Source organism: Peromyscus maniculatus, chromosome 4, assembly GCF_049852395.1.
Source record: "Peromyscus maniculatus bairdii isolate BWxNUB_F1_BW_parent chromosome 4, HU_Pman_BW_mat_3.1, whole genome shotgun sequence".
Classification (NCBI taxonomy): Eukaryota; Metazoa; Chordata; class Mammalia; order Rodentia; family Cricetidae; genus Peromyscus; species Peromyscus maniculatus.
Window position 1 is genome coordinate 107,812,427 of NC_134855.1, and position 228,545 is coordinate 108,040,971.

The 228,545-nt window shown below is 44.2% G+C and overlaps 1 protein-coding gene, 2 long non-coding RNA genes and 1 pseudogene across 5 annotated transcripts; 2 read left to right on the forward strand and 2 right to left on the reverse strand.

Moving 5' to 3' along the window:
- Window positions 1-48,962: 48,962 nt before the first annotated feature.
- LOC121828840 (uncharacterized) lies at window positions 48,963-62,445 on the reverse strand. The gene is made up of 3 exons (XR_013050763.1): window positions 61,921-62,445; window positions 56,234-56,324; window positions 48,963-50,409 (listed from the first exon to the last, which is right to left on the reverse strand). It is a non-coding gene; the product is annotated as an uncharacterized LOC121828840 (long non-coding RNA).
- A 17,645-nt stretch (window positions 62,446-80,090) lies between these two features.
- On the forward strand, window positions 80,091-205,153 carry Tgm3 (transglutaminase 3). Of its 3 annotated transcripts, none has more exons than XM_076570631.1 (13): window positions 80,091-80,158; window positions 177,634-177,807; window positions 178,297-178,536; window positions 179,159-179,277; window positions 180,758-180,886; window positions 183,871-184,048; window positions 184,155-184,290; window positions 191,795-191,898; window positions 193,676-193,921; window positions 197,533-197,841; window positions 200,298-200,455; window positions 203,856-203,989; window positions 204,420-205,099. In XM_076570631.1, the coding sequence occupies exons 2-13, from the start codon at window positions 177,663-177,665 to the stop codon at window positions 204,565-204,567; spliced, it is 2,046 nt and encodes a 681-aa protein (XP_076426746.1). In that variant the 5' UTR covers window positions 80,091-80,158; window positions 177,634-177,662; the 3' UTR covers window positions 204,568-205,099. The 3 variants fall into 3 exon arrangements, with proteins under 3 accessions (XP_076426746.1, XP_076426745.1, XP_015858486.2); XM_076570630.1 differs by lacking the exon at window positions 80,091-80,158 and adding an exon at window positions 167,036-167,141; XM_016003000.3 differs by lacking the exon at window positions 80,091-80,158 and adding an exon at window positions 174,338-174,523 and having other exon boundaries at window positions 204,420-205,153.
- Window positions 111,150-112,894, forward strand: LOC102912789 (E3 ubiquitin-protein ligase Mdm2 pseudogene; annotated as a pseudogene).
- Window positions 183,142-186,521, reverse strand: LOC143272989 (uncharacterized). Its single transcript, XR_013050764.1, has 3 exons — window positions 185,923-186,521; window positions 184,143-184,264; window positions 183,142-183,277 (listed from the first exon to the last, which is right to left on the reverse strand). It is a non-coding gene; the product is annotated as an uncharacterized LOC143272989 (long non-coding RNA).
- Window positions 205,154-228,545: the final 23,392 nt, after the last annotated feature.

Here is a 228,545-nt window from a genome sequence, read left to right on the forward strand (position 1 = left end):
ACAGCACATGATTCCTCTAGAAAATGGCAGCACTTCCTCTTTGTGATTTTTTTTCTGAACATTAATGAGATAGTGAACATATTATAGGATTTGGCATGTGGTAATTAGTTACCCATACAGGACCTCTACTGATAGTTATATTTTATATTTAATACAGATATACAATTCATTTTGGTCATATCCATTCCCATTCCTTCCTTTCTGCTCTCCCCAGCCTCCTCAACATATCCCCCATCACCCTCCCAAGTTCTTGTCTTTTTATTGTTATGACCCACTAAGTCCAATTAGTGCTGCCTCTATGTATGTGGATGTGGGGTCGTCCACTGGGATATGGGCAACCTACCAATGGCCACTCCCTACTCCTGAAAAGAAAAATGACTCACCTTCCCTCCACATCATCAGTTGCCCATCCCTGCTTCCCAGATAGGGGAGGGACATCAGGAGACCCTCTCTCCTCCATTATGTAATTTAACTCTTTTGATCTTGCTAATTACAACTTGTTCAGATAAATACAGCTGCTGTTAGTTCATATAACATCCATGTCGTGTCCAAAGGCCAGCCTTTCACAGTCCTCCTGTCCTCTGGCCCCCACGTTCTTTCCATCCCCACTTCTGCAGTGTTCTCTGAGTGTTGGGTGGGGTAGAATGGTGTAGATGTTCCATATATGGCTGAACACTCACTTATTCCTAGCTTTTTCAACATTGGGAGTCTCTAAACTAACCACTATTCTCTCTAATAAGTTTCTGACAAAGGTTAAGAACAACACAACTGTGGTGATATACTGTGTCCCCCAATTGTGCACCCTAGTAAAGCTAATCTGAGTGATCAGAAAAGCAGAAAGAAGCCAGCCACATTCTTACCACTTGGAGATCCTCACCCAAAGAGACCTACTTCCTGTATACCAATGCCTATAAGCCTTTCTGTTCTGCATCTCACTTCCTCTCTCTGCCCAGCTATATCACTTCCTGTCTGTCTGTCTGTACAGACCTCCAAACCTCTATGGTTAGTGCTGGGATTAAAGGCATGTGTCACCATGCCTGGCTTTATTCCACAGTGTGGCCTTGAACTCAAAGAGATCCACATGGATCTCTGCCTCCCAAATGCTAGGATTAAAGGCATGTGCAACCATTGCCTGACTTCTGTGTTTAATATAGTGGCTGGCTTTGTCCTCTGATCCTCAGATAAGCTTTCTTGGGGTGCACAATATATTGGGGGACACAATATGTCACCACACATAACTCTATGGATAGAAACATAAATATGTAGAAGAGAGTTGGACAACATGACCATTTAGCAGGACATCAGTAGGTTCTTCTTATGGCCTATGTTTTCCCTAACCATGTATTTTGGCCATGTTTATGGTACCAGGTATGAAATTCCTCCTGGAAGCATGTGTCAAATTTAATCAAGAGAGTAGTTGGTTGGGTCCATAAACTGTCTTGCTGTTAATGCACCAGTGGACACGTCTTGCTAAGCAGGTCATTACTCCAGCATCAGGATCCAGCACTGGTTAAAACCATTGATGTAGTTCTACCCTAGCAGCTTGCATAGCACTTTCTATCACTGTAAAAGCTAGGGACAGAGTTTGCTGGTCAGCCCTTGGACTTCTCTGCCCTGCATCCAAAATGAGTATGCCTTCACCAACAGGATCTTAGCATCTAGTTATGAGGGGCAATCGAGCAATGGTAATAGCCTGTCTTGTTTTGGATGGCTCAGAGACCTCCCTCACAAACAACTCATAGGGAGGTAACCTGGTCCTGATGTTGAGAGTTTCACCTAGTAACTTGTTTTCTGGAAGCAGAATTGTTCAAACTCATTTTTAAAATTATGCTTAAATTAGCTTACAAACTAGGGGAGTTTTATCAAGCTTCTTCATACATACTTAATTGGGTTAACCCAACCTCTACCCCTCAGTTTCCCTCTCCCATATCTCCACTTAAACCCTTACTCCTTGTATCTCCCTACCCACTCTTTTATATCACATGTGTTCTGCTATCTCATATATATATATATATATATATATATATATATATATATATATATATATCACACACACACACACACACATCTTGGGTTGTAAGATCATATGTTTCCATGTAGCTTCTTCGTGCTCACTTCCATTTGGTTAAACCTCCTCCTGTCCCCTCAGTTCCCATCCCCATCACTCCATTACCTGCTGGAACCTTCCTGCCTCATTTCTACTTTCATCTTACCTATAATCCACTGTCCCCACCTTTTAAAATACTTCGTGTACCCCCCCAACCCCCAACTGACCTGTCACTGATTTTCTGACTTCTACTTGTGTTCCACACTAAAACACAACATTGGAAGCTACCACCAACATGTGAAAGAGAACACGCAACATTTGTCTTTCAGGGTCTGGATAACATTACCAAGTAAAAATTCTTCCCAGTTCCATCCATTTAATTGCACATTTCATTATTTCATTTTTCAAAAGCTGAGTAATAGTCCATCGTGTATATGGACCACATTTTCATGTTCCACCTGTCACCGATTCACATCTAGGTTGATGTAGTTTACTAACTGCTGTGACTGGAATAGCAATGAACATGAACGTACAGGTATCGCTGTGGTAGAATAGAAGGTCCTTTGGGTACATACCCAGGAGTGGTATGGCTGGGTCATAGGGTGATTTCCTAGTTTTGAGAAACCTCCAGACTGACTTCCAGAGTGCCTTTGCTCGCTGAGATTCCTTCCCCACAGCCTTGCCTTTGGTGTCATTTCTAGCCCTGGTGGTGGCCATTTTGACTGAGGTGAGATAGAATCTTACCATAGTCGTATTCTGCATTTCCCTGACGACTGTGAATGCTGAACACCCATTAAAGAGTATACTAGCCACCGGGCGGTGGTGGCGCACGCCTTTAATCCCAGCACTCGGGAGGCAGAGCCAGGCAGATCTCTGTGAGTTCGAGGCCAGCCTGGGCCACCAAGTGAGTTCCAGGAAAGGTACCAAAGCTACACAGAGAAACCCTGTCTCAAAAAACAAAACAAAACAAAACAAAAAAACAAACAACACCAAAAAAAAAAAAGCAGTATACTAGCCACTGTATTTCTTCTAAGAATTTTCTGTTCAGTTTTGTGGCCCAGTTTTTGAGTTAGGTAGTTTGTTTTCTCAGTGTTTAGTTTTGCAAGTGCTTTGTATATTCCAGGCACTAATCCTGTGTTACTGCTTATCTGGCAAAGATTGTCTCCCTCTCCGCAGGCTGCCTCTTCACTTGATTGGCCATTTCCTTTGCTCTACGGGGCTTTTAGTTTCACAAAACCTCATTTGTCAATTGTTGATCTTATTTCCTGAAGTATCAGAGTTCTCTTTAGAAAGTCCTTTCCTATGCCTAGAATTGAAGTTGCCTCCTACGTTTATCAGTAGCAGGTTCAGGGTATTAGGCCTTATGTGGAGGTCCTTTGTTTGTCTGGAGTTGAGTCTTGTGTAGGGTGAGCGGTAAGCAGTATTCAGTTTCTCTTTTCTGTGGGTTGATACACAGGTTTCCCAGCACCATGACCACAGGCAGCTTAAGGAAAAAAGTTTATTTTGGCTTATGATGCCAGAGGGTTAGAGTCCATAGCAGTGGAGGAGACGTGGTGGCAGAGAGCTGAAGGAAGACGCTAAGAGGTCCACGTCTCAACAGCATAGATGAAGCAGAGAACGTGAACTGGAAGTGAGGCATGGCTGTAAACCCTCAAAGCCTGGCCCCAGTAACGTACCTCCTTTAGCAAGGCTGCACCCCTGTGCATAACCCCTGCGCCCCAAACAGCACCACCAACTTAGAGCAAAGTATTCAAATACACGAGCCTGTGTGTGGCATCTCTCATTCAAAACAAACTTTCATTTTATGAAACTGGAAAATCTAAAATAAATGGGCAAATTACTAGAAGCATACAACTTACCAAAATTAAACCAAGAGGAGATAAACAGATCCACAGCCAGCAATGAGAGTGAAGCAGTAATAATCTCAGAAACAAACAAACAAAACAGTAGGACCAGACGGAGTCTCTGCAGAATTCCACTAGAACTTCAAAGAAGAGCTAACACCACCACTACTCTAATTAGTCCACGAAATAAAAAAAGGAAGGCAGGCTTCCAGGCTTTTCTGATGAAGCCAGTATTACTCTGGCTGAGAAAGGAAAACTGACAAAGAGAACCTGACAAAGGAAAAAAAAAAAAAAGAAAGAAAGAAAGAAAGAAAATTTACAAATATCTCGATCAACATAGCAAAAACTCTCAGTTATATCCTGGCAAACCTAATTTATGCTCATACAAAAAAAGTTCATCTACCATGATTTAGCTTCGCAGAGATTTAGGGAAGGATCAACAGACATAAAGCCCTTCAACAGTGTGTTGTTGAACTTTCAAGAGTTTATTTACTCACTGTAGTTTTTTGTTTGTTTGTTTGGTTTTTGTTTTTTAAGACAAGTTTTCTCTGTGTAGCTTTGCGCCTATCCTGGAACTCACTCTGTAGCTCAGGCTGGCCTCGAACTCGCAGAGATCCACCTGCCCCTGCCTCCCGAGTGCTGGGATTAAAGGCGTGCGCCACCGCTGCCTGGCCTCTCACCGTAGTTTATATTGCTGTTGATATCTAGCTTTATTCCATGGTGGCAATGCAGAATGTTATTTCAGTTTTTATGGATTTGTTCAGACTTCTTCTGTGTCATAATATGTGATCAATTTTGAAGAAACTTCTATATGCTGCTGAGAAGAACGTGTGTTCTTTAGAGCTTGTGTAGCATGTTCTGAAGATATCCATTTGACTTGTGGTTTCTTTTCTGCCAATGTTTCTCTGCTTAGTTTTTGTCCAGCTGACCTGGCTATTGGTAATATTAAAATTCTCAGACTATCACTGTGTTGAGATTAATCTGTATTTTAACACCTTGTAGAATTTATTTTATGAAATTGGGTGCACATGTGTTTGGTGTGTACATGTTTAGAATTATAATATCCTCTTAGAGCTCTTCCTTCCATGAGTATGAAATGCCCCACTTTATCTCTTTTGATTGGTTTTGGTTTGAAAGCTATTTTGTCAGATATTAGAATGGCTACACCTGCTTGTTTCATAGTTTCATTTACTTGGAATATTTTCCCAACTTTTTACCCTAAGGTGTTGCCTACCATTGATGGTGAGGTGTTTTTCTGGGAGGCATCAAAAAGATGGATTGTGTTCTCTTTCTTAAGTTTGATTTAATTTTTTTTTTGTTTTTGTTTTTGTTTTTGTTTTTGTTTTTCGAGACAGGGTTTCTCTGTGTAGCTTTGCGCCTTTCCTGGAACTCGCTTTGGAGACCAAGCTGGCCTCGAACTCACAGAGATCCGCCTGGCTCTGCCTCCCGAGTGCTGGAATTAAAGGCGTGCGCCACCACCGCCCGGCCCTTGATTTAATTTAATGTTGTCTGTGAAGCATGTACATGGCTGGTGCCTAAAGAGGCCAGAATAGTGTGTCCTGTCCCTTGGGACTGGAGTTACAGATATTGTGAGCCACTGTGTTGGTGCTGGGAATCCAACTCAGGTTCTCTGGAAGAGCAGCTAGTGCTCAACTGCTGAACCATCTTTCAACCATGGGTTGTGTTTTCTTTTGTTTCTTTCTCTCTTTCCTTCTTTCTTTCTTTTTTTTTTTTTTTTTGACTCCTGATTTTATTATTCAATTCTTTTTCTACTGAAAGTAGTCTTCAGTGGCTTTCGGGAACCCTGGCCTCCCAAGACCAGAGGATTGTGTTTTCTTTTTTTTTTTTTTTTTTTTTTTGGTTTTTCGAGACAGGGTTTCTCTGTGTAGCGTTGCACCTTTCCTGGAGCTCACTTGGTAGCCCAGGTTGGCCTCGAACTCACAGAGATCCACCTGGCTCTGCCTCCCGAGTGCTGGGATTAAAGGCGTGCGCCACCACCGCCCGGCTAGGATTGTGTTTTCTAATCCAATCTGCTCGGCTGTCTTTTTACTGGAGGAGTTAAGATCAGTAATATTTGGGGTTATTATTGAAGTGTGTATTCATTCCTGTTATTTTCTTGATTTTATGACTTTTTTTTAGACCTCTTTTGATCCACTGTCCTGGTATTGTTTATTTATTCCATGTGATCTCTTGGGTGTGTATATACCTGGCTCTTCAAATTGAAGCATTCCTTCCAGTATCCTCTGTAGACCTGGTTTAGTGATCATAAGTTCCTTTATTCTGTTTTTGTAATGGAAAGTTTTTATTTCTCTTTCAGTTTTACTAGATAGTTTTGCTGGGTAGAATAGAGTGGGTTAACAGATACAGTTTTTCAAAACTTAAGGTTCTTGAAATCATCAGTTTTATTTATTGAAGTGGGCCTGCCTTTATAGGTAACGTGAAGCTTTCAATATCCTTTCCTTCCTCTATGCTTCTGATGTTCTAACTATGTCATGGGAATTTTTTTTCTTTTTTTCTCCTGTCCAGTTGATGTTCTGTAGGCTTCTCATACCTGGATGAGCATCTCGTTCTCTAGGTGTGGAAATTTTTCCTCTATGATTTTATTGAAAATATATTGTAAGCCTTTGGTGCAATATTATCCTCTTGCTTCTGTGCCCATAATTTGAAGACTTGCACTTTATAATAGTGTCCCAGAGCTCTCCTATATTCCATTCATATTTTAAAGAATTTATCATTGACCTTTATTGTATGATCAAATTCCTCTACCTTGTCTTCCAGCTCTGCATCTGTTTTCCACATGATCCATTCTGTCAGTGAGGTTGGTGAGGCTTTCCACTGAGTTTTTAATTTGTTTTATTGAATTTTCATTTCCAATATCATTTCAGTTTGGCTTCTCTTCAATTATTTGTTGAATTTTGTTTTTACTTCTTATATTAACTTTCTTATTTCATTTATCTCTTTTTTTTCTCTCTTGGGGTATATCCATTTCTTCTTTGAGATGCTTCGATAGAGTTAAAATCACTTGTTTGAATTCTTTGGGCATTCTTTCAGGTCATTCTCATTGGGGTCCAATTTGGGATTAGTAATTTTTGGAGGAGACATATTGTCTTGGATCTTTGTGTTGTTTTGTTTCTGCACTGGAACTTGCACATCTGGACTTAGTTGAGTGGAAGGTTAGCCCCACCCAGAGGCTGAGCATCTGTGGTTGCTTACCTATGGGTACTGCGAGTACTTGAGTAGGTGTTGGAAGTCTCAGGGTCTGGGAACATCTTACCTGTTGGTGTTGGGAGTAGGGTGGAAGACAAAAGTTTAGAAAGTAAATTTCTCTGGGTCTCCCTGTTTGTCAGTGCCTGGAGCTTGGGAGAAAGTAGATATTTGAGCTAAGTGCTCATGGTCGAGGGCCCCTTCCACGTCCTAGTTTTGTTTTGTTTCTTAAGCCAAAGGCACCCTATAAGACGCTCTTCAAATAAAAGGCCCTAAATTCAAATAATGGTTAAGAATGCTGTTTGTTTTATTTCCCTCTTGGAACTTCCCGTGTGCATCTTCAAGGCTCTGAGAAGTCCTGCACTCAGTGCTCTTCCTTAAGCTTCTTAGACCACTGCTCACACATTGGACACCACCTGCTAACATCTCCTCACACTAATTTGTGAGAGAATTGCTTCAGAGTCCGTGTTGGGAGATGCCGAACGAAGCACATCTCTGCACCTTAAGATCCTAATTTCCTTCCAGGGGACTTTAGCCGCTGCATCCTGTTTCCCATGAGACTGTCATCACAGCCCTCTTACAAAACCTCCAGTCATTTCCTCTGCTTGGTCTTCTGGTTCCCTGAGGGCAGACAAATAATATTGGGAATTTAATAACCACAAGCTAGGTCCCCTGCCCAAATGCTTTGGGAGCACTGACCAGACAATTTGAATGTGGGAAGAACACAGAGTGGTTGCTCCAGACAACATACCAAGTGTGGTGCCAAACCCACACATTCCTGGCCCCACATTGGCAGGGCCTTGCCCTTTCACCTAGTGTATACCTAATATCAATACCTAATACCAACACATCCCATTAGCCTTTGCTAGGAGGCACCTGTAGTTCAGCGGTTCTGCACACTAGCTCTACTATGAGACAGCCTAGGTTCCGGCCAAGTTGCTCTACCTTTCAAGAACCCAGTTTCCTCCTATACAAATGAGGCTAATAACTACCCATGCCTGTGAGGATTGGTCACTGCTGCAGAGACGGGAGATTCACAAACAACAGTTGCTGAAACAAGACAGAGCTTGTCTTCTTTTACACACAGAACAAGATGACACGAGACTCCTATTGAATATATCAAGTCAGGGAGGCTTGGTTTTCTTGTCTGCAGTTCATGGCTTTCAGGGCAGATAATAGTTGTGGTGGCTCATGCCTGTAATTCCAGCACTAAGAAGACTGAAACATAAGGGTTGCTGCAAGTTCAGAGTTAGCTTGAGCAATGTAGTAGGTTCAGAACATCCTAGTCTACGTAGAAAAACACATAGAAAAACTCTACATCAAAAAAAAAAAATTTGCAGATTTAGCTTCAAAACAAAGCAAGACAATTTAAAGCCACAAAAAGGTTTGGGGTAGGAGTAAAGAAGAGAGAAAAGAAATATCTAGATTACATTCAATCTCTGGGCCTCTTCCTGATTGTATATTCTGTGTTCTGGTCCAGCCTGGTGAATCTACCTGGCCCTCTGTGCCAGCCCAATCCACTGAATCCACTCAAATTTATCCTGCCCACCATATTCAGGCCTAGCCTAAGCCATACATCCTGAGCTCTGGTCTAGCCTGATGAATCTTCCTGATCCTAGTCCACTTGTACCCTCCTGATCCCCAGACCTACCCCAGTTCTCATATCTTGTCTGCACCAGCCCAGTCTAGTGAGTCCTGCTCACACTATTCCCAAGTTCCAGACTTGGCTGCCTGCTGATCCAAATGTAGAACTCTCAGCTCCTTCTCGAGTACCATATCTGCCTGCATATTGCCATGCTTGCTGAATCCACCAGACCTTAGACTGCTCATGCCATATCCAACCTCCAGGCTTAGCCCAGGTATCACATACTATTACTGTCTAGTATGGTGAGTCCTCTGGACCCTAGCCAACCTGCACTACACTTAACTTCCAGACCCAGGCAGGGAAACACATTTGTGTACCTATATAGCCTGATGAGTCCCTGGAAGCTTGGATGGTTTCTTAGTTAGGGTTTCTATTTCTGTGAAGAGACATCATGACCATGGCAAGTCTTTTTTTGTTTTTGTTTTTCGAGACAGGGTTTCTCTGTGTAGCTTTGCGCCTTTCCTGGAACTCACTTGGTAGCCCAGGCTGGCCTTGAACTCACATAGATCCACCTGGCTCTGCCTCCCGAGCGCTGGGATTAAAGGCGTGCACTACCACCGCCCGGCTCCATGGCAAGTCTTATAAAGGAAAACATTTAATTGGGGCTGGCTTACAGTTTCAGAGATTTTAGTCTGTTGTCATCATGGTGGGAAGCATGGCAATATGCAGGCAGATATGGTGCTCGAGAAGGAGCTGAGAGTTCTACATTTGGATCAGCAGGCAGCAGGAAGAGAATGTCATATTGGGCCTGACTTGAGCATCTGAGACCTCACAGCCTGCCCCCAGGGACACACTTCCTTCAACAAGGTCACACATACTCCAACAAGGCCATACCTCCTAATAGTGCCACTCCCTATAAACCTTGGGGGCCATTTTCTTTCAAACCATGAACCACAGATGGTCATACCCGCACCTCAGATATAGCCGCAGACAGACAGACTGTATGCTGACTTAATAAGTATCCAAGACCTGGGTCCACCCACACCATCTTTACACTCTCAGGCAAAACTCTTTGTTTGTTTGTTTGTTTTTTGAGACAGGGTTTCTCTGTGTAGTTTTGGTGCCTGTCCTGGATCTAGACCAGGCTGGCCTTGGACTCACAGAGATCCGCCTGGCTTGGCCTCCCAAATGCTGGGATTAAAGGCGTGCGCCACCACTGCCTGGCCTTAAGAAGCACAACCCAAGCAATTCCAGCCATTAGTCCCATTCACCGATTTTCTTGCTTACCACTGAATTGGAATTCTCCCATTCCTCCAATCCAAAAGCAACACTGAGCCTCCAGAGGACTGACCTACCAAGTTCTCATATGTGATCTGAAATAAACTAGGCTTGAGCAGCAAGAACACAATCAAATTTCCAGTCTATAAAGTCAGCCTAGAACTTCACAAAAGACACACAACCAAGAAAAGAAGTTCACAGCTGGGTGTTGATGGCTCACGCCTTTAATCCCAGCACTTGGGAGGCAGAGACAGGTGGATCTCTGTGAGTTCAAGGCCAGCCTGGTCTACAAAGCGAGTTCCAGGAAAGGCACAAAGCTACACAGAGAAACCCTATCTCAAAAAACAAAAACAAAAACAAAAACAAAACAAACAAACAAAAAGAAGTTCACATGTCCAGGTCTCACCATACAAACACAGACATAAAAGGCCAAGACAATATGACCTCCATCCCGACCCAAATCCACCAGTCCTATAGAAACGGTGTCCAATGAGAGTCACCTAGGTGAACACCACACAACAGGACTTAAAAGAAGAAACCATAAACTTCATCAAAAAATTCAAGGAGTTTACATAAGATACCAGTTCCAATAGCTTGTGATAGCTCACCTTGGTTCTCAACTTGACTGCATATGCAATCTAGGGACTGGAAATGGAAAAAACAAAAACAAAAACAAAAACAACAACCCACACTGACTGCTCTTCCAGAGGCCCCAAGTGTGATGCCCAACATCCATATGGAAGCTTGCAACCATCTGTAACTAGAGTTCTAGGAGAACCAATGCCCTCCATCACCTGCACCAGACACACTTATGATGCACAGACATATGTGCAAGTAGAACATGCATACATATCAAATTGAATTAAATTTATTTATTTATATTTTATTTTATATTGTTTTTTCTGAGACAGGGTTTCTTTGTGTAGCCCTGGTTGTCCTGGAACTCACTCTATAGACCAGGCTAGCCTTGAATTCAAAGATCCGTCTGTCTTGCCTCCCCAGTACTGGGATTAAAGGTGTGTGCCATCATTGCCTGGCAAAATTGAATGAGATTAAAATTTAAAAAAGAAAATCTGAAAGAAATGGACAAGTTTCTAGTAGTTTTTAGAGGCATTCATATCACTCAAGTTAAATCAAGAAGAGTTCAACATCCTTTTCTTTCTTTCTTTTTTTTTGGTTTTTCGAGACAGGGTTTCTCTTTGTAGTTTTGGTGCCTGTCCTGGATCTTGCTCTGTAGACCAGGCTGGCCTCCAACTCACAGAGATCTGCCTGGCTCTGCCTCCCAAGTGCTAGGATTAAAGGCGTGTGCTACCACTGCTGGAGTTCAACATCCTAAATAGAATGATTATATATAATCAATATATATGAAGATTAAAACACGATGGGCAATGGTGGCATGCACCTTCAGTCCCAGCACTTGGGAAGCAGAGCCAGGCGGATCTGTGAGTTCAAGGCCAGCCTGGTCTACAGAGAGAGTTTCAGGACAGCCAGAGCTACACAGAGACCCTGTCCACTGCCCCCCGCCCCCCCCAAAAAAAACCCTAAAATCAAACAACAGAAGAAGAACAAGGAGAAGAAGGAAAAGAAGGAGAAGAAGATTGAAACAGCAATTAAAAAAAAAAAAAACAAAAAAAAGCCCAGGCCCAGATAGATTCACAGTAGAATTCTACCAGACTTTCAAAAAAGATCTACAGCCAAAAATTGTTAAATTAACTCAAAAAAGAAAAAAAGAAACAGAAAGAACACTTCAAAACTCATTTTATAAAGCCATTGTGTAATATAAAAAGCAGGTTAAAGACACACACGTGTGCGTGCACACACAAATACCACGGAACAATATTCTTGATGAACATAGATGCAAAAATCCTTAATAAAATTATTGCAAACCAATGCAGGTATATATCAGAAAACTCATTCACCATGATCAAGTTGACTTTATCCCGGAGATACAGGGATGGTGGTTCAAATACATCATAAGTCAATAAATATAAGTCATATGAATTGGCTTAAAGTTTAAAAAAAGTCACATAATCATTTCAATAGATGTTTAAAAAAAGCCTTTGACAAAATGCAATGTGATTTCATGATAAAAATCCTAGAGCAGTGATTCTCATCCTTCCTAATGCTGCAACCCTTTAATAGTTCCTCATGTTGTGGTGACCTCCGACCATAAAATCATGTCATTGGTACCTCATAACTAATATTGCTACTGTTATGAATTATAATGTAAATATCTGATATTCAGGATATCTGATATGTGACCCCCGCAAAGGTTGAGAACTGCTGTCCTAGAGAGTAGAAGTAAAGGGAACACACCTCAGCATAGCGAAGACCTAGTAGGGAAAAGCTTGAATCAGTCCATTAAAATCAGGAACAAGACAGGACTGTCCGCCATCCCCACTCCTTTTCAGTATAGTCCAGGGAACATTCACTGGAGCTGTAAGACAAAAGAAGGAAATTAAAGAGTTACAAATAAGAACAAATTATCACTTGTTTGCAGATTATATATATATATATATATATTATATATATAATTATATAGATATTGAACTCCAAATATATATATATATATATATATATATATATATATATATATATATATATATATAGCCAAAGATTCCACCAGAAAACTTTTAAAAATGGCCAACAATTTCAATAAACTGGCAGGATACAAAATCAATATTCAATAATCACTAGCCTTTCTATGTACCAGTGGCAAACATGTTAAGAAACAATATCATGGAAGCATTCCATTTACAATACCCTCAAAAATGATGAGATAAAATGTCTGGAATAAACCTAACCAAGAGGGTAAAAGATCTCTGCAGTGAAAACTTGACATCTGAAGAAAATGACAGAATGACATTAGAAGATGGAAAGATCTCCCATGCTTGTGGATTGGTAGAATTAATATTGTGAAAGTGACCGTCCTACCAAAAGCCATTTACAATTAAATGCAATCCCAATCAAAATCCTCATGTCATTCTTTGCAGAAACAGAAAAAAAAAATCCTGAAATCCATGTGGAACCACAAAAGACCCCACAATGCTGAAGCAATCTTGAGCAAAAAGAACAATTCTGGAGGGATTGCCATTCTAGATTTCAATATGTATTACAGAGCTAAAGTAATAAAAACAGCATGGTATTGGCGGAAAAAGATACTTGTAGACCAATGGAACAAAATAGAAGACCTAACATGAGTGCACATAACTACAGCCATCTGATATTTAATAAAGATGCAAGAAACATACGCTGGAGGAAAGGCAGCATCTTCAACAAATAGTGCTGGAGAAAATGTCTGTCTACCTATAGATGAATGAATTAGACCCACATCTATCACCTTGCACAAAAATCAACTCCAAATGGATCGAGACCTCAGTGTGAAACCTGAAATGCTGAAACTATAGAAGGAAACACAGGCAGTACCCTACAAAATAGATGTGTAGGAAAGCACTTTATGAATAGAGCTCTGTTTGCCCAGGAATTAAGGCCAACAATTGACAAGTGGTACCTCATAAAACTAAAAGGCTTCTATACATCTAAGGAAACAGTTAACCGAATGAAGAGGAAGTCCACAGAGTGGGGAAGAGTCTTTGCCAGCTATGTATTTGAAAGAGGATTAATGTCCAGAATGTATAAAAGAACTCAAAAAAAAAAAGAAAAAGAGTCAAGAAAACAAATGACCCAGTGGAAAAAAATGGCTTATGGATTTGAACAAAGACTTTTCAAAGAAATAAAAATGGCTATATTTGGTGATATAATATTATGAAAATATCTCTTGCCTTCTAACAACTTTCCTGGACCTCATAGCCAGAGTTAATAATACACTTTGAGGTCACTTAAGACTTAAGACTGCTGTCCTACTGTGTGCTCAAGCTGCTTGTTTAACCTGCCTTTAAGAGAACAGTGTAACAATCAACCTTACTTGCCTTGGGTTTCCCATGTGATCAACTTTTCAGACCTAAGCTAATGCCTACCTATAATCTTAAATACGCTCTCTTTCATGCCCTTAACCTAGATAATGCATGCATATCATTTGCTGAAAGCATCAAATACAGCAGTTGAGAGCAACTTCTAAAATCTACCATAAAGGTTCAAAGCAACCATTTATGGGTATTTGTTGATAAACAATGATATTTGTTATCTGGGTCAGTTGGAATCAGGAGCCAGTGACTCAGTCCCTGTATGACTATGTTAAAGGTTTCTGTGAATTATTCCATTCCTTCCCCATGTTCCATGCTGTTTAATAGAGACAGAGTGAAGCCCTTTGTTGGGGACAGACAGACACATAGAGACACACAGACACAGACATAGGAGCAAACAGATTCACAAGACATCCTTCAACCAGGAACAGATCCAGATCGTGCAGACAGGCAGAAGATAGAATATGCAGGAGATAAAGCAGAGAATTCATTTCTAGACTCGTTCTAGGGGAAGTGTTTTGATGTCTTTCTCTAGTGTGACACCTGTGCATTACTGGTAACTAACTCTGAGTTAATCACTAATGAGTATAATTCATGCAGCTAAGAAATATTTCCAGAAATGTTCCTCGTTCTTAGCAATTAGGGAAATGCTAACACTAACAAATCTAAACACTTTAAGATGAAAACAAAGCCCAAAACAAACAAACAAAAACTGAGAACAAATATTGTAAGTCTCCCAGGAAGGGAACCCTCATTCATTAATGGTGGGATTGTCGATTGGTACAGCCACTCTGGGAATAAGTGTGGAGAATTCTCAAAAGGCTAAAAATAAATCTACCATATGACCCATCTATGCCCAAAAGACTTGACATCCTACTCCATAGATACTTGCTCAGCCATGACCATTGCTGCTCTACTAGCTAGGAAATGAAAGCAATCTAAATGTCCCTCAGCTGATGAATGGATAATGAAAATGTAGTATGTAAACACAATGATGTACTATTCATCCATAAAGGAAAATGAAATCATGGAATTTCCAGGTACGTGCATAGAACCAGAGTGTATGATACCAAGGGAGGTGACCCAGACCCAGAGAGACAAATACTACATGTTCTGTCTTCCTCCTCCCTCCAAGTATTTAGATGTGAGTATATATAACCTGGAGTGGGCACGGAAACCAGGAAAGTAAAGAGGGACTGGGTGGAGTGAGAAGGAGCTGTAGACAGGGGATAGGGTCCACAAGGTGCTGGAAAGGGGTGAGTAGGAAAAAGGGAGGGGAGTTTATCAGGGAAGAGAGGAGTGAGGGAAAACCCGAGAATGAGGGGTGGGGCAAGAGTCAAGAACAACAGGGATGATTGAAGAAGCCACCGGGAAACAGGACTTGGAGGAATCCAGCTGAGGCTGATCTGGATGCCTCCTCCCGAGGACTGGCTCTCTAGTTTCAGAAGGAGTAATGGTAGCGGCCAAGAGAGATGAGAAATAGGTAATCCTAACCACCTGTAAAGCCAGTGAACCACAACAATGACTAGGTTGGCAAGACCGCTACAGTTGTTCAATGGTGGAACTTTTATCTTTCAAGTAACCAGTAACTGTTTAATTAGAATTAAAGTCCTCTCAACAGGAATGGAATTCATGCCTGGTATCATAAACCGAGCTGTCTTGATAATTTTTCTATTACTGTGACAAAACACTGTGACCAAAGCACTTAATAAAAGAAAATGTTTAATTTGACTCATTGTTTCAGAGACTTGGAGTCCATTGTGGCAAAGGAGGTGACAGCCGAGAGCTCCCGTCTTGGCCCACCTCCACTGGGCAGAGGGAGCACTAGAAATCACACAAGTCTTTGAAACCTCAAAGCCCAGCCCTAGTGACACATCCTCCAACAAGACCACACCTTCTAAGTCTTCCCTGGCCACCAATGAGGGTTCAAGCATTCAAACCTATCAGCCCCGGGAGCCATCCTCACTCAAATCACCACCTTTTGACATGCCAACATGGACAGTGAAAATTCCACAAGGTCCCACCCCTAGATAAAAAGCTACAGGGGTTAGCACCAGCTGACAGAGGGATAATCTGCCTTCTCCAGTGACAAGCTGCCTCATACACTGTCTAATCCCAAATGGTCAGCCCTTGACACATGTGCATATGAGCAAAACTGACTCAGCAGATAATCTATACATGTTGTATTACATATGTCTATGCATATGTAATAATTAAAGATGATCACTAAAGAAGAAATCATGAATTTGGGCGGGGGGAGCCCAGGAGGAATTGGAGAGGAGAGAGAAGGAGAGGCAGAAGAAATGTAGATCTAGTGCTGATGTTTGAGGTTCTCTAAAAATGTATTAAACAAACAAAAAAGAAATATCTAACTTAGTTCTTCCTTACAACCACAGAGGTTCTTTGGTACCCTATGTTGTGTGGCAAAACTTTTCCTGGGGAGACACAACACACACGTCTACTCACCCCAGATAGGAAACCCACAGCAGACCAAGACACAGATACCACCCAAGTCCAGCTTGGTCAACCAATGAGTTTTATTGGCGTCATGTAGAGGAATACAGGTGAGGGTTACTTAAAAGAGCAGACGTGACTCCAAGACAGCTGCATCACCAAGGCCAGCCCAGCGTGAGTGACAGCTCACAAAGCTAGGAACCTGAAGCATACCGCACAGCCTGCAGGCAGCTCAACAGGCTGGAGAGGGTCCTTTCCAGGGGCCTCAGTTGGTCTAAATCCCTTCCAGGCAGGCCAGCTGGCTTCTGCTTCTTCTAGGCAAGGCTGGTTTGCTCTGAGAGTTTTCTTTACAGCTTGGCTGTGCTCTTCTGGGACTCGCAGCTTTTATGGCTTACTCTGGCAGGAATGGGCAGAGTGAGTCTGGTCGGTTTCAGGGACTTCCTGAAGCTCTTGAGTTCTCTATCTTCCTGCTTTAGGAGCTTCCCTGCAGGATGGAATGTTAAGTCTCAGGGAACTGCTGTACATCATCCTGTAGTGGGTAGTGTCGGTTGTCAACTTGCCAGGAGCTGGAACCATCTTGGAGACAAACCTGCCGACATCTGTGTGAGTTTATCTTCTGTCAATCTGGATGGGAAGGCCCACCCTAAAGGAGGGTAGTACCATCCCCGGAGCTTGGATCGCAGACTGCACATAAAGAAAGTCATTGCTTGCTTCTGCCTGGCTGTGGACACTATATGACCAGTTGCTTCCAGCTCCTGCCACCTTGCCTTCCCACCTGATGTCTGTGGCCTTGATTTGTGAGCCAAAAGAAATCCTTATTTTTTTTTACTACAACAGCAAAGTAACCAAAACAAGCCTTAAGAAAATAATAATACACATCTAATAGACTGACTAAAATTAAAGCTGACCATACCAATGCTGGGAAGTGTGTGGAAGAACTGAAAGTCTTCTACCTGCTGGTATGAATGGAAAATGAAAATGATGCTCCCGTGTTTCTTCAATTGTTAGAGATCAGTGTATGTAGTCGCTCATTCCATCTTTTCTGTCAAAAATAAAAGGCAGTCTGTATCCATACAAAGGTCTACACAAATGTTCATAGACACCCCCCCCACACACACACACACCCGCTTTGTAATATCCCCAAACGGGACCAAAATGTCTGTCTGCAAATCAACACCTGGATAATTACATGTGGTATATCCACACAGTGGAGGTCTATTCATAACAAAAATGAAGGAAAAAAAAAACCTATTTGGTGCATATAGTAATGCAGAATAGCCTTGAAGCAATTATGCTGAGCAGAAGGGACTGAACTCAGAAGAATTACAACTCTGTTCTTCTACACGACTCTAGAAAATGCAAACGGATATGCAATAATTGAAGGCGGGTCAGTGGTTGCTTGAGGGGAGTGAAGGGCTGGAGGGCGAACTGTAGAGGGTGGTGGATCTGTTCCTTATCTTGTATACAGTGATGGCTTCACGAATGCAAACATAGGTCAAAACCTATTAAGCCACACACTTCGAAAACTCGTAATTTAGTGTACGTCAACTACGCCTCAATAAAACCATCTCAGAAAGGAAGGGAAAGAGCATTAAATTTGCTTAAAGGGATTCACCCTCCCCCAGCAAAATTTGTAATAATGTGAACATAAAAAAGGACAGCAGTAATATATTTAACACATTAAACAATAATTTTCTAAAAACCCACGTAAGTATGCGGTAATCCTACAGAAACTGAGGAGGAGAAGGAAGGATGAGAGAAGCTTTTTATATAGAAAAAAGAGCAGAATTAGGAAAATCTTCATTTCGCAGCCACTAATGCAATGATTGATTCAAGACAAATGATCAACAGCTATTAAAGTCACTTTGTGAAAATTTGTGGTGAAAGAGCATATTCACATCTCAAATATAATCCATCATACAGATGAGTTATTATCTACAAAAGAGATTACCTTCATAATGGAAGCACTTTAATCAAATGACCACAGTTAGCCTCACCAACGATCGGAGAAACTGGCGTGGTGCCTCCTTACGTAACAGTGGGCAGGACACAGCCCCACCTCTCTGAGGGTATTATGGGTATTACCCATAACGTTTAGCCAGAGTCTAATCATGTGGAAACAGCGCATCAGGCCCAAATGGAGAGACATTTTACAAGACAACCGTGTTGACTCTCTTGAAAATGTCAATGCCATGAAAGAAACAAGCTGGGAAGGTTGGTCCAGTGGAGCTCAGGTCATTATAGTTCCACCAAGAGGAACTTAACCAAGTGAGGAGACGCCTCCTCCATGGAAACAGTGAGAATCAACCCTAGATTGAAAAAGAATGAAGATACAAATAAAAGCTGTCAAGACTCAGGGTTGTGTTATGATGGTTTGTGACAAGGTAACATATTTGGTATTTTGGTGTATGGGAGAGTGCCCCTTGTTTAGTTGAATATACGATGGATTTTGGTGTGAAATATCTACATATATAATATAGATATATGCTGTGGGATGTTCTGTATGTCCTGTGGGAGCCCTTCTTGGGTTCTTTGTGGCGTTACCCAGCAGGTCCGCATAGAGGATGATTAGGACCATGGGCCTGAGTGCAGGTGTCTGAGATGGTCTGCACTTGGCTGTGCTGGGGGATGGTCTGTATGTCAAGTTGTTCTGATTGATCAATAAATAAAACCTGATCGGCTGTGGCTAGGCAGGAAGGATAGGCGGGACTAACAGAGAGGAGAAATAAAAGGACAGGAAGGCAGAAGGACTGGCTGCAGCCGCCGCCATGACCAGCAGCATGTGAAGTCACCGGGAAGCCACCAGCCACGTGGCAAGGTATAGATTTATGGAAATGGATTAATTTAAGATAAAAGAACAGTTAGCAAGAAGCCTGCCACGGCCATACAGTTTGTATGCAATATAAGTCTCTGTGTTTACTTGGTTGGGTCTGAGCGGCTGTGGGACTGGCGGGTGACAAAGATTTGTCCTGACTGTGGGCAAGGCGGAAAACTCTAGCAACAGATATAGATACAGAAGTAGACATAGATACATCCCACCTGCCAAGGGGGGGGGGGGGAGACAGAACACACATGTTTGGCCATGTGCTCCATCCAGGAGCCTAGGTAAAGAGTGAAAGAGTCTCCATTGTATGATTCCTCTGCTTTTCTGCCACCATGAAAATACACAGATGAAGAGTTGGAGGAGAAACAAAATGGCGGTTGGCCTCCCCTAGCCTTTTCAGCTTGGAGAGTCCACCTAAGGCTCTGACCTCTAGGCAGCAGGCAGTACCCAAGCTCCCTGGTCTGTCAGCCTTACTCCCAGCCTGCCTGGGTGTGGGGCCTGGGCCAGGGACATTAGGAGGGCTTTTCCTCATACAGGCTTTCCTCTGTCTCATCTCATGCCCTCTAGACGGCCCACAAGGTCTGGTTGAGGTACATGGACAGGGTCTATATACAGTAGTAATTCATAGGCATGCTGCACATGTTCTGGGACTCTCCAAGGTGGTTTCAAGAGGTGCAGGAGTCCCCAGCTCGGCCTGTAGCTGAGATGCAGCCATTGCACTGTGCCCATGCACAGGACCACACTTGCTCCTCCATCTCTTCTCTGATGCTGCATGTCTCTCTTTCTGAAGTGAAAATCCTGACCACAAAGGCAAGGTCCTTTGCCCACTGTCACTTCCTACCCTTTCCCAGTCCCTCTCTCTCTCACTAACACTGTTCCAGCCTCACTGGTTTTTCTGCAATTTTGAGGTCATACACTATTGCCTTGGAACTCTTGTACTTTATTTATGCTTCTGAAATGGTCCCCCTACCCATTCCTTGATTTCCGCCAGCCTACTCCTTCTCATCTTCTTCTTGACTGACTATTGTTCTCTGGAGCACAAATAAACATCCAATGTGATGCATCACATGTCTGTTTCCCCCTCTAAATGCCAGTGCCTCAAGGGTACTCATTTCCATCTTGTTTTCTGCTTTTTAACTGTACTTAATAAAAATTAAGGACATAATAAAAATTACTAGGTGAATGACTCCAAAGGCAGGTTTGTGCATTTATTTGGATTGTGGTATGTATGCATTGAATGTATGTGTGAATTCAGTGTACATGCATGTATGGATGTGTGTGTGTGTGTGTGTGTGTGTGTGTGTGTGTGTGTGTGTGTGTGTTGGTCAAGCTATGCTGGCCTTCCCATCTGTTCTCTGATGCCACATGTCTCTCTCGCTGAAGCATCCAGCTATCTGGGTCATCCTGAGACTCATTTCCTGGGGTGTAGGCACAGCTTGCAGAGGGCTGGGTGGATGCCACTCGCAACATCAACACATTACATAACCTGGCACTGGGTAGGGGTGAAAGGGGCAGGCAGATCTTTTATTCCGTGTTTGCCCAGAGAAACTTCTCCAGGCCACATCCTGGGCTATCAACTCTTCAGCTTTGTGTTTCCTAATTGCCCTGACAGGGTTCAGCTCCCATTCAGCTGGCCTACTGGCTAGGAAAGGAACCTTCATGGATGGAGGGTTGGGGCATGGGAAGAGCTTGGACTCTGGCATGTATTGATGCTGTAACTGGGTGCCTCGGTGCCCTGGGCAGTTCTCACTTGTCTACCTGCCTGCACATGCTCAGGGCTCTTAAGTGCTATGGGTTTGACTGCTTATCTGCCTACTGGCCTTTTCCTGCACTGGACTCATGGCCCGAGCTGCATTACCCAGCACCTCAGGTCTCTTTTTTTACCCACAGTGACCCAGTGGGGGTCATCCTCTGTCTACCATCAAATCAAACTGACCTCAGGAAGTGATGGAAAAGCCTTGCTTCTTCTCAAAGGTCAATAGCAAGGACCACTGTTAAAGCCACAGGCCAGCTGCTGGGGTCCCAAAATTACTCTTGCCTCCAGTTTCTACCCTGCGGGCACTTAGAATCCAATGCAGGGAGACAAATGTAAATAAGAAAAAGTATCTGTCAGGCAATAAAACTCTGAGAAGTCAAAGTCATGGGGCAGAGGATCAGGGTCAGGACGGCTTCTTTGCAGTGGTAGTGTTTGAGGAAGATCCTAACTAAAGAAGGGTGAGCCAAGACATAGGACGTTCACAGGCCCTGAGGGGAAGGTCTGGGTGGGCCTGGGGGCAAAGGGACTCCGGCAGAGAAAACAAGGAGAGGAGATGAAGTCTATTCAAGGTAGGAGTTGAGGAAGAAGCTGGAGGTGGGCTGCGGGGCCAGCACCAGACTCCTAAGCCTAAAGAGGATGTGGTTCCTCTGTGGCAAAGACGGTAGGGAAGAAGTCGCCAGTATCCGGTATGTATAAGGGGAGAGCCACCCACCTGGCTGGCAAGAGGACTCTGAACATATGGAGTGGGGTCAGCAATACAGTTCTAGGTTCATGTCCTCACATTCTAGACTCATCACAATACCCCAGAAACTGTGCGTCTCTGTCCTCATTTTAAACTGGAGGAATTGGGGCTCAGTGACCTGGGAATGATGTGACCAGAGGGCGGCTGGCCCTGCCTGGTGCTGTCGCTGCTCTCAGAGAGGCAGTGGCCAGCCAGGGCCCACTTTCCCCCTTAGCAGCCCTTCTGACTCTTCTTTCTGAAGGCAGAACACACCACCCCTGTGGGAAGGGGGCTGTCCGACATGGTTCCCTTTGCCCAGTGCAGAGCCACACTCCTTGTCCACCCACATGGTTCCCTTTGCCCGGTGCAGAGCCACACTCCACACTCCACGTCCACCCACTTCTGTCGTTCAGCAGATTCTTCTGAGATCGAAACATCGCATCTGCTGGGAAGCGCCTTAAGACAGGGTTCTAGTAAACAACTAAAAAATGACTCCAGGAAGTCCCTGAAACTGACCAGATCCACCAAGCTGCTTAGAAGAGGCTCAGACCAACTGAGCCACCTGCCAAGGATGCTCTCCAACCTGTTGAGTTTCCTGCAGGCCGTGCAGTGTGCTCCAGGTTCCCAGCTTTTGCCAGCTGTCCCGCATGCAGGGGTGGGCTTTGGGGTCATGTCTTTGAGTCATGTCTGGTCCTGTAAGTAACCCTTCACCTCACCTATATTCCTGTCAGTAGCCCCAATAAAACTAATTGGTTCTAGGCCAGACTTGAGGGGTATCTGTACTTTGATCTCTCCTGAACTCCCTGTCTGGGTAGACTTGTGTGTTTCAACTCTCCAGGAAAAGTCTGTCACACAGCAGTGACTCAGCCAAATGCGCCCCAATCACCACTTATCCCTACCAAGGACACCTCAACTAGCTTATGAAAAGTGGGGCTAACGTCCCTCCCACTTCATCCTAGCTGACTTCTCATCACCTCTTCTTGGGAACTGCTCTGCTTGGCTGCCCGGCAGCTGGGACCAAGGGCAGTCTGAAGCCAGGGGTCCATGGCAAATGTCCCTCACGGCAGCTCCTCACCCTGGCTTTGGTGCGATGCACTGCCCTCTGCAGCTGCCCTCGGAGCTCCGTGTCCTCTAACTAGCACCCCTGCACTACAGAGAAAAGCCAAGGTCAGGAGCCACCGAGTTAGCCAGCGGTTGTGAGAAGGCAGCAGAACCAAGAGCGAGCTCGGCCTCCGGTAGGGCAGACCTAGAGGGAATGGATGCTTCAGTCCTTTTCTAGGACCTGAAGCTTGGGGGAGGGGCAGGGCAGGAAGCAGAGGGAAACCTGATTTACAGATTCTTGTGGATTTAAACAAAGCGGTTCATTATTGAATCACCTGCAGCTGAAGCAGAGGTAACTGGAGATTTCCACCTGTCTTCTTTACTAGAAGGGTTTCCAGGTACGTTTCAGCCCGGAGCTGAATCCACTTAGAATGTAAATGCTCTGTGAAGTGTTTTCTCTCAAGCGCGAACTCATAATTGATTCTTTAAAAGAAGGCAACCTTTCTGGACTCTGGAAAATGTTTTCGAGTCCATCTTATTTTTCTGTGCAGAAGGCAATTACCCCAGGCTGGCACTCGGCACAGGAAACAAGACTAGCTTATTCTCACAACAAATGTTTTACTGTTACATCTTCCTTATTGCACGAGATATTATCGAATCAGCTTGTTTTACGTGGCCTCGGAGAAAAACTAAACCAAATCGGGCAGTGGTGGTGCACGTCTTTAATCCCAGTACTTGAGAGGCACAGGCAAGGTGGATCTCTGTGAGTTCAAGACCAGTCTGGTCCACAAGGTCAGTTCCAGGACAGCCATGGCTACACAGAGAAACCCTGTCTTGAAAAACAAAAATTGAAAGAAAAGAAAAGAAAGAGAAAGAAAAGAAAAACCAAACCCAGCCCTGAACCGTGGACTACCTGCTCTGCCTCCCTCTGATTTCAAGTCACTTTCCTACTGTGCCCTTGGGTTTCTCCATCTGCTCACCACAGCTCATTGCCAGTGGTAAATGGTGACCACGGCCATATATTTTTTTTTTCAAGATTTAATTTTTTTTTATGAGTATAAGTGTTTTGCCTGCATGTATGTATGCATGCATGTGTACCATGAGCATGCAATGCCTGTGGTGGCCAAAAGAGGGCATCAGATCCCCTGGAACCGGAGTTATGGATGGTTGAGCCACCATGTGGGCGCTAGGAACCCACCCAAGTCCTCCACACACCATCTCCAGCCTTGGTGTTCTTCATCTGCTCTTTGGTGGTGTTTTCTCACTCTGACTTGGTCACTGACATGTGGCCTGCTTGACCCACAGCGACGGTGTTGAACGTGACAGAGATTTAGAAAGTAACAGATTCTCTTCAGACTATAGTGCTAGAGTCTGAGCTATCCAGTGGGAGGGGTGGAGGCTATGAGAAGGTAAGCCAGCCCAGTTGTGCCAGATGCATAAATGTGGCCATCCTAGACCAGCTAATGTCAGGTGAGTTGGTCTGGACTAGAACTTCTCAGCAGAGCCCAGAGTTGTTGGAAATTATTTGATGTTTTAACCCATTAAGGCTTGGGGGTGTTTTGTTCCACGGAAGCAGCTATCTGAGACGTCATCTCTCATTCTTTCCCCTATTAGGTACATGGATACTGGATCAAAGGGGAAATTGTTGGAAGATTACTGGAGGTCCCAGGAAGGCTGGGGAGGTGGGTTTGGAGTCAGAGGAGTAGTTACCGGGTTGCCAGGGTCCCACCTAAGAAATTGGCACCTCGTCCAGTTCTTCAGTCCTGGCATCTTTTTTTCACTGAGGCATTAGTCTAATATGGCTGCATGGCATACATCCAGCATTGGTAGTGAGTCTGGTGAAAGCCTGAGGAAGAGACCTCCACAGGCTGATGACAAAGCAGGAGAGTCTGGGCTCATCTCAATTCAAACCCACCTTGCCAATCATTGGCGAGTTCCTCTTCAAGCCTCACTTTGCTGTCCACCAAGGGCTGGAGCGATCCCCATGTACTGAGTGGACCATGGAGGTTAAACAATTCAATGCAGATGTGATACTGTGGGCGGCCCCTCACACTCAGAAAGAGCTCACTAAATGCTGTTGGCATTTTGCTATTACTATCTGCATTGCGAAGGGAAACTGTATAAGATTCAAGTCACGGAGACCCCATAAGATGTGAATTTCTCAGAGTACTATTAGGAAGACTGTGATGGTTGGTTTTAGTGCCTAATTGCCACAATTAGATGCTCCTGAGTAGGGAGCCTCAGCTGAATTGGGCCTTAATTGACATGGGAGGCCCACCCTGGATGTGGGTGCCTCGTGGTTGCAGCCCAGATGAAAAAGGGCATGGCAGAAAAAGGGAAATTAACCCACCTCTTGCTCATCTGACCATCCCTCTTGCCCGCCTGGCTTCCTCCTCTGCTGCTGCTGGCCGGCCTATCGTTCATTTCTTTGCTGATGTCAGAACCTGCGCTTCCAGGCCCCGGACTGAGCAGCTACTGGGTCACTGGCCCCTTGAGTGTGAGACACCACTCCGGGACTACTCCAGCTTCTGAAGCACCCAGCCCCAAGGATGGAGCAATTGCCCAGTTCTCAACCTCTCAGGTGTGAGACACCTTTGTTACTATTTTAACCTAAGCTTATTTAGTAGAATATATGTGTGTGTGTACATATATAATTTATTAAATGTACTACTCATCCTATGGGTTCTGTTCCTCTAGAGAACCTTGATTAATTATAAGGATGGATACTGGGTAGCTAAAAGTGAAATTGCTTCCTATTACATAGTCCTGAGGCTTCATTCCTCCCCTTCCTATCATTGAACACCTGATGAGTGTCAAGTGGGGGGAAGGGGAACTGTTGTCAACCGCATGGGCTGGCCCCCCAGAATGAACTTTCCAGCTGGGGGCAGGCTGGCACTAGAGAGTGGAGTAGCAGATCCATGCTCAGTTCAGAACACGAAATGCTAAGGTGGATGGAGTGGAGAGAAAGGACCAGACGCCACTCAGCCATGCAGTGGGGCTGAGAAAAAAAATCTTCATGCTGCTGTTAAAGGGAGCCATTCACTCTGGCTGCTGCAAAGTCCCTACTGGGAAGCTGGCATCCACAGACACTCTATTGTTGCTGTCCATTCCCTCCCCCGGGAGCAAAGGGAGCATGGGGTTGGGGAAAGGTCAGGAGCCCTGGCTTCTTGTCATGGCTGTGAGACCCAAATAAAGTGACTGAAAGCAGGGGAAGGACATCAGAGTTCCATTTGAGAGCTCAGCCTGATTCACCTCAACTTGCAGGTCCCAGAGAGGTTCTGTGACCCCCTAGGCTCCACCTGCAAACCACAAGGCACATAAAGGACACCTGTACTCATTGTGCATAGAGGACGGAATCCTAGCTCTGTCCTCTACTTGCTTATGAGCCTGGCTCCACCATTTGAATAGGAATTAGGAGATAAATCTGGGCTCTCCAGTATCCACTCCATACTTGCTCTGTGTCTTTGGGACCCCCCTGCTCTTCTCTGGGTGCCAAAGCTGAGGATAGAGTGGGAGTTCTTATTCTAGCTTCCAATAAATCTGCTTCTCTAGGGGCGTGGCAACTTAGGGAGCCCTGAGAGTACATCCTGCACCCTGCCCCCATCAACCTTAATGCAAGTAACAAATCCAGGATGCCTTTGATAATTCCCACACCCCAGAAATAGGCTTGTGAGTGGGTGGTTGACCTTGAGACAGGGCCTGAGCCGAAGCCTGTTGCTTGGCAACAGCCCCTATCATCTACCCATAGAAATGCCATGTGATTTTTGTATTTGCAGCCCCTGGCAGGGTGGATTCTATGTGTAAGTCCGCCACCTTCCAACTTGGCAGCTTGTTGCCAGAAAACTCATTTGACCCTGTCCTATATACACGTGTGTGTGTGTGTGTGTGTGTGTGTGTGTGTGTGTGTGTGTGTGTGTGTATGGATGTGTAACATACATATAATTTTAGGGAAAATAAAATAATGTGATTCTCTAGGTTGTTTTCAAACATCCCAAGTGTTATTTGCCACCCTCTTCTGCCCCTACATTGTTCTCTCTCCTCTGTCTCCATTTAAAGAGCCCTCTTTCCCCATCCTCCCTTATCACCTGCATCCTGGTATTCCCTTCTCTAGAGCTCCCCGACCTCATGGTCCTTTTTTACTTCCCTGGTTACCGTGGTTACTCCAGACTATATACTAACATCTGAAGATTTGGAGGGAGGATCCACAATAAGAGCGAATGTAGTGCATCTGTCTTTCTGGGTGTGGGTTACCTTGCTCGGTATCATACGTTCTAGTTCCAACCATTTACCTGTAAATTTCATTTTTCTTTACAGCTAAGTGATACCCACGGTGTACTGGAGTTTCATTATTCATTCATCTAGTGAAGGACACTCAGGTTGTTTTCATTTCCTAGCTATTGTGAATAGAATATCAGTGAACCTGGCTGTGGAGGGGGGTGTCAGATCCTTTGGGCTTATGCCAACAAGTGGCATAGCTGGGTCACATGGTAGATTTATTTTTAGCTTTTTGAGAATTCTCCACATTGATTTCCAGAGTGGCGGCACCAGTTTGCAGTCTCACCACTAGAGAATGAGCATTTCCTTCTACCCAGTACCCCTGCCTGCATTTCTCTGCATTTTAGATTTTTTTAAATCTAGCCATTCTGCCTAGGGCAAGATGAAGCCTCAAAGTGGTTTTAGTTTGTGTTTCCCCAATTGTTTTTTTTGTTTGTTTGTTTGTTTTTTGTTTTTTGTTTTTCGAGACAGGGTTTCTCTGTTTAGCTTTGCGCCTTTCCTGGAACTCACTTGGTAGCCCAGGCTGGCCTCGAACTCACAGAGATCCGCCTGCCTCTGCCTCCCGAGTGCTGGGATTAAAGGCATGTGCCACCACCGCCCGGCATGTTTCCCCAATTATTAAGAATGATGTACATTTTTGTAGGCATTGCTCAGCCATTTTAATTTTCTCTTTTGAGAACTCTGTTCAAATCCATAGCCCATTTCCCCCCCTCCCCCATTGGGTCATTTGTTTTCTTGATTCTTTGTTTTTTGAGTTCTGAATATTGGCGTCTAGATGTACTATGCTGGATGTATAGCCGGCAGAGGTTCTCACACTCTATGGTCTTTTCTCTCCTCAGTTGTTGTTCCCTTAGCTACACAGAAGCTTTGGGGTTTTAAGAGTTCCCATTTGTCAGTTGTCACTAATTCCTGCACATAGGTAGTTTATGCCTGTGCTGTCCTCTAGAATGTCAGGGTTCACACTGAGGTCTTTGATCCATTTGGAGTTAATAGCTATGGGTCTAATTTCAATGTCCACATATGGAGATCCAGTTGTCCTACGTCCATTTGTTGAAGATGCTCTCTTTTCCAGCGTATGTTTTTTTGAATCTTTGTTAAATATCAGATGGCTGTAGATATGTGTACTCATGTTAGGTCTTCTATTTTGTTCCATTGGTCTACAAGTCTCTTTTCCCGCCAATACCATGCTGTTTTTATTACTATAGCTCTGTAATATATCTTGAAATCTAGAATGGCAATCCCTCCAGCATTGTTCTTTTTGTTCAAGATTGCTTCAGCATTGTGGGGTCTTTTGTCGTTCCATATGGATTTCAGGATTTTTTTTTTCTGTTTCAGCAAAGAATGACACGGGGATTTTGATTGGGATTGCATTTAATTGTAAATAGCTTTTGGTAGGATGGTCACTTTCACAATATTAATTCTACCAATCCACGAGCATGGGAGGTGTTTCCATCTTCTACTGTCATTCTGTCATTTTCTTCAGAGATGTCAAGTTTCTGCTGTAGAGAGCTGTCACCCGCTTGGTTAGGTTTATTCCAGATATGTTACGATTTGTGTTGGGCTGCATAACTATCCTGGGCGGTGAGCCACAGGTAGGATACACATGTACTAGACCAAGCACGCTTTCTCTCATGAGCACTTAATCATAGGCTCAGATTTTCTCCCATACGCTTGTAAACACACAGCAAACACTTTGTACTTGGCTTACCTGTTTAGACACTCCTAAACACTTAGTCCTCAGAGCACTAAGACTGTCTGGCCTTCATAACCAGGGATGCTGCCGCCCTCTGCTGGAAGCATTTGGGAAGTGCATCTAGGGTCTTGCCAGGAAACAGGTTGGTTGCTAACTAACCTTAGTCTAATCTTAACTGACCTTTGCAGGCATGAGTGATTTCTACTGACTGTCCTCCAAGGTAGGGTCTCTATACCATTTCCAAGATTCCTCTCCTGACTCTAGAATTTGGCTCTATCCTTGGACATCAGGTTGTTCTAGCCAGATTTGGAAAAGGAAGGAGGGAAGAATTGGTAAATTGACTTAGGAAAGTAAGATATTTCATCTCTTTACCTCTCTAAGACTTGGTTTCAGAATTAGTGTCAAGGTTTGGCAGAATTTTTGTGCAAGTGTTATTTGTGTATTCATGGGTCTTTAATAAGATGTAAAAGGCATCGGCTGTCAGAACAAAACCCTGCATTTTCCCCTTCAGTTCACATGGAGCCACTGAAAATTTCTAAGCAAGACAGGAACAGGAAGAACCTTGCTTTGGAAAGATTAACTAGACCGTGCACATTGTTCATTCATTTGTGTAACAAGCACTGCTTTTTTAAAAACATCTTTGCCAGGCTGTGGGATGCAGTAGCGACCAGATGGAAGTGTTGTTAGCTTACATGTAACTTCTGTCCTGGAGTAATGGGGTAGGGAAGTCCAGAGGGGGATCACTTCGGTCCTAGGCCAGGTGAGCCCTTGGTGACATGAGGTTCACAAAAGAGCCATGGCTCATGCCCAGATAAGCCTTGTGAGGCAGGAGAATTGAATCAGCTCAGCTGTAGTTTAAGTATAGATCCTGGAGCAAGACAGAGCCCGGTGTCCCCTGGACTCCCTTTCCAAATAATGAGAAAACGATCTGGCACATTCAGGAGCTGCATCTGTTGATTTTTCTCTTCCAGACTCAATCAAGTAACATGCAAATAAATGCAAGAGGTCCTAAGTCAAGGTACAGTAAATAAGTACATGATGGTCTGCCTGGTGCAATTACAGTCAAACAGCATTTAGGACGTGACCAACATGAAGTATGGAGCTGATATCGGGCAGCATAATCACTTCAAGATTAGGAGAGACTCAGAAACCTCAACACGCTGTCTGTGGAGGTGCACTCCTGCGCAGGTATCTGCAGAAGGTTCACTGAATTCAGGAAGCCTCACAACGATGAGGACAGATTTCATCCCCGGACAGGGCTGGAGTCTCCATCCTTCCTCTGCAGACATAGATAGAAGGTTTGGTGTTTCAGGTCTTGGCCCTCCCTCACCCAGGCCACTTGGTCACCATGTAAGTTCCAATTAGCTACTTCTCAAACAGTTTTCTCCTCATGTGCAGAATGGGTTCAGTGACAAGGAAGAATGGAGACAATGAAAGTGTCCTGGCTTGGGCTTCTCAGAAGGTGACCTAAAAGTGACTTACACCAAACCATTCTCTAAACACGTTGGGTGGGCGATTAGAAATGAAGGCAGGAATCAAGCATGGTTATGTTACCTCCAAGTCCTACTTTGGGTCAACTGTACCAAGGGTCAGACCTTAAAGGGCAAAGGAGTTGGGGGCAGCAAGACCTCTGGTCCCCTCAGTGACTGGAGGTCGTAAGTGATCCCCCAGACATACTTGCAGGCACTTCCAGAGCTTCCCCCACACCAGGCAAAGCTGGGTCCAACAGGAACTCCTGAGATTGAGAGCATCCTGGGAGCTGACATGCACTGTGCACAATGAGGGACACAAAGGGCCATCCACTCCAGGGAGGGAAGTGCTCTGCAGGCTGTGAAATGCTGCTGGGGAGACCCACCTCACTGCCTGGAATCGGTTTTTTCCTGGGAAAACGATTACATCAACACGTGGGGGTCGGCATGAAGATGAGAGCTACCGGGACCAGGCACTACTCTGGAGGGGGCGGCGCCAACAGTACTGGTGGAAGTTCCAGTGAGTGTAATCTACGTGGAGGGCAATGTAGCAGTTTCTATCAAAATTACAGAATCGTAAATCCTTTAACCCAGTAATTTGTTTCCAAGAATGCATCCTATATACATGATCGCACACACCCACCATTATCCACTGAAGCACTGCTTGTAATAGTGGAGAGATTAAAACAACCTGATCATTAAATAAATTATGAACTCATAAAATGGGGCATTTTGCAACAATAACAACAAAACTGAAACTGGGAATGAGGAAATATTTTAACTGTTCCTGAAAGATACCAAGCTCTATGTTTAATTTTTAAATTTTGAGTTAAAGAAGTATGTACACAATCGCTTCTCGGCCTTTTGGCTAAGATCAAGAAGTATGTACAATATTTATTTATTGAACTCTTACACAACCAGGTGTTGCTTTAGGTATTTTGCAAGTAGAAATTCACTGAGTTCTTCTTGTAATCCAGAGATGTGTTATTTTATGCTCATTTGACAGATTATAAAACTGAGGCACAGGTTAAGTAACTTGACCAAGAGTGGGGGGCTGGTAAATGACAGAACCAAGATTTAGAGGTAGGGAGACTCAGAGCTGGGCTTTTTATCATTGGGCCTTGTCTCCCCTGTAACAGGAAGTTATTCCTGACCAACTCTAGCTTTTTTCCTGTCCAGTCATTGGCTTGAGATGGGCAGGTGGCACGGGGAACTTCTGAGAATGGTTTTCTCCTCAATTAAAACTGATATTTGGAAGAAGTTGCTGGCTCTTCTGCTCCAGGAAGTCATGGTGCCCACAGATCAGCCACCCAAGAACTGAGAGGGCCTGGGGCAGAGACCCACACACTGAAGATGAAAGAAAGATGAAGAGACAGAAATAACGTGGGTCCCCATAAAATAGTCAAGCCACCGAAGTATTAAGCCTTGGGCCTTTTTGTTTTGTGAGATCATAAACACCTTTACTGTGTAAGGCGATGGGCCTCCAACTTGAGCAGGCATTAAACACAGATAGGCAGACCCCACCCTCGGGGTTGTGTGTCTGTCTGTGTGTGTGTCTGTGTATCTATCCCTAATAAAGAACTTCTTTACTGGTAGCGTGTTTCTAGGTGATGCTGATGTTGTGCTGTGAAAGCCCTTAACTTCAGCACTTTGAATGACAGCTTTGCTCTTTAAGGTCAGAAGCATCTTGAGGTATTCTGTGAGCCTGTGCTAGGTGCCTCTTTAATCCACTGGGAAAGAGAAAGCTGAGAGCTATGAGTCACAGATCCAAGATAGGAGTTAGAAGCCCTAGATTCTGCCCCCATCCCTCCTCGTAGTCTTGAACAGTTTGTTTCTTCCTGGCAATGTCTATTTCTTCTTGGGTCAGTCAGTGGAAAGAGGTCCAGTGAGAACAGTCTAACTGTTCTCTGTAGCCCAGGACTCCCTGGAATGGAGTATCTGACACCTGGGATGGGAACATTAGTAATGTCAAGTGTTGGTCACCATCTGTATTCCATGCCATGGGATGGTTTCAGTTTCTATGTTATAGAAATAACATGGCTTCTCCATGAGAGATCCCTCTGCACACTTAGAGATGAAGGAAAGGTCTTTACTGATGCGCCTGCGCCTAACCAACGGGGGCTAACGCCCAAAAGGAGCCAGGCTTAAACAGAAGACTATACAATATATATATACTCTAGGTTTATGCATTCCACCAACACTGTCGTCCTTAACTCTCTCTTGGGTCTTGACCCCAGGTTTCACTTCGAACAATTTAAACAAAGACAGGAGACTGCAAGCCCGGCTACCTGTGCAGATAGGAGATTTACATAGCAAGTCTATTACAGTTGCCAGAATGGCTTCTTAGGTACACCATTATTATTCTCTTTCCAATAGCTGTTCTCAAAGGTCAGCTTGCCCACCTGACAGAATGATGTTTCCCTGATAAGAGCACAGGGGACTTAATGACAGACCAGGACTTAATGATGCTTATGACCCTGCACTGTCTGCCTTGTGCTGCTCCTTAGAGGTATGACTTTGGGGATGGACCTAATGGCTGATTGTAAGTCATGGCTGTCTCCTTTGTTACAGAAATGGAGCCTAATGATGGGCAGATCCTGGTGGACATTTACATCCTACCTAGCATGCTAAATTTTGCTTCTCTCTAACTGGCCTGGTTAGCATACTACTTATATTTGGTGTATTGGGGGGGGGGGGGCAGAGCTCCCTTAGCTCAATTCCACTTAATATCCTCTAAGAAAGTCTATTAATAAACCCTTTATAACATCAGTTTTACCACTTTGCATTTCTTCTGTATCACCTATCACACCCAGCGTCGGGAGGCAGTCTGGCTTGGTGGCCACTTTTGTTTGTTTGAATCAGGACCTTACTCTAGTCACCACCGATCTGGAACTCACTGAGTGGGCTTCTTGCAGGAGCCCAGACCAAGGAACAAGATGTCTAAGCTGCCTTAGGCCAGGAGGCAGCTGATTGTGCCATGGTGGCTGGTAGGCCCTTAGCAGATAAATATCCCAAAGCTAGAGAGCCCCCAATATCACAAGGTTTTCCTTGTCTCCTCTGTATGGTTACTTATATTTTGATTAGGTGTTTTCAACTTCTGGGCAGTGATGGCTAGATGAGAAGGGAGGGGAAGGAGGAGGGCTGCAGGGAGACATGGTCAGTCCTCATGCACACGAGAGTGTTCACCATCTGGAATGTATACCTGGACTGGACACTGGACAGTCCATGTGGCTATTTCCTCTTTTTCTTTCTCTTAGTCCTGAGAGCTCCCCCACCCCCTACCACAGACCAGGCTGACCTCAAATTTATGACAATCTACTGCCTTGGTTTCCCAAGTGCCGGATAACAGGTACAAGCCACCACACCTGGCTCCTCAGTTATTTTACTCTATTTAAGCTCTGAGCAGAAAGCTCCTTTGGAGCCTGAGCCTATGTGAAGGGAAGTCGGGCTGGGGCCGAGCCTCCGCCAGCAGAAGCTTACTCCTCCCAGTTGGAGCTGGGCTGTATCTGAGACTCGCACTTGAGGGGCACCATGCCCAGGCCTGGGGCTGCTCACCAAGGTTCCCAGTGTGAACATGCTGGGTCAACTCAGCGGCTGGCACAGCTTCCCCTTCTGTACTTAGTCACTGAACATTCTACCTCCGAAGTGTCCTTAAATGTGCCAAGTCCCTTAGTCTGTTTGTCCTGGATTCTTGTAACAGGTTTTAACTGGTGTCTGTCAGCAGCTCTGCCCTCTGCACCCACCTACCCCACCATTAACATCCTCTGCAGCCTTTGAATAAACCATAAATTCCTGAGCTTGGAAGACCCACGAGGCTCCCTGTAGTCTGTCTCCTGCCACCTTCTCTGACATCCCTGTGTCCTCCACACTCCAGATGGACCAACGAACTGTAATTTTGGAACATTCTATGCTCTTCCTCATCCCTAAGTCTATACTCACACCAGTTTGAATGCATTGATGATAAACTCTGGGTCCCTGATAATTCACAGGTATTGTGTTAAGGAAAAGAACTTCAAAAGCTTCCCCTTGGTGTAATTTAACCAAGAGCAAACACAGATTTGAACCTTCTACTTCTCTTTCTGTGTGGCTTCTGTTGTTCCTGTCTGTTGTGTGGGTCTGAATCTGTGCCTAGCTGAATGCAGTCTTATGAACTTGTTCCTGTGCCCTATGTTTGGGGGGAGGGGTGTCTAACAAAGGGCTTCTGCTCTGTATGTATTCAACAGCGCAGACAGCATCACATGGGGATGGAATGAGGATACTTTACAGACTCTTCAACAGTTTTACAAAAAGTTAAGCCGCCACTGACTCCAACTGACCCAGATAACAAACAGTGTTATAAACATCATTGTTTATGGAGCAATATTCATGTTGTCTTCAACATTTAAGGATATTCATTTTATAAGATTGCTTTGAACCTGTATCTGCTGTTTTCAGTAAATGATTATCATAATACACACATAAACACACATGCATTGCCCTCTGGGTCAGGGACATGGAAGAGTACATCTCTTAAGATTACAGTTATGCATTATTAGCTTAGGTTGTAAAATCTCATTACGTGGGAAATCCAAGGCAAGTAAGGTTGGATGTTCCATTGTTCTTTATAAAGGCAAGTTAAACACGCAGGCTGAGTACACAGCAGGTTATCAGTCTTAAGCCTTACATGACCTCCAAGTGTATTAGCTCTGGCTGTAAGCTCTTAGAATGTCAGAGATGTTTCAATAATATTGGGTTGCTACGTATAGTTTACACTCTTCTTCCTTCATGCACATCCACCTCAACCCAGCACACATTGTAGATCTCATCCCCTTCAGGACAGATACATAATTTGTAGGATCCAGTGCGAAATGAAAATGTACAGTGCTGATGCCCCCAAAACAACAACTCATTAAGGATTCTAAAGCACCAATGACAAAGATTAAGCTCAATTTAGGGTCCTTCTAAAGGTAGGGCCTGGGTAACAGTTTCCATTATATGCCTGTGACGCCAAACCTGTTCCTGGCTGTTGCCCTAATGTCTGGACTCAGGGTCTCTTCTATGTCCCCACACCCTCCATGTTCCTGTTTCAGTTCTGATCGCCGGCAGTTGACTGTCTTTGTCTTCCTCCCAGACTCTGAGCACCAGGGGACAGGGCTCCCATCTGTCTTGCTCTAGGGATGTCCTAGACGCCTGGCATAGACATAGCACATCAGGCACTCCATAAATATTTGTTGAACTGTCATTTGCTGCACACATAATCTGTTCAACAAATACATGCTCCAGAGCTTCTGATATGCCAGCCAGGATTCCCAAAAATTTGATTGTGTCCATGAACCAAAGACTTCCGTAGACTTCACATTCTAGTAAGAGAGAGAGAGAGAGAGAGAGAGAGAGAGAGAGAGAGAGAGAGAGAGAGAGAGAGAGAGAGAGACCCAACCTGTCTTCAAATTCTGGCAGAAGCTAACTCCGAGGCTTGGATTGAAGATGAACAGATTGTTTGGGAAGGATAAGGAATAGCAATGGAGGGAGCCGAGAACTGGGGCCTTTAATAGAAAGCAGCTACAGGAGAGTGTGGAATGGAGAAGACTGTCTCTGTTGTCAACTGGGCTGAACTCTAAAGGAAGGATCGAGAGGATGTGGTGGTTCATTCTATGTGTCAACTTGGCTGGGTTAAGCAATGCCACCGTAGCATATAAAATGTTGTTTCTGAGGGTGTCTGTGAAGGTGTTCCTGGAAATGATTAGCATGTGAATTAGTAGGTTGAGTAGAAAAGATCGCCCTCATCACTGTTTGAGGGCAGTATTCTCTCCACAAACAGAGAAGCCAACCGCCCACCCAGCCAAGGGAAGAATGGTTCACTTTTGTTGCGTGAGCATTCATCTTCTGCTCCTGGCCTTTGGCACGCCTGTTTCTTCATAGCCCAAGTCCATTTTGTGTTACTTATTTCATTTTTTTAAACTGACTTGCTTCCATCTCTTGTCTGGGAGCTAGGTGGGGACATGAAGGAGGGGGCTGGGTAGGAGTGTGGGGGAGCAGGATGAGGTGGGGAGAAGGAAGGTGACGCACAAGAGTCTGGGAAGAGTTTTAGCACCATGTTCTCTCCAGTACAGAAAGACACACAGGAGGAGCTGGAGCTTGAGGTAGATACTGGCAGAAGTTACCAATGAAACCACTTAGGTCTGTCTTTTTTTTTTTTTTTTTTTTTTTAATTCACTTGAGTCAACTGCTTGGATGTCATCTTCTTTTTTAATTTTATTATTTTATTTTCATTTTTGAAATAGTTTTTTTGTTTGGGTTTTTTGTTGTTGTTGTTTTTTGTTTTTGTTTTTTTGTTTTGTTTTCCCAGACGGGATTTCTCTGTGTAGCCCTGGCTGAACTTGCTCTGTAGACCAGGCTGGCCTCAAACTCACAGAGACCCACCTGCCTCTGCCTCCCAAGTGCTGGGATTAAAGGCGTGCACCCCTACCACCTGGCTTGAAATAGTATCTTATGTAGCCCAGGCTGGCCTAGAACTCAATATGTAGTCATAATGAGTGAACTTTTGATTCTCCTGCCTCTGTCATGAATGCTGGGATTATAAGCATGTACCATCACACCTGGCTTAATCGTATTCTTTGTGATAAAGATCAAAGTCTTTAATAGAAAGAATGCCATGCAGATTTTCTGTTTCTAGTGTCATTTTCTTTAACGTGTATATATGTTTTCCTGCATGTATGTCTGTGCACCATGTGCATTCATGGTGTCTGTGACAGCCAGATGAGGACATCAGATCCCCTGGGATTGGAGATACAGGCAGCTGTGAACCACATGAGGGTACTGGGAACAAAGCCCAGGTCTTCTGGAACAGCAGCCAGTGCTCTTGATTGCTGAGCTATCTCTCACTCCAGCCCTTCTTGTGGTAGTTTTAGCAAACTGTATTTTCCGGAGAGCTGATCCATTCTGTCAGGACTGTTCAGTCCTCAGCTAGTCGAGCGTATACTTGAGCTACTCAGCCATGGCCACAGTATGTCAGCATACATTTTTCTTTCCTGTCAGGGATGGGAGATGCGAGCCTGGTTTCTGCTTCTTTATAGCAAGGCTAGGCCAGATATCCACATGATGACAGGGCATAGAATATTAAGGGGACATACAAGTGACACCTCTGTGCTCAGGCCGACACCAGCTCCTTAGGAAGGGAATGAAAAACCCCCAGTCTATTTGCCTGTGACTGCAGATGTTAATGTGTCCTCGTATGTGGGTGGGGGCAATGTCGGCGTTTCTTGATGTCTTTTTAGTAGACAATTTTAGAGATTCCTTAACACTCTTTTTTTTTTTTTTTTTTTTTTTTTTGGTTTTTCGAGACAGGGTTTCTCTGTGTAGTTTTGCGCCTTTCCTGGAGCTCACTTGGTAGCCCAGGCTGGCCTCGAACTCACAGCGATCCACCTGGCTCTGCCTCCCGAGTGCTGGGATTAAAGGCGTGCGCCACCACCGCCCGGCTCCTTAACACTCTTGAAGACATAGTTACTCAACATCTCTTATTTAAGCACTGTGACTCTATCCCAACCCAGATAGCTGCTTGAGCCAATGGTGAGCTTAGATCCACCTCCCAAATCTCAAATATCCATTTGAGACTGAGGGCTATATGGACTGGTCTCTTGGATGGGGCCACTATAAAAATCAGTGCAGCTCTTGGTGAGCATGGCGAAGCAGCAGAGAAATGCATGGAAAAAGTGGGGAGCAGAATGCAGCAGCTGACACAAAACATGCCTTTTGAAGGCACCTGAGCTCTGTCTGCTTCTGTCCTTGGAGCAGCAAGAGACCTCTGCATATGTATTTCCCCCAGCTACCTCTGGGCGGTGCTCTGTTTGCATCTGTTATTCACAGTCAGGACTCCAGTTACAAGAGGGTTTGGCAGCTGCATGTTGGAGCTCACAGGCGGGCAGGTGCACATGCAGGAGGGCTTTCTCATCCCCATTTCAGGGTGAGATGTTATAGTTCAGATCTGGAGTATCCCGGAACTAATGAAAGGAGTTGGGTCTTGGCCCCACCTTTCTCGTTCCCTCTCTGGTTGCCATGGCATAAACAGCTTTGTTCTCCTCATTCCCCATCACCCCGTGTGCCTTGCCGCAAGTCCAAACAACCATGTAATGAAACCTCTAACACGGTAAGCCCAATCGGCCTTTCTTCCTTTGAGCTTGTTTTTCTCAGAGACTTTGTCACAGTGATGGGGAGCTGACTAACGCAGATGGCATGCTCTTGTGAATCCACATCCCTGTTCATGCATGCACATTGCAGATAGCAAGAAAAAGACACCCTGAGCGGTTGAGGAAACAAAGTCACAGTGAAGTGAGGCATGAAGGGACTTCATGGCCACCCAAACCAATGCAGACACTTGCACAAGTCATGTGGAACCCTGCTGGGTCCCTCTTCTCTCAAAAGGAACCAGAACTGAGTGGCATCAAACTGGTGTGTGTTCTGCTCTGTCCCTCTCCGCACTGACCATCAAATGCCCAAACTACTCCTTCAATGCTGTGCGCATGGCAAGGTGCAATCACTGTGTCAACATTTAGCATGTAAATCTCTATGATTGGATGTCTAAAACTGAACAGAAGGAAACAGAGGTGGACATTGCATTTTATCTTGCACGATGAAACTCCAGTTAGGACTCCCAAGCCTTATTGAAATCTGCCATTTTGTAATTTTTTTGTGTAGATTTTTTTTGGGGTGGGGCTGGTGGAAGTGGTGATAGTAGACATGATGGAACAAAGGTGGGGCATTTGAAGGAATTCTTTGTGAGGATAGAGACACTGTTTGGAGTCTGAGGCCAATGTTGGCATTAGAGCACTATTCGCACCTACTAACAGAGAGCCAAGATATCTAGACTTGGGCCTCTTAAACTCAAGACCACTCTTGGGGCTGATGAGATGGCTCAGTGGGTTAAGGCACTTGCTGCCAAGCCTGAAAGCCCGAGTTCAATCTCCAGGACCTGTGTGGTGGAGAACTGACTCCCTCAAGTTGTCCTGTGACCTCCACATTGGCTTGACTCCATGTGGGTTCTGGGAAGAGAACCCAAGTCCTCTGCAAGAGCAGCCAGTGCCCTTAACTACTGAGCCATTTCTCCAGGCTCTGGGATTAACTTTAAATTAATTCATTGCTATGCATATACTTTTACAATCATTAAAGAAGTCAGTGTGTGTTCAGAGTCAAGGCTTCACTCAAGTTGCGTGATACACCTTGGACAGAAACACTGCCACTTTCATTGCACACTTGATTTAAAGTACACTCAGAAGGCTCTTACTATTGCCAAAATTTTCACAATCCCCACATTCATTTACATATCCCTTATGGGGTTTTAACCCACAGGTAAAGGGATTGAGTTCTGGACAGTCTTATTTAGATCTTGAAGACAGCACTGTCCCAGCCAGTGTAGAGCTTAAATAAAAATGTGAAGTTTGCAACTTCAAACAGTAGCCCAAGAATAAAAGCAACAGCTTCTGAAAACCAAAGAAAACCCTGGAGACTGTGCCCACATCCATGACACGAATCAGTCAGTCTGAGACAATCTCCACAGTTCTGTCTGCATCTCTCCCAGTCAAGTGTGGCTTTGTGACCCATTTATGGCTAAGTCAAAGTCTGCCAAGTTGAGTGAAGGTTAAGAGTGATGGTTTTGGAAGCTTGTTTATCCTTTCTGCCTTGAACACAGATGTGATGGATGGCATAGTGGCAGTCATCTTATCACTATGAGGGAAAGACCAAGAAAAAAAGAACCATCTACCTTTGACTTTGTGATATCATCTCAACAAATCCTTGCTGGTATACTAGATTCTTTTAAAAGGATTTTATTTTAACTATATGTTACACGTGTGCATGTCTGTGTGGGGGTATGTGCACATGTGAATGAGTAGGATACCTGCAGAGGTCAGAGGTACCAGATCCCTTTGGAACAGGAGTTACAGGGCTTTGGGTATCTAGGCAAGCACCCTACCAAACGCAGCCCCACCCCCAGCTCCACACTTTTAACTCAGTGTAATCCATCCCCAGTTACACACTTTGTGTATAATATGCCATTGCTGCCATGATTTTTCCTGTTATAAAGGCCATACCACAAGGCATTGTTGTTATTTCAAGTGACCGATTTTTAAAGTTAGCAAAGTGATGGCTTCCATTATGGCATGTTCACACATGTATGTCCTTATACTTTGTTCTTAACCCCCCCCCCACTTCCGTCCTTCTGTACTGCTTTTCCTGGTCTTCTCACTCCTGCAATGTCTTCCTTTCGGCTCTCATGTCACATGGATTCCCTCTTTCCTCCCCTAAGATATCTTCCTTCATTCTCATAGTTTCCATTCTACCCTCATGACCTACACACACACACACACACACACACACACACACACACACACACACACACACTCACACTTCATCATCACGAGAAGTTCTGTGTGACAGTCATCTCCAAGAAGATTTCCTTCAAGTCTCTTCTTGGTCCTCTTCTTATTCCCTGGTGGGAAACCAATTGTAACCCCTCCATCCTCCAGGCTGGCATGGTGTTGTCAGTTATTGGAAGGGTGAGTCTTACAGAGCCACACTCTTCTTTCCCAGAGACAGCCCTTGCTTTGTGAATATTGGTTTCAAATGCAAAGGTGTTCCCATGGGTATCAAAGACACATCATCCTGGAGCACTCCCACCACTCTGGAACTTAGAGATACTCCCCCCAAAACAGCTCCAACTAACTCCCCCCCCCACAGGAAGGGGGCGGCAGTGATCAGTCTTGCCACAGGGAAAAAGCATCAGCCCCTGTAAGGAAAGGCACCCTCCACTAGTTTGGTAGGTGTGGTGGACATTGTTTTGCAGCTCCAGCAGGGCTGGCACACCTGAGACCAAACAGTTGAGTCTGAGAGCATAGAACTGGTGGTTATCCACACAGCATCCACTGCCCCAAGAACTGGTGGTTATCCACGCAGCATCCACTGCCCCAAGAACTGGTGGTTATCCACGCAGCATCCACTGCCCCAAGAGCTGGTGGTTATCCACACAGCATCCACTGCCCCAAGAACTGGTGGTTATCCACGCAGCATCCTCTGCCCCAAGAACTGGTGGTTATCCACGCAGCATCCACTACCCCAAGAACTGGTGGTTATCCACGCAGTGTCCACTACCCCAAGAACTGGTGGTTATCCACGCAGTGTCCACTGCCCCAAGAACTGGTGGTTATCCACGCAGCATCCTCTGCCCCAAGAACTGGTGGTTATCCACGCAGCGTCCACTGCCCCAAGAACTGGTGGTTATCCACGCAGCATCCTCTGCCCCAAGAACTGGTGGTTATCCACGCAGCATCCACTGCCCCAAGAACTGGTGGTTATCCACGCAGTGTCCACTGCCCCACCAAGCTGTCTGCAGCTACAAATGCTTCTTTTTTTTTTTTTGGTTTTCTAAGACAAGGTTTCTCTATACTGCAATCCTGGCTATCCTGGAACTCGCTCTGTAGACCAAGCTGGAACTCACAGAGATCTGCCTGCCTCTGCCTCCCAACACCCTGCTCCTTATTTTTTTTTAATAGCCATCATAGCAATGTGGTGTCTTAGAAATACTCCCCAATTAATTTGTTAGGTTTCATACAATATAATAAATTGCCTAATTAATTTGTTAGGTTACATACAATATAATAGATTTCCTAATTATTTTGTTAGGTTACATACAATGTAATTGATTCTTTATGGCATATATATATATGTGTGTGTGTGTGTGTGTGTGTGTGTACTAAAGTTCCCAGAAAAAAAAAGTTGGCCCTCGCCCTGAACCTTCTGCACGGGTGATTGACTGATTAGAATGCCACTAACTGTGGAGGGTTTGGAATTTTGAAAGTCTAGATCCTAGTTATCCTGGGGATCTTTAGTGTCCTTAATAGCCCTTTGCCCCCCTCCACTGTACCTGGCCTAGCAGTGTTGTGACATTAGGCAAATCCTTTGGCATGTACCAAGCGCCAGTTTCTAACCTGCTCCAAAGCTAAACTGTCATCAGTGAGCACCTGAGGCCATAGCAGAGGGCTTCCTGCTTTACTTGAACCTGCCTGCCTAATGCTCTCACCCATGTGTTTGAAAAGGTCCCTGATTTATGACTTTCTGTTCTGTTGCTATAAGAAGTTCATGAAACTGCGGACATGTTGGAACATGGAATTTGGTGTCTACTGGTTTGGACAGGAATGTTCTCTCTCTAGACTCAGATGTATGAGTGCTTGTTTGCTAATGGTGGTGATGTTCAGGGGAGGTTAAGGAGGTGAGGCTGAATTGGAGGAGGTATGGCCCTGGAAGTAAAGACTGCATCCCATTTCTGGTTTAGTTCCTCTCCTTCATGCTTGTGGTGAAGGATGTGAACCCTCAGCTTCCTGCTCTGGCCACCATGCTTGCCTGCTTCTTCGCCATCATGGACTCCAAGCTAAAATGGAACCATCAGCGAAAATAAGCTCTTTCTTCTTTAAGTTGCCTGATCATAGTGTTTTATCACAGCCATGGGAAAGTAACTAACAAATTCTGGAGGGGGTGTGGGGAAAATGAAACCCCATTTACTGTTGGTGGGTCTGCAAACTCTGGAAATCAGAGTGGAGCATCCTCAAAAAGAAATCTACCATATAGCCCAGCTGTACCATCCCTGAGCATGTGTCCAAAGGCCTCGATATCCTACTCCAAAGATGTTTTCTCAGTCATCTTCATTGCTGCTCTGTTTCATAATAGCTAGAAAATGGAAACATCCTCAATGTTCTTCAGCTGATAAAGGGATGGTGAGAATGTGGTACATACCCACTGTGAAATACTCTTCAGCTGTCAAGAAAAATGAAATCATGAGCTTTGCAGGTAAATGAATGGAACTAGAAAATTCATATTGAGTGAGGCAACCCAGACTCAGAAAGACAAGCTTTGCATGTTCTCTCTCATTGGAGGCTCCTAACTCCAGATCTTCAAATGTGAGCATTTAACTTGGAGTAACTGCAGAAACTAGGAAAGTAAAGGAGACCATGGGTGGGGAAGGAGAGCTATAGAGAGGGGAATGATGTTACATGTGATTTGCAGGGGTCTTCGTTAGGGTTTTATTGCTGTAATAAACACCATGGCCAAAAGCAAGGTGGGGAGGAAAGGGTTTGTTCAGCTTACACTTCCAGGTAACAGTCCATCACTGTTGTTTACAGTTTTCTCTGGGGAGATGTGTCTGGGCTTGCAGCCTGATTTCTCTGGACTGGAGGTCACCTCTTAGCTGGCAGACCCAGTATTTGACAGGACAACTTTCTGGAGCAGGTTCTCTCCTTCCGTTGGAGGTTGCAGGTAGCCAGGCCTGTCGAACCATTTGTTGTAAAGATGACTTCTCCTCATTGAACTGTCTTAGATCCAGTGGTAGGATGTAAAACATCCCTTCTGAACTCCAAATCCTAACTCACTGGGCAGTCTGCCCACCTTATGCCAGTACTACTATTGACTGTCCTGGTGTTAATGAAGGTGGAGCTAGACGTGTGCCTCTCCCCTTGGCTACCAGATGATTGTAGGTAGGACCACACTCTGAACAAGGCTGCTGAGTTACGCCAAATGGAATTGACTAATTTAACCAAACCTTAGTTTCCCACCAAACTACGGGCCAAGGGTGTTGTTAGTCAGCATCTGCAGCAGAGTTCTCCATCTTGTTATAATCTGCCTACCACTAATACGTTCAAAAAGTGTCTTCATCTATGGCATTCTTGGTTCTATTTCTATAAAAACTTCATGAAATTGCTGCTTCATTGAAACATGATATTTGGGAGACCTGAATCTATGTTCCTGGGTCATGGTCATTCATTTAGCACCAGAATAAACCATGTCCTTTATTCCTTTGAGGTGAGAATCTTGCAACCCTACCTTTGTTTCAAAAGGTTGTTATGACTACCTGTTGTCATGACTACCTTGTTATGCCCACCTTGCAATCATGTCTTTGTTCAGGAAGTTGTTATGACTAACTTGTTATGTTTATGTTCCGCTCCTGTAACCCCAACCTATTTTGCCTGCCCCCCCCCCCGTTGTGGAATATTACTTTAAAGTGTGCTGCATTTTTTCCTACTGCTTTTGTTAACAGTGCAAAGATGTGTTACATTTGTTTGATTAAATAAAATTAACCTGCGAGCAGGAGGCTGAATCAACAAGTAACTGACAGAAAATGGTAGGAGAGAACCATGCATAGCTAGGGTTCTTAAGTGGGGACTGAGCAGAAGGATGCCTGGTTTTTTGGAAGACAAAAGCAAAGGAATGTTAGCTACTTGCTATTCAACCTCTCTGAGGAGCAGAATTCCACCTCAGCCTTTGAATCGTGAGTTCTTTAGAGGGATGGAGATCTAGATAAAAATTCCCTTAGTAGTTTTGAAAGAGTAGGTGCCTGAGGGAACAGAATTCCCTCAGGCTGTGGCCCTAGTGGCCGAACAGCGGCTGGTAGCTGTGGAGTTGCAGTCTATGATTAGGACAGCAGCTGCTAAAGGGGCAGCCACTGTAAATAAATTTTAAAAAAAGCCAATGACCCCCCCCATTTAGAAAGACCCTACCCCTGAGCTATAAAAGCCTTGCCTTCCTCATATCCAATGCTGACCTCTCAAAGGGGGAGGCAGCCTGTGTATATAAAAAAATAAAATAAAAAAACTTGCTTCAATTAATTGCTTGCTTTAATTAATTTGGCCATGATGATTTGGGATGGTGGTCTTTCTCCTACCATCTTTGGGATTAACACAACCTGAAGAATGTCCTCTGAGCATTTTCAAGTCTTTTAACTTAGCATTACAAGATTTTGTTCTACTCACTCAGGAGTTCAGATTTATTTCTAAGTATGGGATGTTAGTGAGTGACCATTTTTGCCAGAATTGCCACATCCCAGATTTGGGTCAGTATGGCGGCATCTGGCTTAGTGACAGAATAGCCCTTGCGTTGGAGGCATGCAGGTATAGATTTGAGTCGACACCCATGTTCTTGTTAGAACCTGATTAGAAACAAACAGAAGCGTTCATTAAGAAAGGGGAAGTAACCCTCACAACGGGAGTGAGCAAGGCCTGGGCTCTGCAAGTGCTGGGCCATTGGCCCTTTACAGGGCATCTGCACAGTGCTCATCTGTCCCACATTGATATTTTATGAGCTTTTCTTGAACACGCTCCAGTTGTTTTATGAAGCCCAGCTGGGAATGAACCTCTAGTCTTATCTGTCAACTGGCTTCTTTTACTTATTAACTTTGGCATTGCCCTTTTCAGTCTACTTCCGGCCACAGGTACCCTGGTCCCGCGGGATGCCAGCTCCACCTCTTGTGGAGGACTTGGAAGACCCTCTTCCCTCAAGAGAGGGGCTGTAATAGTTCAGCCAGGGCATAAGGGAAGGCAGGGAGGGTTATACTGGAGCCCCGGGGAGCCAGTTGCTGGACAGCTCCACACCTTTATTGCTGTGCTTGAAATGGGGTGGCAGCATCTCCTTGAAGTCCCCCAGGAAGCCTGAATTCAGGGACAATGAAGCAGAAATGAGCCTGTTTTAGGAGCCACTTATGCCCTTCCTACAGCCCTCATATAGGTCAAGCGGGCCTATGCTTAGGATGTCTTGGGAGTTCTCCTGCCTTCAAATGTATTGTTTTGAAAACAGAGACACTCTTTGAATCCAGTCTTCCGCTCTCTCACTCTTCTGTGCTAACTTATTGATTACGTACAGAATAAGCCCAAGAGGTCAAGGACATTAAGAGTTATCTCTAGAAAACTCAAGGTCAAAAGGGCATACTGAAGATCAATCTGGGGGTTGTAGGTCACCTACACCCACCCACCCTTTAGATGCTTCATCCAGAGGTTCTCCTTACACAAGTGATGATGTGTGGGACCTGAGAACACGCATGTCTTACAAGTCCCAGGTGATGGCGATGCTGGCCTGTGACCATGCTTTAGGATCCTCTTGACTTAAGAGCCACTCTTGACTTTAATAACAACCCCTGACTTAGGAGGTGATTGGGTCATGACAATTCTGCCCACATGGATGGATTAATGTCACTAAGGAAAAAGTGGGTTAGTTATTGCCTGGCAGGTGTGTCGTATGTGAATTCATCCTTCTGTCCTCCCTGCCACCTCTTGCCCCTCTCCCTTCTGTCATGGGAGGGTCAGTCTGAAGACCCTCACTGGATGTTCGTGCCATGTTCTCAGCCTCCAGACTTACAAGCCAATTAAGTTCTTAATAAATTACTCAGTCTTAAGTATTCTATTATAACATCAGAAAGAAAAGCAAAACAAGCCCAAACCAAAAACACAGCCTACAAACCATACACCTGCTGCTCCCTTGTCCGGTCTTTGTAAGGGCTGTAGAGTGATTTTGCTCCGTAATGCCCTTCTCACACCTTCTCCTCAGCGTAGGCTTTCTGCTTTGGGAGTTCTAGTCTTCCCAAAGATCTCCTTAACCACTCTGTTCCCTCCCCAGCAGGCAGCATCTATCCCTCTATCCCTGGCTCCAGTAGCTTTTGGTTATGTTTTATATGATAGTAAGGATTGAATCCCTTAATGTTTTGAGAGACCATTTAGCACTGTATCCCAGATGTTCTGAATCAGGCCTGGCCATTAAAAGTTTTATGGTGTTGACTCAGGATGTTTGGAAAAGCCATATGGAAATCTATTTTACACATACACGTGTGCACACTTTCATAAAAAAGAATTTAATTGGAGTTACCCTACATAAGCTCCTCCCACAAACCAGAGATTGCCAAATAAAAAGCACCTCCCCTTTAGTTGTTGGTGGGGATGGGACCCTCCTGAGAGCTCCCCAAAACAATACAGGTAATTGCTGCTGCTCTTGGTGTGAGCTGGATAGTGAGACCCTATTGTCAAAGACACCATACACTTTGGTCACAAGTCATGGAAAAATCAAACTGGTACTGACCTGGAAGCTTCCTCCCTGGTGGCTAGTCCTCACTGTGCTTTTATGAAGCCCAGCTGGAATGCTATACAGGTTTTGAGGGAGGAAAGTCAAAAACAGTCTTATGTGGCTGTGAACCCTTCGAGCTATAATAATGACTGGTGTGGCAAGATATGCCCATGGATGCCTGATACTGTAAATTTGGCCAAAAATCCATACTTGGGGAGCTCACAGGTGCCAATTTATTATTATTATTATTATTATTATTATTATTATTATTATTATTATCATTATTATTCTGTTACGTCAGAGAGTGCTTTCTATACCTCAACTTATACTGCTCCCTTTTCCTGACTTATGATATGCATCTCTAACACAGTAGATAAGTTATAAGATGAGATGGAAGATAATGACAGAGCCTCCTCCTGGATCCATGAAGACGATTCAGTGAATCAGTCTTCCCTCAGAAGAAAGATGATTCCCTGAGTCAATCTTCCCCCAGAAGAGTATTTGCTACATGGAGATGATAAATTAATCTTAGTTCTAATTATTCTGGGGTCATGATGAGTTTGGAGAAATGTTAAACTCTTTATTTGCACTTGAGGTAGAATGGGTAATTTTTATCAGAATCATCTGGGTGCTTGCTAAAAATGAGGGCTTCTTATGAAAATGGAGATTTCTTTTCCTCATCTAAGACCTCTCAGATCATACTCTGAAGGAGCCAGTGAGCTTCAGGTCCTGCGTGTATTCCTCTTGCTTCTGGATGACTTCCGCAAGACGGACTGAAGAAGAAAAGTGTTGTGGTTGGCCAGGTGGTGTCTGAGTTTGGATCCGCACAATGCGTTCAGCTGGGTTCAGGAAGATCTGAGCAAAGTGCTTTCCTAGGAGTGTGGTAAACCTCCCAGAGTAATGTGGGATAAAGGGGACACACAGAGGCCTCAACCCACCCCTCATAGGCTGGGAATACTCCGATATAGCCCTGCCTGTGCCCACCCCCTGCTGTGAATCCTCTGGAGGATTGGCACCAGCTCAGCACAGTCAGAATCACTCTGAGCACCCTCATACAACACTCCATTTGGCTTTCCTCCCCTGGGTCCCCACCTATCAATCATTGCATTGTTCCTTCTCCTCCATCCTTCAGCACTAGTTATTAGCAACTTGCACATCAGGTCCCGTGGGAGGAGACAGAATGAATTCATAGATGTGGTGTTGTTGAGGAAACAGCGTTGTAGAAAGCACTTTATACACGTATATTCCTCCTGTTTTCTTTATCTGAACACTAATTTGTCTTTTTAGACTATTTGAATGTACTCTGCCATGTCAAGTGCTGGGTATAAGACAAATGGAATGAATGAATGAATGAATGAATGAATGAATGAAACTAGCTGTGTATGGTGAACCAATGAATGGATGAATGGACAGGTACAAATTCTTCACCCGAGAAAAGAAAGAAGTCCTACCAATCAGCAACAACAGGGATCTTCTCTCCAAACCTGGATCTGAACCACCAGAAGGAAAAATGCCCTTCTCATTGCACTCCCTGGCCCATTGCCTGCCGAGCTGTCTGCAGACTTAAAGACTTTGAAAATGTGGGACCCTCCATTGTGCCCTTGCCAAAGTGTCTTATTTCTATGCTTTTCAGGGGTCTATTTTTCTTTAGTTTCCTCTTTGAGAAATTCCAGCTTAAGGAGACAGAGGCAAACATATCTTTATGAGTTCAAAACCAGCCCAGTCTACCTACTGAGTTCCAGGACATTCAGGGCTACATAAACTAAAAAAATAAAAATAAATAACAATTAAAAAAGAAGAGAGAGGGAAGGAAGAGAAAGGAAGGGAGAGAAAGGAAGGAAGAGAAGAAAGTGAGGAAGGGAGGGAGGGAGGGAGGGAGGGAGGGAGGGAGGGAGGAAGGAAGGAAGGAAGGGAAGGGAAAAGAAAAATTTCCACCTATTCTCAGGCTGCTCTTGGAAAAGGACCCTTCTCCACATAACTGTTCACTTAGTATTACTTATTCCTCTATGGCACATGTATATTGCAGACCACCTGTACTCATCAGCCTCCCTCCATAGAACAAATACTCTCTGCTTCGTCAATGGCCATCAGTGAGGTTGATCTCAAAGTGGGAGCTTGAACAGTGATGGTGAATGAGCTGCATCTGCCTTGAGCCCATCACAATGGTCGTTCTCTGTTATCATTCAAACCTGAGAGCCAGAGCCTTGCCGTGGGTGGGCCACCATAAACCGGGATGATGATCCGTCCTGGAGAAGGATGGGGGAAGAGGTGGTCCTGGGAATTCAGAGGGTGAGAATTCACAGAAGTGTAAATGAAAACTGTCAGAGGAGCCTGTGGGTCTTGGCTAAACTGTATAGTCTGAATCTCTTTATTTGTTTGTTGGCTTTTGATCGCCACATTTCTGGACTCTTTTATTTATTTGAATTGAAAATAGATGTTTTTTCCCCCATCTCCTATACCTCACCAGAAAGATGGGAGGCATGGAGGCTATAGCTATTTACCAGGCCTGCGTAGATTATATGTGACGATATGTATAAGGCTTCAGAGAGGATTAGTCCTCCATCCTTACAGATCAGTGGCAGCAAAGCCATGCCTTCTTGTGCCTGCCCTCAAGCTCAGAGGGACTTTGAGCGGTGAACACTTTCCCTCTGCATATAGAAAATAGGCTGTGAGTCAAAAGGCAAAGCACAGCTTTGTGTCCAGATTCTGAAGAAACAGAACTCTCTGGTTCTCCACTGCAGTATAGGCACAATCTGGCCAGTTTCCCGAAGAGTGAACGACAAGGCTGATTGCTACTTCACAGAAGGGAGATGGGAGAGGAGAATGGGATGCATGACTTGTTAAATTAAAAGCTTCGGTGATGATGTCGGTAACTGAGCATCACGGAGGAGCTCCTTCAGAGCCCTTTGGGATTCTGCTCTGGGGAGTTTCTGCGCCATCATTTCACGTGCTTAGATTCTGCATTTCAGTCTCTCCTTGTCTCTCAGCCTCCTCAGTGTGATGCTCTTAGTTCTAACTGGCTCAGTAGCTCTAAGAGGACATGTTGGGGACTGTTTATAGTAATAGTATACCTTAACCAAGGATAACATGAATAGAGCCCATCTTTAGACCCAGACCAGGGTCACTCTTGGTATGACCTCAGGCAGTTTGGGGCCACGCTGATCCTCATTTTCCCTGCCTGTAAAATGAGGATGATGGCTGTGACTTCCTGAAGCCAATACAGGGCCGAAAGAGATCAAACGTGGTGCAAGGACTGGTACCAGAAGGCAGAGATTTTCAAACCATTCTTAAAATAATTGTATTCTGCCAAAGATGGCAGGTGCTCCGAGATGGTAGGTGGTGCTGACGGCTGTGTAAACAGCTTAGGGACGTCTGCCGTCATTTTCTCCAGGTCATTACAGGTCCAGCCGCTGCCCTGCGCTCCTGTGCTCCTGCAGGCAATGGCGGTCTAAACTGAGAAAATAAAACGTGAACATGATGTCTGGCTTTGTACTTAGGTGCTTGGGATGTAGATTCAATTCTCTGGCTGTAAATGTTAGTGTTTCTATCTGTTCTAACAAATAAATGGGTAGAGGCAAAAACTAATCAACCATTTTATTCCTTTTAAGCAACAGAGATGAGTAGCCTCCCTGAATCAGCGTGGCACAGCATTTAATGCCAGGATGTTGTTTGGAACTCATTATGTTGTTTTCTCAGCTAAAACATATCACTCATTTACAAGAAATCAAATAAAAAGCAAACTAGCAATTCTCAGTAAGGAGGGACGCCATTACGCTGCCTGATCATAAAGCGTGGACTCTAATCCCAGCAGGAGGGCGGGGGAGGACTCTTGTCCAGCTAGAAAACAAAAAGGAGAAAAAGCGGGCTGTTCCTGTGCACTGGAATAGAACGGGAACCCTGAAAATGCAGACCTCTGCTCCCTAGGAGGTATGACGTCAGGCCGGCCACCTGTCCCGACAGACGGGTCCCCTCAATCTGAATTATGCAACTGCACTTTTGTTTAGCCTGAACACAGGGGGTCTGTCAGAACTGGCACTTTATACCTCAGATCTCACTTGATTTCTACTAAACCTTCAATGCTCTCCAACTTACCCAAGGTCACAGAGCTAAATAAACACATCCAGAAAGCTGGAATCCAAACTACCATCTATATATAGCTACTGTGAACCGTAAAGGAACCAGATGAGAGCTGTTATAGATATGACTATACGGGCCACCACTGAGGTGGCAATAAAAGTAAAAAAAATAACCGGGCGGTGGTGGCCCACGCCTTTAATCCCAGCACTTGGGAGGCAGAGGCAGGCATATCTTTGTGAGTTCGAGGCCAGCCTTGGCTACAGAGTGAGTTCCAGGAAAGGCGCAAAGCTACTCAAAAAAAAAAAAAAAAAATCCACACCCTTCATTAACAAGTGCTTGTTGTGTGATGTGAGCTGGACATTGGTCTAGGCGTGGGGACAGGATAAACATGTGATTAGCAGGTAAATGGCATAATTTCAGATAGAGCAATTACAATGAATAAAGGAGAACATAGATTTTCAATGGTGGGGATGAGGACAACACATTTGGACTGAGCTCTGGGAATTACTCCTTGAGGAAGTGACCTCCAAGCAGAGAGAATCATAGTCTGCTACCCGGGGCCATCCACATTCTGGGAGCAGTGTGACAAACAGCTCTAAGCTCCCTACGTGGAGGACCAAGAGGAGGTCAGAGGGGCTGGAGAGAGGGCTTAGCAGTCACCATCTCTGGATTCTGTTCCTCCCACCCACACAGGGTAGCTCACAACTGCCTGGAACTCCAGCCCTGGAGAATCCGATGGTGATCTTCTAGACTCCCTAGGCCCCTGAACTGGAGTGGCATAAACCCACCCACAGACTAACACCCACACATAACCAAAAATAAAAATAATGAAATCTTCCTTTTTAAAAAAGGGTCAGAATAGCTAGGAGGAAAGGAGACGGACGGTACTAGAAGGTGGAAGCAGAAGTGGCTGGCTAGGCTGTGGGGCCTTGCACGAGAGACTAGATTTTCTCTTGGGTGGGGAGGGAAACAATGAAAGAGTTAATTCCCTTATTCATGCGAAAACTTAATTGAACATATAACATGAGTGCTTAACAATCACGGTATTGAAAATTCAGAAACTGCCAGGCAGTGGTGGCGTGTGCCTTTAATCCCAGCACTCAGAAGGCAGAGGCCGGTGGATCTCAGAGTTCAAGGCCAGCCTGGACTACAGAGTGAGTTCCAGGACAGTCAGGGCTATGCATAGAAACCCTGTCTTGAAAATAAAAATCAAAAACTTGAATACCTTTTGGATGGTTTCTTGTGATTTCTTACGATGAAATGTGCACCCTCTCCTTGTCTTTTACAAATGGTGACACAGTGGTCATACTTGCCTTGTTTTATGTCAGTATTGTCATGGAGACCACTTGTATCAGAACTAGAGTATTCGCGCCATTTATTTTCTTGCTGCCTATGTAGCTCTCCGATCCCTGGGTGTACTGCTGCTTGCTTAACCAGTTCCCTAGTCACGTGGGCCATTTCCTGGGAGAGATTTAAGGCAACATTCATGTTTGTGTGTGTTTGTGTGTTTTACATATTTTACATGGCATAGTCACTCTCTCACTGCAGTTTTCACCCTAAGCCTTAAGCTATCCCTTCATCAACACCGAGCCAAGGGACATCAGGCACCTCCAGTTACTTTTCAGTATGCCATCTTACGACAGATGACTGGGCCACCTAATCAAACACTTTTGACATTTGTTTTTTAACTTCGTGAGCTTCCCTATTAAATCTAGAACCTCCACTCGGTGGGTATATTTTGATAAACTCAGCCTGATCCAGTTTTATGTTCCTCCCGCCATTATCCCACACCCTTAAAATCCATTCCCACATATGTTCCCCAGGCTGCTGCCTCAGTGAATTAGCAAACCCATTAAGCTGTTTAATGCTGTGGTACACCTCCTCATGAACTACACTTTCTGTCTCCCCACTGGGCGTCTACTTAACCATGAATCTGCTTACAGGTCTAGAGGTAACTGTTGGTGGGCCCTGAAGGACATCAGTATTGTCTTGCCTGGCGTTTCCTTCAGGTAAAGTCACTCACAGTTTGCCAGATAATGAAGGATTAATTCATCAGGAAAAGGTGAAGAGGACAAAATTACAGGACATTGGGATGCAGTCTTGGCTAACGGTGGGGAGATTGCTTTTTTAGATTAGATGAACCCCTTAGAATCTGAAGGTTCAAAGTCCTCAGCCTCTACCCCAAGTTACAGGGCCTCATTCCTTACCAACCAGTGCCCTTACTTTAACTTGCCCTCAAGCAGAGACTTGAATTTTTGCTGTAGGTCAGCTAATCTTATGAGAGCTTGGCTTTGATTCTCTGCAACTTGAGCTCTTTGGTTGCTAGGGAGGAGATTCTCTTCCAGGGCACACTTAGAAACCTTTAGGCTGTTTGTGTGAATCTGGAGTGGTCAGTGGTATCACTGAGTTCCTTCTTTTCCTTTGCCACTAGATTCTGAGATTAGAAGTTGGTTACTTTATTATGGCGCTTGTTTTAGTTAGGGTTTCTATTGCTGTGAAGAGACACCATGACCATGGCAACTCTTATGAAGGAAAAACACTTAATTGGGTGGCTTACATTTTCAGAGGTTTAGTCCAGTATCATCATGGTGGACATGGTGGCATGCAGACAGACATGGTGCTGGAGAAGTAGCTGAGAGTCCTACTTTTTGGCTAGCAGGAAGTGGTCTGTCTTACTGGGTGTGTCTTGAGCATATATGAGACCCCAAAGCCCACCTCCACAGTGACACACTTCCTCCAACAAGGCCACACCTCCTAACAGTGCTACTCCCTTTGGGGGCCACTTTCTTTCAAACCACCACAGAGTTCATTCTTTTTCTTTATCAATTTTACCAAAGATGCTACAAGCAACCATTATTTTCCCACAAATTGTCAAAAGTTGTATGTATCAAGTCACTAAATTCCTTGCACCTCACAAGAGGTGAATCAGTATAATCAAATGCATTCACCTTGGTGTGTTCTCTAAACAGCTCACACCATGGAGTTTTAGTGTTCTCCATGCTCTGAGGAGAGCCTTGTGGAACTGCAGGTGTTATCAAATTGGAAAACCTGTTGCAGGCACTTTAAAAACTCAACCATACAATTCTGTTTCTCTAGACCAGTGGTTCTCAACCTTCCTAATGCTGCAACCCCTTAATACAGTTCCTCGTGTTGTGGTGACCCCTTCACAGGCGTTGCCTAAGACCATCTGCGTATCAGATATACACATTATGGTTCATAACAGTAGCAAAGTTATAGTTATGAAGTAGCAACAAGATTAATTTTATGGTTGGAGGTCACCTATTCTCCCTTTGAGAGATAGCTCTTCACCAGCTGTTGGGCCATAGTGGTAACTGAATGTGTGACAGTGAGTCACCAAGTTACCATGTGACCTGAGCTACCCACCATGACCTGAGTATTATCTGACCCACCAATCTCTAAAGTAGTATGTGAACAGTAGCAATACATCATCAAACGGAAATGGTATATCATTTGGACATGGATCACAAATGGAAATTGTGATCAGACCTGAGCAGGTCCTGAAGGCACAAGCAAGTTACATAAAGAAGTTGTCCAAACGCCTTTAGTTTCTATTCCTGTTAAAAAATACTTTCTGCTCCAAAGCATGTGCCTATATTTTCATGGGGTATGTTCTGTGATCAGTTGACTGAGGAAGTGAAGACCAGACCCTGCTTTACTGATGGTTCTACATACACTATGCAGGCACCATCCAGAAATGGACAGCTGCGGCATTACAATCCATTTCTCAGATAACCCTGAACGACACTGGTGAAGGGAAGTAAGTCTTCACAGTGGGCAGAACTTTGGGCAGTACACATGGTCACACACTTTGCTTGGAAGGATGTCTTAGCTACTGTTCTATTGCTGTGAAGAGAGACCATGACCATAAGCAACTCTTATGAAAGAAAGCATTTAATTGGAGGCTTGCTTACAGATTCAGAGGTTCAGTCCATTATTATGATGAGAAGGATGGCATCTTGCAGGCAGATGCTGGAGCAGTAGCTGAGAGCCACATCCAGATCTGTAAGGAGAAGGGAGGGAGGGAGGGAGGGAGGAAGGGAGGGAGAGAGAGAGAGAGAGAGAGAGAGAGAGAGAGAGAGAGAGAGAGAGAGAGAACACCTAGCCTGGCACAGGCTTTTGAAACCTCAAAGCCCACCCCTAGTGACACACTTCCTCCAAGGCCATATATCCTAATCCTTTTAATCCTTTCAAATAGTGTCACTTCCTGGTGACTAAGCATTCTAATACATGAGCCTATGGAGGCCATTACTATTCAAACCACCATGAAGGGGAAATGACTAGATATGCAATTGTTTGCTGATTAATGGTCTATAGCCAATGGATTGGGTAGAATAGTCAGGGACTTAGAAAGAGCAAGATTAGAAAATTGGTGAGGAAGACATTTGGAGAAGTAAGTATTTGGATACACCTCTCCCAATGGGTAAAGAATGTGAAGATACTTTTGTCCCATGTAAGTGATCATTAAAAGGTTACTTCAACAGAGGAGTTCAGTAGTCAAATAGATAGCATGGCCAATTCTCTGACAGTCGGCCTCTTTCCCCAGCTGTCTCTGCCATTGCCCAATGGTCCCATGAATAAAGTGGCCATGGTGACAGAGGTGGAAGTGATACATGCATGGGCCTGACAAGATGGATTTCCTAAGGCTGACCTGGCAATGGCTGCTGCTGAGTGCCAGATCTACTGGCAGCAGAGACCAACACTGAGCTCCCAATATGGCACCATTCCCAGGGATGACAAGCTAGTGACTTAGTGGCAGGTTGACTACATTGAGACACTTCCTTCATGGGAAGGGAAACACTTTGTCCTTAGAGGAATAGATACTTATTCTGTTTATGGATTTGCTTTTCTTACACATAATGTTTCTGCCTAAACTACCATCTGTGGACTTAGAGAATGCTTTATTCACCATCATGGTATTCCACATACCATTGCTTCTGGTCAAGGAACTCACTTCATAGCTAGAGAAGTACTGTGGTGGACCCATGCTCATGGAATACACTAGTCTTACCATGTTACCCATCACGAAGTAGCTAACTTGATAGAATGGTGGCATGGTCTTTTGAAGACACAGTTACAGTGCCAGTTAGGTGGCAGTAGCCTGGGGGGCTGGGTTGGGGTTCTCCAGAAGGCAGCATATGCTTAGAATCAGTGTCCAGGAAATGGGAATTAGTCCACTCACCATCATCCCTAGTGGCCCACAGTTTTGCTTCCTGTTCCATGGCCTTAAGTTCTCCTGGCTAGAAATTTTGGTTCCAGATGGGGGAGCTCTCCTGTCAGGAAACACAACAAATATTCCATTGAACTGGAAGCTCAGACTTCCTTCTGGCCATTTTGGGCTTCTGATGCCCTTAAGCCAACAAGATAAGAAAGAAATAACAGTGTTAGATGGTGTGATTGATCCAGACTACCAAGAAGAATTTGAATTGCTTCTCCACAATGGAGGTAGGAGGATTATATCTGCTGTACAGGAGATCTGTTAGGGCATCTCTTGGTGCTAATGTGTCCTGTGATTCAAATCAATGGGAAACTACAATAACCCAACCCAGGCAGGATGACAAAAGGCCCCACCCTTTCAGGAATGAAGGTATGGGTCACTCCTCCAGGAAAAGAGCCAGGAACTGCTCAGGTGCTTGCTGAGGGTGGAGAAATGCAGAATGGGTGGTGGAGGAAGGTAGGAATAAATACCAGCTAAGGCCATGTGGCCAGTTATAGAAATAAAGTTTGTAACTGACATTAGTATTTCTGTCCTATTTTGTTAAGAATGTGTTTGTGCATATACACATATATGAAGCAGGTATTTGTGTTTTCTTTTCCATTTTCATGTCATATAACATCATTTGAGATAGGATTAGTAGTAATTATCATGCCCAAGTTATAGGACACTAAAACTAACCATTCCTCAAAAGACATTACCACCTATTCTAAAATATATAATGCATTGACGACAGTGTGAGGGGAGGGGATGAAGTCCTGAAGGGATGTGCCTTGTTGACATGAACACGCCCATGTCAACGATACCAGTTCCTTAGACCCATGCGAACGGCAAAGCCTTCCCCTGGTCCAACTATGGATGTTGACAGATAGTTGGCCGATAGCTAAAACGAGTGTGTATAGAAATTACCAGCTGCAGCTTCCTCCTCCCCGTGACTGCAACCAGAGACTGCTCCCCTATAGAAACCTCCTACCAAGAGTAGCGAGCCCCCTCCCATTTGTGTCAGACTCAATCAATGACCTGAGTTTCAGGGCTGCTGCTGGGGCATCTGCATCAGAGCACACGGCCCCCTCAGTCCCAGCCTCTCCTGTAGGTGTACATGTCGTTTTCTCATCCCCTGTCACCCCAGCTAGGCCACGCATGTTGTGGCATATGTGAGGTAGTTGTATCATGCTCAGTGAAATTGTGGTCTGATTATTATTTTCATTTGCAAGTTAAGCATGACACAAAGAAGTGATTGCGTGTCGAGTTGAAAAGGGATGGATTTGCGATGCTAATCTTGGTTGTCAACTCGACTACATCTAGAATCAACTAAAACCCAAGCAGCTGGGCACACCCCTGAGGGATTTTCCTGACTGGGTCATTTGAGGTGGGAATACCCACTCTAAATGGGCCACACCTTCTGGTGGCAGCCCACATAAAGACACGGAAGAAGGAAGCTTTTACTTTTTGCCTGCTTGTCCTTACTCTTGTTGGCAGATACATCTATCTTATTGCTCAGGCATTCCTTTCCTGGTATTAGAACCTGCTTCTTCAGGATTCCAATGTAGACAGAAAGAAGACCAGCAGCTCTTAGGAATCCTTTGGGACTCAGCACGAGATTGGGGCTGACCCCCCTCCCCCCCCCCCCCGTGTGTGTGTGTGTGTGTGTGTGTGTGTGTGTGTGTGTGTGTGTGTGTGTGTATGTAATACATAGGGATATGCTGAAAAGCCAAGGATTGTAAAAGTGTCGACCAAATATATTTCCGGAGCTGTCCAGGCTGACATGAGTGCCTTGATGGAACTGTTTATCAAATGCAGGAGCCATCTTCTTAGGACTGGCCATCCTTTCGTCTTTAAAGTTTAAGTAGTCCTCATTTTCAGTCTTAAGCCAAGACATTTCCTGTTGTAATTGGGGTCCCATTTACTTAATAGGCAGGGAATTAATGCAGCTTGTCATAATTGCTGGTTCCATCCCCTTACCCCCTTTTAAGTTGCTATTTTTGCTTCTCTGTCTGCTCTGTGGTAACCCTGGGCAGTGGCAGCATTTCCCTTTTGCAACGTGCAAGGAGACAGATAATTTTAGCCACATTATCAGCGACAGCAGCCAGGAACCGGGAGATCTCTGTATGAAGGCTTGGTCCAGGGTCATCAATATGTATTTTAGTTTTTTTTAAATTTTAATCTCTCCCCTTTTTTATTGTAAGCTACATACCCTTCCCATACCTGTTTAGCAATGGTGTAGACCTCCCCCCATATAACATAATGTATTGTATACATTGTTGTTTTTTGTATACACAGTTTACATTGCACAGTATACATTAGTTTTAATTGTATACATATTGTAACTTTATAACTTAAGTATTGTATCACATGTAGCCTGGAGTCCCTCCTGACTTCCCTTATCATAGAATGCACATTGATTAGAATCTAATCCCTGGAGAATACATGGACCTTTCTAATCAAAAGGACAGGAAATTGATCAGAGCTGTGTTGTATGATATTTTGTTTGTGCTCTGACAAATAAAGCTTGCCTGGTGATCAGAGGGCGGAGCTAGCCACTAGTTAACCATAGAGGCTAGGTGGTAGTGGCTCACACCTTTAATTCCAGCATTTGGGAAGCTCACATCTTTGATCCCAGCACAATCAGGAGATGGAGACTGAAATATAAAGCAGGTGGAGACAGGATCTCGCCTCCTCCCCTCTTTGTCCGAGGATTGAGAGAGGCTGGAACTCTCTGGTGGCTGCTCCCCTGCTTCTCTGATCTTTCAGGTTATTACCCCGACATCTGACTCCTGGTTTCTATTGATAAGACTAAATAGATTCATGCTTCAGAGCTGTCTCATTGTCCCCATGGATCTCAAGGACCAAAATATTGGATGTCTTCTTTGACCCTCTTATCCCTTTTTGTGTAGGCCTTCAAGATTTGCTAAACACCCAGGACAGCATGATTGGCCTTATGCTTTAACTCCGTAGAGCAATTAGATAGCATCTACACAAAACAACCCAAAGAGTTTTAAAGAAATAAGTCTTGGCTTTGTTGTGGCTAAAGTTTAACAAAGGAGTCAAAAACTTAAGTGATTGTCTTGATTAGACACAATTTTAGAGTTAGTATCTGTTACCACAAATAGATCATTATAACCTTAGGAATTTTAATCAACTTTAATTATTAAACATATATCGGCCTTAAATTCCATCCTCTGTGAGCCTTCTATAATTTATTTAGAACTTTTATGACTTGGCTTAGGCTTTATGGTTTTGTCCTCGTGTAGTGTGTGTGTGTGTGTGTGTGTGTGTGTGTGTGTACACGTACATTAAGGGATTCTTGGGGGTCAGGCCTGCATTTTAAGGAAGTCATTGCCCAGGCCAGCATAACTTTAAGGCTACCTTTTTTTTTTTTTGGTTTCCGAGACAGAGTTTTTCTGTGTAGTTTTGGTGCCTGTCCTGGGTCTTGCCCTGTAGACCAAGCTGGCCTTGAACTCACAGAGATCCACCTGGCTCTGCTTCCCGAGTGCTGGGATTAAAGGCGTGCACCACCACTGCCTGGCTTTAAGGCTACCTTTTAAAGAGGCTTTCAGCTAAGAGAGAAGAGAGAGAGAGAGAGAGAGAGAGAGAGAGAGAGAGACAGAGAGAGAGAGAGAGAGACAGAGAGAGAGAGAGAGACAGAGAGAGACAGAGAGAGACAGAGAGAGACAGAGAGAGACAGAGAGAGACAGAGAGGTAGAGTCAGCATGTCTTGTCATCAGTCTACGTAGGAGAATTGATCAGGGTGACCCGCACCCACTGTGACAGCTCTGAACATTTTGTTGGTCTCCCCTTTTCTAATAACCCTTCAGTAGCCATCTCATCCCAGATGATGGGCAATCTAGTTTACAAAAGGTCCAGTGTTCTGGAAGACACTTTGACCTTACATTTCCCTCAATGTCCTTTCTTACGATTTGAAGAGTGTTGGCTTACTCTGTTGTCCTCCCATTTCTTCCCAGTAGGTGGCGCTCATACACAAGAGGGAAGAGTGGGGAGATTTTCGGATAGGTATCATTTACTTCATCCTGGAGTCTCTTGGCATATGGCAGGTTCATATAAGCCCAAACCTGGATCTGAATTCTCAGGAAGGGAAAAAGTGGCCCCAGAGTCATATGCGGCCTTTTATTTATCCAGAGGTACATATCCACGTGACTACAATCCCTCACCTACTGCTTAGAAGTCACTTAGAGTGATGTTTTCCCAGATTATTTACATAGCTCAAGGCCTCTTAGAAGGTAATCAATCAATTTTCTTTTCTACCCAAAGAAATATGTTGACCATATCCAAGACCAATTGAACTCAGGTTCTTATTAGTCTGATGGGAGAAGTTCCCTGACCTGGTTCCTGGGACTGGGTTCCACTGCACTTGTGGAGATGTCCCAAGACCCCCTAAAATTGGTATTGAGTGGTCTGTTGGTGCCAGGGAAGCCAGCACCTCGGTGTCAAGGAAGATGAAGGCTCTGTCTTGTTTCCTGGCCAGGACAGCAGAGAGGCTGCAGGAAACCAGGAGAGGCCCCAAGGGTGAAAGCCAGGGTACACATATGTATGCATTGCATGCATACAATGCGCTGAAGGGACATCAGTCCAAAAACTGAGCCCCAAGTTCAGTTATACTGTGCATTTTATACCCATTTCACCCCTTACCTGCACCCCCCGACCCCGTCTCCAAGCAACCCAAAGTGACATGTATTTTAATTGGCAATGCCAAGCTTTGTCTTAGTGACTTTCCTACTGCTCCACCATTGTGGACTCTAGTCCTCCAGAACCAAAACTCTTCTATATGTTACTGTGGGCTCCTGGTATTTTATTACAGTAACGAAAAAGTAACTCAGACTGCAAGGTTACATTGTTCTCTAAAATCTCATTATGTGAAGAGAGTCCCTATCTTATGTGATGGTACACAGTTAGTACAAGAACTCAGAAATCACTGATATGAATCTCAAAGTTAGGAAACCATACAGTCTGAAATGACAGAGACAAAGAAACCACGGAAACAATGCTGGGTGTAGCCACTGCTGCTCCACCTGGAGGCTGCCTCCAGGTCAGGGGATATCTACTGAGCAGGGGATATCACGGCAGCCACCCAAAGCTCAGCATTAGTAGATGTAAATGCAGTGAAATGCCCAGATTAAGTGAAGCTCTCCACAGTGTCAAAATTTTGAACTGGTATGGGTATATCTTGGGGGTAACACTGTTTTCCATAGGATGGATGCACAATAATCTATTTCCCAAGTACTCTATTATTTGGACATTGGTTTGTGATGCTCTGAGAGGCCTGCCATCACAAAACATTGTTGGCAGATCTCTGTGAGTCCAAAGCCAGTGGGATCTACATAGCAAATTCTAGGCTAGCCAGGGCTACGGGGTAAGATCCTGTCTTGGAATAACAAAAACCCCTCATTTGTCTTTTGACAAAGTAATTTCAGTTTTGGATAATTATTTTTAAAAGAAAATTGCATGTGCACACCCCCTCACATACACACAAATTAGTGCTACATATAATAGTAGTACTAGGTCCAAATGTAATAACAAACGAGTGGGGGAACATTAATGTTGAACACACTGTAGCATATCTATAAAACTAAGCGGCCTTACAGGACAGTGGTTTCCACACTGTCAGGGTTCGGTTCACCTGTTACCCTATTGCAGACCCACTGAGAAAGTAAAGTCACAAGTGGCCCAGGAAGCAGCCGGTCTTCGGCAAGTCGGGTCCGGAGTGCAAGCAGGGCCCCTGCTTAACAGTTTAATGGGCTTCTCCAACTCACAAGTGAGGGCAAAGGGCACTTTCTCGACCAGAGACCCAGCCCTTCTGCAGAGCCCGGGTCACCATGACAACAGGAGGCTTCCAGGCACTGACAGCGAGATGTGGACCAGGGTCGACCTAACTTGGAATCGGCAGAACCCAGGAAGAGTCCCTGCCCCACCAAGACCTCATTTTGTCATTTGTGGAGTTAGGATAAAGCCAAGAGCTTTCCTGCTACCAGGAGACTGAATATCAACTAGGCCACTCATGAGATTGGGCTGGCCGCGGACCCCGCCTCTTCCGGCGCCACTATGGCATCACCATGGCAACCCGAGGGCCAAGTCAAGTTTTTCTGACTCTTAGAACTACTCAAGAGCTCCTTCCCCCGGCCTGTAGGAGCTTGCATCACCATGACAACTCAAAGGCCTCTCAGTTCTCTTTACTGACCCTTGCAGGGTCCTTAGGGGTCACGGCCCCAGGCTCTTCTGGCTCCTTGCTCATCCTTCACCATGGCAACTGGATGCTGGTAGCAGTTGCGGGGCTCGGGTTCACGGTGGCTTGCTACTGCTGGGGAGGGACGGATGTGCGCAAGGCTGCGGGTGTGGGGAAATACTTGGGCCCAGGAGAGAAGTATCTGAGGTGCTAGTGGCTGGCTGGCATTTCCTCCCTTGGTTAGCATGGCGCACTGGTGTGGCGGTTGCTCCCGAGTGTGGCCAGCAGGGGCGTAGGTGCACCTCGCGGATGGCAGAGGGCTGTAGCTCAAAGGCACAGAGCATTCTGCCTTGGATCCTGGGTCACAATCACTTCACTGAGGTCTCCTCCAGCAGATCTCTATGCAGTCCGGAGTCCACTCGCTCTCAGTCTGTATCTGTCCCCTGCTCTTGACGACCTAGTATGTGATTAAGAGTATGGACTCTGGACTCAGGCTTCATCCGGAAGAAATGATAATGATAGTAATATATTAAGGCTAGTTTGAGTATTAAACAAGGTAATGGGACGAGGTATACGTTCAGCCTTAGTTTCTGTCACATGACAAGTACTCAGTAAATGTTAGTTGCTTTTAGATTACCCTGGGCAAGTCACTTAGCCCCCTCTGCATTTAAAGTTAACCTTGCCTCTTAGAAAAATAGGGATAATAGTACCCTCTAACACAATTATGACAGTGCTACAAAGTCCCTAGAATAACACCGGGTATGCAGTAAATGCTATTTAAGTACTCTATGATTACACCATTGTGCTGGCTAGTTTTATGTCAGCTTGACACAAGCTAGAGTCACTGGAAAGGGGGGAACTTCAAGTGAGAAAATGCCTCCATAAGATCCTACTGTAGAGCATTTTCTTAGTGATTGTTGGGGGAGGCTCCAGCCCATTGGGCAGGCTCTATAAGAAAGCAGGCTGAGCAAGCCATGAGGAGCAAGCCAGTAAGCAGCATCCTCCACGGCCTCTGCATCAGCTCCTGCATCCAGGCTCCCTGCCTGTTTTAGTTCCTGTCCTGACTTCCTTCATTCATGGACTATGGTTGTGAATGCATAAGCCAAATAAACCCTTTCCTCCCCAACTTGCTTGTGGTCATGGTGTCTCATAACAGCAATAGAAACCCTAACTAGGACAACCATCACATTGCTACCACTGTTATGTTTGCCCCGGAAAGTCAGGAAGAGTTGCTTTTTTATTTTTTATTTTTTCCTGCCACCACCAGAACTTTCAGTTTCTTGCTGGAGTGTAGGAATGTTTGCTTACAAGCCTTTTACTTCTCAGTGTTTTAGACTTTTATACAGGACTGGGCTGTGAGTCGGGTAGACTTTCAGCTCGGTTGTGCCACTGGTTCTTTGTGTGAAGTTGAGTAAGTTCTGTGTTTTCTTCACCCATCCTTAAGGGTCTTTATACAAAGGGTATTAGCTGTCTTTAGCCTCTACTGGCAAGGAAATGTCTTCAGTAAAAAGGACCTCATTCCCGGGAACTCTTAGGACAGTGAGAGCAAGGGGCGGGTGTGATGAAACAGGTGCTGTGAGATGCTAGACTGGACAGGAGGTTTCCCAACGTGTACATTAATCTCTAGGAAAGAAACTGCCAATACATTCATCTGAAGGGACAGTGCAAATGTCTCCACCACAAATAAAAATCAAGGAACGTGACATTGTTATCCTCTAAAGCCTTCTTCTAGCCCCGCTGGCAGCAACAAATCTCCAGTTCCCTGTTGCTGCAATCCGACCGTGGTATGATGAGCCAGCCTTGGACTTCCTGTACTTCCAGCTGAAGCAAGAGCATCTGGCTTTGTTCTTCAGGAGCCCTTCACTCACTAGAGAGTGAAGTCTCTATCCTAAGCTTAAGCTACTAGGTTAAAGGATTAGTAATGCTTCCTGGAGATGATTGACGTTCTGCCATTTGACTTGCAATGTGAACTTAGAAAAACATCTGAGTTGGACTTTCCTATCTCTAAAACAAGGAAAACATGATGCTGTTGTAATGATGGAATGATACTGCTCTTGAAGCATTCATAATTATTACCTGGTAGGTAACAAGTACTCATAAAACAACAAAAAAAGTTATCTGTTCTGTAAAAAGAAAAAAATGCCAAACAAACTACCGTCATCATGACTATTGGATTGATAGCTTACAAAAGATAGTAGTTTTTTTCCCCAGTAGTCTTTTTATTCTCTTTAATGCCTGGCATATCATACAGGCTCAGGAAATGTTAAAGGCATGAGCAAATCTTGATAATAGCAAATTTCACATGGCAGCTAATATTTACTGAACATTGTGTCTGAAACTGTATTAAGATCAATTACCTCCTTTAATTCTCCTTTAATTTTTGTCTAGCCCCCCTCCTCTTCCTCATTCTCCTGCTTTCTGAACTTGGGATTAAACCTAGGGCCATGTATATGGTAAGCATATATATATATATATATATATATATATATATATATATATATATGCATGTATATGTTCTAAGAGTAAGCTATGCCTTCAGGACTCATTTGTTTTGTATTTTGACAGGGTTTTCCTAAATTGCCCTGGCTGGCCTTGAACTTGCCATCCTGCTTCAGCCTACTAAGTAGCTAAGACTACAATTCTTTATTACCAGGTGTGGCTTAAGTCTGACTTTCTGATTTGACTCCTGAAGCATCATTGATTTACAGAATCTTAAGAGTCCAGAAGCTGAAACTCATGTCTGCTGCATATTCCTAGATGGCTTGCTTACCATGTACCTAGTGAATGAAATGCATCGTGTTTATTTCCAAATTTTGGCAATTATGAATAAATTATGCTAGAAGCATCTATGTACATGCTTGCATGCTTGTCTTGCTTGCTTATTTTTTTTCAGCAGTCTTGCTGTGAAGCTAAGGGTGATCTCAGGCTCATAATTCTCCTGTTTCAGCCTTTAGTGCTAACATTGTAGACATCATAGGCACCCGGACCAGGTAAATGTGCAGAGTTTTGTGTGGTCATGTTTCAAGGCCTTTGAGTATTGCCATGGAGTACAATTGTGAGACCATTTAGTTTTGTTTGAAATTGCCAGACTCATCCCGGGTGACTTCCACTCCGTCAGTGAATTAGAGTTTCAGGTGTTAAAAGTGGGTCTGGGATCCCAAGAAAATGACCACACAATCCAACACATTTATGTAAGGCAAAACGCTTTACTTCTGCAGAGAGTTCATAGCCATGCCAAATCAAGCAGGCGAGCATGCACACCCAGCGGGGATCCGATAGATTTTTATTCCTAAACGAAGGGGTCCTGCGCTCCATCCTGGGTGGTCCCAGCTCACAGCCTTACATTCTTACAGGACTAGATAATAAGCAGCTGATAGGCAGCATGCAATCCTGAGCACCCCCTGCGATCCTGAGCACCCCCTGCGATCCTGAGCGCCCCCTGCGATCCTGAGCGCCCCCTGCGATCCTGAGCGCCCCCTACGCCCCCTGCGATCCTGAGCGCCCCCTGCGCCCCCTGCGATCCTGAGCACCCCCTGCGATCCTGAGCACCCCCTGCGATCCTGAGCACCCCCTGCGATCCTGAGCACCCCCTGAGATCCTGAGCACCCCCTGAGATCTTGAGCACCCCCTGCGATCCTGAGCACCCCCTGCGATCCTGAGCACCCCCTGCGATCCTGAGCACCCCCTGCGATCCTGAGCACCCCCTGCGATCCTGAGCACCCCCTGCGATCCTGAGCACCCCCTGCGATCCTGAGCACCCCCTGCCATCTTGAGCACATAGATTTTGATCTCAAGGAGTGCTGATGCTGGAGGAATTTGAATTTCTTCCAAGTGGCTTCTCTATGATTTTTGTTTTGTTTTGGGTTTTGGGGTTTTTTGTTTGTTTGGTTTTGTTTTTGTTTTTCGAGATGAGACAGGGTTTCTCTGTGTAACAGCCCTGGCTGTTCTGGAACTCATTTCGTGACCAGGCTGGTCTCAAACTCACAATCTGCCTCCCAAGTGCTGGGATTAAAGGCATGTCCCATCACGCCTAGGTGCGATTTTTTTCCTTAATGAATTTTTTGTCTTATTTAACTCTTACATTTCCAGTGCAGAGAGTGTGGTGTTAGCAGTGTTTCAGATTTTGCCATTCTGGGAGATATGTTGAATCTGTCTCATTTCATTAGGAAAACAGTGAGGCTTTCTCAGAACTCACTATCAAACTCCACCCAGTCAACCACTATGTGGCCAAAGCTACGTTATAAGACCATCCCAAGACAAAAGGGGGAGTCTAGAATGTAAGGCCTATATTTGAATTTATAACCTTTCTGGTAGAGGCCAATAAGGGAAGTCCTGGTTTCATTTCTGATGAAGTGATAGAATATCCTGACAAAAGCAATATCCAGGAAGCAGGGTTTATGTGGCTTACAATCCCAGGTTATCATGTTCTCACTGTTGCTGTGATAAACACCGTGACTAAGAGCAACTCTGGGAAGGTTTATTTAGCTCGCACTTCCACATGAGGTTGGTCAGACAAGGCACTCAAGCAGGAGCCCGGAAGCAGGAACTGAAGCCGAGACTATGAAGGAGTGAGGTTTCCTGGCTTGTTGTCTGGCTCACATCCATCTACTTTTCTTGTACAGCCCAGTCCACCTTCCTGGAGACGGCAACACCCACAGCGGGCTGGGCCCCACTACATAAATTAGCAATAAAGACAGGCCCACAGGCCAGTCTGTGGAAGCAACCCTCCAACTGATAGTCTCTCAGATAACTCTGGGCTGTGTCAAGTCGACAGAGAAGCTAACCAGGAGATCCCATCCTTTGCCAACTGGACACAAAAATGTATCTCACATCGCTACGGTAAAATACTGTACAGCTTTAGAAGTTTCACAGTCTTTTAAACTGCCCATACGTTATGTTTTCAACGTCTATTTATAAGTTCAAAGTCTCTTAGCTGTGGGCTCCTGCGAAATACAAACCAAGTCTTATGCTTTCTTGTTCCAGAAGTAAAGGATGTGGGCATAGGAATAATCAGATTAAGGCAAAGCTCTGGTCCTGTATATCCCAGACTCCCACATCTGAGACTTGTGATCTTCTAGCTCCAAAAGCTTGGGTAGCTCGCTCCACTTTTCCACTCTGCCATCATGGCACACAAGCTTGTCGTGCAGGCTCAGGCCAGCTCTGCCCTGGCACCTGACACTGTCTTTGGTGGGCATTCCATGTCTTCTCTAGTGGCCTCTCTTGTCCTCTTTTTGGGGACTCTGACTCTGCCACACTGTCTCTCTATGCCACACAGCTTCTCTCTGTGATCCCCTCAATCCTGCAGCTTTCATGTTGCCAAAGCCAGGATCTTGTGGTGGACTTACACATTACCAGGTTCAGCTACGAGCTTGTGGTGCAGCCTTGGCCCGCTCTGGACCACAGCTTCTGCATGCTAACCCTGAGGACGTACTTCCCAGATCTTCCTCAATGACTCTGGTCTCTTATTACTCACAGCTGATTTTCATCCCCCTGCTAAGCAGCACCATGTCTCAGTAAACACAGAAGGTTTTACAGATTGCCCAGATTCTTAATGGGAAATGTCACACAAACAGCCCAGAGTCTCTGCTTCCCTCTGAAAATGTACAAACCAGGCCTCCATTGCCTGCATTTCTTTCAACATTCTTATCTTACAAGCTCCCACAGAACAGCCTGATAGGCTCCTTTCCAAACCCAATCACTTCTCCAGTCCCTCCCAGAACACCCTGGCTGGGTCTGTCACAGCAATAGCCTGCCCCACTTGGGTGCCAGTCGCTGGTCTCCTTTGCTTTCTGCTGCTGTGATAAAGAGCATGATCCAAAGCAGCTCGTGGGAAGAAAAGATTTATCGGGCTCAAATTTCCAAATCTCCATCTATCATTGAGGGAAATGGGGGCAGGAACTCAAGCAGGGCCCATGGAGGAGAGCTGCTTACTGGCTGTGGGAACAGCATTATCTCCACGGAGTACACAACAGAGTTAGCGCCATTCAAATTTCTTGTATATATTATATATGCCTATGTATATACCTTAGCTTATTATATTAGTTACTTCTCTGTTGGTATGATGGAATACTATGACGAGGGAACTTAGAGAGAGAAGAGTTTATTTGAGCTTATGGTTATAGAGGCTTAGCGTTTATAATGATGGAAAGGCATGGCTGCAGACAGCTGGAGCAGCAGGCAAAGAGAACCATCATCAGCCTGCAAAGACAGCAAATTGGGGATGGCATGCAGCTACGAACTCTCAAAACCCACCAGTGCCCAGTGAAATACTTCCTTCAGCAAGACTCCACCTCCTAACAGTTCCATAACTTCCCCAGACAGCGCCACTAACTGGGGACCAAGTGTTCAAATACCTGAGCCTTTGGGGGACAGCGCATCCAACCCCAGCACTTACAAAGCAGAGGATTTCCATGCATACATGGTTTTTACTACTCAATGGTGTGCATTTTAAAGAATTTTCTTTAAAATGTTTTTATTATTCTATTATTCATTTATGTAGGACCTTACCTACGGCCCATGCTCTTGTGTGCTGTTTTTGTTGTTGGGTCCAGGGTCATGCAATAATGGGGAAGAACCACCAAAGTCTATTAAACCAAAGCAAACTTTATTCCAGAAAAAAAGAGAAGAAGAAGAAGAAGAAGAAGGAGGAGGAGGAGGAGGAGGAGGAGGAGGAGGAGGAGGAGGAGGAGAAGAAGAAGAAGAAGAAGAAGAAGAAGAAGAAGAAGAAGAAGAAGAAGAAGAAGAAGAAGAAGAAGAAGAAGAAGAAGAAGAAGAAGAAGAAGAAGAAGAAGAAGAAGAAATAATATCACTGAGGGGCACAAAAACTTATCAGCTAGCTGAGACCACAGCCAGTGTTTGGGATTCTGAGGCTGTGGCAATGGAGGCAGGTTCTTGCCCCCTTTTTATAGTAAGCAGGGGAAAGCATCAGGCATGGGGTACATGTTAGGAGTCATGTAGAACATCAAGCATGGGATTCATGCTAGAAGTCACAAGGAAACATCTATTAAAAGTTAACTTTTGGTCCAGGCATCTGTTGGCTCTAAGGGGCAAGGGGGTTAAAAGTTAACCCTTGGCTGTTAACAGAGGAGCTGGCTGTGAGCAGAGAGCCATTGTTAGAAGTTAATCTGTAGAGCTGATGAATGTCAATATATATATATATATATAAATTTTTTTAGGTTTACAATTTTATATTTCTATATTCCTGGGGATCCTTCATTGTACATTGTGAGGATGTGTCTCTACTAAGGCACCTTATGTTTGGTTTAATAAAGAGCTGAATGGTCAATAGCTAGGCAGGAGAGAATAGGTGAGATTTCTGGGAAGAGATGGGAACTCTGGGAAGAAGAAAGGTGGGGTTCGCCAGCGAGACACAGAGCAAATCAGACATACAGGATGGAGGAGAGGTAATAAGCCACATGGTAGAAAGTAGATTAATGTAGACAGATTAAGTTAGAAGAGCTAGTTGGGAACGAGCCTAAGCTAAGGCTAAGCTTTCATAATAAGTCTCTGTGTCATTATTTGGGAGCTGGCGGTGCAAAGAAAGTCCGACTACACTTGTGACATCAGAAAACAACTTGAAGGGGTCAGGGGGTCAGTCTTCTCCTTTTGCCCTATGGGTCTTAGAGCCTGAACGGGGTGGTCAGGCTTGGCAGTGAGTGCCTTTCCTCACTGATGCAGCTCATTGGCCTTTTTTTTTTTTTTTTGCAGCAAAATCCTCTGTATCCCAGATTGCCCTTGGGCTTGCTGTATTAGCCAAAGGACCTTCTCATCCAGTCCCTGAGCATGGAAGTACTTGACATCTTCCAGGGTCTGATTTCTTCAGTGCCCTTCACTTCCTTGGTTGGGTGTAGGCTAAGGTCTTGTTTGGGTTTACTGTTTTGTCCTTTTCTTTTAAACTATCCTAGATGGGATTTTTTCCCTAATTTCTTTCTCAGCAGGCTTTCCATTAGCATATTCAAAAGCGATCTTGTCTCCTCTTATTTTGCTGAAAGTGTTCAGCAAATCTAAAAGTTTTCTGGTGGGGGTGGGGTCCTTAGGGCCTTTTGAAGTATAGGAGCATGCTATTTACAAATAAGGATAATGTGATTTTTTCCTTTAATACCTATTTCCTGGGTTCTTTGTGGGGGGGGGAGGCTTTTTATCATTGCATCAATTTCATTGGTTGTTATGGATCTGTCTAAGTTTATATATTCTTGATTTAATTTTGGTAGGCTGTATGTATCTAGGAATTGATTAATCTAGACTTTCCAGTTTTAAAATTACTCCCCAATGATTCTGTTCATTTCACTGAAATCTGTAGTAACTTCCCCCTTCATCTCTATTTTATTAATTGAGGTCTTCTCTCTCATGTTTTTGGTTGGATTAGCTAGGTGTTTGTTAATCTTGTTCATTTTTTTTTTCTCAAAGAAAAATCTCTATTGGATCAATTTTACATATTTTTGTTTTAGTTTCTATTTTACGATTTTTATTATTTCTTGTTGTCTGTTATTTCTGTGTTTGCATTGTTGTGAGTTTTTCTAGGACCCAGAGGCACATTGTTGGGTTATTTGAGATCTCTCTGGTGTCTTTTTACAGTAGGTGCTCACGGCTGTAAAAACCTTCCTTTTGGAACTGCCTTAGCTGTATTCCAAGGGTTCTGGTGAGCCGATCCATCAGTTTCGTTTGGTTATTGGAATTTTTAACTTTCATGTCTGATGTCTTCAGCTAGCCACTGTTTTCATTCAAGCACATGTTGTTCACGGGGCTGGAGAGACGGTTCAGTGAGCAAGAGCATCAGCAGCTCATGCGGGTTCAAGTCCCGGCAACCACATGGTAGATCACAACCCTCTGTAACTCCAGTCAGAAGGGATCTGAAGCCCTCTTCTGGCTTCCTCGGGAACCGGGAGCACATGTACTTCACAGATGTACATGTAGACAAAACATCCATTTTTAAAAGAGCATATTGTTCCGGTTCCATGTATCCGTAGAGTTTCTGTGGCTTTTCTTGCCTGTGATTTCTATTTTCATTGCACCATGATCTCAGAAGATGGTTGTTTCAGTTTCTTAAGATTTGGAAAGACTTGGTTTGTGGCTGTTAGGAACATAAGTGAAACCATTTTGCGTGACTTAGAATAATGTAGCGCCTGTAAGATGGGAGCCTGCCACCTGGCAGCTCTGAGTGGAGCTGGGCTCCAGGGTTAGCTCTGATAAACACATCAGATAATGATCCAGCCGGGAGGCAGCTCAGACGTGAGCCAAGCCCAAGACAGGCTTTAATATGCTAATGAACTAACCCCAAGATGGCACTGATATGTTAGTGAACCAGCCTAAGATGTGAGCCCTGATAGCACAAAGCTCCGGCTAAGCAGAAAGATACAAATATTGGAACTTTAGATGTAGCCTCTAGAATCACACTGCCATGCTTCTGAGACATGGCATCTCAAGCCTCTGCGCTGACCCCCATCTGCACTTCTGTTGCTGAGCTCACATTTGCGTGCCTGTCAGTGCTGCAGCTCTCAAGGACCTTCTTGGACCTCTACCAGTGTCGTCCTCCTGGCCTACGGCAGCTGAAAGACTTCACACAGGATGTGGGTTGAGCCTGCTCCCAGAACATCCTCGCTGGAGATTTATCTAGTAGAACTCTGCATCAGCCAACTGTTAGCTGCTTGGTGAGATGCCTGCTTAACCTTTATAGTAGCATGGCATTAGAAGAAACGTTTGTGTGAATAAAAAGAATGTTCAAACAACAAATTCCTTGTGGACATCCTAGTTGCCGAGCACCTCACAGCCCACTGTCTGTGCTCTAGTGGCCAAGAACATGATCCATTTTAGAGACGGTTTCAAGGGCTGCTGATGTTCTGGGGTGCCTGAGGAAAGGCCACCAAGAGGCCTGAATAAGTCAAATCATATGGAGCCTTCAGTCTTTGCCTTGGGGCTGCCCAGGCAGGGTAGCTTGGAGCAGCCCCAGCCTCCCATTAGTTAGAGCTTTTAAAGACAAAACCCCAAACTGTGTGATGTCCACATAGAATAGCAGCTGTGACTTCTGCAAGAAGCAAGCAAGTATTTACGGAAGTAGAAAGATTGCAGTTAATTCCCATAACCTAGAGTTCAGGGACACATTGTATAGACATTTATGACTGGCCTACGTGACCAGTGAATTTATGACTGGTCTACATGACAAGAGACCAGTTCACTCAAGATAATTTTAGCACTTAAAGTATCTTAAGACTACTTTCACGAGATGGTATAACTATAGTTCAGCAGCGCACGACACTGAAAAAAAATATGTGTATTCTGTTTCTGTAGATGTAATATTCTATAGCTATCTGTCAAATCTATTTGATCTATGGTGTAATTTAAGTCTTAGGTTTCTTTGTTGACTTTTGGTTTGGATGGCCTGTCTAGAGAGAAGAATAGGCAATTGAAATCATCCACTGTTATTGTACCAGGACCATCTGACAGTCAATGTCCATTAGTTTTTGGTGTAGGAGATTGGGAGTCCCAGTATTTAGTGCACATGTATTTGCAATTATCATTTCTTCTTGATGGACTGTTCCTTTATTAATATGTAGCAGCCTTCTTTATCTCTTCTGATTTTCAGTTTGAGGACAACTCTATCAGTCATCAAAACAGCTATATCACTTTTTTTTCAGTTTTCCTTCATTCGATCAGTTGACTCTCAGTCCGTGGATGTCTTTTGCACTGGAATGTATTTCTTAGATACAAAAGATAGTTTAATCTAGTCTTTTGATTGTGCTATTCACTCTGCATTTCTTTGTTGGTTAGTTGAAGCTACTTGAGGTAATTAGTGAAATATTTAACATGTCCTGTAATTTTGTTGGTGTCCTCTGATTGATCTTATTGCCATTGGGGATTTTCTGGTTTACTGAGTTAGACACAATGGATTTCTTCCCAGCACACCTTTGTTAAGTTATTTATTATCAACTTGACACAAACTACAGACACCTGAGAAGAAGGACCCTCATTTGAGGAGTTGTCATGAGCCTGGCCTCTGAGCATGTCTGTGGGACATTTTCTTGATTGATGATTGATGTGGAAGGACCCAGCTCACTATAGGTGGTTCTACACCTGGGCTGCTGGTCCTGGGTGGGGTATGTAAGAAAGCAGGCTGAGCAAGCCATGAGGAGCAAGCCAGTGAGCAGCGCTCCTCTGAGGCTTCTGTACTAGTTCCTGTTCTAGGTTCCTGTCCTTAGTTCCTGCCCTGGATTCCCTCAGAGATGGGCTTATATCTATCTTTAAGGCAAAAGAAACCCTTTCAACTTGCCTTTGGTCATAGTGTTTCATCACAGCAATAGAAACCCTACTTAAGCACCTACATTATTCCTCAAGAACCCTGGTGGAAGGAGAGAACTGACTCCCCAAAGTTACCTTCTGACCTCCACATATATGCCATGGCAGATGTGCACCCCTGCCCCATGCATGTACATGTACACATAAAATAAAATAAAAAAATGACAATGGTCACACCTTACCACACTAACCTTGTTTCTGTTCATGTTTTCTGTCACCTTTCCCTGTTATTCTCTTGTTTAATTTTGAAAACGCTACTTTGTCCCAGTCTGCTGAAGAGCTAGAAGAAAAGTCTTGGTTTGCGTTAATGTTGAGGTTTTACCCTTTTCCTGCGCTTAGGCTTCAAGATAAAATACACTGAAAATAGGCTCAGAAGGAAACTTGAGAACATTTTTATTGGATTTTGAGAGGAGAGAAACAATAAAGTAGGCAAGCTGGAGATCTTAGCACCTGCTGAGAGGGCTAAGATCAGAGGCAGATCAGGAGGACTCCGGATCAGAGGAAGAGAGAGGGTCCTGTTTTCTGAATGAGGTCAGAAAAAAGCCAGGCAGGCTGGGCAGCATCTGTGTGTGTATGAGCTGGAGGTGACTTCGGAGAGAAAAGTGAGAATACCCAGAATGTCAGAACAAGCAGTCTTGGGACTTTGGCCAACATCCAGAAGTAAATAGGAGATTAAAAAAAAAAAAAAAAAAGAAAAAAACAAAAAGTTATAATTTAGGAGAACTCAAAAAGCTCACAAAGTAGGCAGGTTTGGCAGTGAGGTTTGTGGGCAATTGTCATTGAGAGAGGGAGGGGCTTCTGAGGTGGACACTTAAATACACATCTCATTAACAGGATGGTTATTCTTCTCCTTAATGTTGTCTTCAAGTGCATCATGGTTCTTGAGGATTCTGGAACCAGCAGCTTCCGGAGGAGCATTTTCCTGTCCAGGTGATTGACAGCCCCATTTTGACTAACACATAACAGAGGGGTCAGTAGTATGTCTTTGTAAATCTTATAATGTCTTGGACAACCCAGGGCCAGAGGAGAATTAGATCCTATTCTTCTGACCAAAAATCATATAACAGAGCTTATTCAAGAGAATTTAAAAAATAACAATAAAAAACACATCTCTGAAATAGTCATTTCCAAGAGGAAATATTCTTCCCCTTACAGGCTTCAACAGCACCCTGCTTCTGACACCCTCCTCCTTTCATGTGTTTTTTCAAATTCCAAGAAGTTCCAGCTGTGGTACGGTCCCCTCCCTTTAAATTAGCACGCTGCCAGGAACACAGGAGATGAGATCTAAAGCTGATTATGTGAGCCAGGGCCATCCTCCATGACTGCTAAGTCTCCAAAAGTTCAACTTCTCACCTCACAGGCTAAAGTAACAAAGAGGGGGCAGGAACATCCTGGGGCCAGGCAAGATGGCAGCCATTGGGATGCAAGCTGTGAGCATTCAAGAGAATGGCAAGATAGATGGAAGGAAGTGACTGAACGCAAGACGCAGCTTTGCTATGGTGGTGGACAGTAAAATTAGTACGTTAAATCCAAATAAGATTATATTGTCTTCTGTTTAGAGAAAAATAGAATGTGGGGAAAACAGAGGGACTAGGAAAAAATCTATAGTACTAGAGGTAGTATTACATGCGTTTTTAAGGCAAAAACTCAGTCTCCAGCAGTCTTGACAAATTAGCCTGCCAGCCTGCTGCCATGCTCCCCACCATGATGGTCATGGTCTCACCCTCTAAAATTGTAAGCAAGCCCCCACACAAACCTCTTGCTTTTGTAGGTTGCCTTGGTGGTGGTGTCTCTTCACAGCAATAGAAAAGTACTAAGACACTAAAAGTAACTCGGTAACAAGGACCATGAGGAATCAATGTTTTTCAGCAAAAGCAGCTTCTCAGCGTCTATTGGAACAATCCCTGTTAATAGTATAGTCTAATTTTTGTAAACCTGTACATGTCTGTATCACGAGAACTATTGGGGCATAGGCTAAAGCTTTGCTCTCGGTTCTTCTTCCCGCCCAGCATAGCACAGTCATAGTGCAGGATGAAAGTTGCTTTCTTTCCCTCTCACTGCCCTCTAGTTTGACGTAGAATGTAGATATTGGGGCAAATATTGGAGAAAAAAAATATTAGACCAGAACATGGGAAAGTGATCGTTAAGGCCTCTTCCTACCTTAAGGACCTATTGTGATACTTACATTTTTCTGACCAATTGTGCACACGCAGTTTCTGTGTTGGTTCTGAAATGTGGTCTGTGTTCTCTTTGTCCACACGTAGTGGCAAGGACATGGTGACTTCCTTAGCAATCATTTTCTCAGGGACTGGAGTCCCCAACGGTAATGGTAGGTTTTCTTCCTTTTAGCACTATTGCTTTTACGTCTTGGACTTTGAGATGTTCTTGTTTGGCGCGTGCATACACACTCAGAGTCGTTGTTTCCCTGGTGGGCTGGTTATTCTATCGTTGGGAAGTGTTTCTCTAGTAGTTCTTGATGTGCTAGAACTCAAGTCTGCTATTTTACTGTTCACTGTCTTCTGGTTTTCATTTCCCTCTTTATTCAGCTGCCTTGCTGTGTGTATTTTAAAAATATCCTGCCGTGATAAAGACCATGGCTAAAAGCAACTCAGGGAGGAAACAGTTTATTTCATCTTAGACTTCCAGGTCACATTCCATCACTGAGAAAAGTCCGGGCAGGAACTGGAGGCAGGAAGTTGGAGGCAGGAAGTTGGAGGCAGGAAGTTGGAGGCAGGAGCTGATGCAGAGGGCATGGAGGAGAGCTGCGTACTTGCTTACTCCTCATGGCTTGTTTAACCTGCTTTCTTTTTCACTCTAGGACCATGTGCCCAGGGGGTGCATCACCCATCGTGCGATGGGCCCTTCTATTTCAATCATTAATCAAGAAAATGCCCCACGGGCTTGCCTACAGGCCAGTGTTGTGAAAGCATTTCCTCAGTCATGGTTCCCTCTTCTCAGACAACTCTAGCCTCTAACTTGTGTTGAATTCACAGAAAAGCCAACCCGGACACCCAGCTTACTTTATTTCATGTTCTTGAGTGTATGTTGTTGTATAATTCTGTTAACTGTGTGTGTGTGTGTGTGTGTGTGTGTGTGTGTGTGTGTAACAAATGTATAACAAGGGTATTTCTTTTTTTTTTTTTTTTTTGTTTTTTTCAAGACAGGGTTTCTCTGTGTAGCTTTGCACCTTTTCTTGGAACTCACTTGGTAGTCCAGGCTGGCCTCGAACTCACAGAGATCCCCCTGCCTCTGCCTCCCAAGTGCTGGGATTAAAGGCGTGTGCCACCACTGCCCGGCTGAGTATTTCTTTAATGTGGCCACATCATGAAGAGGAACAAAGAGATTCACTGTTTGCCTCTACCCCAAGTCCATTTTTAGGGCCTGAACATGAGGCTTAGGCTGAAATAAAAAGCAAGAGATATGCATGGCTAAGCATCCCTGTCAAGGTGTGGTCCTGCTCACCATCACTGTCTGGGGATGCAGTCTCTCCTGTAAGGTGTTGTTCTGACAACATGAAATGTCCTTTCAGGAAACAAGCTGCCCTTTTGACAGGTGACAGGCTCCCAGACTCTTCTGTCTCTGAGCCTGAGATCCTTGGGAAATCCCAATTCTTTGGAGTGCATTGCGTCAATGGTATGATAGTTAAAGAGAAGGGTGTGAATGTCTCTTTAGCATCCTCCTTCTTGCCAGGACTATTACATTTCCCCACACTTGGTTTTCACACCTCATTCCTGAGGCGAGGTATGCATGTGTCTTAAGCACATCTCATAAACAGAATACAAGTAGGAAACAAGGTTAGAAGACATTCGGTTAGCGTCAGGCAACCACACATAAGAACCACTTCTCAATAACCTTTTGGCTTTGTGACTTTCGGAAGGATTGTCACAGTCTCACTGGGAAGCCCGGGGCTGTCTCAAACTTACAGTCTTCCTACTTCAGCCTCCCAGTTCTGGTTTTTAGGCATGTGCCACCATGCTCAGCATGACTCCATTTTTATTTAGATAATTTGCTCCTTGTCTCTGAACAATATTCTCCGATGACATTGATGATTAACCATCTAGTGGTTCAATTTCAGTTATTTCTCATCACTGAACTTCTTTCCAGAGAATCATCCAAAATAGCTGTAATTTTAGTTTTGAATGAGTGAATCTGATAAGCATGAAGCAAACAAAAATACAGCAAATAAACAAACAAAAAACCCCAGCAAGTTACAGATAGATAGTAAAACATCATCAAATTAGATGCTCACAGCATCCATCAGAAATGACTGGGGAAGCCCAGTGAGGCAGCCAGCTCAAGTTCACAATTAGTTGGATTTCAGGTGTGACACAGTATTCCCCCAGGTGAGGTGGCCAAGTAAAAGAGCACATAGCAAGCAGCAGACAGATAGATTGCATCATCCAGTGGGGCCCTTACAACATCTGGCAGAAACGTTGGGAAAAGCCCTGCTGAAACAGCGATCCAGAGTTCCTGGTTAAGAGATATGGTGGTTTGAATGAGAATGGCCCCCAAGGCTCATAGGCTTGAATACTTGGTCCCTAGTCAATGGAATTGTTTGGGAAGGATTCGAGGGTGGCCTTGTTGGGGGAGGTGTGTCATTAGGGGTGGGCTTTGAGGTTTCAAAAGCGCACACATTCCCACTTAGCTCTCTCTGCCGCATGGCTGTATCTTAGGATGTAATCTCTCAGCTACTGCTCCAGCACCAGCTTGCCTGCCTGCTGCCTTGCTCCCTGCCATTATGGTCTTACACTTTAACCTTCTGAAACTCTAAGCCCCCCAAATAAACTCTTTATTCAATAAGTTGTCTTGGCCATGGTGTCTTATCACAGCAATAGAAAAATAATTTAAGATAGAGGTGGGTTACCAGGGAGTGGAGGTGTTTCTGTGACAGACCTGATGATGCTGTTTTGGGGGGATGTCTGGAAGACTCTGGGACATTGGGCTAGAAATACAATTAAATACGACAAAGAGAGCCTAATGGGCCACCCTCGTACGTCCTTGAAAGACAGTGGTGCCGAGAGCTGTATGGACTGTGGAGGCCCAGCTCAAGAGGGTTCAGATGGGGACAATATTAGCAACTGAACTGGAGACCATTTTTGTGATATTTTGGCAAACAATATGGCTGCTTTTTGCCCTTGTCCTGAATGGAAAGGTATTCGATTAACGTCCTTCGTTGAGAGAAGTTGAAGAAAGTCTAATATTGAGCCTGCCACATGTTACTAGTGATCCCTCACATGCAGGTCTACAATGAAAGAGAGCAAAGGGGTGGGGGAACAAATACAAAATACAGAGTTTAAAGAGGAAGAAAAAACACCAGGAAATTTAGTGTTGGAACTAGGGCTTATGCTGAAAGAAGCAAGAAGAGTGAAGAGAGGCCTGATCTAAGGTGGAGGAAGGAAACGAGTGATCTCAAGGCCAGACCCCACCCAGCTAAGCTTCCAAACTTAAAAAGAAAGGCTTGAGGATTCTTCTGCTCCTGAAAAGCAACAACAAAGGGAAATTTCTGCAAAAGTAATTCAAAGGGTCACGGTTGCAGCCAAACCTTGCAGCTTCATCCACGTGGTTCTGGCTTTAGAGTCACGAAGGCTACATAAGGGAAAGAGTTGTGGAATCTCCCTCTGTGGTTAAGGAGAGCTGCTGAGGCCAGGCAATGTGTGGCAGGGCAGGCCCTGCATGAAGTCCCTATGAAGCGCTGTGTGAAGTAAAACCTGGATTGCACTGGAGATCCCAAGCTGTGAGACGTCTGCCTAGAAGAGATGGAGACAGAAGTGGAGCCAGCCCAAGAGAGAGAAGTGTGTTGTAGGCGGCAAAGCTGAAGGGGGCAGACCATCTAAGCCCTTTGACATCAGACACGGAGCTACAGGGTTTGGAGATTTGTCTCATGTTTTGTTTTTTCTTTCTTTGGTCCAGTATGTCCCCACTATGCGCCATTCCTTTTTGGGATGGTAATATCTGTTCTGTGTCTTTGTATGTTAGAAGTATGTCATTTGCTTTCTTCCCCTGGGGGAATTACAATTAAGAGACTGGATTTCCATGAGTCTCAGAAGAGACTTTGGACTTTTAAACTGTGTTGAGTCTGTGAAAGACTATGGAGACTTTTGAAGTTAACTAAATGCATTTTGCATTATGATATGGCTGTGAGCCCGTGGAGGCCAGGGGCTGGGGTGTGGTGGTTGGAATGAGAATGGCCCCCACAGGCTCATATATTTGAGTACCTGGTCCCCACTTGGTAGAACTATTTGGGAAGGATTAGAACTGTGCCTTGTTTGAGGAGGTGTGTCTAGGGGTGAGCCTTGAGGTTTCAAAAGACTTGTGTGATTCTCAGTGTCCTCTCTCTTTTTCTCTTTCTCTCTCGGTAGATCAAGATGTGAGCTCTCAGCAATTCCTTTCGCCAAGCCTTTGCTCTGCCATCATGGACTGAAACCGTAAGCCCAACACTTTCTTTTATAAGTTACCTTGGTCATGGTGTCTTATTTCAGCAATAGGAAAGAAACCTAGACAAGAGACTTCCAGGAAGAACAGAGTTGTCTCTTCACAGCTGAGCTTTGGGTTCCTTGTTGGCATCCTCTTCAGACAGGGAGATTAGACTAATGCCACAAACTCCACCAATCCTGTGTCCCGAGGACAACTCCCCTCCAGGGAGCAGCTCTTGACCCACACCAGTAACTCCACCCATCCTGGAGACCTCCCTATGCCACAAGGGCCACATGTCTTACACCTGCCTTCTTCTCCAGGTAGGGAAACTCCCCACAGCATACAATAATCAGAACTGTAAATGTACAGAGCACACAAAGGATATTAAAAGCTGCAGGAAAGAAAGAACAAGTATCATACAAAGGCAGGCCCATCAGAATAAGAACCAATTTTTCAATGGAGACTGTGAAAGACAAAAGGATTGGACAGGTGTTCCATGAGTTATGAAAGATCACAGATGCCAGCCCAGACTACTATACTCACCAAAACTGTGAGTCACAATCAAAGGAGAAAGGAAACATTTCCTTTATAAAAATACATTAAAGGGATGTATAGCTACAAAGGATATTGTACAGAGAATACTGGAAAGGATAGTTAGGTCTGAAGAAAAGGCCGAACATACCAAGAAGGCACAAGGAACAAATAAACAATTCCAGATCATCAAATTTAAAATGTCTAGTAGAACATCACAAATAACAAAACAACAGGAATTAATATATACTATTTAATAGTAACTCTTAACATTAATAGTTTGAGCTCATCAATGAAGAGACATGGGCTAACAGATTGGATCAGAAAACATGATTTATCTTTTTGCTGCTAAAGACATCACTTTAGGGTATTCCAAAAACATGGAACTAAGAAACAACCAGGCATAACTATTCTATTTTCTGGTAAAATAGACTTCAAACCAAACCCAATCAGAAGTGATGGTGTATTTCATAGTCATTAAAGAAAAAAAAAACCCACCAAACAAGCTATTACAATCTTAAACATATACATACCAAACTTAGAAGTACCCAGTTTTGTAAAAGAAACACATTTATATTTAATTCCACAGATCAATGCCAACACAGTGACAGTGGGTGATTTCAGTATCCTGTTCTCATGAGTAAACAGGTCATCTAGAAAAGTCTAAAACAGAGAAATGGTGGAGTTAAATGACCATAAATCTAGTGGACTTAACAGATATCTGTAGCATGTTACACTCAAATACTGAGAAATACATATTCTTTTCAGCAGCCCATGGGACTTTCTCCTTATAGACCACATATTAAAACACAAATAAGTCTCAACAAATATGGGAAACTGATTCACATCCAGCATTCTGTCTGATCACTTGCATTAAAGCTGAGTACTGCCAACAAAAGAAAAGACAGAAAACACACCATTTTATAAAAACTAAACAACACACTACTGAACCAAATTGGGTGCAGGAATAAATCAAACAGGAAAAAATGTAAATTACTAGAATTGAATGAAAATGAAAGCAACAAATCAAAACCTATGGGACACAATGAAGGCATCCCTAAGTGGGACATTTGCAGCTTTAACTGCCTACATCGGGAAACTTGAGAGATCTCAAACTACTAGCTTAGTAATACTCCCAAAGGCCTTAGAAAAGTAAGAACAGTGAACACCCCAAAAAAGTAGACAGGAAGAAATAAACAATCAGGGCTGAGATTAATAAAATAGAAAGGAACAACCAAACAAATATGAAGATTCAATGAAACAAGAGTTGATTTGTCCTTCTTAAGTCTGTTGTTGTTGTCAACTTAACACAGATAAACTAGTTGTCTGGGAAGAGCAGCTTCCGTTGGGAAAATGCCTCCATCAGATTGCCTGTAGGCGGGTCTGTAGGGCGTTTTCTTGGCTATGATTGATGAGAGCCTTAAGCCTTCAGAAGCAAGCAAGTCAGCTGCTTTCCTCATGGCCTCTACTTCAGTTCCTGCTCCCAGGTTCCTGCCTGAGTTCCTGCCTTGACTTCCTTCAGTGATGGAGTAGACCAGAGAGTTGTAATATGAGAGTTGCTTTTTGTCATGGTGTTTTATCACGGCAATTGAAACCCTAAGACCAGTTCTTGGAAAAGATTAACAATATTGATAAACCTTTAGCTATATTGTCCTGGCTAGTTTTATGTCTCTCTCCCTGCACAAAACGCAACTCCAAATGGATCAAGGATCTCAACATAAGACTGATACCTGACTCGGATGCAGGAGGAAGTAGGTAATATACTTGAATTTGTTGACGCAAGAAAGGACTTTCTGAACAGAATGCTGATAGCGCAGTCAACCATAAATGGGACCTTCGGAAATGGAAAAGGTTCTGTACAGCAAAGGACACTGTCACTCGAGTGAAGAGGAAGCCTACAGAATTAGAAAAAAAAAACTTTGCCAAGTATACATATAAAAGGTTAATATCTACAGTATATAAAGAACTAAAAAGTTAATAATCAAGAAAACAATCTAGTTTATAAATGAGGGATGGAACTATACAGAGAGTTCTCAAAAGATGAAATACAAATGGCTGAGAAACATTTTTAGAAATGTTCAACATCCTTAGCCATCAGGGAAATGCAAATTAAACCATTTTCAGATTTTATCTTATACCAGGTAGAATGGCTAAAATAAAATTTAAAAAAGACAAATGATAGCATGCACATGGGCAAAGAGGAACATTTATTCATTTTATTCACTGCTGGTAGGAGTGCAAACTGGCCAGCCACTACAGAAATCAGCGTGGAGGTTCATTTTTAAAAAGCTGAAAATAGCTGGGCGGTGGTGGTGCACGCCTTTAATCGGGAGACAGAGCCAGACGGATCTCTGAGTTCGAGGTCAGCCTGGTCTACAGAGTGAGATCCAGGGGAGGCACCAAAACTACACAGAGAAACCCTGTCTTGAAAAAAAAAGCTGAAAATAGAGGTGACACATGATCCAGCTATTCAGAATATTCACTATGACTCCACGATAGAGATAGATGCCCATCCACGTTCCTTGCTGCTGTATTCCCAATAGCCAGGAAACATAAACAGTCTAGATGTCTATCCACTGATAATGGATAATGAAGATGTGATGTGCTTACACATGGAATATCACTCAGCTATTGAGAAAAGTTATGAAATTTAAGGTGTGGTGATTCAAATGAGAATAGTCCCCTTGGGCTCATGTATTTGAATGCTCAGTCTCTAGCTGTTGTTCTTACTGTTTTGAGAAAGGGTCTCACTTTGGACCCAACCGTTCTTGAAGTCATTAGGGTCAAACCCTGGATCCTGACAACTATAAAAAGACAGGGCTCGAGGCCACCAGTCGTAGACAGGCCAATTAAAGAGACAAATCGTAGTGAAAAGCAGGAAAGGGAGCCTCACCTAACATGGTCGCCTCAAGTGAGGAACAAAGAGGTTCACCGGGACCTCCCCTCCCCAGTCATTCTTCAGCTTCCTAACATGGTGTCTGGGTTTAAATGTGGGGAAGGACGTGTGCATAACTGCATCCTTGATCCATCATTGTCCAGGCTTCAGTCTGTCCTGCGAGGTGGTCAGACAAGTTACCAAAACTGTGAAATTTCTTCCTGGAAGACGAATTCCTTCTCTGGCTGGCACAAAGTTCAGTCTTTCCCTTTCCCCAGCGCGAGACTCTTGGGGGGCATTTCAATGTCTTTTAGACCATTATTTCAGTAGTTTGATGGACAAAGAAAGGATCACATAGCACTTTCCAGTATCTTTGCTCCTGCCAGGAAGGTTAAACAGGCTGTCCTGGAACTCCCTCTGCTACTTGCTGTTGGCTTCGTACTTAGAGAAATCTCCTGCATCAGCCTCTTGAGTTCTGGGGTTACAAACATAGCCATCACCGTCAACCTTTTTTTAAATTTTTTTTACAGTTAAAAGCAAGGCTCTCAACCCATCCCTTGGTAATATTTCCAGAGTCACCCAGTAGTACTGGAGGGATTGATTTAGTTAAATGGAGGGAGAAAAGAGCCTACCTGGACTATGTTCTGTTATTAGATTGCAGGTCAATAATTCTGAACCCATGCTGCCCAGATATAGGGCATCATAACTTTGGCTCAATTTCAGCATCTCAGTATCTATACAGGACCTACAACTGAGTGAGACATGCCCACTGTTGTTTTAACCTAAAAATCAAATACTGGTGAAATCTCTTCTCCCTCTCCAGAAGCCATCCAGGAGAGAGCTTACACTGTGATTCTAGCCACCCACCCGCTATCAAATTGCCTAATATATCCTGGGTTCATTACTCCCCAATCAAGCTTTGGAAGCTAAGAGAAAAAACCCACAAGAAGGAGCCCAGTGGATAGATGCTTTTGTGAGCCTATCAGGGGGGTTTGAAGGACTTTAATTCGAACATTTAAAAAACTCTGGCTTCCTCTGGTTCTCTGCCTTGGACTTGTAATGCCAATAACTCTTGCCTATACATCTCCCTCATATCTATCTGGGGACCAGGCAAGGACTTTGTTTTTCTCTCTACACTAGGCTGTATTCTAATAGAGCCACCAATATAATCTTAAATGTTCCCTAGCTAGTCAAATAGATGCACTGGAGAGGTATCATGACCGTCACATCCAGTGACTCCAACCTGCAGGAAGAAGCCAGATTTGGCCGCTGCTCCAATTCCTTAAATGATACATTCTGTCTGGCTTTACCGCTTCAGAGGCAGGCATGATGAGGACAGGAGACAGAGATGGGACAGAAAGTTTAGGGTTGGGACCTTGATTCCTGTCCTTGGGCATCAGCTGAAAGTGTCCTTGGTCCTGTCCTAGCTGTAGGACAGACGTAGCAGGAATGTTTGGGGCTCTGATCCCAAGCCTGGTCCCTAAGTGATTTTAGGCTTGTCTTCACGGCAGGAAGGAGGATGAGAGCAGGAGTTAGCAGCTAGTCAGGAAGAGCAGGGACCCCAAAGCACCAAACCCAAGGAGGTCAGAAGAATCTGCGTCTGTTACCTCCTCTAGATGATCACCTCTGAAAACCCACTGTGTGGGTGAAACTGAGAGGAGGCGCCCGGGTACCTGGTTGGGCAACTGGGCCAAACAGCTCATCCACCTCCCTTGTTCACCCCAGTTTCTCTGTAAGTCCTTTTGAAAATGCCTCAATGCAACATCTCAAACCTATTTCCAGGAGCCCCTCTTGCTATATCTCTTTCTCTTTTAAGATCCCACTATATAATAAACTTCTCTCTAGAACTCACCCTTTGTGGTCTGTTCATTTCACTCTCAAAGACACTTCCAGCAAAGTGTAAATGGGCATGTCTTTACTCTCAACACTAGAGAGGCAGAAGAAGGAGGATCCCTGTGAGTTCAAGATCATCCTGACCTCTATAAAGAGTTCCAGGCTGGCCCTGGCTATTATAAGTTACCTGAAGAGAAAAACTCCTCTGATGCCTGAATAAGTCAAATTGGGTCTTTAATTTACCTCCAGTTGGGCTGTTCCAAGCACAGTAGTGGGAAGTAGCCTTGACCTCCAGTTTGTTGAGTTTTTAAAGGCAAGGACCACAATTGTGATGTATATAGAAAGACAGCTCTGGACATCTACAGCAAGCAAGCGCTGTTTACAGAAGTAGAGAGGTAGCAGTTAACTTGTCAGGCTGTTCTCATAACCTTGAGGAAAGAGACACACTGTATAGGAATTTATAGCTGGTTCAGAGACCACTTTACCTTAGGAATTTATGGCAAATTTATGGCTGGCCTAAGTGAGAAGAGACCAGTTTTACCCAAGATAGTTTTAGCACTTAAAGTATTCTTAGGAATTCTTGCATGAGAATGTTCAGTAGCCCACTGTATGGCTACACAGTGAGATCCTATATTTTATTTTTAAAGATACCTTGATTAAGGTGTTCAGTTATAAACCCAAGCCATAGTGATCCTCTGGCAGAACAAGGTCACCAGGCTTAAATTCTTACAAGGGTCATAAAGGCAGGTAAGAATTTTCCTCAGGCTTTGGCCATCAGGCTTTCTTTTACAACCCAAATGAGTGCTAATGATCAGTAAGACAAGAAGGGAATTTATGTGCTCAATCTACATTCCTAGAAGTGGTTAGGTAAGAAATTTGGAGTCTGTTAGTAAGACTGTAAGGAAGGAGGGTCTCACCCTAAATTGCACAAGAAATAAAGCTATCCTTCTGACCTAGGAGACAGGTGTTTCGTTTGGCTTTGGATGCTTGATAGGTATTTTAGATAAATACACTGTTAGGAGTTCTTGGAAGCATGCATAGCATTACAAGAAAATCACTGTAGGAACCAGCTAATATACATACAAAAGCTAAAATATTACCAAGACTTCTTAAGCCATGGCTTGACCTTTGGAAAAGTCCTTGACTTTTCCAAGTAGTAGCTTTTGTGATAGTAGCTGGGTTCCATTACATTTTCCTGCGGCTTGCAGCATTTGATATTCCATATCAGCAGAAACCATGCAGTTAGAAACTTTCTTGCTGGCTTTCCTGCAGAAGCATTTAGCTTTTTCTTAGTGTTTTATTTAATCCCATTTAGAATAATATCCATAATCTTTTCTTACTTAATAGGGCCTCATGATTCTTTTTTAAAAATAAATTTATTTATTTATTTTACATCCCAGCTGCAATTCCCCCTCCCTCCTCTCCTCCCTGTCCCTCCTCTCCCCTGTCCCTCCCATCCACTCTTCCTCCATTTCTATTCAGAAAAGGGCAGGCCTCCCAAGGATATCAACAAAACATGGCATTTCAAGTTGGAGTAAGACTAAGAACCTCCCCTTGTATTAAGAAGGGGTAAGATGACCCATTATGAGAAACAGGTTCCCAAAAGCCAGTAAAAGAGTCAGAGACAGCCCCTGTTCCCACTGTTAGGAGTCCCACAAGAGGACCAAGCTACACAACTGTAACATATATGCTGAGTGCCTAGGTCAGTCCCATGCAGGCTTCCTGGTTTTTTAATCCAGTTTAAAAAATGGAGTACAGAGCTAAACAGAATTCTCAACAGAAGAATGTCAGATGGCTGAGAACCACTTAAGGAGATGTTCAACATCCTTAGCCATCAGGGAATTGCAAATCAAAAGGATTCTAGGATTCCATCTTACACGTGTCAGAATAAAAATACAAGTGACAGCTCCTGCTGGAGAGGATGTGGAACAAGGGGAGCACTCCTCCATTGCTGGTTGGAGTGCAAACATGTACAGCCTTCATGATTCTAACCCGGGTCTCCCTTTGCCTTTGCTATATGGGCCTTCCTGGATCTTCACATGCAAAACACAATCATTGCTGTGCCTAGAACTGCCTGGGGCAATAGTGCTCAATAACTAGCTATTGGAGCAATGAGGTAATAAATTAAAGCTGAATTTGTTACCCTGCCAACACAAATGTAGTCTGTGATTATTTTAGAACTTTGGGAAATATAAAAGCCATAGGAAAATCCCATATAATTCAATATTTAAATTGCACTTAAAATATGTCTTTCCAGTTCTTTTACCATTTATGGGTCTTTGGCTTTTATATGGCTATATTTATGAAGTTTGACAAAGAATCCGACCTTTCTGTAGGTGTATACTTTCTTGCCCTGTTATGTTACACTTATTTATACACGTTGCCCCTTATTCCAAAAAGGGGTTCAGTCTATTGGAAATATATGAGTCCATTGTACCTACTGAGAGCTCACAGAGTGAATGAACAAGCAGGTCTGAGAATCTTGCTTTCTAGCGCTGAATGGCTGGAAACAGGACTGTGTCTAACTCTGAGAGGCAGCCAGACGCTGTGCCGGTCTGTCCATATCTTGGCATGGTACCTGTGACATCTGCCTGACAGAGATGAAGATATACTGGAGACGCTTCTGTCCTTCACTTCTGCTGTCATACAATGTCATACATGGTCTCCTCCGGGAACCTCGTTTCAGGACCCCTAAGACGGACTTGGAGCAGGGAGATAGATCTCTGTCCCTCTTCCCAGTGTGGTCACACTGGGTCCGTCTCCCTTTGCTGCTTTTCACTCTTGATTTGACTCTTTTACTTTGCTTGTTGGGGGTGAATGGATTAACCTTGCTTGTTGGGTCATAGGCTGAGACCCTGAGTTGGGTAGCATGAATGTTTGTGCCTTCGGAAGAGGGGGTGTTTGAAGGTTTGGTCACTGGAGTGGCCTCCCTCTAAACCAGATGAGATCCATCCCATTCTGCAGGGATTTTCCTCCACCAGTATTATTTCCATGGAGAGAATGTTAAGTAAGCCCCAACCCAGGGACTGGTACGTACGTGCGTGTTCTTCCTTTCCTCCCATTCCCCAGAGGCTTGGATTCCTGGCCAGCACAGCCCTCTACCCTTCCAAGTTCCGGGATCCTCTGGCTAGGAGGTGGCAAAAGGGGTGGTGTGTAGAGGTTTCTCTGAAGCCAGTGTTACCAGGGAAACTGGGTTCCTTCGGGGGGACTCTCAGCCTCTTTAATAAAATAACACAGAAACAGACTCCGAAGAAAATTCAAGGACAATTTCATCCGAGTTTAAGAGAAAAACATAGTACAGGTTAATTGAAAAATCCCAGCAGCCGCTGGAAGGATGGGTGGAGGGAAAAAAGTCATGCCTTTTAAATTAGTCATGGAATAGAAATAGACAGCTTATTAAGAGACGAGAAAGCACTCCCAGGAATAGAAACAGGCCAGGGAGCGAAGGAAGGGTCCAAAAGCATGTGCCGTGCGGTGTGCATGTTCTTACACAGGCCTCACTCTCAGCTTAACGAGAATAAGGGATAGTTTATTCTGGAGCCATTATGAGTGGCCATGGCCCGGGAACCCCAAAATTCCATGTTCCAACATGGAAGCAGTTTCACGGGGTTTTTATAGTCTTAAAGGATACATAAAGTCATAAATCAAGGCAAGTTTAAAATACATTGGTGGGTACTCCAGAGAGGCAGATGCATTAAGATGGGGGGCGGGGGGCTACTCTATAGACCATGATGCTGTCTGAGGACATTCTTAGCTCTTGGATTGGTGGAAGCTAGTCTTCTGCTAAGTCAACAGCTTCTAAGAGGTTCTTATTTGTTATCACCTGCTGTTAATTCAGATACAGAGTAGGACAGCGAATGGCTGTTCCAGAAGGCTAGAACTAGCTGGGGATAAAGTGATTAGCTTCTGAACCTATAAAAGTCCAATAAACCAATAAAACTCTCCACAGTACTGAAATCCTAATCGGCCCATCAGTCTCTGCAGACACAGACTCCCATGAAAACTGGCTTCTTTCACACGCTAGATGATGGTAGTTTTGTGTGTGTGTGTGTGTGTGTGTGTGTGTGTGTGTGTGTGTGTGTGTGTGTGTGTGGTAGGGGAGGAGGGGACGCTATACAACTAAGAGAAAGAAAACCAGGAGAGGCTGGTGGAAGTCCTTGTGAGTCTAAGTGCAGGCCTGCCATGGACATGTGAACTGACCGTGTCTCTCCGGCGGCCCTCTTCCCTGCTCTTCCTTCTCTGTCTGGCCGTTACTGCCTGGTAATTTAAAGCATCCGCACAGAATGATGCAGCCATAGATAGAAGAAAAGAAGCCGAAAATGTACAAAGGCTCTGGAGCTTAGGGATTATAATCCAATAGAAGCTGCTTCAATCAATTGCATCCTGGTCAGCCGTGGGTCCTGTTTCTCAGGTTAGGAAGTACACAACATGTCAGTTCCTCTCTCCTATCAGATAGAGAGTTTAAAACGGTGCTGGTAGTGACTGGTGTGATACTACACCATAATCCTTGCTGCAGCAGGGTCACTGTACAAATGGTTCCCTTCCCTATTTTACACACACACACACACACACACACACACACACACACACACACACACACACGGCCAGGGGCTTCTGCTTTAACCAATTCTTCCATAAGATCTGGCCTGTTGTGATCTTTTCCTTCCTTTATCCCTGGATTTTATCATGTGATTGGTTCATTGGTTTCTGAAATTACAGGTGGGGGTCTTGGAGGCGTCCTGTGACACAATGGCCAAGGCTTGTTTCTTTTTTGTTTGTTTGTTTTGTGTCTTTAACAAAAAATTGAGCAAGACACAGAGTAGTGATAGTCAAACAGATGGATTTACTATAACCCATCAAAGGCCAGGAGTGGTTCCAGCAGGCCCAGGAGCCCCCTGGTCTCCAGCTCCTGGAGTTTTTCTTTACAAAAGGGAAGAGAAGAAGTCTCTGAAAGGAATGGATCTAATTTTGGCCTGTATTTTCTTTGTTTAGTGGAAGAGATCTGTTCCTCCTTTGGATGGTCTTGGTTGCTGGGCCCCCGAGCTGATTTTCTTATAGCTCACAGTCATGTATGTCTGACCCCATCTTTCTGCCTCACTGGAAAAGCCCTGTGTAACTTTCTTCTTGCATTCATCAAAGTTTGCATTCTGAATTTTTGTGTCTTTCATTAGGCCGTAATGTCAGTGAGGGTAGGGACCCTGCCTTATTTGTTCATTGTGTCTCTGGTGCTTAGCACAATGCCACCCTGGAGCATGACTATGCTCAATAAATACTGTGTGCAAGAAAGAATGGATAATGGACATGCATACTGAAGCAATGAGAACACCAGTTATCTTGGTAGCCAGATGTCCAAAGTTGAAACCCAGGTATGAAACCTTGCCTAGAATTTCTCCGTGACACTGTTTTCCTGCCTGTGAAATGAAGCAATGATCATCCCATAGGATTGTTGTCATAAGAAATGACAAGTTTCAGGAGGAGCTAGATACATCATCAACCCATAGAGACTGTTGTCACAACCGCCTTCTCTACTGTTGGTCAACAGTACTGTGCTAATGACTGTTATTTTATATGTATCTTGATATATTTTATGACTATTTCAGTAGATGCAATTGCTAGAAGATGAATTGTCTGGGATTATTTTTGTGTATTGTCTTAGTGAGATACAATTTTATGTTTTTCCAAATGAAGAGGGGTAAGGAGCCAACACCCCTGTTAGGTTCTAGATCAGCAGAAATCAGACACTCACTGTTTAGTCAGTGATGATAAGCACTTACTCAGATAAAAAATGCCTTGATGGCAGCTCGTCACAGCTCATCATGGCCTACCTTGTCCCTTGGGGGCTTATAGGGCCAGGACTGGATTATGGAAATCTAGTGCATCCTCTTTGCTTGAGATTCCAAACAAATGTGAGGAGTCCAGTCATGAGTGCAGTAGCTTCCCAGACCCGCCTTACATGTAACTGCTGTGTCATTAAGATGTAACATCTAGATGTGATGCCTCGGTGTGTGGACTGTTGTAACCATATTCTTACCTGTGTGTATAGCCTATGGCTTTTCTTTATTTGGCTTTATGAGACGGAGTCCTGCTGTGTAGGAAATGTAGATGTCTCTGAACTCACTGAAAAATTTCTGGTTTGAGGTTCAAGCTTTTGAATAAGAGATTACTAGTAACACCAGTAGCACTAGAGCAATTAACACCATGAACAGATAGACAGCAGCGTGTCAGGGGCTGTGATGAGAGTTGGGGACCATGAGACAGAGTGTGGGTCCCTTTTTCTATGTCTCGGAGGAAGGGAGCATCTCATGCCACGTGGCTCATGAATAGTCCACAGCACGGGCTTGCAACCAGGCAGTCCCTAATTCCTGAGGGGAGGAGGAGAAAGGGAAGAGAGTCTAGAGAAGGAATGTGACTCTGAGGGTGTGGGGGCAAGGATCACCTTTATTAAGGTGCACCTGCTCTACATGTGGGAGATGGGCCACCAGCAATCCTTCTGATGCTCCAGAGTCTCTCAGCCTGAGCCTGTAAACTTCCCTGAGGATGTGAGAATGTAACAGCGGCACCTGTCATTCTAATGGTACCTGGGGAGTGTGATGGGGGCCTAGAGACCCACAGACAGGCTTGCCATTTCCTTTACAGGGTCTGTAAGGAAGAGGCTGCAGTGAGTGGATGTAATCTGAGCAACACTCCCTATGTAGCCCAGGTTGGCTCCAAATGGCTGTAACCTTCCTACCTCTGCATCACGAGTACTGAGATAACAGATATGAGCCACCACAGCGGCTAGCCTGGTCTAATTTAAGGGCTTCTCATGACATGGAGAACCTTCCCAGCCTGGAGCTCTCCAGCAGTAGCTTTGACCTCTCATACTACACAATGGTCCCAACACTGTTTACCAATTTTCTTATAAACCCAGGGGACTGTTTCTGCAGAAGCTGTTCCTTCATTCTGAGGCCAGACAGAAAGACAAGGCAACTGTAGGAACCCGAGAAGGAAAAGGGGACCCCACTCCAGTCTGGTTGAAGCCTCTTGCCACCTGAAATTAAAGGATTCTAACACAATCAGCATCTGCTGTGAAGGTTGCTGATATAGTAACAGTATAGCCCTGATAAGATGGCTGCCATGCTTAAGAGGCCTGGGTTGATCTCCAGAATCCACATGATGGAAAGAGAGAACCAACTCCTATAAGTTGTCCTCTGTTAAATGTGCCCACACACATATACAAATAAATAGTTTCAGTTTAATTAATTAATTGAAGCAGGATCCCATATATCTCAGACTGGTTTTGAACTTGCTATGTGGATGAAGATGACCTTAAATTTCTAATATTCTTGTCTCTACCTGATTGTTGGGATTATAGGAGTGTCCCTTCATGACTGGTTTATGCAGTGCTTGGAATAAAACCCAGTGCTTTGTGCATGCTAAGTGAACACTCTGTTGACTGCACTGTATTTCCAGCCCCAAAGCAAATATCAATAAAACATCAACAATGGAGAGTTGACAAGAAGTATCTTTTTGATCCACTTTATCTGTGGCTGAAGGCTTTGGTTTTCCTAGAGTACTTTTCTTGCATTATCTATAGTTTCACATGGTTGTTGGGGGTCGTCCACCCAGGGGGCTTTCAGTCATTCACAATCTATTTTGGTCTTTGGTCTTTGGTTTTTGTTTGTTTTTTTGTTTTTTCAAGACAGGGTTTCTTAGTGTAGCCCTAGCTGTCCTAGAACTCCCTCTGTAGACCACCAGGCTGGCCTCTAACTCAGAGATCCACCTGCCTCTGCCTCCCAAGTGCTGGGATTAAAGGCTCATACTACCACCATCCAGCAACCTTTGGTCTTTGTTATTGTTAGTTTTAAATGCCAATTTGCTACAACCTAGAATTAGCTGAGAGCTCAGATGAGGGATTGTCTAGATCAGGTTGGCCTTTGGATGTGTCTTTAGGGAGTTGTCTTGATTGTTAACAGCTATGGAAAGACCCAGTTCACTGTGGGTGCTACCATCCCCTATGCAGGACAAAGCCAGAAGAGAGCAAGCAAACAGACAGCATGGATGCATTTCATTTTTCTTTGCTCTTGACTGTGGACATGATATAACTAACTGCTTAAGTTATTTTCCTCAACCTTCTCCTCAATAATGGACTTTAACTTGTAAACATTTTCTCTCCTAGGTTGTTTATTGTCAAGATATTATATCACAGAAACAGAAACAAAACCAGAACAGTCTTACTATGCAGATAAGATCCTGTACTGCTACTTTTACTTTTACTATAACAGTTGTATGGAAATATAATTCATATATCAACAAGTCACTCAAAAAAGTATACAGTTCAATGCTTTTTAGGATTCATAGTTCAACAACTATCACAAATTACTTTAGGACATTTTTATTTCTCTACAAAGGACCCCTGTTTTCATTAGTAGTCACCTCCATTTCTCCCCAACACCCCTCAGCCTTAAGCAACCACTAATTTATTTTGGGTCTCTATAATTCATCTAGTCTGAAATATTTGTATGAAAAGAGCAGTCCAATGCATTTGTAATTGGCTTCATTCATTTAGCTTGATGTTTTTACTGCCCCGTGCTTCTTGTATCCTTTTCATTAACAAATAATATCACATTATATGACTAGATCACATTTTACTTACCTGCTTATCCTTTCATAGTGACTTGTATTGCTTCTCATTTTGACTATTTTTGAATAGTGCTAATATGAATATTCATGTACAGGTTGTTGTGGACCTTTCCATCTGGTACATATCTAGGAATGAAATGACCACATCATGTGACTACACTGTATTTGAAATTCTGAGGGCCCAGCCTGTTTTCCAAAGTGGTTACACAGTTTTCCGTGTCCACCTGCAGTTTCTCCACCAGCTTGTCAACTTCGCCATCTGTCTTTCTGATGATCTGCATCCCAGGGGGTGCAAATGGCTGTTTCCTTATGTTTCAAATTTGCATTTCTCTGACCGCCAACCCTCACAGATTTCTGAATCTAACGTTTAGAGCTCTCATTTAGAGCCTCCCCTTAGACATGTCATGATTAGATTTGTGACATGAATTCCATGCTTATGTTTCTCTTGCAGATCCTGGAAAATGACATGAGTAAACAATGCACTATTTTTATTCCAGCAGTCGGGAGAGGAACCTGAACAGAAAGAAATTCAGGGAAAGGAACCTTTAGCACGCATGTGGCTTAGGGTGAAAAAAGAAAATTGGATCTATAGACACCTCAGTTGACTTTATATCCTTGTTACATGTATTACAAAGCTTAGAACTAAACCAGAAAGCAACCTTTTCATAGATTCTTTTGTTAGTCTTTAAATGCCAGTGACTCACTCACAAAAACGTCCTGGTGTCTTTTCTGACATGAGAATGATGTCTGTGATCTGTAAATCTCACTGTGGATATGAGCTGGGGGACTGAAGAGGAGATGTGAAGGAGAGGTAAGGGGCTGAAGATGTAGTTTAGAAAGTAGAATGCTCGCCTGTCGTTCAGGAACCACTGGTTTCAGTCCCCAGCACCATATCAGCTGAGCATGGGAGCTCATAACGCTGGTCTTCAGACCTGGGAGGTAGAGACAGCTGGGTTGGAAGTCCAAAGTCATTCTTGACTGCATTGCTAGGAAGTTCAAAGCCACCCTGGGCTAATTAAAACTGTCTAAAAGAAAAAAAATATTTTAATGGATAAAAAAGGATGGGTAAGGAGGAGGTATAGAAGGATGGTTGGAACACAGGTCAGTAAGCTCACAGGAACAGCCCATGGGAAATAAAAACAAGAAACCAGTCAATAAAACACAAGACAGAGAAACTGAAGGAAAAGCAGTACTCAGTGCTGTGGCCCTTCCAAAATCTGAGCTTCAGAAATTGAGAACTGAAGGCTCAAAATACCTTTTATTTAGGATTTGCTATACAGAAGGCTTGAGGCCCAGTGTGGAAAACTAAAGTTGTACTTCCTCCTCAGAGGACCTCCATCTTACGGGTAAGAGAATGACTTTCAGATGGATTATTAACTGATCTTTTACTTAGAAGGTTACTGAGAAGTAAAAAGTAAGATGGCCTCTAGTTGTTGGCCATTGATGGCTGCCGGGAGAGGGAAAGTCTGTTTTCTTCAGGGATCTGGCTCCTGAGGGGCTACCCTTACTGTAGGAGATGACCTTATACCCCTGAACATACTGCAGCAGTAAGTAGATGTCAGGAGTTTTTATAAAAAGAGAGAATACACGTGGCAGGGAATCATGATGGTAAGGTCAGGAGTTTTTATAAAAAGAGAGAATACACGTGGTAGGGAATCATGATGGTAAGGTCAGGGGAGAAGTTGAAGGGGAGGGAACGGGAATAGACTTGATCAAAACACAGTAGATGCATATATGAAATTCTCAACCAATTAAATAAAAACAAAGAAATTGAAAAAAAACCATGGACTCAGTTTGGTCCAGAGTCAGAGTATAGCCAGAGGGGGCTCTTGCTTGTAATCCTAGCATTTGGGAGGTTGAGTCAGGAGGATTGCTGTGACCATGAGGACATTCTGAGCTATGTAGTACATTCCAGGCCAGTCTGCTAAACTATAGAGTAAAAGGAAGAGAGAGAAAATGAGAGAATAAGAAAGAAAGAGAATGAGAGAATGAGAGAGAGATGAGAGAGAGAGAGAGAGAGAGAGAGAGAGAGAAGAGAAGAGAAGAGAAGAGAAGAGAAGAGAAGAGAAGAGAAGAGAAGAGAAGAGAAGAGAAGAGGAAGAGGAAGAGGAAGAGGAAGAGGAAGAGGAAGAGGGGAGGGGAGGGGAGGGGAGGGGAGGGGAGGGGAGGGGAGGAGAGGAGAGGAGAGGAGAGGAGAGGAGAGGAGAGGAGAGGAGAGGAGAGGAGAGGAGAGGAGAGGAGAGGAGAGGAGAGGAGAGGAGAGGAGTGATTTTCATGAGTTTCAGAGATCATCTCTGGTAGGCTCTGGTAGACCACAGTGGACTCTCAGATATGGATCTCTAAATTTTAGAGGAAGGATGCTGTACTGAAGGAAGGTGGTTAGGAAACTGCTTCTGGTCCTAGACTTCTACTGATAACAGTTGAAACTCAGCCTTTCTGGATGATGATCATTCATAACCAAAATTCTCTTCAGAGGGATGGACTAGTGATTCTAGTTTAAATGGAAATAGGATTGACGTGAAACTTAGAAGAAAATAGAAGGTTTTTAGTAAACTTCCAAGAGAACCCAGATTCTAGAAAAAGCTTAGTTTAGATTAGGTGGTTTCTGGGAATGCAGGGAAACATCAGCCTACAGCTTTTTTTTTTTTAAAAAAAAAATATTTATTTTTATTTCACATACATTGGTGTTTTGCCTTGGGTGTTGGGTCTCAGGAACTGGAGTTACAGACAGTTGTGAGCTGCCATGTGGGTGCTGGGAATTGAACCAGGGACCTCTGGAAGAGCAGTCAATGCTCTTAACCACTAAGCCATCTCTCCAGCCCCCAGCCTATGTTTTTATACACAGGAAGGAAACAAGGCTTTCTTAACCCAAAGTGCTCCCATTGGAGCTGAATAGGGTGGTTGACATTAATTCTGGTGATGCAAGGTTTTCCTGGGAGGAGTGAAGAATATTCTGGAAATACTAAAAACTATAAATAATGTGACTAATGCTAGCCAAGGGAAGGAAGTCCGTCCCTTGGATGACAGTATGGACAATGAAGGGCTTGCCTGGCCGTGTTTCTACCTCAGCTCGTGATAATGTACCATAAGGTGTGGCAGCAAAAACAAACCTGAAAACCCATGACATAAAAAGGCCACCATACCTCCCCATTCTCAGGGTGGCATCCTTGGCATTGTCTAAAGCGCCAGCACAGGAACCTCTGCTTGTCTGGCAGCTCCTCCCTGACACACCTTTATGACTGAGACCCCTGGAGCCAGGGCCTGGCTGGGAGAAGAAACAGATTCTGGAACTGGACAGCACAGGGATAATAAGGATCAAAAGTCCCCAGCACATCACTCTTCGCTCATCACATGTTAATTGGGGCTACTCTGGATGCCAGCCAGGGGTGGAAGATTCTCTTTGTGCCTCCTTTTACAGGCTTTGTGACCGTCTGCCTTTGTTTCCTCAGCTGGGATTTATCTCAGGAGAATCCCAAGCTTTTCCAACAGGGAGCAGCCACAGAGTCACAGACCATCAGAATTAATAGGCACTTACAGGCCACAGAGTCATCACCCAGCATCTTGTTCAAGCGCCAGAGCTGAGCCACTCAGGCTGAGGCGTGTAGCAGAGCGCACAGGGCTCAGTCACAGGCCATCAGAGCCGTGGGGTCACACCTCTCTTACAAAATCCCTTTTCCATGAGGCGCTCCAGGCTTTTCTTAAACGTTGCAAGTTACATCTTCATTTGGAACCACAGTGGGAAGAGCCGGATAAGCAACAGAGAGCAGATTCGGTTTCTGAGTATACCTCTCACCTCACCTCCGTCTGGGAGAAGGGATGTCGATGTCCCGAGTTCATCCTTGGCTTTGTAATTTGCTAGAACAACTCAGGACTCAGCATATAGTAACAATTTAGCTAGAGGCAAAAGTTTGTGACAGTTAAAGGACCCAATGTGACATCAAGAAAGGGGAAATCAGGGGGTGAGGGGAAGCAGGGTCAAAAGAAAGCCGGAGCTAGCATCCAAGGATTCTCTTTCAGTAGACACACATGAAGATGTGCTTCATTTCTCTAACAATAAATCATGACAACTTGTGACCGATGATTCCTCCCGGGGACACTCATTGGAGTCTCAGTATGCATTATCAGGCTAGTTACAGAGACACTTTCTCCTTGGCATGCTCCAAATCGCTGGCTTTCTAGAAGGAAAATGGTTAGTTAGCATAAGCCACATTCATACAGGTGTTTGGCACTGTTCTCCAGGCAAGTTTCCAGAGAGCAGCCAAGGGCCATCCTTTCAAGGCAAGCCATTCTAAGGGCAGCAATCTCAGGCTGGCTGTTTTAACTATTAATAGTGACAGGGGTGGAGCACGGATCTATTCTGTCCCCTACACACATCCAGAGTTTCCTTTCCTCTTAGAGACCTCCACTCAGGCAAAACCAGAAGAAAGAATTTCAGGCCAAGCTAGTATGAAACAGGGTTGGGGGAGCTGATGTTCCTGGCCTTTCTCAGCACACCCCAAGATGAAAGGCCTCATTTCTTTTTCAAGATGCCCTTCCATGTAACCAAAGTTCTCCCGGCCGTCCTGTCCTGCCTCAACTCTACACAGCACAGAGAGGTTACTGGCTTCCTCGTAGTTCGCCAATAGGATGGCAACTACTAATTTGTCATTACAAATTTTGTACTCACATTTCTGGTAGGTCATCTCTATCCTAAGAGCCAAAGATCCCTCACACCTAGTGTGTCTAAACCTGAGCTCATCGTCATCCTCGTCTTTGGGATCTGTCTCCTGCACACTTAACCACTCTTGATCTCACCTGCCGCAGTTGTTCTTAACTTCTCCCAGAGCCTCCCTCACAGCTGGCTGCCCAGTCCCGTGGTCTCACTGCTTAACTCTCTCTCTTTCTTCTTCCTCAACCCACGGCTGCTTCTTCCCTCGCTTCGGTCATCCTGGCTCTGAGACTACGCCTAGGGATAGGTATTTTTCCACAATTTCTCTTTTTATTATATTTTAGTTGTGCTTTCCTGGATCTCTTCTTCTCTCCCTGCTCATCTCCTTTTTTGCTTTATTTTGCTTTGTTTTCCCAATGCAGGGCATCACTATAAAGTGCTGCTCTACTAAGCTTCATCGCAGTCTGGGTCCTGACATTCTGCTGCAGAAATGTACTGTTCTCAGGCAGTTCTCCCTTGGTGGATACTTATGTCTAGGGTCTTGCTACTCAAAGAATCATATGCTGAAAACTTTGACATGCTCTGGCTGTGACATCGTATGACTTCTGGTTTTTTTTTTTTTGATGTTCTGTCTCCAGCTGGAAATTGGAGTTGCAAACAAGTTGCCAGGGATACCAAAAGCTGCATGAGAAACAACAGTATATATTTTCTGAACTTCCATGTAAAAAAAAGTGTCATTTGAACGTTTAAGTGGCTGAAATTTCTTTTATTGTGTCAACACAATTCTATAATGGTATAAAATTGTCGTGTATTGGTCAGATGGTAGTAGACTTCAAAAGATGTTCATGAAGGTTATTTGAGCCCAGATTCACCTTGCAAACATTCATGTTTTTCTTTCTTGACTGAGGATGTGGAGAGTATGAGGATCCAAATCCACAGGAGTTCCAGTCAGACAGCTCAAGAATCATGATATTTTTTTACTTTTGGCCTCGACCTTCCCATCCATCCTTACCTGCTATTTCTTCTCTGTGTATTTCTGCTTCTAGATATACAGGACCACTTACTGTTTTCTCTCTTCCTCTATCTAGGTTTCTGTCCTTCATCTAGCATACTGTGTACCCCTAGAGAAGCAGTTCACCCTTGTGCTAACACACATAGATTCTGGAGCCTGACTATTTGGATTTGAAGATTATGCTGTATTTATGGCCATGTGATCTTGGGTGGGTTGCCTGGGATTTCTGCGCCTCAGTGATCTCATTTCTAAAATGCTGAAGGTACATAGCAAGGATGTATTGAGATTTAAGTGGAGCAGTATATTTAAAGTGCCTAAAATCATACCTGGTAGATGGCAAGTTATATTAAGGCTTTATTAGTAACGATGTGGTTTTTATTATCCAAGATCTGGCTTTCAGCTGTCGCCTTTCTCTTGCCTTCCTGTACATCTCTTTAAACTCCGCACATTATTCTTTTCCTTCCTATTAGGCAGTATGCTTTTGGAGAGAGGGGACTCTGTCTTACTTATCTCTCTAGCCTTTGCATTTGATGCAAGGTAGATCATCAATTCATATTGAGAACATGTTACCTAACAGATGATCATAATGATAACAATGGTCTGAATTACTGTACCTGTCAAAATTCTACATCTTATCCACTTATTTATTCAATGATCAATAATATTTGGTCCTAGAGGAGCTCTTCATAGGTTTGTAAGTAAAAACTCCATTATAAAAACCATTTATATGAAATCAGTGTTTCATAAATTCTACTTATGCTTATATGTGTTTTCTAAAAACAGTTCCATGATAAGTACTTTGAGGAATTCCCAGTCACACAAAGCTAAACATATATCTTCATTAGAGCATTCTCAATGTTTTGCCTAGGCTAATGTCCCACAGGGCAACGAGAGAGCTATAGAGAAAGCTTAGCATTTCTTTCCCCCTTTTATTAAAAATAGATTCTTTTCCCATACAATATATTCTGACTACAGTCTCCCCTCTACTCCTCCCAGTTCCTCCTCCCCTCTCCTCCCATCTGGATTCACTCCCTTTCTGTCTATCATTAGAAAAGAACATGTTTCTAAGATATAACACACAAACATAGCAAAATATATAATAAGATAAAACAAAAACCATCACATGGAGGTTGGACAAGGTAAACCAACAAAAGGAAAAGAGTCCTAAGAGAAGGCACACGAATCATTCACACATTCAGGAGTCCTATAAAACTACTAAACTGAAAGCCATAATATGTATGTAGAGGACCTAGTACAGACCTGTGGCTGCTGCTTCAGCCTCTGTGAGTTCATATGAACCCTATCAGTTGATGCAGAGGCCTTGTTCTCCATCCCCTCTGGCTCTTAAACTCTTTCTGCCTCCTCTTCCACCTGGTTCCCTGAGCTCTGAGGGGAGGGATTTGATGGAAATGTCTCATTTAGAGCTGTGTATTCAAATCTCTCTCTCTCTCTCTCTCTCTCTCTCTCTCTCTCTCTCTCTCTCTCTCTCTCTGTCTCTCTCTCTCTCTCTGTAATGTCTGGCTGTGGTCTCTGTATTTGTTCCCATCTGCTGCAGGAGGAAGTTTCTCTGATGATGGCTGAATAAGTCTCTGCTTCTTGATCACCCAAGCAGTGTCAGGTCTGGGTTCCATCTCGTAGAGTGGTCCTTAAGTCAAATCAGACATTGATTAGTCTCTCTCTCACAAGCTTTGTGCCACCATCACCCTAGCATATTTTGCTGGCAGGATGGATTGTAGATCAAAGGTTTTGTGGCTGGGTTGGTGTATATGTTTCTCTTTTGGTAGCCTACAAAGTACCTTCCCATACCAAAGACATTAGAACATAGAGGTGAAGGTTCTATGTAGGCACCAGCTTGACCTCTCCATGTTCAATGAGTTGTGTGGGCTTGCTGTCCATTAGTGGAGAGAAACCTGTTGTCTTTGCAACGACGTGGGTTATTTGGGGATTTCCATGGGACCCCTTTGACCAACAACTCAATTGGATGTACCCAGTTCCATATTGGAAGCTATATTTGGTGACAAGAGACAGTCACTAGGGACTCCATCTCCCTTATTATTTGAGACTTCATTAGGATCACTTCCATATATTTTAGGAAGTTTCTGAAATGAATGATAAGCAGCGCTGGTTACATCGCAAAAAGATCATGAGCCATGGCCATGCTACCTGATAGCAGAGAGGTTTATTAGGAGAAAGGGGGTGGGGGAAGAATCAGGCCTGGGAAAGAGCATGTGTGGAGGGCAGAGAGAAAAATAGTGTGTTGGGGGGATTGCATGACCACACCGTGCGCACTTCATGGCCAGCACAATCTAAAGACGCAAGACCCTTTGCTTAATTCCTGAACTGTGCATGTGCGGTCATGTAGCTGGAATGAGGTCAGAATTCTAACAGTTTCCATATCACCCCTCAAATGCCCCTCAATTCTAGCTGTATTTCCCTACGTTCTTCCCCTCAACCTCGTCTCCCTTCTTCCTCCCCACCTAGTCCTCTCATTCCTGCCTTCCTGCCCTAATAGTCCATCTATTCTACTTCCCCCATCCCAAGGAGATCCATGCATCCCCCAGTCCCTTTCTCTGTACCTAACCTCTCTGGGTCCATGGGTTGTAAGCTTAGTATTTCTTAAAGTATTTGTTTTGTTTGACCAGATGCCCATTTTTCTCATAGAGTGTTACTAATATCTAACAGAATTAATTATCTAAAAAGCTGGTTTTTCTTTTTTGAAATAAGTATTTTTATTTTATAATTAATTTAACTTTACATATCAACCACAGATTCCCCTGTCCTCCTCCCACCCCACCCCCCACCCTTCTAAATGAACTAACTTAGCCTTTCTCTCCTCTAGTGGACTTGCCTGGAGCTTGGCACATCAACTTGCTATGGGTGGTGTGCCATTTGTTGCTAATTATGGTGCTAATCTTTGCTGTGCTACAGGCTCTGAGAACATCTCCACATCTTTTCTAAAACCCTTATCATGAAACAGTAAGGCAGCTCACCCATCTATTCTGTAAAAATGTACTGAGGTTCTTCTGTGAAGAAAACAGGATACTAGCCTTGGAGGCACCAAGTGGGAACCCAGGACAGAGTCACACCTCCATCACCTGGTGTGTGAGCTGTTCAATTCACACCTCCATCACTTAGTGTGTGAACTCTGCAATTCACACCTCCATCACCTGGTGTGTGAACTCTGCAGTTCACACCTCCATCACCTGGTGTGTGAGCTGTGAAGAGAAGGTGCTCCTGGCTGTTCAGGGAGCCTGGTCCAGAGTATTCTTGTGGGGCTCAAAGTTTCAGTCAGACTGGAGAAATAAGCTTTAATAACCTGTGGCACAGAACAATGACTTTTATTAATAAGGCATCATATATTTCAAAATTACCAAAAGCAGACTTCCAATGTTCTTATTTACAAGAAATGGCAATTATGTGATATGATGAATTTGTTAACATTTTGAATTTTTCTGCAATGTAAGTATATATAAAAATATTGCCTTGTACCCCATACGTTCATAACAACGTTCTTTCCCTTTTTGGGGTAGGGTCTTGCCATGTAACCTAAGCTGGCTCTGAACTTACTACCTCCTGCTTCTCCCTACCAAGTGCTGAGATTATAGGTCTGTGCCACTGTCCCAGGAAAACAAAGCATTCTTGAAGAGGCTGAGGCTTCGTTTCTCTGGTCCAAACCTTTCAATGGACAAGTGAGTAGTTAGGGGATGTAAAGCTGAAGCTGGGGTGTGGTTTTGTTTATTTGTTTGTTTGTTTGTTTGTTTGTTTGTTTGTTTTCTCACACAGCAAGGTGACAGTAGAATTTTTTTTTTCATTGCACTGTAACCCTTCATCTGAGTTTCCAGTGTCTAAATCAGAGAAGCACATACAGCTGCCTCTGCTTGTCCATGGCAAATAGCTTCAGGATTTACAGATACCCAAATCTGCAATGCTTATGTCCCTATATAAAAATCACGTGTGTAAGGCCAGAAAGATGGCTCAGTGGATAAAGGCATTTGCTGCCAAGCTTGATAACCTGAGTTTGATCCCCAGAATCCACATTATGGAAAGACAGAAACAAGCCTGGCAAGTTGTCTCCTGACCTGCACATGTATGCACACACAAGTACATACATGATAAGTAAATAATAAATACATGTAAAATAAGTTATGCATATTCTCCTGTCTACTTCGTATACTTGCATATGTATGGCACACACAAGCACACACACAATAAATAAATAAATAATAAATACACGTGAAATAATCTACATATATTCTCCTGTATACGTCACATCAAGCCTCCATGAAAGACAGTGCCTAGTGTAATATATAGCCTACAGAGCTAGTTCTTTGCTGTATTTCTGGGGAGCATGACAAGAAAAAAAATCTGCATTCAATATGGATGATAATTTTTTGCTCATATATTATTGATCTGAGGTTGATTGAATCTAGGGATGCAGCAATGATGAGTAGAAAGAGTGGAATGGACACATGAACTATGCGAAGATTTCTTCCTTGTGGCTGTGGGAAAGCGCTTGAATTATCTTTCATTCTCCACATTCCTATCCATAACCTCAGACCACATTTTATTTCCTTATACATCTGTCTTATCCCTTCCACCTTTGACCATTCTTGGGAATAACATGTGTGGCCTGTATAGTGCTTCAGCTAAGCAGCACATTCTGTCGAAGCCAGAGGGCTGGGCTCGGTGGCTGTGGTTTGCCAGCCTAGTAATTGGTGGTGGGAGGAAATTGGCACCGTGCAAGCAGGGCCTTCAGGATGCAAGTGAGTTTGCGGTATTGTGGTTGCCGTGGCCCATGCGAACAGAGATATAATGTATGTACCCACAGATCAGAATGAGCAAAGCCACCCACTCTGGCTCCAGGCTCACAGCAGCTGCTCTGCCTGCTGCTGGCTCATGTGGGACTCAAGGCTCACTCACCTCACCACCTGGGATTACGAGTCCAGGAACTACCCCCGGCTCCCAGGGGGAGCCAGCTCACTTTTCCCACTAATTCCTCTTGGTGAAACCAACTCTCCATAATGAAATTCATATTTTTCCTCTTGTAGGGGGCTTGGGCCATTCTTCCTCCCTAATTAAAGTTTAAAAATCAAAGGCACATTCTTTCTTTTGAAAGTTGGAAACCTGAATACGCCCCATGCATCCTATGCTTTAATCACTGATTGAAGGCGTTGTTTAAAACAGTTGGGCATGGTGGCATGGGCTTGTGGTCTGGGTTCTCAGGAGACAAGGTAGGAGATTCAAAACTGGGAGCCTACTTAGTGAGACCCTGTCTCAAGAAAGCCAACCAGACCAAGAGCTGCTTAATTAGACAAGCCCTGTACCCTCCCCAGCTTTGCAATAGATGATGCCTTTAATGCATGCTCACACGGTAGCAGCTGTTGAAAGTTCTTGGGGGTATGTGGAGACAGCCTTGTCTAGCTCAGGTAGGTCAAAGCCACTGATCTCTTGGGTCTTCACAGGTGCTTGGTGGGTAAGCTTTGAGGTCAGAAGGTCAGAAACTCTCAAACTCAAACTCCAGCCATCACTTCCATCAGCATGCATCTTACAAAAAGCCATGGAGGTTATTTGTACCTATGCAGACTACTGCTGCTTTCCTTACTTCCAATAGCCTTTCACCATATCTCAGACAGTCCCATTTCTTTATTCCATAAATACCCCTAAGCCCCAGTGTTGGGAGAGACTCTTGTCTCTGAGGATTCCCTGACCACTTTGTAAATTCTCTTTTTCAAAAACTGCTTGGGGCTGGAGAGATGGCTCAGAGGTTAAGAGCACTGACTATTCTTCCAGAGGTCCTGAGTTCAATTCCCAGCAGCCACATGGTGGCTCACAACCATCCGTAATGAGATATGGTGCCCTCTTCTGGCCTGCAGACATACATGCAGGCAAAACAAATAATAAATGAAATCTAAACAAACAACAAAAAACCCACAACTCTCGGCTTCGGAGGTTGCAATACCACACAGCAGTCAAAATGGGCGTGGTTTGTACCATCTGCTTTGGAGAGCTGCTTCCCTCCTTCCACCACGTAGGCTGTGGAGATCTAACTACCGACATCAGGCCATATTTACTGAGCCATCTCACTACCCTCACCAGCTTATGAAATGCAGTCTACTGCTACACCTCACCTTCCATCACCAACCCCTGCCTGCCTTCCCCAACCTTTCTTTTGATCGACCTCTGTGTTCCTCTTGGTCTGCCAAGAACACACTGGCATTATCCCCATCTGGAGTCTTTGTTCATACCTTTTTTTTAACCATCTGTACTTGCTGAAATCCTACAGCTCTTTCAAGGTCTGTGAACCAGTTAGGGTTGGGTTTAGCTACATTAAAAAAAAAAATCTGCTACCCTGACTGAACCAAATAGGGATTAATTTATCTTGTTCAGCAAGAATTTCAGGGCCCAGCAGTGTGGAGCTAGATTATGTCCAGGACCTGGGCTTCTTCCAAATGATCACTTCATTCTTTTTAGTGGCAGTGGTGCATCTTTAGACATCACACGTTCCAAGTGAAAAGAAGAGGTAGAAGCAGTATGAACTTCCCTAGAATAAGCCTACACAGATCTCATTGGTCAAAAGAGTCACCTAACCACCCTCAGCTTCGAGGAAATCTGGGGAAATTTAAAACTTTATAACCTGTAAAGGTCAGCTAGAAGGGAACTGGAATGGACGTCAATGACCTAGCCAGCTTAAGTGATACCTCCTCCCTGCAGCCTTCTGGGCATTCAGACTTCTGCTTTAATGTAGCATATGTGATCCTTCTTAACCACTTATATCTGCCCTGTGTTACACACTCATTCTGCACAGTTCTAGGGGCAACCTCACTATTTAGTCAAGATTGGTTAAAAAATAGCAAATTCACATTGATGATCCTCCTGCCTCTGCCTCCCTAGTGCTAAGATTGCAGGCCCATTATACAATTCTTAAGGGCAACATAATGCCTTGTTTCCCCTTAGCTTCTTTTGGATTAATTTGTGATTTATGTGTGTCCTTCTTCTCTTCTCATCCTAAAATAGAGTTGGTAGACAGCCCATGAACCGCTATTCATTTAAACCCAGTTGAATTAAATAAGGAGAAATGGCACAGTTATTCAAATGGCTCTATTTAGAATGGGGGAGTGGAATTAGAATTCTGGTCTCTCTCTGTAACTTGGTGTGAATAGCATGGCCTTCTTGGACCTGCTTTTCATTAGCAAAATTAAAGGCTTCAACTAAATGGCCCCAAAGTTTCCTTTCAGCTCTAAGATCTTAATGATGTTCGAGAGTGGAACTGATTAGCCTCTCTGGGGCAGCCGATGGAGATGGAGCCCACTGGGGTCAATGAGATCCAGCAAAACAGGGAATGATGCAACCCAAGAGTGTGCTACTTGCTCTCATAGTATCTGGGCCCAGGACAAGCCCAGAGAAGCCAAGAGCAAAACGGAGACTGGGCCAGTCCAGTGTTTAGGAGGCTGGAGGTGAAATGTCAAATTTATGCAAACAGACAGGGGCAAACCTCCGAGATCAAGTTTTAGGGAGTAAGAATCCTTCAGCCCGCTTCTGAGACTTGCATCCTATTAAAAAAAAATAATAGCTACCATTAACACTTCGGTAAGTTTAGGGAGGAGAGAGCCCCCTGTTTAGTACTGTATGTCATCGGGGATAAGTGACCAGTGTCTGCATCACAGTCCACGGGAGATGGAGAAGTGAGACCCATGGGTCGGAAACTGGGGTCTACTCATGTTGTACATGTTAGCTGTTCTCTCGGGGCTTTTCATTCCCATCTATGGATGAGCGTTGCTCACATCACCAGTTTCCCAGTCTTTGGTACTGCAATAAAAACAATTAAAAGCTTAAACAAGTTCTGCAGTCGGCAAGCCGGCTTCTTGGCAAAAGGCGCCCCGTGGTTTGTGGAGCGCCTGCTACGTCTCCACAGATGCGACTGGCAGCGATGTATGTGCGACGACTGGAATGTGCGACTGGAAGCAACGTGTCAAGTGTCCTCGAGCTCTTAGCCTTCTCTCTGACTGCTTCTTCTGGTTCCGGTTCCGGGATCTGTTCTGTTTCTATCCACTTCATTTTGATCCCAAGTTTTAATGTTCATTAAAAGAGAATGGATTTTAAGTAGTGGCTCATGGTGCCACACATTAATTATTTGACTCAGCTTATTCTCATTCCCATCCCTGAGTTCTATTGTCTGCTCCCCAACCCAATCCAGGGCTTGGTTTTTAGTCTCCCTTATCCTTGCCACATGCACTCATTCGTGAGATGCTATGACACACCCAGCCATCCCTAGTCCTTGGCTCCAGGTTTAATGAGTCACAGGTGGGCCATAAAAGCTGATGTTGAAAAGAAACCTCACACTTGGATGAGACTGTTGGTTGTACTCAAAGCTCCATCACACGGTGGAAGTTGCTGACTTGGACATTTTTTGTCACCTGTCAGAGAAAGACATTTGGTGCTGATTTCACAAGTGACCTGCCAAGCCAGTTTCATGGGACTCTCCAAGAGGAAACGCTGCCCAGATAATGTGATTCTTCCTTGTGTTTCAGCTCCTTAATGGCAATGATGCTCAGCTGCCACCTCTAGACTTTCTATGAGATGCCTAAGCACAAAGCTATATGCTTCCACATAAGTTCATTCATCTCTATAACCTCAGAAGTTACAGGACTGCTTTTTGTGATCTCTGTTACCCCAGCAGACCCAAACCCTCAGGCTTGTCCCTAGAGCTGTGACAGAATATCAGATGCAGCCTCCCTTCTCGATGCCTCCTGTAGGTCCCACAGACCATCCCTTCCTGACCTCCCTCCCCACTTATCGCTGTATCCCAGCCCCGGGTCTAGGTGGACGCCCCCTGCTCAACCACAGGTCACACCTGCCAGAAGACAAGGTAGGCTGCCTGCAGACCTTCTATGCTCTCTCTGATGGCCCAGCAGACCCAATTTTCTCAGGCTCATCCCAGCTGTACCTCCCCACATCCATGCCTCCTGTGGATCCCACAGACCGGTCCCATCCTGACCTCCCAGGAAGCAGCACCTAGACCTATAATCATCCCAAACCCAAGTGCCTAGATGCCAGTGTAAAAACATAATTAATAACAGCCAGGACAATATGTCTCCAGTAGAGTCCAGTTATTATTATACCATAGCAGGCCCTGAATATTCCAGTATAATTGAAGTCTAAGAAAAAGACCTAAAACCACCTGTATGAAGATGATAGAGGTCTTTAAAGAGGAAGTGAATATATCCCTTAAAGAAAGTCAGGAAAATACAAGCAATTGGAAGAAATTAATAAATGTCTTAAAGAAAAGCAAGAAGAAGAAAAAAAAAAAACACAGTTGAGGGAAATAAAACTGTTCAAGACCCGAAAAGGGAAATAGAAGCAATAGAGAAAACACAAACTGAGGGAATTCTGGAAATGAATAATTTAGGAATTCAAACAAGAACTACAGAGGCAAGCTTCACCAACAGAATACAAGAGATTGAAGAGAGGATCTCAGGACTTGGAGATACAATAGAACAGTGATTCTCAGCCTTCCTAATGCTGTGACCCTTTAACACAGTTCCTCATGTCGTGGTGACCCCAACCATAAAATTACTCCATTGCTACTTCATAAGTGTAATTTTGCTACTGTTAAGAATCGTAATGTGAATATCTGATATGTGACCTCTGGGAAAGGATCATTTGACCCCCAAAGGGGTCCTGACCTTCCAGTTGAGAAACACTGCAACAGAAAAAATGGATACATCAGTCAAAGAAAATGTGGAATCTAAGAGATTCCTGACACAAAACATCCAGAAAATCTGGGACACGATGAAAAGACCAAACCTAAGATTCATGGGAATAGAGGAAGGATACAAGCCCAAAGGTCCAGGATATATTTTCAACAAAGTCATAGAAGAAAGTTTTCCTAAACTTAAGGAGATGCCTATAAAGGTACAAGAAACATACAGAACACCAAATAGATTAGGCCAGAAAAGAAAGTCCCCTTGCCACATAATAATCAAAACATTAAGCATACAGAAAAAAGAAAGAATATTAAAAGCTTCAAGGGAAAAAGATCAAGTAACATAGAAAGGCAGACCTATTAGAATCACACTGGACTTCTCAATGGAGACTCTAAAAGTCAGAAGGGCCTGGACAGATGTCTTGCAGACTCTAAGAGACCATGGATGCCAGCCCAGACTACTATACTCAACAAAGCTTTCATTCACTATAGATGGAGAAAATAAGATATTCTATGATAAAATCAATTTAAAGAATATCTATCCACAAATCCAGCCCTTCAGAAAGTGCTAGAAGGAAAATTCCAACCTAAGGAGGTTAACTACACCCATGCAAATACAGGAAGTAAATAATCTCACACCAGCGAAACCAAAAGAGGGAAGCACACACACAACCACCATCAACAACAAAATAACAGTAATCAACAATCATTGGTCATTGATATCTCTCAGTATCAATGGTCTCAAGCTCCAATAAAAAGACACAGACTAACAGAATTGGATGTGAAAACAGGATCTATCCTTCTGGGACATTCAAGAAACACACCTCAATGTCAAGGATAGACATTACCTCAGGGTAAAAGGTTGAAAAAAGATATTCCAAGCAAATGAACCTAAGAAGCAACCTTTTAATATCTAACAAAATAGACTTCAAACAAAACTGATCAAAAGAGATGGAAAGACACTACATACTCATCAAAGGAAAAACTCACCAAGATGGTGTTTCAATTCTTAACATCTATGCCCCAAACACAGGGGCACCCACTTTTGTAAAAGAAACACTACTACAGCTTATGTGATATGTCAAATCACATATTGACATTCACATATTGATAGTGGGAGACTTCAATACCCCATTCTCACCAATAGACAGGTCATCTAGACAAAAACTAAACAGAGAAATACTGGAGCTAACAGACATTATAAATCAAATGGACCTAACAGATATCTACAGAACATTTCACCCAAATACCAAAGAATATACTATCATCTCAGCACCTCATGGAGCTTTCTCCAGAGTTGACCACATACTCAGATACAAAGCAAGCCTCAACAGATACAAGAAAATTGAAATAACTCCCTGAATCCTATCAGAACATTATAGATTAAAGCTGTATGTCAACAACAACAGAAACAGCAGAAACCTTACAAACTCATAGAAACTGAACAGCTCTCTACTGAATGAAAAATGGGTCAAGACAGAAATAAAGAAATTAAGACTTTCTAGAATTCAATGAAAATGAATACACAGAATACCCAAACTTATGGGACACAAGGGAAGCGGTGCTAAGAGGAAAGTTTATAGCACTAGGTGTCTACACACACACACACACACACACACACAAAAAAAAAAAAAAAAAACTAGAGGTCTCATGCTAGCAACTGAACAGCACACCTGAAAGCTCTGGAACAGTGGTTCTCAACCTTCCTAATGCTGCAACCTTCAATGCTCTTATTCATGGTGTGTTGATCCTCAACCATAAAATTCTTACTACTTTATAACTGTAACTTTGCTGCTGTTATGAATTGTAATGTACATATCTGTGTTTTCCGATGGTCTTGGGCGACCCTTGTAAAAGGGTCCTTTGATCCACAAAGGGGTCTCAATCTACAGTTTGAGAACTGCTGCTCCCAACCAAACAAGTGTAGCACAGAATTCTACCAGACTTTCATAAGAGAGCTAACACCAATATTTCTCAAATTACACCACAAACAGAAACAGATAAAAATTATCAAATTCATGTTATGAGGCCACAGTCACCCTGACACCCAAAACTACACAAAGATTCAGCAAAGAAAGACAATTACAGAACAATTTCCCTTATGAACATAGATGCAAAAATACTCAATAAAAAATAATTGCAAACCGAATCCAGAATACATCAAAAAGGTCATCCACCATGATCAAGTAGGCTTCATCTCAGAGATGCAGGGATGGTGGCCTCATAAAATGACTAAAAGATGATATGATGAGAAGCAGCAATATATAGTGTATTGCTCAGATGATCTTCTAGGAGATTTGTTTGGAGTGCCGAGCTTCTCTGTGAAAGAGCACAGGAAGATATTTTCAATGATCTACAGAAACCTGGTGGTCGTAACAGCAAGTATCCTCAGACTCTGGCACATCCAGGAGTGAGAGAAGATTCCAGTCTGAAAGTGGGAGTGATCGGAAGGACCCTGAGCAAGAAGAGAAGGCTTCTTCTTCAGTTTTGGTCTACAGACGTCTACCCCATCTAAAAGAGCAGTTAGTGAGACTGAAGAAAACGCAGATGAACTACCTGGTGAACGACAAAGGAAGCGCACAGATCCCTTCCTTTGTGTTAAGGAAGAGATTCTGTGATAGCAACAGCAGCGTTGAGTCCACAGAGACCCCCTCAAATCAGGATATGATGGTGGTGTAAGGGAACATCGGGTGATTGGTTGGATCAGGATTCCGTTTGGGATCAATTTAGTGTAGACTTTAAAGTTGAGTCTCTTGACTTGGAAGATTACTTACAGCCCGAGTGAAGAAGGGCATGAGCTCTCAGATGAGGATGATGAGGTCTATCAGTCACAGTGTATCAGGCAGGAGAAAGTGATGCAGACTCCTCTGAGGGAGACCCTGAAATCTCCTTAGCTGACTATTGGGAATGTACCTCCTGCAAAGAAATGAATCCTCCCCCTTCAGCCCCGCTACAACAGATGTTGGACCCTTCGTGAGAACTGGCTTCCGGAAGATAAAGGAGAAATCTCCGAAAAAGCCAATCAGGAAGCTCAGCTCAGGCAGATGCCCGCTTAGATGTGCCTGATGGGGTCAGGGGAACTAGAGTGAGTGATACAGAGTCCTGCATTGAGTAAACGATGATAGAGTAATACAGGCCTCCCAGTCACAAGAGAGTAGCACTGTTCCCAGCCATCGACTTCCAGTAGCATTCTTTATAGCAGCCAAGGAGATGTCAGAGGGTTGACGGAGGAAACACAAGACAAAGAAGAAAGTGTGGAACCTGACTTCTCTCTTAATGCCATTGAGCCATGTGTGATTTGCCAACCGTGTGAGTGATCTAAGAACAGTTGCATTGTTCATGGCAAAACCATACATCTCATGACATGTTTCACATGTGCAAAGAGGCTTAAAAAAAAAGAATGAGCCCTGCCCAGTGTGCAGACAACCAATTCAAATGATTGTCCTCACTTATTTCAATTAGATGACCTACCCATAAAAGCAGAATTATATATTTCTAACTATATAACCCCCAAAATTAGATAACATGAGTTTTATTTTTATCTGCATACACTAAAGCGAGAAAAGTGTCTTCAGTCCATGTAAAATTTGTTGTATAATTTATCCTCCTTGAGAGTAAGAATAGTGAATGTTTCCTTCCGTTTAGAAAAATTTCTCTTGATTATATTTTACATTTGGGTTTTAATGTGATCTTTATTGGCTGTATAGCTCCTTTTTCATCTTCTTTAAATTTTAAATACTCTCCACTTGGAAGGACTGTTGGAAGAGAAATGAGTCCTCTCCATCTGCAGATGATGATGGATTCCTGAGGACTGGCTACACAAGTATTTATTGCCTTTTCTTTTCTCTGTTAAATAAAGAACATTTCATTTATTTAGTACCTCTCATGTAAAGAGTTAAAAGCTGTGTGGAAGACTGGATATTTAAGTTACTGAAATTCTGAAACTTCTTAGTTCTCTAGCGGTTGTGAGTTGTGGGCTGGAGAAATGATGCAGCTGATAAAGGCTCTTGCTGTGTAAGCCTGGTGACATAAATTCACCCTGGAACCCCAAAAATGGGAAGGCGGGAACCAGTTCCACAGAGTTGTTCTCTGATTTCCACACATGCCCCACGCGCACACATTTTTTTAAAGGTATAAGTTGTATCTGGTGTATATGTAAGTAAAAACATGCACCTTATTTTGCAGCTTTTTGTCGTACAGAGTGTGGGACAGGTGATGCACTGTTCTCCCAGGGTGAAAATTCTGAGGCCCTTAGAAGCACCTTCTTGGGCTCAGCTCCATGGTTCCTGGTGTTGCCTACGTTTTAGGCTGTACTCAGGCTAGGCTTAGAAACCAGTCCATTCAGAAAGATTAATTCATAACATGAATAAAGAGAACTCATTTTTATTTTATTTTATTTTTTTAAATTTTATTTTACAATACCATTCAGTTCTACATATCAGCCACGGGTTCCCCTATTCTCCCCTCTCCCACACCCTTCCCTTACCCCCAGACTACCCCCCATTCCCACCTCCTCCAGGGCAAATCCTCCCCCGAGGACTGTAATCAACCTGGTAGACTCAGTCCAGGGAGGTCCAGTCCCTTCCTCCCAGACTGAGCCAAGTGTCCCTGCATAAGCTCCAGGTTTCAAACAGCCAACTCATGCAATGAGCACAGGACTTGGTCCCACTGCCTAGTTGCCTCCCAAACTGATCAAGCCATTCAACTGTCTCACCTATTCAGAGGGCCTGATCCATCTGGGGGCCCCTCAGCCTTTGGTTCATAGTTCATGTGTTTCCATTCATTTGGCTATTTTTTTTCAATAATTGAGTAGAACCAAAATTTATTATAAGCCACAGTCGTCCTAGGGACCTCCATACTATATATATATATAGCCTCTATGGTTCTATGGGCTGTGGTCTGATTGGAGAACTCATTTTTTAAAATGTGTAGTATTTTAAACTGAATTCTCCATCCAGGTAGATTAACCTCCTGATTCATAATAAGATTTTTCCCTTTGATTGAAGGACCCTGTATTTTTCACATGCTCAATATAGAAAATAAAATCATCTGGACTGTAAGTTTAGAGTAACCAAAGGATAGTTTTGTACTGACTTTGTTGACTTAAACATCACAAACAGAAAACACTCATCCCCACGATGAAGCATCTATTATATCTAAGTAGGAAAATAGTGAAGGGTCAGTTCTTCAGCTTTGGCATCCTGCAACTCGGTGAAGCTTCACTCTTTCAATTTGTGATACTGAGATTATATCCTTGGGGAATGCTAGTTTTTTAGTGTTTATTCAGGGGTGGCATACATACATTATTTATTTGCAAATAAATGGTTTATTAAATATTTAAAGCATTGTTTAAAAACAGTAAAAATGGCCATCCTACCAATCTACAGATTCAATGCAGCACAATTATTGATTGACCTTGAAAAGATAATTTTCAACTTCATATGGGGAAGCAAAAAACTCAGGATAGCTAAAACAATCTTGAACAATAAAAGAACTGCTGGAGGTATCACCATTCCTGATTTCAAGCTGTACTATGCTATAGTACAAGAACTATAGTAATAAACCACATGGTATTGGCATACAAACAGATGTGTTGACCAATGGAATCAAATTGAAGATACAGACATAAATTCGTACACCTCTAGACACCTGCTTTTTTTTTTTTATAAAGAAGCCAAAAATACACACTGGAAAGAAGAGAGCATTTTCAGCCAATGATTCTGGTCAAACTGGATGTCAGCATGTAGAAGAATGCAAATAGATCCATACTTATCACCCTTCAAAAAACTCAAGTCCAAGTGGATCGAGGACCTCAACATTAAACCAGATACACTGAACCTAAAAGAAGAGAAAGTGGGGTATAGCCTTGAACACATTGGCACAGGAAACAACTTTCTAAACAGAACACCAAAAGTGCTAAGATCAGCAATTAATAAATGGGACTCATAAAACTGAAGAACTTCTTTAAGGCAAAGGACACCGTCAAATAGGACAAAACAGCAGCCTATAGAAGGGAAAGATTTTCACCAACCCCACATCTAAGTAATCCAATTAGAAAATGGGAATTCTCAATAGAGGACTCTCAAATGGCTGAGAAACACTTACAGAAATGCTCAACATCCTTATCCATCAGGGAAATACAAAGCAAAACTACTTTGAGATACCATCTTACACCTGTCAGAATGGCTAAGGTCAATAACACAAATGACAGCTCATGCTGGTGAGGATGTGGATCAAGCAGAACACTCCCCTATTGCTGGTGGAATTACAAACTTGTACAGCCACTGTGAAAATCAATATGGTGGTTCCTCAGAAAACTGGGACTCATCTACCTCAAGACTATGCTATAGCACTCTTGGGTATGTACCTAATGACAGTCCATCACAGGACAAGGACACTTGCCCAACTATGTTCATTGCATCTTTATTCATAATAGATGGACACTGGAAGGCAATACATTATTAGTTCACTTGGAAAACAGTCATCTTCCCAAAGATGTTTTTTTAAAGATATATTTATTCTTGTTTTATGTGCAAGAGTGTTTTCTTGCATGTATATATGTGCACAGTATAAGTGACTTGTGTGGTGGAGGCCAGAAGAGAGTGTTGAATCCCCGGGAACTGGAGTTATGTATAGTTGTAAGCTACCACGTGGGTGCTGGGAATTGAACCCTGTTCCTCTGCAAGAGCAATAAGAGCTCTTAACCACTGAACCATATCTCCAGCCCCCTCGAAGATTTTCTTAACCAAGATTGGGGACATCTCCATTGGCAGAGTGCTTTTCTAGTATGTAAGCAGGACCCACTGGGTTTGATCCCCAGCACCACATAAACTAGGTGTGGCGGTGTGCCTCTATACTGCCACTTGTGAGGTGGAGACTGGAGGAGCAAAGGTTCAAGGTCATCCTTGGAGATACATAGGAAGTTCCAGGCCAGCTTGGGATATGTGGGACCCTGTCAAATAAATACATCAATAAATCTATTCTCTTTCACCATGTCCCTTTTAAGGAAATCAAAGTCTTGGAGCATGTGACAGATTATGGCGAGTTTTTATCAAAAGTAGAAGCATGCAGATAGAATAAGAGGGTCTGAATGTCCAGCATGCTTCTGGGTGCTTACAAAAGTTCTACAAATCGGACAAAGGTACTCAAGTCCTCCAGATCTGCAAAGGAGTATTATCCCTTCTATCCATGCCTCCCCCACAGAACTGGGGATGTCGGCTGTTCTTTTCCCATGGACAGCTGTGCTGTGCCTGGAAACAATGAAGGGCTGCCCTGTGGACCGTTTGGTGAGTTCTTGGGTTCACAAGGAGTAGTCCCAGCAGGTGAGCTCAGTCCCACCGCCACCTCAAACGGCCCACCTTACTTCCCTGGCTACTCTTTCTTCATCTTGCATGATGTTGTCCCCCTTCTCATAAGTCCTCCGAGGACTTTTAAACTCTTTCCATATTGTGTTGGGGTCCTCCGATTCAGGATTTGTCAGAGTACTAAACATACAGTAGCCACAGCTATGATTTATTACGGAGAACAGACACAAAGCAAAATCAAAAAGGAACATGGTGAAAGCGAATAGATTGATTTGTTTGTTCGTTTGTTTGACAAGGTCTCACATATGGGACAATGCCCAACAGAAACTAGGGTTGCTTTCAGTAGTCTTATCAAGTAGAGTTATATACGACATGCTTAATTCCTCTGGCAACGATGGGTCTGATGCATCATTTGCAGGAAGACTTACTATGGTGGTTTGAATAAAAATGCCCCCATAGACCCACAGGGAGTGGCACTGTTAGTTGACGTAGCCTTGTTGGAGTTGGTGTGGCCGTGTTGGAGGAGTGTGTCACTGGGGGCAGGCTTTGAGGTTCCAGATGCTCAAGCTAGGCCCAGCGTGGCATTCTCTTCCTATTGTCAGCCAATCCGGATGTAGAACTCTCAGCTCCTTCTCCAGCACCATGTCTGCCTGCACACTACCATGCTTCCTGCCATGACAATAATGGACTAAACCTCAGAAACTGTAAGCCAGCCCCTAGTGTAATGTTTTTCTTTATAAGAGTTGTTGTGGTCATGGTGCCTCTTCACAGCAACAGAAACCCTAACTAAGAAACTTATTGGGCTTAGGAACCCTAGTATGCTCACTGGGGTCAGTCAGTACCGTTTTTGTTGTTGTTTGTTTTGGTTTGTCTTTGTTGTTTCATTATCAGTGTGTTCCAACTAGTGATCAGAACTACACACTTCTAAAATCGGCCGTGGAACCCTGTCCTTCCGTCTGGAAGGGTAGTCAAAAGAGGAACAAAGGCATTTTCATGAACAAAACCCTTACATACGGTTTAGCCAGAAAGAGACACCATGTCCAGGAATCAATCAAGGATAAAAAAATCATAAATTTTCAAACCATTTCAACATGGATTTCTATAACATCCCACTTCTTTAATCCTGAGCAGCCTAGAAAAACCACTTGGGTATTGAGTGCAGCTGAAAAATCATCAAGTGGAAGCAAGTATAAACTGCTTTTTAAAATTCCAGAATGTTTGCATCTGGTGAGTGGCTCCCTTTGAATGCTGACTGTCCTATGCCAGAAGACCCAATAGGCAAGAGGAAAACTCATCCTTATAGAGATGTGTTCTGTGTCTGAAACTCAACGGTGTGAACTTGAATTCCCTCATGAGTGGCAAAACGCCGGGAAGTTGTATTTTACATTCTCTTTTCAACTTTCCCCAATTGCTTGGGAAAACCGCTCTAACATTTATATCATTTCATAAATCTTTTTAATATTTTTCATCAGTTCTAGTCAATATACCTAGCAAGAGGGATGCATAACTGAGCAGCCTTGGTCAACGTGTGGTCCCATCCATCACTGACCCATCATTTTCTTAAAAGGTTGTCTGACAAATTGTCAGACTGCATGAAATCTCTTCGTGGGAGACAAATTCCTCCTTCGGCTGGCATCAGGCTTCAGCTTTCTTCTTCTTCCAGCATGAGATTCCTGGGGGAACTCCTGGTTCCGTGGGGACCATTGTTTCAATAGATTAATAGCCAAAAGGAGGGACATAGTGTTTCTCTTTAGCACTGTAAGCATTGCAGCTCAGATGGAAAGGGATCCTGGCAGTTGGTAGCCAAGGAATCCCACAAAGTCACCGAAAGTGTAGCAGCTTACAGTTCTGCTCCAGGGAAAGATTTCCCAGTACAAGTGTAACAGCTCCGCTCTGGCAGAGGAGGATTTCACAGCTCTGCTCCACTCTGCTCAGCAGAAAGTTGTGACAGCTGGGCTCTGACGAAAATGTCTCAAGCCACACAACAAACCTCACTCAAGAGACTTATTGGAAAGGAAGAATCCAGGAGGGTAGCTGTCTGAGGTAAGAAACAACAGCAAACTGAACAGGGTACAGACTTTATATAGGTTTTTTGGGGAGGAGGACAGAGTTTTCCAGGGTGGCTTGGGGTTGGTAGATTTTTGTGGTCTGATTCTGGGGCCAGCTCAGGGATTGGTGGCATTTTAAGATCAGGGACCTCAGGGATTGGTGGCATTTCAAGATCAGGGACCTCAGGGATTGGTGGGATTTCAAGACCTGGTTCTGGGGCCTAGTCAGGACTTTTCTACCCTACAAGCACACCTCTTTACACCTCTGCGGATGGTTCCTTCCTTCGTTTCCTTTCTCTTCTGGCTTATCTAAGCTTTAACTCTGGACACTTGCTCCCCGCCCCCCCACTCTCATTTGGATGAAATACCAATCAAACTGTGGACATTTTTGGCTTACCCAGAAGTGGTCAGTTAGGCTTTTACCTCCTACCTGGAGGAGAGGACAAACCAAAGCCATCCAAAAGACTGGCCTCCACTCATTCATTTCTGTTACATTCTCCAGGAGCTCCACCAAGCCATTTCTTTTGAAGTTGTAGCATCATCTTGAAATTCTAGAAGTAACTTTGACCTTTGTAAGAGAAAGCAAGTCAGCCACACTTTCATGCCATCCACAAGACCACAGCCAACTTGCTCCCAAATGATTATTTCCTAATGATCTTGTCAATGCAAAAACACAGCTCTCACCTCAAAGGGAATAAAAGATATGTTATTCTAGAGCCACATATAGAGTAATATATGAACACAGATTTAGGTTACTCGAAGTACCATATTCCAATGTGGTGACAGTTTCATGACTTTTTATAGTAACAGAACAAAGAAAGTAATAAATCAAGATATTTTAAGAACACATTGGTGGGAGCATCAGATAGGTAGGTGTGGTGGTTTGAAAGAAAATGGCCTCCATAGACTCATGGGGAGTGATACTATTAGGAGATGTGGCCTTGTTGGAGTGGGTGTGGCTGTGTTGTAGGAAGTGCATCACTAGGGGGTGGGCTTTGAGGTCTCAGAAGCTCAAGCCAGGTCTCTTCCTGTTGCCTGCAGAACTAGATGTAGTATTCTCAGTTCCTTCTCTAGCACCATGTCTGCCTGTGAACCACTGTGCTTCCCACCATGATAATAATGGACTAAACCTTTGAAACCCTAATCCAGCTCCAATTAAATGTTTTCCTTTATAAGAGTTGCTGTGGTCATGATGTCTTTTCACATCAATAGAAAGTCTAAGATAGTAAGTGATAGCAAAGTGGCAAAATCTTTTTTACAGGCATCAAATGCTATACGGTGACATTCTTGGCCTTTGGTTTGATAGAAACTGGAGTCTATTTGTAAATTCTAAAAGGATTTACCTATAGTGGTAATCTTTGATTGGTTGCAACAGAACCTTTCTCTGCTCTTGGTGAACCTATCCTGGGGGCCTAGGGTCCTAGAAAACTTAATGGCCAATAATACTGCTCCAACCATAGCCTTCAGGTTCTTGTCTCATGAATTTAAAGAATGAAATTCATGGACCACAGAAGGTGAGTTTTAGAGAGAAGTGGATTACAGATTCATAGGTGGGAGCTTAAGAGAGAGGTGGAAAGCAGAGCTCCTCTGTCATAGAAGGGGAGGTCCTGGGAAATAGAGGACCATTCAGCTCCTCCTCTGGTGGCTTCATAATGACTTATGGTAGAAACTCGGCAGAGGTATGGGGAAGGAGATGAGCTTGTCAGTCCAGTTGGCCCAACAACCAGGTCTACAAGTGTCTCCTCTCAGTTTCAGTCACATCATCATGGGTAGCATCCAGATGGAGGTACTCATTTAGGAAAAGGAGTAAGAAGGAAGTAGGAATCAGAATTCTGTTCTGGCATTCCTGGCCTGTGGCGAGGCTGTTCTTGGAATTGCTGCTTTAGGGCCCCTCCCCTACCTGAGCAGTTCTTGTCTGCTGTTCTCATCACTGATAGTCACAAAGACGTTTGTTAGGTCAAACACAGGGGGGAGCAATGGATGACTATTGGAAAGGCTAAAAATAGCCCAATTGGACTTTGAACATGCAAAGTTCCCACTGTCTATAGTCACAAGAGTTCTAATTAGTCAATCTGCCTTGAAGAATTTTTACACAGAAGCCTTCATTTTTGGGGAATTCAGTGTATAACTCCATCCTTCCTTTTCCAACAGTTCTCATTGTGTTTCAGAGTCAAGATGCTTCTAGTCAGATCTCCTTGTGACACTTTATGTTGGCGCCCCCAAGACTACCTCCAAGATTTGTGGTTCACTAGTGTTACCAAACTTGGGGTCACAGTCCAAACTCAAAGAATCCAATTTCAGTGGCTCATCCTTGAGGAGCCAACTAAAATAGACAAATTTATATTTAAAATAATTTGTGTTATATTTGTTCAATGTAGCTCCATTGAGGAAGGGTGACGGAGTGATCCGGTGGCCCCCTCAAGTTCATCTTTGGGGTCCTGAAGTGAAAGAAAGAAGTAAGCTGTCCCAGTCTAGGTGTGGTCCTGTCTACCACTGACCATTGTCTCTATTAGGCTGTAAGTCTGTCTCTCAGAGAGGAGAGTTTCCACTCTGGCTGGCCCAAGCTTTTCTTCTCCCAGCATGAGATTCCTGAGGACATTTCTTGGGATTCATTTAGTAATCAAATAGCTGAAGTATCTCTTTAGAACACATTTATTTCTGTTAGGATGGTTATACTAGGACACACAACTCACATATCACCTCATACATAGCCACGAGTTAAATACTGAAAGAACGTAAAGAAGAATATGTGAATTTCCAGTCTTGTCCCAGAGTTGTCAGGGAAGGATGTGCTTAAATCCCCAAGCACAGCACTCAGACTGACACATAGAAGCTGCTTTTGCTAAAAAGCATTGACTCCTCACTTGGGGCCACAAAGCTAAAAGCACAGAGATAAGCCCTAAGTCCGCCATCACCTTGGATGTCAGTAAGAGCAAACTCTTATCCACAAGAGTGAAGCTGTACCCCAGAGCAGCAGAAGGAACCATCTCCCAAGAACCTCTTGTCCCTTCAAGCCATAAGGACTTCTTTGGGACCACCCTACAAGACTAGAGCTGAGGTGACCTCAGGGTGTCCATACCTCCACTGAGACTGCTTAATTATGCATACTTCTTGGCCTTTGCCCCAGTTCTTCTATCTAAACCTGAACCCCATGTCAGTACCCCAAAGATGATTTGGGATCACTGGACCACATTTCCCATTCCTCTTCTATGATTTATTCACATTAAACAAATCTCTTCAAATAGTGCTTTTCATACTATCCATCTCTTTAATTAGTGTACTAAGATGGGTGGCCATGCCTAGCCTGCTGGGCTCCCAAAACCCAGACTTTTGCCCTAAAACTCCAGTCACAACTCCTCTCAAATGTTGTCTGTGGATCATCCAACCCAGCGTAGTTCTGTTTAAGCTTTTTGTTTTTTTTACTATGTATGAGTGTTTAGGCGTCATGTGTTCATGTTCAGTTTGTGAGTGCCCATTGGCTCGTCACTCAACCTATTTGGAGTCCCAGCTCCTTGGGTTATTAAATTAATAAATCCTAAGTGCTCCTTGCATAAAAAAATGAATTGAAGACATTTCCTAGGAATCTTCACATGGGCCCACTTGTTGATTTGGCTTTGTTTGGCTTGATATTAGTTGTAGTTCGCTTGAAACAGTCTTGCTATGTGGCCAGGCGAAGCTCAGGAGGCTGTCTAAGCCTCTCAAGTGCTGGGATTCCAGTGTTATAGAAATAACATGCCCTCTCAGTGAGAAGCCATTCCATATACTTAGACGTGAAGGCAAGTTCTTCTTCACTTAAGTACCTAGCTGACTGGTGCTAACGCCCAGATAAGAGTCGACCCCAACAGAAGATTTAGCTCATAGACATCTTAGGCTAAGGCATTTTACACACTCTGTCATCCTTAAATCTCCTTCAGGTCACACTTCAAACAGTTTAAACAGACAAGAGACTGCAAGTCTGGCTGCTTAGACAGGTAGATTTACACAGCAAAGGTATTGCCGGAATTATTTCTTAGGTACACCAGTGTTGTTCTTTTTCGAATGGTTGCCACCCAGGGTCATCTTGCCCACATGGCAAGTATTATGTTTTTCCTGAAAAAAATGGCAGACCAGGACTTAAAATGTAATGTGACCCTGGGCTGTCCTCTTTTAAAACAAAAAAAAAAAAAAAAATAAGTGAATCCTAGTGAATAAACATTTACATCCTAGCAACCTAGATTTCACTTATCTCTAACAGTTCTGGTTAACATATTACTTACCTTTGGGGTATTTTGGATGCGAGAGCTAAATTCCACTTGTGTGATTTGTGTGACCTAATGTCTCCTAAGCAAATCTATTAGTGAGCCCTTTACAACACCAATTCTATGACTTTGAGTTTCTTCTACATCAATAGGAATGTACCACCACACTCAGCTTCCACTCATTTTGGGTTATTTGTCAGTATTATCCAAGAGACTTCTGAAACATGACTATTTCTTTTGTCCTTGATTGACCCCAGATGTGGAAGGTCAGTCTCTATTGGGGAGAATACCTTGTACTTCAGACACAGGGCCCAGAAGCACTGAGCTACATCTGATCTGAAAAGCTCTTCCCTGAGGACCAGAAGGCACCATGAAAGCTTCCAAAGGAGGGAAGCAGCCAAAAGTCTACCAAGCTATGGTGCCTATGGACCACAACAATGGCCAGCAAGGCACAATAGTTCTAAATGTGCAGTGGTGGCGCACACATACACCTTGGTGGTGACCAACAGCTCTATAATTAGATTTAGGACTATCAATAAAAGGGAAACCATGCCTGTTACAGGATCCCTATGCAGCTACCTAGGGCTAGTGAAGTCATGGATCGTGGAGGAGAATTTGTAGCCACCCCTTTACTAAAACAGCACAATTAACTCTAACAACATTCTATCTGTCTTTAACCTACAGATAAATGTCATTCTCACACATCAAGGAAGCTTCTTTTTTTTCAACAAATGGAGATTATTATAAAAACCTGTAACTTATCAAAATGCAGAGTTGTGGAACTTAATCTCAACTGATACATGTACAGCACGATTCCTGAACCTAAGGCACAGGGATCAATGCAGAGGGGGTGAAATGTCAAAGCCAGAGGAACAGGGAGTTTGCTGTGAGATTGCGTGCCCTAGAAATGTCAGAATCTACATCCATGAAGTCTCAGTAACATGGCTGCCTAAACATGACCAGAATAAAAATGACACCAATGATGTGAAAGGTGGGAAGCTTGAGGGGGCCCTCAGTCCTAGACAAAGAGCTGCAGGCGACCAAGGAATTCTGAGAGTAAGAGAATTAGTCTTCCCCGGGAAGAGCACAATTAGTTATCCAGTACCAAGTGTTCAGCCCTAAAAACATACATCCAAATAGTATTATATGGACTGAGCAGATTGTATTTATGTATTTAACAATATGTTTGTGTGTATAACAATAATTAAAGAAAAAATGGCCATGAATTTGAATGAATATGATGTGGGGTACATAGCTTGGTTTTGAGGGAGGAAAGGGAAAATGATAGTAATTATATTATAATCTAAAATTTTAAAAGTATTTTTAAAAGAATATTTCTAAAAAGTAAACTTTTTAGTTAAATTAAATAAATAGGGTCTGGCTTTTAGAAAGTTCTTCGAGCTACCATGTGCTGCGTCACAGAGCCCCAGTGTGAGCAGCCTACTCTAACTCCTTCATTCCCCTGGAAAGCATGCCTCCTTTCATGCTCTCAGGGAATGTGCACACTTCCTCTACTGTTGTCCTCTGTGCTCACTTTAGGTGGAGTTTCTGCACACACTTCTCTAACTTCAGAGGCTCCATCATGTCTTATCACATGCTTTGCAAGGTGCTCAGGTGGCCCAGCTGATATCACCCTGACTTATACCGACCTTAGAGGGGGTCCGCCAAGGCCACTGATTAACTGTCAGAGGAAGGTGGAGTCTATTGAGTACTGAGATGTTACTTGAAAAACAAAAAAAAGTTGGCCAGGCGGTGGTGGTGCACGCCTTTAATCCCAGCACTCGGGAGGCAGAGCCAGACGGATCTCTGTGACTTTGAGGCCAGCCTGGTTTGCAGAAAGAGATCCAGGACAGGCACCAAAAACTACACAGAGAAACCCTGTCTCGAAAAAAAACCAAAAAAAGAAAAAAAAAAGTCTTTTACTTTCTATTTCTCAGCCTAGAAGCTACTTACAAAATTGTTGAGATATAAATAAATGCAGCCGTGATGTTCTGTCTGTAAATGCTGCAGGTGCCCTTGTTACTTTCTAATGCTTCCTTAGTCTTGCCTTTCTATAGAAGCTGGAGATTCTAGTGTTGCTGCTAAGTATGAGCTTCAACTAGTGGAGTTTCTGCTTCACTCTAATTGACGTTAATGGTTTGCTAAAGATCCCAATTAGCTATAATGGGATGTTAGATTTGGAAGAGACACTCGCAACCATCAAGTCCAGTTTTCTACCCACACCCCTCCCCTGGTGCCTCGGTCATCATTGGCTTTCCTTTCTGTCCATCCTCTGGGATGGGAGGTGCCTTGCTTTGGGTTCAGCACATTCCAGTATGTGACAAACCCCAGCTTTGGGAGAACTCTTCCTTCCATTAAGCTGTAAATCACCACCCAGGGCACTACCCAGAGTCTTGGCACTGCCAACTTATCACTCCTGCTCTCCTTCGCTGGGGTGTGGCTTCCCACCAGTTGGTTTTTCCCTAACACAGGTCATTTATGAAGGATCGTGTGAACTTTGTCAGGGTAAGTAGAGTAGTGTTTGGAGAAAACAGAGTGTAACACATTCAGTTCTACCTACTTGTGACCTACTGAATGTTATATTGAAAAAAAAATAAATTTAAAGGTAGTATCCCATGATTGCATTTATACAAAATTCTAGAAAAGTCAACGATGATGATGTTTCTGAGGAAGACCAGTGGTGGCCAACATCTGGGGAAGCATTTGGAAGCAGAGAACAGGGAATGTTGGGGGCAGTGGAGTGATTCTATCCCAGAATTGTGGTGCTGAGCCTACTACTGTACATTTTTGAAGAATTTACTGACACCTACACTTAGAACTGCTAGGACTGTATCACATGTGTATTATAACTCCACAAATAATACAAACTATCTTTAAAACAAAAGGATGAAAGGACAGGAGCAGCTCTTCGCTTCCCTGAATAGGTAATTTTCCTGCTTGAAATGTAGCTCTGGAGCAAGACAGGTCCTGGCTTGCTTTACTTTCTTTAATGTAAATTTTATTTGAAGTGTAACATACTTAAAGATTGCATAATCATTAGTGCACAGCTCAGTGAATTATCCCCAGAGTGAATATATCCATACAACTACAGCCTACACCAAAAATGAGCTTCCAGAATCCCTGAAGTCCCCACATATCCAATCCAGTGTCTGCTATGGTTTGGGTGGAAAATGTCCCCCATAGGGTCATATGTTTGAACACCTGATATATAGTCGATAACACTGTTTGGGGAGATCTTGGAACATAAGGGAAGCACAAGAAAATGACCTGACATCCTATCTTATGAAGATGATGGAGGCCCTTAAAGAGGAAGTGAACAAATCCCTTAAAGACATCCAGGAAAATACAAACAGGTGAAGGAAATGAATAAAACTCTTCAAGACCTGCAAATGGAAATAGAAGCAATAAAGAAAACACAAAGTGAGGGAATCGTGGAGATGGAAAATACAGGTAAGCAAACAAGAATTACAGATGCAAGTATCACCCACAGAATACAAGAGATAGAAGAAAGCATCTCAGGTGTAGAAGATACAGTAAAAGAAAATGATACATCAGTCAACGAAAATGTTAAATCTAAAAAGTTTCTGACACAAAACATCCAGGAACTCTGGGACACTATGAAAAGACCATACCTAAGAATAATAGGAATAGAAGGAGAAGATACCCAGATAAATGGCACAGAAAATATATTCAACAAAATCATAGTAGAAAACTTTCCTAACCTAAGGAAAGGTACCTGAAGGGAAACTCCAACCTAAGGAGATTAACTACACCCATGAAAACACAAGAAATAAAAAAAAAAAATCTTACACCAGCAAAAATCAAAAGAAGGGTAACACACACACACACACACACACACACACACTACTACCACCACCACCACCAACAATAAAATAACAAGAATTAAAAATCATTGGTTATTAGTATCTCTCAATATCAATTGACTCAACTCCCCAATAAAAAGACAGGCTGACAGAATGGATGTGAAAACAGGATCCATGCTTCTGCTGCATACAAGAAACAGACCTCAACATCAAAGACAGATATTACCTCAGAGCAAAGGCTTGAAAAAAAATAAAGATTTTCCAAGCAAATGGACCCAAGAAGCAAGCTGGTGTAGCTATTCTAATATCTAACAAAATAGATTTCCAGCCAAAAATAATCAAAAAAGATGGGGAAGGACACTTCATACTCATCAAAGGAAAAATCCAACAAGATGACATCCCTATTCTCAACATCTATGCCCAAACACAAGGACACCCATGTTTGTAAAGGAAACACTACTACAGCCTAAATCACATATTGACCTTCACACATTGAGAGTGAGAGACTTCAATACTGCACTCTCACCAATGAGATCACCCAGACAAAAACTAAACAGAGAAATACTGAAGCTAACAGAGGTTACGATTCAAATGGACTTAACAGATATCTACAGAACATTTTACCCAAACACAAAAGAATATACTATCTTCTCAGTGCCTCATGAAGATTTCTCCAGAATTGACCACATACTCGATCACAAAAACAAGTCTCATCAAATACAAGAAAATTGAAATAACTTCCTGCATTCTATCAGGCCACCATGGATTAAAGCTGGATTTCAAAAACATCAGAAACAACAGAAAGCCAAATACTCATGGAAACTGAACAACTCTCTACTGAGTAACAATTAAGGAAGAAATAAAAAATTAAAGACTTCCTAGAATTCAATGAAAATAAATGCACAACCTACCCAAACTTATGGGCCACTATGAAAGCAGTACTAAGAAGAAAGTTTATAGCGCTAAGTGCTTTCATAAAGAATTTGGAGAAATCTCACACTAGTGACTTTAACAGTATACCTGAAAGCTCTAGAACAAAAGGAAGTAGATGTACCCAAGAAAAGCAGATAGCAGGAAGTAATCAAACCAAGGGCTGAAATCAATAAAATAGAAATAAAGAGAACAATACAAAGAATCAATGAAACAAAGAGTTAATTTTTGGAGAAAATCAACAAGATAAGCAAACTCTTATCCAAACTAACTAAAAGTCAGAGAAAAAATATCCAAATTAACAAAACTAGAAACAAAAACGGGAACATAACAACAGACACTGAAGAACTCCAGAGAATCAGTAGATCATACTTCAAAAACCTGTACTCCACAAAATTGGAAAATCTAAAAGAAAGGGACAAATTTCTTGATAGACACCACCTACCAAAGTTAAATCAAGATCAGATAAATAATTTAAATATGTCTATAACCCCCAAGGCAATAGAAGAGGTCATTAAAATCTCCCAACCAAAATAAAGTGCAGGGCCAGACAGTTTTAGCGCAGAATTCCACTAGACTTTCAAAGAAGAGCTAACACCAATATTTGTCAAATTATTCCACAAAACAGAAACAGAAAAAACATCATCAAATTTGTCTTCTGAGGCCACAGTCATCCTGATACCAAAACCACACAGTCAACAAAGAAAGAGAATTATAGAACAATATCCCTCATGAAATTGATGCAAAAATACTCAATAAAATTCTTGCAAACTGAATCCAAGAACACATCAAAAAGATGTGATCAAGTAGGCTTTCATCCCAGGGATGGAAGGATGGTTCCAACATATGAAAATATGTCAATGTAATACACCATGTAAATAAACTGAAAGAAAAAAATACCACATGATTATCTCACTAGATGCTGAAAGAGCTTTTGACGAAATCCAACAACCCCTTCATGATAAAAAGAGATAGGTATACAAAGGGCATACTTAAACATAATAAAAACAATATACAGCAAGCCTATAGCCAACATCAAAGTAAATGGAGAGAAACTCAAAGCGATTCCACTAAAATCAGGAACAAGACAAGGCTGTCCACTCTCCCCATATCTATTCAGTATAGTACCTGAAGTTCTAGCTAGAGCAATAAGACAACTAAAGGAGATCAAGGGGATAAGATTGGAAAGGAAGAAGTCAAAGTATCACTATTTGCAGATGATACAATAGAATACAAACCCAAAAATTCTACCAGGGAATGCCTTCAGGGAAGTGGCTAGATACAAGATTAACTCAAAAATATCTGCAACCCTCCTATATACAAATAATAAATGGGTGGAGAAAGAAATCAGGGAAGCAACACCCTTCACAGTAGCCACAAATAACAAAATATCTTGGGATAACTCTAACCAAGCAGGTAAAATACCTGTATGACAAGAACTTCAAGTCTTTGAAGAAAGAAAGAAAAGAAGGTATTAGAAGATGGAAGGATCTCCCATGCTCATGGGTCAGTAGGATTAATATAGTAAAAATGGCCATCTTACCAAAAGCAATCTACAAATTCAATGTAGTCCCTATTAAAATTCTAACACATTTTTTTACAGACCTTGAAAGAACAATACTCAACTTCATATGGAAAAACAAAAAAATCCAGATTAGCTAAAACAACCCTGTACAATAAAAGAACTTCCGGAGGTATCACCATCCCTGATTTCAATGTCTTCTACAGAGCTATAGCAATAAAAATTGCATGGTATTGGCATAAGAACAGACAGTTGAATGAATAGGATAGAATCAAAGACCCAGATGTAAATCTACACACCTTTGATCTGATTTTCAACAAAGAAGCCAAAATTATACAATGGAAAAAAGAAAACATCTTCAACAAATGGTGCTGGTCAAACTGGATGTTGGTATATAGAAGAATGCAAACAGATCCCTATCTATCACCCTGCATAAAGCTCAAGACCAAGTGGGTCCAAGACCTCAACATAAAACCAGACACACTGAACCTGACAGAAGAGAAAGTGGGAAACAGCCTTGAATGCACTGGCACAGGAGACCACTTCCTGAACAGAACACCAGTAGCACAGACACTTAAGATCAACAATTAATAAATGGAAAACCGAAAAGCCTCTGTAAGACAAAGGACACTGTCAATAGGACAAAATGGTAGCCTACAGAATGGGAAAAGATCTTCACCAACTCCACATTTGACAGAGGTCTAATTTCCAAAGTATATAAAGAACTCAAGAAACTAGATATCAAAAAGCCAAATACTCCAATTGAAAAATGAAGTACAGATTTAAACAGAGAATTCTCAACAGAAGAATCTCAAATGGCCAAGTAACACTTCAAGAAATGCTCAACTTCCTTAGCCTTCAGGGAAATGCAAATTAAGACTACTCTGAGATTCCATCTTACACCTGTCAGAATGGCTAAGATCAAAACCACAAGTGACAGCTCATGCTGGAGAGGATGTGGAACAAGGGGAATACTCCTCCATTGCTGGTGGAGTGCAAACTCGTACAGCCACTTTGTTAATCAGTATGGCAGTTTCTCAGAAATATTGGGAATCCATTTACCCCAAGACCTAGCTATACCGCTCCTGGGCATATATCCAAAGGATGCTCCATCATACCCCAAGGACACTTGCTCAACTATGTTCAATAGCAGCTTTATTCATAATAAAAAGCCAGAACCTGGAAACAACCTAGATGTCCATCAACCAAAGAATGGATAAAGAAAATGTGGTGCATTTACACAATGGAGTATCACTCAGCTGTAAAAAAAAAATAATGACACCATGAAATTTGCAGACAAGCTAATGGAACCTGAAAAAAATCATCCTGAGTGAGGTAACCCAGGCCCAGGGAGACAGAGTATGTACTCACTTATAAGTGGATATTAGCTGTATAGTAAAGGATAACCAGGCTACAATCCACAGAAAGGCTAGGTAACAAGGAGGGCTCAAGGGGGAATGATTGGATCTTGCTGGGAAAGGGAAATAGAGTAGATTCCATGGGTAGACTGGGGCAAATGGTGATGGGAACATGAGATTGGGGGATGCAGAGGGAGAGTACTGAAAGAGATAAGTGGAAGTTGGGGGTATTTCAGAGTCAGGTAGAAACCTAGTGCAAGGGAAACTCCCAGGAATCTACAAGGATGACCCCAGCTAAGACTCCTAGCAATAGGGGATATGTAGCCTGAACTGGCCGTCTCCTGTGACCAGGTAAGACATCTAGAGGAGGGAGTGAGACACCAACCCAGCCACATAACCTTTGACCTACAGTATGTCCTGCCTATGAGATGTGCTGGGGCAGAGTGGGGCAGAGATTGTGGGAGTGGCCAACCAATGACTGGTCCAGCCTGAGATCCATGCCAGGAGAGTGAGCCCACCCCTGACACTGCCTGGACCCAGAGGATGGACAGCCCAGAGACCTAGGATAGAACCAAACATGGCTGGCAATAAATAAATAAATAAATAAATAAATAAATAAATAAATAAATAAATATTAAAAATAAAATTTTAAATGTCATTTTAATGATGTCTAAGGATGTTCTGCTATACTCATTGATTGGTGCCTAGCCCAATCATCATTAGAGACCCTTCATCTGGTAACTGATGGAAACAGATGCAGACCCACAGTCAAACATTAGGCAGAGCTTGGGGAATCCTGCACAAGATGGGGATGAAGGATTGTAGAAGCCAGAAGGGTCAAGGACACCACAAAAAATGCACGGAATCAACTAACCTGGGCCCTTAGGGGCTCACAGAGACCGATTGGACAACCAGGGGGCCTGCATGGGACTGACCTAGGCACTCTGCATATATGTGACAGTTGTGTAGCTTAGTCCTCTTGTGGGACTCCTAACAATGGGAGCAGGGGCTGTCTCTGACTTTTGCTGACTTTTGGGAACCCATTCCTTATACTGGGTTGCCTTGTCCAGACTTAATATGAGGGGAGGTCCTTGAGGGTAAAAGGGCCAGCCAAAAAACACACCCTGGCCCAACAACCAGAGCCAATGCAAGAAACACACTGTGGCCCTGAAACCAAAGCCAAAAAAGTTAAAAAGGGCCAGGAAAAGAAACACATTTTGGGCCTGAAACCAGAGCCAAAGGAACACTGTACAAAAACCGACTAATCCCTGAGTAGGAAAACCAACCAATCCCTGAGCACAAAATCCAGCCAATCTCTGAGCTTGTCCAAGCTCAGGGATTGAAATCTGACCAATTATCTCCCTGAAAATCTCTACCCTGGAAAAAAACTCTGCCCCTAAGAAGCCCTATATAAGTCCTGTGCCTGTTCAGTTGGAAGCTGCCTTTTTCTACGCTGGCAGAGGCGGCAGGCTTCCTGGATTCTCCCTCCCAATAAACCCCTTGAAGGAAATTTGGGTGAGACCTTTTGTCTGAGCGGAGTGGAGCCGAGAAGTAACAGCTTTTTTCAGGAGCCTGAGCAGGCTAGAGCAGAGCAGAACTGTAACACTTGCTGGGGAAACCCTCCCGTGCTGGAGCAGAGTTGTTACTTTGGGGAACCTTTCCCTGGAGCAGGGCTGTAGCTGCTACACTTACAGTGACTTTGTGGCATTCCTTGGCTTCCGACTGCCGGGATCCCTTTCCATGTGAGCAATATGGCAATGCTTACTACAGTACTTAGTCTTACTGCAACTTGAAATGCCATGTTTTGTTGATATCCATGGGAGGCCTGCCCCTTTCTGAAGAGAAAGGGGAAGGAGTGGATGGGGGATTGGCAGAGGGGAGGTGGAGAGGCTGGAAGGAGAGGAGGGAGGGGAAATTACCATCAGAACGTAAAATAAATAATTTGAGAGAGAGGAGAGAGAGGGTAGAGAGAGAGGGAGAGAGAGCGTGAGAGACTGCAGACCTGACCTGGAAGGAATTCTTGGGCTCCAGGATGTGGGTAAAACATTTTCTGAAATCAGGTTAGAAAATTTGAGGCAGAGCTTAATGTCCTTCCTGACTCTCGATTCTTTTTTTTTAAATTTGGTTAACTTATATATTTTAGTATATTTAATATATTAAATCTCTTTGGCAGCCCCATCATATGACAGCATTATCATGATAGCTTAATGGTGCCACTGACTCCCGATTCTTAGAAGGGGCGGAGGTAACCAGAGAGAAGAAAGAGGTTCATGGACTCAAGTTTTTATTTTACCTTTATCTATCTTGATCTGTATAGCCAAATGAATGGAAAGCAAATAATAAAACAGAGGAATCAAACAACTGATTTGATGTTGAATGCAGATCACGAGTGATATAAACTGAAAGGGGAAAACGAAGTTGGTGACCACTTCCGCAAATCAGATGCTTCAGGTGTGAGCACAGGTTGCTCACTCACTCTGGCCACCAAGAGTATTAAATCAATACTACATTGTTTTATAGTATCAGCCGCTTTGCAATGACATGCTTATCATAGTACCCAGTGAAGATCAAGATGGAGGTCACTGCTCTAAGGGGCTTGTTGTGGAAGGTTGTCCAGAGACTGTTGTGATGCATTCTATGACATCACACAGGTTCAGAATGCTGTGGGAGCGCTTGCAAAGGTTCATATCCCCAAAACCTTCCCCATCCCTTCATGCCAGTTATGCAGCTACCTCAGATTGTGAAGTCAAGCTCCCACCAATGGGATGAGACACAGTCATCACCCGAGTTAGGGATAAAAGGCAGACACCATCTTGGAAGAGTGCATGCTAGCCTGGTCTGGGTTCTGGTTTGCTCTTTTTGCAAAAAGAAATTGCTTTGCTGAGTTACTTTTGCTTTATTCATGCATTCTTTTGTGTGGCACTGAGATTATTTTTTTTCCACAAAAGGAACCGATAAGCAGGAGGAATATACACAAAAGGTTATGACTATAGAAATACACTTAACTTTTTTAAAGATGTTTTAGAATAAGACAGGATTTTGTAGGTTGTATCAATATGGTCCTAAAATAATAATTGTTTTTAAAAAAATAAGAAAGTCTCATGTTTATAGAATCATATAATCTCAAAGACACCATGACTTCTTTATTGCCTGTTTCTGTTTCTATCCCTGCTCTTTAAATATATATTTAATATATATGATATATATTTGATATATACAATATATATTTGATATATATATACATATATCTATATATAAAATATGTGTGTATGCCTTTCTTTATTGTTCTAGCTGTTATTTCAAACACTATATTGAGTAGTAGAGTGCCTTGTTCCTGATATTGGTATAAATGCTTCCAATTTTTCCTCCATTAAGTATGATATTGGAGCTTGGCATAGTAGCACATGCCTCTCTGTGAGTTCAAGGTCAGCAAATTCCACATAGTGAGTTCCAGGACGGCCAGAGCTGCATAGTGAGACTTTGTATGGAAAAACAACACAACACAAAACAAAACAAAATCTCTCTAGTCCTCATCTCTTCGGGGATTTTATCATGAAATGGTGTTTGATTTTGTTCAAACTTTCTTCTGTATGTATTGAGATTTATTGAGATACGATTCCTGTCCTATAGTATATTTATTGGTTAACATATATTGAGCCAGCTCTGCATCTCTGACTGAAGCCAACTTGATTATGGTGAATGACCTTTTTTATGTGTTCTTGAATTGTTTGCAAGTATTTTATTGAGGATTTTGCATATGTGCTCATCGGGGCATTAGTTCATAACTTTCTTCCTTGTGTCTTTTTCTGGTTTTGACGGAGTAATACTGGCTTTGTGAATGAGGTTGGTTGTGTGCTTTCTTTTCCCATCTTGTAATCATTTGGGAAGCATTGCTGTTATCTTTTTGAAGGCCTGGTAGGATTTGCATTTTAGTTGGAGATCTTGGTTGCGCGCACGCACATGCGTGTGTGTGTGTGTGTGTGTGTGTGTGTGTGTGTGTGTATGTGTGTGCTTTTCTTGATGCTTTCAATCTCATTGCTTGTTACAACTGTTTAAAAGTTGTTTAAATTGCTTTTTGTTTTAACTTTGATAGGTCATGTACATTTAATAATTCATCTATTTTAAATTTCCTAATCTGATAGAATATGTTTTTAGAGTATGTTCTTATGATATTAAAATTTGCATTGGTATCTGTTGTAATGTCTCCCTTCTCATTTCCAACTTTATTAAATTGGGTCTTCTTTGTCATTTTGTTAGTTTGGCTAAGGGTCAATCTTATTTATCATTTCAAAGAGCCACCCACCTCTTCATTTCATTGGTTTTTTGCATTCTGTACTACTTAATTATTTCTGTTTGCTGATTTGGGGTTCTGCTTGTTTTTGTTTTTCCAAGGCCCCAAAGCCCATCATTAAGCTATTTGTTTTAAGATTTCTGTGATTCTTAAATGTAGACAATTGTAGCTATGAACTTTCCTCTTAAGACTGCTTTCACTGTATTCCATAAGTTTTGATATATTGTGTTTGCATTTTCATTCTATTCTAGGAATTTCTCTGATGTCTTTCTTTATCTCTTCAATCACCCATTCACCATTTGATAGTGTTTTGTTTACTCTCCATGGGTTTCTAGTTTTATTTCATTGTGATCAGAGTACAAGAATTTATTTTCCTCAGGACCCAACCCTAGTGCATGAGCCGGCTTTTTGGAGCCTAGTGCCTATGGTGAGACACTTTGCGCAGCCTTGGTGCAGGGAGGAGGGTCTTGGACCTGCCTCAGCTGAATGTACCAGGCTCTGCTGACTCCCCATGGGAGACCTTGCCTTGAAGGAGGTGGGAATGGGGGGTGAGTTGAGGGGGAAAGGCTGGGGGACAGGAGGACAGGGGAATCTGTGGTTGGTATGTAAAATGAATAGAAAATCTCTTAATAATAATAAAAAATGTAAAAAAAGAATTTATTTTCCTGTATTTGTTGATGCTTGCTTTATGTCATAATATACAGCTCTGCTTGAGAGGAAGTCCCATGGGCTTCCGAGAATATGTGTTCTGTCGTGTTTACATGAAATATTTTGTATATTTTGGTTAGGTACACTTTTGATCTATGGTGTCATTTAACTCTGATGTTTCTTTGTTTATTTTTTATTAGAATGACCTGTCTAAAGGTGAGAATAGGGTATTTTAGTAATCTACTATTATTGTGTGTCTTTCACATAGCAGAATGCAATAGGTTTTATGAAACTGAGAACACCTGTACTCATACATACATGTTCTGAATTGTGATATCCTCTTGACAGATTGTCCCTTAATCAATATGATGTGACCTTCTTTATCTCTTCTACCTAGTTTTGTCAAATGTTAGAACAATAGTGCCTTTTGTTCCTTAGTTCCATATTCATAGAATGCTTTTTTAAATCTTTATATTCTAAGGTAGTGTCTGTCTTTAATGGTAACGTCTGTTTCTTGGTGACAAAAAAAGTATGAATGGTGCTTTTTTGATCCAAATTGCTATTCTGTGCCTTTTCATTGGGAAACTGAGATGTTTCAGTTATTATTGAAAGGTGTGTATCAATTCATCTTCTAGTGCTTAGTGATTTCCCAAACCTCATTTGCTAGGCTACTATTCTAGCATGGTTTATTCTTTCCTGTTGATTCTTGGATGCATTTATCTTTCTTGCCAGTCCAAAGAGTTCCTTCCAGAATTATCTGTGGAGGTGGTTTAATGGTCAAAATTCATTTACTCTGCTTTTATCATGGAAAGATTTCCTTTCTCTTTTAATTATGACAAATATTTTTGTTAGATATAGTAGTGTGAGTTGGCAGTTGTGGCCTTCCAAGACGGAAATACATCATTCCAAGACCTTTGGCTTTCAAAGTTTCTGTCAAGAAATAGCTATTATTTTGATGAGGCTGCCTTTATGTGTGACTTGGTGTTTTTCTCTTTCAGCTTTTTCTTTTTTTACAATTTCTTTTTTCTGTGCATTTAATGTTTTAACTATTCTAAGATATGGAGTATTTCTTGATGGTTCTGTCTGTTTGATGTTATATATGTTTCTTGTACTAGGAAGAATATTTCTTTTCCCAGATTTTGAAATTTTTGTGTTACAATTTCACTGAAAATGTTTTCTATGTCTTTGGCATGGAACTTTTCTATGTGCATAATTCATAGATTTAGTCTTTCCATAGTGTCCCAAACATGTTCTGTTTGTATGCTTTTGTTGTTCTGTTCAAATTTTTATTATATGATTTAAATTCACATAATGAGAACTAACAGAAGATGAAAGGCATAAAGATCAAAATAAAAGGAAGCAATAGAAAGAGTTAAATGTAGAAATATGAATTATAGACTACCACAACATGTTAAGCAGTGGTTCTCAACCTGTGGGGGGTCACGTATCAGATATCCTGCATATCAGATATTTACAGTTCATAACAGTAGCAAAATTGCAGTTATGAAGTAGCAACAAAAATAATTTTATCGTTGGGGTCACCACAACTTGAGGAACTGTATTAAAATGTTGCAGCATTAGGAAGGTTGAGAACCACATTAAGTAACATTGCTGGTCAGCAGAAGAAATACATCTAGAAGTCAATTTAAACAGGAATTCTTTCTTTTCAATGTCTCTCTCTCTCTCTCTCTCTCTCTCTCTCTCTCTCTCTCTCTCTCTCTCTCTCTCTCTCTCTCTCTGTATGCTGACACACTTGTGGAGGCCAAAGCACAATCTACAGACATCAGTTCTTTCTTTCCACCATGTGGGACCTGGGGATTGAACTCAAGTAATCAAACTCAGTGGCAAGCACCCTTACCTGCTGAACCATCTCACCAGTACTCAAGCAGAAATTCTATCTAATAGGGACATAAATGGGAATTAAAGATTTCTCAGTAATAGCCAGAAGCTAACCTAACTAATCACAATCTTTGGGGTTTTAAATAAATGCCAGCTATGAGATTTAATTATAGGGTAATTTTCTGATGAAAGTAATTCTTTCTCCTCTTACGAGCCCCTTTATAGTTTCCTGGCACATGTTCTCCTGAACTCTCACGTAGATATGAATCTATAAAAAGTCACAAGCTAAGATCTAAGTGGGAGAGAACATGTGGTATTTGTCTCTCTGAGCCTCACTTGATATATTTCCCAGTTACATCTAGTCTTCTGCAACTCGTATGACTCTTTTTCTCACCGTGGCTGAATTCAATTCCAGGGTGTATATGTACCACATTTTCATTATCCATTCATATATTGATGGAGATTTAGGTTGATTCCATTTCCTTCCTATTATGAATATAGTCAAAATAAACATGGATAAGCAAACATCTGTGTAATAGGATGCAGGCCAGTTTGGATAGATGCCTGGCCGGTGGTATAGCTGGATCGTGTGGAAGCCCTATTTTTAGCTTATTGAGAAACCTCCACACTGATTTCCCTAATGGTTGTCCCAGTTCCCGTTCCCACCAGCAGCGAATGAGTGTTCCTTTGCCCCACACCCTTTCCAGCATTTATTTGTCTTCTTGATAATGACATTGCAACACTTGTGAGATGGAATCTCAGAATCATTTTAATTTGCATTTCCATGATGACCAAGGATGTTGACATCTACAAAATACTTATTGGCCATTTGTGTTTTCTGTTTTGATAATTCTCTGTATAGGTCTCAGTCCATTTTTTTAACTGAATTTTATTGTTGTTGTTTGTGTTTTTTGTACATTCTGCCGGCAGAGGTTTTCTCCCATTCTGCAGGCCACTTTTTACTAAATTAACATCTTCTTTTGTGCAGAAGCTCATACATTTTATTCGGTCCTAATTGTCAATCTTTGGCCTTTTTTTTCTGAGCAACTGGAGTCCTACTTAAAAAGTCCTTGACTGTGTATCATGAAGTATTTCTTCTATTTTTTCCTCTAGCATTTTCAGAGGTTCGGGTCTTATTTTAAGGTCTTTGGTTCATTTGGAACTTATATTATTTATTCGGAGACAAAGTCTCACTATGTAGCCTTGGCTGGCCTGAAACTCACTGTGTAGACCAGGCTAGCCTCGAACTCACAGAGATCTGCCTGCCTGTGATGGGATTAAAGGTGTGTACCACTGTGCCAGCTTGAAGTTTCTTTTTCTGGAAAGCAAAAAGTAGGATCTAGTCTCATGCTTTTATGTGTGAATATCCAGTTAGCCCAGTATCAAAAGAGGCTGTCTTTTTGTGGGTGAGTATTTTCAGCATCTTTGTCAAAAATCAGGGGGCTGTAGCGGCATGGGTTTACATCTGGGTCTTCTATTCTGTTTCACAGCTACATGTATGGTTTTGTGCCAATGCCATGCTGTATTTAATGCTATGGCTGTATAGTATGATTTGAAATTAGGTGTGATGATATCTTCAGCATTACTCTTTATGCTCAGGATTGCTTTGTCTGACTGAGATTTGGTTTTGTTTCTTATTTTCTTTATTTTCCTTCAAATGGATTTTGAGATTATTTTCTCAGTAACTGTGAAGAATTATGTTGTTATTTTGATGGAGAATGCATTGAATGTACAGCATGCTTTTGGTAAGATGGCCATTTTCACAATACTGATGCTTCCAATCCAAGGGCTCAGGAGTCTTATCCTTTTAGAATCTTCAGTTTCTCTGTTGAGTGATTTATTAAGGTTTTCATTACGGAGGTTGTTTGCTTCCGTGGCTTAGTTTATCCCAAAGTATTTTGTTTTGTTTGGAAGCCGTTGTGAATAGGATTCCTTCCCTGGTTTCTTTCGTATTATGTTTGTTATTGGTCTCTAGGAAGGCTACATCACTTTGTGTATTAATTTTCTCTTCTACCACTTTCCTGAAAGCGTGTTTAAGAGTTTCCCTGGAGGAACCAGATGTAGGAGCAGAGCATTTGCAAATAAGCATCCTCTGCGTTTTTCCCTTCCCGTTTGCATCTCTCTATTTTTTCTCTTGGTTACTGCTCAGCTAAGATGCCAAGCACCACACTGAGTAAGAGGAAGCTGAAACCCTTGTCCTGTCTTGTCTTCATTTTAGCAGAAATGCTTTGAGCTTTTTTTAGTTCAGTGTAGTGTTGGATGTACATTTGTCATATACAGCCTCTATTCATTCAGGATTGTCCCCTTTTCTGGGTTTCTTCAGAACTATTCATCATGGAGAGTTGCTGGATTTGTCAGCAGCCTTCTGTGCATCTGTTGAAATAACCATCTGATGTCTGTCTCTGAGTCCATCTACATGATGTCCTAACTTTATTGGTTTGCATATATCGAAGCATCTCTGCTTTCCTGGATCATGACAAGTGAACTTTTTAACGTTTTATTGGATTAGGGTTGCAAATATTTTGTTAAGATTTTTTTGCATCTATGTTCATTGTGGAATGTTGTTGTGTGTCTTTCTCTTGCTTTGGCATCAGTAATACTGAATAATTCTGTGGCATTTTTCTACTTTATGGAATTGTTTGAGAAACATTAGTGTTCACTCTTGTTTGAAGGTCTAGTAGAATTTGATAATGAATCCATCTGGACCTGGACTATTTTCAGTCAACAGTTTTTTGGTTTGTTTTTTAATCACTGCATCAATCTGTACATTTTAATTAGCTTATCTTTATCATTGACTGAACTATAAATCCTCTACGTTGTTTTGAGCCCTGACATACTTTCCTCTTATTCTATTAGTATGACTTTCCAATGAGCATTTTATTTGGCTTATTGAATTTTTTTTCGATATTTCAGATTTTTTTAAAATTTTTTTCTCTTTATATTGAATTTCACTTTCATATTCTGTTTTGAGTCCCTTGTTTCATTCAGTTATATGTGCTATCTTGGATCTCATTCTTAAGTATTCTGTGTATGTCCTTGGTTACTTTAATACACTTATAATCATTCTTTTGAATTTTTATCTGTAATTCCCTATAAGTCCTTGTTTGTAGGCCGTTATTCTGGGGATGGTCAACTTTAGAGGATACATGTTGCTTTTGTTTTTCATGTCACTTGTGTTTAGTGATAGGATTTGCACAACTGTCGTTAAGTTACTAGTTGAAATCTTTCTTCAAGTCACCTTTCCTTTTTCAGTGGAATGTCTGCAAAGTTGAAGAGGGGCTGGAAAATAACAGGGTTGAGGTGTTCTCCCAGACTCTTAGATTGCTGTGGCTAGCTCCATGCTCCTCCCTATGACTCCCATGAGAGTAGAGTCATTATTATACATTGTCACAAAAGTCACATTTCAGCGGTAGTCCCTCTATGAAATAGTCAAGTAAACAAACAAACAAACAAACAAACAAAACCATCATCGCTTGAGTGCTAGTCATTTTAGGGAGTAAAGGGACAGTGACAGGGCTTTGTATACTAAGATGTTTGTTATTGTGGATACGAGCAAAAAGGAAAGAAAGGAAGACAAAGGCAGAGGAAGACTAGTGATTTCTCTTGGATTGATAAAAGGTAGAGAAGGATGTAAATAGGACAGGGGCTTGTAGGAGCAAATAAGGGGAGGAGAATGCGTTCACAGGGGGTCTCTGCTGCAAAGTTAGTAACACAGCTGAGATCGTTCTGACATGGTAACTTGCTTCTGCTCTGCTGTTCGTCCAGGGCTGAGCACTCAACACCAAGAAGAGGGGATTTTTCTTAGCATCCCCCTCTGCTAATTTTGCTGCTGCCCTGAGTATGGCTCCCTGATGTGGGATGGTCTGTATGTCAAATGCTCTGATTGGTCAATAAATAAAACACTGATTGGCCAGTGGCCAGGCAGGAAATATAGGCAGGACTAACAGAGAAGAGAATTGAGAGAACAGGAAGGTGGGAGGAGTCACTGCCAGCCGAGGCCATGACAAGGAAGATGTGAAGATGCCAGTAAACCACAAGCCACATGGCAAGGTATAGATTTATGGAAATGGGTTAATTTTTTTTTTATTTTATTTTTATTTTATTTTTTTTGGTTTTTAGAGACAGGGTTTCTCTGCGTAGTTTTGCGCCTTTCCTGGAGCTCACTTGGTAGCCCAAGCTGGCCTCGAACTCACAGCGATCCGCCTGGCTCTGCCTCCCGAGTGCTGGGATTAAAGGCGTGCGCCACCACCGCCCGGCGGAAATGGGTTAATTTAAGCTATAAGAACAGTTAGCAAGAAGTCTGCCATGGCCATACAGTTTGTAAGTAATATAAGTCTCTGTTTTTACTTGCTTGGGTCTGAGCAGCTGTGGGACTGGCGGGTGACAGAGATTTGTCCTGACTGTGGCCAGGCAGAAAAACTCTAGCTACAGCTTCCTGTGCACGTGTGCACACACATGAACACACACACACACACACACACACTCACACTTACACACACACACACACACTCACACTTACACACACACACACTCACACTTACACACACACACACACACACACACACACACACACACACACACGTTTTTAGACTGCTCATCCTCTTCTGATAGCTTTTTGTTTTTCAGATATCCTTGGATTATTCCCCGGAGACTAAGGCCAGGTGTGCCCAGTATCACCCATCATCTTGAAAAAGAGAAGAGTCTCTTCTGAGACCCAAGCAAGTTTCCTAAATCTGTGGGTCCCTACAAAGTCAAAAGACGAGTTACACACTTTCACCATACTATGGCAAAAACATACCCATTCCACAAGGACAGAGTATAAACAAAGGAGGCAGAGCACAACCAAAACCTAGCAGAGCAAATATCAGACTCTTCAATTCCATGTTCCATAGCTGAGATATAATGGAATTTTCCAGGCCCTAAGGGGCTTTGGGTAGTCTCAGAGCTCCAGTTCGCTGCCTTCAGAACAGCCTCTTGAGCCAGGTCCTCTCTGTACATGAGGTTTTCACCGATAGACATCTCATGGTCCTGGTATCTTCAACATCCTGGGGCCTCTGCTGACTTCACCTTCACCTTCCACATTCATGGACTGACCCCTCAGGGCCTCACCGAAAGGATTTGAACCCTGCTCACATTGCCCGGCTATAGCAGCTTTCTGGAATCTTAGTGCCAGAATTCATGACCCCTCAATATTGTGTCTTTTATTCTTCTTTTTCTTACTATTTTCTCATTTATCATATTTTTCTCTCCCCTGAGTCTTCCCAAATCCCCCCTACTTCCCTATCCACCCAACTTCACATTTCTTCTCCCACACAAATGACCCCCACTAACAAAAACAAATTACAACCCCCCACAAAAATACAAAAACACCAAACCAAAACAACAACAACAAAGCACATAAAAAATGTGGAGTCTGTTTCGTGTTGGCCAGCCACTCCTGAGCATGAGTGTGGTTGATATATCCAATATCAGTCCACTGAAAAAACTGACTCTCCTAGTAAGTATCAACTACAAACACCTTCTCGGTTAAGGGACTTTGGGCCATCTTAGTTAGGGTTTCTATTTTTTGGATGAAACACCATGGCCAAGAAGCAAATTGAGGAGAGAAATATTTTGGGAGACTTACACCTCCACTTTGTAGACCATCACTGAAGGAAGCCAGGGCAAGAACCTAAAGGCAGTAGTTTATGCAGAGGCCATGGAGGGGTGCTGCTTACTGACTTGCTCTATGTGACTTTTAGAACCCAGAACCACCAGCCCAGGCATGGCTCCACCCACATGAGCTGGGCCCTCCCCCATCAATCAGTGATTAAGAAAATATCCAACAGGCTGGCCTTACAGCCCAATTTTATGGAGGCATTTTCTCAGTAGAGGTTTCCTCCTCTCAGATGACTATAGTTTGTGCCAAGTTGCCGTAAATCTAGCCAGCACAGGCCTACTTCCCCTTCTCCATGCTGGGATTTTGTTTGGCTTGAATTGGTGCACATGTTGTGCATACTGCCACAGTCTCTGTGAGTTCATATGTGTATCTGGAAAACACTGTTTCCTTGGAATCATCTGTCACCTCTGGCCCTTAGGATCTTTCTGCCTCCTTTTTCTGAGCCTTGAGGGAAGGGGGTTGACAAATCATCCCATTGAAGGCCAAGTTCTTCACAGTCTCTCACTGTCTGCATATTGTCCAGTTATGGGTCTCAGTTAATTTCTATCAAAGAAGCATCTTTGATATGGATTAAGTGATGCACTGATCTATGGGTATATCAATGTTGTTACAAGTCTTTTTATTGCCATGTTCGTTTAAAAGAATAATGGTATTAGGTTTTCCTCTAGGCCCCTGGCCTATCTAGTCTCAGGTTCTTGGTCTCATTAACAGTGTCAGGTATAGGTTCCATCTTATGAAGTGGACCTTAAATTCAATTAAAAAATGGTTGGTTACCCCCATAACATTTGTGGCACTGTTGTACCAGTATATTTTGCAGACAGGTCACTGTTATACAGGGTTCATAGCTGGGTAAGATTGATGATAACTTTTTTACTCAGGTAGCATGTATAGCGATTTTTAGTATTAGGAATGCTACTCAGTAAAGGGGAAGCTTTTATTGGGCACCAGCTTGATTTCTCTATGTTTGATAACATAAATAAATGGTATTTTCAGCAATAGTATCTGTCAGGTTGTGAAGGGTAATAAATAGCCTTGGCAATAGCTTGTAACGTTTGGAAAAGTCTATGGACTCTTTTGTCCAAAGACTGAACAAGATATAACCCATTTCTGTACTGAAGGTTTTACTTGGTAGCATATGATGTCTAGTTGGGCCATTACCTCACACATTGTATGGCAACACCATGTAAATTCCACATATACTTCTAGAGTAATGTGTTTCTATATGTGTTTTCAAATGGCCTTTAGTGTTAGTTATCCTTACCCACATTCTTTCCTTTACCTTGCCCTCCCATCCCCCTATTCCAGTGTTCTCTTTATTCCTTTATAACACTTAGTCTATTTCCCCTTCCTTGAACCATCTCCCCTCCCCCAATGGCCTATTAAGATCTACTTAACCTCTGTGGATATTCTAAATGAAATAAACATTATCTAAGGCTTTTAAACTAGCATCCACATTTATGAGAAGATATGCAATATTTGTTTTTCTAGGTCTGGGTTACCTCACTCAGGATGACTGTGTCTAGATCCATCCATTTACTTGCAAATTTCATCGTTTTATTTTTTCTTAATAACCGAATAATAAATAGTTCATTGTGCAAATGTACTATGTTTTCATTATCCATTCATCAGTTGATAGACATCTAGGCTGTTTCCAATTTCTGTCTGTTGTGAATGGGTAGCAGTAAACATAGATGAACAAATACCTCTTGTGGTAAGATATGCCCAAGAGTGGTATAACTGGTTCTTGTGGTAGATCTATTTTTGATTTTTTTGAGATGCCCTCCACACTGGTTTCCCTAGGGGCTCAACAGCTGGCATTCCAAGCAGCAATAAATACTTGTTCCCATTTCTCTGCATCCTCTCCAGCACTGTCGTTTGTCTCACTAATCTTGGCCATTCTGGCTGGGGTAAAATCAAATCTCAGAGTAGTTTCAATTTGTTGAGTGTGGCAGCTATGGGGTCCGTGGCAGAGATTCTGCTGCATCTTTTACTCTTGAACAATTTATGTGGTTCTGCTGCCAACTTAAGATGTGGCATGACCCATCACTAAAACTTTGGTGGCCTCTGCATGGCCAGGCAATTGTTTTTGAACTTCTTCAAGATTCATTTCCACCCAACTTTAGGTCCTATTTTCTTTTTCACTCATCAAATTTAATTTGCTGCTCTGGAGCACCAGGGGCCACAGCCTTAAAAAAAATTGACTGTCCCTCTCCCCGGAGCTAGCAACTGCTCTTCAGCTAAGGGTGTGACCTCTGGTCTATTCCAATAATCCATATGCCTGTTTCTATGCTGATATATTGTTTAATTGGGCTCTGTAGTATGATTTAAAATCAGATATGTTGATACCTCCAGTATTATTTTTATTGCTTAAAATTGGTTGCCATATGTATTTTAAGATTGTTTCAGTTTCTGGGGAAAATACTATTGTAACTTTGATTTCCTCGAAACCTGCAGGTTTCTTTTGGTTTCACAGCCTTTTTCACAATATTGGCTCTCCAGATCCATGGGCACATGCACACATGTGTGCTTCTCCATGTGTGTGAGTGTGCAGCCACATAAACACCACAGTGTGCATATCAAGGTCAGGAGACTCTTTGGGAGTCCACTTTAGCCTTCACCTTTGTTGGTACGGTCTCCTTGCCGCTGCACTGTGTATTCCAGTCGAACTGGCCTTCGAGCTTCCAGGCGATTCTCACATCCCTGCTGCTGCTCTTATTCTAGGAGTTCTGCCATTACACACATGTGCTAGCACATCTGGTTCCTTTATGTGGGTTCCAGGGATTGAACTCATCTTCACGCTGTCACTGTAAGCACTTTTACCCCTTGAAAAAGTGAAGAAGCAGCAATTAATTTTAATGATGTTATATTTGTATTTAATCCAGTATATAAAAACTATTGCCATTTTGCTGTGCAATCATTATAAAGATTGAGATATTTTCCATTTTTTCATAGCAAGTGTTCAAATTTTCAGATTAAAGGCTAGCCATAGCAACTCAAACATATTGGGACAGAAGGATTACAAGTTTGAGTACAGCCTGAGCCTCATCAAGCGAACCTATTAAAAAATATATTGAGATTGATTTACAACTCATGTCAATGTGGATCAACCACATGGGAGTGCTTTGTAACCACATAAGGTTTATATCTATCACAGTGGGCAGGAAAGTCACTTCAACTCAGAAGAGCAGAATTCATGTTAGGAATACTGTATTTGTAGAGCATGGTAAGGAGAGAAGGAATAGTATATTTGAATTCATTCGCTTTTTGTTGAATACACCTGTGGTCTAGGCCTTGAAGTCAACTCAGTAACTTTAGAGCAAGCATTTTCCATTCTCAAGGCCTCAGACTTCCTGTTTTACCCTTTGAGAAAGTTAAGATATCCGGGAAGAACTGTGCGGCAATCAGAGGACAAATTACTTCTGGAAGTTATTTGCTTACTGAAGAAGTTGTCAAAGGTCATCAACACTAATCACTTCCATTGACTTGGTGCATGGAGTGCTCACAATCTCTTCATTATTAATGTCAAAACCACCCACCCTCATCCATGGAAGCAATGAGTTGTCACACTCATGGTGTCACTGAGACCTTGATTTCATCACAGTGTTACTGGCCATCCTTTTGGGAGGTTCTAAGAAAGAGCTAATAAAACAAGTCATAAATTCCAAGGGCTGCAAAGGTGCTATGCAGTCATCACCATCTATCAGTATATTTAACTCTGGGAAGATGTCTAGGTGTTGCAAGGTGTGATGCTGGGACATCTTACTGCCACTGGACTTGAAAATACAGTCACCTTCATTAGCTTATAGGAGCCCATGACTTAGGTATGCCTGCAGCCTGAGGAGAAAACCAAATATTCACCACTCCAAACAGGTGGGCTGTCAGAGGAAATCAGGCTGCCATTTCTCTGCTGGGAAAATTATACTACACAGATACTTAGGAGAGAGAAGGACTCGGAAAGTAGAAGTGTTAGAAACGTACTAAATAGATAATGATCAGAAAATCAACTTGGGTTGCAAGCCAAATTGGCATGGTAATTGTCACTGAGAGGGATGACAAGGCATGACAATTGCTAATACAAGTTCAAGTGATGAGCACTGAACATAACCCCTGACTTTAGTCCGAGGCCTTCAGTTTAGCAGAGTGCTTTCACAGCATGGGAGCTGCTTAGCATGAGTGGGTGGCCTGTGTGCTGTGATGCTCAATTGATAGAAAAGGAGGTGCTGAAAGTTATGGTTATGGAACTGGTAAATGGCAAAGCCATCTGTAGGCACCATGACTTTTTGCTTTTGTTTGTCCTTTCCACATCTTGCTATTGTTCAAACAAACAAAAAAATAATAATTTAATTAATTAATTAAATTTTTTTTAAAGGAGTCCCGATGCTTTTTCCATCTTAGAGAACCTACGGGGCTTTGTGGAAGAGTGTATGTAGAGAGGGCCTGGCTGCTGAGCAGTATTCTAGCTAACTCAAGAATAGAAGCAGGCAGGGCTCTATCCTTTCATACATTTTTTTTTTGTGTGATAAAGGGAAAGGACAATGTCTGTTCTTCATTCTATAGAAACTGTCTTGTTTGCAATGGTGTGGCTTCCAATGACGATAAAGTGAACCAACCGATGGATGGACTTTTGAATTTGATCTGTTCCCAGGGCATAATTCTCTTTCAACATTGGGCATTAACTGCCAAACAAAAGTTCCTATCAGTCCTAAAATCATATGGGAAAAAAACTGGTATCTATAATACCAGCTGTCGCTAAACTTTGATGCTCAATAGATTAGTATAGGTATAGTCAATGCCTTTGTCCTGTATGTTCTTTTTATAATTGAAGATACATTTATTTTATTTTTATGTGTATGAATGTTTGGCCTGCACCCATATCTGTGCACCATGTAAGTGTCTGGTACCCAAGGAAGTTAGAGAAGGGTGTTGGTCACAAGGAAGTTAGAGAAGGGTGTGGGTCCCAAGGAAGGTAGAGAAGGGTGTGGGTCCCAAGGAAGTTAGGAAAGGGCATTGGATCCCCTGGAACTGGAGTTCTGAATGGTGCTGGAAATTGAACCTGGGTCCTCTGCAAGAGCAACAAGTGTTCTTAACTACCAAACTATCTCTTCAGCCCCTTTACTTATATTTCCAATTAAAATGGATTTATTGGTACATAATCTCATCCTAAATCAGTGTTTATCTACTTTTCCAGTGCTACTGGCCACAAAAGGTCATCACTAAGAAACATTTCCCTGGGAGTGGACATAATGAATTTAATTTAAAAGGAAACTGTATTCTAGATTGCATCTATGTGGGACACACCTTTCTTTTCGTAACACACTTAATAGTTTAACAAACCTTCCCACATACTGGCACAAAACAGATATGTAAACCAATGGAATAGAATAGTGGACCCAGAAATAAACCCACACGTTTTTGACAAAAAAAAATTTTGACAAAAATGTATACACACACACACACACACACACCAGAAAAAAAAAAAAGACAGCCTCTTCAACAAATGATACTGGGAAAACTCCATATTTACATGTGAAAGAGTGAAACTAAACCCCTATCTCTTGAACACATATTCAAAGTGAATCAAGACAGACATTTGGGGACCGGAAAGATGGCTTTCCATGGTTACGTGCACTTGCTACTTTGCAGAAGACTCAGGTTTGAGTCTCAGCCCCCACATGATGGTTCAGGACTGTCTGTAACTGCACTTGCAGGGCATCCGATGCCCTCCTCTGGCCTCTGCGGGTACCAGGCACGCAAGTGGTGCACAGACCAACAAAACTCTCATACACGTTAGAAGAAAAAAGAACAAAAGCATATATGTGGCCTGAAACTTGGAAACTTCTAGGGGAAAACACCTTAAACGCGCACACACACACACACACACACACACACACACACACACACACACACGGGGGGGGGGGGGAGGCACACATAAGAACTTTTAAAAAAGAGCTCAGTTCTTTTCACAATGGCACAGGAAATAACTCAAAAAATTGACAAATGGCATCACATGAAACTAATAAACTTCTGCACAATGAAGAGATAATCACCAGAGTGAAGTAGACACTTACAGAATGGGGAAAACATTTGCCCACTATATATCAGGTAGGGTTAATATCTTAAAGATATAAAAGACTAAAAAAGGGACACAATTTTTCCCAGTCAGCAATGGGCTAATGAACTGAATAGACAGTTCTCAAAAGAGAGCACACAGATGGCCAGTAAACGTTTGGAAAGTGTTCAACATCCTTAGCCATCGGAGAAATTCAAGTTAAAACTGCTTTGGGAGCTAGAGGTTGCTCAGTGATTGAGAGTTATATACAGTAATACTGTTAGCTCGGAGGACTGGAGTGCAGTTCCCAGCACCCATATCAGCAGCTCACTGTCTCCTTTAACTCCAGTCCCAGGGGTGGGATCCAGTACCTTTAGCCTCCGCACATACCCCACACAGATACATGTGCATACACACAGCTAAAAGCAAAAGAAACCTTTAAGGAAAAACTGTTGTGAGATTCTATTTCACCCTAGTCAGAATGGCTAACATCTAAAAAAACAATTGCTGGCAGGAGGATAGAAAGAAAAACCCTAGTGGGGATGTAAAGTGGTGTAGCCACTATGAAAATCAATACAGAGACTTCTCCCAAAACGTAAAATTAAAACTATTGCACGAACCACTGCTATCATTGAGTCTATACCCAAAGGACTCAGCATTCCACAAAGACCCTTTGTTTATTGCCGTATTATTCACAATAGCTGGGCTATGGAACCAGCCTAGATGAATGGATAAATAAAATGTACATAAACACAACAAAATTTTATTCAGCTGTAAAGAAAAATGTAATAACAACCTTTGCAGGAAAATGGATGGAACGAAACATCTTATGTTAAGCAAAATAAGCCCGACTCAGGACAAATCACATATTAGAACCTAGATTTAAACTCTCTCTCTCTCTCTCTCTCTCTCTCTCTCTCTCTCTCTCTCTCTCTCTCTCTCTCTCTCTCCCCCCCCATCTCTCTCCGTGTGTGTGTGTGTGTGTGTGTGTGTGTGTGTGTTGAAATAAAAATCCAGGTGACATGAAAACAGAGAAAGTCTGCAGAGAGGGGGCCAGCAAAAGGGGGGATGGGCAGTTAGAGAAGGGGAGGAGGGGAGGGTTGGGGAGGGGAAGAGTGGAGAGGGGAGGGGGTGAAAAGAACAACACATGAATACGCCACAATGAAGCCATTATTTTCCGTGCTAACTTAAAACATTAATTTAAAAAAAAAAAAAGCTTTCCCACAGACACGCAAGTCTATGAATGCAACAGTTCTGTAGGTAGAGAAGGGTCTTGCACCCAATAATTTGTGCATTGGCAACAATCAAATATCAGTTGAGTGAGCAAACAATCCATCTCCATTTTACAGATAATAAAACTGAGGCCCAAAGTGGATCCATGGTTTGTCTCGGTGAGGGAACCGTGACTGAGATTTGTATTTTCTGAATTCAAGTCTTGTCAGGATCGTATTTAATCTCTCCCTTGAGAAATCTGCTCTATGGAATATATCAAGGGGAAATAGTCACACTAGTCCTGTATGGTTTTTCGTGAAATGGGGACTCGGGAGTACCTAAGGTCTCTGTAGTCATTCCTAATCACTGGCATGGCTACAAGTTAAATCATTATTCACTCCCCCTGGAAAAGCCATAAAAATATCAAATTAGCATTGGCTTCCAAAGTAGCCCAAGGCAGAGTGGAAAATGGTAGGGAACAGTAGCCAACTTTCCAATTATCTCATCAAGAAATCAAAGCAGAAGAGCTAATCCGTGAGCCACCAATCACAAATGTAAAATAATAACTGCTTGCTGAAGAAACAGAAAATAAACATGTGGGAAATCCCCCAAGCAGCACCTGGTATTAATGTCTCTCCCAGATGGGCGAGCCAGATGGCCCCACAGAGAGCGTTCACTTATTCTCCAGGAGTTTCAGTATTGAAGACAGAAATAAGAAATAGCTTCATTTTGTATGAATATGAAGTTTTTGAGATTATAATAAACTTACATCATTTCCCCTTTCCCTTTCCACCCTCCAAACCCTCCCAGATAAACCCCCCTGCTCTCTTTCAAATTCGTGGCTGCAAGGGTGTTTGTTACCAAACCTCCCAGGAGGAATTGGTGATGGAGTCAGGGGTGAGGGGAGGTTGTGGCTACCATAAATGTGTCTGTGTTGGAGAGGTGTTCACATTGTTTTTTCCCGGGAAGGATTTGGGTACTAATGGGTGGTCTCTACCAGAGGCCAAGGAAATCTTGTTAGACATTTCCCAGGACTCAGTTCTCCAGACTGAAGGAGAACGTAAATTGACAGTACAGCCGGACATCTCTAAAATATTGCTGCTGCTGCTGCTGCTGCTGCTGCTGCTGCTGCTGCTGCTGCTGCTGCTGCATCTGTCTTCGGTGCTAGCAAATCCGTCCTGTGAAATGCCATTTCCTTTTTCTGAGCTCTACAAAGTGCTGCTTTATGCTAAGCCCAGACCTTAGAGATCATTCCAACCGAGACTAAGCCCTCTTCAGTACATCAGTTCATCAATGACTAATCATGATGCTTCTGTCCAGGGAAAAAATAGTTGCAACTTGTGAAAACCAATGGGTTTCCAGATCTGCCAACACCAGGACCACCTTCCTGGCCACATATGAGGCTTGAAGGCTGGACCCCAGGGATGTTCCAGTCTGAAGAGGTACTTCCTCTGGAACCATCCCTTTAAAATGTATTGTCCACAGATCAGAGGAGCATGAAAAGACTGCCCAGGCTATGCTAGGTTGTCAAGCCAAGTGGTAGCACGATTTCAACACCTTAATGTTGTCACTGTTCCAGGTCTTGGTCTACCCGGCAACTTTAGGACCAACAGAGAAAGGGTTTCCCCCACCCCTGAGGAGCCTTGGGGGGGGGCAGCTGACTCTCCCTTCCTCCTCACAAGGCTACACAGCAACCCTACCAAACCACTCCTCTTTTGAATTTTTAAGTGTGGCAAACCCAAAGTTAATTCAAAGCAAACCGTCTTATCAGAGTTTAAAAGAAAACTCCCAGGGCAGGCAGCCTGCAAATCTCAAGACTGCCTGGAGGAGGAGGACAGAGAAAAGAAGGGGGAGGGGGAAAAAAAGAGTGCGCTTGTTTGAGTTAGGTGGGTGTGGAGATCAGCTACATGGTGATCACCCAGCCTTATGGTAGGGAGGCGAGCTCTAGAGAAAAACTGTAGAAGCCCGAAGTACCAGAAAAAGCGTATTTAGGCTCTGTCCAGCATCTGAAAGAGCCAAAAAAGAAGAAAAAGAAATAGCTAACGCCTCTGAGTCAAGACTCAGAAGTGCAAACAGACACTGCAGAACCTTGTGGCAGCTAATGCAACCATCCCATCTCTCGCCTCTTGTCCCAGCATGTTAGCTTTCATCTGCGCCTTCCCAGCAGCAAGTCCCACCCATCTGAGACCTCGGAGTACAGAACGTAATTTCAGAGAGCATATGGCCAGTGAGTGGACAAGATGGGGGCGCCGCACAGTGTCTGCAGATTGACAGTTTCTGACTAGCTGGTCTCTCCAGTGGAACGCATGTAGAAATCTGGAGTTGGAGAAAAGCTCAAATACAATTTCCTCCTTCTTAGAGGAAGGAAACAGACCCAAAGATGGAGAGTGACCTACCCAAGACCCCAAAGTTACATACATGTAGAAGGATTCTGACTTTTCACTTCAAATGGTTTAGGTGTCACACTGAACATCAAATGGCAGACTAGTGAGTACATCAGGTACATCAACCAGGCTTGGTCTCCAAGCAGGAAACCACAGCAAGCCTTGTTCCTCCAGCGTTCCTGGTTCATTTACAGCCTGGGGTCTGGATTAGTGAGTCACCAGGATCTCTTTCTGCCCCTACATTCTGTGATGGTTCTGGGGTTAGACACTCCAGGAATTGTGCTGTCCCCTCCTGCCTCCCCCCCCCAATGTCAACAGAAGTCAGAGGAATATACACATATGCCAGTTGCTTCTTGTACTATCGTAAGAGAAAGAACTTTGAAGATAGGATTGGAACCAGCCCATGGCTTGCTATTTGTGATGGATGCATTAGTAACACAGAAGGTATCTCAGATTACCAAAAGGCATGCTGGCACATTACAGGGGCCAGAAAACATCTACCCACTCATCCCCCACAGAGGGCTTCCCTAACCCCAGGCTATGGCCTTATCAATGCCAGCTACACACTGCTGTGAGGTTGCTATCATGTCTTGTTTACCCTGGTGCCTGGCAGGTGTACCTTCTTCTTAACGACCAACAAACTGAGCATCATCTATGGAAACAGACAGAAAAGCAGAACAGAAATGAAGCTGTCATGTGTGTGAAATACCTCACTTTGGATTATCTTGTTACTTGTACACTTCCTCCTCCTCCTCCTCCTTCCTTTTTATACCTAAAGAGATGTGAAGGATGAGCATTTTCCAAACTCTTCTGTAAAACACTGTGTGTGTGTGTGTGTGTGTGTGTGTGTGTGTGTGTGTGTGTGTGTATGTGTATGTGTGTGGTTTCGCATATAAACAATCTCCTTGGGTGATGTGGACCATGAGACATACTACACCTTTGGAGACTCAAATGGACTTCATAAAAACTCAGAAATCCTACAGTGGAGACATCTGATTGCATTTAACCAACTTCCTCCAACGATTTTTGACCTCTTCCTCTTCAAATCTAAGAAACTGGTATTCTAGAGCATACATCTTTGGAAACACTGGATTAGATAACTCTGAAATGCTTTTGTAAATTATTCTTTCTCATCTAGAGGTAATGGATAGAGACTGTGGACTTTAGAGTTAGGTAGACCCGTGTTCAGATCTTTACTCTGTTCTTTAATAGCTGTGCGGCCTTGGGCATGGCCCTTCAATTTCCTCCCTGGGATTTTTTCTGTGAGGTGGGCTTGGTGATACCAACCTGCTGGGATGGCAAGCTATTGATGGTGCTAAATAAGGTAACAGACTCAAGCATCCATAACAACATCATCCATGACAATGGTTGATGCGCTCTAGGCCCTACCATAGTAAACATCTGCTTCTCTGCTGTTACTCAAGCTCTTCTCCACCTCCCTACCTCTGCTGCTTCAGACCCAGCTCATGTTAAGGGAGACTAGAGCAGAGAGGTAAGCCAAGGCCAGGTCCTCACATGACCCTTTGATGTTCTCTTGGTTTCATGGACCAGGTGAAGAGGCCAAAGGGCAGGTGGCAGAGAATCCTGCTTGTGTTTATCAACCAAGTGAGTCATCTGTGCTAGGCAACCAGGTACTGTTGGGGATTAGGAGAAGTTGCAAGAATGCTTTCCATTTGTTCCAGAATGAATGCCCATGACCTACTACATATGGTCAAGGCCCCATGTAAGACCAAGTCTTGTGTTTGCCCAGGCAAAAAGCAAACATTCAGGAGGAGCTGGGTTAGGACTCTGAAAGGATGGGATTAAGAAGGCTACTAGCAACTCTGAACAGACCACATCCATAGTGGGAGATGGCTGGGAAACAAAGCCACCGCTTGACAAGCCCATCAAAGCCTTGGCTTGGTGGCAGGCATGACTATTGAGGGGACAGACACATGGAGTCTACAAGGGAGGGAAGACAGATGTTGGAGCTTGGGTCTTTGTGAGTGCTGAACAAGGCCCTGCAGACTGATCTTGCTTTTGTATGCCTTTTCTTCCACTCCCTCTCCATTACAGGGCCAACAAAATAGCACAGGTCTGGAGGACAATAGTGGTTCTGAGTCTTCCTCTGTCCTCCATGCCTTTGTATTCCTGGGAAAGTTACTTCATCTCTCAAAGAAACTTAGTTTCTTCCTGTGTGAGATGATAATAATGATCCCCACCTTGGAGAATTGTTTGCAAGGATTGGAGCAATCCTTGCTGACGGGTCCCAGACTGTGAGACATTGAGGTTTCAGATGGGAATACTTTTCCATTGCAAACACATTTATTTTCATATACCTTAGCAACTAACTAACAAAACAAATTCTCTTACACCAATAATTGTTATAGGTTTAAAGTGGATATGCAAGTTGATAAAAGAAATAATATTTGAAGGAATATTTAACAAATAAGGGCACAGCAGATGTGACATAAGGGGACACTCAGGCAGATGGCTTACGTCTGGGAAGCTCAGAATTCCCAGGAAGGCAAGTGGGGGCTGGCACATGGCAGGAGGTCATAACCCTCCTGTGCTTCCATACCCGGGAAAGGGAGAGAAGCCAGGGAGAAAACCGAAGTGCTTACGTTTTCGGTGTGTGCGAGTCCTTGCTCCTCTGGCTGAAGCCCTCGTGGGTGTATAAATTACCCCTATTGCTTCCATTTCCTCCCAGCTAGAGGTCTTTGGTCCCCATCGGGACGTTCTTGCCCCAAGTTCTCTTGCTTTAATGGGGGCATTGTAAACTCTAACAGCTTGTACCAAATGACACCCTCCATCTCCAGCATGTCTTCTGGAGAGTTTCAGGCGGCAAATACTCTTCACAGGAAAAGGGAAGGAGAGAGTTAGAAAGAACAAGAGCCAGGGGGAGAAAAGGAGTAAGAGAAGAAGAGGGAGGAGGGGTCTAGGGGCAGCAGGTCGGATCACGGCTCTCAGCATGGTGTGGGATGTCTTTATTTGCTAAGATCCTGTCTCTTTCTCCTGTGGAGGAATGGATATCCAGAGAGGGGCAGCAACTTCCCCCAGAAAACAGAGCACCTAATCTTGGATGTCTCAGTTATTCGTCCCATTCTGTTTTCTGTTGTAGCAGGGATTCCCAGTCCTAGAAGAACCAAGTAGGTCTCCTTTAAAACGGGTTCATCAGTGAGAACAAAACTAAAGCAAAAGCCACAGGCCAAAGAGCTCTAAACCCCCAGACCCTGTTAGCTGAAGACATGCTGGAGATGGAGAGTGTCATTTAGCCCTCGCATGACACAGAGCAATGAACAGTGGAGGAGAGCCTGCTGCCTGGAGCAGAGCTTTGTCAGCTGAGCAGAGGGAGAACAGGACAGGACAGGACTAAAAGGTACAGCGCTTGCTGTTCCTCCAAGGCTTAGCAGATCTCCTTAGATCCTTAGATATATGCGTTTGTTCTCATCCGCTTGCTGTATGGCCTTAGAAGGCATTTCAGGTTACTTCTTGGTGGTTGTTCTGGGAACCTAGTGAGTTTTCCATTTCGTCGTTCCCATAGTCACCTCTCATGCTGTGAGTTTTGTGCTCAAGGCTTTCTCCTATCCGCATCATTGTTTGAAATGACAATGTATATATGATAGACACTGTGGACCACCAGATCTATACCCCGTCTCTCCATTAGTACAAATAAGACCCTAATTTTGCACTGGACATGTATGGCATGCATGGCAGCAATCCAGCAAGATAACTCTCTTTTCCAGCCCCTCACATCTGAGGGGGAACAGCAGCATTCAGCCACAGCAGAGCTGTGAACTTCACCAAAGGAGGCCAAGGCATCCTTCCAGGATAGCTCGTTACATAACCAGATGGCAATGCTCTTTGCCTTTCTTCCTTCCTGCCAGGAACACAGGGTGTCACCCAGAGGTGCACTAACCACGAGCTTGAGGCCAGGTAAAGCCAGCTAGAACTGGAAGCAATCCCTATAACCACATACCAGCCCTGGGTAGCCTATCTAAATATTTCATTTAGAAGAAAGATAAAAATGCTTGCATGATTAAGATCCATTCTTTGTGACTCTGAAATGCAGTCATATGAAATTCCCCAAGCACTCTGGGCATAGTGGCACATACCTATACTCTAAGTTCTTGGGACACTGAGCAGGCAGATCAAAAGTCTCACTCCAGCTTAGGCCACATAGCGAAACTCTACCTCAAATAGCAAAGAATTAGCAACATATGTCAGTGTTAGAGTACTTGGCTCGCCTGTATGGAGCCCTGGGTTCAATCCCCAGTACCACAAACACAAACAATAAAACCAGTGGCTATAGTTTTCTTCATCATCAGGTTCCTGGATCCTCTCCCCGGAGAAAACTAAGCATCTTCTTTTACAGCTTTCCAGGTATTATCAAATCGTATACAAGGATAACAACATCTATGTCTATTTTTCAAGGCTCTTATTTAAATGTAGAATCCTAAAACTTAGAAGTAGGGTGGGGTGGGGATACACAATACATTATGATCATCTTGTTCAGAGATTCTCACTAAGAACTGGGAATGGATTGAGGTGGCCATGTTTACTGATGATCACTGTGGCTGATGAGAGATGCTGCTGTGGGTTTGTAGATGAGATAATGGCTGAGGAAAAGGTTGACACCTTCTGAATCAAACTGAACCCTGCATCTCCCAAGGCCTCCGGTGTGTTAAAGACAAGCCTTGACTAGACCCCAAATCCCCAGGTAACTAATGCAAGGCTTCTGTGTTCCCCAAATGTTGAGGAAACAGAATCTGAGCCAGAGAGTGTACTGGGAAAATAAAAACAATAATAATAATAAAAAGCTGGGTGCTGGGGGCTTGCTGAGAGAAGACAGGAGCTTATTTATTCTGAGTTGTAATTGACTTAAATTAATAATTCTGTTTCCTCTCTTGTTCCTTCAGCAAAGGCCCCATTAATATTGCCATATTGTGAGGAGCAAGCCTTGTTTGGATTTTCTCTATCTCTCCAAACATCTCCTTACTTCCTGCAATCTAGTCCAGTAGACAAGGTTGTAGCCTCACTCACACATTGCTTTTCTGGTTTGAAGTTATTGGCATCCTGCCATGAAGATCCATGTTGTGCCAGAACAAGCTTCAGCCCTTTAAATTTTATGACTCCATTATTTTATGGTTCTCTTTACCAATGAAAGAAACTAAGACCTAAACAAGTCTGTGAATTCCTGCTTTGAACCTTTAGTATTGGGTTAATCTGATGAAGACGAAGACTCCCAGTGAAATGCATCCAGCGGACAACAGATTTCCCAACCATAAATTAATGCACTGCCTGCAAATCAGCTCAGTGGTAGAGAACTTGTCTAGTGAGGCAAGTACAGTTCCTAGCACCAAGTTCACTGCCGAAACTTCTTTAGTGCTAAACTCGTTAAAGAAATTAATAGCAAATATGGTAGAAAATAACGGGCCCTGCAACGACATTTTGTATATGTACACAATGTTCTTTGATCATATTCCTTTTTGTCCTCTCTCTCTCACTCCCACTTCTCTGTCCTTCCTCCCAAAGAGGCCCCCTTCTGCTTTTATGTATGTCTTTTTCAAATAATCTAAATTCTGCATATGAGAAAAATATGCTGTGTTTGTCTTTTGGACTCTGGTTTATTGTACATAACATGTTTTCCCGTCCATTCTCTTGCAAATAACATAATCTCGTTCTTACTCATGGCTAACTAAAATTCATGTATATGACATGTGTTACCTTTGCTTTACCTATACCTAGAAATGGTCACCGAGGCTGCTTGTGTGATGCGGTTTCTGTGAGTAGTACTGAGCGAACATGAGCAGGAAGGGTGTCTCTACTGTGTGCCAACTTGGATTTCTTCGTGTGTACCCAAGATTGGTGTGGCAGAGGAACTGACTTTTATTTAACCCATCTCGTGTGTGATGAGATCGAATACAGACATTGTGCCTTATGCACTTGGTCACGGTGCCTTATTTCAAAAACTACTGAAAAGTAAGTATTATGGCATGCTAGGTCTGGAAAGCGGCTGATAGAAGAGCTGGTCATATGCTGTAGGGCCCCTTCCATATGTCATTCCACGGATGCACTCAGATTTTTCTTCCTACCTTTATGCTAACGAGACTGCTCTTTCTTCCAATTCCTGTTAGCGTACATCTTTTATGTCCTGGTGAAATGTTCTCTTTCTTGTGAGTCTTTACTACATTCAGTAGGTAAACCTCACTGAGCCCTGCTGCATATTTGTGTTCTGTGCATTCCACTCGCCTCTCCTCTTGTAGGTCATCATTTCAGTAAAGGCGGGACCCTATTTCATTCATCATTCCTCAGAAAAAGAGGACTGAAACTTTACTTCTCTCCACGTATACATAATTTATGCATATTTCTTGTAGGCACCAGAAATGTTGTAGACACAGCAAAACAAGAGGGAATATAAAATATTTGTACTTTGTTACACGAGTTCTAGACTCTAAAATTTTCTCTATTTGTTAAAGATACATCAAAATTGGATGTCTCCAAATCCATGGCCACACAGACTGTCTTAGCTAAACTCAGTGGCTAACAGAACAAGACCAGAAGACACAAATGTGGGGAGCTGAGTTGGAAAGAGGAGGGAGGAGGGAGGGGGAAGAGGTGGAGGGGGTAGGAGGAGGTGGAGGGAGGAGGTAGAAGGTGGAGGAGGATGGAGGACAGAGGAGGTAGAAGGAGGAGATGGAAGGGTGGGGAGGGGCTAAGAGAAGGTGGAGTGAGCATCATCAGATTGCTTTATCTATATGCACAAAACTGTCAAAGAATAAATGTAATAAAAACATGTCTCATTTCATACTACATATGTGAAGGTGCCTGGGAGTTTCTGGCCGGAAGCAGGAAGTAACTGAAGGGGCATAGCAGACGCAGTTCTCACAGTTGGTTCCAGGTGCACTGGTCTTAGTGTCGGTGATGAAGTGAAGAGACCAGCAAAGGGAACAGCCCTGTGCAGATTCGCTCTGGCTCTGCCAGCGGGTCACCGTTCTGGGGTCTTAGGCGAATCGCTTATCTGCAAGCTTTGGTCCTTTATCAGAAAAGTGAAAGGCTGAGCTTGATGGCCTCTGGTCTGTTTTCTTTCTGAAAATCAGCATAATCCAGTGAGCTGTCCCTTGTCATCATCATTTTATGGTGTACACTTTTTCTTTTCCTTTCTTTTCTCTTTTTGGTGGGGGTTGAAGGGCTGGTTTTGTTTGGGTTTGGTTTTTTGAGACAAAGTTTCACTGTGTAGTCCTGGCTGTCCTGGAACTCACTCTGTAGACCAGGCTGGCCTCGAACTCAGAGACCTACCTACCTGCCCCTGCCTCCCGAGTGCTGGGATTAAAGGTGTGCATCGCCATTGCCTGGCTTTTCTCGTGTGCTCTTAAGATACACTTGGTCCCCCATTGTGGGTTGCAGTTCCTTTTCTGTTTGTTTTTCCTGCCCATGCTCACAAATGGCCAACCCACAAGAAGCCGGTCTTTCCGACAGAGAATTGCAGTGAGCTGAGCTCCACACACTGTTTTACTCTCTAGGTCTAAGAACTTAGGGGGCTGTTGGGACAGAAAGTGAAGCCAAGCCTCTCTGGCCTTCCCCACTGACCCCAAGCACCATGTGCTCCACACAAAGCTGTGTGCGGACAGTGGAATTCGGACGCTCCCTCACTGACCTGGCATGGATGCCTCCATGATCTTCTCTTCCGTGGTTTGCCTCAAATGCATCCCTGTTAACAACTGGATCTCCCTTATCTCCATAACCGGTTTCTATCGCTCTTTCTGGAAATTCCTTACAAGTGGTACACACCTCCTTTTGATTATTAGTTTATCATCTTCAAAATTTCTGTTGCTTCTTGCCTGACTTTTCGAGTAAGGACATTGTTTAAAATTCATGGCAGCAGGCAAAGAAATATACATAGACATGATTATTTTAGAAGGGATTATCAGAGACCTACTCTTCCTACAAGACTGTGTTTAGTTGTGTTTGTTTGAGCAGAAGTGGAAAACTGGGATGCAAACATTAAAGTTGGTATTTTGGGAATCAAATCCCAAGGACCTCTACCTTCCTGTTTATCCCTGGATTGTTAACATTGTCACCAAGATCAGTAGCATCAGTCTGTGGGATGGAGGACCAGGTGGGAGCCTTCCTAAGGTTCAGGGTTCACTGAACTGAAGCACCCAGCATGGGCCCACCTTACCAAAGCAGTTAACTTCTGTAAGCCTTTTCTTTTTTTTTTTTTTTTTTTTTTTGAGACAGGGTTTCTCTGTGTAGCTTTGCGCCTTTCCTGGATCTCACTCTGTAGACCAGTCTGGCCTCGAACTCACAAAAATCCACCTGGCTCTGCCTCCCGAGTGCTGGGATTAAAGGTGTGCTCCACCACCGCCCAGCCTAAGCCTTTGCTTTCTTAGCTGTGAAATGGATCAGTGCTTCCCGGGGAGCATTGGAAGCTAACAGATATGGAACTCTGAGCACAGAACTAGACATCAGGAATAGCAGTGTGTGTGTGTGTGTGTGTGTGTGTGTGTGTGTGTGTGTGTGTGTTTATGTATATTGTCCCTCTCTTGAAGAAGTAACTTGTATACCAATCATTCTCCCAGAAATGGCACTAACAGATTTAAAGTATATGTTCTTGGGTACCTGACACAACACAGGGCAACTTCTAAAGGACGAGAACAAATAATGATCCTTGACATTTACAAGGACTGTGGTATAAGTCATCTGATTCCACACCAAACTTTGAAAGTGAGAATAGCAGAAAGTGAAGGAATCTACATGAACATATTCTAGAAGGCCTGGCTTCCAAACTGTGGAACTCAGACATTAGACATTAGGAGAGACACAAAGGCTCAGAAGGCATGTATCGTGATCCTCAGGGGTTACACCACTCATCTTCAGGACTGAGTGAGGAAACATAGAAAAGAGTCTTGAATGGAAGAAGAATGTTTTCCAGACACATGGAGAAATGTGGTTACTATTAGACAAAGGAAAAAGCATCCTCATTTCACTGATGTCTTCATGAGCAACAGAGGAGCAGTCGAGGAGTGGTAGGCACCTCTGAGACCTGAAGCAAAAGCTCTGAGGCAGTGGTTCTCAACCTGTGGGTCATGACCCCTCTGGGGGGGTCAAACGACCCTTTCACAGGGGTCACCTAAGACCATCAGAAAATACAGATACTTTCATTTTACAATTCATAACAGTAGCAAAATTACAGTCAGGAATTAGCAACAAAATAATTGTGTGGCTTGGGGGTCACCACAACATGAGGAACTGTATTAAAGGGTCACAGCATCAGGAAGGTTGAGAACCATTGCCCTAAGGAGACAAGTCTCAGTAATACTGAGGATGAGTTTTCTGTTCCTTTCAATGCACTTGAGCTCCAGTTCATAGCAGCAGCAGCAGCAGCAGCAGCAGCAGCAGCAGCATCGTTTCCACACTGGAAGGATCCGTGCTGGTGTAGGCACCAGCCCTCCAGGAGCCAGCTCCCGAGGGGTGTTGGGTCAGCCCTGGAGCCGCTCCAGAGACTCCCCACGTAGACTGCTTTCAAAGGTGTGAGGACCAGGACTAGAGCTGTCATGAGGTGTGTGGTGGGGCGGGGCAGTGTGCTGGGGGACCATCTGGGCTGGACCGCATCTTTTTGTCATTTGTCAGTGCTCAGTCAAAGGAAACATTAAGAGTCCATATGCTTTATATTCTTAAGAAAGAAGAAGGGATTAGGCTGTGTGTGATGACCTGAACTCTGCAGCCCTTATAAAAGTCTCAGTTGAGTTAGGCAACTAAAATAAAGGTTAAATCAGCTGGCTTTGTGCAATGTCCATTACCATACAGATAGGCACTTCGTGCCAACATAACTTTGACCGTGAAGTATCGCCAGGACAACTTTAATCTGTGTCTGTTTCAGCTTCCGATGTAGGATTCTGATCAATGAGTGGGGACCCCGGAGCTTCTTCAGGGAAACAGCTTTTAATCGTGCTAGCAGATCCAGCCAAACTTCTGTTTCAAAGAACCAGGCCCCAAATACAGTGAGAAGAAGCCTTTTAGATTTTTTTTTGCTTCTTTGTCTCCCATACATGGTGATGTATGATGTCACTGGCTATTTTAAACCGCAGAGTGGGATTCTAATTCAAGGGGAGAAGGAAGGAAGAGGCTGCGAGAGAGAGATGTAGTGGAGTGTCACATTCCCTAGAGAGCACAGACCCGTTTGTGTGCCCGCTTGCTGGTGTGATTTCCCTTGATTTTCAGGACCCCCACTTTAGTGACATGGGGACAGAACAGGTGTAGATCGTGGTGGTGGCCACAGCAGCCACAGGGGAATTCATTTGTCTAGTCATCCTCACTCTGCTCTTCCGCATCACGGGGAGGGAAACCAGTCATCCCATACTATACCAAGACTTGTGGATGACGACTCTTTATGCACTATGTATTCACGTGAGTATGTCTGTGGCCAGCATCCCGGATGTGGAAACAGACCCACAGGAACTCACAGGGCTACAGGCAATAGAGGCACCATCAGTCCCAGCACCAAGTCCCAGCAGAGAAGCAGCCAAGCTCCGTGTGAAAGGGGTTTGAAAGCATGGGTAGTGACTAATAATAATGTACTCTAATTTTTTTTTTAAAAAATATTATTTTTCATTTTCTTAATTTCTTTTAATTTTTTATAAATGTATATTGTATTTATATCATCCTTCCCCTTCTTCTCCTCCCATGTCCCCACCATATGCTCCCTCTCAAATTCTTATATTTACACACAGACAGACAGACAGGCAGACAGACAGACAGACAGAGCTGAATAAACTCAGCAAGTAGAATTTATATACTTATTCAGTGCGTGCGTGCATGCGTGCGTGCGTGCGTGCGTGCGTGCGTGTGTTTAGGTTTGACCACCTCTACTGGATAATCAATTAGGAGGCACATCTCTGGAGAACACGAATTCTCCCTCTCATCAGTCAAATTGCCTATAGCTCTTCTTCTAGGGATAAGGCCCGTGAAAGCTCCTCCATCCCGGTCAGCGTGCCGACCAGTGTTGTCGTGGTTCAGGTCTTGTTGGTGCAGCCATATTAATGAGATTTCAGGGTGCAGTTCCCCTCTCTTATAGAGAAGATACACAGCACATGTCCAGGTCTCCTGGCTGTTCAAGTCTTTCTGTCCACCGTGATATTCCCTGAGCCTTAGGTGTGTAGTTTGTGGTAAAGATGTATCTGGGCTGGACAACTTCTCAGAGCCTGTGCTTTGCGTGTTGTGAAATCTTCAGCACCCCAAATCCCTTAATTAGAGGGAGAAAAAAGGCAAGTGATCAATGAGCTCCTCTTTTTAAAAGCCTCCATTTGCGTGCCCCGTCTTCCCTGGCTGGTGTCTGAGCTGCCGAGTGTGGTCAAGCAGGAATTTCATCCTGCGCAGAGCTGGCTGACTCAACTCTGAATTGAAAATCATTTAGCTGAAATTGTGACACAGCTAGCAATTACAGTTTGCCTGCAGGTTGGGGCTGTGGCGGTGGCCATGATGCAATCCTCCAACAGCCAGCTGTAGGTTCGGGCAGGCTCCCTGCTGCAGCCGGTTGCTGGTGAGTTACCCGGCTGTGGGCTGACTGGCCGGCTGACTGGCCCGCAGCAGAGGGGACAGGGGAAACTGGCCCGAACAATGTCTCAGGGAAGATTCACAGCAGTGACTTCACGGTGGTTCTGGGTGTCGCTGCAGCTCAGCAGGATGTGTGGTGGGGCTGCAGAGGTTAGCTTGAAAGTGTTCCAAGGCCACACAGCAGGAACGCTCGAGAGCCCGGATTTGCAGCTGGGTCTCTGAGTCCAGTGTCTGTTCACATCTGCCGCACTGGGGTAAAGGCTGGTCCAAGGGAAGACCCCATGACCAGACGTCAGAATAGACACTCGCGGGTCCCCTTGCAAAACCTGTGACACTCAGAACCGTGCAATTCTTTAAGGATAATAATAATTCTAATAATCTCAGCGCTGACTTCTTGTACTGGGCTGTGCCAGAGGACATGCTAATTAAGCTCTTTATGACTCCTTTAATTTTCCCCACAATTCTGCCTCAGTTTTACAGACGAGGAAACGGAAGCTCTGAATGGTGAGGTGACTTGACAGAACCAGACCATGGACCCGGGTCTGTATGACCTCAGGCTCTTCCCCAAGGGCAGTGCCGCCTGCTTATCATCTCTGCAGGTTATTTTGTCATGTTATTCAAAGGAATACCTGGGGTCCAATTCCTCCTGGTTCTCAGGGCCAACAAAAATTCTAGTACTAGTAAGTAAACACTTCCTTCTCCTTGTACCACACTCAAGAATACATGGAGTGCTTCCACATCTGTTCACTACAGTGGGTCTCACAGCAACTTTCAGAGCTCCTGGTAGGATGGATCCTGAATAAGTAAGGCCTCCCGGAGAGTCACAGCTGGTGCCACAGCTGGAGACTACCTCAATCCTCTACACAGGATTCAAGGCTCTTTGCCAGATGCCTCCGAAACCTCTGCTCTCTTCTTGGCCGTCCACCAGGAATAAGTGCCAAGCTACCTCTCCAAAAACCATCAGGACCCCAAAAAGGCCAAGCTTTCTCATCATCTAGGCAGTGACTTCAGAGGCTGAGCAAACCAGATCTGGAGTCACTTGAATGTGGGTCGCAGTCCTACAGTTGCATAGCCTTGAGTTCATCATCTGCTTGCCCCCTCTCTTCTATAGCAACAATAATAGAACACACGTCAGGTACTTATGTGAAGATGGAAAAAAGTAATACATATGAAGGCACCGGCCAGTGCTTGGCCACAGGAACCACTTACAAGGATTGTACTTGCTGTCATCCTTTTAGTGATTGACTGACAGGTGTTTTCAAACAGGGGCCAGTGAGATAGCCTAGTAGATAAGAGTGCTTGACACATCCCTGGAACTGACATAAAAGGCTGGACATGGAGGCACATATCGGCAATCCCAGGAAGATGGAGGCAGAGGCCAGAGAATTGTCCAGAACCTGGAGGACCAGCTAGCCTAGAGCAGCAGCATGGCAGAAACAAGAGAGACCCTGCTTCCGCAAGGCAGAAGGAGAGAACAGACTCCCCAAAGTTGTTTGCTGATCTCCACATATGCATGCACATACATGTATGCACACATGTGCATGGCACACACACACATTAATAAAAACAATCTATTGTATTTTTATTGAAACAGGTCTGTGCTGTCACCATGTGTGAAGTACTCATCTAGGTTTTGAGGAGAAGATTAATAACATATAGCCTGTACCTCCAGTCTAGGGGTGGAGACATATTTAGTAGATCGTTAAAGGACAGGATAGTGTGTAAATGCCATGTCTTAAAACCCTCAATACGTTTTCCTTTCTATCTTTCTTTCTTTTTTTTCTTTTTTGGGCATTGCTAAGAATTGAACCCAGACCCTTTGTGCTGATACCCAATCAATGAGCTTTACTTTCCACACCCACCTTTTCCCAAGCTAGCCTGTTTCCTGTGATCTGCCTGCCTCAACTTCTCAAGAACTGTGATTACAGCTGTGCCCCAACACAGCCAGCCACATCTGGAGGTGGTTGTGAGCCACTTGATGTGAGTGATGGGAACAAAACTCTGCTCTTCTGGAAGAGCAACAAAAGCTCTTAGCCATTGAACCATCTCTCCAGCAATTAATCTCCATTTGAAAACTGATGTACGAGCTGGAGCCAAAAAACAGGCCAATGACTCCTCCTACAGTCCTAGAGAGAGCGTGTGGCAGAACTGGAAAGTCAGTGGCTATTTCTGGTGCTTCATGAAAAAAGACCGTGGTCCCCTTGACCTGGATTCTAACTGCTTTCTGATTCCAAACACACTTTGGTTTAGTTCGTGGTGAGACACATACATTCACTTTCCACTTGAATAATCATGTTGAATTAATCCTTCATCCTTGAGAGGTGAGAGTGTGGGTATGATTATCCGCAAACCTAAACAAAGTTTCCAAGCTTCCAATGTGAAGGACGACCTATGGCCCAGACAGCAGTGGAACTGAGGACTTTCAGCCTCAAAATGTCCTTTCTATTATGCACAGCCCTGAGCACATGATCTGTGGCGTGTGGGGGCAGACAGCCTTGATAATATATGTGTACAGCGAGAAAGGATGTCGCTAAGTTCTAGACATGTCCTTAATACACAAGACTTCCCGGCATCGGCTCCAGACAGGTTTCCTAAACGCTGTGGTCCAGGAAGTCACTCGCCTTTGTGAATGAACTAAAGAATCATGAGAGCAAACCATCCGACTTTCTTTCATCTCCTTTCTTCTTCCCAAGCCTGTCTTGCATAAGCGTGATGACCTTCCATTGGGTGACGGGTGTGTTGTAAGTGAAACGTTTACAGGCACCACAGGAATGACCTGGTGCCTCGCCCACCTCATTAGAATTCTAATTGGGGTGTGTAGGAGAGGCTCCTATAAATGGTAAGGCAATCCTTGGCGCCTGTCTCCCCACACCATCTCTGTCCTTCCCAGAGGAGCCCCAGGAAAGGCAGCAGAAGCCGAACATGAGTGGTGAGTGTGGTGTCTCTCCAGCAGGTCCTTGTGGGAAACCCATACTGCCCTCTGGGTCTGGCAGAGTAGCCAGCTGGGACAGCTGTCTGTCGTGGGGACTCTGAAAGCCGGGCTTCAGTGTTTTAGGGTCATGTTCAGAGGTGACTTTATTCTAGAGTACCTGCTGGGTTCCTCGGGAATATTCCAGTGATGGAACATGACCAGGATGTTTTGAGTGATGGGCAGGATGTGCAACATGACTGGGGGTCACAGTCCCTTTGAGGGCAAGCTTTGTCTTGTTAGTACTGCTTTCACACATCGGTTGCTACAGATGAAATCAAGCCAGATAGCATTCTGCATTTCTCAGTACACTTTTACCAGTTGTCAGCAGCAGGGACGAAGAAAAGCAAATTTCACAGCGTATGAGAGACGCACGTGGAAGCTGAGCATTGAGAGCCATTGGCTGGAATGCTCTTAAGTAAACTACAGGTCCTGCAGGTCTGGCATACTCCCTGGTTTGACTTGCTGTGCGGAAGCCCGGTAGCCGGCACAGCGAGCATGTTGCGAGATCCTGGCTGTCCCTACCAACAGCACCAGGGAAGGCACCCCAAAAGGAACAAGACGTGCAGGTTTTCTGACTCCGTGGTTACTGTCGAGGATTTGGGCCCTGTTAATTACTGCCTGTCATGGTGAGCGGCCTTGGACCTTGACGGCCAGCAATGCCAAACCCAAACAAGGGATGAGTCAGACCTGTAAAGTACGGTGAATGGTGGTTAGGAGCCCAGGAGAGTACCAATCCAGATGTGGAAGGTGGACATGGCCACTTGAGAAAAATCTCCAGATGAGAATGCTCACATCTCGCCACCCATTCCCTCTCATGAATGCAGGCATGGTTGGAATGCTAGTAAAAGGAGCTCTGGGGACTGAAAACTAAAAGGGAATGGTAGTTGTCATCTAGTGCACGGATCCTCTGCCAGGAAGAGACTGACACCTGGGAATGGGTAGAGCCTTACTAAGGTCAAACAGCAAGTTGGTAGCAAAAATGAACCAAATCCCCAGCACCACGGTGCCTTTCTCCTATGTCTGTGTCCAGATCTGAGCTCATACACCATTCTCTGAAGGTGAGCCCCCAGACCTTTCCCTTGAACCAGGACTTCGGTCACTTTTTTTCCAAGGAAGAGTCAGGGATTCCTCCTCGGCTCCTGACTTCTTTGGATACATCTACGAACTCCCAAGACTCTCTTCACATCCTTCTTCCAGTTACTTGGACCAGAGAAATATCTGTGCCCCCTGAAAAGCAGACCATCCCTCTGGGCTCCCTCTCTGGAGACTCTAGTGCACCCAGTGTTGGCTCTGAAGACCAGCTCCCACCCCCCTCCTCCCCCACCCCACCTCCGAGCCCTGGCTCAATGGCCTCTCTCACCTCTCTTAGCATCTGCTCCCTCCTCATCAGAGGCAGAGCTCACTTGGCCTCCAGGCCGCTCAAACTGTAGCTGCCACTTAGGATTATTTTCAGGAGTAAGGCTGCTGAAGGGATTGGCTTTTGGCCCTGTCCCTTCTAGTGATCTTGGACAGATTCCTTACCCCGTCAGTCTCTTTCCTCACCTCTAAAACGGATTATCCTCACCTAGGCAGTGCTCATTAGCACAGCTTCTTAGCACTTGGAGTTTCTGTAGTGAGCCTCTTTCCCCTTTGCCTTGGAATCTTCAGAAAACCTTAGGAGAAAGGGAGACATGTTGGAGATGCCAAGGAAAAGGGAGGTGCGTATGATCAAGACACGTTGTTTCCATGTATGGAGTCATCGATGAATAAATAAAGGATATTCTATGTTTTAAAAAGACGAAACCCCCATGAGACACAACCCATTTTCTACTCCCAGGTGATTTCCAGAGGACCCGTTCTGTTAGGTGCCTCCCTAGCACGTGTCCCGCCAGCCTCCTCCTCAGCTCTGACCCGTGTTCCCGGGTATCCTCGGGTCCATGCACTCTTCTTGTTCACCTACAGTGGTTTCTCTACATTGCCTCTACCCTGCAGGGCTGTGATGTGCACATGGGGCAGTCAATCCCCTCCCCAGGGCCCACATGCCAGGCTGGGGTGTGTGTGGGAGTTCAGAAATTCTTTCCCTGTCACTTGGGAGGAAAGGAAATGAGCTGGGTCTCTTGGGCTGAGAGCTGGGCTCCAAAAGAGACTGTGTCCCTCTTCCTGAGCCTCCCTCCATTGGGAGAAGGGAGGAGCTTCTCCCCTGCCTCCCCCATGGAGCAGCTGTACCACTCATTAGTGTGAAGGAGTTTTGACAAGTAGGAAAGGTAACTATTCTCAGCCCCGGCTACACATTTAGAATCAGCAAGAAAGCTGCTTTTAAATGCCAGGGATGCTTCTAATCCGGAGATCCTGGCTTGATTGGTTTGGGAAACTCTTGGATCAAGACATCACTCTCCTGGTGACTCCCCTGTGTGTGGAGGCTTGAAGTCCCTGTCAGGAGAGATTACAAGCTCGCTCTTTGGAAAGGAAAAGTGGGGAATCCTTCACCACTTCCCGTCAGCATGATGTCTGGGCACGGAGTGGGCTGCGGTTAATGATTGGTGCTTTTCCTCCGGCAGCCTCCACAGCACCACGGTGGTTGGCTGCAGCTAGCAGCTTGGAGTCAGATTTTTGTCAAGGAAAATTGGATTCCAGCTTGGACTTGGGTCTAGGTTCTGTCTGAGCTTGTGATGTGGGAGAAATGAGTTCACCCAGCTGAATTTACAAATCCCCTCATCTGTAAATTGGTACAAGGCCGCAGGCTTTTGTGAGTGTTAGAAGATGCAAGCCCGGTGCTCGGTGCTTGGCCCAGAGAAAGCAAAGCTGTCCCTACCTTGCGCTGGTACATGTTGGCTGTTACATGTGAAGTCCTAAGGCGCCTGTGCTCTCCAGCCTGTAGAGGCCCCCTTAGAAGAGGGGGTGATGGGGCCTCACGGCTCCTTTTTCACTGTTGAGGCGCAGTTCAGAGACATTGAGGTCCTTACCCAAGGCCTCTCAGCCTGTCCAGGGTTGATTACTTTTCACCCCAGGGAACTTTGCCAGCCCCTTCCTCTGTCTGCTAACAGACCCTGGCCTTGAATGCCGGGAAATGTTGCCATGTTGCTGCACCGAACTTGAGGGTATCTGAACATCGGGAGCAGCTAAAAGTAATTGACACAGACTGGGAAGAAAGGAGGGGCATGTGGCTGGGCAGAGAGTCCTGGGAGCCAGAGGTGTGGCTGCCAGGCCCTGGAGCCTGGGGGCGTGGCACCAGGAGTGACTCAGTGCTTCGGTGACTTGTATCAGAGACCTGGCTTCCAGGGCTAGCCCGGCTTCTAAACTGCTCTGTGATTTCAGTAGGTCACTTCTGCTATTTGGGGGTGGGGGTGAGGGACTCAGTTTTCCGAAATGTAATATGGGAATTGTATTGAATTTTATCACTCTTTTCCAAGATGTCCATTGCAATCCGTTGTGACATCAGTTTAATGGATTGTGATCAGCATATTTTTGTAAGGTGAAGTAATCGAGAAAATATTAGAGTGAGTAATGGTATTCAGTTACAGATCAATGTAAGAGAACACTAAAATGTATTTCTTAGGGCAGTCTCTATACTGAAATCTACTCAGCTAAATAACTTTTAGAATTCCCATTACTTGGGGCTGCAGAGCTGGCTCAGTAGTCGTCTAGTGCGCTTGTTCTTGCAGAGGACCCAGGCTCAGTTCCTAGCACTCATATGGTGTCCCAGCCATTCACAACTCCAGTTCCAGGGGACTCGATGACTTCCTCTGGCCTCTGAGGGCACCAGGCACCCAAATGGTACACAGACGTACATACATACAGGCAAATCACTCATACACATAAAAAATAAGAAAACTAGAATTCCCACTAACTCTAGAAATCTATAATATAAAAATACATCTTTGTCTAGAGAAGACATAATAGGGAGTAGAATCCAGACAGGTGGGGGTGGGGGGAGCCCGGCCCCATAACTGTCAGTCCTGCCGTGTTGGCATCCTGCCAGCTCCCTTTCTCAGCCCAACACTTAGCAACCAAGACATTCTCACCTGTCTGCTGCCAGCGATTCCTTTAGAGCTAGGCTGATAAGGGTCGGTTCAGCTGATAGTGATCTCTCTCCACAGTCTGGCCTCTTCTCATGCTGCCCTGCCAAGTGTGAGCCACAGAATAGATGGGCAAAGGATCTAATCACAGGGTCTCAGGGTTAGACTTACTCGTAAATGATGGTAAGCCCCCCCCTCTCCCCAAAAGCAACAACTTAGAAAAAATAAACAATGCAGAAGTTCATTTCCTCTTTCCAGGAGATCTGAATGTAGGTAGACCCGGGAAGGGATGGGAACTTCACAGTTCTCAGAGCTCAGGCTCTGCCCAGCCCTCACATCCTACCGTCTGTCCCTCATGTATGACCTGTGTAATCTGAGGTGGCTATTGCAAGCCCTATCCACATCACTCTCCACCCCAGACAGCAGGGTGGAAGAAGGGGGAGGAAAATAGGCCAAGCACATTTGCCAACTGCTGTTAAAGAGGTTTTGTGGCTGGGTGTGATGGGAAGGGTGAGGTGACATCATCTCAGTGCTGGGAGGCTGAGGCAGGGGGATCAAAAGTTCAGGCGAGATGAGGCATGTTCAAAGGGCTGTGGACGTAGACTAGGGTCGTACCTTCAAGGCCCTCCTGGACTATGTAGTGAGACTATCTCAGAACCCAAAATCTTCTTCAAAAGAGTTGAGGATAGAACTTCAAAGGAATACTTGCTTCATAATAGCGCTTTTCACAACAGCCAAAATGTAGAAACAACCCGTGTCCAGCAGCTGAGCAAAAGGTAAAGAACATGTGGTGTATTCCTGTAATGGAATTTGGTTCAGCCATGAGAGAATAAGCTGTCCATGCACCCTACAGCATGGATGAGCCCTGGAAGCCTTGTAACAATCGAGAGAAGGCAGGACCTAAAGACTGCCACGTGCTGTGTGATTCCATTTATATCGGATGTCCAGAACAGACAAAACCCCAGAGGAGGAAACAGCCTAGCTGTCAGGAGACATCGGGGAGCAAGGCGTGACTGTAATGGGCCACAGGCCTCTTTTGGAAACTAGATAGAGTTCACACAACATACGAATATACTAAAACCCACGGAAATGTATCTTAAAATGCTTACGATGTTAGTTTTTATGTTATATGCATAGTATTGCAATTAAATTTTTTTAAGACTCATTGGAACTTCTGACCTACAAGTCACTGCTCAGACATGATTCATGAGCATCCCGCTGACGTGACCTATGAAATGCACGGCCTATTAAAGTGGGGGTTTCATTATAGAGGAGGAGGAAGAAGTGACCACTGGGTAGAAGTGTTTAGCAGTCTCCCCATTAGGAACGCTGGTGACATACTTCGGGGGGTGGGGGTGGGGGAGCTGAGACATGTCTGCAGCCCGACACTGGAGCCAAGCAGTAACCCAGCCTAGTGCGGGCTGTGAAGTGGCCCAGAGTGGGACACCAGGGCCACTTGCTTGGAGGCAGCTGCCTCCTCCAGCCCTCCCCATCTTCATGCAGCTTAGAAGCTTGTGAGTTGTTTCTCGGGTTCTTTTCCCCGTTTTCCAGTGCCGGGACTCAAACCCGGGGCTTTCTAGTTAGTGCCCTGAACCAAGCTATACCCCCAGCCTTCCTCTCTTCCTCCAGTGATGGTTACATGTGTGACTTGATGTGTAGGCCAATGAGACTCACCCTTCATCTCTTCTTCCCTTCACCCAAACTGGTGTAGAGAACAGCCCTGAGACTAAACCGTATTCACGAGCTTCCAGCTTGAGGGGACCCTGAGATGGCTGACATCTTCTCCTTTCCCTTCCTACGCTTCTGTCGAGAAGGGCATAGCCAAGGGCCCTTGGTACCCATGATTCAGAGGCTCATGGGTGGGACAAGGTCTGAGAGAGGCAGCCGGGGGGAGGCGGCTTTGTGAACACATAGCCTCCCTGAGCAGCTCCCTCGGGGACAGCAAGGCAGACCGCTCCTGTTCATTCACTTGCCCCTGAAGATTGCCGCCCTTGAAGAGCCCGTTTCTCCCCCTGCAGATACTCACTGTCCCCTGTGTGTTAGGATTCAGTGTCGGGGTGGGGGTAGACAGTGCATCCTGAGGACCTCTTACCCGCACTTGCTTCTGGATTCTGAGCCTTACATGGGACCTGTTCCCAAGAGATAAACTGGGGACACAGTGACAGAGTAGAGTCAGTAAGATCTGGTGGAAAGGAAATACTGCTTCCTTCTAGACTGCTTTCGAGGCTTCTAGTGACCAAAAGAAGTTTTTACACCAGCCGGTTCTCTCCCAGCACCACCTCGGTGCCCTGTGGCTGGACTCAAACCTGACACTGTTTGGAGTTAGCACAGACTCTATGGGTGAAGGGCCCAGTTTCACAGGGCTGTGTTAATCCCACAGACTCAAGAAGAAAGACACTGACCCAGATTATCGCCAAATTAAAGAAAGCTTTATTCCTGTACACATCAGAGCTGAATCAGCGGCTGTCTCCCCATACGGTGGGGTTCGTGAGACCAGCCCTGAGCCAGTTTCCTAAGCCCCCACCCCTCATAGGGCAAACCTAAAAGGTGGGAGATTTTGCACATAAGCATGGTTACAGAAGAGATGCCAGGCAGTTAAGGTTTTATGAAGCAGGTGGGGAAATCTTTCTGGAGCGTTGGTTACAGAACACTTCATGGTTACAGGGTAGGACGCTGCCCAGCTCTGAGGGACAGAAACTTAACCTGACTACAGACTCAAAATGGCTCCTAGGAACAAAACAGAGACTGGCTGGTTTCTCGGCTGCCTCTAGGACCTTGCTTTTGACCAACCAGCTACAAAATTGGGAGGGGGATCGTTCACTCATGACCAAAGGTATGCTAGAATATCTCACAGAACTCGGGGAAATGCTGTATTTACTAGATTGTCACTTTATCAAAGGACACAACTCAGGACCAGGCAGATGGAGAGATGAGAAGGGCAGGGTATGTCTTCACACACACACCCCAGCAGCTCTGATATTCTCCAGTGCAGAAGCTCTCCAAGCTCTCTTTTCTGGTTTTATGAAGGCCTCGTTACACAAACATTGATTGATCACAGAGTTGATTAATGATTAATGATGACCATGGTCACTGATGATTCCATCAGATCAGGTCATGGTACTGAGAGCTCCAGCCCTCTGACCACGTGGTTGGTTTCCTAGGCAACCAGCCACTATCCTGAGGCTGTCGGAAGCTCCCAGTCGTCTTATTAGTTTAAAAAGACACCCACCCTTTCCAAGATTCCAAATGTTTTGGAAGATTTATGCCAGGAAAAGGCAGAGACCAGATCTGTCTTTCTGATGGTGTCATAGCCTAGGCCGGGTTCTGCTGACTTCTAGGCGCAGGGTAAGATGTTCTGCCTCTTGAGCTTGTTTTCAGTTGTCAGATGGTAGACATCCTGGGTGCTGTCAACAGTTGACACACTGCATGCTCGTGACAAATATGAGTCCACCTTTCCTTCTTCCTTGAGCTGAGGGAAGCTTCACGTGTCTCGACACACCCCCATGTCCCCATGCAGATACTCGGTGTCAAGAGAGGCAGAGAGGATGACTCTCAGGACTGTGTACCCACAGTACCCAATCAGGAATGGAGTAACTATGACCAAGGCTTCCCCACATCTTGGCTCTTTCATCTGTAAAACAGGTGACTCTGAGTGCAACTCACAGCATTAATGGGCTAAGGCATGTAAAGACTTGGGATGACGGCAAGCACATCAAAGTCCAGTAAGCTTCAGCTAATGCTCTGAGCATCGTCACCACCGTCACCCTGGATCTGACCCGTCTGCTGCATCCCTGGTGGGAAGGATGGGGTCCTTACAGCCCAGGAGCCCTGAAGTTCAGTCTCATCTTGATCTTACCTTCTAAACACAAGGCACCAGACTCTAGCAAATGAACGAGGAAGGTACAGCCACAGCAGAACACATAACCATTAGTAGAATTAAGAAGCAGGTAGACCTGTTGGAGGGGAGCAGATGCTCCATAAATGTGGAGCTCCACACCTTTTCCTTAACCCTGTCCCCAGCAGAGGGCCATCTGGAATACACTAGACAGCTCATGGTCTAGCAGAGTGAGCCTTACCTTCTGGTCATGCATCATTTGGGGAATGAAGAAACCCAGGGGGGCTCAAGAGGTCTGATTACCTATCCCACAAAGCCGTTCTTTCCTTCTCTTTTTTTTTTTTTTTTTTTTTTTTTGGTTTTTGTTTTTTGAGGCAGAATTTCTTTGTGTATGTAGCCATGGCTGTCCTAGAACTTGCTTTGTAGACCAGGCTGGCCTCAAACTTGGGAGATCCACCTGCCTCTGCCTCCTGGGTGCTGGGATTAAAGGTGTGTGATACCACTGCCTGGCAAAAGCCCTTCTTTTCTTGGAAACAAGAGAAAAAGCAAAGCTCTACCAACTTCTCAGAATCTGGGATGCTCAAGAGGTAGTGAGCAAAATTGTAGGAGGCAGGGTTTTTAGAAATCAGAGAGCCTTGCCCTAAACAGACTAGTCCCTAGTCCCTGGCTGTGTTAAACTTTGTACATCTCAACATCTGCCAGACAATGTCCTGGATCTGAACTGTCTCCATATGATTCTACACTGCAGGAATGTCCCTTTGTGAAAGACGCTTTAACGTATTCTTTCAATAAATATTTATTGAATGAATCAACGAATGAGTGAGAGAATATATGAATGAAAGAGTATTTAGCACCCTAATCCACTGGCAAGAACACACTGTAAAACTCTTTTCTCTGAAAGCAGTGTTTAGCTCACCATACCAGAGAAAGGGAGCATCTGCCTGAGCTGCTTCGGCAGAAGCCCCTATCCCAGGCCCCCATTCTCTCCAGCTCTCCTTCTCCCCCCAGGGCAGGACCTCTGCTCTGGACAGACAATGTGCCTCACTTTCCCGAGCCTCTGGAGCCTTTTTGTCTGGAATGCAGCATGGCCTTTGGCATCCAACAAAACCCTCTCCTTTCAAGGTCTATATAAATCGCACATACGTGTGGGGCACGGTGTGATGATTTGCCGCATGGGTACATTGGGTGACGTTTAGGTCAGGCTAAACATCTCCTCAAATACTTTTCATTTCTCTTTACTCCTCTCTAACTGTGACTTAGTACCTGTAGGTCAGCATTTCCCCAGCTATCCGTCCTTCATAGTTACCAGACTCTGGAAAGCACCATTCTACACTCAACTTCTATGAGACCAACCTTTTCATGTTCCACAAGTGAATGAGACCACATTGTACTCTGTGCCTTGCTTATGACACTTAACATAATGTCCTCTAGTCCTACCCCATGCTTGTCCTAGAGAATGAGATTTCTTTTTTCTTTTTCTTTTTTTTGTATCTGAGTAGCATTTCATTTCATATAGAAATACCACATTTTCTTTACCCATTCATGAACTGTTTTGTGTTTAGGTTGTTTTTATTTCTTGGCTATTGTAAATAATGCTGAAATAAACTGGGTATGGTGGGGAAGGCCAGTAACCTCAGCCCCCAGAAAGCTGAGATAGAAACATCGTGAGTTTGAGGTTAGCCTGGGATATATAGTAGGCCCCAAGACAGCCTTGACTACAGAGCAAGATCTTGCCCTCTCCATCCCCTAAAAGTAAAATAAACAAGAAAGTAGAGTTTTTTGCTTGTTTGTTTGTTTGTTGTTGTTGTTGTTTGGTTTTTCAAGACAGAATTTCTTTGTGTAGCTCTGGCTGTCCTGGAACTCACTCTGTAAACCAGGCTGGCCTCGAACTCACAGAGATCCGCCTGCCTTTGCCTCCCGAGTGCTGGGATTAAAGGAAGTGCACTGTGTTTGGGATTGTGCTCAGGAATGTGCTGTCTGTGGACATCAAATGCTGATGTTGGGATGCCTTCCTCAAGGCTCCCTTCTGTATTTCCCAAGGAAGGTCTTTCCCTGCACCTGGAGCTGCTGTTTTGTCTAGATTGCCTGGTCAGCAAGCCCTGGAGATCTGCCTGCCTCCATCCCTAGCTGGGGTTAGAGCTGCACACCAACATTCCCAACTGTTTCTGTGGGTGCTAAGGACCCAGGTCCTCATGCTTTCACACCAAGGACCTCCCCCACCATGCTGTCTTCTCAGTCTCTCCTGACACAGTTCTAGCTGGTTGAGTGACAGTTCCCTGAGCGTTCAGCCTACTCCTCAAGGCCTGATGACAAGTCACCATGTGGATGGAGAGATTCTGAGCAGAGGGAATAGTTTGGGGAGCAGCCTGGCCATCTGAAAAGCAGAGCATTTATGCAACCTTGGGTCATGTGCATTGCCGGAGTATTTGGATACAGAAAGTTTGGGTGGAAACTAGTGGTGATCATCCTGCTATGCAGAACCGAAGCTTTTGTGTTTTAATGTGACTCCTTCTAGAAGTTCAGCTCTACCCTGCCTCCTCCACCCATGGATGCCCTTTTGGTATGCTGCACACTTCTCCCCTACCCCTCAAGACTTCAGCTTCTGATTTCTGTCTCACAGCTTTAGTGGTCCAAAATGTCAACTGGCAGATGCCCGTGAATCGGAGAGCACATCACACAGACAAGTTCTCCAGCCAGGATTTCATTGTTCGGAGAGGACAACCTTGGGAGATGGTGATATTCTGCAACAGGAGTCTTCAGTCTGGAGATGATCTGAACTTCATCGTTTCCACAGGTGCCTGCTCTGCCCCCTCCACACATGCGTACAGCTAGCTGAGTTGTCCTTGAGAGGTCTTTGGGATTTGGGTTATGTCATTGATTGGTTGACTTTGGTGGCTATGTAGCTCTAAGCATGAGACTTATCATCTTCAAATCAAGAAGGATGTGGCCTACATGCTCCCTCAAGCCCTGTGATGGGATGCTTTACTGGATGAAGTCCTAGATCCATGGTTCTCAACCTTCCTAATGCTGTGAACCTTTAATGCAGTTCCTCATGTTGTGGTGACCCCCAACCATAAAATTATTTTCATTGCTTCATAACTGTAATTTTCTACTGTTATGAATCATGATGTAAATATCTGTGTTTTCTGACGGTCTTAGAGGTGACTCACAACCCATAGGTTGAGAACCACTGACCTAAAGGAATTCACAGTGTCATCAGAGCCTGATTTCTCCCCAGGACCTACCCAGCACCCTTTTGTCTCCTTCATTTTCTATTTGACAGGTCCCCAGCCCTCAGAGTCGGCCAGGACAAAGGCTGTTTTTTCCATCTCTGGGGGAAGTAGAAGTGGCTGGAATGCAACGCTCAAGGCCAACGAAGGCAATAATCTGGTCATTGCGATCGCCAGCCCCGCCAATGCACCCATCGGATGGTACACAATGAATGTTGAGATCTCCTCCAACGGCAGGGCCTCCTCTCAGAAACTCGGAACATTCATACTGCTTTTCAACCCATGGCTGCAAGGTGGGTCTCTAAACGCCACACTCCCCACAGCCCTGGCGGAAGCAGTGGGTGTGGAAAAGAGGGATGGTTGAGATGTGCTCCCTATGGGCTTAGATCTGACTGGAGAAAGGTCGTGGGCTGTGGGAGGAGCAGAAAAGCTGCTGGTCAGAAGGTCTGCACTCACCCAGCTGTGGGACTCTAGGCAGCTACACTCTCTCAGCCTCAAATTTGTCCCCATTAAGTGTATATCATGCTGTTATTTTTCTGGGGCTGGCTCCCGTGGGGATTTGTGTGAGCTTTTATGTACTGTACAGTGTGATAAATTATAATAGACAATGGCTACAGTAAAATTCTGCAATGAGGCAGTACCCTTCTATCTCATCCTTGAGTCCAAGTTTTAGACTTTAGGTCAGCTTAGCTTCCCTTTCCGGCCTGAGTCCCCACATGAGAGCTACAAGCATCATAGCTCAAGACTGCGTTCTCCAGTACAGATTGGAGGATGGGCCCAAAGCGACCCTTGCTCTAACCCCAGTGCCAGTCTTGAGGAGTGGGAGGAAAACTTATCTCATTGGTTCATTACAGTATCTACTTTTTGTTTCTGTTTTCTTCCTCATGTGTGTGTATGTATGTGTGTATCAAACAGCGGATGATGTTTTTATGAGTAACAATGCTGAAAGACAAGAGTACGTTGAGGAGGACTCTGGCATCATCTACGTGGGCAGCACAAATCGGATTGGCATGGTTGGCTGGAACTTTGGACAGGTAAAAGGACCATAAAAAGGCTAGGGTTGCATCCATAATACACAACATGCTCAGGGCTTCTAGCAGGCTCGCTCATTTTCCTGCCCTTCATTTCCTGTTCATTCATTTGAAACACATTTGTTGACCATCGGCTCTGCGCTAGACCCTAAGCCGAACACTAAGGATACAGATGAATACATTTTTGGCTTCAAAGGAGTCACAGTCTAGTAGGGAAGGTGGACTCATTACTAAATTGATGAAGTGAAATATTCCTAATGCCAGGACACACAAATGAGCAAAAGGCCCAGTGAAGGATCTTAAGACATAATAGAGCTTCTGTTTTGCACATCACAGGAAAATGTGGTGAAGCTCCATCATTGAGTGTACTTGGCCTTTCAGAGTCATGGCCTTGGTTTTGCATTACCACCTGAGTTCAGTGAGTTCCCGGGTTTTCTCAACTTAGAAAATGTTTAGGAGTGTTTTTATCTTTTAATTTTTCCAGGTGGTAAGTAAAGGAATTAGATCTGGGCAGCCAGGGTACCTAGAAGCCCAGGAGTTGGTAGGGAGGTGCACTCTTGCCCGGTCCAGGTTCCATTGTGTAGCTAACTTCAGCAGGTGTCTAAGTTGACGCTATGTGTTGACATCATTAAGGGAGAAAATAATGAGGATAAGAACATATAATACACCCAAGGGTGAGAGCGGGGCTCTCTTTGGTGGGATGGTTTGTGAAAGCCTTTCTTAGGAAGGAGCTTTCAAACCTGACGAGGCAAGGAAGGCTGCTAGCTGTCTTCAAGAAGGACATTCCAGGAAGAAGGAGAAACAAATGTGAAGACTTAAGGCAACAAGAGCTAGCATGTAAAACAATTTGTGTGTCTTATTTTATAAAAATAGCTTTAGAATGTCTTCAGCCACACATTTTATCTTTATACCTAATTTGCCAGGAATCTAAATGGTCTCAAGATCACAGTCAGAGCCACAAAGGACACTAGAGATGAGTTTGACTTGATCCATTATTGAACAGATGGAGAAACCAAGGCTAGAAAGTTCCTGAGTCCATGACTGGGACTGGACTGTGCCATATTATTCCCCATTAGTGGGGCATGCCGGGAGTGGACTGTGCTGTGTTGTCTCCTATTCACCTTAGTGGGGCATGCTGGGAATGGACTGTGCCATGTTATCCCCCATTAGTGGGGCATGCTGGGAGTGGACTGTGCTGTGTTGTCTCCCATTCACCTTAGTGGGGCATGCTGGGAGAGGATGTCCATGTTGTCTCCAACACACAATGGAGCAGGTTCAGGCTCATGTAGAGTGAGAGGTCTGGTGAGGCTGCTGGGTAAAGACTGGGCACAGTGGCTGTCCCTCAATAGCTGTTAGCCCTGAAGGCCACAGAGCCAAAGGACCGAGTCGATCCTGTAGTCTTCACCATTGTGCTTCTTGTTCCCATAATTGACAACAACAACAACGAAATGGGTCATTTCTTTCATCTTCCCATTATAAACAGTTTGAAGAAGACATTCTGAACATCAGCCTCTCCATTTTGGATAGGAGTCTGAATTTCCGCCGTGACCCTGTCACTGATGTGGCCCGCAGAAATGACCCCAAATATGTTTGCCGGGTGCTGAGTGCCATGGTAAGTAATAGGAATTGATGGTAAGTACTGCTTACCATGTGCCACGTGACTGCATATCAGATCCATACACTCCTTGTCTCATGTGAGCCTTGCCAAGCGCATTTGGTACCTATGACCTTGCCCATTTTGCCAATAGAGAACATGGAACTCCTGTACGTTAAGGAGCTTGTCTGACGTTACGTGGCGACCGAGAAGCAAAGACAGAATATAGTCCCAAGCCTGGCTAGTTTCCAAACTCTTTCTGCCATACGGCAAGGCCTGTAGTAGATGGGGTGGGGACACACCTTTTAGGTGTTCCCCAGGATGTGATGAAAAGCTAGGCCTCTGCACCATCATGAGGCCTCCTAGGAAGGGATGTATGTGCCCAGTGAGACTGGAATGTGCACCTCCTTGAAAGCATGGAACCCCCAAGTGTCTCAACAGGAGGACAGCAAATAACCCTACTCATTATCTAGACAGAGAGAGGGCTCAAGGGGCTAATGGGACCTGTTCATGGCGTGCCCCTGTTAGTCAAACAAGGCTTTGAACCTCTTTCCTTTCTCATGGAACTATCCATGAGAAACCTATCCCACCATAGTATGCACACACATACACACACACACACACACACACACACACACACACACACACACACACACACACATCCTGGAGGCATCCATGGCTCTATACTCAGTGTACACAGAATGTCTCCATCAAAAAGTGACCAGACAGAGGATCTACCTGCTTAAAAATGTAAAGCTCACTGGATGTGGTGGAGCCTGAGGAGGCCAGAGGATCATGAGTTCCCAGTCAGCCTGAGATTCACAGTGGGGCCCTGTCTCCAAAGAAGGCTGCCAATCAAAGTGAGTTCTTTCATTCTAACTTTCTTGAACTAAACGATCACCCAGAAATATCTTTAGTGTCTTTTTGCTGGCCTGTGGTTTAGGCACATCTTGGACTATTCCCCAAGCTGCCCAGTTACTCTGCTAGAAATCCGAACAGGCTTTGGATGGCATGCTGAAGCCTTAGCTTAATTAGGGAGGACTTCTCTAGAACAAAGGCTTGCAGGAAAGAAGTGAGGTGGACCCAGAGACGCTTAGAACCAGACCCACAAGGCCTAGAATAGCCAAGACAGTGAATGGAGTGGAGGGGGACTGGGCTGAACCTTGCAAAGCAGGGTGCTTGGATAAAGGGGTAGTCAGTGGAGGCAAGTAAAACTGGAGGTCAGGGCCACTTAAGAAGCCAAGTTTCCTGCCAGCAAATAAGAGTACGTGAGTCCGGCCTTGAAGCCAGCTGGCTCGGCAGCTGCTGACTCACTCTTAGCCTAGGGCCAACCCACTCTATCTCAGGGCCCATTTCCTCAGACGTGCCCTGATGCTCTCTCCAGACCCTCCTCTTGGGCTGGGTCAGCCCAGGAGCTAATTATGGCTTATGCAGAGCTTTGAAGTCCTCGGCTTTGAGCCAGCAGTGACCTTACCCCGAAGCACCTGTGACCCAGGAGCTGGTGAGCTGCTTGCTGGTCTTCCACGTTCAAGGACACGCTAGCTTCATGGTACCACTAGAAGTGAGACAGAGCTCACCTCTGGGCTGGGAGCTAGGGGAGGCTGGTGGCTTGTCCTGGGTCTTCTGTGTCTGCTGTCCACTTTCCTGAGCCTTGGTACACTCATATGCTCTGAAGAGAAGGGGCAGATCTGACGGGTCGAGGAATCTGTGAGGTCTCAGTTTAACCTCTCACTGTTTAGTTGAGATAAACGGCCAAGTTGAATGGGGTCTGAAAACTGGACAGCTGGAGAGGTACCTCTGGGGCAGCTCCTTTTCCCTTTCCCTGTACTGGAATGTGAAGGCCTAATGGCCAGGGAGACAAACTGACTCCCAAGATCACCAAGGAGACAGGCGACAGGTAGTGCTTATGAACTGTTTGTCCTCTCTCACCTGCAGTGTGTAAACCTGCAGTGAACAGTGCTGAGGACTGAACCCAGGGCTGCACACATGCTGGCAGTAGTAGTACCCTACTACTGAGCTACCACAGGCTAGGCAAGTACCTACTACTGAGCTACCACAGGCTAGGCAAGTACCTACTACTGAGCTACCACAGGCTAGGCAAGTACCTACTACTGAGCTACCACAGGCTAGGCAAGTACCCTACTACTGAGCTACCACAGGCTAGGCAAGTACCCCACTACTGAGCTACATCCCCAACTCTCTTTTATAACTTTTATTTTCAAGAAATCCAGGCCTATACAAAAGTATAAAGGAATATACAAGTTCCTACATACCTGTCATCAATTTCAACAATTGTCCACTGAAGGCTGGTCTCACTTCATCTCTGACCGGTTCTCCACAGACGACTTGATGAACCCCAGCATTGCCTCCTTTGATATCATTTCATCTCTAAGTACTTCATGTATGTCTCTAAAAGAAAGGGGAAAAGAGAGCACAGGTCTCCTGAGTCCTCATCCAGTGTTCTGTCAATGCTGCATTCCTTAGACTAGAACCATGCTTAAGTTGAATGGATAAATGAACAAATTAATCAATGAATGAAGAAGAAAGGAATGACAATATTTCATCTTTGTTTTTTCTAAGAATTTATATGTTAAATGTCAAGAGTAATTTTTAGAAGATGGGTACATGCGCGCGCGTGTGCACACTTCAAACGATAGACACCACCCACACCCCCAAGCAGACAGCCATTATCTTCTGCAAACAGGACTTCTGGGCCCAGTCTTGCTGCTGACAAACTGTGGAGTCTCCTCCTTCTCTGTCATCTTGCAATACAGAGCTGATGTCATTCAAGTGCAATCAGACATGATCCATTAAATAAAGTACTTCTAAACTCATAAACCCCACTCCCCCTAAGATATTTGCTACAGTTTTCATGACAGAAAGGTGCACTCAAGGCTCCATGGCTTCCCCACCTCCCACCCCGTGTTCTGAATCCTGTAGGTCACTCTGGTAGGAAAGACATGGTATTGATTCACTTGGATGTGGGGGGTGTTTCTGCACAGATCAATAGCAATGATGACAGCGGTGTTCTTTCTGGGAATTGGAGTGGCAATTATGCTGGTGGCCTGGACCCAAGGACCTGGAATGGCAGTGTAGAAATCCTCAAGAACTGGAAAAAATCTGGCTTCAGGCCAGTCCAATTTGGCCAGTGCTGGGTCTTTGCTGGGACCCTCAACACAGGTAATATGGGTGTGTGTGCCTTTTATGGGTCAGTGGGTAGTAACGGGGTGTGTTAACATGCCATCTCCACCACAACCAGCATCCTCACACTGACCTTGGTTTGTAGTGCTTCGGTGCTTGGGGGTTCCCTCTCGGGTGATCACCAACTTCAACTCAGCTCACGACACAGATCGCAACCTCAGTGTGGATGTGTACTACGACGCCATGGGAAATCCCCTGGAGAAAGGCAGTGACAGCGTATGGTAAGTAATCAACCATTTCAATGGGCATAGAGCACCAAGTCTGAGCACCTCATCCACCTTCCCCTGGAGCTCAGCTCCGCACTGGAACTGGAAGGAAAGTGACATGTGAGCCAGAGCATCGTTGAGGTAGAAATGCTGCCCATGCTGATCATGTACCTTGAAGGACCTGCAATGCAGCGCTAGGAAGGGTCTGATGCCAGTGGAGAACAGAGCCAGGAATTCCAGGAGTTCGTCTTGGGTTTATAGCATCCATTAGGCCTGGTTCCACTTGAGAAGTTAAAACCTGAAGCTACTGATTTTCAAAAAAATATCAATTTATCTCAATCCAAGCAACCCATATGACTTAAGAATTTTTTCTCCTTCTTGAGGGGTTGCTGTTAGTGCCATTTGTTTGTTGTATTTCCTTTTTTTAATTTGAGACAGAGAACCACTCTGTAACCAAGGATAACCTCAACTCAAGATCTTCCTACCTCAGCTCTTGAGTATTAAGTTTATAGGTGTGTGCCACCATGCCTAGCTTATTTTCTTAAAGATGGCAAAAAAAGCAATACATTTTCTCATATCTATATACATTTATTATGCATCTTAGTTGACAGAATGAAAACATATTCTGGGTTGCAGGTGAAAATAAGAAAACATATGTTTAGGCATCATATATTTCTAATCATAAATATGCCATTGTCACATGTAGCCATATGGACACAGATATATGTAACTCAAGAATCCATTGCTTAAATCAATTTCAAAGGACAAATATGCATAATTGTTCACAAGTATCCACGTGACTAGATAAACTTTATAGCAGATATCATTTTTGTTCAACTTTGAGATTATTTACATAACGTATTATTTATTATTTCCAGAATAAGAAGGTCCAACTTTTCTGAGCTGTCTTTAGTTTGATAGAATAAAATGAAACAAAAAATAGAAAAAACTGGGGAAAGTTGTTAATACAAATAAAGAACCCTGTGTCGTCAGCCGAACTAATCAAATTACCCCCTCCTCTCTACAGGAGAGTGAGTGCATATAACTCACCTATAGTCACATGACTTGAGGATGTTTCCTGGGAGCTTATATTAGGATTTTGTTCCTTGCTTTGCAGATATACAGCATTCTCTCGAGAGACATCAATACTTATGACAAGAGTTTTGCTTTCCAGTTTCCCACAAATGAATATTTTTTTCTTCTTCCCTAATTTTGCTTTGCTATTGTGTCTGGAATCTTCTCATGGTCATTTTGATACTGGGGGACACTCTGCTACAGGAGGGGGACAGCTGGCCAAAGGAGGGCAGTCTGACTCATCTTTGGGGAAGGTCTCTTGTCTTAGGCCATCCATGATGACCCTGCACACACACCAGGAACTGCAGAGAGGCCAGAAAGACTAAGACTTGGTTCTCCTATTGGAAGCATTCGCTGCAGTGTTGGGGACAAGGGACTACTGGGTGGGGCATGAGGTGTGGCTACTTAGCAATCCAGCACTGTGTGTGATGGCCAGGCCAGTGATTCAGATTAAGCCATGTGAGAAGCCAGGGAAGGAATCCTCCAGAGAGCCTTCAATAAAACAAAAAGGTGGGACTTTTAAATTGCATTTATTTCCTTGCCAGCTTAGTAATTTATTCCCAATATAATCACCTTTAAGACAAGTAGGGCCTGATGGAGACAGAGCTGGGTGGCTCCACCGTCATTCCAATGGCTGCAAGGGAAAATTCCAGATCTAGAATCAGACTGTGCCTGTGGGTCCCGTCACCCGCGCTCTCCTAACTACTTTTATGGATCCCTTCCCAGAAGGCAATGGGAATGACATCCGCTCCCCACCCCACTCCCTGACAGCTGTGTGTGGAGAACCAGGCCTGGATGGTATCAGAACAGGGAGTCCCCAGCTTTGTTTCCAGCTCTGCTACCCCCTGCTGTGGACTTGGGCAAGTCCCCTGTCCTTCTGTTCCCACGTTTCTCCACCAGTGAAGCCTAAGAGTTGGCCTAGGGCTGGATTATCATTCAAACCTCTTGCCAGCTCTTCTAAGTCTCAACCATATTCTTATTCTCAGGCCATGAGTTTGGTATGAGATCCAGTTGTGCCCTCCACAGACCCACACATCAAGGTCACCCAGGGAGAGCAGAATTACTTCCCTGTTATGATAAGCTCTGCTTAAGTTTAGGCAGAAAGTCTTGGGTCCAAATCTTTGCGTCATGAATGTTGGAAGATTTAGATTTAAACTTCTGTCCATACGAGCCTAGAGTTACAGAAGGTGAGGATCAATTCGAGTTGCTTAGCAACAGTAACGGCAGCTGATGCATGGCTGCATGCCGAGAGTGTTCTGACATTGACACTTCACAAATCATGAGGTAGCTGTTACTATTTTATTATTTTCAGGTCCAGCTTACAGTTGAGGGCTAAGGTACAGAGGGCTTGAATAGCTTTCCCAAAAGACATAACTAGAAGGTAGAGATGGGATTTGAACTCAGGCAGATTTGAAAACTACAGAGCACCAGAAAATGATGTTGCTGTTATCCCTCACTAAAGTCTGCGAAACCCAACACTCCTATCTGGCTCTTTCCCAAAGGAGGTTGGCGGGACACCGTGCTGTGGGGCATGGGTCTGGTTAGGTTGGATGCTGTCTGACCCACTTGAGTGGAAAAGCTGGGTTCCTTGGCTCACATTAAACAGTAAGTGACACTTCCTAATAAGACCAAACATGTCTCAGGGGTGCCACAAAGAAAAATGACTTGCCCAAAGTCACACTGTAAATTTGTAGCTAAGCTAGAGTTGGATTATAATAGGTTTCTGTTAACACAAAGAACATTAGGACTAGAATCTGAGGGAGGGTCCTAGTCATCTTACAGAGGAGAGAAGAGGTTCCCACCAAGAATTAAAGCCAGCCCTCTGTATTTATGAGTTCCACATTCACAGACTGGAAGTGTAATTAGTCCTACCAGGATTTTATCTGTCTGAACACAATAGGCCTTTTCTTTATTTTCTAAACAACATCATATACCTGTATACCACACTTACATTGTATTAGGCATTATAAGTCACCTAGAGATGATATAAAGAATATGATGCTATATATAGATTATGTTGAATATTATGTCTCTTTATGGAAGGCATTTGAGTGCCTCAGTGTGGTACCCAAGGGGGTCCTGGAGCCAGCCCCTTGTGGCCTGTAACTTATCTAAAGATGAGCTGCTAGAGACAGACAGACACTCTCACTGACTACGAGGTGCTTAATTACTTTGTGTTGTTTTTATTGTCTGGGTTGTTGTTGTTGTTTTTACTTACTTCCCCACCTATAAATTGAAAGTCTGGGTTAGGAATCCACTGCAATTTCTTCCAGGGTTTCCTTTTAATCACACTCAGCCTCCAGTGGAATACACCCTTTCCCCAGGCCATCCCACTGATGCTTTTGGCCTAAGAGAGATAAGCTTTCTTGTCTACAAGGAGCCTTTGCTTTCTTCAGGGGCAGGATACTTACAGGGAACTTAATGTTGGTGGATTGTCGTCGTCATTGTTTTTAACCCAGTTTCCCGCTGGGCCACTGTGAAGGGGAGTGTTCTGGAGACTGCTCAAATTATTAGGAAAAGTTGCCCCAGGTTTCCTGATGAACCCAGCTTCTCTTATCTATTCATTCTCCATCTTAATTTCCGTAGCTACAGACAGGACCCTACCTGTAGATTTTGCAGAGCTCCAAGGTAGGAGGCAGGTGGGGACTGCCCCGGCCTGCCCTGCCTAGGGAGTGGAGTGTCCAAAGAAGAACTGTTGGTTCTTACTCCTCTGCAGTGGCCCATCCCCTGTCTCCTACACAGACCTCTGCCTTTGGATTCCTGCCCCTAATAACCCTTAACCACGTGATCTGCAAAGAGGTCACCAAGGCTGCTAGAGTGGCCCTGTCCCCAAAGCAGTTCAAATCAGCAAGCTTGACTCAGCACTTGCCCTGGGACACTGGGTGCCAAGAGGTCAAAAGCGGGGACTGGGCTGGGCGGTGGTGGCGCATGCCTTTAATCCCAGCACTTGGGAGGCAGAGGCAGGCGGATCTTTGTGAGTTCGAGGCCAGCCTGGTCTACAGAGCGAGATCCAGGACAGGCACAAAGCTACACAGAGAAACCCTGTCTCGAAAACCAAAAAAAAAAAAAAATGGGGACTGCACTAGAGTCGTTATAACCTCACGCAAAGAGCAGTGATTAGGGAGTAAAAATGGAGTCACTGGGTGATGTGCAAGACTCAGAAGTAGCACCGGGCTCTGAGCAGCACACTCTCCAGATCAAGAAAGATGTCTTGGTGAGAGCATGTGTCGGTGTATGGACGGATGTATGTTTACATGTGGGGGCATATGTGTGCCACAGTGAGGATGTGAAAGTCAAGGGACAACCTGTGGGCATTAGATCTTTCCTCATGTGGCTTCCAGGGATGGCACTCAGGTCATCAGGCGTGGCGGCAATCGCCTTCACCCACGGAGCCGTCTCTCGGGCCCTGAGCAGCTCAGGATCACGCCCATGCTTGGCAAGCAGTCTGCCATGAGCTACATCCCCAGTTAATCATGGAGTTTTGAGCAAATAGTATCGTATAAACATACTCTCCTTGCCATTGAATATCCTTCAAAAGCGAAATTATTTTAAATGTAATATAATCTACCATGTGTTTAAACTATTATCCCTTTTCTTACTAATACTAGGGTATTTATTTCCCGTTTTCTCTCCCTTATACTTGAATTCACATTTACTCCGTATAAGATGTTGGATCACTTTTCTTGGTGCCACAGTTTATGAATTGTCAAAAAGGAATGGTAATTATTTCCAGTTTTTAGAGACATGGATTAAAGGAGTTAATACAGGGTGGTGCTGTAGATCACTGGTAGAGTGCTTGCCTAGCATACACAAGGTCCTGGGTTCGATCCCTACCACCACACACAAAAAAGAGAGTAAATATACTGAAGGCAGTTAGAATACTTAACGTTCTATGTTCACCCTATCTTGGTTATTGCCATTTTTATAGTATACAAAATCTTTTAAATGTTCATTTCTTTTCTAATCATGCAAGTAATAAGCAATTTTCATGGTTAAAAAAATGAAACACAGCCGGGCGGTGGTGGTGCACGCCTTTAATCCCAGCACTCGGGAGGCAGAGGCAGGTGGATCTCTATGAGTTCGAGGCCAGCCTGGGCTACCAAGTGAGTTCCAGGAAAGGCGCAAAGCTACACAGAGAAACCCTGTCTCGAAAAACCAAAAAAAAAAAAAAAAAGAAACACTACAAAAATAATGTAAATTTGTTTTCTATGTATTGTATATACCATAAACTGTTAATTTGGCTAACACAATTGAAATATTAGAGACTAACTAGGTCCAATTTTTTCCAGTGATGGGGACCAAACCGAGACTTCAGGCTTGTTAGGCAAGTGCTCTACCTCTGAGTTAAGTCCTTAACTCCTCTACATTCTTTTTTTTAGTAATTTCGTTACTACTCTGTGTATGTTCATAGGGGGTGGGGTGCGTGACACCGAGCACATGTGTAGATCAATGAATTACTGTCTCCTTCCACCTTTACACTCTCCCAAAGAGCCAGCTCGGGTCTACAGGGCTGCCTGGCAAACACCTTTACCCACTGAGACATGTCGCCAGCCCCACGTAGTTTTCACTGAAAAAGATCCATGCATACATCACGTACATGTGTGGATGTGCGCACTGTTGTCTAACAAGATTTTGTAACGAATTTTCTGCTTTGGTTTTATTTTAGAACATCTAATTGCCATATTTATTTGTTTTGTTTTGTTTTGTTTTGTTTTGTTTTGTTTTGTTGTTTGCTTTGGTTGGGTTTTGGAGGAAGTATTTGTTTGCTGGGTTTTTTTTTTGGGGGGGGCGTTGTTTTGGTTTTAAGATGGGGCCACTGTGTAGCCCCGTCAGGCCTGGAGTTCACAGGCTCCCGCTTGGGTATCTCAGGATCACAGCTGTGCACCACACACACACACACACACACACACACACACACACACACAGAGCTTTCATTTGATTTTCCTACTTGATGCTCTGCTTCAGATAACCTCTCCTTGTTAAGTACGACCTTCACTTTGCTCGTCATTTATTTTACAGCTGTGTGATATTCTATTTATAGCTGTGCAACCAGTTATCTGGTTATTCCTTTATTGGCGCCTTTTTTCTCCAGCATGCTTGCTCTCACAAGCAATGCTGGAGTGGAGTACCTTAGCCTGGACAACTGTGCATATTCATAAAAGTGTTTCCCCCGGAGAAATCCCTCAGGGTGGAAATACTGGCTTAGTGAGTATGCAAATTTCTAGAGATTTTTATACTCGTTGCCAAATTGCCTTCTGCAAAGGTCAGACGATTTAAGTCCCCACCAGTAGTAAGCAGTAACACTTGCTTTCTTAACTGGAAGTGAACAAGGCCCCCAGCCTAGACTTGAATCTCTGCTAGGCTAGCAGGCAGAATCTGCAAGGCTGTTACGGTTTCTCTTTGTCATTTTAATCTTCTTTTAATAGCATTGAGGTCAAAACTACTGTCATATGTTCAGTCATCATTTATACTGCTTATGAAAACCGTGTTCATCGCTCTTTATTGGCATGTTTTTCTTTTCTTTTTGTTTTTATTAATGTGTAAATATTTTAAAACTAATATGGTAAGTCTCTGTCTGGCATACATGTTGTACCTATTTTTCTACTTTATTGGGAGTTTTGTTTTGTTTTGTTTTTGTTTTTTTGTCATTTTTTTTTGCTCTCCCATTTCCAGACTAGATAATCCAAGTGGTCTGCAGATCTCTCTTCAAACATGTTTATTCTTACTCTGTTATAGCTATCCTCCTAATAAATTCATCCATTGAATTATTCAATTTCAGATATCAGGGAGGTTGTTAAAGTGTTCCATTTGTTTTTTTCTAAACTATTTCTACTTATCTGCCAGAAGTCCCCCTCTTTCTGTTCTCTGTGAATTTGTTTCCCTTGATGTCATTGATTCTGGTTGCAGTCACTTGAAGTCCTTGGCTGACATCTCCAACATGTGGCTGTCTTCTCTGTTGGGGCTAAATTCATGTCATTGCTGGTCCTTTGTATGTTGCGTTACTTTGACTTTACCCTAGGTGTGATAAACGGCAGTATTCTCTTGCTCTGTACTAGCAAAACCCTTGGGGGGTCCGGATTGCAAACCGCCGCAGTACAGTGGGAGCAGTTCCGTTCCATCTTTTTTGCCGGGCTACTCGGTCTGTCTCATGCACGCATGGTTCACCCAGGCGTGTGAGCAGTTTATCCATGAATTTGGGGTCCTTTCCCTCAAGTCTTGCTTTTCAGAGCAGACCCCTCACTCTCCTTGGTCGACCCAAGCTCTGGTTCCTGTGTCTCTGCGCCTCAGTTCACAGTCCTTGGAGGATTTCAGGGAGATGATGCCCACCAACACCATCGGAATCTCTAGCACAGAGTGCGCACCTGCAGGGAGGCTCTGGGAGCTGCGTTGTTCGGCTGGAGATGTAGTGTTGCCGCTCACTTGTTACGCGCCCTTCTGTCTGCAGGAATTTCCATGTCTGGAATGAAGGCTGGTTTGTGCGGACTGACCTAGGCCCCTCGTACGGTGGATGGCAGGTGCTGGATGCCACCCCCCAGGAGAGAAGCCAAGGTAATCCTGCCGCACTGCTGGAGCTTGGCTCTGCCATTTACAGGAAGAAGTAACCCAAAGCCCTCTCTAGCTCCACAATGCACAGTGGGATGAAGTGTTGTTGTTGTTGTTTGTTTGTTTGTTTGTTTTTAAATAGAGTTCTCCTTATTTTGTGTTGCTCATGCTGCTGTTTAAATGGATACCATCATTTTTGCTGGGCTGCTTGGTCTACCTTATGCACGCATGGCTCACCCAGTCATACGAGCAGTTTATCCATAAATTTAGGTTTCTTTCCCTCATGTCTTGCTTTTCAGAGCAGACCCCTCACTCTGCAGCCCCTCCACCTGTTGGTACCGCTGAGGAGCCCTGGCATGTGTCAGGCGACAGGGAAAAGGCACCCTCCCTTGTCAATAATTACTTCCTCCCACTGCCACCAGCAGCATGGCCCTCCCAGGGTGGAAGTCCCATGGATTCAGTCCTGTTCTTCTTCCTGTGACAGGCCCAAGGCAATGGTGGTGGCTGCCCCCACCCCTGTATGCCTCTGGCTGGCTAGGCTCCCCTTTAGACTGGCTGCCTTGCCCCTCCTCAAGACCCGGGCACTCATTTTTGTCTCTTACCTCCTTCTCTCCCATCAAGGATGGATCTCGGGCTCTCTGGAGTTTTTCTTCTTCTGCCTCTAACCTCTAGAGAAGTCTGTCTTGTCTGTTACCTTCATTTTGAGTTGTTTCTTTCAGAGTAAAGAAAAAGTATAAGCTAATATATATTGTATATATAAACAATGTACATATATAATTGAAAGTATCAGAGTAGCTCAGATAGTTATCAAAAGACTCAGAATAAAAAATCAGTCTTACTGTCCCCCTAATGTCCTTACCCTACCCGATAACACCTGACCTTTCTAACAGACACGTGGAATGTTGAACGTTTGGGGCTGGAGGGGAACCTTTTGGATATTTTCTAGCCACTGTTTTTTAGACTTTTCAGTGCAACTTGTAAGCGGTTATAAAATCGAGTTAATGAATTGTGACCATGCCAAGAAGTGAAAACAAAACAGAATAGAAAGGAGAATAAAGTAAAATATCAGGACTGAGAAGATTAACTGTTGACCTGCTAAATGTCTCAAGTGTGCCAGGATATCAAATTTACTTTCTGTGATTTATGGTTTAAAAAAATTCTGGGTCACCCTGTCCCCTGTGTATAAAAAGTTATGTGTGCATCTTTTTGTTAGTTTTGTAAACATGTATGTATATATATATATGTGTGTGTGTGTGTGTGTATATGTATATATATGTATATGTATATGTATATAGTGTGTGTGTTTCTCTATATGTCTATCTTTGTCTAGCCAAATAATCTACCTGTGCTGACCCCAAGAGGAGAAAAGTGAAGGTAGGGGTTAGGACTCAGAGGAGTAAGGGATCCCATGCACTAGATGTTCAGGAAAGACTTCTAGAAATGGAAGGTCAGTGCGCCTTTAGGCTACAGTGATTTAGAAAAGCAGCACTTCACAGCCAGACCAGGCTGACATCAGGGGGTCAGCTCAGGTGACACACGTATAGGACATACAGTTCAGCCCGTCTTAAGTGGAGTTGGACCAGGGACTTGGTACAGAATGATGGTGATGGGTAGCTGCTCTGTGCCATACCGAAGGGTCACAGTCAGGGCTGAAGCTTGGCTGGAGTGGAGGCAGAGGACTGACATGTCGGCAGCAGGCCCTCAGAGTCAGTTCCTAGGCAGGCTGGAGAGGATGAGCTTTACCATTGTCTGCTGCATCCAGACTTTGCATCTTGGCCACCAGGTGTGTTCCAGTGCGGTCCTGCTTCGGTGAACGGCATCCGAGAAGGTGATATAAACCTGAATTTTGACATGATCTTCATCTTCGCGGAGGTGAATGCGGACCGCATCACCTGGATCTATAATAGCAGGAATGGCAGCCAGAAGCAGAATTCTTTGGACACTCACTCCATCGGCAAATACATCAGCACCAAGGCCGTGGGCAGCAACTCTCGCTTGGATGTCACAGACAAGTATAAGTATCCAGAAGGTAAGATTGGTGCTGACGGAGTGATGCCACATGGAACTCAGTGACGGGTGGACAGCTCAGGAAGTGGCAAGGAAAAAAAAAAGCCTTTACCCAACACCCCTACATCTCAGTCAGTTCTGCCCAAATGGTAGGGGGTCTCTCTACCATCAAGTGCTCAACTGCTTTTTTCAATGGGGACAGCAACATCAAGGACAGTTAGCTACAGAGCACAGACAGCTGTAAGCCCAGCCCCCCTCCAGATGTGTTCCTTTCTCAACTGCACAGCTGAACTGATGTCACTATGATTGAACATCACAGAGAGAGGCGTGGTTCTCGGGGCTTTGGGACACATTTCTCTGTCAGTCCGTTTTCCTAATCTCCCAGAACATAGACAGAAAATGCCATTTCAACAAAGAAATAGACAAAGAAACTCAGGAATGTGGGCTTGTGCCATATACATTTACAGTTCCACCCCCTAAGAAGCCCAGAGGTACAATGATTAAATGAGGAGGCTAATGCCATGGTACCTGAAATCTTCATCATCTTTCTACTCCTGGTCTCCTACAGCCGCCTTGGAAGGCCATGTGCTATGAAGCTGTCTTATCTCTACTAGATTTATTACTCAGAAGTTGCTTTGGGAAGCAGGATTATAGTAGTTCTCAATGGCAACAAAAGCCCTCCGTAAAAGCCTTCCGTTTAAAGATGCAGTTCAACTTTAGAAATAGCCCAGAGTAACTTAGCAGTTGCTCTAGCAGGCCACAGGCAGAGTCTGCTCTCCAGTGGGTTGATATTTCATTCTTTCCAGAGTACTTGGAAATAGTTGACTTGGTTGATTTTCGTAGTCAATTTCTGGGAGGAGGAGCAAAAAAAATAAATAAATAAAGTGCCCTTGGAAATGTGCCTACAGTGCTCCTAGAACCAGACCAGATCTCTGACAACTAGTGAGTGGCTATAGGTGTTGGCCAGAGTTCACAGGAGAAAACTGACTCCAGGAGACATACTCCAAAGCCAGGGGCATTCACACCTGATACCCTGCTGAATCTGTCAATATAAAAAAAAACAAAACCTCCCAGTGAGATTCTCTGCAACCGAAACACATTTATTTGAGAATGGTAGAGCAATGGAAGAACACGCACGCCATAGAAAACTGTCAGTCTGTGTGAAGGGCTTGAGGTAAAGAGAATGCTTTCAGAGGCAGAAGTGAAGAAGATCACATCAGATGATGTGAGACAGTACTTTCTGGCCACGGCGATTAATAACCAAGGTTGGTAGTGGTGCAAGGTTGAGCCGAAAACTGCTGGGCTGATGTCCTTGTGGTTCTTTTGTGTTGAGTTACGTTTGTGGCCTCTGTAGAAACCCATGGCTCGGGCAGTCTTTGGCCAGAGCAACCATCAGGCATGTATGCAAAAGGACTCTCCATTTGTAACCTCCCAGCTTCGTTTATCTATTTATTTTTGTTACGGTCGACACAACAGGTGACTCTATTTTGATTCTGACAACTTTCTGGGTGCCTACTGTCTGGGTGCCTACTCCAGGTACCCTGTACATAAAATACAGCAGATGGCATCTCTGGAGAGGAAGGTGCCAGACTGGTATTTCCAATGTCACGGTGTAAAACAAGTGTAGAGTACAGGAAACAAATAAGGAAAACAGGAAACAGAAGGATGACTCTCAGTCCTGCCTACCACTTAGAACAAGCTTTGTAGGATCTCCTATTCTCTTGCCCCTTTGCCTGTAAAACGAGACTAGCCGTGCCTCTCTGGGGGTGGATTTCAATACAAAAATGCACAGAAGTGCCAAGTACAGTGCTTGGCACACAGGAAGGACTTAATGACTAGGATGGTGATCTCCAATCATTTGGATGTCTAGAATAATGCCTTTCCACGGACTGTTTTGTTCAGGTGCTGTTCACCTAGCTTTACGAGCCCGTGAGATTCCATATTACTCTTGGACTTTGATCCTGCATCTCTGGAGTTCTAGCAACCTCCTCCTGGCTGTACCTCAGCTCACACAAGACAGCAGGATGGAGCAGTTGTCTGATGTTACCCAGATCTTCTTGCCTAATGATGCCAGTTGGTCTCAGAGGGCCCCAGGCAGGAAAAGCTCATAAAATGGGTTGCTAAGCATTTACACAATAGCAATACTGTGGTGGGAAAACAGCAGCAGGAAGCTTAGTCTTGAGTAAGCTCAGCGGGTGACCTATATAGGCTCGGGAACATCCTTGTGCAAACGCCTGCTTCAAGGTCCCAGGCGCAGAGGTTCAGAAGCTCCACACAGCCTTCAGCCCTGGGTGTGGACTGACAGCTCAGCTAGAGAATGGAAGGGCGTCCAGAGGAACCTGGCCCTCCAGGAGCTCTCAAACCTGGTAATCTAGCTACCTTCTTGCAGTAGGGTACAGGGGAGGATCCTCAGACTAGGCTCCAGATCCCTAGAGATGAGTCCCTCCCTCCCTTTCCTCATCCAAACTCCAGAGTAATCCCAACCAGTAGCTGCTCTTAGATGCAGGCGCCTCTGAAGTCCCTGCCAGGAACTTTGCATAATTCATGGAAAGGACTCACTAACTCGGAGAGCACTCATCTTAAGCTTTCTGGTTTACCTTGAAATTTTCACAAGTTGGTTGGGGAAAGCCTAGAGGCCACCAGCATGGCCCACAAATGCCAACGCGATCATTCTTCAATCTTCTTGGGAAGCCAGGATCTTCTGCCGTATGGTACCTATGCCTTCAGGTCAAGGCAGGGAGCCAGAGGTGAACTGTTTAGTTAACCCCGGCTCTGGTCTCGGTGTGCCACAAGCCTTTAGGGTGCCGCCAGCGCTCTCCATGCACAGCCTCCGCTGGCGGAATCGGCCGCCCTGTAGCCTGGGGCCGAGTCAGGAAATGCACCCTCTTATGTTAGCCCTTGCAGTTTTGCGACTCCAAATTTCTCAGCAGTTCTGACTAGTCATGACTTGGAACCGTATCAGGCACAGGAAATTCTTGTTGACCTGCCCAGACAAAAGTGTCACCTCCTGACTCCCAGAGTGCCTCTAAACACAAGGCAGGGAAACATGGGCAGTGTTCTGAAGTTCTTTCTCATAACTTTGGTTTTGCTTATGGAGTCATTCGAGGTCTCCTCAGCTTGGTTTTGCCATTTGTCTTTAAATGATCGGTTTGTTCTTCACGTCTCACAAAAGACCTTTCATCCAAAGAAAGAGAAAAGTGAGAAAGAGATGGAAGGAAGGAAGGGAGAAGGAAGGGAGGGAGGGAAAGAAAGAAGGAAGGAGGGAGGGAGGAAAGAAAGGAGGCATGGGGAAGGGAGAATGGGGGGAGGTAGAAAAATAAAAGAAATCGAACTGAAAACAAAGAAATGATGAGGCCCCATAGTACTTGTTTGCAGAAACCAAGCTGGCTTTCCCTGCAGCTTCCTGACAGTGTAGACTTGATTGGAAAAGGACCAGGGACTGGCTGGTCTAGAAGCCTCATACTAAGGGTCAGTGGAGACCAGACACTTGCCGGGAGCAGCTTGGGCCTATAGAAGGGTGTCGGTGTTAGCTCTAGGTCACTTCCCAGGAGGGTCATACTGTCCACTGTCCGAATCGCAGCCACATCCCTGAGGTGTCTTGTCTTGTCTTGTTTTTCTTTCGCCAATACACAGGTTCCAATGAGGAAAGACGAGTGCATCAAAAGGCTCTGGGCAAACTTAAGCCTAATGCATCTATAGACCCAACATCTAGGAGAGATGTGGCAGGCGAGGAAGGGGCACCCAGCATTTCCGGGAAGTTCAAGGTCACCGGTGTGCTGGCAGTGGGCAAAGAAGTCAGTCTGGCCTTGATACTCAAAAACCTGACTACAGATAGGAAGACAGTGACCGTGAACATGACGGCCTGGACCATCGTCTACAACGGCACCCTTGTCCACGAAGTATGGAAGGACTCTGCCACAATATCCTTGGATCCCGAGGAAGGTAACTCATCCTCTCGTTGGTGGACTCAGTAAATCTAAGAGGCTGACCACTGAAAGTTTCCTGCTGGGCTTAGGGTGAGTCAGGTGACTATGGGAAGAATAATGAATTGCCTCCATGGGTAAGCCTTAGTTCTAATGTTCTGGAAGTTGCTAATCCTGTGAGCAAAGCCAGTCAATGTGGTGTTAACTGCATATTTATTACACCCTAGCGAAGGAAGAAGGGAGGCCTTGGTAGTTCATAGCCACAGAACGATGTCCCGTGCAGGTTTGTGCTACCCTGCACAGTTTTCACAGTGAGTGTAACCTTATCTGACCTTCTAAACGGGATGGATTTCAAGACCTGTGTTACAGAGGCTGCCATGAGGCTTCAGAGACTTGTGACTTGCTTGTGCCATAGTGGTTATGGGCCAATGATGACATCTTGGTCCTTGATTTCCTGATGTTAAACCCAATGCCACCTCCCGTTGGCTGGGTCTTGTTGTTGCCACCCTGATTTCATCCCCCAGTCCCGTTGTCGGTCTGGCCTTGGGTGGCCTGCGATAGACCCCAGGCTCTTAAATCCTTGCCCTGTGTTGCCCGTAGCTTCCAAGGTCTGAGTGTAGTTTCTCGACTCCCGATGACAGTGACGGGTTTTCTTGGAGATCTGAGCATTTGGGAGGTTCGTTGTTGCTCCAGGCAGCACAGATGGGGTGGGGACAAGGTGGAGCAGGGGGAGGCTGATTCTGTGGGATTAGAACACAGGTGTGCCCACACTGGCAAAATCCTTGAGCTGTTATGGAAAGTTTGGGCTGACAAAGCAGATTGACAAGGGTGGGGTTGCTCTTTGCTTCACATCAGGAATTAATAGAAACTGATTAATTATACAGCCTCTCTTGAAAGAACTCCAAGAGAAATTGAGCCATGTTACCTCCACTGAAAGGCAGCATCCCTTCACAGTATCAGGAGAAACTGTTGCTGTTATTTACCTCTGATGCTTAAAAAAAGGAGACTTTTTGTTTTGGTGCAGGGAGATCTAGGGATGGGACTCGGGGTCTCCTGAATGCTAGACAAAATCTCCACCAAAGATACAATCTCTGGCCCAGGAAGACCTGTTTCTGTAGGCCAAAAATATTCTGTATGCAAAAAAAAAAATAATGTTTTAATCCTCTGGAAAAGACGGCAGAGTAGAATGGAAGCAGGGAGGAGGCAGGTGAGGTGGTCCTGGAATCCCGATGCGCAGGCACGTCCTGGATAAGTCTCCTTCCCTTCCTGAGCCTCAGAGGTGGACCGCTGAGAAGGCTGGATCAACTGATCCAGGGATACCCCTCTCCGGCTCAGCCAGCTCCCTCAGGAGTACAAGCAGAAGGAGCTCTCTCCTAGTCAGCTAGCTGTCTTACCCCCAGGCCACCAAGAGCAACCTGGGAAGGAGAGCAGTGCCTAGACCATCTGAAGAAGGAGAAATTCCTGAGACCCTCCCCCCACTCCACCCCACCCCCTACCCCCTCACCCCCCACAGTGTTGGGAGAGTGGGGTGAAAGTGTGCGTCACTGGTAGGGTGTGAGCTTAGCATGCACAAGGCCTTGGGTCCTGTCCCCAGCGCCACAGAGAGGGTCTTTGAGCCCAGAGAGAAGCCAGAGGAGGAAGTTCCATTGAGGGGAAAATCTACAAGTCCAAGTGTGGTGGAAACATCCCTGGTTTATATGTAGAGTGATAAGAAAGTGTGAAGTGTTTTTTAAGGAAGAGGTGGGTGCCTTTGGCAGTGTTGGGGCAGGGACAAGTTGGGAGTCTGAATTTCATCCCTAAGGCAGCAACAAGCCACGGAAGGATTTTTTGTTGGGAAGCACAAGAGGAGTGAGATGTTTTAGAAAACAGGGCGCAGTCTTTAAAGTTGTGCCTTCCGAGTGTGTGGACAGCTTTGAAGAGGGGGTGCCCAGACAGGAAGGAAGTCGGGGACACTGTCCCACTAGAGTGGCAGCTTACTAGATGACTGGGGGAACTGAGACATGTGTGTGCCAGTGCCTTGGCCTCCCTTCCTAGTCATTTCTGTTGTCATCCTCATTGCTGCTGCCATTGGGCAATAGCTCAGCATCCCTGTTCTTCCCCGTCCCTTCAAAGGAAACACATCCTCTGGCATTTCCCAGGCCTAGGAGGGGCATCTGTCCCTCAGCCTTCAAAGTCCCCTCTTCTCGGAATCTGCTTGTTGGCTTGCATCCTGGCACCTCCTCGGTCCCTATTCTTGAAAACACACACACACACACACACACACACACACACACACACACACACACACTGCTAAAATCCAAATGAGAACCAACAAAAACCCCACAAGGCCTGAGCCGTAAAGACTTTGAAAGCAAATAGGCTACATACAGACCCTTCTGCCAGCTCAGCCCACCACCCACCACCAACTCAGTTCTAAGGACGAGCTCAGAGCTCATGTTCACCCTCAGTCCACCCACTCCCCGCTCCTCCTTTCAGAAATACAGCATCCTATGAAGATTGCATATTCTCAGTACGAGAGATACTTGAAGGCAGACAACATGATCCGGATCACAGCCGTATGCAAGGTGACAGATGAGGCTGAGGTGGTGGTGGAGAGGGATGTCATCCTAGACAACCCCACCCTGACCCTGGAGGTAAGAGGATGGGGAGGGGTGCCTCCCCCAGACAAGCCTGTCCTAGGAACACCACTAGACACCAGGAAGCAAGCAGAAAAGGCTGGGTTTCCCTGGGGGTATACACAAGAGCCTTGTGTGGATCGGGCTACCCTTCACCTACTGTATCTGTATATAGTGTTTGTCTCTTCCTGTACAATCCCACTGCCGGCTTCCCAAGTGCTCATTGTATAGGATCCAGGTAATTGTGTCAGCCCTGGTCCCACCTCTTCTAAGCTGCCCATAGCTCCAAGGGTCCCTGGTGTCAAGACAGGGGACCCAGGGTGTCCCCTCTGATGCAGGCCCCCATTTCCCTGTGCAGCTAACCTTTTGCTGTCCTGTTTGGTCCAGCTGTGTTTCAGGACAGCGGTGGTCCCACCTCAGGGGATGGACAGTTATTGGGGGGCAGTGGTTCCAACCTTGGCCTTCTATCTGGGCTCCACTATTTACCAGCATGGGAGGAGCGCACGTCCTTTCGCTGAGTCTGCTGCTCCAACTCTGTCAGAGGGAGGAGAAGACACTCCCCTTGCAGGGTGTCACTTCCTCAGGGTGGCCTCTCTTGACAGGTCTTCACAGTCAGGCCTGGTCACCAATGACACACCCTCAGAACATTCTAGACGTTCGTCCCAGCTAAAAGCGTACCTTTGTGTAACAATTGGTTCCCTTGTCTGGTAATCAATGCCAGGAGAGCGGGTGTTGCTGCCGTTCTGGGGTCATCTCACCACATAAACTTCACAAAACAGAAGCAGCGCCCTCCAGGGGTCACAGCTGCAGCAGAACTGGGCCTGCCCTTCCTCCCTTCCAGAGGGGAGCTGTGGTCAGTCCCTGCATGGCCCCTGCGTGGCGCAGCCTCTCTGGCTTCACAAGGCATTTCCAAGAAGCTCTCATATGATGTCCCATATGATGGACAGCTGAGTGTTGTCTCCAACTCCCTAAGCTGGACAACAATGCTGGGCAGTGACCAGCTCAGCTATAAAAAACATTTTGCCACAAAACGATAAGCATTTAAATTAAGTTAGTTTTCCCCATTTTACTCCCTAATCCTCAAACATCCGTGTAGTCATCTTTTATTCATATATCATATTCAATTTTGCTCGACATTTTTTAGATTTCCATATGATGTCTAATTTATCTTTAAAGATAACTATAACATCTTTATCACTTCATGCAGTCAAGAAGTAGGCCATACCGAGTTTCCTTGGGTCTTTTTATAAGATACACCCAAGTTTCCTTCTCTCAGACACATCCTCCCCTATTGTGAGCTTCTAGGAACCATGGACATTTTGTCCACTAAATAAGTCAATGTGTGGCTCACTCAGATCAGTATCAGAGTTTTAAACTCATAAAAGAAATCTAGTCTATAGAAAAGATAATATTCTGGGTAAATTCTGTTGTCTCATCTAGCACTGATTGGTAATTAACATGGGTTAACTTGGGACCTTAGAGCATGGGCTCAGAAAGAAAATCTGAGTATTTTTCCAAAGGGGTGAGAACCTTCAAATTCATGGCTAGTGTTCCATATCCAGTTTGCTGGATGCATTTATAGAGCTGGGTTAATACATAACCATGAAGATGAAGAAACAGGTACTTGAAAATATAAATGAGTGCGTTTATAGACTCGGTTAATAAACAACAATAAAGATAAATAACTATACATATGCATAAATTTAACGTCAATAAGTACTATTTATGTAGCATTATCATACACCAATAGCATAAAACTATGCTTTTCTTTTCAAATTATTTCATATGCTTTGGGTTCCAAGAGAAAAATTACAGTAATCGTGGTGTTTAATATGTTTCACCTACTCACAGTGTATTCTTATATGTTACAGTGTCTGTCAAAAAACAGCCTAGGCTATGGGACCAGGAAAGTCTTTCTTTTTCCAGTGCGTGAGTTTCCCAAGCTATCAAATGAGCTTGAACTTGGCCTTTGACTCCATACTGTGGCAGCCATGAGCACTAATGACAAGGGAAAAAAAAAAACCAAACTCACAAACCCAGCAATCTCCATCGGCTCTCAAAAAAAGGAAAGAGAGAAATCTGCCTGCCACACACTTTCAACATCCATTTCCAAAACACTCTCTTCCTTTTTCCATGATATCATTTGTTCCTAACTAAAAGGGGAGAGATAAGTAATTATCCCTCTTTGCTGGCTATGTCTGCCCAGATTCAAGACCGATGCTTATCGGATAAATGACAGCCTCCACCTTTTGGGGTGAATAAGTAGTTTGTGTTGCTTATATGACCCCAAATCATGCCGTCATCCCCTGTAACTCCAGCCTGGTCAGTGCTGGAGCCCTGCCAAGACCACAATGTGACACATAGGAATTGTCTGGGCTCCCAAAGCTGAGAAGAAAATTGGCAGCCTGGGTGTCACCACAGAAAAATGGCCTGTTTGCCCCAATTCTTGTGATCAAGCACAGAAGGGACCATGGCTGTGAGCCTGTATCTGAGCCACCTCAGGAGTCTTCGGTCTATCCTCAGTACCTGTGGCATCTCCAAGGAATGGCTTTAAGGGTAAAAGAAAGAGAGAGAGAGAGAGAGAGAGAGAGAGAGAGAGAGAGAGGGAGGGAGGGAGGGAGGGAGGGAGGGAGGGAGGAAGGAAGGAAGGAAGGAAGGAAGGAAGGAAGGAAGGAAGGAAGGAAGGAAGAAAGAAAGAAAGAAAGAAAGAAAGAAAGAAAGAAAGAAAGAAAGAAAGAAAGAAAGAAAGAAAGAAAGAAAGAAAGAAAGAAAGAAAGAAGAAAAGAAACAACCAATAAAGGGACTGGAGAGATGGCAGTTAAAAGATACTGTTCTTACCATGTTTGGTTCCCAGAATGATGTCAGGTGCTCACAATGACCTTTAACTCCAGCTCTGGGGATCTGAGGTCCTTTTCTAGCCTCCTGAAAGGCCAGAAACACACACACACACACACACACACACACACACACACACACACACACACACACACACACACATACACACACACTAAATAAAAATAAATAAAATAAATTTTTTTCTTAAGAAAAAAAAAAAACAAACCCGGAGGTTCAAGAACAGAACAGTAGCTGGCAGTGGGCTGTCTTCAGAAGCAGGAGCTGCCCATTCAGGATGAACCGAGCTGGGCTTGTGAATTTGTCTCATTATGCTTCCAGTCACAGAGGGCGGCAAAGGTCTCCTTCTGGATCTGTTTCCCATACACAGTGTAGGGGTGATAGTCATGTCTTGGTGCCCCACTTGGGGGTTAGGAGATCACCTGACACTTGGGGCTGAATGAAACAGCCTTCCCTCCTACATCCTAGGCGATACTTCTCTCTCACCCCATCATCGCGCTCAGCTCTCACAGGGTAGCAGGCAGGGCCACACACTAGCATGCTGACTCATGGACCCTCCCTGCAGGCGCTGGAGCAGGCTCAGGTGCGGAAGCCTCTGAATGTGCAGATGCTTTTCTCCAACCCCCTGGATGAGCCAGTGAAGAACTGTGTGCTGATGGTGGAGGGCAGCGGCCTGCTACGTGGCAACCTCAAAATCGAGTAAGTTCCCAGGCCTAAGCAGCTTTGTGGGAATGACCAGGAGTGGGACGGGAAGGCCTGCCGTGTGCCTTTAGGAAGGACAGGGAGAGCACCTTCTGGCCTCCAATCTTCATTCTTTGTGGGGCTTGGTACCCAAGGATCTGCATTTGCGTTTGGTTTGGAGTTCATCAAACTTGAAGTCCTGATTGCCAGTGCTAAAAATCTGATCTTTATGGCTTTATTTGGGAGATGCTAAGACTCCCTGCCCCCTCCCCAACCGGATGTCACAGACCTGAAGGGACCCAGGTCATCAGAGAGGCAGCTAGAGGGAGGTGAAGAAGCGATGGCTTTGCCGGACACCACGAGAACAGAACTTGGAGTCCTATATGGCCCGTGTAGCCCGAGGCCTCTGGATCTCACGTCAACACTAACCTGTGTGCTTCCCCATCAGTGTGCCAGCCCTGCGCCCCAAGGAGAAGTCCCGGATCCGATTTGAGATTCTCCCCACCCGGAGTGGCGTCAAGCAACTGGTCGCCGACTTTTCTTGCGACAGATTCCCTGCCATCAAGGCCATGCTGTCCATTGAGGTGGCCGAGTGAAGGACGCAGCGGCACTCCCACAAACTTGGGTAACACAGACCAGACAGGGCTCTCCTGGGGAGCGAAACTATACTGTCCAGCTTGAGAAGCCTTCTGTGTCCCCATGGCTGCCAGACATGGACTTCTAGCAAGCTCCTACCCAACCCCCTTCACCTCAAGCTAGGCCAGGTCCACCCTGGTCTAGGACTTGACCATTTTTGCACATTTCCCCAATTGCTTCCCATGGAGATGCCTATTCTGTGAGCCCTTGAACCCTGTTGATCTCACACACCCATCAATGCTGCGGACAGAGCAGCACCTACCCTAGGAACTCAACGTATCCTGGGAAGAAGCCAGCCCGGACTGTTCGCTGATCCCCAGCCTGCAGTTGGGATAGCTGTTTCCCCCTCAGACTCCATGGAATACAAGGAGTAGTTTATCACATACCACAGCACTCACATCCTTACAGTCAAAATAAATGTTAAACAAGTGCAATCATACAATGCCGATTCCATCCTTACAGTCAAAATAAATGTTAAACAAATGCAATCATACAATGCCAATTCCATCCTTACAATCAAAATAAATGTTAAGTGAGTGCAGTCATACAATGCCAATTCCATCAGACTACTTTACCTGGGGTGGTGACGGAGGAGGAGGGGCTGAGGTCATCTAGAGAAGGGCCCGGACGAGGTGGCCTTGTCTGCTGTGTATCGGTGTCCATAGGGAATGTGTTGGTCTTGGTGACTTCAAGAGCAAAAACAGAAAAACACTGCAAGCCAATTCAAACTTCCTAATGTAATGTCCAAATTATGTGAGGTTGCCTTGGAAGGGGGCTCCTGGTCATGGCGGGCTCTAACCACTGTGTGTGCTTAGAATACTCCAGTAGGACCTTTGGGCATGCATCAGAGATGGAAAGGACTTCCAAGTAAGCACTTTCAGTAAACTTCAGATAGAGCAGGTCCTGCTCACCCTGGGCTCTTCCCTGCTGCATTAGTCTGCTTCCTGTTGCTCTAGCAAAATGCCTGAGGCTGGACAGTACCCAAACAAGAGGGTGATTCTGATCACAGTTGGGAGGGCTAAAAGTCCCAAGAGCACAGTCGTGGCTCTGATAGTGACTTCATGGCAGAGGGCAAGAAGAAAAAGTCACGCAGTAAGAAAGGAGGCCAGAGAGTGGGCCGAGGCCAGTCCCTCTGCATTGTAACAGTCCACTCTCGTAACTCAGGGTCTCCTAAGAACTGCTTATCCCTCCTGAAAGCAGCACCCCTAACGGCTGCCCAGTAGCCCTTTCCCAAAGCGCTGCCTCGCCTCTTAGCATAGCCACACTGAGGACTGGGCGTCTGGTTCATGAGCCTCCAGTAAAAACTGCATCAGAACTATAGCACTCCCCTGGGCTAGCCTGCGGTCAGCCTTGTCAGCAAGACAGACCATACAAACTCAGATGATGCCTCAGCTTTTGCCCATCGACATGACCCCCAGCAACTACGCACATGCCTGCATTCCCAGCTCTAGGGAAGTTGTGACGGGGATCTTGAGTTCAAGGCCAGCCTGAGCTATATAGTGAGACCCTATCTCAAACAACAGAAATAATCCCAAGCAGACCCCATCGTTCTCCCATCCTTGTTCTGGCTAATCCCATTCAGGCCGTTCTGTTTCATTTTTCCAAATTTCAAGAACCAGTCCATTCTAAACAGAAACTGCCACTTCACATCTGGTTCAAAGCCCGCTCCCTTTACCGGGGGCGTGGGCTCCCCCTCCCTCCAACCTTGCGAAGGAGAAGCCATCCTCGCCTTCCTCCTTTTCCTTCTTGTTATCTGATCTTGAAGAGTTACAGCAGGGAGGAAGTCAGAATCACGACGAAAGTCCACTCTTGCTGGCACTGATGCCACATGGCCATGAACCCCCTTTGTGAGCTGGTGTCAAAGTGCAGACTTTGTGCAGTGCATGCTGCCTGGCATAGGCAGTGTGGCTTTGGTCCGAGAGGTACACCTGCTGTCTCTGACGTCCCCAGAAGAGTACAGAAGCGCTTTCCTGATGGTGTCAGCCAGGTCCACTGCCCAGGAGGTTGGCATCCCCTGCCCCACCAGTGAGTAAACATCAGCAAGCATGCCGTGCTCAGCCACACTGTCCTCTTCCCACTGATCCAGCTGCTCCCACACCCCAATCCCCTTGGGGAAGGCCAGCAACAGAATCTGTATCCACACTTGCTCCCCAAGCCACGCTGTCCCCAGGACTGTCACCTGGCCATGACTCTGGTGGCTGAGGCAGAGCAGGTCTTCGGCGGTGGAGGATAGGTTTGTGTCTCTACCTGCAAACTCTGTCCCATTCTCTGCCAGTGACCTGGGGCCTGCCCTTCACTTAGAGTTAGGGACAGGGATATTCATTCCACCTTAGAGACTGTGCCTCAGCCCCAGCGATAGAAAAATCCAGAGAGTTTCATTACCACCCACCCACAGGAGGCTTGTCTAGACTGACTCCTCAAGTGCCAGGTGATCTGTGTTTTCCAGTTACCCACTTTAAGCACAACTCTGTACTGTACAGGGCCCAGAGACATCGAAACCAGCACCAGTATGATGACTGGCTTCCCACCCTCAAGGTGGGACATAGCATTAAAAAAAAAAAAAAATCTGTGCCAGGTGTCTGTCCAACTCAGGCACAGGTGTCTTAAGAAATGAATCTAATAAACTTCTTGCCCTATTTGGGTTCTGAACGATTTTAAGAACAAAACAGGGCTGGAGAGATGGCCCTGTGGCCAAGAGTAATTGCAGCTCTTCTACGTGGGTTTGATTTCCAGCCACTGCATGCTAGCTCACAACCATCCAGTTCCAGGGGATCCACCGCCCCCTTCTGGCCTCCACAGGCACCAGGCACACATGTGGCTCACAGACAGACACACAGAAAACATCCATATACATAAGATAAAAATTTTAGAGAAAACAGTACGGCAGTTGACATTTGAAATTATACATTTTTATGTCTGCTCACATCCCACTGGCTAGATAGAACTTAGTGACGTGGTCACAGTTAACTACCAGGTCAGCTGGGAAGTGTGGCCGTTAGCTAGACGGACTTTCACTAACCTAATACATACAGTTTCTATCACAATAGAAAAAAAAAGGTAACCACGAGCTGCCATGACTGTATCCCCCAACACACGGGCAATGCGGGACAAGGACCTGCAGGAAACCCAGGGAAGCCAAGAACACTAAAAGAAAATGGAACCCTTCATATCTAATTGTTCTTTCCAAATTACCCACCAAATAAGTCCCCATCCCCTGACCCTGCATGGAGCAAAGAGAAGCTCCAAACTTGCATAGGAGGAATTATCCTTGTAAAGAAGAGGCCTTTCTCCAGGGCAGACTGCTTCCTTAATCCTCTCTGCTCTTTCCCACCGTACAGGGCTAGAGTTCGTAGTCCTAAGCCACGGTGTCCATGTCTGCAATGTCCTTGAGATACCCTGTGTTCTCCCTGTGCAACATTGTTTGATTAGCTTCATGCTGACTTTGTTCCACTGCATGATGGTTTCTCCTGTCTTGGTCCCATTTCCCCCCTGAAAATAATATAGAAGATGCTATACTTCTTAATAAACTTGCTTCACATAAGACATAGCTTATGCAAGACCTCCCGGTCCCAATCTTTGTATCTTCTCTATCTTCTATCCTCTTTACCTTCTCCCTCCTGGTCCTCTCTTTCTCAGAACCCTGTCACTGAAGAAGAACCTGCTGGGCCAGGTCATTTATAGCCAATCTATAACAGATTATCTTTCCAACAAAATTTCAATATTTGAACACATGCAGACATATTAAAGTATTTCATGCAAGAATGTTAACATTAAAACAGCTTAACTATGTGAAAATATAAGAGGATTTGCTGTTGTTTTAAAGTAGACCATATATCCTCCCAGAGGATATATTGGAATGTATTCTTCCCAGTATGCTATAGTCCTTAGAAATAGGAGCGAGACACCTCCTAGTGGAGAATTACATCTGTAAATCTGATGGCCTATGCTTCAGCTTGAATTCTGTGGGGAGAGGGTTTAACTCTAAAAAAGGATTTGGGGTTTTGTTTTGTTTTTTACTGTGACAACAGCACATTTCATCCTGCATGATGTGACCTTCTGGTATCACCAGGCCATAAAATTAAAGATTTCTGTGACTGACAGTGGTAAGTCAGTCCCTGCTTACAGTCAGATTCTGGGGCTTCAGCAGCAATGCTTCGTGCTTTCTACAAGCTTGTGGTCATGCCAATTGGGAAGCTGTCCTGAGGGTGGTAGGGGAGAGGTAGGAAACAGACGACACTGTGAGTACTTAAATAACCACAAGCCACAAACCCAATACTGGTTAGTGCTGGGGAACGGCCAGGAAGGGGGTGTGATGGTTACGTTTCACTGTATCTTCACAGTGTTTGGACCACCTAGGAGACACACCACACCTCTGAGCATGTCTGTGAGGGCCTTTCCAGAGAGGTTTAACTGAAGGGTCAAGACTCACCCTGAGTGCGGGCAGCCACATGCTATGGGCTGGGATCCCGGACTAAAGAAAAGGAAAGCTGCACAGAGCACGCCGCACACCTCTGTAGAGAGATGAGATGTTCCTGATGAGGGACACACAGGGCCAGCTGTCCCACATCCCTGCCATCACAGCCAGAGATGCTCCTGCTGCCTTCTCTTCCCTTCCCAGCCATGGCAGACTGTACCCTCAAACCGTAAGCTAAAACAAACTCATTTGTTAATGCACTACAAGAACAGTAATTAATATTTAGTGGATGTTCAGCACTACAAAGAAATGTGGACAGCAGAGGCCTGGCTTATGATGTTTCAGAGAAGAGCGAGGACTCTCCTGGGAACTGGCTAGGGACCATCCATCCATGCTACACTCTCACAAAGGCTCCGGCTGCGTTCTGCCCATGTCTGGAAAATTTGAGTGAGGATAGATTCAAAAGTGATAAACCAAGTTGTCTGGGGAGGAAAAATGCATGACAGAGCTTTCTGCAGGCTGTGAAATGATTGTTGCTTATTGCTCTTAGATCCCTGTCGAGGGAGTACAGATAAGTAGAAAATATGTATTTGGTGAGAAAGAGTGTGAGCTTAAGGCTGCAGATGCGTGGGACATAGAAAGCAACCATAATTGTTAAAGGGATGGATATCATTAAAGAGAAACCTTGGCCATCCCTCCAGCCTGAGCATATCTCAGCTGAAGAATTAGAGGACTCCAGACCCCCACCCCGACCACACACATTCACCACCCCACCTACAGCCCTGCTGGAGAGGGGAGAGGGCTTGGCACCCATTGCCCCAGTACACACTCTGCCACTCTGTAAAGTCCAGCTGGGGAGCCAGGGGATGCGGCCCCTTCATCACACCTTGTGTGCAGTTCCGCCCCACTGTTCATCCTGGCTGATGAGGTTAGAGCATTCAGAGCCCACCGTCCCTACAGTATGCTCCAGCACCCCCACATGCTCCAGTTGATGGGGTGAGAACAGTGAGACCCCTTTACCCTGGTGCACACTAGTACAGCACCAGGTGCATCTAGGCTGGTGAGATTCCCTCTGCTCCTAGGACACCCCAATGGGGTAAGTCAGAGGACATGCAACTTATCTGTCCCCAGTGCACATTCCCTGTGCTCTGTGTACTCCAGGCTCAGGAACTCAGAGGACCCGTGACGTCATCCCACCATGCAGCCTCCCCCACCATGCTGGGTGCACTTTGGCTTGTGAGGTTAGAGGCTGTATGGAGCACCTCCTTCTAACACACAGAAAGAGGTCAGTGGTTCTCCCACCCTTGGCCATGGTCGCCTCAGCTACCTCTTTGATCTTCAAGCAACACGAACTGAATCAAGATCTAGCAAGCCGGGGAAACACCAAGTACCAAGCCGAACACTCATTCAACGTAGGTGCGCCAGAAAGACTTAATCAGCAAACTAATGCACCGAGACAGACCAGTCTCAGTGCAAAACACGAGTCACATGAAAAGCAACCAAGACAGGGTGTCCCCTGAGAACAATTTTTTCTAACCCCAAAGTATTGCTCCCCAATAGAGTGACTTAGATGAAATTCCAAAAAATCCGAAAGAACTAATACAAACATGTTCAAAGAATTCATAAAGGACATGAATAAACTTGTGGAAGATTTGAAAATGATATGAATAATCTCCTGAAGGGAATCCAGGGAACACAAACAGCTGAATTAAATAAGGGAATCAATTCAGTATGTGAAAATAGAACTCGACAGGGACAGAAATACTGAAGAAAAGCCAAGCTGAAATGAAACCAGAAAGGAGATTCTCTAAGTCAAAAAAGCAGCTCAGTGGAGAACCTCGGGGCAGAATATCAAGGCCTGGAGAGAGTGCAGAGGAATTAGATTGTACAGTCAAACTCAATGACAAACACTTTAAAGTATGAATGGAATATTCAAGATCTTTGCAACAGCATGGAAAGGCCATATCTGCAAATTATAGACAAAGGAGAAAAAAATCTGATGATAAAGTCAATAAAAAGTGTTTTCAATAAACTCATAGAAGAAAATCCCCCAAATATGTGGAAAGAAATGTTCATCTAGGTACGAGATCACCAAACAGACAGAACTAGGAAAAGAACTCCTCACATAATATTATAGTTTAAAAAAGGAAAGAAAGAGATCTAAATATTCAGATCATGGGCCAAGTCATGTGCATAGGAAGTCCCATGAAAATAAAAGCAACTTTCTCAGTGGAAACTCTAAAAGTAAATAGGGTTTAAAATGTTGGATGTCAATCTGGGCAGTGGTGGCACACACCTTTAATCCCAGCACTCAGGAGGCAGAGGCAGGCGGATCTCTGTGAGTTCGAGGCCAGTCTGGGCTACAGAGTGAGTTCCAGGAAAGGCGCCAAAGCTACACAGAGAAACCCTGTCTAAAAAAAAAAAAAAAAAAAAAATTGAATGTCATGTTCTGAAAGACAACAGCTGCAAACCTGTGTTACTGTATCCATCAAAGCTGCCAGAATTGAAGAACAAGAAACACTTTACAGGACAAAAGCAGCGTAAAGCAATCTATGACCAAGCCTGCACCTGGAGGATGTTGGGATAAATACTACAGATGGAAGAGGGTGATAAACTCATCTAAGAGGCTACAGGAAATGAAAGAAAGATGGCTGGGCAGTTATTAAACAAATAAGGACTAAGAAAACACTACACACTATAAAATCAAAACTGAGAGGAATTAATGCACCTTTCAGTAAGAACCCTGCATAATGAATGGACTCAGTTCTTCATTCAAAAGATACGAACTAGCAGATTGGATCAGAAAAAAGAATCCAGGGGCTAGTAAGATGGCTCAGTGGGTAAAGACACTTGCTGCCAAGGTTGGGGATGTGAGTTCAAATCCCGAGACTCCCGTGGTGAAGGAAAAAGCTGACTCCCACAAGTTGCCCTCTGACCTCCTTGTATGTATCATGGTGTATGCACGCATGTATACATGCTCTCTAAATGAATAAATACAATATAATTTTAAAAAAAGAAAACAGGATCCTTTTGACTACTGCCTTAAAGAAACACTCTTCACCATCAAAAACAGACACATGTCCACAAGACTGGCTGGCATGCATAGTGCCTGAAAGTGCTATGCGAACTTCTGGAGGAGAAAATGCATCAGCAGTCTTCCCTAGCTCTGGTCCATGCATGCTAAAACGCTTATCTACCAGATAGTAGTGCAGTAGTGGCATTACTGTTCCAGGGAAAACAAACCACTTTCTGATTGAAGTCCATAGGTGGGAAATCACGCCTGATAAGGTAAACCAACTCAAAACTCTGTGACTGCATTGCCCAGGACCTGAAGTTTAGACTCTATTGCGGGAGACACCATACACTTTGGACACATGACTTAGAGGAATAAAGTTAGAACTGACCCCAAAGCCTCCTCCCTAAGGATTAGCTGCCATAGTATTGGAAAGTGCTATACACAATACCAAGGAGAAAAGTAATCAGTAGTTCTACCCAGCTGCAAAGCCTATGAACCACAATAACGACCGACCAGGAAAGATATCCCCAATGGTGTGGCGGTAGTGCCTTTCTCTTGGAGGTAACCAAGAGCTGTCTAATAGGACTAGACGCCCACTCAACAGGAGGGAATCCACTCCTGGCACTGTAAACCTAGCCAACTACCCAAGGCTGGAGAAGTCATAGACCCTAGAGGAGAGCATACTACTGTCGCTTTTATAAACCAACGTGGTTTCTAACTATATTCTAAATATACTCACAGGTAAATACAGCTGTCACCTCTTATCAAAGAAGCTTCTCTCTTTTTTTTTAAGCTTGAGGACATTTAAGCTAGAATTTAAATGAAACAAACAAGACAAGAGAAGCAAGCTACCTGTCTCGACAGCTACCCAGAGGAGAATGGGGGAGATGTGGGAAAAGGCCATGCCATTTGAGTCAGCATGAAAGTCAGGCACATGGCAGCCAAACAGGTATGGTGGTGAAGGAAGCTTTAGAGAAAGAGAAGGAAGTCTGAAATGTAGAGGAAGCCCAAGAGTTAGGGAAAGCAGAAGTCATGTGGAGATAGAAAAGGAAAGTTACACTTTTCTGAGTAATGCGGGCAGGTCGGCAGATTTACGAAGTGGCATGGCTGAGCTCTGTAAGACTGAGCTAGAGGGTGGGAATTTAGGAAAGAAAAGGCACATTATCTCATTAGAGGAAAATTGTTCTGCCTACCTCTTTAGCATGGCATAAGGTGAGCCCACCTTTCTAGGAGTGGCCCCTTGGCCAGGTGACTGACCTGGCCTAAGTGGTCATTAGGTTTCCACCTAGGCCAAAGTGTCTATTCTCTTGACCAGAGTTCCTTTTTTTTTTTCTTCTTAATGGAACTTTTTGCTTCTCTAACATTCCTCCCTCTCAGAGATAACCCTAAAATCAGAAACCAGTCAGGCATCAGAACCCCCAAACACCAAAGAAACGTCTTTTTGCAGCAGAAATCATTACAAAGCTCCACAACTGGTCAAATGCAGATAATAAGGGATTTGGGGGTACCCAGCTCCAACTGGGACATCTACAGTCCAACCCCTACACCCAAGGCTTGGGGGCGTTAGAGAAGATGGAACAGAAAGATGGTAAGAACCAGAGGATCAGAGTGTCTGCTGCGAAATAATGTCTTCTAGACAGGCTAGAAATGCTGATGACATCTCAGCAACACGATCACCTAAAGAGACCCAAATAATGACAACATCAGTTGACAAAGTCAATGTGGATGGGGATTTCCCAAGGACCACCCCCCATGAAGAACTACAGGCAATCAATAATTGCTAAGAAAAGAGATGATCAGTTTTCTTCAGGAATTAGCCCTGAAATAGGTTATCTAACACCAGGGAGTCAGCTCTAAACACATGTACATATGAGCAACACTAAAGGGACTCTGTAGAGTGTGTGTGTGTGTGTGTGTGTGTGTGTGTGTGTGTGTGTGTGTGTGTGTGTAAACCGATAATATTTACAGAAGAAGTCATGAATTTGAGAGGGAGTGGGGGACAGGGAAGGAGTGCGGGGGGGGGGGGGGGTGTCTTGGTACTTTTTTATTGCCATCACAAACACCATGACTAAGGCAACTGGTAAAACAAAGCATTTAATTGGGCTTACAGTTTCAGAGGTTAGAGTTTATGGTGGTTTGAAATGGCCCCATAGGCCCATAGGGAGCGGCACTATTGGGAAGTGTGACCTTGTTGGAGTGGGTGTGGCTTTGTTGGAGGAAGTGTGTCATTGGGAGAAGGCTTTGAGATCTCAAGCTCAAGCCAGGCCTAGTGGCTCACTGTCTCTCCTGCTGCGTGCTAATCCAGATGTAGAACTCTCAGCTACCTCTCCAGTGCCATGACTGCCTTGCATGCCACCATGCTTCTTGCCATGATGATAATGGACTAAACATCTGAACTGCAAGCCAGCCCCCAATTAATTAATTGATTGATTAATTAAATGTTTGCCTTTATAAGAGTTGCTGTGGTCATGGTTTCTCTTCACAGCAATAAAACCCTAACTAAGGCAGAGTCCGTGGTGGTAGAGCAAAGGTATGGTGACAGGAACAGCTGAGAGCTCACATCTTGATCCCCAAGCAGGAGGCAGAGTGGCACACGGGAAATGAGGCAGGCTTTTGAAACCTCAAAGGCCAACCCCCAGTGGCACACCTCCTCCAACAAGACCACACCTCCTAATCCTTCCCTAACAGTTCCACCAACTGGGGACCTAGCATTCAAACATAAGAGCCTATGGGGGCCGTTCTCATTCAGACCACATTCCACTCCCTGGCCCCCATAGGCTTACAGCCATGTCATAACGCAAACTGTATTCAGTTGAACTTCAAAAGTCCCCATAGTCTTTCAGTCTCAACACTGTTTAAAGTCTAAAGTTCAAAATCTCTTCTGAGACTCAGGCAAACTCTTAACTGTAACACCCTGTAAATTACATATCTTCCAACACACAAAGGCACAGAACATGCATTACTGTTCCGAAAAGGAGCAGTGAGGGAATCGTGAGGAGACACTGGACCAAAGCAAGAACAAAACCCTGGAGAACAGCTGCAAATCCTGCAGCTGTCTGTCTGCTGTCAGAGGGCCTGGATGGCGCCACCCTCCCGGCCTTCCTCCCTTCAACATAATCCTCCCATGGTCTTCTTACACATACAGAGAGAGAAAGACAGAGGGAGACAGGCAGAAAGACAGACAGAGATAAAAAGAGAAAGACTCATATACACAAATAAATAGATAAATAAATACAAAACAAAAGAAAGAAAATTAGGTAAAAGTTACAGGAATTGGTAAATTTCTCTCAATAACATTCTTAAATGTAAATGGATCGTCTCATTAATAAAGAGGCACAGATTGCCTGAACAGATTGAAAAAGAAAACTGGATCCAACTTTCTGTCTTCACCAAGAAATACACCTTACTAGTATAGACACCCAGGGCCTAAGAGTCAATGCATGTAAAACAATCTATCAAGCAAATAGAAATGAAAAAAGAAGGTGCTGTAGCTATTCTGATAGAGTAGATTTCAAACAAAATTAGTCAGAAGATGAAGAAGCCCACGACATTATCAATAAAGGGAGGAATTCATCAAGAAAATGTACCCAGGATCAAGGATGATAAGGAGTGGGGACGCCCACTGTCATATTAATGATAGCCAGCAGAGGGAGAGCCAGGCTAGAATTACCCTGAAGAATCTGACAAGGAGCCAATGCTCCTTGTCAGACTTTAATGGGCAATCAAGAGTGAGACCCACAAGGCCCGAAAGAATGAACTAAAAGCACACTGTGAACTTGTTAAATTGTACACTCAATTCCAACATGGAAGGGCTGGGTGTTGGTGTAGAAGTCAGATGGTACCAAGCACTCCAATTCTCTTGGCATCCTTCTGTCACTAGTCTGTCACTGCTGCAGGAACAGGCTTTTGTACCCAACAGCCTCGCACCCGTGCTTTAGACTCCCATTCCTTGTCTGTGACTTTAGTTAGAAAGCCAAGGACCCAGTAACGGCACACAAGCAACTGGACGCACACACAGCCTTGTCAGATCCTGAAAGGTGCCTTCTCCATGGCAACCAGCAGTACTTCCCAGTGGCTAGCTACCTCAGTGTCACACTCTGGTTGTCTCGTGTCCTCTGGAAAACCATCCTTAGTAACGCTTCCATATACTGTTGCCTCTGGCTCTGCATTCACAGGATACAGCAAAACAAGACAAAATCAATCATAATTAATACATGTTGACCCTGGTTCAATGCTGTGATAGTGTTCATGGTCAACTTGAGAGGATCTAGGATCCCCTTGGAGATGGACCTCTGGGCATGATTGTGTGTGTGTGTGTGGGGGGGGGGTTTACCTTGTGTTAATTGAGGTAGTGGCACTCCCTGACTGGGTTCCAGATAATGAGTGGAGAGAGATAGGTGAGCAACAGGTGCTCATCCATTGCTTTCTGCTTCTTGACTATAAATGCAATGTGACCAGCTGTCTTCCGCTCCTGCCATGGTGACTTCCTGGCAACAGTAATGGGACTGTAACATGTGACTGTGGCCAAAATCAATCCTTCAGTGCGGGGTGGGGGGGGGGCGGGCGAGGGGGCAGGACGGGCTTTTTCATTTTGGCTTGGGGTGTTTTGGGGGGGTATTTGTTTGCTTGGTTTGTGTTGGGTTTTAGATTTTTGGTTTTACCTGACAGGGTTTCTCTGTGTAGTCCTAGTCCTGGCTGTCCTGAAACTCACTCTGTAGACCAGGCTGACCTTGAACTCACAGAGAACCCACTTGCCTTTGCCTCCCACGTGCTGGGATTAAAGGTGTGTGCCACCACCACCACCACCACCACCACCACCACCACCACCACCACCACCACCACCACCACCACCACCACTGGCTTAGTTTTTGTTTTTCACAAGGTCTTGTTATGTAGCCCTGGCTGGCCTAGAACTCACTGTATAGACCAGACTAGCCTGGAACTCAAAAAGACTGCCCTGGGATTAAAAACGTGTACCACCACGCCTGGCCTTTCGTTTGCTTTTGGTGTGGTGATTTGAATAGGAATGGCCTCCATAGTCTCTTAGATTTGAGTGCTTGGTCATTAGGGCGTGGCCTACTTGACAGGGCTTAGGGGTGTGGCATGTTGGAGTGGGTGTGGCCTTGTTGGAGGAAGTGTGTCCCTGGGGGTGGGCTTTGAGGTTCCAGGGGCCCAAGCCAGACCCAGTGTCTCTCTCTTCCTGCTGCCTTAGGCTCTGGATACAGAGTTCTCGGCTACCACGTCTGTCTATGTGCCACCATGCTTCCCACCATGACAATAATGGACTAAACCTCTGAAACTATAAGCAATACCCAATTAAATGCTTTCTTTTACAAGAGTTGCCATGATCATTGTGTCTCTTCTCAGCAATAAAACACTGACTAGGACAGATGTATACATAGGACTGTATTGTCCTACCCCTTACTTTATATGTTTGAAATTTTCCATAATGAAATATACACATCCATAAAAACACACACTCTGAAGATGGAAGTCAGTAATGAAGACCTCTACAATAGAAACACTGTCAAACTTCATCAGGATCAGATTCACAAAACTCTTGAAATTAACCAAGGTTGTAACAACCTTGATAACCAAACAAGCACAAAAAAAAAAAAAAAAAAAAAATCTTGCTGAATCTCAATAAAAGAACTGAACTTGTGGCTTTATTTCTTGCTCTACTTCTCTTCCCCATTCTCCATGGAAGCCTTAGAACCCAGAAGTCACAGTAGTTGCACCCATAGTAGTCAGCAGCCTGTGGCCACCAGAGGAGCCAGATTGTGGAGCGTCAGAAAGTTCCCAGGTGGCAGAGTGCTTGCTTACCACAAGCAAAGCTCTGGTATTCCTAACACGGCCGTAGAAGGAAGCAGGGGTGGAAAGAAGTTCCCTGCAGGATATTGTTACTGTTTGGTCTGGAAACGTCTGTTCCCTGGCCTCACCTGATCTGAGCCAGAGCTCTTTCTGCAGGAACACCCCATCCTCCGGACGTTCGCACAACAGTCAACAGCATCAGCATCAGGAGCTGCCTGGGACAGGGATGCCACTTGGGTCAAACGAGAGCCTGGTAAAGCTGTAGGATTTCAGAAATAAAATGTCTGAAATCAAAAGACCTAACGTAGTCCTGAGAATGGAAATATATCTGTAGCTGCGTCTGTGTCTATATCTATCTATATATCTTCTATATCTTCTATCTATGGCTGTGTCCTGTACAGGGGAAGGAATGTGCACAGAAAACCAACGATCCCCTGTATGTCTCCTCTGGCTGGCCTGGACGCCCTGCTCAATAGTGTCACATGGTCACATTTTTCTTTGGTCTTTTCTTTTTGTTTCTCTGATGGGATCATCTCAGAGGACTCTCTCTGAGGCCTCGGATTATTTCTTGTGCCATCTGAAATCCAAGCAGACATAAAAGTGAAAGCAAGCCGGGTGGCGGCGGCGGCGGCGGCGGCGGCGGCGGCGGCGGCGGCGGCGGCGGCGGCGGCGGCGGCGGCGGCGGCGGCGCACGCCTTTAATCCCAGCACTCGGGAGGCAGAGCCAGGTGGATCTCTGTGAGTTCAAGGCCAGCCTGGGCTACCAAGTGAGTCCCAGGAAAGGCACAAAGCTACACAGAGAAACCCTGTCTCGAAAAAAAAAAAAAAAAGTGAAAGCAGAGCTGTAAAACTGCGAACCTCTTAGCAAAAGATGAAAAGATTTACTATTTGTGATGGTTTGAATGAGAACGGCCCCCATGTGCTCATACATTTAATTACTTGGTCCCCAGTAGGCAGAACTGTTTGGGAAGGACTAGAAGGTGTGGCCTTGTTGGATGAGGTGTGTCACTGGGAGTGAGCTTTGATCTCTCTCTGTCTCTGTCTCTGTCTCTCTCTCTTTTTCTCTCTCCCCCCCCCAATACACTTATGATTATGGATGAGATGGAAACTTTGAGCTATTTCTCCAGTGCCATGTCTGCCTGCATGCTGCCTTGCTCCCTGCCATGATGAGTATGGACTAACTCTCTGAAACTGTAAGCAAGTCCCCATTAAATGCTGTCTTTTATAAGTTGCGTTGGTCGTGGTATCTCTTTACAGTAATAGAACGGTAACTAAGACACTATTCAATGAATGTAAGAAAATCTCTGATCAGTACCTGATGGCCAAGCCATCCGAGCAGAAATAAAAATAGCACAGTCAAAAAGGGTATAAATCTGATTATATGGAATAGTCAGTTTTTGATAAAAATTATAAAGTCCATGTGAATCAGGAAAATACTTAACCTACTAGGAAATACAGTATTCAGTAAAAATGAGTCTAAAGGAGATAGTCAACCTACCAGCACAAGACCTTTAATCAGATATTATACATATAAGAAAGCATGTCTGAAAAATTAAAACAAAATACAGGGAGAATGTCTAACCATCTAGCGAATATTAGTATGGAAATACAAACTATAAACAAGAATCAAATAAAAATTGTAAAGCTGAAAAGTATGGGGCTGGAGAGATGTCTCAGTTGTTAGGAGCACTGAACATAGGTCTCTTTCAGTAGACCTAAGTTCAATTCACAGTATCCACATGACCACTTAAAACTGTAAATCCAGTTCCAGGAGATCCAACTTCCTCTTCTGGCCTCCAAGGGCACAAGGCACACAATAGTACATAGACATGGATGCAGATAAAACACTCATATACATGAAATTAAAATTAAAACTGAAAAGTATAATGACTTTTCATACATTTAACTGAAATTTTAAAATTGACTACATGAAAGGAAATTAAAGGGATGCTACTAGGAAAAGAAAAAGCCAAAGTGTCTCTATTTGCCAATGGTAGGATATTATACATAAGAGATCCCCAAAATTCCACTGGAAAGTATCTCCAAATAACCACAATTTCAGCAAAGTGTCAGGATACATCTATTACAAAAATCAGTAGCCTCTGTATGCACCACAAATAAACTTGCTGAGAACAAGGTAATGGGTATATACCCATTTACAATATCCTCAAAGACAATAAAATATCTGGGAACAAGCCAAACAAAGGAGGTGAAATACCTCTAAAATGAAAACATGAAATCTCTGAAGAGAGAAATTGAGGAAAGACACTAGAAAATGGAAAGGTTTTCATGCTCATGGATTGATGGAATTAATATTAGGAAATGACCAGTCTATCAAAAGCAGTTTAGATTCAATGCAATCCCAATCATACAATATTTTTCACAGAAATAGAAGAAAAAAATCATATGAAACCATAAAGGACCAAGGATGTTCAAAACAATCCTGCGGAGGGGCCGGGCAGACAAAGAAAGAAAGTAGTGCTGGGGAGATTAGCATCCAGACTTGAAGCGGTGTTACTGGAGTACTGGTACAAAAGCAGAAACACAGATTGACAGATTTGAGGCGGTGTTACTGGAGTACTGGTATAAAAGCAGAAACAGACTAACAGATTTGAGGCGGTGTTACTGGAGTACTGGTACAAAAGCAGAAACACAGACTAATGGAAAAAACAAACCAAAGACCCAAGCTTTGTAGAAGGCCCAAGGCCCTTGTGCTCACAGACGAGCACCAGGGAAACCACGAATGCTAAACACACAGGGTTGCCTCCTCAACGGAGGAGGAGATGTATGCCTATTTTCCATCCAAAACACCAAGACCAAACACCAAGACCAAAAATCATATTGGGAGAAAAGGGTTTATTTGGTTTATATTTCCATATTGCTGTTCATCACTGAAGGAAGTCAGGACAGGAACTCAAGCAGGGCAGGATCCTGGAGGCAGTAGCTGATGCAGAGGCCATGGAGGGGTGCTGCTTACTGGCTTGCTTCCCCTGGCTTGCTCAGCCTGGCTTCTTATAAAACCCAGGACCACCAGTCCAGGGATGGTACCACCTACCATGGGCTGGGCCCTCCTCCATTTATCACTAATTGAGAAAATGCCTTACAGCTGGATCTCATGAAATAATTTCCTCAACTGAGGCTCCTTCTTCTCTGATGACTCTAGCTTATGTCCAGTTGACATACAAAACTAGACAGTACATCATCCCTGGGGGAGATGTTACATGTATTTTATAGCATGGTGACCTCTACAATGACCTAGACTACACCAGATCCTCCCCTAGGCCCTTAAACTATAGAACCCATTCTTATGGAAGAGGTCACATGTACTTCGCAAAAGCATTTCAATGTAGTCACACCTTAAGCTTTATTGTGATAATTGTCACCAGGAAACTTTTTTCCAAAATTGGACAGTACTTATATATGGATAATTAAGTCGTGTTGAACCTGATTTCCTTCTTGCCTCACATGGATCTTTACTTTTCCAGCCCTGGTGTTTGCAGAGACCCCCACAAAACATGAGTACAAGTAACTACAGTCCCCTGGTATTTGGCAATGATGGCAAAAACATACACTGGAAGAAAAAACAGCAGTCTTGAAGATTGGCACATTCATATGATGGAAAACTCTTCAGCTGTAAGACAAACAAACAAAACCAAAATCATAAAATTTGCACGCAAACAGAAAAAATTAGAAAATATTATATTGAGTGAGATGACCCAGACCCATAAAGACAACTGACACATGTTCTCTCCCATCTGTGGTCCTTAGCTCCAAATCATCAGGTATGAGTACATATCCTGGAAGAACTGCAACAACCAGGAGCAACATAGAAAGGAACCATGGGGCAGAGGGTAGGAGTGCTACAGAGGGGCACAGCAGGACATAGGTGGGATGGAGGGGAATGTGTTAGTTACTTTTCTAGTGCTGTTATTACATGACATCATGACAAAGCAGGGCTTATCTGGGTGGATGGTTCCAGAGGAATACGATTCCACCACCATTATGGTGGGGAAGGAGGGCAGCAGGCAGACACGATGGTTTTAGTAGCAAGCTGAGGAACCATAAACATGAAAACCACAGAGGAAGATTCCACGATCCCTTTCCTCTAGTCTCATCCAGGGCTGTAAAGCCAGCCCCACATGGACAACACTGCCACATTCAGCTGCCAGCTTGGGACAAACCCTGTCTCCCCTGAATCACGGTAGCAGCAGCATTTGCTTTTAGTGACTTTCTAGGAGCAGAGAATACCTTAGGCTCTTTTTCACAAATTCGAAGTTTAACTGAGTGAGCTTCTGCCCTGAGGGCACCATTCCCTTTCTCCCAATGCAAATCAGACCTCATCTCACTGGCATTAATCTCCTTAACAATTACACAAACATGAAACAGAGAGAGCAAACTGAAAAGTGTGTATTTACACTCTCAAAGCCCACCTCCAGGGACACACCTCCTCCAACAATACCACATTTCCTCCAACCAAGCCACACCTCTTAAACCTCCCAAAATAGTGCCACCAACAGGGAACCAAGTGTTCAAATACATGAGCCTATAGGGGACATTCTCACTTAAATCATAAGGAAAATGGGGGGGGGATGAGAGGGAGGTCAATATAGAAAGAGAAGAAGGGAGGAGAGATACATAACACTAAGGATATTTGAGTCATAAAGAATAGCATTCTTTTGTACTTCCTAAAATAACAAAACTCCAGTATTAAGCATGAGAAACTTCTTTTTAAGTTGTTGGTCAGGGGAGTCTAAGGGCTATTACTATTGCCCTTGCTTGCCCACAAGAAGTTGAAGCTAAGTCTCTATTGCTGAAGAAGCCATTCACTTTGGACACAGGACTCAGAGGATTCAAACTGGATTTGACCTGAAAGCCTCCTCCCTAAAGACTAGCTTTCACAGTTATAGAAGGTGCTGCGCAAGCTGCCAAGGAAAGGAAGCAATCAATAGTCCTACCCCGTTGTGACACCTATGAACCACAGTGACCAGTATGACAAGATATCCCTAAAGGTACAATAGTGGCAGTTCAACCAGTCTAAATTCCTAACTAAATTCTAAATATTCATTCTTAGATCACAGATAAATGTAGCCTCAACCCTCATCAAAGAAGTTTCTCTTTGCAGTAGATGCAGATCATTCCAGAAGGCTCTAACTGGCAAAATTGCAGAGAACAACTAATCATGGAGTGACCAGCCCCAATTGGTACATTTGCAATACAATCTCAACACCTAAAGCTCAGGGAACATAAAGGAAGAGGAGGCAGTGAGATTGTAAGAGCTAGGAGAACAGGAAGTCTGCTGTGAGTTGTGTCTCCAAGAAATGAGGGGGAAGCTACACCATGTGACTGCCTAACCAAAACCTAAACAAGCACAACACCAATAAACATGCTAATATAGAAGGAGTAAATATCATGAGGCTCCACCCCTAAGTGAAGAACTACTGGAAACTAATGACTATTGAGAAAGGAAGAATTAGTCTTACCCAGTATCAGCTCCTTGATTTGTTATCCATTACCAAGTAGTCATCCCTGGTCTACACTAAATGAATTTAGTAGATTACACACACACACACACACACACACACACACACACACACACACACGCACACGCACACGCACACGCACACGCACACGAACACACACACACACACACACACACACACACCAGTATGCAGTACACGTATACAGTGTGTGTGTATGTAACAATAATAATTAAAGAAAAAGAGGCCATGGATTTGAGAAAGAACATGGGGCAGGGACTGAGGAGGAGTTGCAGAAAGGAGAGGTGGATAAATAATGTAACTATATTTTAATTTTTAAAATAAAAATAGACTTCAGGGACTTAACTTTGGGTTTCAGAAGACTTAGAATTATTGGCCTTAGAGAGAGTCAGCTGAGATTATTTAATCGGAGAAACAAAGGGGAAAAATAAGAAAGATGTAATCTCAATGGTGTGACACCATTGAGAGCATGAACAAATACTTAGTTGAGATAACGAAGATGAGAGAAAGAAATAGTTGGAAAAATATTTGAGGAAATATATACAAAAGTTATCCAAACTTGATTTAAGAAACTAATACATAAGTCCAAGAAACTCAATGGATCCCAGCTAACATAAGCTAAAGGAGATGTACACTTAAACACATTATTAACCAAACTATTTGAAGATGATGAGATAATTTGGAAGTCAAGAGTAAAATGAACTATCACATACAAGAAATCTTCAACTAGACTAAAATGTAACTTCTTGTCATGTTGGTGGATTAACACATGCAAAAATCTATTCTCTTATTTTTTTCTTTTTGAGATGGGATCTTTCTATGTAGCCAAGACTGGCTTGAAACTCAGCTATGTAGACCAAGATGCCCTCAAACTCATAGAGATCCACCTACCTCTGTCTCCTGAGTGTTGGGATTAAAGGTGTGTGCCACCATGCCCAGATGAGCTATTTATTAAGCAGCACAGAAAACATGTCATGGGAAAGGGATGAAGAATTCATTACCAGAAATCTGTAACCAAGTTTGACAGTGTAAGAAATAACTTTACTGACCCCAACTGACCCCAAAGAATAAACAACATTGCAGACAGATATTATCAAGCCATATCAATTATCAAGCTATATCCACATATTGCTTGCAAGATTTATGGTGGACAGTTGTCACATAAGGTTGTTTCCAAGATGTTGGCTGCTTTCAGCAAATGGTTACACAAAACACACACACACACACACACACACACACACACACACACCACTCTAGATCAGGGGTGTGAAAGAGAACATAACTTAAGATTAGAGTTATGCATTAGCTTAAGTTGTAAAAGCTGGTTGCATTGGAAACCCAAGGTCAATTACCTTGCTCTCTTACAGGCAGGTTAAGCTTAAAGGGCGCAGGGGGACAGCAGGTTAACTGCATAGTCTTGAATGCTCTCCAAGGGTATTAATGGCTTCGCTGTGAGGTCTGGGGAAAGGTCAGGCTTTCTGAATGCAAGAGATATTTTCATAAAATTGTATCACTACACGACAGCACCTGCCAGGAGCCATCCCTGGCGGTGGATGGGTCCTGCAGAGGATGTAAGGAGTTGGAGGGGTTATGGCAGTGCCAAGCACCAATCTGTAGGTTCAACTTTGGGGAATGGAGACAGATGGATACAGGGTCTCGCTGGCTGGCCAGCCAAATGGTGAACTTCAAGCTCAGTGAGGGACATTGTTTCAAAAAAGAAGGTGAAGGGCAAATGAGGAAAACACCTGATGTCAGCCTGGGGTTCCACCTCCTAGTGCATATGAGTGCACATGCAACACACACACACACACACACACACACACACACACACACACACACACACATCTTATCCAACTAGAATCTACATAAGTTTTTATAAAGAATAGGTGTTGTCAAGAAAAATATTTCTGGACGCAGAATAGCACAGGCAATAAGAACAACAAATAATAAATGGGACCTCATGAAACTAAAAAGTTTCTGCATGGCAAAGGACACCATCATTTGGATAGTGCAGCAGGCTACAGAACAGGAAAATATCTTTTACCAACTATATATACAATTCAGGGTTAATATCCAAAATATATAAAGAACTCAAAAAACTGGACATCAAGAAAATAATTTAAAAATGGGGTACAGACCCAAATAGAATTCTTGAGGGAATTCAAATGGCTTAGAGGCACTTAAATATTCAACAATCTTAGTCATCAGACAATTAAAGATCAAAACTGCTTTGAGATTTCATCTTACACCATTCAGAATGGCTAAGACCAATAAAACAATTAACAGCTCATGCTGGCAAGGATGTGGAGTAAGGGGAACAGTCATCCATTGCTGGTGGGAGTACAAACTTTTACAGCCACTTTGGAAATCAGAGTGGTGGTTCTTCAGAAAGGTGTGAATCAATCCACCTCAAGATCCAGCTATACCACTCTTGGACATAGACCCAAAGATGCTTCATTCTACCACAGAGACATTTGCTGAACCATGTTCATTGCTGCCCTATTCAAAATAGCATTGAAAACAATCTAGATGTCTGTCAATGTATGAACAGATAAAGAGAAATGTGGTACATTCACACAATGCAGGATTACTCAGCTGCTAAAAATGAATTATGAAAGGTAAATGGGTGGCAGGAAAATGTGTAGAACTAAAAAAATCATCCTGAGGGAGGTGTCCCAGAACCATAAAGACAAATATGGTATGTATTCACTTGTGTGTGAATGGTGATGAACAAGGTACAATCCATATAACCAGAGTTAGGTAGAAAGTAAGAAACCAGGTGGGAGATAGGGATCTCCCTAGGAAGTTGAAATAGAATAGAAAGTTATGGATGCATGAGGGGGTACTGGAACAGGAGGATCAAACAGGGAGAGGGGGGAAGAAGAGGGTGAGGGAGGGATATGAGGAGGGCCATTTGAGGGACTATATAGAAACCTAATACAGTAGAAGCTTCCCAAAATATATATACAAACATGAAGGAATAGCATGAGTCTTAACAGTTCTTATTAATAAAATCAAACCTGAGGTCAGTTATTGGGGTGAATGCTGGTAGATCAGATGCAGAACAAGCCACAGCTACCTCACCTCGCCAGTTCCTCAGCTGATCCTGTTTCCTCAGACTGGAAGCCTCTGAGTTCTCATCCAGAATGAATTTCAGCTGAACTGTGCTGCTCCAAAGCCTGAAAGCTTAACCAGCCAAAATGCTGCTAGTTTCTGGTCCTCATGCCTTATATACCTTTCTGCTTTCTACCACCACTCCCTGGGATTAAAGGCTCGCTTTCTGGGATTAAAGGCATGAGTCACCATACTTGGCTGTATCCTTGAACAGATGGATTTCTGCCTCTGGAATGCTAGGATTAAAGGCATGTGCTACCACTGCCTATCCTAAGTATCTAGTGGCTTCTTTTCTGTTCTCTGACCCTAGATAAGTTTATTAGGGTACACAATATTTTGGGGAACACAATACCACCACATGAAGGTGATCTAAATGAAATTACCAACTAACAGGGGAGAACAGCTCTGACTGGACATTTCTCGTCACCATCTCTGGAGTCTCAAAGAGACTTAAATGGGCCTGAAATTCATAATATCCCTCCATAGGAGGGGAATTGGGCAAGTAGTCAGGATCAGAAAAGATGAGTGAAAAGATACCTGCCTATCATGCAGGTTGAAGAAGGTGTGAACCAAGCTGATTGGGGCTTACTCCCAACACCAGTGAGGAGGATTGGGGACTAGAGAAGGTAGTCAGGGTTCAAAACTTAATATCAGCTCTAAGCGGAAAGTTAATTTTGTTCTCTGTCACATCTAGGGTTTCCTGAGCTTCATAGAGATGGAGAACGTGAGAGCTTGGATGGTCTCGGGGCCTCATTAGTTCTCTCATAGTCCAGAAACATAATCAGGAGTATAATGGTTAATAGGGATTGTCGACTTGATAGGATCTAAAATCACCTAGGAAACAAACCCCCTGGGCACATCTGTAAGGGGGTTTCTAGACTGGGTTTTTGAAGAGGGAAGATCCACCCTACATGTGGGAGGCACCATTCCATTGGCTGAGATTCTGGGCAGAACAAAGGGGGCCACCAGCACTTATCTCTGTGACTGTAGATGCACTGTGACCAACTGCCTCATGCTCCTGCCTTCATGTCTTTCTCTCCGTGATGGTAAACCCTCAAACCGTGAGCCAAAATTAACGTTTCCTTCCTGGAATTGCTTTTGCCGGGTGCTCTGTCATGGCAATGAGGGAGGAAACCAGGCATTGAGCCTTTTTTTTCAGGCTTGACCTGAGCTTGGGGTCCTTGGATGGTGCTTAGTCCTCCCTCATGAGGGAGGGCAGGACATTCTCCCTTCCGGTGGGCCATGTTTTGCAGATGGTACATGGCTGTAGAGAGGCCTATAACCCAGGGGCCTTGAGCAGTTCCAGCTGAGATGTCCTCGCTGATGGGCAGTAGCAGAAAAGGCTCCTTTTACCCAAGTCTGGGTCAGTCCCTATGGGCTGAACTGGGCAGCTGTGAGGTGGCACTCTAGGGTTTCCTGAGGTGGGCAGGGAGGAGGCTGTTATTGCCATTATTCCTCCAGTTTGGCCCTTTGACTATTAAAGGCCTTGAAGGCCGTTATCTAATAAAGTGGGTCTGGAATCCCTGATCTAGTTTTTGAAGGTTTTGTCTGATATCCAGACAGGCTTGGCTTATGAAGTGTGGATCCGGCATTTCTTGGTCCTCTCCTCTGGACTCAAGGTTCAGATCTGTGTGCTTGCACGTGGTGTTCAGCTAGTCCAGACTGGGAGGGGGAGGGTTTTTTAGAAACTCTACAGTATTTCCAGCAGCTTACTGTGGTTAATTGGTTTGATAACTAGAAAGTCCCTCTAATAAAAAAATAATCATGGAGTCTCTATGAGTCTTCCCACTCCATTGCCAACATCAGTGGCCTGAGTGACTATCAGAGCTCTATGTCAGGACCAACAATGGCTTGGCCAGGTTGTAGAAGAAGCACGTTTGCCCAGGTACTCACTAAAGACCAGACATGGAACTTTCCTCATTAGTGTGTCAGGTGGTCAGGGTGACATAGGCATCCCGCCAGGTTAGGTCAAAGCCATTGTGAGCTTTTGGATTTCTTTAACAAAGATGGAAGGATCCTGGGTAAATAACCCTAGTTTGGATTACAATTGGGACAGATCTAACAGGAGAAAGGAACAGGCCTTAGA

Excerpts from the sequence above, each read along its gene's own strand:
- Tgm3 (XM_076570630.1), top strand. Across the intron at positions 179,278-180,757 it reads TTGGCTGGAACTTTGGACAG|TTTGAAGAAGACATTCTGAA; the intron begins GTAAAAGGACCA and ends CATTATAAACAG. Across the intron at positions 197,842-200,297 it reads ATCCTTGGATCCCGAGGAAG|AAATACAGCATCCTATGAAG; the intron begins GTAACTCATCCT and ends TCCTCCTTTCAG.